The 276,142-nt window shown below is 41.8% G+C and overlaps 1 protein-coding gene and 1 pseudogene across 50 annotated transcripts; one reads left to right on the top strand and one right to left on the bottom strand.

The window, feature by feature from the left end:
• Positions 1-14,841: 14,841 nt before the first annotated feature.
• On the top strand, positions 14,842-207,790 carry MAP4K4 (mitogen-activated protein kinase kinase kinase kinase 4). Of its 50 annotated transcripts, none has more exons than XM_073023257.1 (32): positions 14,842-15,278; positions 15,619-15,684; positions 106,537-106,593; positions 137,182-137,307; positions 138,580-138,690; positions 142,754-142,844; positions 145,006-145,136; positions 147,531-147,585; positions 149,055-149,133; positions 152,970-153,145; positions 155,732-155,804; positions 157,216-157,426; positions 168,885-169,046; positions 171,901-171,987; positions 172,548-172,769; positions 173,713-173,874; positions 176,721-176,954; positions 177,834-177,940; positions 179,311-179,462; positions 180,096-180,193; positions 182,581-182,756; positions 183,252-183,372; positions 184,454-184,645; positions 186,622-186,739; positions 187,059-187,229; positions 189,973-190,116; positions 195,925-196,059; positions 198,582-198,682; positions 200,220-200,369; positions 200,915-201,074; positions 201,921-202,060; positions 204,230-207,790. In XM_073023257.1, exons 1-32 carry the CDS (start codon positions 15,222-15,224, stop codon positions 204,311-204,313), a joined length of 4,149 nt encoding a protein of 1,382 aa, XP_072879358.1. In that variant the 5' UTR covers positions 14,842-15,221; the 3' UTR covers positions 204,314-207,790. The 50 variants fall into 50 exon arrangements, with proteins under 50 accessions (XP_072879358.1, XP_037860162.1, XP_072879370.1 ...); XM_073023254.1 differs by having other exon boundaries at positions 14,974-15,278; positions 179,314-179,462; positions 180,096-180,202; positions 200,220-200,393; XM_073023259.1 differs by having other exon boundaries at positions 14,974-15,278; positions 172,641-172,769; positions 179,314-179,462; positions 180,096-180,202; positions 200,220-200,393.
• On the bottom strand, positions 43,123-44,202 carry LOC103241141 (protein S100-A11 pseudogene; annotated as a pseudogene).
• Positions 207,791-276,142: the final 68,352 nt, after the last annotated feature.

Consider the following 276,142-nt stretch of genomic DNA (forward strand, 5'->3'; position numbering starts at 1 on the left):
AACTTCTATTTCCATCTATTTCTATCTTAGTTTTCTTCCTTCTTTTTTTCCTATTAGTCTCTTCCCTGTCATCTGTTATATGTATGTAAAAAGGTCTAAGAAATGCTTTTACAACCTAATTTTTAAATATTATTATTATTATTATTTAGAGACAGGGTCTCTGTCACCCAGGCTGAGTAGTGGCAAAATCATAGCTCACTGCTGCTTCCAACTCCTGGGCTTAGCCTCCTGAGTAGCTGGGACTACAGGTGCAGGCCACTATGCCCAGCTAATTTTTGTTTTACTTTTTGTAGCGACAGGGTCTCACTATGGTGCTCAGGCTGGTCTTGAACTCCTGGCCTCAAGTGATCCTCCTGCCTCCGCCTCCCAAAGTGCTGGGATTACAAGCATGAGCAACCCTGACTGGGCCAAAGATATTCTTTATAGCGATTCACAAACTGTAGTTACTTGTTTTGTTTGTTTGTTTGTTTTTTGAGAGGGAGTCTCACTTTGTTGCCCAGGCTGGAGTGCAGTGACATGATCTTGGCTCACTGCAACCTCCACCTCCCAGGTTCATGCAATTCTCCTGCCTCAGCCTCCCGAGTAACTGGGATTACAGGCACCCGTCACCATGCCCAACTAATTTTTGTATTTTAGTAGAGATGGGGTTTTGCCATGTTGACGAGGTTGGTCTCGAACTCCTGACCTCGGGCGATCAGCCTGCCTTGGTGGCCTCCCAGAGTGCTAGCATTACAGGCATGAGCCACCACACCTAGCCTTGTAGTTACTTGTTTAAAAGTCAATCTATTTGAAAACTATGGTATACATGAAAGCAACTTGATGGTTAGAAGAGAGTTTTGTCAGATTTATCTTGATAGATTAAAACAGTGCTATGAACTTGGTATGTGCCTAATTACAATAGTCCCCCCTTATTCACACTTTCGCTGTCAGTGGTTTCAGGTACCCGTGGTCAACTATGGTCTGAAAATAAGTGACTACTAAACAACAACAATTCTGAGAGCCATATTCACATAACTTAATGAACATGGTCTCTCCCACATTCAGGAGCAAGAGAGAGTAAGAATAGGGGAGAGGTGCCACACACTTTTAAAGGACCAGATCTTGCAAGAACTCATTATTGTGAAGACAGCACCAAGCCATGAGGGATCTGCCCCCATGACCCAAACACAGCATATTATTATTATTATTATTTTTTTTTTTTTTGAGACGGAGTCTCGCTCTGTCACCCAGGCTGGAGCGCAGTGGCTGGATCTCAGCTCACTGCAAGCTCCGCCTCCCGGGTTTATGCCATTCTCCTGCCTCAGCCTCCCAAGTAGCTGGGACTACAGGTGCCTGCCACCTCGCCCGGCTAGTTTTTTGTATTTTTTAGTAGAGACGGGGTTTCACCGGGTTAGCCAGGATGGTCTCGATCTCCTGACCTCGTGATCCGCCCGTCTCGGCCTCCCAAAGTGCTGGGATCACAGGCTTGAGCCACCGCACCCGGCCAGCATATTATTATATTAGTTCTATTTTTAGTTATTGCTGCTAATCTCTTACTGTGCCTAATTTATACATTAAACTTTATCACAGGTATGTATGTATGGGAAAAAACGTAGTATATATAGGGTTCGCTACTATCTTTGGTTTCAGGTGTTCCCACGTGTCTTAGAACATATCCTCTGGAAATAAAAGGGTGGGGGGGACTACTATAAATACATGTTAGACAATGAGAGGGTTGGCTAGAGAGAAAGTGAGGGGTCACAGCAAAAACTACCCAAAGCAGCACTTTCCTAAACCACCCATGTACTAAAGTGTGGAAACCATTACATTAGGGTGAGAAAGAATAAGGGTCTTCAACTGCTGCACGAAACGTCAAAATTTGCCAGGTGCGGTGGCTCAAGCCTTTAATCCCAGCACCTTAAGAGGCTGAGGTGGGTGGATCACGAGGTCAGGAGTTCGAGACCAGCCTGGACAACATGGTGAAACTCCGTCTCTACTAAAAATACAAAAATTAGCGGCATGGTGGCACGTGCCTGTAGTCCCAATCACTCCAGAGGCTGAGGCAGGAGAATCGCTTGAACCCAGGAGGTGGAGGTTGCAGTGAGCTGAAATTGCCCCATTGCATGCCAGCCTGGGCAAGAGTGAGACTCTGTGTCAAAAAAAAAAAAAAAAAAAAAAATCAAAATTGTTAAAAATAACTGCTATGGTTTGAATTTTGTCTCCCCCATATCTCCAAAAAGATATGTTAAACTCCTAATCCCCAGAACCTCATAATGTGACCTTATTTGGAAACAGGGTAATTGCAGATATAATTATGGCGGTACCTGCGCCGAATCCCTACAGGTCTGCCCCAACCTCAATTCTTGCCTCCTCAGAAGGAAGAATTTGACTGAGGGGCATAAGGCAGAAGGAAAGAGCGAGGCAAGTTTTAGACCAGGAGTGAGTTTATTAAAAAGCTTTAGCGCAGGAATGAAAGGAAGTAAAGCACACTCGGAAGAGGGCCAAGCTGGCGACTTGCGAGATGCAGTTTGACCCTTGACTTGGGGTTTTTTTGTTCTCTTTTTCAGACGCAGTCTCGCTCTGTTGCCAGGCTGGAGTGCAGTGGCGCAATCTAGGCTCACTGCAACCTCCACCTCCCGGGTTCTAGCGATTTCCCTGCCTCAGCCTCCCGCGTAGCTGGATTACAGGCACGCACCACCACGCCCAGCTAATTTTTTTGGATTTTAGTAGAGACGGGATTTCACCGGGTTGGCCAGGATGGTCTCGATCTCTGTCTGACCTCATGATCTGCCCACCTCGGCCTCCGTAAGTGCTGGGATTATAGGCGTGAGCCACCGCGCCCGGCCTGACGTGGGGTTTTATATGTTGGCATGCCTTGGAGGTCTTGGGTGGAGGTGGAGTTGCCTCCCTTCTTTCCTCATTCTTCCCTTGGGGCGGGCTGCCGCATGCGCAGTGGCCTGCTAGCGCTTGCGGGGGGAGCGTGCACGGTGTGTTTACTGGAGTCGCATGCATGCTCGCCTGAGGCAGCCTTCCCTTACCAGTCTAGCGTTCCTCCTAGAGGAAGGTCATGTACCAGCTAAACTCTACCATTTTGCCTCTTAATGTGCATGATTGAGCCCACTCGCCCAACTCCTGAGATTTTATGGGAAGCTGCTGATCACCAGTTTTAGGTGTTTTCGGTTTTGGGAGGTGGCCCTTCCCTGGTGCCTGCTGTGAACAATTATTATTTTAGAGAGACAGTTAACAAAACCGCCTGACCATCACTCGATGGTTCCCTGACATTCCTGGTGTGTGTACGTGCGTGTGCGCAGGGGCGGGGGTGGGGGTCAAGGTGGGGAAGTAGGGTGGGGTGGGAATTGGGGGAGCCCTCTTCTGCCTTGCTCATATGTGACTAGCTACCTACTGTAACAACGGGTCATACTGGAGTAGGGTGGGCCCTTAATCCAATATGACTGGAGTCCTTGCAAGAAGACAGCCATATGAAGACACAGACACACAGGGTGAGCAGCATGGGGTGACAGAGACAGAGATGGGAGCCATGCAGCTGCACGCTGAGGAACAGCACATGCTGGCAACCCCCAGAAGCCAGGAAGAGGCAAGGAAGGACCCCCTTCCAGGCTTCAGAGGGAGCAGCCCTGCTGACTCTGAATCTCAGACTCCCAGCCTCCAGGACTGCAAGGCAACACAGTTCTGCTGTTTTAAGCCACGCAGTCTATGGTACTTTGAGTAGCCCTAGGGAATTAATACAATTACTTTATTTCATGTTATTTTAAAAGCTATTTAAGGCCAGGTGCAGGGGCTCATGCCTGTAATCCCAGCGCTTTGGGAGGCTGAGGTGGGCGGATCACCTGAGGTCAGGAGTTTGAGACCAGCCTGGCCAACATGGTGAAACCCCTGTCTCTACTGGGGAAAAAAAAAAAAAAATTACCCAGGCGTGGTGGTGCGTGCCTGTAATCCCAGCTACTCGGGATGGCTGAGACAGGAGGATCACTTGAATCAGGGATGCGGAGGTTGCAGTGGGCTGAGATTGTACCTCTGCACTCCAGCCTGGGTGACAGAGTGAGACTCCGTCTCAAAGAAGAAGAAGAAGAAAAAAAATACACATCTTGAAAGAAGGAAAAAAACAGGTTTGTCAGTGAAAAACTATTAAAATTTCATGTATTTCTTATCATTATCTTTCCTCTGAATAGTTTTAAAATTTTACATAGCTGTGACCATAATCTCATACAAATTTTGTAGTGATATTTTCTTGCTTTTTTTTTTTTTTTTTGAGACAGAGTCTCGCTCTGTTGCCCAGGCTGGAGTGCAGTGGCGTGATCTCGGCTCACTGCAAGCTCTGCCTCCCGGGCTCATGCCATTCTCCTGCCTCAGCCTTCCAAGTAGCAGGGACTACAGGTGCCTGTCACCACGCCCAGCTAATTTTTTGTATTTTTAGTAGAGACAGGGTTTCACCGTGTTAGCCAGGATGGTCTCAATTTCCTGACCTCGTGATCCACCTGCCTAGGCCTCCCAAACTGCTGGGATTACACCAACACGCCCGGCGAATTTTTTGTATTTTTAGTAGAGATGGGGTTTCACCGTGGTCTCGATCTCCTGACCTCATGATCCGCCCGCCTCAGCCTCCCAAAGTGGATATTTTCAATTAGTATTATAACATTCATTCTCTATGTTATTACAAACCTTTTGTAAACATCCTTTTAATTTTTCAGTATAGTCAATGTTGCCTAGATTGTTGTTCAGCAGCTTTCTTTTGTATTTCTATTTCTTTTACTATAGGCAGTCTCTTGGATCTGACTCTTGAAGGAGTTAAAAATGCTTTTGATTACCTTATCAGTTCCCTTAAATGTGCTCTGTGCGAAATAGGACGTAGGCTATTTAATTAAAAAGCAGGCTACAAAATAGACCCTAATAGACTGCTCACACTTAAATAGACTGGAATGGGGTCACAACTCACTCTCAGGTCTATGTGTTAGTATGAGAACGAAGTGTCAGATAATTAATGCATACTTAGCCCCAAGATACCAGGTTGGGTGATGTAACCACTATGACAGGGTAGATTCTGGTAGAACCAAATCCAAATCCCAGGTTCCTGGATTCCCTCCCCTGCATCATTTCTATTTCTCTACTCAGGTCATGGCAGTGATTCCAAAAAATGTTTAAAGTTGGCATAGTTTGGATATTTGTCCCGGCCCAAACCTCATGTTGAATTGTAATCCCCAATGCAGGAGGTAGGGCCTGGTGGGAGGTGTTTGGATCATGCGGGGGGATCCCTCATGGCTTGCTGCTGTCTTTGAGATAGTGAGTCATTGTGAGATCTCCTTTTAAAGTGTGTTGTAGGGTTGGGCATGGTGGCTCATGCCTGTAATCCCAGCCCTTTGGGAGGCCGAGGCGGGTGGATTGCTGAGCTCAAAAGTTCGGGACCAGCCTGGACAACATGGTGAACATGGTGAAACCCTGTCTCTGCTAAAAAAAAAAAAAAAAAAAAAAAAAAAAAAAAAAAAAAAAAAAAAAAAAAATTAAATTAGCCGAGTGTGATGGCATGCACACCTGTGGTCCCAGCTACTTGGGAGGCTGAGGCAAGAGAATCGCTTGAATCCAGAAGGCAGAGACTGCAGTGAGCCGAGATCGCGCCACTGCACTCCAGCCTGGGTGACAGAGTGAGAGTCTGTCTCCAAAATAATAATAATAAATAACAATAATGATAAGATAAACATATGCTGCACCTCTCCCCCACTCTCTTTCTCTTTTGCTCCTGCTTTTTGCCACGTGATGTGCCTGCTTCCACTTCGTTTTCCACCATGAATGAAAGCTCCCTGAGGCCTCCCCAGAAGCCCAGTGACGTCAGCATCATGCTTGCACAGCCTGCAGAACTGTAAGCCAATTAAACCTCCCTATAAATGACCCAGTCTTGGGTATTTCTTTGCAGCAAAGCAAGAACAGCCTAATACAAAAGTGTTGCTTAGTTTTGAACTCATCAGAAATATATTTAACAGATATATCTGCCATGTGATTATGTAAGTCTTGGTTTCAAGTACACTTTAACTCAGGGTTTTTAAACTTCTCTTAGCAGTGGAAATCTCATCTTAAAAAATATTACAAACATTCCTAATTTATAAAATCTAAAAAAAGCAGAACTTGTGTGGTGGAAGAAGGGAGGGCCAGGCAGTGAGCTCGGCAGTCCCATTTCTAACTCCTCAGACCTCCCCTGAAATATTCAGGAGGCCCTGCACCATCTCTAGGGAACCTTAGGGCACTGAGGAACACAGTTTGTACAACAGAACACATATTCTATTTTTCATCCACTCTGCATAGAATGGCAGGACAGAAAGGGACATTCTTAGAGGTCTGATTCTTCCTAAACAATGAATAGTTCTGAAAAATAGCTTTAAAAATTTTTCCTAGGTAACTGGTTCTCTCTTCTGAGTGCCTGACTTGTGCTCAGTTCCTGGAAATTTCAAAATGAGTGGTGACATTTATCAATGGCGTATATTGAGGCCATGTCCAGATCATTCCATCTTTAATTCCTCTTGCTATCTACTGACATCCGGCTTCCTCTGTATCTTCTCTTATCTATATAACTAAAGAGCTAAGCTATGATTCTAAAGATGATGCTTGTGTCACAACTCTCCACAAGTACTATTTCAAATCTGAATACATATATTCTTTTTTTTTTTTTTTTGAGATGGAGTCTCACTCTGTCGCCCAGGCTGGAGTGCAGTGGCCGGATCTCAGCTCACTGCAAGCTCCGCCTCCCGGGTTTACGCCATTCTCCTGCCTCAGCCTCCCGAGTAGCTGGGACTACAGGCGCCCGCCACCTCGCCCGGCTAGTTTTTTGTATTTTTTAGTAGAGACGGGGTTTCACCATGTTAGCCAGGATGGTCTCGATCTCCTGACCTCGTGATCCGCCCGTCTCAACCTCCCAAAGCGCTGGGATTACAGGCTTGAGCCACCGCGCCCGGCTGAATACATATATTCTTACAACCCAGGCAGCAAATAGTGATAAGTTCTAATGCAATAAAAGATGCGATGCTATGAGAATAAGTAGCCCTTCCTTTTTGTGACTCTGAGTTGCATTTCCAGGAGTTATAGACTTTTTCTTTTTTTTTTTTTGAGACAGAGTTTCACTTTTGTCACCCAGGCTGGAGTGCAATGGCGTGATCTCAGCTCATTGCAACTTCGACTTCCTGGGTTGAAGCAATTCTCCTGTCTCAGCCTCCCAAGTAGCTGGGATTACGGGCGCCTGCCACCACGCCCGGCTAATTTTTGTCTTTTTAGTAGAGACGGGGTTTCACTATGTTGGCCAGGCTGGTCTCAAACTTCTGACCTCAGGAGATCCGCCCCTCAGCCTCCCAAAGTGCTGGGGTTACAGGCGTGAGCCACTGTGCCTGGCCCAGACACACTTTCTCATCCAACTCTTCCCCTCGTCCAACACCTCCCTACTCCTCAACTCCCAAATAACCTCCTGGAGTTGTCTGTAGCCAAGAATTAGGACAAATCCAGGTGACCCACGTCAGTCCTGCTGGTCTTTTCTCCCAGTTTTTACTACCTTTTCTAACTAGTTGCCCACAGAATATAGAATGAAGATATAGACAAGAAGATGAAGATCATTATGTTTATTTAAAAGAGCAAGGAAGACCTCAAAGTCTGTAATTTATAAATATGGCATTTTCACTTCATAGTTTATCGTTGCTCTGTCGCCACTTAATCTTTTGTTATAGGACATATTTTAGAAGGTTTTGAGATTGGAATCACTATAATTGACTGGAAACTGTAAATCACTAGGATGGGCGAGCTTGCAGTATCACTAATGGAGCCTTGTGGTTCATTCATTTTTAAAGGGATCAACTTGATTATGATTGAACCTCCTCTTCCATGAAGGCTCTTATGCATGCTGGCCAGGATCTGATGCATGATGTTCCAACTCATGATTCTCTTTCAGTTGTGATACATTAAATGTCTGAGCATAAGAGAGGACCATTGGTCTGGTCAATCCTGAGAATTAGCTGCACAGGTGAGGACACAAATATTTCATTAAGTGTGAACAAAAGTCCATGATCTCCTTAGCTAGCAGGTCTCGCTCAGCCCTTCCTTGGCAGAGTCCCTGATTCCCTTCACCCAAGCACCTAACAAAACCAGACAAACCTGACAATCATTAACATCTCCATCCAGCTTTGCCCAACTACTTCCTACAATCCCATCTAGATTTCCAAATCTAGGGCTATCTCTGACCCAGTTTTTGAGGCCCTTTGAGGATTTCACAGGTAAAGGACTTTACACTAGTTAATTTAAGCAATCCTGATATATAAAAATTTATATAAATTTATAAAAAGGATAAATTAAGAAACAGTAATTCTCCTTATAAAATGTTTCAAATAGGCCTATAAATAGCAAGTTCCTCTGCATTTAAAATACTATTCTGGGCCCCGTGGGGTGGCTCATGCCTGTAATCCCAGCACTTGGGAAGGCTGATGTGGGTAGCTCACTTGAGCCCAGGAGTTCATGACCAGCCTGGGCAACATAGCAAAACCTTGTCTCTAAAAAAAAATACAAAAATTAGTCAGGTGTGGAGCTGTGCACCTGTAGTTCCGACTACTCAGGAGGCTGAGGTGGGAGGACTGCCTGAGCCTGGGAGGTGGAAGCTACGGTGAACCATGATTGTGCCACTGCACTCCAGCCTGGGCAACAGAGACCCTGTCTCAACAAACAAAACAACAAAAAACCCAAACAAGAACAACAAGAAGAACACGCTAAAATACTATTATTATTATTATTTTTTTAAATGAGGTCTTGCTTTGTTGCCCAGGCTGGAATGCAGTGGTGCAGGCATAGCTCATTGCTGTCTTGAATTTCTGGGCTCAAAGGATCCTCCTGCCTCAGCCTCCTGAGTAGCTGGGACTACAGGTGTGCACCACTATGCCCAGCTAATTAAAAAAAATTTTTGTGTGTGGCGGGTCTCACCACCTTGCCCGGGTTGTCTGGAACTCCTGGGCTCAAGCAATCCTCCTGCCTGAGCCTCCCAAAGTGTTAGGATTACAAGCATGAGCCACCATGCCCAGCTTATTCTGTTTTTTATAAAATGTTCACAAAAACCTTTTCCATGAACACAGATACACAGTAAACTTTTTAAAAATATTTTCTAGCAAGCGAAGTTCATCTAGCCCAGCTGCCTGCAGTGGTAACCTGCTCACTAACACTCATTAGCTCATCCTTCTTCACTTGTCCTTCTCTTTGACTTGTGCTTCTGTGATCATCTCCCAAATAAACTGCACCCAAATCCTTGTCTGAGGATCTGTCTTTGAGAGACCCAAACTAAGCTAACATCCTCTTGGCAGAGGTGGCAACGTACATGGCTCTGGTGGTTAGGGTAGGGGGTTGGAGCTGCCCTGTCTGCTTCTTCTTTTCCTGCCCTTTGATCTGTTTCTGCATCCCATGCCTTCCATCCTGTTGTGCACTAGAGTAGTTGCTTCCTTTTAATTCAACTGAGGTACTAGTTAAAAAGACTTTGACTCTACCAGTGGTCATAGATGGTCTTTCAAGGGCTGAACCTGGCTGCCAAATCTACAGTACTATCCGTGTACCATTAACAACTTTCATCACTCATGCCACTCTCTTCCATCCTGGCTAAGAGATATGAACCATCATAGGCATGAGGCCAGGGTTGGACAGATCAGTGTCTCAAAGGCTCTCAGAGGACCTTTCAATCCTTTCATCTAATCCTCTAATCTCACATGTTAGAAAACTGAGGGGCAGAGAGGATAAGCATTTGCTCAACAAGTTGTCAACCAGGGAGTAAGAAGTCAGGTCTGCACTCCTCCCTTTTAAGCTTTTTCTGAACCCACCCCACCATTTCTTTGCTTGTTTGCCTCATTACGCTTGCTCATCAATACTTTCATTATTTATTTCCGGTTGACCTAAGTCCTCAATGAGTTGTATCTATGCAATCCCCTGCCCTCCTTACCCTGCCCCATTTTGAGGTTGAAAATCTATTTCCCACCACATTCTTCGACAATGTAAAACCTAGGCAATAAGTGATGGGCAGGAGGTTGTTGCTGTTCACTTGAGGCTCTTGCATTATTAAGCTGTCTCTGGAATTTGTGTGTGGGTGCGAGAGGACTGCCAGTTTGGTCCACTGTATCCCAGGAAGATGAGCATTCATAGCTCATGGCCTGCCGAGCTCAGGAGAAGCTCGTCTGCCATCCAAACTCCGGGGAGCCAAGGCTAGGCTGTTTCTCACTTGATCTAATTGATCATCTGGGTTCTGTCTTCAATCGTGACACTGGGTCCCTGCCTCAGCTTTGCTTTCTGGTTCCACCTAACATGTCTCACTTTCTTGCTTTCCTTCTTTCTCTGTCTCTGTCTCTCTTTCTCTTCTGATGGAGTCTCACTCTGTTGCCCAGGCTGGAGCCCAGTGCCACGATCTCGGCTCACTGCAACCTCTGCCTCTCGGGTTCAAGCAATTCTTCTGCCTCAGCCTCCCGAGTAGCTGGGACTACAGGCATGCACCACCACGCCCGGTTAATTTTTGTATTTTTAGTAGAGACAGAGTTTCACCATATTGGCCAGGCTGGTCTCGAACTTCTGACCTCGTGATCCACCCGCCTGGGCCTCCCAAAGTGCTGGGATTACAGGCGTGAGCCACCGCGCTGGCCGGCCTTCCTTCCTTGCTCTCTCTTTTCTTTCTTTCTTTTTTTTTTTTCTTTTTTCGGAGTCTCACTCCATTGCCCAGGGTGGAGTGCAGTATAGTGCAGTGGTGCAGTCTTGGCTTGCTGCAACCTCTACCTTCCGGGTTCAAGCGATTTTCTTGCCTCAGCCTCCCAAGTAGCTGGAACTACAAGCGCGAACCACTGCGCCTAATTTTTGTATTTTTAGTAGAGATGGGGTTTCGCCATGTTGGCCAGGTTGGTCTTGAACTCCTGGGCTCAAGTGATCTGCCTGCCTCAGCCTCCCAAAGTGCTGGGATTACAGGCATGAGCCACCATGCCTGGCCATCTTGTCCTATTGCTCAAGGTTCTCTGAACTGATCCCTCTGCCCAGTGGGGCCAGTCTCTTCATTCTTTCAACTTCTCAATCTTTGTCCAAGCAAGCTATATTGTTTTCCTCCCCATGTAAAATGTCAAATTGGTATTTTTCACTATATCACCTTGATTGTCCTTTTGGGTGGATTTATTTTGTGTCCTCAACAGATTATTAAGGGCAAAGGCAGTGACAAGTCTACCTTCTGGCATCATGTACTACACACAGCTTATTATGAATTGAGCACTTGTGTCCCCTCCCGCAATCCCTCCATTCATTTGTTGAAGCTCGAATCCGTAGTGTGGCTGTGTTTGCAGACAGGGCCTCTAAGGAAGTAATTAAGGTTAAGCAAGGTCTTAAGGGTGGGGCCCTGATGGACAGGATTAGTGCCTCGTAAGAGACAGCAGAGAGTTCATTCTCCCTCCTCAAGCAGGTACTGAGGAAAGGCCATGTGTAAACATAGTCAGAAGGAGGCTATCTGCTAGCCAGAAAGAGAACCCTCACTAGAAATCGAGTTGGCCAGAACTTTGATCTTGGACTTGTAGCCTCCAGAACTGCAAGAAAACATGTTTCTGTTATTTAAGCCACCCAGGCTATAGTATTTTGTAATGGCAGCCCAAGCTAATACATGGTGTTAATTGAAAACATGGCCCCGATGCTGGGCGCTAGAGTAGAGTTTCAAGCTGGGCATGTGTACACCACTCCTGCATGAAAAGGTAATTGACTTTGGTTTTGGGTTCAAAACTAAATCTTTCTTTCTTGCTAGCATTTAGTAATTCCCATCATTTTTTCTGTTGTGACAGCATCTTCCCAAGTGTGGACATCCTCCCAAGCTCTGAACCGCAAACAAATCTTTTACCTTCTTGTCTACATTGCCTTCTGGTATCGTATCAGATGCCAAGCCTTAGAGAATCTACTGTCTCAAGACCTCTTATATTAATATCTCCTGTCACCCCTTATTACCCTGGCATAGGCTCTTGTCTCTTGCTTGTTTTTGTCATTTCCAGCCTTCATCTGGTATGCAGAAGAGGAAAGAGAGGCTCAGAAGAAACACATGCAAGGTTGCACAACGGACAAATAACTAGGGTTCAAAGCCAGTTCAATTTTGCCCCAAATCCAGCATACTTTCCACTAGATCTGTTTAGTACTCTTTCCTTCTTGCTAAAATCGACACTGTTCTGCTTTGTACTAGTGGTTATTTATGAAGCTGTCTTATGCCCATTATCAGTGTGTAAACTCTTTGAGGGTAGGCTGTCTTGATCTTCCTGATATCCCAGGCAATAGCTAAGCCAGTGCCTTGGACTGTGTAGGCACTTCCAGAATAGGTAATGACTCTAAAGTGGGAGATAACAGTCACAACGGTGATATAGAGGATAGCAGCGTAGGAGAGACACAGATTTAAAGAAAGCCTGTAGGAGAAGGAAGAGATGATTTTGAGTTGGGCTTGAGGTGATGAAGGAATGTGGATAGATGGAGAGGAAGGGGAGGTGTGAGGTGGGCTTCAGTGTCATGGGTTTGGAGTTGAACCTGTGGAAGGAGGCTGCTTTGTGGGAGGCCCTGGCATTTCTGCATCAAGTCTAGTTGTGCATAGTGAGCAAGTTACTTAACTTTTTTAAGTGCTGGTTTTCTAATGTATAAAGTGGGAATAATAGAGTGTCATTTGGAATTAAGAGCAGAATAATAATACATGTGAAGGACTTAGCACATTATATAATCTATTATTAATAATAAACACTATTAAAATGCTAGCAATAGGCCAGGCATGGTGGCTCATGCCTGTAGTCCAGCACTTTGGGAAGCCAAGGCGGGCGGATCACCTGAGGTCAGGAGTTCGAGACCAGCCTGGCCAACATGGTGAAACCCTGTCTCTAATAAAAATAAAAAATTAGCTGACTATGGTGGCAGGCGCCTGTAGTCCCAGCTACTGGGGAGGCTGAGGCAGGAGAATTGCTGGAACCCAGAAGGCAGAGGTTGCAGTGAGCCGAGAGCACTCCACTGCACTCCAGCTTCGGTGACAGAGTGAGATTCTGTCTCAAAACAAACAAACAAAAAACAATGTTATCAATAGTAAGATAGCCTGAAATTCAGATGTGTTTCTGTCTAGTCCTCTGAGTAAATTATTTTATTTACACTTAAAGATAATGCCATTGCTGCTGGCAAAAACCAAAATTATCTAAAAGCACCAATACATTCATAGGAATACTTGGTTACTATAATTTTCCTTATAAATGGATACCAGGAGCCCCTCAATATATTTTACCCTTACCAGGGATTCTCATAGTCAAAAATTTCAGAAACCAAACTGTTGGGAAGCAGGAGAGTGCCATACATATTCTGGGTAGAGCTAACTAACTTGGCTGAATCAGAGATCCGGATTCTGGGAACAGGCTAACCTGGTGAAAATCCCTGCTCAACTTCCAGGCTGGGCTTTTAAGGAATTCGGACATATTCCTTATCTTTCAGTACTTTGCTTTCCTTACCAAAAAGGAGGATAACATTCCTTCAAGGCTGCAAATAGAGTGCTGTGTGTAAAGCACTTGGCACAACGCGTTTGTTTGGGGGATACACAGTATGTGCATAAGAATTGGTACATGATGATGGTTATGTTTATGAAAATCCAATCATGAATAGCCGGAGGCCACTGTTGTCAACGAGTGATCCCTGTAACAGCGACGTTAGCTACACTGAGAACTTACACACGCACATTCTCAGGCCCACTGCAGACCTCCTGAAACGGGAACGCGGGAGGCAGGGCCAGGCAATCGGCACTTTGCCTGAAGCACGCACGTTTTGAAAACACCTGTCAGGTAACAGGGAACCACTGAAAGTTTTTGGACGGTGGAGGAATGCGATGTAAATGGCTGTTGATTCACTGGCATTAAAGTGCCTAACTACCGACTGGCTTCCGAGGTTGCCGGAAGAAACCTGTTTGTTGATCCTTAGTGATCTCCAGGTTACAAAACGCGGGTCGGTACTAAGGGCCCCAAACACAGTGCTCACCTACCGAGCGCAGCCGGGAGCGCAGCGCCAGGCAATTCCAGGAGCTGTTTTGGATATGGCCGGGCAGCCCAGCGATGCTCAGCGGATCCCGCAACTACAACCACAACCGTACCACACATTTAGCTTGCAAAGGCAGAGAAAGGAAAAGAAAACCGTGCAGGGAAGCCGGAAACGAGGGACTTCAGGGTCTCCTCTCTAGGAGGTGGGAGAGTGGGGGATGGGGCAAGCGGGGCGAGGAGGGGGCGAGGATCGAGGGAGGCCCCTCCTCCGCGCGGCAGCACCCGTTTCGCGTCCCTCTAGCGCCGGGGCGCGGCCGGCGGGACACACCCTTGCCCTGGGAGACACGAGGGTCCCCGTCCTGTTAGCGTCGGTCCAGCTCAGTTTCATGTCATTTGTTGTTAGCGCGAGGTAGGGGCGTTTCTCCACCTCAGCTCCTCCCCGGGGAAATCCCAGCCCGTTTCCTCCCCGCTCCTGCTGTTTTCGGGAGCGCCGTGCAGGGTCGAGCGCCGGGGCCGCACCCTGGGCGCCGGGCGTCGTGTCGGGGCCGCTGCCCGCACTGCCCGCCGGCCCGGCTATTGTTCGGGCCCCACCCCTGATGAATATTCACGCCGCGCGGGCGCCTCGGCCCGCGCCCTCCCCGGCAGGGTAGGGGTGTGAGTGCGTTTCCGCCGGTTTTTCCTGCCTGAGGAGGAAAGGGGGAGCTGTTTTCTCTCTCCTCAGAATATATTTTTGGTGTCCCGTTTCTCCTCCTCCCGCGCCGCCGCCCCCTCCCTCCCCACCTCGCTCCCCGCCTCGCTCCCCGCCTCCGCCTCCGCCTCCCGGGTTATCTTTGTCTCGCTGCCTCGCGCTCACTCGCTCAACTCTCGGCGCCGCCGCGGCCCCACGCTCCGGGCCCGTCCTCAAGGCGCGCGGCGCGGGGCGCGGGCGCCGGGGCCTGAGGCGGCGGGCGACGCCCGGGGGCCTGACGGCCGGCCCCGCGCCATGGTGTGAGCGCCGCCGCCGCCCGCGCACGCTCCGTCCGCCCTCCGCGCGGCCCGGCCGGCCGAGAGCCCCGAGCGGCCCGAGAGCGCAGCCGAGCCCGCCGCCGCCGCCCCCGGCCCCGCGAGGAGAGTCCCGGGCCGGCCCGGCTGCCGCGCCAGGAGCGCCGTCGGCGGCCTGGTCTGCGGCTGAGATACACAGAGCGACAGAGACATTTATTGTTATTTGATTTTTGGTGGCAAAAAGGGAAAATGGCGAACGACTCCCCTGCAAAAAGTCTGGTGGACATCGATCTCTCCTCCCTGCGGGTGAGTGGGCCCGCGAGCGGGCGCGCGGGGAGCGGAGAGCGGGCAGCCGGCAGCCGGCAGCCGGGGCCGCGCCCTGGTCGGCCGGGCGCTCGGGCGCCGCCGTGGGCAGAGCCGCGGGCGCGGCGGCCCCTTTGTCTGCCTGTGCGGGCTGGTGCGGGGCGGGCGCTACCCTCCGCCGCCCCCACGCCCCGAGCCCGCCGCGCGACCCCCGGGCGCCGGGGGACCATGCGGGGCGAAACCCACCTCTTTTGTCACCGCCCTTTCTCTCCAACTGCCCTGCTTGATTTATTCATTTTTTGGCTTCTTTTAAATGATAACCCCTCCCCTCCTTCCTCTCCAGGATCCTGCTGGGATTTTTGAGCTGGTGGAAGTGGTTGGAAATGGCACCTATGGACAAGTCTATAAGGTCGGTGTGGGCGCCTTCTTTGTTTCCCGTGGCATGTGGAAACTTCTTGTTGGGGGACGAGGAGAGGGTGATAAACAGGCTGCTGACTGGAGGCCACGCCGCTTGGCCAAAGTTGGGAGAGGGGTTTCGCCTTGCAGTCCCTGTGATTTTGCACACCGAGTTTATATTCAGACTGGCCTTAAAAGACCTCATTTCCTGGCTTTGAGATAAGGAAATAAGCTACACTCTTAGGCATGCACTTTACTTCAAAAAAATGGAAAAGCATTTTTTAAAAATAAGACAGCCTGAATTTTCTCTTTTTTTCCCCCCAAATCTGGCCTTCTGAGTTTGTGTGTAAATTAAAATACAGTGGAGGCGGGCCTTGCCTCTGACGATCCTAAACCACTGCTTTGGCCATCGTGAAAATTGTCATCATGTTTCAGCCTCCACTCAGTGCTTGCCAGTTGCTCAAGGTGGGGAGTTTGGCGTTACCTGGGAATACTTTGTAACTGTGGTTGTCATCCTTTCTATTGATGGATACGTATTTTGGGGAAGCAGGGAGGAGTGTGTGTTTGGGCAACAGGAGCAGGAAGAATTACAGTGTGGGGATTATAAAATCTGAATTCCAGGAATAACCTGTTTGACAGCTGTGTAATTGAAACAGAAATGACGGAGAGCAAAGAGAATATAGAGGATGCCCTGGTTTCACACCCACCCAGGTCTTTATCTTTTTTGAAAATTTTAACACCCACCCTCCACCCCAACAATAAATGAAACTAGCAAATCTGGAGACTGAGTCTGCGCTGAGTAGCTGACACCTGATGTGACTAACAGTGTTCATTTTATCCATTGTACAGTCTAGAGATTATGAAAGAGCTGTAGGAATGGAGGCACAGGCCTTGAAAATTCAGAACGGAATGTTAAATTCTTCCTGTCTTGATTCGTTTCTCATTACTGAACGTTTTCTAAAAGTTTAATCTGCACACTGGGGGAGTGTTCTGTTAGAGTCGGTACAAGGTTGGGGAAGCAGGGCTTTGTGGTTCGCCATGAAGAATTGTCATTGTCTCATTAAAAATGGGTGGAGTTGGGGGGGGTTGGAAGCTGACTGTAGACGTTTTCTTAGGCTAGATTAAGTGTGGATCTTATTGTCTGTCTCTTTTCTGCTTTGTGAGTAGAGTTTATCTATCACTTGAACGCCTCTCCTCAGCCCAGACTTCTAGCCTGGGCAGTGTACTTACTGGACTGTGGTCCGAACTTGGGTCAGTATTCTTAGGTGATCTCAAGTGTATTAGCTTGTGTTTTGTTGGTTAACTCTTGGGGCCGGGGCCAGATTTTTGAATTTGAAAGAGAGCCCTGTTAACTCAGCTTGCCGGGCTCAACTGAATTTGGAAGGCTTTGGAAAATTTTGGAGAAGATTGTGTTGCAACTCACTGAGTGGTTGGTAACTGGCTAAAGGATATTCTCCCGGGTCTGTTGTTTGTTTAAGCATCAGTCAGTTTTTTTCTAACCCAGTTTTTTCTCGCCAAATCTAAGTGGTGATTGTAGTCTTCCAAGTGAATTAGCCAGAGCTTGTTTTTGACCTGGTTACACAGTAGTTGGATTGTTTGTCTTATTTGGTCAGCATGGATGTTAAGGGCAGAGAAGTAAGCCAGAAGGTAATATAGTCTTTAAACCTTAAGAAAAAGGAAAGAATGAAACCCCAGTTTGTCTTTATTGGTTTTAAGAGGTAGGAGCTGTTTATGGTAAGAGTTTAGTCGAGTTCATTGTTATTTCCCCTCATTGCCTTTTTAGTTCCATTCCCCCCAACCCTCCCAAGCTTTTGAACTAGGTTTGCTGAGCGCTCTGTTTGACAAGTATTTGGGATACTGGCGTGACACAGCTCTCTGACTACAAAGTCTGTGCAGTTGAGAATTTCTCTAATTATGTAAACCTAAGGAATAAAATCCGTGCAAAAGTTGCCTACAGTCCAGAACAAAATAGTGCCTGAGATTTTGCTTATAAGCAGTTACATTTTTATATTATTATGGAAAACTTGAAACATAAAGACTAGAGAGCTCGCTTTATCAGCACATGACTAATCTTGTCTCATCTGTATTCTTCTTCTTCTCCTTTATCTTAATGTAAACCCCAAATGCCATTTCAGTCATAAATACTTGAGAATATTTCTTTTTTACAAAATCACATTATTGTTATCATACTTGGAAAAATGTCTTACATTTACTGTTAACACTTTCCTGATTGTCTCATACATCAGGAAAATTTTTTTACTCTACGTGTTTTTTTTTTTACTATAACAAGAAGTTCTTTAATGTTTACAAGCAGGTACTGGGAACTTCAGTCTTAGAGGTGGTGAAAATAGCAGAGCATCTCTTTTTTCCTCTTTTTAAGTATTTAATTTCTAGAACCATTTACCATTATGCATAGGAGTTCATTTTGGATTTTTGTTGGTATGATTTGCTTGTGGTAGCTTTGGGATTAGATTATTAACACTCTAGAGTTTGTTTATTGCTGCTAAACATCCTTTAGGATGAATTCGAAAAATTTTTTGTTGCTGAATTGTTATTTATAAAAAGGTCTTTATTTTTAAACATAATTTTAGGTAAAAAAATCTGTAAGCTGAACAATTTGTGGTCCTAATTTATTTTAGTGTCATTTTCTATTTTTCATTAGTGCAGAGGTTGCTTATTTTGAGGCAGCTATATATACATGAAGTGAATGAGTGGAAAAGAGAGTTTTCCGAGATTTGATAATGTCATATGAAATAGCTTTTTTTGGGGCGAATGACTCCCCTGCAAAACTGTGCTAATGGTAGACCCCTCATTTATTGAAGAAAGGGAGGGGAGGGGTTTCTGTGTGGCAGTAGGGCTGAGAGTGACCTTTGGGAATGGTAGAAAGGTTAGGGAGTAGTGGGAATTTCAAGGAGATGTTACTTGGACTTCAGGAGAGACATCCTCTTTAAGCAGTGAGGAGCCACTGAAAGATTTTGTTGGAATTGGGGATCCCTGAGAGTAGGGGACTTGATCCAGTTTTTTGGGGATAACTTCTCATTTTCTGCATCTCTGACAACAGTGGTAAATGGTCTGGTATGGTTGAACAGTATATAACTTCATCTTAAAAGAGGGAGCTGAAAAACAGGGTATATTCTGTTTAGAGAAATTATTTTCACCCTTAGGTTTTCGAGAGAAGGATACTCATAAACTTAAGATTATAAATTTTCTCTTCACAAGTTTACGTTCAGAATACCATATATTTCTAAAAGAAGTGTCTGGTACGATCAGTGAGGACAATGATAGTGTGAAAAATTAAAACCAGAAGTAAATCAAGTTTGTTTCCATGTTATTTTGGATTTTATTGCTATTTTATTTTGAGACAGAGGTTTGCTCTGTTGCCCAGCATGGAGTGCAGTGGCACCATCTCCACTCACTGTAACCTCCGCCTCCCGGGTTCAAGTGATTCTGCTGCCTCAGCCTCCTGAGTAGCTGGGATTACAGGTGCGTGCCATCACGCCTGGCTAATTTTTGTATATAGAGACGGGGTTTCACCATGTTGGCTGGGCTGGTTTTGAACTCCTGGCCTCAAGTGATCTGCGCGCCTTGGCCTCCCAAAATGCTGGGATTGTATACAAGCATGAGCCACTGCACCCAGCCTTATTGTTATTTTAAATTTTTTTTTACCATTTTTGTGTTTTTCTTGGAGTAACTACTGTTATTTTGCATTTTGTGAGCATATGATGGCTGGTGTTCCAAATGTCTTGAATAAAAGACTGCCAGCCGGGCGCGGTGGTTCACGCTTGTAATCCCAGCACTTTGAGCGGCCCAGGTGGGTGGATCACCTGAGGTCAGGAGTTCGAGACCAGCCTGGCCAACATGGTGAAACCCCGTCTCTACTAAAAATACCGAAAAATTAGCTGGGTGTAGTGTCGGGTGCCTGTAATCCCAGCTACTCAGGAGGCTGAGACAGGAGAATCACTTGAACCTGGGAGGCAGAGGTTGCAGTGAGCTGAGATTGTGCCATTGCACTCCAGCCTAGGCAACAAGAGTGAAAGAAAGTCCGTCTCAAGAAAAAAAAAAAGAAAAGAAAAAGAAGATGGCCAGTCTGAGGACAATTCTGAGTCTTAGAAGGACTGACAGAGGGGAAATCCAGTAACAGTAACGTGGAAGTCAGGGAGTTTAGAATCCAGCAGGTGAAATGTCTGAAATCAAGGTTCACTCAAAGGAGGGACCATAGACTTTATGGTCTGACCCTTTCTGACCTTGTCATTGGAGGAAGGGTATTAATGCGGACCTTGGAGGTTGAGGATGAGGGTACCCTAGGCCCAAAGACCTTGATGGTAAAGGGAGCTAATGCTAAGAGTTTGCTCATTCCACACCCATTTGACACTGCTAATGGTAGACCCCTCATCTGTTGAAGAAAGGGAGGGGAGGGGTGTTTGTGTGTGGCAGTAGGGCTAAGAGTGACCTTTGGGAATGCTAGAAAGGTTAGGGAGTAGTGGGAATTTCAAGGAGATATTATTTGGACTCGAGGGGAGGCATCTTTAAGTGTTGAGGAACCACTGAAAGATTTTGTTGGAATTGGGGATCCCTGAGAGTAGGGGACTTGATCCAGATGTGTGTTGGAAAGGAGCTGGTAAGATGGTTGGCCTTGGGCAGTGGTCCAGTGACAGGAGGTGAAGGCCGAGGCAGGATAGTGGCTGTGGTGGAGCGGTTGGGGTGGATACTTGGGCATTACTCTTTGCTAGATTTAACTTGTTGAATTCACTCGTTCTCTGCAGGCTTTGGTATGTCCCTTTAAGTGGGTACACTGTTTGCCCACGGTATTAGGAGGAGACTTGGGATTCCCAGCACTTTGGGAGGCCGAGGTGGGTGGATCACCTGAGGTCAGGAGTTGGAGACCAGCCTAGCCAACATGGCAAAACCCCATCTCTACTAAAAAAATAAAAAAATTAGCCGGGTGTGGTGGTGTATGCCTGTAATCCCAGCTACTTGGGAGACTGAGGCAGGAGAATCACTTGAACCTAGGAGGCGGAGGTTGCAGTGAATTGAGATCATGGCATTGCAATCCAGCCTGGGCAACAGAATGAGACTCTCTCAAGAAGAAAAAAAAAAAAAAAAGGGGGGGGTGGGGAGTTAAAGTGCTAAAATTGCTTTTGATTGCTCAGTGGTAAAGAACCATATAGATTGTCTGGCTTATACAAATCATTAGGGGCCAGAGGCAGTGGCTCACACCTGTAATCGCAGCATTTTGGGAAGCCGAGGCGGGTGGATTATAAAGTCAGGAGTTCAAGACCAGCCTGCCAATATGGTGAAACCCCATCTCCACTAAAAATACAAAAATTAGCCGGGCGTGGTAGTGCGTGCCTCTAGTCCCAGCTACTCCAGAGGCTGAGGCAGAAGAATCGCTTGAATTTCCCCAAGAGGTAGAGGTTGAAGTGAGCCGAGATCGCGCCACTGCACTACAGCCTCAGAGACAGAGCCAGTCTCCTCTTAAAAAAAAAAAAAAAAAAAAAAAAAAATTAACATTTTGGAGCAAGTACTTAAACTTTTGTGAGGGATTCTCTAAGTATTATCTTTTAAGTGTAGCAAGCCTTGTTCTTAATTGGAGGTAAGGTCACCCAATGGGGCAAAATGAATTTTGTAGAACTAGATGCTTTCATTAGGAGGAGGTTGTGTCAGCTGATCTGCCACTGAGAGACATGTTCAGGCTTGTTCTGAGACACAGATTTCCTTCATGCTGGAAGATTCTGGACTTGGGCAAGGTGGGAGGAAGCCAGCCCTGTTGAGCAAGCCCTGTGTGGCTCTCTTCGAGTTTCAATCCCAAACTTTCAAAAACTGTTTCACTAACTCAGAAATATCAAAAGCTCTACAGAAAATCCAACCACCAAACAAAACCGTGCTGCTGATGGGTTTTTAACTCCTTACTGCTTGAAACTTTGTGATAAGTGTACAGTCATTTGCCTAGCTGCAAACAAGGATTTTGCCTTTTTCCTTAACCAGTATTTTATATATATATACACACACATACACACACACACACACACACATACACGCGCACGCACACACACACAATTTTTTTTTTTTTTTTGAGACAGTGTCTGGCTCTGTCGCCCAGACTGGAGTGCAGTGGCGTGATCTCGGCTCACTGCAACCTCCCCCTCCCAGGTTGAAGCGATTCTCCTGAGTAGCTGGGACTCCAGGTGCGTGCCACCACCACGCCTGGCTAATTTTTGTATTTTTAGTAGAGATGGGGTTTCACCATATTGGCCAGGCTGGTCTCGAACTTGAGTCAGGATAAAGTTGTTTTTTTTTTTTTTTTTTTTTTTTTTTTTTGAGACGGAGTCTCGCTCTGTCGCCCGGGCTGGAGTGCAGTGGCCGGATCTCAGCTCCCTGCAAGCTCGCCTGCCACCTCGTCCGCCTAGTTTTTTGTATTTTTTTTGTAAGACGGGGTTTCACCGTGTTAGCCAGGATGGTCTCGATCTCCTGACCTCGTGATCCGCCCATCTCGGCCTCCCAAAGTGCTGGGATTACAGGCTTGAGCCACCGCGCCTGACCAGGATAAAGTTTTTAGACACACAGAAAGATGACTAGGAAGAAAATGGAGAAGGCCAAGGTAATCTTATATTTATTACTAGTGACCATTGTGGCAGCAATGGTTCTCAGTTTTATAATGTTATATCACTGCTCACCAAACAGAATTTGTTCTTTTGTTATGGAGCTGGTTCAGGAATAAGAGTTGGTGAGTATTACTCAGAAGAGAAGCTGCCTCTTGGGTTGAGTAATAAAGTGATTCATTGGGAGGTAGTTTTTTTCTGTAAGAATCTCTAAGGAAAGATGACAATGCTGTTTTAGAACATCCCAAGTTTTAAAAACTGGACTCTGAGAAACTTTGATGTCTAGATAGCATTAGGTATAACTAAACTGGGGAGACAAAAGTGAAAAACGATTAACCATATAAGGGTGGTTTCATGCAGATACCGTGGATGTGTGCTGGGCCCTGGTTCTGAGAGTTAGATACACAGTGGTAAATGAAGCAGATGAGATACATCTACCTTTATGGAACTCAAGAAATACAGGGGGATGGACACAAAATGCCAGATGTGGAATGTCAGTCATACATTCTGTGTTGTCTGCATCTTCCTGGGTCCCCAACCCTACACACTTGTGTTCAGACACAATGAATGCTCCAACACGTGGAGACGGCACATACTGCAATGTGTTCGTTTTAAGTGACTCAACCTCAGCAGGCCTTCTCTGTGCTTTACAGTAAAAACAAATGACTAGAAAAGTGAAATGAAAAGGTAGACATACAGAATATCAGTCTACTTTTTTAACTTGTAGAATCAAAAGACATTTTTACTCTGTCAAATTGCTGTAAAAGTTTTTGTTTTCTTTTTAAAAAAGCATAAGAAACTCAGGTGATACAAAAGTTTTTATATGCTTTTAATTTCAGAAATGAACTTGCCGTGGTCAGCAGACCAGACTTTGAGGAACACTGCACTGGCAGGATTGAATTTGTAGCAGGGCTCTTAGTGAGCTCTGGGTGGTTGGTGTGTGAGTGAACTGGAGAATTGAGGACTGTTGTTTGTGCCCAGTAGGTGGTTTTCCAACCCTTTGAACATTGGGGAGCTAGAGCAGGTGCTGCTTACAACTTTGTGCTGAAGTGCCAAAACGTCTTTGGCCCCTGTGCTTTGGAACTGTCTCAGATATGGCTAAATATGAACAAGTTATCCTATTAAATTTGAATAAATGAAAGAAAAACACCACTTTTACATTATAGCTTTAAAAAATTCTTTATGTGATAAATAGGGCCTTTCCCCTTATGAATCCATAGTTATTAATCACATGATAGTAAAGTGCTTATACCTAAAGTCAGAGTCATCCTGTTTTCCAGAAGCATGTTTTCAGTGCTTTTAGCTGCTACATCTGAAATTTATTGCTATATTTCTACATTATGTACTTATATGGCTATTTCTTCTTTTATCAGTTTTATACATTTATTGACTTCCTCTAGCAGTAGTTGTACTTATTGAACTACTTAGTTCAATAGTAGTTGAATATTTAACTCCTATATTTGCCGCTTCCCTTAAGTGGACATGCCGTAATTTTGGGCTAAAGTGATAGTTGTTTCTTTTATCATGACTATGTAAATACCATTTATATGTGAGCTAAACAGTCTCATATGATTACATTTCCTTTTTAAACAACACCCCTGCCCCCACATCGCTTTTAGTTTTTCCTTGGCTTAGTTTTCTTTGTACCTATCATCGCCTTCCCTAAAAGGTATAACAAATGCCTAGCAAAGTTTAGTCTTTATCACATTTTCCAAATGCTTAATTTAACACCACACATCAGATGATTTATTGTTGCAGATAACCTTGTTGATTTCAATTTTTTCTCCCTGGAGTTTTCCTCGTAGCTGCGCAGGTATGGTTGCCCCTGGGCCTGGCATGTAGCTATTGTCCTGGAACATCTGTTTCCTGGATACTGCAGTCTTCCTTTTTGGTTTACTATCTTATTTTCCTGAAGCACATCCTCTAGTAGTTTTAAAAGAAAGGGTGTATGGGTATTAAGGTTTTAAGTCCTCGTATGACTGAAAATCCCTTTTTCTTATCACTGCCTCATCTCCTCTTGTCTGGAACATAACTGCTTTCGATTTCTTTAGGGACTAAATCTCTGGTTTCCTGTGGGTATGGAGTGATGTGAGACAGTTACCAGACTGTGTAAGGCAGAGAAAGGGGACCTGGGGCTTTCAGCCACTAAATATGCAAACTTTGATCAGTTCTGATTTTGGCCTTGCACCTCACTTGATATTGATTTATTCCAAATGATGACCTTCTCAGGGTTTTGTAGGTCCAACTGTCTCACTTCTTTTTGGTATCCTTAGTAGGCACTTAGGTTGTAATTTTTACTTCTTGGTAAGTTACTCCTCCATCCACTTTTTATTTTATCTGTCTTTTGTGTGTGTGTTTTTTTGTTTTGTTTTGTTTTGTTTTTTTGAGACAGAGTCTCACTGTTGCCTAGGCTGGAGTGCAGTGGCACCCTCTTGGCTTACGGCAGCCTCTGCCTTGTGCGTTCAAGCGATTCTCCTGCCTCAGCCTCCCAAGTATCTGGGACTGCAGGTGCGGACCACCATGCTCGGCTAATATTTGTACATTTAGTAGAAACGGGGTTTGACTTTGTTGGCCAGGATGTTCTCGAATTCCTGACCTCAGGTGATCCCCCTGCCTGGGCATCCCATAGTGCTGGGATTACAGGTGTGAGCGACTGCCCCTGGTCCACCTGTCTGTCTGTCTGTGTCTTTTGGAGTACAGTGGTGTGATCACAGCTCACTGCAGCCTCGATCTCCTGGGCTCAAGTGAACTTCCCACATCAGCCTCTTGAATAGCTGGGTGTGCACCACCATGTCCAGCGAATTTTTTAAATGTTTAGTAGAGATGGTATTTGACCATCTTGCCCAGGTTACTGGACTCAGGTGGTCTGCCTATCTCGGCCTGTCACCATCTACTTTTTAACTGTCAAAATCTAATAGAAATGATCTCTACTACCTGTCTTCCCCTTTATCTCTTTATTCTTTTGTTTACTTTAAAATCATTTTTATGGGAATTAATTCTTAATAACTCATGTGATCAGTCCACCATGTTTGACCAAAAGTTGTGTCTTTGATTTTGGACTTAGGGTTTGGCTCAGGTGTTTGTTTCTTTTGTTTCAGAACAATAACAATACCAGCAAAACAATAACAATAACAAAAAGTAAAAAATGAAAACAAGGGTAAGCAGTGCGTAACCTCTGTGACCTTACTGTATGACCTCTGTCAGAGATACTTAATTTGGGAGGTGCAAGCTGAGGGAGATGAGGATGAGGAAGAAGGAAAGTGAGGCAAGATGCCAAGCAGTGCCATGATATGTATTAATTACCATGCTGGCTGCTGCTTTGAACAAATCTTTGAGAGAGAGAGGAGTTTGTTCAGCAGTATTTTTTTTTTAAAGCAGCTTTATTGAGGTATGTATTCTGTACTATGAAATTAACCCAATTCAAGCTTACATTTCAGTGATATTTAGTAAATTTACTGAGTGGCACAACCATCACCACAAATCAATATTGGAACCCTTTGATCATGCCAATAAGATTCCTCCTACTGATTTACAGTTAATCCCCGTTCCAACCCAGAGCCCCAGGCAACCACTAATCTGTCAGTATTAATTTGCCTTTTTGGAATATTTCATATAAATGGAATATTTCATATAAATAAGACTACAATGTGTGGTCTTCTGTGTTTAATGTTTTTGAGGTTCGACCATGTAGCTGTGTGGTTCTTTGTTCCTTTTTATTGCTGAAATTTAAGCTATGGTTGTACCACATTTGTTACCTGTTCACCAATTGATAGGCATGATGTTGATGGAACTGCACCTTAAGTCATCCACAGAAGGGAGAAAGGAGGGGGAAATTTATCTTTTTGGGTTTTCTTATTTCTCTTTAGTGTAACCAAACACTTGGTTCTGATGACCCCGGGTAACTGTCTGGATGAGGGAAATGCAGTTGGAAGTTTTGCATCCCTGAATCCTTTATCTTCCCCACTCTTATTATTTGTCATTACTGTGAGTTTATTTATTTATTTTTTGAGATGGAGCCTCACTCTGTCACCCAGGCTGGAGTGCAGTGGCACAGTCTCAGCTCATTGCAGCTTCCACCTCCTGGGTTCAAGTGATTCTCCTGCTTCAGCCTCCCAAGTAGCTGAGATTACAGGTGTGAGGCACCATGCCCAGCTAATTTTTGCATTTTTAGTAGAGATGGGGTTTCGCCATGTTGGCAGGGCTAGTCTCGAACTCCTTACCGCAGGTGATCCGCCCGTCTCGGCCTCCCAAAGTGCTGGGATTACAGGCGTGAGCCACTGCGCCTCGCCTTAAGTCATTTTTAAAAATGTGAATACAGTTTCTTTGTTATCACTATGAAGACAAACTGTTCACTATCAGCAAGGTCACTGGTATTAGGAACGAGGCCAAACGAGTTTTTCCTTCTATTTTTGGGGGGAATTCCCTTGTATAATAACCAGCTGTTTACCATGTGATGCTAGACTGCAGTTTTCCTTTATTTCAAGCAGAAGCTATTGACTTGCCTGGATTTTAAAAAAACAAAGCAAAATATGTTATCTTTGGTCAGAAGGTTGTATCCCAATAAATGATTTGCTATGTGTTTTGGGGGAATAAGTTTGCTCATTTGTTTCAAGTGTGTTTTTCAGAGTATTTTTCTTATATTTTATTCTTAAGTTTTTTTGTGATACCTTTTGTTAGGGTCTTAATACATTCAGATTACATAAAATTAAATTAAATAATAGTTTACTTTTTGAAAATTCTTACACTGGAGAACTTTCATTCTTACCTGCTATGACAGTGACAGAATGCTGTTGACTACCAGAGCCCTTCCCCCCATGAGTTTTTCTGAGACTCTTTATGTAATCGGTGTGTAGTTTTATGACTATTCAATTTTGAGAGGTATGTCAAAGACTGACTATTATCTGAGTTAGGGCTGTGCATCAAGGTACTTAATAATTTGTTGGAGATCCCGGGTTAGACACTGAATATTGCCTAAGGTTGAGTGTGTACATTTAAGTGACAAAATTCGTTGGGTGTATTCATTCACCTGCTAGGGCATGGACTCACATTCTAGGGCCATTCCTGTTTGAAGGTGGCATATCAGAGCATCTTAGTTCTCTATATGTACACGTTTTCTCATATGTTCTTGTTCCCCACCTTGATTCCCCAAAAAATCTGACAGGTGTTCAGCTCTTTACTCTTCAGTAATTTCAAGGCTTGTTTTCTGTTTCTTGTTTCATTGTCTACAGATATTTTGAGCCTGCTCTGCTAGTCAAGATTTCCTTTATTTATTTATCTAGTACTTAATGTGTTTATAGTATGTGCCAGGCACCATGCGAGGCTTGCTCACTGGTGACAATGGACAAGAAAGACAGTCAAGTCAGCTCATGCCCTTGTGTAGCGTATAGCCTAATGTGTAAGGCAGAAAATGAACACACAGTTAAAGAGGATGATATTGCAGATGGGGAACAGCAGGGGCCTATGGGAATGTGTGACATGATAGCTAAGTCAGAGCTGATAAAACAGATATGGTGGTATGCACAGTGAAGCTTTATGATTTCAATTCAGATGCTCTAGATGAGGAGCAGTGAACAGTCTGCTAGGAGTTAAAACAAGCCACTGAGCTGATGATTCATCATCTTGGTTAGTACTACTTTGAATAAAGATAGGAGGGGTGTGTTCCATTGATTATGGTAATTGACTGCCTCCATTCAGTTTGCCTTGAGCCAGCTGTTTCTCAGGAAGCCTTGCCTCCTACATCTGCACTGTTTGGTGTTCCTTGCTTTTGAGTCTCCTGTATCAGTTAGGAGTTAGCATCCTGAACATTCTCATGTGGGTGAAGGAAGGACCTTCATCAGGCCTCAGATTGTCTTATGAGCAGTATCTGGAATAATATCTGGTAAATGGCTGGCCTGAAGTAGGCCACATTCTGCCCTTCGTTACACACAGGGAGACTGCTTTGTTTAGCTGTTGGTCCCCACGATGTTAGGGCTGAAAGGGACCTCTGTAAAATGGGAACAATGGTGTACAGGTTTGTGATATTCACATAGTTTTTAATAAGTTTCTGTAGTTCCGGTTATATAACAAAATAATTAAAAGATAAAGTTTTTTTTGCTTTTTTTTTGGAGACAGAGTTTCACTCTGTCGCTCAGGCTGGAGTGCAGTGGTGCCATCTTGGCTCACTGCAACCTCTGCCTCCAGGGTTCAAACGATTCTCCTGCCTCAGCCTCTCATGTAGCTGGGATTACAGGCATGCAGCACCATGCCTGGCTAAGTTTTGTAATGTTAGTAGAGATGGGTTTTCACCGTGTTGACTAGGCTGGTCTCCAAATCCTGACCTCAAGTGGTCCATCTGCCTCAGCCTCCCAAAGTGTTGGGAATACAGGCGTGAGCCATTGGGCCTGGCTTTGCTCTTTGATAATATGGACAAAAGAGAATTTTCTTTTTCTAATCCTATTAGGTAAGATCATGCTATAGCTTTTTTTTTTTTTTTTTTTTTTGATGTTGAGTGAGATATTTCTAACCATTCTCTAATCATACTGGAAAATGGGACTTTGTAGTTACTAATGCTGGCTTTCAAAGTGTGAAATTCTTTTTGCATTATTTTATAGAAGCAAGGGCTTTGTCAGTCATCAACTCCAAGATTGTATTAGACGTTTCATTAGTTTTCTAGTTAATTAGCTGAAAATACATGCTTATTGTTATATGAAAAAAGCGACTTAAATGTTGAATTTTTAAATAGGATGCTTATTTATTTTTTTCTTGTCTTTATACTGTTTATTTTCTTGCTGGCTCTGTCAGCTAAGGACTTGATCTCATTGGTAGTCCATCTTTCCCTTTTTTTTTTTTTTTTTTTTTGCTTTTTAATGATTCCTTTTGCTGGCTTATTAGCTGTAACTTCTACTTAGGTTATTTTATAGGTTGCTTTAGGTTTGTAGCACATGTTTTTAACTTACCACAGTCTACCTTCAAATGATATTATACCTTACTATGGTATACATCCATTTCTACCCACTTGGCCTTATAGTTTTTTAGTGTACATTTTACTTTTATGTATTTATTTATTATTTATTTATTTATTTTTATTTTTTGAGACGGAGTCTCACTCTGTTGCCCAGGCTGGAGTGCAGTGGTGCGATCTCAGCTCACTGCAACCCCTGCCTCCCAGGTTCAAGTGATTCTCCTCCCTCAGCCTCCTGAGTAGGTGGGACTACAGGCACCCGCCACTATGCCCAGCAAATTTTTTGTATTTTTAGTAGAGATGGGGTTTCACTGTGTGAGTCCAGGATGGTCTCGATCTCCTGACCTTATGGTCTGCCCGCCTCGGCCTCCCAAAGTGCTAGGATTACAAGCGTGAGCGACTGCACCCAGCCCTATTTTTTATTTTATTTTTTTTGACAGTATCTCCCTCTGTCGCCCAGGCTGGAGTGCAGTGGCATGATCGTGGCTCACTGCAACCTCCATCTCCCAGGTTCAAGTGATTGTTGTGCCTCAACTTCCTGAGTAGCTGGGATTACAGGTGTGTACCACCATGCCTGACTAAATTTATTTTTAGTAGAGATGGAGTTTCACCATGTTGGCCAGGCTGGTCTTGAACTCCTGATCTCAGGTGATCCACCCACCTCAGCCTTCTCAAGTGCAGGGATTACAGGCGTGAGCCACTGCACCAGGCCGAGAAATTTGTTTCTTAAGAAATATCAAAGACCTGGGCCTTGGAACATTAAGAGATAGTTCACTTTGAACTTCAAGGGTTGATTAATTAAAAGTTTCTGGTAAACCAAAATTTTTTTTTTTTTTTTTTTTTTTTGAGACAGAGTCTCACTCTGTCACCCAAGTTGGAGTGCAGTGAGCACCATCTTGGCTCACTGCAACCTCCGCCTCCTGAGTAGCTGGGATTACAGGTGCGTGTAACCACACCTTGGCTAATTTCTGTATTTTTAGTAGAGACAGGGTTTCATCATATTGGCCAGGCTGATCTCAAACTCCTGACCTCAGGTGATCCACCTGCCTCCTCGGCCTCCCAAAGTGCTGGGATTACAGGTGTGAACCACTTCGCCCAGCCTTTAACCAAAATCTTGATTGTGCTTAAAATATTTAAGTAAAAAGGTACTTTGCTATAGCATCCCAGTGCTCCAGTTTGACAGTGATCAGTTAACAAATTTCTAATCCCCCTGCTAAGTGCAGTACCTCAGGCCTCTAATCCCAGCACTTTGGGAGGCCGAGGTGGGCAGATCATTTGAGGTCAGGAGTTAGAGACCAGCCTGGCCAACATGGTGAAACCCTAGCTCTACTAAAAGTACAAAAAATGAGCCAGGCGTGGTGGCATGCACCTGTAATCCCAGCTACTTGGGAGGCTGAAGCATGAGAATTACTTGAACTCAGGAGGTGGAAGTTGCAGTGAGCCGGGATCACGCCACTGCACTCCAGCCTGGGGTGACAGAGTGAGACCTTGTCTCAAAAAAAAAAAAAGGCTGGGTGCGATGGCTCACGCCTGTAATCCCAGCGCTTTGGAAGGCTGGGGCAGGTGGATTGCTTGAGATCAGGAATTCAAGACCAGCCTCACCAACATGGCGAAACGCCATCTCTACAAAAATTAGCCCGACGTGGTGACGGGTGCCTGTAATCCCAGCTACTCGGAAGGCTGAGGCAGGAGAATTGCTGGAACCCGGGAGGTGGAGATTGCAGTGAGCTGAGGTAGCTCCACTGCACTCCAGCCTGGGCGACAGAGTGAGACTCCATCTCAAAAAAAAAAAAAACAACAAAAACTTTTCTCACCTCAGATGGCCTTATGACAAGAGCCAATATTTTAATATCTTTGTCTTAGAACCTCACTCATACAATAGAGACAATCCTCAAATCCAATCCAGAGAGTGTTGCTTCAAGGAACAGTGGTGACTTTTAAGATAGGTTGGAAGTCTGATGGTGCTACATGAATGCTAAACAATCAAGTCTTTTCAGGTTTAGTTTAATAGTTGTTATTCTTATGCTTTCAAAACCATTTTCATGTAATTTTTTTTGACCATTTATTAAGTGTTAGTAAAAGAGGAACTACCCGAACACAGATTTTATCCAAGCAACCTGTTTAGAATAAATTATAGGGAAAGAAGGTTTCATTAAAATGCATTTCCTGTACTTGTGAAGAAACTTGTTGAGAAATTAGCTTTGAGAAAGTTATGCCATCTTTATGCAACATATTTATATAGTTAAGAAACATAATTAGCTTACATTTCAAAAGAGGCTGTTTGACAAAACAGTTAGAAAACCCCTCCCTATACAGTGAGAAATATATTGTACAATTATATAACTAATCATAATAATTTTATTTTCCCCAAATAACTATAAGAACCTTGTCTTACCCTTTATCAAAAAACCACGAGAAAATGAGCCTTCTTAAGAAGTTCGACACTGATACCATCCAGATCTAAATCAAAATGGAAATTAACATTCCTTTCTAAATCATGTGCAGAGTTCATTTGAACGTTGTGATAATTTCCATATAAACTCTGATATGTAAATGTTAGGACTAGGAGGAGGTTGGAAAATTATCTTGTTCAAACTCTCTGGTAAAAGAATGGAGCTAAGATTTGTTCCATAGGCTGCAGTCTGCTTCCAGAATCACAACTCATCAGCCACAGAAATGGGACTAAAATACCTTCTCCTAGTTAAAAAAACCAGCTTAAGAAATTCTTGCCACTCAACTTTTCTTCTATGAATCTCTCAGTAATTTTTCACTACTCAGAGAATGTGGTAAAAGTAAGAGGCTTCAAGACCCAAAAGAACAAATGTATGTGAACTACAGACCTGCGTTAGTCTGTTAGGGCTGCCATAACAAAATGCCACGGGCTGGGGGTTTCAGTAATATACATCATTTTCTCATAGTTCTAGAGGACAGAAGTCCAAGATTGAGGTGTTGGCAGAGTTGGTTTTTCCTGAGGCTCTTTTTTCTAATTTGCAAATGGCCACCTTCTTAGCCTTTCCTTTTGTGCACCCTTCCTGGTGTCTGTGTCCAGATTTCTTCTTACAAGGACAGCAGTCAGATTGGATTAAGGCTCACTCTAACAGCCTTATTTTAATTCAGTCACTTCTTCAAAAGGCCCTGTTTCTAAGTCTCATCGCTTTCTGAGGTACTGGAGATGAGGGTATGTCAGTACCCTCATATCAGTAATTTGTCAGTGATTTTTGGGGGGCACAATTTTAGCCCATAACAATACTGTAAAGTTTTTCTCATACTGAAGACATGGAAAATAATTTTGCTCTAAAGTGCTAATGATTTATTAACTAACACAGGTGGAATATCCCTTATCTGAAATGCTTGGGACCAGAAGTATTTCAGATTTGTTTGGATTTTGGAATGTTTTGTTGTATTTAATGGTATATTATTTCTAATCCAAAAGTCTGAAATCCAGAATGCTCCAGTGAACATTTAGTTTGAGAGTCATGTTGATTCTCAAATGGTTTCACATTTTGGATTAGGGATACTCAACCTGCAAATTTTGAACCTTGTTTTTTTAAACTAAAAATTACATAGGGTCTTCTAATCCAGGGGTCCTCAACTTCCGAGCTTCAGACCAGTACTGGTCCTTGACCTAATAGGAGCCAATCCGCACAGCAGGAGGTAAGCAGTGGTCAAGCGATTGAAGCTTTATCTGTATTTATAGCCGCTCCCCATTGTTGGGCAGGCTATGGGAGCTCCCCATAACCTGAGCTCCACCTCCTGTCAGATCAGCGGTGGCACTAGATTCTCAAAGGAGCATGAACCCCATTGTGAACTGTGCATATGAGGGATCTAGGTTGCACATTTTTTCTGAGGATCTAATGCCTGATGATCTGTCACTGTCTCCCACCACTGCCACCCCCCGCCCACCTTTGAGGAAAAAGTTTCTTCTATGAAACTGGTCCCTGTGCCAAAAAGGTTGGGACTGTTGTTCTAATCAGATAAATAGTGTATTCATTAGTATATACATTCAACACAAAAATACTACAGATGGCCAGGCGCGGTGGCTTATGCCTGTAATCCCAGCACTTTGGGAGGCCGAGGCGGGCCGATCACGAGGTCAGTAGATCGAGACCATCCTGGCTAACACTGTGAAACCCTGTCTCTACTAAAAATACCAAAAATTAGCTGGGTGTGGTGGCGGGCGTCTGTAGTCCCAGCTACTCGGGAGGCTGAGGCAGGAGAATGGCGTGAACCCGGGAGGAAGAGCTTGCAGTGAGCCGAGATTGCGCCACTGCACTCCAGCCTGGGCGACAGAGCGAGAGTCTCTCTCAAAAAAAAGAAGAAGAAAAAAGAGAACTACAGATGCTATTCTAGATGATGGAGATAAAGAATTGGCAGGAAAAAAAAAAAAGATCGTGTTTTCATGGGGTTTAAGACGACAAAGTAATATATCAGTTAGCCCTTGCTGGGTAGCAAACCATGACTGAAACTTGCTGGCTTAATGTTATATAAGCATCATCTTGTTTGCTGATACTTTTGTAGGTCAGTAATTTGGATTGGGACATACTCAGTGTGGTAGTGTGGTGGCTCTTCTGTTGATCCCTTCTAGGATCCCTCTGGAAGCTGAAGTCAGCTGGCAGTTAAAGTGGGAGGCGGGTGAGCTTCATGGTGTGACTTGGGTTGGCCGGCTTTTTAAGCACCCTGGCCTTTTCTTTCCCACATCTCAGTTTTCTCTTTGTCTCCTCTCTTCCTTTTGTTGTTCACTAAAGAATATTTAAAAAGTTTCAAGTATTACAAAATATTCAACTTTTGGGGAATGAGATGGAGATACAGTACATGGAAATAAATATGTACATTTAATATCCTCATTTTACAAAAGAATCTAATCGTCATTAATGGCAGTGTTGCAGCATGCCCTATTACAGCTGAGAGTGAGGGTTTTGCATTCACTGATTTGGGTAGGGTGATAATACCAAAATGACAAATAAGTCATGAATTTTGCCTGGGCTTCTGGTGCTCAAATACCTTAATTCATGGATGGCAACACTCTATCTGCTTTTCTTAGCTCAACAGGAAATGAGAGTAGGGCTTGGGCAGGAAGAAGTCATGCATACCCAGTTCTCAGCGTGCGGCCTTCGCATTGGTTGTTTAGGAGAGCAAACGAAGCTTATCTCCTTCCCCAAAATGTTGATAATGAAGGCGAAATGAGATATAGCTACAGGTAAACTAGATTGAATCTGTTGTTTATGTGTTGGAAGATGACGTTTGAAGATGAGTTTTAGTTCTTAGCACCAATACAACAAATGATGGGATTTGAGGTTTAAGTGCCTAAGTTTAAGGGTCTCGTATAATAACTCTTAATTTCTTTTTGTGTCGGGAAAAGAACAAACTCTTGCCTTGAATTAACCAGGTATTTAAAAAAATCCTAGACTTCTCTCATTAGAGGAAATGGCCTGAATTCCATTTCCAGGTGACTTTTTAGCTTTAAAGGGAGGCACATGGGACTGTCCGTGGTGTGGCATCTGCAGTGCACAAGCCATTTGTTTCTGGAAACAGTCTCACAAGCAGTGATTCTGGTGAGTTTAGAAATGAATCAGGATTGTGCTGAGCTCAATGAGGACTCATTAGCCTTGGATAATATGATTCTATAAATTAATGGAAATGGAGAGGGTGAAGGCTCAGGAGTAGAGAGAAAATAGGATGACACTGGAAGCTAGGCTGATTGGTGGGAGTTTTGGAATCAGTGTGCTTCAACTATTAGTTGAATAAGCATATAGTTGAATTAGTAGAGTGGGAGACTTGACCCTTGACTGTGTGTTATAAAAAAAAAAGCTATCTTCGCCAGGCACAGTGGCTCATGCCTGTAATATCAGCACTTTGGGAGGCCAAGGCAGGCAGATCACCTGTGGTAGGGAGTTCGAGACCAGCCTGACCAATATGGAGAAACCCCATCTCTACTAAAAATACAAAATTAGCCGAGCGTGGTGGCACATGCCTGTAATCCCAGTTACTAGGGAGGCTGAGGCAGGAGAATCACTTGAACCTGGGAGGTGGAGGTTGTGGTGAGCCAAGAACGTGCCATTGCACTCCAGCCTGGGCAACAAGAGCGAAACTCCATCTCAAAAAAAAGCTATCTTGAGTACTGACATGGTCCACCATCTCTTTTATGTAATTTCCTCACCTTAATTTTTATTTTGCATATGCATGGAGAGGTTAAGTAACTTGCCTAAAGACACATAGCCAGGAAGCAATTGGAGAAACCAAGTGTTAAGGCATTTCAGTCCTGACTTCTGAGTTTAGCTCTTAACCTTTTTGCCAGGTTGTTTCCCAGGGTAACGACAGGTTTGGTTGGTAGGTAAGATGTGATTTGGCAGAGAGAGGCTGCGGGGGTTTAGGGCCAGCGCTGACAGTGGGAAGACGGGGAGTGTGGATGGCTTAAGGGGGGATTGAGAGGCAAAGGAGGTGCTGAGAGGAGCAGAAGTTGCCAGTCCTGAAGCTTTCCTTTTTCTCGACTTTTCTGTGTCTTCCTCAGAGCCTCTCATACTTTCATGTACACTCAGTCATCTTGGGAGCTTGTGAAAATGCAGATTCTGATTCGCTGGGTCTGGGATTCTGCATTTCCGATATGCTTCCCCAGTGATGCTACTGTAATTCCATACTTTGAATAATAAGGAGTAGTAGGGCAAAGAAGTTAGCATGGGAAGTGTTGGTAGTTCACTGGAACACAGCTGCTAGGGTGGGTTGTTTGGACTAGGGTTATGTCTTATCCATGTGGTGTAAAGTGTCTCGGCTATCTGTACATTCAAATCGATGATTTTGTGAACAGATGATAACTTTCAGTTGGCATTGTAGTCTTTCTGAGGCTCACAGGATGTTGATGTAGGAAGGGGTGTTAGAGAATGTGCAGCTCAACCCCTTAGCTTACGGAGAGTGAGGGACTTTGTGGCCTACGCAGAGCTAGGTTCGCAGATCTGGCCTCTTTTATGCTTTCACTCTCCGTCTGTCTGGGTTGGGTTGGAAGGCAGTGCAGTGAAGTGCTACTGTCTTCCCCCCTACTATTTGATGATTTGGTGACATGACAAGGTCATAAATGGATTATGATTCTCAAATTCCATTTCATTTTGTAGTACATTTCCTGAACAAAAGTAAGTGTTTGAGAGAGTGAATGAATAAAAGGGCTGATTTCTGGGTGAGGTGGCTCACAGAGTGGGTCAGAGGCCAGGACTGCCCCTAAGCCGTGGCAGTAAGTTTCTAGTGAAAATAGATGACAGCCATTGTGGTGTTTGGAGAAGGCAGCAGACCCAGACAGTGGCAGACTTTCAGGCAACAGCTGTGTTTTGAGGCCCCAGGAAAGAGGGGGAAAGTGGGCAGGTATAAATACAATCAGGGAGAAACTGGGGAAAGACTTTTAGGCAAACTTTTTGGTTCTTGATTATGTGGCCTCTCTTGTACCTAGGAAAGCAGACAGTAAAAAGTGTCGTTGTTGGAATAGAAAATTCAAATGCCTGACTGTGAGAATAAGAGTTCAAAAAGGGCACCGGGCGTGGGGGCTCACGGCTGTAATCCCAGCACTTTGGGAGGTCGATACGGGCGGATCACAAGGTCAGGAGTTCAAGACCAGCCTGGCCAATATGGTGGAACCCCGTCTCTACTAAAAATACAAATATTAGCAGGGCATGGTAGCGGGCGCCTATAGTCCCAGCTACTTGGGAGACTGAGGCAGGAGAATTGCTTGAACCCGGGAGGCAGAGGTTGCAGTGAGCCGAGATCACGCCACTGCACTCCAGCCTGGGCAACAGAGTGAGACTCGGTCTCCAAGAAAAAAAAAAAAAAAGAAAGTTCAAAACAGGAGAGAACAGTGGATGGAAGGTAGGAAGAGTTTGAAGCTTTAAAATACTGTTGAGAAAGAAACAAGGAAAAAAATCAGTCTGGACAGAGATTTGTACAGCACGGTTGTACTTAAGTGTTTGTGTTTTTTGGGGCAGTGGGTAAGGTCAGTGTTGTTGTTTTTTTTTTTTTGAGACTCCTGTCACCCAGGCTGGTGTGCGGTGGCATGACCCTGGCCTGCTGCAGCCTCCACCTCCCAGGTTCAAGCGATTCTCCTCCCTCAATTTCCTGAGTCGCCGGGATTACAGGCTGCCACCACCACACCTGGCTAAATTTTTTGTATTTTTAATAGAGATGAGGTTTCACCATGTTGGCCAGGCTCGATTTGAACTCCTAAAGGTCAGTGGTTTTTTATGTTGAAGTCTTGGGACTATAGAATGACAGTTCTGGAAGGAACTTCAGAGAGCCTCTGTGCATCTCCCATGTTTTTCCTAGAGAAACCTCCAAGGACCCAGTGAGGTGGAGGGACTGACTGGCTAAAAGATATGTCAGCATATAGTAGACTGCCAAATGAACCTTCACATTTTTGCCTCAAATGATTTGAGGACACTCTGGATTTCTCTCATCTTACTCATTAAAACAAAATACAACACTTTTACTGAGTGCTCTTTATGAGTGGGCACTGATCTTTTCATCATTTTTCTTTGATTTTTAGATTGTGCTTTCAGAAAATTCAGATATTCAAGTTAAGTAATCTTTTGTTACTGTTTCCTTGATGGGGAATAATTACTAGATCTAGCTCTTGTAGGTCTTAATTTGGAAAAACAAGTTGAATTATTGCTGAATTTTTGGTTTAGGCACAGTTGATAACATTTTGCATTTTGTTGTGTCAGGTCAGTCTTTAGAGAGTAACATTTTTAATACTTCATTTTTCCCATGAGTCACATTAATAAAAACCACATTTAAAATTTTGTCCTTTCAAAGCACTGTACTGTGGCTGAATTGCATTTAGTGCTACTCATAGGATTTTTACTAGCATTAATTCAGATCTTCCAGTTATTTGAAAGTAGAGAAATAACATTCCCGTTTTGCAAATATGCCTTTAAAATTTAATTTCCACTATAGAACATGTCAGTAGACTATGAGATTTAAAAAATAGGATGAAACTGATACTAGTAATTGTCAATACATCATACAAGACATTGATACAGAGATAATACCTTAAAGCAGACTTGAGAATTCAAAATCCACTTCTGAATGATTTTGGAGAGGTGCAGTTTTTTTTCTCTGGGGCATTTTGAAAAATCATTTCCAAAGAGGAGATTGCCCGAGTTTTGTAAAGGAGGGATAGCTGATTGGGCAGGACAGAAAGACCGGAGGAAATAGCCTTTCTGAAATAAGGGTAGTGAAATGAGTAGTGTGTTAAGGGGTGGGTAGTATGTTGCTTGTTTTCTTTTCTTTTTTTTTGAGATAGAGTGTCGCTCTGTTGCCCAGGCTGGAGTGCAGTGGCGCGATCTCGGCTCACTGCGGCCTCCGCCTTCCGGGTTAAAGCGATTCTCCTGCTTTAGCCTCCTGAGTAGCTGGGATTACAGGCACGTGCCACCATGCCCAGCTAATTTTTGTATATTTAGTAGAGGCTGGGTTTCACCATGTTGGTCAGGCTGGTCTTGAACTCCTGACCTCGTGATCCGCCTGCCTCGGCCACCCAAAGTGCTGGGATTATTACAGGCATGAGTCACTGGTGCCCGGCCCCTGCTTTTTTGTTTTTACGAAAGCCTTTCGACCCACCCGCTCAGAAGGAGGTGGTAATTGGTTGAGAATTCAAGAATTGTTACAAAGCAAGGGTGTGTTTTCTTCAGCTTTCCCTAGCAAATATAGTATTTAGAGCAGAGCCCCTGCAAATCCCCTAAACCCAATAAAAGCCAGCAAGACAATAAGCCCATCTTCAGCTGATAGCAACTTCTTTGGCTAGTGTATTCCCTAACTCCTGCTGCACCCGATGAACAGAATGCCTGCTGAGACCTTCCTGTGGGCCTTGAACCTGACCGTCGTTTACAATAGAGGAAGATAGTAGGAGTGAGAAATCTGAAGGAAAAGCGTGGCAGAGGTTCTCAGCTCTGGTGCATCTTGGTATATCTTGAGGAGCTTTAAAGTCTCACTCTAAAGCAGAGAGTCCTAACCATGTCTGTAATTTGCAGTCACTTGAGGAAAGAAAAAGATTGATGCCTTTGCTGCAACCCCAGGATTGGGTATTCGGGTTTTCAAAACCTTGTGGATTATTCTGATGTGCATTTGAGCTTTTAAACCATTGAGTTAGAACAATATCTGTCTACTGGAATTGGCCAGTTTTGGCCCTGCAACTCTGATGAAGGGTGAATTTGAAAGTTTTGTGTGCATTTTTCTCTTGTTTTGTTTCTTTTAGCTTCATTTATGATAGCCCAATTTTGGGAAACAGATTCAGTTCCTTGTGGGAATTTGCTTCTTAGCTAGTTTTATATTTGAGAGAAGGAGTAAATAAAGGTCTGGGTTTTTCTTTTCTTTCCCTCATTCTCCCATCCCCACCATGGAAAGATCATGAGTTATAGTTGATTTTATGATTAGCTTAAAGTTTTCAACTAGGATTACATTAGAAGTTCTTCCTTTAGAGTGTATTGTTTTCAGTTTGTAAAGCCTTTATCTCATAAATACAACTTTACATGTAACTTTGCTAGAGGACACTTTTTAAAGGATGCCTGTATTGTTTTTGGAGGAAGCGGCTTCAGAAGGCTAAGGACTAAAATTTTGGTTTCAGAATTTATTTCCTTGTCCATGTTCTCTATGTTGTATAGAATCACTCATAGTTGAGTTGAACTTGCAGCCATCAAACATTGGCATTGTAGTAGCAGTATACGGCATTTGTATTAGTCAGTTCTCCTACTGCTGTAAAGAACTCCCTGAGACTGGGCAATTTAGAAAAGAGGTTGAATTGACTCACAGTTCCACATGGCTGGGGAGGCCTCGGGAAACTTACAATCATGGTAGAAGGCAAAGAGGAAGCCAGACATCTCCTTCACAAGGCGTCAGGAGGGAGAATGAATGCAGGAGGAACTGCCAAACACTTATAAAACCGCCGGATCTTGTGAGAACTCACTATCACAAGAACAGCATGTGGGAAACACTCTTATGATTCAGTTACCTCCACCTTGTCTCTTCCTTGAGGTTTATGGGGATTACAGTTCAAGATGAGATCTTGGGTGGGGACACAGGCAAACCATGTCAGCATCTTATTGAGGATGTTCCCCTCCTTTTTGCATATAATGCAGACATCTCATTGTATAAACTAGTATGCTAGTAATGTATTGTAAATATTTGTACTAAGTATAGGAGAGAGTTGCTGAAGATGTTTAGATGTGTACCTTACATGGTAAGGGTAAGAAAAATAGGCTTTGGATAAGCACAGAAGGTAGATAAAGTAGGTTATAATATGCTTTTTGCCCAACCTCTGGAGAACTGTGAGAGTCACTGTTTGTCTTCTGTTGGGTTTGGCTTAAGACAGCCTCTCCCCTTGTGTAGCTTGTGTGCCTTGAGTGGCTGAGCTCCTGGGCCAGAATCCAGGTGAGTTCTCTGTAAGGATGGGTAAGACTAGAGGTTTCACCTTAAACAGCTTAGAAATGACTTTTGAAGGTTTGAAGCATTAACTACTTGTTTTTAAATGCTTTTTGTTGCCAGCCTTGCTTTGTTTTTTACACTATGAGAGAGATTGAGAAGAAACCGTAAACTGGTCTGGTGGAGTTAAGTAACCCTAGAATTGGAGGAGGAGATTTTAGGTTAACTAGTCAAACTTCTTGCTTCAGTTCAGCAAACCCTCTCACAGCATCTCATGCCAGTCTTTTGCCCTTTTGTCTTGCAAACTCCGAGTGACAGGGGCTCCTGGCCACCATTGTTTACTACATCATTCACAGTTAGGAAGGTCGGCTGACATTTTCTTCCCTGTAACTTCTGCTTTAGTAAGTGATGACTAGCCAGATAGTGAAGACCTCGATCATGTTTCCCTAAGGCTTCCTAGCTGTAGACTGAGCATCTTTAGTTGTTACTATGTTTGACACATCTTTTTTTTTCTGTCTTACGTGATATTTATGGATGTGCTTTAGTTTGATGATGACTTATTTAAAAACGGTGGTGCTTGGGCATGGACCCAGCATTCCAGCCAGCCAATCAGTGTGCAATGTCCTGTACACTTGCTGCCAGGTTCTGGTCACCGGAACAGCCCAAGATGACAGGTAAACAGGCAAAGCTGTGAGGTTAGTGAGTGGCAGTTTCTTAAGGGGCCAAGAGGAATTTCCCTCAGTAGTACACTGGGAAGATTAGTGATCTTGAGCCAGATCATGTCATCTGTTTGGGCCCTCAGGTTCCTTTTATACAAAAGGAGGGATGGGTCAGTATGGGCTCTCATTCCTTTTTAAAATGTTGAGTGCTTTCAAAAGGCGGCTGTTTCTGAAACCTCTGTCTAATACAGGGATTTAGTAGAAGGTGGTTGGGATTTATTGGGCTCCTGGTTCCACTCAAAGGCTAACATCAGACAGTGTTTTAGGTCTTCATTTGTCCCTTGGTTTGGTATTTCTGCCACACTTTCCACATTCTGATTTCTCTCTTAGGAGGGAATGAAAACAGGATCAGCTTTGCCTTTAGAACTTAAGGAATATGTAGTTCTCTTCCACCTGTGGGTGATTCACCTTGAGAGATTACAAAACAAACTTATTCTAGTACTACTTCTACATAGATCTATGGATGAGGCCCAGAAATCTGTATTTTTTTTTTTAAAGCTGGCAAGTGACTTCTTAGCCAGGTTTGGGAAGTATAGTTATGTGCACATAAGGATGTTTTAATCCATGATGGACCTAATATATGATGGTGGTCCTATAAGATTATAATATTGTGTTTTACTATATGTTTTCTGTGTTTAGGTACGTGTCGATACACAAATTGTAAACAGTGCTCAGTCCATTGACATACTGTGCAGGTTTGTAGCCTAGCAGCGATAGCTAGACCATGTAGCCTTGGTGTGTAGTAGGCCATACCATTGAGATTGTGGAAGTACATTCTAATGTGATGCTTCTCACATGGATGAAATTGCCTTTCACAGAACGTGTCCTCATCATCAAGCAACACGTGACCGTACTAATTTTAAAAGTATTTGCTTCTTACAAATAGTGAAGTATTTTTAGATAGCATAATGCATACCTAGAATTTGCTTCAGAATAGCTCAGTACAAGGAAGAGGTGTGGGTAGGAATAAAAATGAAATAGATGTAGCCATGCTTTCATAATTAGTCAAGCTATAGTGATAGGTGCACAGGGTTCATTCTTCTACTGTCTACTTTTGTTGTGCTTGAAGTTTTCCAGACAAAAAGATAAGCAAAAAAAAAAAAAAAAGTATGTTTTGCATTTTGAAACCATTTACTCTTGTCTATTGTGTTTATTCTATAATCACAAAAGGTAAATGGTAAGGTATGTACCATATTCATCTCATTTAAGACTGACATGAATTACCTCCCTTGGATAATCAAGACTTTTCCCTTGGCCCCCGCCTCGGCTCTGTGCAGTACACTTGAGCTGCTGGGTGAGTGGAATGTCATGATGGCCATCATTTTGGCTTCAAGTCTATAAGATAACATGAAACTAGACGTTCTCTCACACGATGCCCTGTGCCACAGTCAGCATCTCATCAACATTTTTGAGGTGTGACAGGAACACTCTGGTTGGTGCATGTGTGGCTGGTGACTTGAGGAGGAACCAGGAGGCCCCATGGGCACATCGTGGTCTCACATGGCATTCTGCCCTCTTCAGGGCAGGCTCTGTAGTTGATGTGGTGGGTTCCGTCTCTTCCACATAAACCCACCTCGTCTTCCCCTTACAGCCTATTTTTTTGTGGTCACTTCATGTTTATTTTGGGAGAAATCTGGATAAAAGCTGAGTGTTCTTACGAGTCTCCTGCATGTCTAGTGCCACCTGTGAGGGATCCTTTATGTGGAGTGTCGTTTAGCTTCACCGCTTCCTCAGGTTGGGTATTGCTGCAAGAATGAATGTGAACTTTGGCTTGGGATAACTCATTTAGCTATTTCATCTCTTACTCTTTACTGTGAAGATAAACCAATCAAATTGATTTCTGTGTTAGTTGCAAATTTAAGAGTTTTGAAGCTGTTTGCGACTATTAACTTTGAAAGTTCGGAATTATAAAGGGTCTTCGCGCATATTTCTAGTAATGCAAGGACTTTTGCAGAGTTTTGATGACTGCTTCTGAATTAAGGTGGATTTAAAAACTGATGTAAGCATCACTGTACTGTCACAGGTTAAGTGGTCCGTCATGGGTGCTTAGACAGGTAGATGTGGACACTGTGCCACAGAGAACTGCCAGCCATTAATTTATGAGCCTTCTTTCTTCCGTAGTATTTTAGTTTTGATTTTATTGTTGACTAAAAGTCCATTATTATTAAAATATCAGCTAATATTTATGAATTATCTGAGTTAGCTGCAGGCCTTCGATGGTTAGTAAGTGGTCCTCAGTTTACTTTTCTCTCCTGAAGTTGGCCTAGTTTAGCTGATGGTTTATATTTCATTATCAAGACCTCAGATTTTACTTAGAACTAACTTTATTTTGGACGTAAAGAGTTTTTTTTTTTTTTTCATGTTTTAAAAAGGTGGCATTGTTTTATTACTATTGGCAGGTGGGGCCTGCATGAGGTGGTCAGTATGCTGGGCTCAGGGGATGTGTGGGCTATGGAGATGATGACAGAAAGGCTGGAAGGAAAGGGGATGGGTTTGAAGGCCAGGCCCAAGGGATCCTCATATCTGCTTCTGGGAAGGGACAGCCTTGAGGAAGGAGTCATGGCAAACCATAGCTAGGCCACCAATCAGATTAAGAAATTCTGAGAAATCTAGCTGTCCATCACTGTTGGTATCCAGTCTTTTCATCATGCGGTCAAGGACACTGGGATCCTTCTGGTTCTTTGTGAAGGCAGCCAGTTCTGTATTCATGAAGCTTAGGAACTCCGTCTTGGAGAGAATGTAGTTATAACCATCCTTTCCAGAATACTTCTGGAAAACAGCAATCAGGGACTCGATGCACCGCTCAATTTCCATAGGGCTGGAGACTTTTGCCATGTTGGAACTGAGCGAGACGTGGGAGGTTGTGGCTGGGAGCAGCGCTGAGTGCTCTCGACTTAAAGAGTCTTAATGGAGAGGAGTGTAGAACATATTCCTTAAGCTACATGGGAAAGAGCAAAATGTTTTGTGGTTTGTTTGGCTGGATTGTTTGACATGAGATAGAAGAGGAATTCGTTTTGACCCTCTCAGTCCTTTTTCTGTTGCTCTTAATAGAATACCTGAAACTGGGTAATTTATAAAGAGAAGGGATTTGTTTTTTACACTTGTGGAAGCTGAGACCTTCAAGAATAAGGGACCACATCTGGTGGGGGACTTTCTGGTTGATGGGGGCTCTCTTCAGAGTCCTGGTGCAGGGCATCACCTGGTGAGGGGGTGAGCATGCTAACTCATGTCTCTTTTCCTTTTGGCCACCAGTCCCACTCCCATGATTACCTATTAATCCATGAATGGGTTAACCAATTTATGAAGACAGGGCCCTCATGGCCCAGTCACCTCTTAAAGGCCCCACCTCAGTATTGCCACATTGGGGGATTACATTTCAATGTGAATTTTGAAGGAGACAAATATTCAAGCCATAACACCCTCTCATAGCTTTCTAATGAGTTTTCTAACATGTTTGGATGGTATACAGATGGTCTGTAGAAATGCAAACAGTGAAAACACTTAGCATTTACTCATGTAGTGCCATCTTCAAAAAGAAAAGAATTTGCTTCTGCAAAACTCAGTGGACTATATTTTAAAGCTGCTATGAGAGTTTACAAAAAATATTATTTCCACAAATACTATTAATATCTCAAAATACCTAGAAGTATAAAGAACTTGTGATAGTCAGTGAGATTGTCTTTTGATTGTAATTGCAGAACTCCTTAAAGATGAAGCTATTTATTTTCTGAAATAAAATGATCTTTGTCCAACATAGCTTACCAAGTAAATGGCCTGTGAGTCTGTGTTTTAGACTCTTAACATTTTTGGGGATAGTATATACAGGGTAATATAAAATGAAAGAGAAATAGGCAGTTGTCTCTTTATTTGGCATTAGCTCTTGTGTTAAAAACTATGAAACAGAAGGTGGTAATTGTCAGGCGCAGTGGCTCATGCCTGTAATCCCAGCACTTTGGGAGGCCGAGGCAGGCAGATCACTTGAGGTCAGGTGTTCAAGACCAGCCTGGTCTTGGTGAAACCCCGTCTCTACTATAAATACAAAAATCAGCCAGGCGTAGTGGCACGAGCCTATAGTCCCGGCTACTCGGGAGGTTGAGGCAGGAGGATCGATCGCTTGAACCCGGGAGGGGGAGGTTGCAGTGAGCCGAGATCATGTCACCGTATTCCAGCCTAGGCAACAGAGTGAGACTGTCTTGAAAGAAGGTGGTAAGACCAAATAAGGAGCACACTTAGGACTCCAGGGAGAAAATGTGTAGCATCAGAGAGTTAGAAGGTTGTCATGGTAAACTTGCTCCCATTAAATAACTGAGGAAACACCCAGGTTACGTCTTTAAGATTACAGCCTAAGTAATCTCCCGATTTCCCAGTCTAGAATGCTGTTGAAGCGTGGATCCCAAAGTATAGATTGTCATAGCATATTTCTCTGCAGCATGCTAGCAAGATTTTTATCAGTGGTTCCTCTCGCCTGGGGGGCTTGTTAGACATAGATTACTGGACCCCATCTCACAGTTTTTGGTCCAGTAGTTCTGAGGTAGGACTGAGAACCTGCTTTTCTAACAAATTATGGAGTGCCGCTGAGGCTACTTACTCGTCTGGAGACCACACTTTGAGATAATGTTTGTACATTTTAATCACCTGGGAAGCTTTCCTCTTAACATTTTATTATGAAAAATTTCAAACCTATAGTAAAGTTGAGAGGTGTAAAATGAATACCCACCTCCTAGATTTTATAGTAACACTCTTTTTTTTCTTTTGAGGTGGAGTCTCGGTCTGTCACCCAGGCTGGGGTGCAGTGGTGCGACCACGGCTCACTGCAACTCCGCCTCACGGGTTCAAGCAATTCTTCTGCCTCAGCTTCCCAAGTAACTGGGACTACAGGCATGCGCCACCATGCCTGGTTAATTTTTGTATTTTTAGTACAGACGGGATTTCACCGTGTTGTCCAGGCTGGTCTCAAACTCCTGACCTCAAGTGATCCACCCACCTCTGCCTCACAAAGTGCTGGGATTACAGGCGTGAGCCACCGTGCCCAACAAATCTCCTAGTTGATTTTAATGTGCAACATGTTTGGAGACTAGCTCTGGCTGCTCCTATATCTTGTAGTATATGAGAGAAACTGATTTATATTCAGAAACCTGGCAAAATTAAGAATAAAATCAATCTGTTGACATGAGGAAAAATTGGTGAGTATTGCACAAATGTTCAGCTTTCAGGAAATTGTGAAGATGTTAAGAATGAAACAGATGAAAGCAGAAGCAACTTAAGAGTTATGGCTCAGAAAATGATTAGAGAGAGAGAAGAAGGAGAGAGAGAGATAGAGTGAGAGAAAGAGAGAGTATGTGTGTGTGTGTGTGTGTGTCTGTCTGTCTGTCCTGCTCCCACTCTCCCTCCCTATCCTTTTTTCCTGTAAGGCCTTCCCTGGAAATAATCTGCTCAATGTTGTGGAAGACATTATACTAAGAAAATATAATTTTTATTTAATATTCTGCTTACAATCTCTTTCCTTAATTTTTGCCAGCTTTTCACAAAGTAACAAAGTGGACAGTGCTTCTCTAGTTGTAGGGTACAATCTATTTGTGTGTAGTACAGCCAGTTTATTTGGTCAAGACTAGCATCTTTTAATTGCATGGAAAATAGAGCGCATCACATGTGCTAAGAGTGTTTTGCGAAACCTTTATTTTGGTTAAAAATACGTGTTATAGGTGTCTTGGGTGGTGGTTTTAACTGTATTTTTTATTATAGGCTACAGTCAAAATAGTTTGAAAGCTACTGTACTGGGAGATGCTAGGTTCCTTTTAGTAAAAGTGAAGAATGGTTTTAAAAAATACGCTTTGAAACAACTGAATAAACATTTATTTTGAAATGGGATCCAGCCACATTGCCCACTGCTATCTGCAGTGTGATCCTCTTTTCGTTTTGTTCTAGTTTGGCTCAGGGCCTCACTGTGTCTACACCCCTCCAGGTAACTCCTCTTGCCCACATGTGTCTGAGGACCCACACCACCCGCTCCTTGATTTGGCATTCCTTGTCTCCAAGCCAAAGGTCCTTCACTGGTGAAATCCTGTTACAGTTCCTGTCTTCTCCATCTGACATACTCTGTTGGTACTCTGGGTGTTTTCCTGTCTTGAGGGTTATCTTGACTAGCTTTGAGGGCAGGTTTTGTTCTTGGTGTTTCCTGCAACCCTCAGCACAACATCAGATGGTGTGTAAAGATGCCAGGAACCTGTCTTTGTGTCTCCTCCTGCAGCTCCATGGGGCCTTTGTGAGTGCCCCAGCATGAGACAGAACATCTTCGGGGGCAGCTAGAGTTGGTCCAGGGGCTCTCTCTTTAAGATGTGTCCATGGACCTAGGATAGGGGAAAGGAAAGGCTTATTATAAGGTTTGGATTCTGCTTCGTTTATGTACTTTGTATCTGAAACGTTTTTTCATATTCTTAGTCTTCTTTCTTTGAAATGGCTGTATGGCATTCTGTCAGGTTTCTGGAATAGTTGGTGGATGGTCTTTGGGCATTATATTCATGACTTAAAACTCCTTTCCTGCTTTGTGATATGATCATGAGTCTGGGGTGGAGAAGTTTGTAAATGGGGGCCAGCTCCCCACGACTGGAAACTGAAGGGCACACCTTCTGTCTTGCCTCGCTCCCCTTTTTGGGGTTGTGGTAGGGACAGTTTTTCAGGTTATATGTTGATTATAGCAAAAGAAGGCAGAAGTCAAACTCATGGCTAGCTAGTGGCAGAGACACCCTTGTTTAAGAAGTTTGGGTCGGGGAAGGAGCTGGTGCCCTGTTGTCCCGTGGGTCACTGTTGCAGATCACAGACACCAGGTCACTAACTCCAGAGCTCTCGTGGGATGAATGCCCAGCAGCACTGGACACGTGTTCAGTATGGGGGTATTTCCGTCATCTCCAGAGCACATTTACATGGCTTCAGTAGGGTTAAGCATACGTTTTTGAATTTTTCCCCTTAAGATTATTACAAATCCTTAAAACTTAATTCCTGTGAATCACTTTGACTTAGAAATACGTTGAATAGTGGCTGGGCACGGTGGCTCACGCCTGTAATCCCAGCACTTTGGGAGACTGAGGCGGGCGGATCCCAAGGTCAGGAGATCAAGACCATTTTGGCTAACACAGTGAAACCACATCTCTATAAAAAAATACAAAAAATTAGCCGTGCGTGATGGCGTGCACCTGTAGTCCCAGCTACTCGGGAGGCTGAGACAGGAGAATAGCGAGAACCCAGGAGGCGGAGCTTGCAGTGAGCCGAGATTGCACCACTGTACTCTAGCCTGGGTGACAGAGTGAGACTCCGTCTCAAAAAAAAAAAAAAAAAAAAAAAAAAAAGTTGGAATAGTATATATTTACATTGATTTGAATGTGACAGTAATTTAAATTTTTGTTTTGTTTTGTTTTTTGAGACAGAATTTCATTCTACTGCCCAGGGTAGAGTGCAGTGGCGCAATCTCGGCTCACTGCAACCTCTGCCCTCTGGATTCAAGTGATTCTCTTGCCTCAACCTCCTGAGTAGCTGGGATTACAGGCGCGTGCCACCACGCCTGACTCATTTTTGTATTTTTAGTAGAGATGGGGTTTCACCATGCTGGCCAGGCTGGTCTCGAACTCCTGACCTCAAGTGAACCGCCTGGCTTGGCCTTCCAAAGTGTTGCGATTAGAGGTGTGAGCCACTGCCTCTGGCCGACAATAATTTTATAAAAATTATAAAGCAAAGAGAAGAGAATGATCTTGAAAAATGAAATGGGCTGGGTGTGGTGGCTCACACCTGTAATCCAAGCACTTTGGGAGGCCAAGATGGGCAGATTGCCAGAGCTTAGGAGTTTGAGACCAACCTGGGCAACATGATGAAACCCCGTCTCTACAAAAAAATACAAAAATTAGCTGGCGTCATGGTATATGCCAGCTACTGGAGGGCCTGAGGCGGGAGGATAGCTTGAGCTCAGGAGGTCAAGGCTACAGTGAGCTATGGTGGTGCCACTGCATTCTAGCCTGGGTGACAAAGGGAGACCCTGTCTGAAAAGGAAAAAAAAAAAAAAAAAAAAGGTGGAGGGGAGGCGTAGGGGAAAATAAAAGGATTTTTGAAAATAAACCAGAATAATGCACCCTCTTCCTGTTTTTCATTCACTCAAGATTCCTTTTAAATGAGAAAGTTTTGGTTTCTGGATATTTTTTGGTTAGTGGATACCTTTCTTCTCTCTCTTCAGAAATAACTAGGAAAATTGTTAAAAGTCCCATAATTTTGTGTGGATTTACCAATGTTGTGAACCTTTCCCTTAATTTTGAATTATTCTTCAGAATTGGGGAGGTGAAGCTGGTTCTGCAAGTTTTGGTGGTAACATGTATGTAAAACAGTGCTGAAGGAGTAGGGACAGATTTTGATATAATTTATTATTATTTATAAACTCTGTGGGAGATGAAATGGGCTTCAAAAACCCACAGAAGTAGCTGGTGTGTAATTTACCATGGCTCTGGGACTGAAGTAACCCACACACCTTCCTTCATAAACTTTCCAGAATTTATTTAGGTTATGTTGATTTTATTCCTTTAAGAACTGATTACCTCTCAGGAGTATAATCAAGATGGGCTTGTGTGGGGTGGGCCAAAGGGAGAATGGCAGGCAGCCATCTCAGAGAAAGTGGTTTTACCATCTTGAGCTAAGTAATCTTTAAAGTTTTAGCTGCTGTAAAATGGGATGCTATAAAATTTAGGGGAGTTTTCCTTCTACCTGGTTTCATTCCCCCATCCCCTAGCCCCATGCAACTGCATTTCCCCTCTTCTCTGCTGAGAGAAAGGAAAGCTGCCTCTCCTTTCTTGGTTTTGTAGCATGGCTTCCAGTAGTCATCTCCTTGCTCCTTTTTTTTTTTTTGAGACGGAGTCTTGCTCTTTTGCTAGGATGGAGTGCAGTGGCGCCATCTCGGCTCACTGCAACCTCTGCCTCCTGGGTTCAAGTGATCTCCTGCCTCAGCCTCCTGAGTAGCTGGAACTGTAGGCTCACACCATCATGCCCAGCTAATTTTTGTATTTTTAGGGGAGACAAGGTTTCACCATGTTGGACAGGATGGTCTCGATCTCTTGACCTCGTGATCCGCCTGCCTCGGCCTCCCAGAGTGTTGGGATTACAGGCATGAGCCACCGCGCCCAGCCCTCCTTGCTCCCATTTTAAGTGCTGGTGGATTTGGAAAGATGGATATGTAGTTTCTGGGATCATTGTGTTTGATGTATTTAGGGTTTAGCAGCTGTCCTCTCAGCCCAAGCCCTGTGTCGCTTGGCATCTCTGCCAATGTTACTACATCCCAAGAAGCTTTCAGGTGGCTTCCAGGTCTGTATTGGAAGCGATGACCTACCTGTGTTGTGAGATATCCCAGGAGCCAGCCTCTGTTACTCACAGGCTCACGGATTGCTCAGCCCTGGCCTGGAGTCTCTATGTCTGAAGAAGCATGAAAGCAGCTGGCCCCAGCCCTGCAGGGTGCACCTAAGCCTTTGACTCTGAGGAAGAAAATGGCGATGGGGGGATGCAGGGATGAGGAGGAAAGGCCTGACTCTTTGAGGGTGTGATGAAAAGGAAAGGATGTCAGGAAGCCACTGGGCAAAAGGCTGTTACAGCTGACCTTGAGAGGTCAGCTGATCCATGAGCTGCCTGGGGCCCAGAGAGGGTGAAGTTCTTTCATGAGATCATGCAGCAAGTTAGTGTCAAGTCTAGAATTAGAACTTGGGTCTCTTTGACCCTGACAGCGGGAGGTGAGTAGTGGCCTTTAGGTGTGGTGGTGGTTGTAGGAGCAGCCACAGACACTCTGAAATTGAGGGAGAAGAGAAGAGGCAGGGGAAGTATAGCTGGTTGGCTTGTCAGCTCCCTGAGGCTCTCACCTTGTCAGACCAAAGGGCACAATGTATGGCGCATGCATGGGACAGTGGAAAGAACGGAGGTTTCAGGGCCAGACAAACCCATCAGCCCTCTGTCTCAGAGGAACTGCTCTGTGTGCAGGTAGCCTCGTGTAGTGCCAGCCGGTGGTTCCCTGCTCCAGGGCTCTCTGGCCCCGGGGCAGCTGTTCTGTGAGAGGAGTGTCAGGCCCCGTTACAGGAAGAGCACAGATCAGGAGTCTGGTGTTTCTGAACCAGTTCTTTCACATACTGGCTGTGTGACCTTGAAAAAGTCAGCCTCCTGGAGCCTTTGTTCCCTGAACCACAGCCTGGCCACAGCAGTCCTGGCCTCAGAGGTTAGGGGATGAAACTAGGGACTTAGACACTATGTGGCACCTGGTGTACGTTTCATAAATTAGGCAGAGCTTGGTGCTCCCCACACCCCCCAAGTATCTGGTGATAATTCTTCATCTTCTTTTTTCCATTATTATTGATGACACTATTGATAGAAAATAAATCCTATGAGTGAGTTGATTCCTTATCCATTATGCAGGGTATCATACTACAATTTCTTTAATAATAGAAAAGGGTGAAGTTTTGGAATCACTCTTACTTGGAAATCTGTACAGAGTTAAAATATTAAGGAAAATGGAGAAGAATATAGTAACTTGATAAAAGGTGCACCCTCCCCTCATTTTGTGTTTTACTGTGTAGCAGCTGATTATGTGTACAGAACTTAACTCTTATATTTAAGACAAAACTGAAAAGTCTCACAGATAAATCCGAGGCACGTAATTATGTTATGACTTTTGTGCTGAGTGGTAATTTAGTATGGATATCAGGTAGTTTACTTAGAAGATTGTAATTATCCTTATTACACTGCAAGTCAAAGTTTTTAAAATTTACATTCTTTCGTATCAGCAGATACATACCAGTTCAGCCATCATTAGTTTGTCACACAGCTAGTGTTTGGTTGTTACCCATTTACCTGTGCACACATCAGAGCTAGCTGCTGTGTGTTGCTCTCTGCGAACTGGCCTGTCCTCCCCATACTCCAGCCTGTGCACTGCCTGGTGGCCGGTGGGCTGGCTGCTTTGTGTCTGTGAGCCAACCCTTCTTTGCTGCCTCCTGTTGCTGCTGCTTGAGAGAGAGATTGAGGCAGTAGACATCTTGGGTCTGTGCTCTTGGCCTGCTGTGCGGGGAACAGCATGATCCCCATGCTCCGTTTGGCTGGAGCCTTAGCCTGAGACGATTGTGGAGGAGAGAAGGCTCTTAGGAAAATGGACTCGGAAGTCCTCAGCATCTAAGACTCTTAGAACAGAATATTGCAGAGGCTAGCAGTCAAAGGGGCTGGGCGCACTTAACTAATGTTTTGACTTGTTCATGGGCAGGGTGTTGTTCACAAGACAATGAAAATGCACCTGACTAAAATTGTACTGCCTCCCCTCTCACTGCTTAGAACTTAACATTTATTTGTCCAGCACTAAAGCCCTTTATTTTCCCTCGATTAAGAGGCTTAATATGCAAATGTACAATGTAGTGACTGAGTTTCAGTGGTTGTATAAATGAGACCACTGTTATCGTACCACGGCAAGGAGGATTTAGGCCAGAAAAGCAGGAAGGTTCTGGTGCTAGGGCAGAATGGGGGTGTAGAAAGTGTGTGGGGCTTTCTGGCTTTCTTACAGGGGCAAATGGTCACCTACAGTAAATTTCTGGACTCATCATTTTTGCCAATGCTAGCCTATTTATCTTCATCTTTGTACTAGACAGCTGGAAGTTGTCAGAGGGCCAAAGGTCTTTATTTCTTGGGCAGTGTTTGAGCAGAAGTTTTCTTCTGTTCAATGCCCAGTCAGGGTACCAAGTAGGGGCCACCTGCTTTATTTTTTTACTGGGGTTTCCTGGTAAGATCATATGAAAAAATCTGTAGGTTTTGGAGTAAACACCCTCCCGGAATACTATTGCTTAGTCACTCTTCTTAGTCATTTGTTGGGGTGGCCAAGGTCAAGGCAAAAAGGTGGGCTGGGGCCTGCCCATGGGAGGCCATCTTTGTCAAACCGAGGAATTCAGGCTTCATTCTGAAACCTCTGGATGAACTTGAAGCAGAAGAGGGAGATTTGTATAAAGACCACTCCAGCAATAGTAGGGTGGGTCCCATGGAACAGAGTATGACTGAGTCAAGGAGACCAGTTTGGATGTTGTTGGATTAGGAGCGAGAAAAGGAAATGGAAATGGAAGTAGATAGAAGGGTATAAATGAGTTCTGACTGACAGGTCAAATTCTGATGAGGACGCAGAAGTCTCAGAATGGCTTTGAATGGTTGCTGACAGATACGTACTCTCAGGATGAATGATGTGAGTGATACTTTTTCCACAGGGAAGAAATCTGTTTCCTACAGCTTCTATTTACTGATGGTGTTTTCTCTGTTAAACTTTCCAGACGCCTACTAGTTACAGGTGTTTTATTCCACCAAAAGCACATTGACATCAAATACTTGGAATGTTAAAAATTGCAGAGCTGCTGCAGCTGCTGCTGCAGTCAGAATTTCTTGCCACTTGTTTTTACACAGTCCCCTGTGATAACCTCCATCCTAGCTGGCCCCTATATCTGATCTGCTCCCTAACTTTCAGCTGTCCAAATCAGTTCAGTCTGTCCAAAACAGTTCCCTTCGTTCAGTGGTTGCCCATTGCTGATAGGATAAAGGCCAAGCTCTTTAATGTGACTCTAGGCCCACCAAATGCGTGGCCCTCTTTATCTTATGCTGCCACACTGGCCTCTGCCAGCCCCTGCTTCTTGCCCATCTCCTGCCTGCCAGGCACTTCTTCTGTACGCCTCTCTCTGCCTTCCCCAGCTGGGTCCTGTTCATGAATACAGGCACTTTTAGCACTGTGTCTCTTGCTGTCATAGCACTTGGCACAGTTGTGTTTTTTACATTTGTTTGTGCAGTCTTTGGTTAGTATTGGAGAGGGATCACTTGCTTATTGCAGTGCCTGGCATGTAGCTGATCCTTACGTATTTTGAGTATAAGAACTTGTTCTGTTGCTGACCCTCAGTCATTCAAAAATGTTATATTCAGTGTATTTTTTTCTGATTGTCCTGTACAACTAAGCCCCTTTGCATTATGCCCTCTAGGACCCTGTTCTAACTTTGTAACGCTCCTCACTGCTTCTTGTAAGTAATTGTTGATTCTTCCTGCTAGAATGTAAGTTCTGAGTTGCAGAGTTAGTGCTTGTGACACTTGGTACCTGGTGGGTACTTAATAACCGTTTGTTGACTGAAAGAACAGTTTAGAAAGTTCTCTGTTAAATTTAAAGCGGTTAAAGCCCTGGCAGCACAAGTGTTCATCAATCTCCTTCCTCCCTCATTCCTTCCTTTCTCTCTCTGACAACTCATTTGTACTATCACAGTATTACATACTTGCTCTGTTATGAGCTGTCCATATACAGGAAAAAGGGGCTATTGGGCCATTTGGAGTTTTGATTGTGAAAAGTTAGTCATTATGACAAAGCCATGAAACACAGATGATAAAGCTCCTAGGAAAATTTAATCTTTTGAAATTATTTGTCACCTGGGAGAGCTGCCATTCTGACACTCAGTGCTTTTTAAAATCGGTCCGGTGTGTATGTACTTCTGTTGGTTAGAGATTGTGCGTGGGTTTGTGGTTTCTGGGAGACCTGAAAATGGGGCCGAGGCTGTTGGTTTTCTGCAGCACTAATAAGCTGCCACCCTTATTTTGTCGTGATGAGGCTTGTGCCTGCTTTTTAATTTTTTGATTAAATTGTGCTGATTACATGGTTTCAAAGAACTTACAAATGCACAGTATTGCTCCAGATTACTTGTCAGTTAGGATTTACCTATTGTGAGATATTATATATATGTATATATCTATTTTTTTCTTTTTTTTGCTATTAGTCATTGTTGTCTCATTTGATGGATCAGAGTATGAGATTGGGAAATGTTACGTGTTAATATCAGGAAAAGAGGCCTGGAGTAGGTCTGGAGGTAGGGCTGCTTAGTGTTTTATTAACCATGCTGATGAATGCACGCATTCAAGATAATCTGTTTCCTTTCCATTCTCTGCCACTCCTTTTGAATTGCTCAAGGCTGGGATCCTATGTCTGGAACAGGTGACTCAGATGAAATAAAGTTTGAAAAGGAAAAAACCCCTGTCATTTTCTGGTTACTCATTATCATTCAGGGTCCAGATTCTGCCTTTTCTCTTGACTGTCTCCCACTTCTTTCTCCCTCACTTAGGCTCCTGTCACCTTTAACTTTTTCACCACACTTTTTGAAAGTTGGCCAGGAATGAATGGAAATGGTGAGGAATGGCATGAATTAATATTTGTTGATCTTCTGTTCTGTGGCAGGCTCTGGAAGTATTTTGAGATTCAGAGAGGTTACTTAACATGCTAGCATCATATGGCTTGTAGGTGGCAGGGCTGTGCTTGAATCCAAGATTGACTCAGGACCTATTTCTGGACCATGGTGCTTCCAGTGCTTTCTCATCCTGGTTGAACAAGGAGAAACTGTCTTAAAAGTCACCCACTACATCCCCAAGAAGAGAAAGCCCCTTGTACTTTTTCTTCTCTGAAGTCACAAAAATACATTCCTAGGTAAAGACTGGGATATTGCCAGCACCGAAGAGTATCTACACATGTATGGTTTCTCTCTCAGTCCATTGAACAAAAGAAGTTAGGTAAACAGCTTCTGGTCAGAAACTGACTTGGATTCTTAGTGAACATGAGGGCCAACCTGAGGGGTAAAACAATTTTAGGCAGGATATGTTGAGAAAGAAATGCCTTCAGTCAATACTGGAAGTAACTTACATGCAGATTTTTTTAAAAAGCAGTAGGATGCCTTTTTAAATTTTTTTAATATGGGGCAGTTGAAGTCAGTTTGGGTTGAACAGAATTGATAGTTACTGCCTTTGGGAGTCGATTTGTAGAGTGGAAGAAATCGACTTGTAGAGTGAAAGAAATAGAATAATGATCTGCAGAAGGTTTTTTTGGCCCAGTGATTTTTTAAAGACATCTTGCACCTGTCTTATTCTCTCGCTGTTCTCCTGTGCTTTGGATTGCTGCAAGGACCTTGACTGAGGCGTTGCTTCCTTGCAGATCTGACGACCACTCTTTTCTTTTCTTGTCCTCTGCTTGCTTTCTGGGTTCCTGTCCTTGTGTTTATGCAGTTTAAGGGAAATACAGTGGTGGAAAGGTCACTGTCTGGCTGCCACCGTATTGGTGGTGACCTTGGGAAAGAGACTGAACCCAAGAATCCATTTTTGTAGTTGCAAATTAGGGTTGATTGTAATAGTCCTATTTCATGAGGTGGTTGTGAGGATTAAATGAAACAGCATTCGTAAAGTGACACATATATAACGGTGCAGTGAATACCGTTGCTGCTGGCCATCGTTATTCCTTGGTACCTCCGGAAAGACATTCGTTTTATTGTTCTAAATTTTTATCATGGTTGTCTACTGTTACACATAATACCTAGAAGGTAGAATGTGTGACTTACGAATAGTACAGGGCATGGTAGGCAGGATAGGAGGCGAACCTACTCAGTTCGCAAGCATCTTTGCAGTTGACTCAAATAAATCTGGCAGTCAACACAATGCTTTTCTTCCTTGCACACAATCTGATGTTCAGAAAACAAATCTTTACATGTGGACAGTAGTTCCCAAAGGTGTTACTTCTGTTGCCTTCAGGTTACAGCATGGATGACCCAAAAGTGAAAACATTTATGAAGTCATTTTAGTGTATAAATGGAAACATTTATTTTCTTCATCGGTAGGAGTCCTAAAGTCTTTTTTCCCCTAAAATATCATTTAATTCTAAAGCTTCTATTTACTTTTCTTACAATTTAAGAAATACAGGCAGAGCATTACCTCTGTAATACTCGGTGTGCTGTGCTATGGGTTTTTAGTGGTTGTAATTTAAGTTCTCTGGAGGTTGTCAGCTACCTTCTCAGAAAAATCTGAGTGCTCAGTGCCTTATTTAAATAGGGCTTATTGGATATACTTACTTTTTAAACTTTATTGACTAAATAATTTAAAAAAACCCTATCTTTACTCTGAAAACTTGTTTCCTTTACAACTGGTAGTTAGGAGAATTTCTAGTGAATCTTTAAATTCAGCTCCAGAAATGAATTCAGAATTCACTTGGATTAGAGTTGTTAATTACCTCCTTGTTCAGCCAACGTTATTTGAGTAGTCAGCTATAGAGGTATTAGGAGAACCAACCTTGGGACCATCAGAATGGCTTCTGCCTGTCAACCTGTAAACGAGACAGACCCTATAAACCTTTTGTTAGTAGGGCTGTCACTCTCATCTCTCCTTATGTCTGAGATTCTGGCCCTTCCTGTGCTTTAGGGAGGTCCATTATTTTACACTAAAGGGAGGAAGGGTGATGGAGAATTGTTGACACATTTGCTTTTGGGCGTGTTGGCCACAGGTCGTAGGCCCCAGGGATGCAGATGTTGAATATCCTGGGAGGATGGAAAATACTACTGAACGTTCAACATAACATCTGTCGCTTTCTTGGGCTTCAAAGTTGCTTTGTATCATCTTGATATTTCCCCCTCAACCATCATAATTTAAAGCCTGCATTATTGTACTGTGCCTCTAATTTGTTGTATAAATCTGGAATCCTATGCTGATAAGGTCATTTGCTGTTTCTAGTAGAATAAAAACTTGAAGCCGTGCTTTTTGACCTTGATGTCTGCAGCAACTGTTCTTTTCAAGCTTACTGAGAAGACAGAAAGGAATGTTGACATTCAAGTGGGAAAATAAATATTTGAAGATAGGGTTTAGTTGTCTCAGTTTGCACTGTCAGCATAAGCAAAGCCCTTCCCTTATTCGCTTTGAAAAAAAAAAAAAAAACCTTATTTTTAGAGTAAGGGAAGGAAACATGTCTGTTGAGAAAACCTTGCTAAATTTTGTGGAAGTGGAAAATTCTCTCCTTAGCCCTTCTCTCCTTTTCTGTAGCTAACAACAATAACAATGATTACAGTCAACATTTGAATGTGTATGAGCCAGATCCTGAACTGAGTGTTTACCCTTAAAATACCTCCATTAGTTGTTACTCTCATTGCTACAAATGATGAGACTGAGGTCTAGAGAGGTTATTTATCACTTAAGGCCATAAAGAGTTAAAAAGTGGGTCTGAGAATCAAATTCAACTTTGTGATGCTTGAGGACTCTTGGAACACTACTGTATTATAAATTTTGAAATTTTGACCCTCCTTCGCTATACATGGGGAAGTGTGGAGGGTAGTAGGTATTTTTCTTTTTTTTTTCCTTTTTATTTTTTGAGACGGAGTCTGGGTCTGTCGCCCAGGCTGGAGTGCAGTGGTGCGATCTCTGCTCATTGCAAGCTCCGCCTTCCAGGTTCATGCCATTCTCCTGCCTCAGTCTCCCGAGTAGCTGGGACTACAGGCGCCCACCACCATGCCTGACTAATTTTTTGTATTTTTAGTAGAGATGGGATTTCACCGTGTTAGCCAGGATGGTCTCCATCTCCTGCCTTCGTGATCCGCCCGCCTCGGCCTCTCAAAAAGTGTTGGGATTACAGGCGTGAGCCCCCGCGCCCGACTGGTAGTAGGTGTTTTAAGGATATCGCGGACTCCATGTTAATGAAGAGGAGTTCCCTGCCGACTTGCTAAATTAGATCAAGGACATTTTACTCTATTCCCTCCATCCCCAGCCCCCAACCTTAATTTTTCAGTTTTAATTTCTAATGTGGTAAATATTGATGTAATCCAGCAAAACATAAAGTTATTTGAAGTTTTCAATTTTTATGAGTGCAAAAAAGTCCTGAGGCTAAAGACTTTGAGAATGACTGGTTTAGTGTTTAAAACATAGGCTTTGGGTCAGCAGGCCCTGGGTTTGAGTCCCTGTTCTAGCATTTACCAGCTATGGGCCTTTGTGAAAGTTATTTTTCTGATTCTTAGTGTACTTATTTGAAAGATTGAAAAAAACTGAAAAATGGGTTAAATGGGGTTGTGAGAACTACGTAGTACATGGCAAGTGTTTCGCTTCAGGTCGGATGTTCTTAGGAACGCCATGCCGCTCTGCTACGGGGGCTGGAAGGTGAGTGTGTGTTTGTGGAGGGTTTAGTGAAGAGCACGCCCCTTGTATCTCTTTGGTTGTGAAGAGACTGTCGCCAAGAGCACAGGAGGGCTGCATGACCTGGTTCCAGGGCCCCTGGGCTCCGGTGGGTCACCTGGGCGGGAGGAAGAATTGTACAGGACCCTTCAGAGTCCTGCACTCTTGGGTTGGGCTCAGCCTGACTCAGGAGGCAGAGTGCTGTCCAGGAGAGAATCTGAGCACTGAGATTTCCTTTGGAGGCTTCCCAGGCAGGTACAGGCAGGTTCTGACCTTGATTCCTTTAGGCAGACTGAGGAGGCAGCAAAGCTGTACTGAAAGCTCATTGGTAACCTAGGGTGTGTCTTTTGTCTTCAGTGGCCTCTTAGGACTGGCGCTGTTTTCCTTAAGCCTTTAGAATAAATTGCCTCTTCCTGCTCCTTGGCTTCCTGAGCCATGCTGCCTGTGCGCCTGCCCCTGGCTTCTCTCTCAGCCTCTTTGTGCCTGTCTGACTTCTCCCTCTAGGATGTTTACGATAAATGTGTGCCAGAGAGTGAAGCCCCTGTAATAGTGTTAACTTTGGCTTAGTAAAATGAGTGAGAACTAAAGCTAGCGCTGCTTTCCCACTTCCTCTGACCCCACTTTCTTTTTATGGAAAAAGTCTTGTCCCTGATTGTTTTTCAGCTGGAGGCCTTGCTCACAAGCCTTCTTTCTGCAGTAGTTTCATTGCAAGGTCAAGCAGGTAAAGGAGAGAAAATATTGACTACTTAGGATGACATATTACTCCTAATTGTATTTCCTGGAATGGGAGAAAGAAGAGTAATGAGTTATTAATATCTCCATAAATAGGGTAGCGAGAAGTCTCTACCTTTCTCCCTAAGCATGTCAATTAGAATTTAGAAGTATGAAAGAGCAAACCCATTTCTTTTCAGATTTTAAATTCTAAAGGAAGAGGCTTTTTATCACACCCACATCCCGCTCTCCCTTTTGAAAGAGGTTTTATTTACTTGAAATAAATTACTAAATTATAAATCTGTTTATATTCAGTTCTAACTTGTCTTCAAGTTTTCTACTTGGGAAGACTGGTGAGACTGCAGCAAGATGAACTCAGTTTTCCTTATGAAAGATTGTTGGGGATGTGTGAGCAGAAGGTAGGTCAACCACATGCTAACATACCTTGGGGAGTGTGGCAAGGTAGCTGCCTTCAGTTTCAGGGCAACTCAGATGCTTCCATCTATCTGACCTGAGCATGAGCAGATAGAGGTTGATTAATGCTCTTCTGCCTTGTTTTTTGGCTTTTTTGGGGGGTTTACATTTGGTAAACAATATTCCTAACACAGTGAAAGTAACAAAACCACAGAGTTCTCTGTAACAGAACTGTGACCCTTGACTCAGTAACGAGGAAGAGCGTTGATTTGGCCGTTCATTTTTGGAGCCGGTGTTTGGTAAGGCCCTAACTCTCAGTAACAGCCATCCTTTTCAGTCAGTGTGTTGTCTGTTCCCTATTCATGTGACAGGGCCACGTTGAGCTTTTCATGGGCACTTGCCTTTCACTGACAGGATGCTGTCATTCTTTATTTCCATTCTGCCCTCCCCACTTCAGACATGATAACATTTTTACTGGGGGGAAGATACCTCACATTTTAAACAACTCCCAGGAGCAGATAATACTTTTTTTTTTTTTTTTCTTTTTTGAGATGGAGTCTTGCTCTGTCACCCAGGCTGGAGTGCAGGGGGGCGATCTCAGGTCACTGCAACCTCTGCCTCCCAGGTTCAAGCAATTCTCCTGCCTCAGCCTCTTGAGTAGCTGGGACTACAGCCGCACGCCACCACGCCCGGCTAATTTTTGTATGTGTAGTAGAGGCAGCATTTCACCTTGTTGGCCAGGCTGGTCTCAAACTCCTGACCTCAGGTGATCCGCCCTCTTTGGTCTCCCAAAGTGCTGGGATTACAGATGTGAGCCGCCATGCCCAGCCCAGATAATACTTTCAAGAAGAAAAATGTGATGAAGGTAGGACTGCCTGTTTTCTTGTTTCTAGCACCTCTCTTTATGGCGATGAGGAATCTTGCCATTAAAGACTGAGTGTAAGATTAGCATGAAACTTGTCTTAGCCTTGTAAAACAAAATGACAGGGAGGTCTTAAAGCCTCCAGAGCAGCACTGCTCACTAGAACTGACCTGAGCCACATAGAGACTTTTCCAGTGTACCCATAAAAACCTAAAAAGAAAGAGGTGAAATTAATTTTGAGGAGATTTTATTTAACCTATTTTAGCCATACTGCTATCACTTCAACACATCATTTAACAAATACGTTAATTAGGCAGTTTACATTCTTTTTTGAAATCCAGTGTGTGGTACACATTTACAGCACATCTCATTTGGGACCCATCATTGTCCAAGTGCCCACTAGCCACATGTGGCTTAATGGCTCTTGAATCCCGGCAGAGCAGATTAAGAGACATTGCATGCTCTTTCTACTACTTAATGAACTTTAGTTTTCTTTTTTTCTGATTACTGAATTCTAGATGTTAGATTTGTAGAGCCTAACTTTTGACCAGCACAAGGGGTTCTGACGTCCCTTGAGCTTGGGAGACATAAGGAGGCCTGAGCCTGTCTGTGGTCTTCTCCTTGGGCTGGGGGTGTGTGAGGAGTGAGTGGGGCCAGCGTACCTCACTGGCAGGTCCTAGGCGAGCTGGGCTTTACCTTCTCTACAAGAGACCTGCCAGCCTCTTCCCTCACTTGAAGATAAAGGGGTGCAGAAGGCATTTTCTGGCCAGCTGTTCTTTGCTGATCTCTTCATCCTAAGAACAAAATTGAGTGGCTTAAAACAAAATGTAGCCAGCCTATCGTTCCAAACCTTTAAAGCCTCTGTTACTTAATAAAGGCTGGCAGTGAGTTATTCTGAATAGCCAGTTTTTCAGAGAGCAGCTCTTTAAGCACCAGGAACTTAGTAACTTTCATGGTGGGAAGAGTTCTAAGAGTGTTCTAGGTACTTCTGTCATCTATATGGGGTGGAAAATTTTAATTTCACTTTGTTGATGGTGCGGCATCACCTTTTTGGTATTCTGCTTCACTCACTGGATGAGTAGCTAGTGTAGCAGATTTAAAAGTGTGAGATCAAAAGCTGAATATAGATAGAATGGTGACGTTGGGACTTGATTTGTTGAAAAGTATTTGATGGTGAGTTTCTTTGGTTTATTTGTATCTTTTTCAAAGGTGAAATAGAGCATATGCATATGCAGCCTGTAAAAGTGTGTGGTTCTAGATTAATTTTCACAAGATTTCTTCTGTAAAATTTCATATTATAAAATAAATCAGAAATATAGAAAAAAGTGAAAATATCACATCCCTGTCTACAATACTGCTCTCCTCCCTCCTTCCAAATAATACTATTTAAGCATAGTGGCTGGTCTCTGGTGATTTCCTACATACAGTGCCAAACATAGTATCATTTGCCACCAGGTAAAAAAACAAAAGTATTAGAATCTACATCTTCTGATATAAATCCTAAATTTCTATATTTTATATAGCTACCTTTGGGCCATGAGTTCTAAGTTTTTTCTTATGGTACATGTAGCTCTGATGTGTCTAAATTTGAAATGCCACAGCCATAATTACCTGCACACTTTTGGGGGCCCATTTAGAGCATTCGGTCTGAAGTGCCTTCCAGTTATTAGCATAGAATGTGTGCAAACAGCCATCCATAAGCCGTTAAGTGCCCAGCTGAATATCAGTGTGTAAAGATGTGGTTAAAACTGCTTGTTTGGCTGTGCATTACTAAATTATTTCTGGATCCACTAGCTTGCAAAACACTGCCCTAGAATGTAAACAAACCCCTCACAAAATTTGTTGCCTACTTTTTTTTCCTTCAGGCAAGTCTACTACTCAGCTTCTTACTTGTATTGGCCCCCATTTGGCTCTCTGCTATGGTTGATACTTGTCAGTCTACATTCAGATCAAATTATTTGAAATCCTGTTTCCTTTGTGTTTTCTTTTTTCTTTTTTTCTCTTTTTTTAATAAGACAGGGTTTCGCTTTGTCATACAAGCTGGAATACAGTGATGTGATCATAGCTCACTGCAGCCTTGAAGGGCTCAAGTGATCTCCCATTTCAGCCTCTTGAGTAGTTGGAACTGCGGGTACGCACCCCCACACCCAGCTAATTTTTTAATTTTAGTAGAGACATGCTCTTGTTGTGTTGCCCAAGCTGGTCTTCAACTCCTGGGCTCAGGTGATCTCTTCCAGAGCACTGCGATTACAGGTGTGAGCCACTGTGCCTAGCCTGGCTTTTTTTTTTTTTTTTAATGTAAGTGTATACTGATTTTTAAATTTTGGTATGATGAATGAACATGATTTTTTATTGGCTTAGGGCACCTGTTAGTGAGAAACTTAATTTTTTCATGAACCCGGGAGGCGGCGCTTGCAGTGAGCTGAGATCCGGCCACTGCACTCCAGCCTGGGCGATAGAGCGAGACTCCGTCTCAAAAAAAAAAAATAAAAATAAATGTCTTTTTTATACTGGATTTGGATTTGTTGTTCTGCCATGGTGATATATATTATATTCAGGAGAACTGACTACCTCTCACAGCTGAGTCACAGACAGGAAGCTGACTCTCCATGTTGTCCTCTAGAATTTTAATTTTGTGGGATTACTTTTCTTATTGTAGAATGAGACCTTGCTATAAAAATGTTGTCTTTGGGATCTTGCACATTTTTGGACTATGTGTTTAACTATAAATATTGATTTAAGGAGATTTTAAGCTCACATTAAAACTAAATTGTATTTCGCTTCTGAGAACAGTACAGCCCTTTGGGAAGAAAGATTTTTAGGCCAAATGTGGAGCTGTTTCCTTAAGTTTGTTTTTTTTTCCTCCCTTGACTTAGGTAGGTAGGTTTTGTCCTCGCCGCCCCTCCCCCTCACAAATTCTTTATAGAAACCTGTGATTTCTAGCCCAGTGTGTATTGTTGCTTAAACATACAGAATATTGAGGAACCCAAGTTTTACTGGAAGAGTTCTTAGCAACTGCCTTAGGTAGATAAAACATTTTGCCCTTGTGTGCCCCTACTCTTTTCCCTCAGGTACAAGTTGAGGTTGGCATCCTGAGGGTAGAGTTGACTATGAGAGTTTAGGACAAGACTAGGAGAGACATCTGAGGGCTTCTCTTGTGACTGCTTTTGTGTCCATATTCTTTTTTTTCGTTTTTTCGTTTTTTTTTTTTTGAGATGAGTCTTACTCTGTCGCCCAGACTGGAGTACAGTGGCGCCATCTTGGCTCACTGCAACCTTCCCCTCCTGGGTTCATGTGATTCTCCTGCCTCAGCCTCTTGAGTGCCTGGGATTTCAGGCACCCGATACCAGGCCCGGCTAATTTTTGTATTTTTAGTAGAGACAGAGTTTCACTATGTTGGCCAGGCGGGTCTTGAACTCTTGACCTCAGGTGGTATGCCCTCCTAGGCCTCCAAAGTGCTTGGATTACAGGCGTGAGCCACCATGCCTGGCCTCGTGTCCATATTCTTAGTCAAGAATGATGTATATTTCTTTTAGGTTTGAGAAGGGGAGAGTGATGTATCTGGTCCCCATAGCAGGGGTAGGAATTTTCAAGGGTGGAGTAATTAAAGGCTTCTTTAAAGGAACAGATATTCCCACCTTCTAATTAGAGAAGATCTGCACTGCAAGTGACCACAAATTAAAACAGCTCAGTGGGGACAGAAGATTGGATGTCATGTCCCAACAGCCTTATTCATCTCTTTCTTTCCAAGGGTTTTTTTTTTTTTTCCCCCGTCTTAGCTTTAGATAGAGATTAGAAAAGCTGTATGAGGAACAAATTAACCAGCAAACAAATAAAAGAGATCCCAAATATCATTTTAATACTATGTCTGGTTTGGTACAATAAATAGGCTTGGTTAATCTTTGCAGCAGCCTTTTGAAAATGAATGGAAATACTAAGGAGGTAAACTGCTTATACTTTTTGGCACCTCTTCTGCTTCCAGTGAAGAAATGCTCTGCAGGTGCTTGAGGAACTGGAGTCATGATAAAATGGCACCATCAAAGTGAAGGGTCGAGCTCTTTTTTTCCGATAAGCAGAATGACTTTTAATGTCTGTAGCAGCTGATGTGCTATATCAGTTGTATACATTGTAGTGTGTTTTCTATATCCTGTTACTCAGAGGAGTATCCACAACTCCAGTCTCTGGTGTAAAACAGAGGATCTTAGTATTTCATAGAATTTTTGAGAGAATGTTGGCTGGCTCTATTTGTAAATACTGTACCTTGCTTTTTGGCTTCTGAAGAATAGTCTAAAGTTTACCAAGTGAAGCTGATTAAGCAAGGAAGCACCCTAAATAGATTTCCATTTGCACATCTTCAAAAAAGTGTGTGTGGGTATGTGCCTCTGCGTGTTTACGGAAGTAACAAATGCTTCTGGTATTTGCCTTTTAAAAGCAAGCAAACAAAACAAAACAACAGCTTCCAGTGTTCTGCTTTGGGAAAGCAGGATTTTCTGTCAGATGACAAATGTATTGAAGAGGTTTCCTGTGTCCACATAATTTCCATTTCCCATTTCTTGACTCTGAACTTGGAATACAACAAGACTGCTTTTAGAAATAAGGAATGAGGCCAGGTGCGGTGGCTGTCATCTGTAATCCCAGCACTTTGGGAGGCTGAGGCCAGTGGATCACTTGAGCCCAGGGGTTCGAGACTAGCATGGGTGACATGGCGAAATCCCATCTCCACAAAAAATACAAAAATTAGCCAGGCGTGTTGGTGCGGGCCTGTAATCCCAGCTACTCTGGAGGCTAAGATGGGAGAATTGCCTGAGCCCAGGAGGTGGAGGTTGTAATGAGCTGAGATTGCACCACCTGGACTCCAGCCTGGGTGACAGAGCAAGACCTTGTCTAAAAAAAAAAAAAAAGAAGGAACGAAGAAACATATCTAGGATCAGCAGGATGCTCTCACAAAGGAATGGGGGTCATCAGGATTATATATTCAGATAATGTTTGCTTCTGCTGTTAAGTCCTCTACCTTTTTATCTTTTCACTTCCTTTTGTTTTGAATTTGGGGACCAGTCCAGGCCCCACAGCCTGGGCACAACACTGATACCTGCCACTGGGAAGGGAGGTATCCTTTGTTGTTTTGTTGGGGGGTGTGTGTGCCACTTCCATCTCCCTATTGGTGGGTTGGAAAGTATGATAGGGTTTTAATAACAGCTTTTCAGCTATGCATTAGCGATTTTGTAAAGAATTCAGTGTTCAACAGTTGTACGTACACACATTCTTACCAGGTGAAGAAGTATGAAGTTAACAGGAAAGGAGAAAACTTACTGAAGAAATTGGTAAACGTTCGGTGGAACATATTTAGTAGGATACCACCTTTGTAGAAATGATCTTTCTCCTCCCCTTTTACTTTTATGCAGCAGAGAGGCAGAATACTCAGATACAAGACTGATCCTCTCCTGCTTCTCAGTGCTGCTTCCAAGTCCCAGCTTGTAGTTGGGAACACAAATAGCTTAACCCCTGGAGTCTCAGTGTCTCATCTGTAAAATGGGACTCAGACAAAAGGCCAAAGGGGCTGATGCCTTAAGGTGCCTTTGTTCATTCAGTGCATTATTGAGTACATACTGAGTACTACGCACTGCTGTTTCCATGTATTTAGATGGAAGGAAATGCATGGCCTCTGCCTGACCTCATGGAGCAGAGAGGGAGGACGGGCAGCTCCTAAATCAGTGGTTACATGACACGTAAGTTAAGGAACTGTTTAGGAGGTGCTGAAACTAAACTGGCTTTCATTTAAGACAGGTGAGTTAGTAGGGGCTCAACTACAGACACCTGTAGGTAGGGTTGCCTGGCCATTCTATCTACAGGTGCATGTAGTTGAGCCCCTAACAAGCTTTGACTGTGTGAGTACTCTGTATCCTAGTTAAATGCCCAGGATTTCTTGCATCTGAAGTTTCTGGGTGATGCGTTGTCAAAATGGAGGTGTTGCTGGGATTCTCAAGGTTGGTCAGTCCTCTTCAGTCTGTCCAGGTCACTTTTGAGGGTTCCTCTTTTCCTGAGTGGCAGGCCAGTTAGTGTTTGGCTAATGAACCTTTTTTACAAGCTTTTTTTGTTTGATTTGAAGCTTGAAGTTGTACAGCTTGGGGAAAACTTTTACAGCTTCAAGGATAGTTGTAGCTAGAGAAAACTGTCTGGAGGTCATAAAAGTTGAGGTAGTGGGAATGAAAATGTTTCATCGCATAATCCTATAAATCCACATGGGTAAAGGGGTGTTCTTGTCTCAAGCCTGTGGACATGTATCTGTGAAGTGTTCATATATTCTTATTTTTAAGGCTTTAAATGGTATAGCTTTGAAGCATATTTCTGAGGAATAACCTGTGGTTGGGGTTGGGCAGGGATGCCATTTGTCAGCTTGAGTGTGGACTGTGGTCAAGATATCGCCACAAATGTCCTCTGGCTCTTCTGAGCACCAGCTTCCTGGCCTGGTGCTTGTGTATCGCCTGTGACAAACACCTCTCAAAAGCATTTCCCTTCTTGGGAGAACTTGGGGGAAATGGTCAATGGAATAGACAAGTCCTGTCTTTTTTTCCAGTGTCTTTTAATTTTTTGAAAATAGTATTTTAAAGTGTTCTTTCTAACCTAGCTTCCCTAAAATGGGTTAGGAGGAAGTTGGGTAAACTTGGGGAATGAAGTGGGATGGAGGGGGAGGGGAAGAGAGACAGTGGGGAAAGGGAGAGGGGGAAGGGAGGAAGGAGAAGGGAGAGAACACATTTGTAATGTATTCAGAAGGATCCCTTTAAACTGCGCCTCACCCAGTGAATGTTTTGCACCCTTCACACCTTCAAGGTGTGAATCTTCGCTGTGGTCTGGACAGTGTGTCACACTTGTGACACACTGTCATGCTAGTGTTGCTTTCTTTTCCACTGTTTAGTTTCAGTTGGGTCCCAAAGGAGCCAGCACAGTGTTCATCATTCAGGGGGAGGTGTCAGCTCTCATGTTCTACTGTTTCCTTATCAATGTTTTACATTTTAGTTTTGAGCATTCTGATCCTCATAGAGCAGGTGACCTCTGTGTAGGGTGAGCCATGTGAACGTCCTCTGGGGCTGCTGGGGGAGAGCAGTGCTTTCCAAAGCTCACGGTGTTTGAGTTCCCTTTTTGTTTTTTGTTTTCTTTTTCTTCTGAACCTCCCTGTTTTTTTTCAGGGTTGTAAAGTGGATTAAAACTAATTTTATATTGAAATGGAAACTTTTATAACATGCCCAAGGATAAATGAGGTCACAACAAGGTAGTGAATGAAAGATTTCTTGAAAGTTGGTGAAAATAAAGTAGCATAGGAATCACACTTGGTCCTATGGTTTTACGTTTCTCAGGTTGTATTCACAGTGCACCAGCTTGTCTCTTACCGAGTGCTTAGTTTCTCAGCAGTTTATGTTCTTGTATGAAGGGTGGCATTATCTCAATAGAATTGGTTCATTCTTAGCTCAGGAGAGAATGCCACTCTGTCTGTCAATCTGCATTTTCTCATATCCTTATTCATACAGTACCTAGCCCATTTTCTGATGGTCATAGCTAAGCTCACCCCGTGTGCCAGAAGTCACATAGTACTGGGAAGTTCCGGGGTGACAGAGGGAAAGAAAGAGGATGGCATTGATGGTGCACTCAGCTGGGCACTGTGCTAGTGCTTTTGCCTGTGAGGATGAATTTGCGATAATGCTATATTCCCATTTAGCTGAAGAAAAAACCGAAGGCTTAGCAAGGTTAATTTACCTGTCTGTGGTCATACAGATTGGAGGCGCTGAGTTAGAATTCAAGCTTATTCCATAAAACTGCACATAAAACTGAGTTTTACTGGCCGTGTCCACATTCCACATCATTATCACTACCGGCCACTGCCCACATCTGTGTCTGAAACCGTGTCAGGCTCAGGAGACCTGTTTCTATTTCTACTGGTGCCAGGCTCCGACTGTAGGGAGCATTGGCAGCTCATACAGATAGTCATGGCATTCAAGGCAAAAGCAGACTGCAGGACAATGCCAGTTCTGTGTTTATTGCCGAGTAAATGATGACAGGAACAATAGCCAGCATTTATTGTGTGTTTTATGCACTCCAGGAGTTGTGGCGCGTACTTGTACATGCAGTATTTCATTTAAGCTCTCAAATGAATGCTATGAAGCAGGCACTGTTTTTATTTCCATGTTTTAGATGATGAAACTGAAGCTTGGAGGTATTTGTGCAGTTTGCCCAATGTATAGATGCAGAGCTACTCAGTAGCAGACTTGTGATTTGACTTCCTTGCTAAGCTTAAATGCCTCTCCAAATTTGCCTTTGATTTAAAGAGTTAATCAGTTTCTTCAGCTCACACTCCCCACCTGCCCTTCTCCCTTGCCTACCACATAACATGCATTTTCAAAGAAAATCTTTGTTTGAAACAGTTTTTGAAATGTGCCTTTGGCATTTTGAACATAAACATTCTCATTGTGCTGCTTGCAGGCAAGAGGCTGTGGAAATGCATTCCCTGGAGGATTTAGCAAACTAGGGTAGATATCCATCTTTTTTTGTTGAGGTTCTGGAGTCTGAAAAATCAAGTCAGTGGCATTCTAAGATCTCATCTAGCTCTGATTTATGAAACACAGTGAGATATGGATTTCAGCAAGTATAGGAACCACTTTTAACATTTTATGAATTATCCTTTCAGACATTTTTGTCCACAAGTATTCACTGTTTTTTTTTTTTTTCTTAGCCCAACAAAAACCTTTCCAGGCTTTAGTCTGGAAGACAGTCTGTTTGTCTCAAAGAGTGTTCATTATAGAAACTACCAAGGGATTTTGGTGACTGTTTTGGATTCAACCAGTAATGCACTTTTAGGAAAGTACCTCAATCTTTTGTGGCTTGAAGAGTTAAACCATCTTGGTGTGAATGACTCTTTCAGGTTAGCTTTCTCTGTGGGGTTTGCAGGAACCACTAAAGTTCAACACCCACCATGGCCCCTATTCAGAGGGTGGACAGCTAGTCCCCCGGGGTCTTGATTATTAGTAGTGGCTATTTCCAGTTAAAGGAAGAGAAGGGGATTATTGACAAGCTGAATATGGCATTTGGTTTTCTTTCTTTCTTTCTGTTAACTGGAAAGGCTCAATCAAATAATGACATTGCTTTTGTTTTTCAGTGTTAGATACTAGTTAATATTTATCTAGCCCTATCTGCATCTTCTGTTGTACATGAATGTGAAATGCCTTCAAGGGGAGAGATAATCTGCAGGGCCTCTCTTACTAGTCAGTATGTTTTCATGCCTTCATGGTGCCACCCGATTCTGCCAGACTCTGGGAAGTCACTTTCAAGGTATGGATGATGACATCGTTCTATTCACAGTATATTAGAGGCTTTGAGTTGGGAAGCCTTTTTGCTTTTGTTTTTTGTTTTTTTTGTTTTTTGTTTTTTGTTTTTTTTTTGAGAGACGGACTCTTGCTCTGTCACCCAGGCTGGAGTGCAGTGGCGCGATCTCAGCTCACTGCAATCTCCACCTCCTGGGTTCAAGCGAGTCTCCTGCCTCAGTTTCCCAGGTAGCTGGGACTACAGGTGTGTACCACCATACCCAGCTGATTTTTGTATTTTTAGTAGAGATGGGGGTTTCACTATATGTTGGCCAGGCTAGTCTCGAACTCCTGACCTCAGGTGATCCACCTGCCTCGGCCTCCCAACGTTCTGGGATTACAGGCATGAGCCACCACGTCCGGCGGAGTTGGGAAGCATTGTTGATGTAAGTTTTCATCAAGCAGAGTTAATTCAAACACAGCCGTGGGAATACGCCCAGAGAATGTAAGGTGGCTTACTGGCTGACAGTAAAAGAAATACCAACTCCTCAGTCTTCAGCCGCGCTATGTTGGAGCAAGAAAGGCTTTTTTTGCTTTATGAGTTGTTGGGAGGGAAAACCCTGGAATGGAAGGCAGGCTAGTGTGAAGATGAGGGGAAGGAGTCCAGAATATTGTTAATCATGGCCACAAAAACCCAGTGAGTTGTATGAGGTCTCACAGTGGTGAGGTAACGTGATATGATGAAATGTAAATATTTGTTTTTATTTATTTATGCCTTGCTCCAGAAATAATTTAAGGTCTATCTGGGCAGCTGCTTCATTTATATTAGCTAAGAAAAGTTAATGAGGAATTCTCCTTGTTTGCTAGATTTGGTAATCGCTAATGACTAAGAATGACAGTGTTTGTCAAATACTTAAAAAAAAAAGTTAGTTTGTTGTCTTGATGCCCCCTCCTCGCCTTTTTTTTTTTTTTTTGCCTTAAAAGCAGAGTGAAAAATTCTTGTATTCTGGGCTAAAATTCTTAAGGGTTTTCTTGTGGACTTCCTAGTAAAGGCCCTTTGTCTGTTTGCAGAGTCCGAATTCACATGACCGCGGCTGGGGAATAAATAACTGCTTAAATACAGCAAAGGAAAAAGCTGGCTGGTCTTCTTGCTCCTTTCATACTTGTTTATTTCCCACCCCGAGTTCCTGACCCCAGGAGAAACTCTTGTGGAAGAAAAGCTTTACTGAAATTAGTGGGCGGCCTGACACAACTGTTGAAGGAACAGAAACTCCAGGAGATGATATTCTGAGTATCATCTTTATGTCTGACAGATGAAAAGTTTTTGGGCTCTTTCTGTCTGTCTGTCCTTCTCTCCTCCCTGCCAGCTGCCCACTCTTTTCTTCTTCTTTATTTATTTATTTCTGCATCAATCCGCTCTCGCTCTGCTCCTCATCTGCCTCTTAAGTTTCTCCATTTAGCAGAGTAGATTGTTGTGAACTGGAAACCAGTAGCTGATTTAGGCCTGCCCCCGCCTTGTTACATGGGCTTGTCTTGGACAGAGTACTTTGTGCAAACAGGTACTTGTATTTACTGCCTGTCTTTTCTTTCACTAGGTGACTTTAGTGGGTGCACATCTGTCTGTAGTAGCTGTTACTGTGTTTTGATGCATGTAGGGAAACTTTATAGTATGAATTCTTTTTTTTTTTTTTTTTTGAGACAGTCTCGCCCTGTTGCCCAGGCTGGAGTGCAGTGGCGCGATGTCAACTCACTGCAAGCTCTGCCTCCCGGGTTCATGCCATTCTCCCACCTCAGCCTCCTGAGTAGCGGGGGCTACAGGCACCCGCCACCACACCCGGCTAATTTTGTTTTTGTATTTTTAGTAGAGATAGGGTTTTACCGTGTTAGTCAGGATGGTCTCCATCTCCTGACCTCGTGATCCTCCTGCCTCGGCCTCCCCATGTGCTGGGATTACAGGCGTGAGCCACCACGCCCGGCCAACACCTTGATCTTAATGAAGTCATAGGATCCAAGTGCTGCTGCCCAGACCCTCCTGCAAGATTGACTGTGGGTGCTAATACAAATTGAATTAAGCCAAGAGGGAGTCTGGAAGCTGAGTAGATGCCATCTACTCCAACCCGTTTCCTATTTTGCAGCTAGTACTATCAGTGCCTGCTCTGTAGTAGTTGAAAAATACTGTTGACATATTATTCAAGGTCAGAGGTACATACAGGTCATTAGTGATAGGACTGGAATCTGACCTGTGTCCTCCGGGGGTCTGGTTCATCTTTACCACAGGTATGTTTTTTTTTGTTGTATTTATTTGTTTTTGAGACAGCCTCACTTTGTTGCTTTGCTGGAGTGCAGTGGCTTGATCACAGCTCGCTACAGCATGGACCTCCCGGGTTCAGGTCATCCTCCCACCTCAGCTTCCTGAGTAGTTGGGACTGTGGGCGTGCACCACCGTGCCCAGCTAATTTTTGTATTTTTTTTTTTTTTTTTTTTTTTTTGGTAGAAACAGGGTCTCAACATGTTGTCCAGGCTGGTCATGAACTCCTGGGCTCAAGTGATCTGCCTGGCTCAGACTCCCAAAGTGCTAGGATTATAGGCGTGAGCTGCTGCACCCAGCCATACAGGGGTATTTTATTAGCAGAGTGACCTCTATCACTTAGAAATAGACTACTCTACTATGAAAAGGTTTCACCTGAATATTTATTGGGAATTGTGTTTGGGAAAGACCTTTCATACCGTTAAACTGATTCTTCATTTTACTTCATGCAGAGCACAGTGGTACAGGGTTTGTGGGACTTCTGGGGTCTCAGTCAGCTCTTGAGATTGCTTCAGAACTATCTGTGTGTATCTTTGGAGTAAGGGATAAGAAGGAGGGGGGTGTCTTTCATGTAGGAGGCTTGGGGCATAAAGAGCCTTGGGACTTTGTTTTAACAATTACAGTGTCATCAGAAACTCATTGAAATAGTTGTAGTTTGACATGCTTTTTGGAATACTAATATGTTAACTTTATACTTTTATATCATTCTCTGTTCGTAACTCCAGATTACTTGTTACAGGTTTCAGAAATAGCGTATATAATCTGTATTTCTGCAGTTTTCTCTTTTTCTACAAAATTTGAGAACACCTTCCTAGGAAATCATTGGTAAATACTATAAGTGAATAGACTAGATCTACAGAAAACCAGTCAGATCTGTAGCTCACAAATGGTAGAAGTCAAGATCCGAACCCAGATCACATTTTAAAAAATAAATCAGATATACGGTAATAATGACAGATTATTTAATACAGACTCAATGGATATATAAAATTTTAAAAATACCCTAGTACCCCGTTATCCACACGGGATACATTCCAAGACCCCCGATGGATACCTGAAACTGAGGATAATACTGAACCCTGTGGTTTTCCTATATATACATAGCTAAAATTTAATTTATAAGTTAGGTACAACAAAAATTAGTAATAAAATACAAAAATAGGCTGGATGTGGTGGCTCACGCCTGTAATCCCAGCACTTTGGGAGGCCCAGGCGGGATCTCTTGAGGCCAAGAGTTCAAGACCAACCTGACCAACATGGTGAAATCCCGTCTCTACTAAAAATAGAAAAATTTATTTTTACACGCGTGGTAGTACATGCCTGTAATCCCAGCTACTCAAGAGACTGAGGCATGATACTAGCTTGAACCCGGGAGATGGAGCTTGCAGTGAGGCGAGATTGCACCATTGCACTCCAGCCTGGGTGACAGAGCGAGACTCCATCTCAAAAAACAAACAAACAAAAACAATAACAGTGGATTGTAAGAAAAGTTATGTTAATGTGGGCTCTCTCAAAATATCTTACTGTATATAATACTTGACTGTGGTTGACTGTGCATAACTAAAACCATGGAAAGTGAAACCTTGCGTAAGGGGGGTACTACTGTTGTCTGTCTTATAGTAATGAAGGTAGTCATGGAACCCTCTATTGTTGGAAGATGACAGAATTAAAGTATCTGTCAAATTTGTGGTTACAGTAGCTGTTTTACATTTTTTATTTGAGAAGGGATGCTACAGAAGGATTTAAGGACACATCGTGAGGGTTGTCTTACTCTCTATATGTGGCTTAAGTCAGGTCCACGACCAAGGGCAGTATACTACAGTTCACCCTGAACAACATGGGTTTGAACTGTGTGGGTCCACTTCTATATACTTGGATGTTTTTCAGTCAAATGCATATTGGAAATACAGTATATACAGGATGTGAAACCTGTATGTAAGGAGGAGCAACTTTTCCTATAGGCAAGTTCCACAGAGCGTCTATGGGAATTGACTAAGTGCGGATTTGGGTATACTTGGGGGTCTTGGCACCATTCCCCTGAGTGTACTGAGGGAGAACTGTGTATGAAATTTAGGCTTTCCAGCTGTGTCCTTTGATAACCATAACCCTGACTGATCCTGTAGTTTTCCTTTGAGGAGGAACCACGTGGTCTGAAGAAAGGAAAAGAAAACATGAGAAATTTGGCAAAGGTCAGGAATACAGGCATTAGAAGTAATCACACATCCCAGGTGGCACACTTTCTTGGAGTTAAAATGAAATTGATCTCTTATGGGTGTTCACCACTATAAAGAAGGGTTGCCATTTCGTTTTGGGGTTCTTGTTTTAGTTTTCAGTAGACTATAAAGGGTCATTCAATTAGGTTAGGCTTTTCTCTCTGTGAACAAAGTTTGCTTCCTTTGCTTTCCTTGGTCATTTTTCTCCTAGAAAGAGCTCTTATCTGTTTCCCTTTAAGGAGTCTTTCATGACACCATCTCCTTGGCATTTCCTCTGAGTTGGCGGTCCTGAATTTCCCAGCCAAGAGGAAGGGGTTTGTTTGTGAAGGGGAGCTGTAACATCAGTGAAACGAGCTTTTTCTTTCCCTTTCCTCTTCCTGTTCCCTTTCCCTTTCTCTCCTCCTTCCTCTCCCCTCCTCTCCCCTCCTCTCCCCCATCCTCTCCCCTTCCCTTCTCCCTTTCCTCTCCTTCCCTTCCCTTTTCCTTTCTCCCTTTCTGTCTGTCTCCCCTGTCTTGACAGGGTCTCACTCTGTCAGCCAGACTGGAGTGCAGTGGCACAATCTCACCTCACTGCAGCCTCTGACTCCTGGCCCCAGGTGATTCTCCTACCCCAACCTCCTGAGTAGCTGGGAATACAGGCACACGCCACCACACCTGACTAAGTTTTTGTATTTTTTTGTAGAGTTAGGGTTTCACCATGTTGGCCAGGCTAGTCTTGAACTCCTGATCTCAAGTGATTTGCTGGCCTCGGCCTCCCAAAGTGTTGGGATCACAGGCATGAGCCACTGTGTCAACCAGCTTTTCCTTTCTTTCTTTCTTTCTTTTTTTTTTAGATTTAGACAATATTTTAAGTTTTTAAAATACTTTTATAGGCCAGGTGCGGGGGCTCACCCCTGTAATCCCAGCACTTTAGGAGGCCAAGGTGGGAGGATCACGAGGTCAAGAGATTGAGACCATCTTGGTCAACATGGTGAAACCCCGTCTCTACTAAAAATACAAAAATTAGCCGGGTGTGGTGGCGTGAGCCTGTAATCCCAGCTACTAGGGAGGCTGAGGCAGGAGAATCGCTTGAGCCTGGGAGGCGGAGATTGCAGTGAGCTCAGATTGCGCCATTGCATTCCAGCCTGGGCAACAAGAGCAAAACTCCGTCTCAAAAAAAAAAAAAAAAAAATTGTTTAAAGTGGAGTGTTTAAACATGTTGGCAATTTAGATAAAAAAGACTAGATTGAATCCAAAGAACCAACTTAAAAAAATGTAGAATTATAGTTCTTCCTAGAACAAAATGTCAAGGCTATAATAATCACAGTTTTAAAGTGAAACGTTTGTGTTTTGTGAGCTTGCTATAGAAGTTAAAGATACTATTGTTGTAATGTGATTTTCTTTTCACTTGGTTTTGGTATAAATGAAGTACTTCATATTTAAAATTAAATTAAGGTTTTCAGGTTTGCTGTTAGATGTATTTTTTCTTTAAAAAAATTTTTTTTAATGATTGTGTAGATAGTTTAGCTAATGTTGCTTGATCTTTTCCAGTGACACGTGTGGGGTTTTGCTTGGGCCCAGTCATCTAGCACATATCAATTTGGTGTGTTTTGTGTGTCTGGCATCACACTAGGTCCTGGGAATATATAGAGAGGAGAGTCCTTGCCTTCAGAATTCTGTCACTTTACAGTCAGGTAATTGAATTACGGGGAGTATGGAAGCATTCCCTTTTTTTTTTTTTTTTTTTTTTTTTGAGATGGAAGTCTCACTCTCTTGCCAGGCTGAAGTTCAATGGCATGATCTTGGCTCACTGCAACCTCTGCCTCTCGGGTTCAAGCAATTCTCCTGTCTTAGCCTCCTGAGTAGCTGGGATTACAGGTATGCACCACCACGCCCGGCTAATTTTTTTGTATTTTTAGTAGAGACAGGTTTCACCATGTTGGCCAGGCTGGTCTCGAACTCCTGACTGCAAGTGATCCACCTGCCTTGGCCTCCCAAAGTGCTGGGATGACAGGCGTCAGCCACCATCCCTATCTTGCCCCATCTGCCACCGTCACCGAGCTACATTCAGCGCTGCTGCTGAGTCAGGGCAGACATAATTGGAGAACAGTGGGTTAGGCTGTGTGACTGTGTAGACTTGGGTGGATTGAAATAGGCCTGTAAGCTTGGGCAACTCACATAACCCCTCTCAGTCTATTTCCTTATCTGAACAAATAGAGCCGGGAGTCTCTTCCAAGCAGGGTTGTTTGCAGGGTTAGAAAGTATATGAGTAGAAAGTGAATTGACTTTTAGTTAAGCATTCAGTAGATGGTGTTTCTGTGATCTTGGTGATGATCTCTGGCATCAGAAATTGTGTATCCCACAGTTAGAGGCACCTCATTTAAAATATCTGGAAGAAATCCTCAGTAAGAGAATATGGTGTCTGGCAAATTGCCACACCTCGGTTAGACGCTTAATCTACCCTTAATCTTCGCTGTGGTGACAAATCCATGCCTGGCATAGGTAGCCCAGTTGGTCTTGTCCCTGCACCCTTGTCCCCTCTGGGCAGTGAAGATTTTTCCTTGCAGTGACTTGAATTCCTGGGATTTGGAACACCAGAGGAGTTTTCAAAGGAGGCCCTTCTGAATAGAACCTCTGTCTGTTCCAGGCCCTCATACTCCCATTCAACCCTGAGTACAGAAGTACTTTTGATACCATCTGCTGAGTTGTCAGCTCTTGTGGAGGTAAAACGGCTAAGTGGCACAGGGGAAGATTATTAAGGGCATGCCCATCTAAATGGGAGCTCTTTAACAAAAGTCTGGCAATAAATGGCATTTCCTCATTCTAAATTGCTGTGAAGAAACCCCCCAAGCATGTGTTGCACAAAGCTGTACTGTTGTCTCACTGGGGCTAGCAGAGGGCTGTGAAGCTCCTCTGACTTGATAAAATCCCTCCTCCTAGGCTTTTCAGCGCTTTGCCCTCCCTGTGTGGGTGTCATTGGAACTGGGAAAGGAAAGGATTATGGAAAGCAATAGTCTGCTTTCTGCTAGTTTCCAGCAGCTGTTTTGGGCTGGTGGGGGCTGGGGTGTTATGTGTGTGGTGGTGAATTTGAGTGGCCGCCATTTGTGGAAATGTGACAACATGTCATCAACTGATAGGTAGCTGGACGTGAGGAATGTGAGGCCAGAAGATTCTAGCTGCAAGGGGCCCCAGCTCCGCAGCCCCAGATGCTGGGTCAGACCTCTGCTCTACTGCTCCTAGCCCCTGCTGTGACCTCGGGCAATGCACCTGGGAGGGGTAGGATGTGTAAGTCCACTCTATCCTTAGCACAGTCTTCCAGGAAAGAATTCTGTGAGACAGAAGAATCCAGTGAGACTGAGAGACAAGAAGCAGAACTTGTGTAGCACTTATTCTTACCTACCACACCAGCCAGTGGATAAAGGTGCTATTCTCAGAGTTGCTGGAGAGCTAGACAGGAGTTAGGTCATGCAAGAACCACTTTGCAAAGAGTAAGAAAACACAGTTAAGTTATTAGCATATACCCGCTTTATAAGTCATGACCAGGTCAGATGACTTTGGATACTGTATATACATATCATTTTCTTTTGAGCTTTATCTTGACGATTGTGATTTTTCTAGGGTTTTGGTGGCCAAGTTAGTGGGCTTGTAAGTTTTAATTTTTTCTTGATTAAAGAATAACCAGAGTTGTTACGCAAATGTCCACAAATGTGCACAAGTCCTCCTTGCATCTTCTAGCAAAAGGAAGTGTGAGTGAAGCAACAATTTCCAGAAGGTTTTAAATACACCAGGAGTGCTGGCACAGAAGGCCTTGGCATTCATGGACTCTAGACTTAATAGACGCTCAGGAGATGAACTAACTTGAAGAGTGTCTTACCACAGTTTCTGTGAGAAACAAAGGTGAGGAATGCATAGAGTTCTCATCTGAATGTTGCTGTGAAATACAGTGATTTTGTAATTTTGGAAATGCCTTTAACTTAAAAAGCTCTCTCTGGGTGCATTTACAACATAATCTGACTTTAAAAAAAAATCCAGTGTTTCATCACAAGACTGTGACCGGAGAGGGGCCTGGAGAGGACCCTGAGAGGTCAGGGTGCATGCGGTGTGGCTGTATGATTTTGCCTGAGAAATAGGAATTGATGACGGCATTGCTGTCACATCTTTTCATCTTTGGCATGTGGGGCTATAGTGACACAACTTTATTTACAGGGAAGTCTGTGAGTTTGGTGTTCCCTAAGGAAGATTTATTTAACATACTTACAACATTGTTTACTCAAATAAGTAAACACTGAAATGTTAAAAAAAAGATTGTGCATGTATGTATGTGATATGCATAAGGGTCTACCTTCCTTTTATAAAATATGAGTGTCATACATATGTATGGCATTGAACTGTAATGTCATACATAAAGTTCTTTCTGAAAAATTATACCCAAATTGAACCTTGCTGTTAAAGTCATAGTTCACTTTGTTAGAAAGGCCATTATACTGAGTATAAAATGATATGGAGTTTAACCTTAGTTTTGACACTGTATTCCTGGCTGAATCTTTGCCTTGAGCTCAAATTCCCGTTGGTAAAATTAAGATGAGAACATTCTCATTCTGCCTACCTCTCTGAGGTTGATTTATGATAATCCATTGTGTGAATATATTAATATGTGCAAGGACATGTTTGAAAAGTATGTAATGACTTAGGAGACGGTATGCCATATGTATCGCATTTTAAACCTTTATTTTAATGATACCTAAGGAATTAGTTGTAGGGATAGTTTTGCGTTGTTATTAATCATCTAATAATTGTGTCTGCTTTTAAAGCTCTTAGATTTCTCTAAAGCAGATTATACTTGAATTAATATAAGCCCTGCACCTTTTGGCCACTCATAACCTAGAGTAATATAACCAAGACCCTGACCTCTTTGATATTTTGGCTCATCTCCTTCTTTTTGTTACTATTTTCCTTTTCTTTTCTCCTGCATTCTCTCTCATTTATAAACATATCCCTTGAAATCCTAAATGCTTTTACGTGAAATAATCTCATTAAAATATTTATTTCACTACTTAAGTGATGAAATTTATAAGCATTATTAGTTGGACAAACTAACATTATGTAATCCCTTGCAATGCCGTAGGTAATATACCATTATCAGATGGTCCAAAAAATGTTAATCAGAATTTAAGTAAGCAAGGTAAACTTGAGGATAAAGGAACAAATTAGCAATGCAAATAATGCAAAGGAATACTCAGATGATTTCAAAATGTGAGACCTTCCATAAGGCAACTAGCCAGTTTCTTTAAAAAGTACCATGGAATCAAAGGGGGAGTTGAAGAAATAAGCTAAAAAAAAAAAGTATGTAGGGAGGAGGGGGTATTGGGAATATTTGAATGTAGACCCGGATATTGGGTAATACAAGGATTGTTGTTTTTCTTAGCTGTGATAATGGCATATGATAATGGCAAGATACTCGTAACTGTTTTTAGAAGTGAAGTATTTTTTTGTTTGTGTGTGTGTTTTGAGCCTGGAGTGCAGTGGTGCAATCACGGCTGTCTGCAGCCACCATCTCCCGGGCTCAGGTGACCCTCTTGCCTCAGCCTCCCAAGTAGCTGGGAGGTGCGTGCCACCATGTCCAGCTGATTTTTGTATTTTTTGTAGAGATGGGGTTTCATGGTGTTGCCCAGGCTGACGTCAAACTCCTGAGCTCAAGCACTCCACCCGTCTCAGCCTCCCAAAGTGCTGGGATTACAGGGGTAAGCCACTCTGCCTGGCCTTAGAAATGAAGTATCTTGATCTCTGCATTTTATTTTTGAAATGATTCAATGAGGAAATCTATCTTATTAGGAGAGAAAGAGTATTTTGTCAAAATACTAACAAGTGTTGAATCTCGGTATTAAGTAATCAGATATTCATTATATTCAGGACCATTCCTTTTGCTTTTCCATGTTTAGAAATTTCACAATTAAAAGTAGACAAAATCGTTATTTCAGGTGCCGAGACAATTACTCTATGAGGTATATCTTAAAGTGTAGACCCAGATGAATTTCTCTAAAGGTATTTTTTTGCCTTAGTGAACTTTTGCCTCTTTTCAACTTGCTTGTTTCATCTTCTATTAAAAAAATTTAAAAAATTAAAAAATGGAAATTAAAAAAGGTTACATATGCTATTCAAAGACATGAGTGGATGGAAAGTGTGGATGCTTTCATCGGCCCTGGCTGTCTCACAGACCCAGTTACCTTCACCGAAGTTAAGGGACCCTTTTTATCTTTGACTACTTCTGAGAAAACTTTATCCCTTGCCTGATAAATTGAACTAATGTGGGTACCCACTTTCTATGCACACACATAGAAGAATTCATAGATCTTATGAATTTCTGAAATTACAGAAAAATGAACTGACTGGTCTGATTTTTTCCTCTTTATGAGTGCTGGGGGCTGGGCAGGAGGTAAGCTGGTGGTGGTCACCTGGGCTTAGTGGGAAGGAGGTCACTGCTGTAGAAATTATGTCAATCAAATAAGTTGAGTGGATTTCTGCTTTATGATAAGCATTATCATCAATGTCTTATAGGTGGTCTTTGGGAGGACTCTGGAGACCTAGAGCAGTCCCTGGCTCACAGTCTCTGGGGGTGTGGCTCAGGGCTTTTAAAAGTTACTTCATGGCAATGTAAATACAGTTCATGTGCTTTGTATTGGTTGGGTAATTTTGGAGGAAATAAACTGCAAGCCACCAATTTCCAGCTTTATTCAGATTTAAAGCCTTTTGTCTTGATTTTTTTTTTTTTTTTCATTTCAAAGTTTTCTTTTAACAAAAGTTAAACACTGGATGTTTTTTCCTCACTTGTTTCCGGCTTTGGCATCTCTAAGCTCATTTCCTTTTATGTTTCCTGTTCTAGGAAATAATTAGTTCAAACTTTGTCTGTTGCATAGGTTAAGGTACCTTCTTTATGTTACTGGTAGAGGGTATCCAGGTTCTTGGCACTTTGAACAAATAATTGGACAAAACGCACAAACAAAGCAAGGAAAGAATGAAACAACAAAAGCAGAGACTTATTGAAAACGAAAGCACACTCCACAGGGTGGCAGCGGGCTCTAGCAAGCAGCTCAGGGGCTTGGTTACAGAATTTTCTGGGGTTTAAATACCCTCTAGAGGTTTCCCATGGGTTACTTGGTGTACACCCTATGTAAATGAAGTAGTGGCCTGCAGTCAGTCTGATTGGTCGCTTTCCGCAACTAATCAGAGGTTGAAGTTACAAAGTTATACCCTATGCAAGCATCTGATTGGTTGTGGAACACAACCGGTTCTGCCTCACTTCCCACTGGAGGGATTTGTTCCTCACTTCCCACCGGAGGGATGTGAAAAGGGGATAGCTAAGTGAAACAGTGGGCAAGTGGCTCAGTCTGGTGAGAACAAGCCACAGTGACATGTTTGGTATCCTCCTTTAGGAAGAGCAAACCGAGAGCCACACATACTTGCAAATACGTTATCTCACTGGGAGTTGGGTGGAGAGGCCCTATAGTTTAACCTGGCTTTTATTAGAATTTTTTTTTATTAGCTCACAATTGTGAAGAGTTTATCTCTTCTCCCCTAAGTGTATGGTCTTTTGAAAGCTCTTCCGTTAGGAATTTCAGAGGGAGCTTTTGAACACAAAGGCTCTCCTTCTGTATGACAGCTTGCTTTGGCGTGTCTTTGGCTTTTGTTTGCGCCGTGATCTCTTTATCTCCACAGTGGCCTTGCCTTTTAACTCTGAGACCTCAGAAAGTACACCAGTGCTAATCATTTGGTGTGAACCAGTGTCTCACCTTTAGAGATGGGTCTGCCTCTGTTTTTATCCAGCTCGGGGTCCTCAGCAGGCAGAGTTCATGCACTGCTGGCTCCAGACTGGTTTCCACGAAGAGAGAGATGCTCCCCTCTAACTGACACCCAAGTGGAGTATATGGCAGGTTGTCATAGCCTTTAATTAGGCAGAAAGTTCGCTTTAATAATTGCTGTGACAGCTGGGCCTGCTAATAACTGGGTTAGAATGAGCTGTAATATTCTGTTGCTTGCGTTCAGATAATGGTTTTTTTCCCCCCTTACTTTACCACAAATGAAATGGCCTTTTGGATTTGGTGGACTTACTATAAATCGATACTGTTGTTCCAATAAAAGGTTGGTTTTCAGGAGTGTTTTGGAGTAGGTAATTGAAACACAGATTTTCTTCATTTTTTCTTCACTGTACTTATTTGTATACTTCCTTTTTATACACGGTGTAGTAACTGCAGTTACTTAAGCTGCCTCTGTAAGAATATGATTATGTTGTATCATAATGATAGTAATATTTTAATATATAATCAGGGGCACTAAAGTGACTTAAAAATATGCATTTCTGCATCAAATTAAGGGGTATACCATGTCCCTTTCAGTAAATTTTGATCTGTTTCCTCTATAATTGACCCCAGTGGGCTTGGGAAATAACTGAGCATCATGATATATATTGCTTTTCTTTGGATACTACTAACTGCTTTTACCAAAGAATACATTGTTGGATTAGAGAAGACAAAGCTCTCAAGGAGCAAATGAGTCCTGCGTGGAGTTCTAAAACACCGCATTGCTGTCGTCATCGCTTAGGTATTGTATGCTTTCGATTGTAGTCCTGACATTTTAGTTTTGTATGCTTTTTCTTAATGTTAACCCCACAGTCTACTTTTTTTCTGTTGCAGACCTTAAGACAATGTGGTAATACATATTTTACCCATCCCCCAAATAATAGTGTACGCAGTGTGTGAGCAGTATGTGAGTGGGGTTAGGTAAGCATCTAGATTTGTTCCACAGAAAAGGGGGTTTCCAGCCAGTATCAGTGATGTTGGTACTTCTCGAACAATCTAAATCTAAGGGTTTTAGGAGCCTGTTTAGTTAAGTGATAAGAAGATACTCTCGTCTGGTGTTTCTTTCAGTGCTGCCTCTTCTCTTTTAGCAGAAGGCATAAACGCCTTATATTTGCTCTGTGGTGAAAAGCTTCCAGTTCTCAATAGGCACAGAATGTCAGTGGCCACAGTTGGTATAAGCCTGTTCAAAGTCTTCTAATTTGAAACTGTGGTGGTGTTTAGTTTATAAAGGTGAAAGAAGAATCTGTGAGGGTCTGGGATTGTATTTGTGTGTGAATTTTGTGACTTTTAGATAAGAAAGAAAACCTTTGCTTTTGCCAAAATCTTGTGCCGATGTTTGTTATATTGCTTTTTGGAAATAACTGCAGTTCACTGACTATTAAAGTGTTGTTAAGTGACTTGGCTTTTTTAAAATGTGAAAATTAACTGATTCATTATAGTGATCTCATTTGCTCTTGTGTCATTATTTAAATAAAAAGGTAGAATGAGTTTCAGCTCATTTTCACAAATGTTTACTGTTAGCCAGTTCTAGAGCTGTAATAGTGAAAATTCAGCAAGGTAAGGTCCCTGGCCTCCTTACAGACATGAAAGTTTGTTCTTAAATGGAGGGATGGAAGTGGTAATAACAGATAGAATTTTGAGAAGAAATAAGGATAAGTTAATGGGATTGGGGGAGAATGGGAAAATTACTCAAGATTTTTGCAGTATGTACCTCTACAGTTTATTTGAAGTGAATTCGATTCTCTCATATGTTTGGATACTAAGCCATAGAGATTCTGTTATTATGATGCTCATCCAGAAATGTCTTTTTTTTTTTTTTTTTTTTTTTTTTGAGATGGAGTCTCACTCTGTCACCCAGGCTGGAGTACAGTGGTCCGATCTCGACTCACTGCAACCTCCGCCTCCTGGGTTCAAGCAATTCTCCTGCCTCAGCCTCCTGAGTAGCTGGGATTACAGGCGCCCACCACCACACCCAGCTAATTTTTGTATTTTTAGTAGAGACGGGTTTTCACCACGTTGGCCAGGCTGGTCTTGAACTCCTGACCTCAGGTGATCCACTCACCTCTGCCTTCCAAAGTGCTGTGATTACAGGCGTGAGCCACTGCACCCAAACCAGAAATGTCTTGAGTCATAGTTTTGAGCCATTTGTTGGGGACTGCGTATTTAAAGGAAAGTCTGGAGGAAAATCGGGGACAACCACCAATCCTAACAGCTGAGGTGTATCAGTGAGGTAAAATGTTCTGGCTTATACTAATTAATGAGCAGAATTATCTTTCATAAACATTTACTAGAAGGATGAGCTTGCTTCATTCATATCTCTTCAGTTACTGTGGGTTTATCATATCATTTGTTCTTTTTCAACAAATAAGTTCTGAAGATAACATTAACATGTAGTTTTCACCTTCAAAGATGAACATTTAAAAAACGGTCATAGGTCTAAATTTCAAAAAAAATACACTTCTGTTCATTCTAATTTTTTTTTTTTTTTTTGAGGCAGAGTTTCATTCTTGTTGCCCAGGCTGGAGTGCGGGGGCATGATTTTGGCTCACTGCAAGCTCCGCCTCCCGGGTTCAAGTGATTCTCCTGCCTCAGCCTCCCGAGTAGCTGGGATTACAGGTTAACCACGCCTGGCTAATTTTTTGTATGTTTAGTAGAGACAACGTTTCGCCATGTTGGGCAAGCTGGTCTCAAAACTCTTGACCTCAGGTGATCTGCCCACATCAGCCTCCCAAAGTGTTGGGATTACAGGTGTGAGCCCCTGCGCCTGGCCTGTTCATTCTAATTTATAGAATAAAAATATTATAATATAAAGCTCAGTAATGCAAATATTATGATTGGCAACGGCTTGTCTTCCGCATAGCCTCATTTCTGAAATAGAGAGTAGGTCTTTGTGTCCCCAGTATTCTCGTTGCCTACTGCCCATGGATTGAACTGAGAAACCTTACCTGGGATTCTTGGAATTGCTGTTGCTGTCTTGTGTGGCAGCCAGCCACAGGACCCATAATTGTCCCAGTGGACATTTAAGCTGGAGCAGACAGCTGTCACCAGGTGGCGCTAAATTGTGACCAGAATCTAGATGAATGTGGATCGCACAAATAGCCCCACAGTCAGCGCATGCCTCTCAAGTGTCCTGTCTACCAGCTGTGTAGGCTCTACCTCATTGATTCGTTCAGTAACCATCCAAGTTGAATATTTTGGACCCCACTTACAACCTCATGGCAGGAGTTTCCACAACTAAAACAGTATCTGCTTTTAAAAAGTAATAAAATAGTAGTCGGATATATCACCATGTTCACATAAATAGCACACCTTGATTTTATCATACTGAGCTCTCCATGTTGTTTTCCTGCTCTCAGCCTATCCTAAAGTTGGGGGATGGTGGAGGGGAGCTATTTATGAAACCCAGAAAGCCTGGATCTGTAGTAGGGAGGAAATGCTGATACTGAATTGGGTGAGCAGAATGGGAAAAGGAGGGAGCAAGAGCAAACCTTCTTGTACCTTCTGGTGTCCTGATTAACATTCCAGGGAGAAATTTGCTAGACCACTAGGATCTGAAGTGAGATGAGAAGATGGCAGTGGAACTGTGCCATTTTAGTTAGTTGCATTCCCCTTTTCTGTGCTTATGCTTTTGTCTTTAAGCACACCAGCACCTCCCCTTTTGTTGCACCCAGTTATGTAAGCATATTCTTCTTTCATGTGTTTTCCTCTGAACCAGCTGCTCAATCTTCACTGAGAGTTTTCAGGTGCCTTTTGGAGAGAAGGGGGAGCGTTTTTTCCCTTAACATTTTCCTAGCCCTCAGCTTCCCTAGTTGAATTTCATTAAGTCCACTATATTCTTAAGTGCACGGAGGCTGCACAACATGCAGACATGCAGTTTAGTTGTGCGATGACTCCAGCAATTAATGAGGCCAGATTGATCTTTGCTGTTCCCTCATTTACATGAGGAGTGGAGCTGCCTAGTGCTCCAGGATGGACATATCATTTGAAGAACTGAAAACTATAATGAGAAGACTCCCAATTGACCCTACTCACTGTCCTTCTTTAAATAGAAGCAAAATCCCTACATAATGTACTAGAGTACCAAGAGTGAAACACAATCGCTTGATGACTGGTGATTGATGGTTTGGAAATGTCATTGCTGGTGGTCCTGTGCTGTGGTCCATGGTGGGTCAGCAGCATTTCTCTGTGGGCCTCTGAAGTCTCCCTCAGCCTGGCAAGTCCAGGCCTGTAGTAAGCCCTGCTGTGCCTGTGCTGTGTGATTGGTCTGCCAGGGTTCAAAAGTCTGTTGGGTCGGTGTGTGTTGAAAGGACATTGCCCCTATAAACATTGTTGTCCTTGGACTCTAGTTGGGCATGGCCCCTGATGGAGAATACTGGAGGCCCAGATTTGTACTCAACATCTCAGCCACCTGAAAATCATTCAGAAATAAATTCCTTGGTTTTTATTCCCTGGAAGGGCCAATTGTCTCCCCAAGTGTCCCCCATTTTAAACCCTACGTATGTCTGAAGTTGCAGTTGACACAGCTTTTTTGACATAGCTAACAAAATTTCTTTAAACTTGGTGAACTTTAGTGAATGTTGCAAACAATTCTTTGATCTAAGTAACAGCTTAGGCACACACCTGCTGATTGAAAAGAGGCATATCTATAGAAATATTTGTTTCCATGTGAATTTTGTTCTTTTTAAATTGTGGACCATTATGACTCCCTTTCCAAAGACCTAAATGAAATTATTTTATGTATCTTCATCCAAGAAAGGATGAGAAAGAAAAGTTACTGCTGATTTTCTCAGTTAACCACTTGGTCTTGAATAGTAGTGCGCTTCACTTTCTGCGCTAGCCTGGAAAAGTGTGCATAACTCAAAACTAAATGAAGTCCTTTTTTGGCATTCGCATTGCAAAGTGTTCTATCGGTTTCATGTAATATGAAGAATTGCTTAGGCGTTATGGTAATGAACATTTCTTTATCTTGCCCTGCAGCTGGGCACTGCTAAACCTCACACACATGAGGATGTCAGTCTTAATCTTCACTCCTTGATGTGGGTACAGATGCGGGGACTGGGCTCTGGAAGTTGGTAATGTTACTGCCTCTCTGTCTGAACCCATGCTGCTCACTTGCTTTTAGGTGTAACCCTTCCTTGATTTATCTGGGTTGACAAAGTCGGTTTCTTTGCATTGAGTTTTCAGAAAGTGGAGTACAGCATCTTCACACTGGTGTAGGGTATTGCCTTGTCAATGCTGCTGACCCCAAGACCCCCTTCCTTGGGCTTCTCTGTGCCTTAGTGGACCCTTGGCACTTCTCCTTGGACCTAATGAACCCCAGCACTTCCTCCTTGATTGTAGCACTAGAGACAGGAATTATACCTGTTTTGGTTTTGAGATTTTCCCAACTCAAGACCCGAAATCACTAGAGACTCTGAATCAACCGTCTTGCATGACAATGTGGTAAGAATAGGAAAAGGGAGGGCAGCAAGGGGGAGGGAACAAAGGCAATGCCAACAAAGCAAAATCCCTAACCGGATGTGTCTGTCTGTTGAGGGGCCTCTCACTGAGCAAACAGGAAAATAGGCCGAAGGCCCAGAGACAACCTGGGTTCCCCACCCCCCAATTGCCTTAAAATGTTTTCTTTTGAGTACATAGTAGAAAAGATTTTATGGATACATAGCAGGTGTATATACACAGTAGAAAATATTCTATGGATATATAGTAGGTCTATATATTTATGGGTTACATGAGATGACGTTCTGATACGGGCGTGCAGTGTGTGATAGTCACATCATGGAAAATAGGGTATCCATCCCCTCATGCATTTATCCTTTGTGTTAGAAACAATCCAGTTATACTGTTTTAGTTATTTAAAATGTACAATTAAATTATTATTGACTATAGGCACCCGGTTGTACTATTAAATACTAGGTCTTATTTATTCTTTCTAACTATCTTTTTTGTACCCACTAACCCCCCTCCCCAACCACACTTACCTTCCCAGTCTCTGGTAACCATCCTTCTACTCTGTCTCCATGAGTTCAGTTGGTTTGATTTTTAGCTCCTGGAAGTAAGTGAACATGCAATGTCTACCTTTCTGTGCCTGGCTTCTTTCACTTAACATAGTGATGTCCAGTTCCATCCATAGTGTTGCAAATGACAGGATCTTCTACTGCATTGTGTGTGAGTACCTTTTCTTTATCCATTCGTCTGTTAATGGACACTTAGGTTGCTTGCAAGTCTTAGCTATTGTGAACAGGTGCAGCAGCAAACATGGGAGTGCAGATAGCTCTTGGATACACTGATTTCCTTTCTCGTGGGTATGTACCCAGCAGTGGGATTACTGGATCATATGGTAGCTCGATTTTTAGATTTTTGAGGAACCTCCAAACGGTTCTCCATAGTAGTTGTACTAGTTTACTTTCCCACCACCAGTATATGGTTCCCTTTTCTCCTCATCCTCGCCAGCATTTGTGACTGCCTGTCTTTTGGATATGAGCCATTTTAACTGGGGCGAGATGATATCTCATTGTAGTTTTGATTTGCATTTCTCTGATGATCAGTGATGTTGAGCACCTTTTCATATATGTGTGTGCCATTTGTATGTCTTCTTCTGAGAAATGGTCTGTTGAAGTCTTTTGCCCATTTTAAAATCAGGTGATTAGATTTTTTTCCTATAGAGTTGTTTGAGCTCCTTACATATTCTGGTTATCAGTCCCTTGTCAGATGGTTAGTTTGCAAATATCGTCTCTCATTCTGTGGGTTCTCTCTTCACTTTGTTGATTGTTACGTTAGCAGTGCAAGAAGCTTATTAACTTCATGTTACCCTGTTTGTCCATTTGGGTGCCTGTGCTTGTGAGGTAACCTGAGTTTTGAATCATTGCTGCCTCTCTTCAGTTTTTTTATTTGATTAAAAAAACGATCATAAAGTTAAATTGACTTAGTTTTCTTTTGATACACAAGTCTGTAGAGTTTTACCATGTGTATGGATTTATATAACCACAATCAGAGTGCAGAACAGTCTCGTCACCCCCAAAGCCCCTCTCATGCAGGTCCTTTTGGTTCTCATTTCAAAGGCATGTCTTAGTGCTGAAGAGACTTGCGCTCCTAGGTAGGCTTTCGGGTGTGGTGGAATTTGGGCAGCCCCGGAAGGACTTCTCCAGAGGCCTGGAGTTCACTCTCAGGTAGGGTGGAGGCCTCTCCACCTAGGTTGTCTTGCTTATTTTGTCACTTCCGCCCATTTTGTTTACCAATCTAACAAAAATCTAGGGTTTCCTGTCCCCTCTTTTTCTTTTTCTTTTTTTTTAAAAGGGGCTGAATGATGGTTGTAGGCATTCATGGATTTTGTAGCGGTATTTCAGGACATCCCCGCATCAGTCTTAACCTTCACGCTTCCTGCATGTTGTTGCTGAGTGGCTTTGTGGGGCCATTATTGGTACAGTTTAGGAGGATGAGTTTCTGGGAGCAGCTGGCCTATATCCGCAAAGAACAACACGGGGTGTTTGGCCCTAGAGAGAGAAGCCTTGTCCATCACAGAGGCTGTTGAGTCAACTCTTAGGTCATATTTAGCCTCCTCAGTTTGCTTGTATTTCCTTTGAAAACTTTGTATCTCACCAAGTTTATTTCTGAATGGCCTGTTCAAGTGGGGTAACTGCTGTGGTGGACTTGCCAGGAAACCTTCTTAAAGGAGAGGTCATCTGAGAGGTTTGAAGGTTGTATACCTCCTATTTAGATTGTTTGTAAAGGTCTGTGTTTACAAATTACTGAATATGTTTGTCATACAACACCTGTTAGCCTCTTGATTATTCTTTGAAAAACCATTTACTGAGGGCCTGCTGTGTGCAGGCCCTGGGCTAGTGCTGGGGGTGAGAACTTAGAATCTGATAATTAGTGATTTGCCATCTGTTTTGTTTTTTTTTCTTGAAAGAAAAAAATTCTTCAAATTCTTGAAGCCCAGGAAAGGGTGGGTTACCATAACCTTCTGTGTGCCCCGAGGCAGTCCTGGTTCACACCTGGTATCCTGGCGTACTTACTCTCAGTGCCCCATTCACGCGCAAGATAGATAGATTTATGTGGTCAGGCCAGTGAAGGGGTAACAGAGTCAGGGTGCTTGCGTGGCCACTCGCTGTAGGTCAGTGTTTTTGTTTTCGTGTTATGTGGCATCTGCTGTTGGGCTTTTCCCATGCTGTCGGGGCCAAACCTGTTTGTTTTCACATGTCGGGGAGATAGACATGCAGTTAATGAGCTGCCTTGTGCTTAACTTACTGTAACCTGGGATCCAGGGCGTAGGTATTTTGGAGGGCTTTCAGTTTCTTATTGAGAATGTGAGTTTTGGTGGTCCATGTAGACTGGGCCCTTTCCGACATTACTGCCCATCAAGCCGTAGCTGCAGTTACTCTGAATTATCTAGAAGTTGCTTACAGATTCTCAGGCCCCTCACCTAGGGATTGTGATCCAGTAGATCTGGGTGAGGCCCAGGCATATTTAATTAAAAGTAAAACAAAAGACTCTCATCAGTAACAACGAAAAGCTCTCCCAGTGACCGATGGTCAGCCAGGGTTGAAGAGCCGTTGCTGTTCTACACTCAAGAATATTGGGCCCATGCCTTTCAGGTTCATTTGTGAGCGTTCTGAGCCATGAGGCTGTGGGGATGCTGGAGAGCTCCTGCTGGTCTAACGGAGCATTTCCCGCTGGACTCTAGACATTGTTTTCTTGGGCCTTGTCTAGAGACTCAGCTTTAACAAATCTGTTTTTCAAGAGAAGCTAGAAATCTGGGTTTTAAAAAAAAAGTACAGCTTTCTAATTTTTGGAATGTTCAATTAAAAAAAAGAAAAAATGCACACCCCCCACCTCCGAAAAAAAGCAAAACAAAACACTATGGGAAATATTATGTCCAATTTAGTCAATGAATTACTAGGGAGGGTTTATTACCAGGGAGAAGAACCCTGCTATTAGCATCTAGAGAGTAGTTTCTGGCTGTAAACTCAGAGCCAAATGCCTTAATCAGATGCCAGGGTAATTTGAAGTGGAAGAAGTGCAACCGTAAGGGGACACACACAGGCTATTTTTAATATGACTCTGTTAATTAGCTTTTGTTAATTTATTCCACAATTGAATTTTGCAATCTCGTAACCCAAATAACCACATACCAAATAATAATAAGCCATGTTGTGGACCTAAATTTGGGATTTTATTTTTAAATTAAAAATATATATTTTTTCTTTTTCTGACTGTCGTCCTTACAGAAAGGAGGGAGACTTTGCTTTCAGTGCTTACTTAGAATGTCATAGCCAGACTCTGCCAATATAGGCCTCAGACCTTAACCATGAGTATGAGTTCCGCTTGAAAAGTGACTGAAGAGATGTGTAGTCAGGTGGTGAATGGAGAAATCTTGTAGCATTTTTAAGCTAAAGCTTCTCATGGCCCTTCCTCTATAACCCAAGCATGAGCTTTGTGTGGGGAAGTAGCCGCTATTGGGAATGGCTGGCCATGCCCACAGAGAGTCCTGCTCTGTGCAGTGCCTGTTTTCATAGCGGCACACAGCAGTGGGTGTGCTTTGGGCACTGTGTCTGCTGTTGACAAGAAGGAGTGGAGCCCCTGAAGCTTGAGCAGAACCACCACATGACCTTCAGGCAGTATGGGTAGTGGAGCTAGGTATCCCACCTTCGTGCCGGCTCAAGGTTTTCTGTGTAGATTAATTCTGGCTCACAAGGTCCTGCAAGGTGAGTGGCAAGACAAAGTCATTCATCGCCTCCGTCTGCTCTCTGCCCAGATAACAGGGTATCAGAGAGACCTCGTGACCACGCAGTGTAAATGCAGCCTCCCCATTTTTCGCATTCCCTTTCCTCAGTGCTCTGCCGGGGTTTTCCCTGTGGCTTGTTTCCATCCTTTTTGTTTTAACTGTGAGAATGTATTCAGAAGAGCAGAAGGTGTGTTGCTTGATTTTTGCTGATATACCCCTTCAAGAACTAGAGCGCAGATTTTGCACCCTTTTGTTCACTGTTGTATCCCTAGCGTCTAGACCAGTGTCTTGTATATCAGAATGTTGGCCTGGGAAGCAGACCTCAGAATCCTGACCGTTTTATAGTGAGATGGTCATACTTGCAAGAGGTGAAGAGACTTGTTCAAGTTCTTCCGTTTAGTGACAGAGCAGTGGACTCAGATGATCAGACTTTCCTTTTACTTTCAATATTATGGATTTGCCTTAGGAAGACAGATTTTGGTGTACTTGTTGCTGGGAGAGTTTCAATTCAGTGTTCCCTTTCTACCAGTCATTCTGTAGGGGTAATTTTGGATGCTTGTGGCTGTAGGTTCAGTGGAATGACTTCTCTGGAGCAGCAAGTCAGACAGACATCCTCTCCTCAAAGGTTGATGAAGGGGACCTGTGGGTCTGGGGGGAACCACAAGGCAGAGCTCTGAATCCTGGAGAAGAAGCTGTACTGGCATTTCTCCCTCCATTGCAAGTTAAATATGCTGAAAGCTCCTCAGGCAGTTGCGTAGTGCTCACCTGCGCATGTCTCTGATTTGTGTGGCTAGCACTGTGTGCGGGGTCTCCACCTAATCTCCAGGCAGTTGTGAAATCGCTTTTGTATCTTTTTTGTAGTCATTTCCTTTACACAGATAGCCCAGGCTTTGCCCACACCACCCGCAGGGTGGACAGCATGCAGAAGGTGTCTTGTGGGGTAGGGGGGTGGTGCTTTGCGGGGATTCCTTGGCAGCTGGCAGGCTTCTCAAGGTGCCTTGGTTGGTGGAGGCTGTGGACGGAGTCAGGGGTTGAGTGAAAAGCAGGGACAGAGTTAAGAGGAGTCGGAGTGGGTCTTCAGAAAACAGCCACTGGAAGATTCTGGCTGACTGAAGGACACCCAGGGAAGAACAGGGAGTTGTATGAAGAGACATACCAATCCCTGACTGCCCAGGTGCTTTTTACTCCTCAGGGTTTACATCCTGAGAAGGCTTCACCTATAGGCTGTTGTTGGTGCCTGACTGGGGTGGAAGCACGTTCTGCAACACAGACCTTTGATTTTAAATCTCTGGCCTGTAAGGAAATGTGCTGATCCAAATCAGTGATCCGGTAGCCGGAGCTTTGAAGCCAGACACACCTGAGTCAGAATTCCACCTCACCCCTCTTTCTAGCTGTGTGACCTTGGGTTCATTTTCTAATCTCATAGAGTCTCCACTTTCTTTCTGTAAAATAGGGATGTTTTTCTTTATTGTAACTTGGTTGTAATGACTTCCTGTATTATGTATTAAAGTATTTGTACACTTCTGTGTGCCCGGCACAGTAAATAAATGGATATTTATTAAATATATTTGTTGAGAGAATGAACACACAGTGAGTGCTTCTTTATCGGCCCTTCCTTTGTGGAATGAGAGAGGAGGTTTGCTTATTGATGGGGAGGAGGAGGCGATGAGGATGCTGAAAAATAGAGGGAAGCATAAAGCTCATCAAAATTTCCGTTTGCCTGTTCTTTTAGTTATGTAATCTGATTATTGCATGGCCTTATTGTGCAGAGTAGTTGGGGAAGGTGGTTAGAGCACTGACTTTATCAACACCACTAGATCTATTTAAGCCTTAGTAAAGCTATAAAACTGCCCTTCTGTTTACTTATTCATGGTCTTTCATTGTGATTCTTGTTCTGAGAAAGCGATGAGGGGTTGAGTGTACAACTCAAAAAGAAATGATTATATAACACTGAGGAAAACTCATCTGTTTTAATAATATGGTTACTTGTAACTGATGACTTTTAACAGAAGATGATGCTTTGAGGAGGGAATTTTCTGTTTCACATGCCGAGACAAGAGCTCTTTCTATCTCCATTTTTTTTTCTTTTAATTTTGGCCAAGATAAATTTTAGATGGACATGGTATGAGTTTGCATGAGAGTGCTCTGGCTTTGGAAACCTGAGTTGATGGCATGTGTGCATTATTTCTGTTAAGGGATACTATCACATGCAACCTCAAAAGAAAACTCGAAAGGTGGAGTTTCTCTTTCACCTTTTTTTTTTTTTTTTTTTTTTTTTTTAAAGGAGGGACAGTACGGTTATGAGTAGTGAGTAAAATATGAGTATACAGGATAGGCAAATTAGAGCTGTGTACAGACTTTGAATACCAGAAGGAAAACAAATACTGTTGTCACCGATCACGTGCAGGAAAGGAATATGTCTTCTGAACTGTGCTACTGGCTGCAGCACAACAACAGAAGTAGTTTAGGTTCACAAACCAGATTATACTGTTTTTACAATAGTTCAGGGACACACAAAGTTGCTTACGGTTGACTTTATATGAACAGTGTAAATATACGTAGGTTCAAGGTCAGTGTATTTTAGAGTTAGCTTCTTGATGTGCTGAGAAAGAAGAAACGGTTTGATATCTTAATTGAAAGTTGAGTTGGTAGCGAATGGGAAGGGACCATGGGTGGATCAGGAGCCCAGATTTGAATCTGAATCCCTTCCACCCCTTTCTCTCTTGCCTTTTGATTTGTATAAGAGTCTTTCATTTTTTTTCTCTAAGCCAATGAGAAGAGTTCAGTTTGAGTGCTTCAGTGATGCTTGAAGTGATAGTTCAATATTGAAGTTACACTGTGGATATAATTATGAGAAATCGAGTGTACTGTGAAGTCACATGGGAGAAATGTAGAGAAACTTCTTGGGATTGAGGAAGGGGACCCCACATAATTCTGTGTTTTGTCTTTTGTTCTGCATAAATGCTTAGCCATTATAATAAACAAGCTTTTTATTAAAATCCACTCAGTTATTTTGTGTATCATGTCTTCTGATGTCGAATGGAATCATAGACTCTTGGGTTGCAGTGCTGCATCTGCCCTAGCTTCACAAGGTGTGTTTTTCTTGTGTAACCTGAGTTCCCCACTTGGTCACTAAGAGGCGCAGTCCATTGGATTGCCACCTGGGAGGAGCTCCCTTCTCATTGGTCAGTTAGTGATCTTTTATTTAGTGCTGAATTGAATTGTCTTCAAGAGTAGGGTATTTTTAACGTATCTTGACAGAGTCATGTGATTGAATTTCATGGTTAGTATTACCATATTGACTATATATTTCTTGGCTGTTGAATGCTATTTTTTTTGTGGCTAAAATAAATGAATAACTTTATATGTAAGTTTACGTATAGTAAAAAATGGGAAATTTTTCTTGCTATTAAGCAAAAGTTACTGAGTCTTTAGCCAGTTGGGTTTTTCAAGTGAGCAAAGAGCAGCTGCATATGTGTGATAAATACTACTGATCGCTGCTGTAGAATCTGAAATCTCCGTTGTTTTGGATGCTTTGACACAAAGACTTGTCAGTGCCCTTTGACTGTTGATGAAAGAAAGCATGTGCTAATGCTTTTTTTCGGACCCTTTAGTTGATGATTTTTTATTTGCCAGTCTCCCTCTTCAAACTTAGTTCCTCACACTTGATGTTGTAGTAGAGACTGCAAGGCCGTTACCACTCTTGGAAGGGGCGCTGTCCTTTTTAATGCATCTTCACCAGGTATCTGTAAAACTCTTCTGCCCTTTTTCCCCACCTGATGCACTGCCCAGCCGGATCTTCCCTCCCCCTTTGTCTTAGTCCATATTGTGCTGCTGTTATAGACCACCACAGACTGGGTAATTTAAATGAACAGGAATTTATTGGCTCATGACTCTGGAGGCTGAGAAGCCAAAGGTCAAGGGGCTGGCATCTGATGTCTGGTGAAGGCGTTTTTGCTGCATCATAAGGTGGAAGGCGTCGCATGGTGGGGGGGTGGGGGGGAAGGGGACTGAACTCTCCCTTTTATAATAAACTCACTCTGGACATAACTAACCCACTCCGTCAGACTATCCTTTTCACTCCTCCCTCCTGGCCTTACACCTCTCATGAGGCCCCAGCTCCCAACGCTGTTGCATTGGTAATCAAGTTTCCAACACTTGAACTTTGGGGACGTTCAAACCATAGAGCACCTTTTTGAAAGAATTACTCACAAACTCTCATGGCCGGATTTCTTCTCTTGCACCCTTCATTATCTGTTCATTTAAATTGTCTCCGCTTCTCTAACATAGAGGTGCTTTTTTACTACAGTGATAGCTCATCTAACTGGAACCGAGCTTGCTGCCTGGTCCCCCGACCTGCCATCTGTCCTAGAACACAGCTGTAAATGACTGAACAAGCATGCAGAGCCCAGATGACTGGGCCCTTTCTTTGTTGGAGTCGGAATGTTACTGCCTGACGTAATATTCCCGGAGGCTATCCCTTAATTGCAAAGACTGGATAGTAATTAGTGTTCGTAATGATTTCCCTGGGACATTAAGAAAAGTACCTTCAATGTGCTCGAGAATTCAGGGTTTAGAAAGATTTCCATCCAGATTGACTCCTTAAAGAAAAAAGATGCGGTGCATAATTTATTTTACTTTTAGTTATCTGCTAACGTAGCTATGCAAAATGACTCATTTGTTGGGGAGTGGGTAGTGGCATTAGGTAAAGTCTTACCGTATTGTCTATTTTGACTGTTTCATTCTTAATAGAAGTCTACACGTTCCCTGCAATTGAGGTATAATTTTCTTTAAAGGGAGTGTTGTTTCAGATAAGGTAGCTGCCTAAGAAAGGAATAATTCTATATTGAGTCTTTTAATTTTAAGCTCTTTAGGGAATAGAAGCATTGTCTTATTAATTGGAAAGTCCCAACTGATAGCACTGATATATTCTTGTACTTCCTTTGCCTGCCTGCTCATCTGCAGCCCTGATCACAGAAGGAAGGGAGAAGTAGATGAGAAATAGTAGTTATGAGGATGAAATGTGCACAAATAGGAGCCCTCTCACCTTAGGCTTGGTTTGGGGGTCTGGAGGCACGTGATGAGAACAGCAGCAGATCTGTGGGCTCACGTTTCCTTACTCCTGCTCCATTAGTACTCCAGTCTGAAGGGATGATTTGGTACCAACCAGGAGATGTTTAGAAGACCGAGATGCAGTGAACATACGTGTGCATGTGTCTTTATAGCAGCATGATTTATAATCCTTTGGGTATATACCCAGTAATGGGATGGCTCGGTCATATGGTACATCTAGTTCTAGATCCTTGAGGAGTCGTCATACTGTTTTCCATAATGGTTGAACTAGTTTACAATCCCACCAACAGTGTAAAAGTGTTCATTGCGGCACTATTCACAATAGCAAAGACTTGGAATCAACCCAAATGTCCATCAGTGACAGACTGGATTAAGAAAATGTGGCACATATACACCATGGAATACTATGCAGCCATAAAAAAGGATGAGTTTGTGTCCTTTGTAGGGACATGGATGCAGCTGGAAACCATCATTCTTAGCAGACTATCGCAAGAACAGAAAACCAAACACCACATGTTCTCACTCATAGGTGGAAACTGAACAGTGAGATCACTTGGACTCGGGAAGGGGAACATCACACACTGGGGCCTATTATGGGGAGGGGGGAGGGGTGAGGGATTGCATTGGGAGTTACAGCTGATGTAAATGACGAGTTAATGGGTGCTGATGAGTTGATGGGTGCAGCACACCAACATGGCACAAGTATACATATGTATCAAACCTGCACGTTATGCACATGTACCCTAGAACTTAAAGTATAATAATAAAAAAATAAATAAAAATTAAAAAATTGCAGGCACCTAGATCTTGGACTTCCCAGTCTCCAGAACTGTGAGAAATAAATTCCTGTTGTTTAGAAAAAAAAAAAAAGACTGAGCTGTTTGCTGAAGTACTCTGAGCTGTCTCAGGTTGATTACATGCTTTCTTATCTTAGATGGCTCCTGGAGAGCTGTCTGGATAATACGCTCTCCCAGTTTGGTAATTTTGGATTTTTTGCAGACACTTTTTGGAAAAGAGCGCCTATGAGTGAGACCTGTGGTTTTGGGGTTTACAGTGCACAACCAGTCTAGCTAAGCTGGTCTTTCCCTTTTGGGTGGATGCATATAGAAAGAGTGGTCAGGCCGGGCGCGGTGGCTAAAGCCTGTAATCCCAGCACTTTGGGAGGCCAAGACGGGCGGATCACGAGGTCAGGAGATCGAGACCATACTGGCTAACCTGGTGAAACCCCGTCTCTGCTAAAAAAAAATACAAAAAAAAAACTAGCCGGGCAAGGTGGCGGGCGCCTATAGTCCCAGCTACTCGGGAGGCTGAGGCAGGAGAATGGCGTAAACCCAGGAGGCGGAGCTTGCAGTGAGCTGAGATCCGGCCACTGCACTCCAGCCTGGGCAACAGAGCAAGACTCCGTCTCAAAAAAAAAAAAAAAAAAGAGTGGTCAGTAAATTTCCCAGTGCTGTACTCATGCCATTCAACTCGTGGTCACGGACGTTTCCATATTTGCTAGTAAAAATAAGAAAATTCAGAAAGGGGAGTAGTTTGGAATTGTCAAGTTGAACTGCGAATGGTGTGGATGAGATATTCTGGGGAGAGAATAGACAGACCAGGTTTGGCTTAGCTACTAGGTGAGCATCCTTCTAGCTCTCTGGAATTTCTTTCTAATCTGTAAATTCACCTACCTATTTTGTTGAAGTAGGCTTGCCTGTCCTTTCCATTCTTAGATATTTCAGAACATAAGTTATGTGTTTTTCTGGGGGAAAAAAAAAAAGATATTTGTTAGAATTTACTTGTTATGAATCTAACCTTCACGCACCAAACCCCCAGCTAAGACAGTAAGTTGCATATATAATTGTAATAAATACTATGTAAGTCTGAAAGGGGAAAGAGAACTTGAGTTTGTGACTTTTTTTGTAATCTTGAAGAAGTAATTCCCAAACTTCAGAGTGCGTTAAGAAATCACTAGGACGCTAGTTTAAAAAGGCTTGGATTCCTATACCCCAGTTACACAGATCTGATGGCCTGGGATAGAGCCTGGAAGTCTGCATGTCACAGGTGAAAGGGAGTGGTATTTGTTACTGAAATTGACCTGCCTAGTAGAAAAACTTAACATACTTTACCCCCAGTAAATCTCTTAAATCGAATATATTAACACTCCCAAACCAACAGCACACCACTAAAAAGTCAACGAACAAATATCAGGAAACAAAGCTTCCCAGTTGGTTGGGAATGAGAAGCAGCCAGGTCTTCTCCCTTCTGTTGCAGGCACATGTCGCACTGCCATGGAATCTTCTCTTTTGACTTAGTGATGGAGACTGCCGTCTTCTTGAGGTGCAGTGTATGACAAGCTTCTCTCATCCTTGCATGTCTGCAGAGAGGTGACGTGGTTTTGTGACATACCTTCTAGTCTTGGGGGGAATCATTGTGCTCTCCCTTTTTTTTCCTGGCCAGTTGCTACCTCAAACCTGTCCCCTTCTGGGATTTGGAAAGGATTATTTGCAGCTCACATCTTGAGAGATCCATGTTCTGTCCTTTGATGATCTTCAGCGCCATCCAGGCATCTTTGAAGGCTCAGCTGCAGCCTCCATGGTGGGTCCACACCACTAGCCCCATAGTGATGTGTCCTCCCTTAACAGCTGCTTTTGCACATCCTATCAAAGCAGAGCAATTGGTTTCACACTGTCTTCTTTCCTAAGTGTTTCTACCCCAGGGCACAGTATTTCTCTGTGATGCTCATCTTTTTTGTGTATGTGTTTTTTTTAAAACACCTCTCTAAATTGTAAGCTCCCTGCAGGCAGGTTGCTGTGTTTTATCTCCTCAGCAGTGTGAGGCATGTCCTGAGCACTGGTTAAAGGTAGTCTTCAGGTTACTGACACGTGCATTAATAGGCTTCACTATTAAGCAAATATAAAGCCAATTTCAGGCAATTAATCTCTGAAATTTTTATTTCAGATTAAACTCAACAGATAAAAGGAAGCTTTAATTTATGATGAGATAAAGATGGGAACAACTAAAAGCCTCTTACAGTTTCAGAAAGCCATGGACCAGAGTGGCTTGTGAATGTGTGTACACATGCCTTCAGGTTCCCTAAACAATTCCTGTGGGGTGTTCTTTCTTTATCACAAGAAGAAAAAGGCCAGGAGTTGAAAATAAGTTTTTGGTATTGGTTAGTGTATTGCCATGTTTGATTATATCTATTAAAATATAGAATAATGTACTTGGCAGTTCCTGTGTAAGTTGGTTAATAGGACATTTGTGGTCATTTCTGTTTCAGGTCCACAGCCTGGTATAGAGAACCAGTCTAGGTGTGGCTCTTGAGCTTGTTAACCTAGCCCCCTCTAAGCTTTAGTTTCTTCATCTGTGAGTTGAGGATAATGATACTTGCGTTGTGTGGGGAAGTAAACAACAATGCATATAAAACGCTTGTTCACTAACTGCCTCAAGAGTAGGGCCAACGTGGTTCCTGTGACCTGTTCTTACAGTCCCGCCTCAGGACTGTAATGCTGTCTGGTGTCACAGCATATGCTTGCTGGAGTTTAGGCTGTGTGTGTGCACCCCTCTGGGCTACTGAGGGAAGAAGGCATTTGTTATTCCTAACTTGCGTGTTTACCTTACATAGTGTCATAAACATAAATTTTCCTTGTCTCCTATTTATTCTTAGGCTGTATGAGTACAAAAGTTTTATGATTCTGGATAAAGGTGAGATTTAGGGAGAAAGCACTATGAATGGAAGAAGTGCTGTTGAGTCATGTGCACTTTCTTGCTGAGATGTGAGGTGGTGGCACCATTTAATAGCAAGGCTCTGTGAGGGAAGGTCAGAGGATGAGCGGGGAAACTTTCTGATAGAGTAGTTGGTATTAGACCTCTTCAGATTGGAGTCTGGAGGTGAAGGCTCTGTTTTTCATTGCTTGAATTCATTCACTCCTCAAAGTTCCTCTTAATATGGATGAGACCAGTGGAATTTGCCTCTTGACGAATATACTTAATCATCAAATGTGTTTTAAAGGGTAATTGGAGTTTAGGTAAGGATTATGCAGCATGAAGTTACCTAGCCTTTAATGATAGTAGAACATTTGAGAAGATAGGAACATTGCCATCTTTTTCTTTTTTCTTTTTTTTTTTTTTTGAGTTGGTGTCTTGCTCTGTCACCCAGGCTGGAGTGCAGTGGCACAATCTTGGCTCACCGCAACCTCTGCCTCCCAGATTCAAGTGATTCTCGCGCCTCAGCCTCCCGAGTAGCTGGGATTACAGGCACCCGCCACCATACCTGGCTAATTTTTGTATTTTTAGTAGAGATGGGGGTTTCACCATGTTGGCCAGGCTGGTTTCGAACTCCTGACCTCAAGTGATCCACCTGCCTCAGCCTGCCAAAGTGCTGGGATTACAGGTGTGAGCCACTGCACCCGGCCAGATCTTTTTCTTTTGGGATTTAAAAGCTTCCTTTTGAATGCTGTTCCTTCTGCCTCTAGGGTCCTCTCTGTGGGCCAGAGACAGATTTCATTCTAGTGCAATGGTTTTTCAAGTGCGAGGTGGCAATTTTGACTTCATTGGAAACATAAAGGAGAGTTGAAAATCAAGCCATTTTCTTCAGCTTGGACCTCTATTAAGAATAGTTTGAGTTTTCTTTAAAAAAGAAATATACATTTATGTGAAATTTAAAGACTAAAAATGAACCAAAAACTAAGAAGGTTGCTCTGCCAAAGGGGATGTCGGTTGTGGTTATTTGAGCCATTCAAGTTGTGTGAAATGTTGATTGGAAGAAAAATTTTAATTCTAAATCATGCTATGTCTGCTAACCCTTAAAAGCATAGAGGCAAAATAACTTAGGCTGTTTCTTTGAAAACAAAATATTTTGATAGAAATTTGATGAGTTAGTAGAAACAGTAGGAGTCCCTCTCTTGAAGTATATATATAAAATCACTGTGGAAAGGGGATCCTGCTGCTATTGTACTGTGGGCAGATAACTGAAGAAAATTCAGTTTCTCATCTGTAGAATAGGCTAGTGACCTGCTTTGTTGCCCTTATAGGGTTTTTTAGGATCTGTTGAGAAAATAGATGTGAATAGTATTTGGGGGCTTTTTATCACTAGTTGTCTTATAAACACATTAATGTTTACGTGGTGCTGTATAAATAAAGCTAGCAATGAATCTTTAATCTCTGCCATCTGGCATTTTATATTTATTTTATCCCTGGATGGGATACTGTGCCCAAGAAATGTAGATAATGGGACAAGAGAGTAACATTCATAAATGGATGCTAGGTATGTATATTTAATACTGACCAAGTAATTTACTGGTATATTTTAAGAATGGATGATACAAGGGAAAAAAAGACCCTGTTAAATATTAAATTCAGAATCTCTCTATGCATAAGTTAGGTGTTTGAGTGACCCAACATCAGGTGGGTCCAGAGTGATCCAGTAATCCAGAGTTAGGTGAAGGAACATGATTTATTGCTCATTTTCAATGAGCAGGCTGGATGAAGCAGCCCTTAAGAAACCTTATAGAGGCCAAAATGGGATGATATAATAGATGTCTAGCCCCAGGCATCAGTGAGTAATGCCTTTTCCTGAGTCCTTAAGTTTCCAGCATAATGCAGTCCGTTTATGGTTACATGCATTTTCATTTTCTCTTTAAATACTCTTCAGGTGGTATGAAGGAGGGTCGTGTGTTGTAGCTAAAGAGATGCCAGGAGAGGTGTGGTAAGGGCCTCCCTTGTGAGTTGGGCCACCCAGCTTGGGCAGGCCTAGGCTTGTAGCCCACCCTGAGAGGAGTCAGTATATATTCCCTCTTGGGTAGTATTGAATAAATCACAGGCAAACTTTTGTCCTTTAAAAAACTCTTGGTGTAGCTTCCTTAGCACACTATTATATGCATATTAACATTCAGTACATTGAATCCCAGCTTCAGTTTTTCTCCCAAGACTATTTTGCTGGCCATTTTGGTTCCTTTACATGAAGGTGACCCATCTCAGCAGGTGGATGATTACTGTTAGTTTCAAATTTAGAAGTTTGCTTTTTTTTTTTTTTTTTGAGACAGAGTGTTGTTCTGTCACCCAGGCTGGAGTGCAATGGCACGATCTCAGCTCACTGCAGCCTCTACCTTCCAGGTTCAAGCGATTCTCCTGCCTCAGCCTCCTGAGTAGCTGGGATTACAGGTGCATACCACCACGCCTGGCTAAATTTTGTATTTTTAGTAGATTCAGGATTTCACCATGTTGGTCAGGCTGATCTTGAACTCCCGACCTCAGGTGATCCACCTGCCTTGGCCTCCCAAAGTTCTGGGATTACAGGCGTGAGCCATTGCACCTGACCCTTTTTTTAAAAAAAAATAGAGAAATACGTTATTTTAGGACTCCATTCCTTCCCATTGCATTGACCATTCCTTTCAAAAATTAGAAATGGGCCTACATTGACGACATTTGAGACAATTGCAGTCTACAAGGAGAAGGGAGCAAGGGAATCAACATGGGCCTTTGTTGGAGTGGTATGAGGATGCATCCCTGCTGAAAGCCCACTGTGTGCTGGGTGCCAGGGTCAGAACTAGGGCCTTACGGACTCTGCACTTGATCTGCCAGCTGCCTGACTCTAGAGCAGGGATGAGGCACCTGAACACAGCGGGTCGGAAACTCCTAGAACTTAAGTAACTTCCCTGAGGAAATTCGGTGATAGGGTGATGGACAAGGAAAGACACTCAAGGCTGCCTGGGTACCAGATTCATTTTTCCTGGTACAGTGTCTTGTTTGAAAGGAGGGAGGCAGAATTCTTAGATGATTTTCTGATTTAAATTTAAGATGGACCTAATTTGGAGACCCACTGTGTGATAATGAAGACTGGTGTTGTCACATGGTCTGGGTTCATCACAAAAATAATTGATTAGTTGTTAGTTCCTGATACTCTGTTCCCTTAGTAAGGGAGACTCATGTTTTATGTAAAGCAGATGCTGAGTGAATTCACAGTTCTCAGCTGTTATGCCACTTTCTAAGTCTTGAGGATACACACTTGTGGTCTTGAGTTCAGGCATAGAAGGAAGCATAGACCATTTTCTGTTGCTCCTTATGGCTTTATTTTTGTTAACGTTTATTTGAAAAAAGAAAAAAGAAAGGTACTACTCTATAAATGTCCGAGGAGGCTTTTTCATAGACCTGTGGATTTTCTTGATTTGTAGAGATCTTAGGTGTTAATCATATCAGATACTCAGAAGACCCTTCCATCCCCAGCGTTTTGCTAACACATTCCCAATGCAGCATACGTATGCTCTTGAAAAGAGGAAAGCCAGGACAGTGCGTTTGACATTTTCCCTCATCATTTGGTTTCTGTCAGCGAGAAATATGCTATAGTAATTTGGAAATAAACTCACTGCAGGGGATGAATAACAGGTTTGAAGGTTGATTAGTTGCTAAGGAGATGATCTTTGTGTGCTTATGTGGAAAGTATGAGAGGATCACTTAATACTATATCCTCTGAAGTTCTACTCTTTCTCCTTGGGTTCAAGAAAACCATCATTTGGTTTCAGGTTGTGTTGACAGTCACAATCAACTGTAGGAACTATCATTAATTTAGGGAAACAAGGTTCCAGGGTTGTGCTTGACCTCTGACCGTGTGCCACACAATGTTCTTTGTGCTCCATTTGTTGTACACAGCAGCCCTATGAAGTGGGTACCACTATGATCTCACTCACAGATAGGAGCCTGAGGCATGCCAAGCAGAGTCTTGCCCAGGTGCAGTTACTCAGTGTCATAGTTGTAATACAGTGTCATTTTCACAGAGTTGCTTTGTCCGAGTTGTAACTTGAGTTCCTGCACACACTCTGCTCCTCAGATGTGAAGTTTTAAAGTTCACAACTCTTTAAATCATGAGAATACAAGGGAGACAGGCTGTTGGAAAATACGGGGATGTTCTTTCTGTTTGACATCTGTTGCAGAAGGACTGTTTCTCACAAAGTCCTTAAGTAGATCATGCTCAGCATATCTGGATGCTCTTTGCTACTGGCCTGAGAAATGACCAGCAGGGCATTGCAAAGAGTAGAGAGTAACAAGACTGACAGTAATTCAACCCAGTACTCCTCATCTGGGTGAAAGGAGAATGATACCAAGTATGACTGATATCTAGTGATACAAATGGGTTACAGAATTTTAGATTCTAGGTGAGGCATTATAATACACCTGTAAGAAACCTATCTCCCTCCTACCCCCCAATTTCTTTATACACTTCAAAAAAAAAAAAATCCCAGAATTGTAAAGAAGTATATAAAGAAATTGGTGGGAGGAGGGAAAGAATTTTAAAAATTGAATTTGTTTGATAGTTTCCTCATGTTATGCTTTAGCTTGTTTCTTTCTTGCAGTCCCCACATTGGGACTGCAGGAGAGCTTCAAAGAAGACTTTCAGTATAATTCTTGTGAAATAAAGTAATGGGTATTGGGAATACACAGGGAAAAATTACAGTTTTCCATTTTTGACGATAAAATGTCTAGAGGGTTTTTTGGGGGTCATTTTTTTTTCCTTTAGCAAGTTAAGAAGGAAAGGATGGCCAGTGTGATTTGTAGAAAAAAAAAGTTTCTTCTGGATAGTGTTATGTAAATTAAACCTGTGAAGGAAATAAGTAAGTGATGCTTTATCAAAAACTCATTTGTTCAAGGAATTGTCTTGCTTAAGTGTGGTTCATTATAAACTATATTGTTATATTGGAGAGCACAGGACTATTTTGTCATCACTGTTGGTTAGTAAGAGATAAGTATAGATGAAATATGATTTGTTGGAAACTTCAGCCATTTTGTTCTAATGATTGTGCAAAAACATTGGTGCTCATTGATCTTTTTTTTCTGTTTTTCAGGGTCGACATGTTAAAACGGGTCAGTTGGCAGCCATCAAAGTTATGGATGTCACTGAGGTAAGATTGAGTCACACACCTTTTTAAATAAATTGCTAGATGGAAGACAAAGATTCCCCCAACAACACAGAGCATTACTCTGTTTGGAAAATCTGATCACTTGAACACATTGCCCTCCTGTGACATTGTGGGTTCATAGGTCCAGTGGACTAGTTGGCCTAAATTGTAGTACATGGTCTCTTAAGTAACTAAAAGGCAGTAGCATTTTCTCAAAACACACGCAGTGCACACACACATCTGAGTGATGTCATCCTTGGCAACGTAATGGGCCATAATTGGAAACATCTTCTCTAATGGAAAAGAAAAAATTTGAAAAGGGATCATGGAGGTCACATGAATAGGGAGATTGAGGGTTTCGAGTGGAGGAAAGCTTCTCTAGGGTATTAGGCCACATTTGTGCCATTTCTTTTATTTTTAACATGGGGGAGGAAAACAGACCCAGCCAAGTTCCCAGAGGTTGGAAAACAGAAACATCTGCTAGAATGCTGAGCAGATTGTTGGCAAAATTTAGTAGCAAAAAATAGTTCTTGAAATGGTCGCATGAGGATTTACTGTGCAGCTTTAGATGGGAAAGAGGAGAACGTGACCGAGACAACAAGTAAGTGTACATGTGCCCATATGTGTGCTTGTAATATAAGCATGAGTCCATATTTAAATTCTTTAAAAATAGTAATAGATTATAATGAACTAAATCCATTTCATTTTAAAGTATTTTTATCTGAAATTTTACTTTATGCTCATGTTTACCTCTAACTTGCCTAATTATAAGTAGGATTCAACATCGTATTTCACAGATTCTAGAAAGAGTTCACCAGTAGCATTGGAGATTTGGGATAACTTTAAATCCAGCTGTAATTTCCCCAAGTCTGGGGTCAGTCAAGGGAGATAATGGCTAACCGATCTCCAGTGTGCTATCTAGAAAGTGAAATCTCCTTCTTTGCCTTGCTCTCTGCTTGGTCTCTGACAACATGGTCATCTTCAGAATGGGTATTTGTCAGTAAGAATTGGAAAACACTGTTGTCCCTGGACCACAAGACAACTGATAGAGCCTTTCATAAATATTTGAAGATGTGACATTTTATGAGGTGACCACTCTCTTTTCTCTGTTAAAGAGAATAATGGATACTTTAAAATGAAAATGTACCATTGCTTAGTTGAATGGCCAAAAGATTCTCCTTGACATACTCTGATGTAGACTCTTCTGTTGTATTACAGTGATCCTATCTTGGTGTACAGCTCAGTGGGAAATTGGATGCTTTCCAGTTAAATATTTTTTTAAGATGTTTTTAAAGAGTGGCAAAGGAACCGTAACTTCTTGCTTATTTTATTTTGAATACAGTAGTTGAGCTATTTATGAAGGACCCTCTCTGTGAATGGAATGACCAATACCACCTTCCTACCAAAGTCTCCATTCAGAATGCTGTGCATCTTGCCAGTGCTGTGTTGGGAGTAGTGTTGCTGGAAAATATGGTCTTTCCATTATTTAGTAACACACTTTTTGACTTGTTTACTGGCAGACTTGTAGGTACAATTTTAAATGTAATCTTTTGGAATTTTATGAACTGAGAGTTCACCCTTGTGGTGTCATGTAACCTGTGCTGCTTCCCCTGACACTGCTGTTGTGGCTGGTCAGGATATGTCCTCTTTCACATCTCTAATGGAATCTACATGGGGTTTGCCTTCTCTGTAGGGATCTTCTTCACCTAAGCCTGGCTGTGATTATAACTGTGCAATACATGATCACTGTTAAAAAAAAAAAAAAAAAAAAAAGTGTAAAGCATAGGAAAATATAAAGAAAAAGTTAAATCCTTATACTTCTGCCACATTATTATTAGTAGTAGTATTATTAATTTTTTTTGAAATGGAGTCTCCCTCTGTCACCCAGGCTGGAGTGCAGTGGTACGATCTCTGCTCATTGCAACCTCCACCTCCTGGGTTCAAGCAGTTCTCCTGCCTCGGCCTCCATAGTAGCTGGGATTATAGACTCCCACCACCATGTCCAGCTAATTTTTGTATTTTAGTAAGATGGGGTTTCACCATGTTGGCCAGGCTGGTCTTGAACTCCTGACCTCAAGCAATCTACTGGCCTCGGCCTCCCAAAGTGCGGGGATTACAGGCATGAGCCAGCGCCCCTGGCCCTCTGCTACCTTATAATAGCTATTGTTAGTGCTTTGGCGTATTTCCTTTCAATCATGTCTCTGAACATAACTATGAAATACATACTCATATGTAATGGATGCTTTTGTATCCCACTTGTTGAGTGGGATACAAAAGGTATTTTCTTGCCTGAAAAATCAGGCAATGTTGGACACATGCATAATGTAAGTATTTTTGGGACTCCTTTAAAAGTAATTATTGCAAAACCCATGTATTCAGGTAAAATGAAAACCAGGTGGCGAGTCCTCAAATAAGTATTATACAAACCCAATCAACCATTTACCATATTGTCCACTCAGTAATGTTTCTTGTGTGCTGTTTTCATGCAGTGACGTTTTCTATAGCATGGAGCACAGTCATTGCCCATAGTAAGTGTTGTTTATGGAGAGAGGGCCGTGTATAGCAGTCAGCCTGGAAAACATGCCCTTACCAAGCCTGCATGTCAGAGCTCCTCTTGTGTAGTTGTAGGCACTGGCCTGGCTGGGACCTGGGAGCAAGTGGGGAGCAGGCTGAGTGAGAGAGATTTTGCAGCATGTGCTTCTGGTCCCAGCTCCAGCAGGAGGGGCTGTTGGAGCGGGTTCTCTTGATGAGAACAGGACTCTTCATGGTTTTTTACCTCCACTTAGTTTCATCTCAGGAGCAAAAAAGTGCAAATACTTGTTTTTGGGAAAAATCACAGATTTGTTCTGACTCTTTAGGTGAAAGTGAGAGGCAGTTACCAGGCTACTAGTTATTCCTCAGGCCCAGAAGGCAAGAATTGCAGCAGGTGTGGGAAGTTGAATGGTGTGGCTGCGTTTCTCCCGAGCTGTCAGCTGTTGGCAGGCTGAATGAATCTAGCTCTGGAGCTGGCTGCAGACAGTGCAAAGATGGGGGCCCACTTCACTGGCTTTACTTGATTGTGTGAATCTGGAAAACAAGACCAGCTGAGAATTCAGATTTCATCCTGGGGTGAGGTGACAAGGGACTATGGAGGAAACCAAGGGGCCTGGAAGTGGGGAGGCATTTATTTGCAAGAGATGTCAAGTTCTCTTCAAATTTGGTGTGTGAGTACTTTAGCTGTATTAAGAATTGACTATCCTTAGGATTTTGAAAGGCTCTTTTTAAGGAAAGCGTGTCTTTTATCTGATTGGTTTTGGGAAGGGCTTAAGGAACAGATTAAGAATGTGCTCAAAGTGGGTGATATTAGGACAGCAGATTTATAATGTGTTTTTTGTTTGTTTGTTTAAATAATGATAGATTCAGAGGATTTGCAGAAAATTGTATAGGGAGGTCTCATGTACCCTTCATTCAGTTTTCCCGTGATGAAATCTTGCATAACTATAATACAGTATTATAGCTTAAGTACACATACAAAACAAAGCATGGCAAATGATTGCTTTTACCAGTGATTCTCAACCTGGAGTTCATAAACTCTTTGAGTGAGGTTTGTCTCTGAGAATAGAATTTTATTTTGCATTTTAATAGTGTCCCCCAACTTTTTATTATGAAAAAGTTCATACATCCAGAACTGTTGAAAGAATGAACACTCTCAGCTCTTCACTGATATTCAACATTTGTTAACATTTTGTTCGTGTGTGTGTGTATTGTTGTTGAAAATAATTACAGCTATCACCATGATGCTTCACCTGAAATTACTTGAGTGTGCTTGTCTTAAAGACAGTCTTCTGCATATCATAAAATTGCACCTAATGTTCAGTCTACATTCATATATCTTTGTGCCAAGAATGTTTTTGTAACTCTTTTTGAATCATAGTTCAGGTTTATGCGCTATACTTAGTTATCTTATTGCTTAACTTATTTTCAGGCTAGTAAGTTTCTTTTTACCTTCCTGCCTCCATTTTAAATTTTTTTTTTACAAAAGAAAATTGACTTTTGTAAGAATTCAGCCAAATTGTTTTGTAAAATATCCTGTATTCTGGATTTGATAGTTTCCTCATGTTACGCTTTAACTTGTTCCTTTCTCTCCTATATTTCCTGTAAACTGGAATTATGTTGAGAGGTTTGATTAGATGCAGATTAAATATTTTTTGGCAAGAACACCTCAGTGATGGTATTGGGTACTTCATGTTGCCTCAGGTCAGGGGGTATGTCGTTCTAGGTGAAGCCCACTTCACTCATAGCCTTTCCATTATTAGTGAAGCCAAGTTGGGTCACTGGAATAAAGAGGTGACTGCCAGCGTTCTCCACCACAAGGGTGCATTATTAATTTTGCATTTCCCAAATAATCTATCTCCAGGGTGATACTTTGGCACTGTATGAATATTCTGTTCTTGAGTAACGTTTCAGCTAATGGCTTTAGCATTCATTTAATGATTCTTGCTTAGGTTAGTTATTATTGCAAAATGATGATTTTACATTCTTCCTTCTGTATTTATTAGTCAACAACAGTCTATAGAAGAGTTTCCTAACTACCCCTGCCCTTCTCTCTTTGTCTGGATATTGCTGTGGACATGAGTGGTTTTGTTTAATGTGTTTCCATCAATTACAGCTGTTATTATTACATAATCAAGTTGTACCATATTTGGCAATGAGAGCCTTTGACATGACCCCAGTGGGTCCCCAGTGGAGTCTGTAGCCTTTCGACATGCCCCTATTAGTTTTTGAGTACCTCTTTGTTTTTCTGGGACAAGTAGATACTTGAAACTCACCTACCAAGACATGGAATCCTCTCCTCTGAGGAGCCTTAGTTCAGTTGAGTGGGGAATGTGTTTGGAGACTAATATCTGGATGCTAAGTGTACTCATTGCTACTGAGGTATTGCTGCTTCTAGGCCCTTTGAGTAGACAGAGCTAAGAAATTCATTTTTCTTTTTCAAAAACCAGAGTTTTTTTCTTAATTTCTTCTATCTTGTATATCTTATATTTGTCTTTTCTCTTATACTGAAAAATTATACTGAACTTAAAAACACATTTTTATGTTCAGTGAATATAAAATTATTTCAGTATTATAACAATATTACTATTTAAAATAGATGGAGGGGAGAAGTTTAATATTTTTCTGAAGTTATTTTGGCCCTTTACTTTGGATAAATCAAGGGCAAACATTTCTTAGGTTAATGCACAGAGAACAGAGGCAAACTTACTATGTGGTGTTTTATGTCAGTTGGGGATGAAACGGTGCTCTTTGGAATGAATGATGTTTGACTGCATTTCATCAGCACTGAGTAGCAGCGCTGCATCCAATCCAGTCTTCTGGCCTGTCCCGTGGTCTTTCCAACATTTGGTCCTTTTTCTCAGCCACTCAGGCATAGGATGGTGTTACAGGAGGGGATTCTCAAAATGTAGCTATTGGACCAGCAGCTGCTGCGAGTACTTGAAAACTTGTTAGAAATGCAGCCTCTGGTTCCATCCCAGATGACTGCATCAGAAACTCTGGACTGGAGCCCTCCACAAAATTCTAATGCACCTTCAAGTTTGAAACCCCCTGCTTTAATGGAACCTTAGGAAAGAAAGAGCCCACTCCCTCCTGTCTGTGGGTGAAGAACTGCAGCTCAGAGACGCTGATACTTCTTGCTCGGGAGCACTTTGCTAGACACTGCAGGAATTTGAACCTGGATCTTTGATTCCCTGCTTACTGTACTTGTGAAAGTATAACCATTTCAAACATCGGGTTTTTAAGTAAGCTCGTTGAGTGAGCTGATTTGATCTGAACTTTAAAGGATAGATGGATCTTAACCACATTTCTCCTTTTTAAAATTTGTTTTTGGCAGATTTGTCAGAGCAGACTTTCTTTTAGTGTTAAGACTACAGTGTCCGTGAATGGTAATTCTGTCATATTACTTAGGGGATGGGAAGATGTTGGGCATTATGTCTCTTACCTTCTCATTTTTAAATACATTAAAATACCACTTTTGCTGAAGACTTTTTAACACTCCCGATACCCTCCTCAGCCACTGTTCAAATGATCCACTCTCCACTTGCCTTCTTCCACCTGTGGCAATCCTTTTCACCGTTGACTTTGTTCCCTGCAGGCTCCTTCTTCAGCCCCTCTGTGGTTACAGCCTGTTTTGTTTGGTCCTTTGACAACTACCTTTGCCCTATGAACTGTCTTCCTCTGCTGTGTATGTGTCTGGGGGTTTTTTTGTGTTTCATTTTTGATTTTTGTTTTTTGAGATAGGCCTCACTCTGTTGCCCAGGCTGGAGGGCAGTGGCACCATCAGGGTTCACTGCAGCCTGGACTTCCTGGGCTCAAGTGATCCTCCTACCTCAGCCTCCTGAGTAGCTGGGACTACAGATGTGTGACACCATGCCCTGCTAATTTTCAAAATTTTTTTTTAGAGATTGAAGTCTTACTGTGTTGCCCAGGCTGGTCTCAAACTCCTAGGTGCAAGCTATCTTCCTACCTTGGCCATCCCAAAGTGTTAGGACTACTGATGTGAGCCACCGATCCCTGCCGATTCTTCTGCTGTTTTAATTGTTAGCTAGAGAACAGTGGCCACATGTTCATTTTAGATCATATCGTCTTTTAGGATTCTCTTAGCCCTTCTAGGTTCATGACAGCACCCTTTGTTCACATGGGTGGTGCTTAGCTTATATTTGCTCTTTCTGAAGAATGTCCCAAGACAAAAGGAAGTTCTTGTTCTTCTTCTCCTTAAAAAATTAATAATAATAATTATTATTATTAATATTATTTTGAGACAGGATCTTGCTTCATCCCCTAGGCTGGAGTGCAGTGGTGTGATCACGTCTCACTGTAGCCTCAACTTCCCAGGCTCAAGAGATCTTCCCACCTCAGCTTCCCGAGTAGCTGGGACTAACATTTTTTGTAGAGACCCGGTCTCCCTGTGTTTCCCAGGCTGGTCTCAGAGTCCTGGGCTCAAGCTGTCCTCCTGCCTTGGCTTCTCAAAGTGGTGGAATTATAGGCGTGAGGGACCACACCTGGCCAAAAGGCAGTTTTAAATAATTTCCAAAAGTGTTTTGAGCAGTAGCAAAATATATATATAGTGTCCCTTTTAAAAGATTAGAGACAGCCTTTATATTAATATTTATGTGCTAATATATTTTGCTCATACATTTACTCATTTGTAGGCTAGTTTTAAATATTAAACAGGAATAGAGAAAAGTATATTCACCTTATTGAAAATATGACTAAGCACTAATTGCTTTGTTCAGATGTAACTTTGGTTCATTGGGATTGGAAATGGCAAATGTAAACCATGGTTTGTAGGTTTTTTGTTTTTGTTTTTAATGCTGTTCATGGAATTGCACTAATTCATTTATTTAAACAAGTACTGAACAGTTAGTCCTAAAAACACTGTTCTCTCTGGAGTGGAATAGAAAGATTAATTATGCTTTAGGAGTAGTAACTATTCTTGATTTCTTGGTAAATTAAAACTTGCTGTGAAAGGACGATCTTTGTAATTATTAATGAGCATTCTTCAAGCAGATTGAACATCCACAGTTTCTTAGTTTAATTTCATCATTTTATGAACCAAAGGCATTTTTTCTAAGTAAAATAAATGGTTGAGTAAAAAAATCACCCAACACATTTTATATAATCTAAATTGCTGTTTTTTGTTTTTTTTTTTTAAATGGATACTGTCCTTTCACCATCCCATCTCCTTTCCCCAGCTACTGCTGCTGCTGCTGCTTTCTTCTTTCTTTATTCCTTTCAGCTTTGGGCTATACATGCAAGGTTTTGTTTTTTGTCTTGACACTTCAATTCTTGCTTCCATTCCCAGTAAATGTATTGAAAAGAATGTCGTGTTGGAGGTCCCCAAGACCACCCTCAATTTCAATTCCAGCACATAGGTGTACTCTCCGCTGTGATTTATAGCACAATGATAGGATCTAGAGCAAATTCAGCAAGAGAACAGGCACGTGGAAGGAAGTCTGAAGGGATGCAGGCACAGACTTCCCAGAGTCCTATCCCAGTGCAGTCACACAGGCCCTGCTTAATTCCTCCAGCAGAGCTGTAATGGCACGTATGAAATATTGTCTACCAAGGAATCTTGCTAGAGACTCAGTGCCTTGAATTTTTATTTGGGGATGGTAGTACAAGCAGCCTGTGCCTAGCATGCACCCAAAATTTTCCAAAAGGAAAATAGGTGTATGGCGTAAACCACATTCTAGGTACAGTGGGTCACTCTTGGCCAGTTCTGGGAGTGGCGGAAACCCTACCCAGATCAAAATCCCAGATGCCAGCCGAAGGCCAACCTTGCAAGCTACCCTTTTTAGGGATGGTGTCAGGCCTCAGGACTAAACAGACACCTCTCCTGAGTGCTGCGTTGATATATCACCTGCCTCTTCAGCATCTCTGCTTGGATGTCGATAACTTAAACTCAGCATGTCTCATGTGAGTTCCTGTTCTTCCCCCATAAGCTTGTTCCACTTGGAGCCTTGTCTTTTCTCAGTTGGTGGCAACTCCACCCTCCTTATTGCTCAGGCCCAAAAAGGTTTTGCATCCTGGGTGGACTGCTTGCTTTCTGTCTTGTACCACTTGGCTCATCTGTCAGGAAATCCTATTGGTTCTGCCTTCAAACAATGTCATTTGTGTTAGAATAATCTTGATAGACAGTGGGTGTGGGTAGATTGACTACAAGTTAGTAACTATTAGTTAGTATTTTTGAAATCATAAAAAGTTTTAATGAGTCTGATGGTCCTCATAGTCTATGAGAGTCTGTAAGAACAAACACACACACACAAATCTGACCCTTCTCACCACAGCCTCTGTGCTGCCACCCTTGGCTGCCCCTCTGGTTTTGGCTGCCACTGTCTGTTGCTTACATTTCTATCGTAGCCCGTGTCACGAGCCTCCTGCCTCCATGGTGGTTTTCCAGCCACTTCTTACTGTAGCAGCTGAGTGAAGCTTGGGAAACAAAGTCAGAATAGAGTATTTCAGAGGCTGCTTACTTAGAGTAAAAGCCCGGGTTCTTACAGTGGCTGACACGACAGGGCCCTACTTGATTGGCCTCCCAGCCCTCCTCTCCTCCTCCTACACAGTCACTCCAAGCACACGGGCCTGTTCACTGTTTCTCCACCCTGCTCGCCTGATGCCGCCAAGAGACCTGTCACTTACTGTTTGTTCCCTGTGCCTGGAATACCACTCCCTCACGGCCACCCAGCTCACCCCCACACCTTCTTCATGCCTTGACACAGCGCATGACCTCTTCCTACTCCTAAAACTCTTGCCTGGTTCTATGTCACCATATCTAACTGGCTTATTTATTCTACTTAATGTGTTTCACTACCTCCACCATGCCACTAACTGCCTATCCCCCAAGAATATAGGCTTCATACATAGTGACAAGGATCTTTGTCCGTTTTTTTTTTTTTTTTTTTTTTGAGTTGGAGTTTCCCTCTTGTCACCTAGGCTGGTGTGCAATGGCATGATCTTGGCTCACTGTAACCTCTGCCTCTTGGGTTCAAGTGATTCTTCAGCCTCAGCCTCCCGAGTAGTTGGGACTACAGGCGTCCACCACCATGCCTGGTTAATTTTTGTATTTTTAGTAGAGACCAGGTTTCACCGTGTTGGCCAGGCTGGTCTCGAACTACTGACCTCAGGTGATCCACCCACCTCAGCCTCCCACAGTGCAGGGATTACAGGCGTGAGCCACTGTGCCTGGCCAGTTCTTTTAGTGATGTTTCCTCCCATGTGCAAATTCAGTGCCTAGCATATAGCAGGCATTTAGTAAACACTGCTGAATAAACAGTGCTTCCCCTTCTTTTTATATGTGAAACCCCAAAACTCAAGTAAGTTACCTATGCTTGGTTGATGGGGTGTGTGTGTGTGTGTGTGTGTGTGTGTGTGTGTGTGTGTGTCTGTGTGTGTCTGTGTGCACAGGCCATGAAACTGTTTGATGATTACACAGTTTAGATTGTCTTTTAATTATATAGTGACATGCCCTTTGAGATGTGGTAAAATGGTGAAGCAATACAGTTGGAAAGAGGGTTTTAGATAACCTATGTCCATTCCTTTGAAACACTTAAAATGGTGAAGTCTCTTAAAAGGATCTCTTTAGCACCCCTGCCCTTTTTGTTTTTGCCTCCTGAATTTAGTTCCAATAACTGCTTTCCAGTTTACATTCTCTTCATAGGACTGGGGTATAAATTGTAGCCTAAACTAACCTGTCCATATGATAAAGGTTTCTGGAATTGCTTGTTTTATTAGTCTGTCAACGTCTCGTGAAAATCTATAGTAACTACATACACGGGATCTTAAACATTTATATGACGGTGGAATCATTTTTAGAATAAAAGCTCTAATTGAGAAACGGACCCCCCCCCCCCCGCCCCATTCACTCCCATTAGCATAATACCCTGACGGAAGGAAAGACGTTTTTGGTGAGAAATTTTTATCTCCTAGTTATTCTGACTTTTGTACTAACCTTACAGAAAAGAGAGTTGACTTCTGTGGGTTTGATCTAAAATGGGATTAGGGAGCCAGCTAGTTGATGGGCTGGGTTTTTAGCATCCGAACTTGCCATTGTAGCACACTGTTAATCTGTAAATGGCCTCAGCATTGCAGGAAGCCAGGCTCTCTGCTCCAAGGGCAGAAAATCCCCTTAGAAAGCTGCCTTCTGGTGAATGAGCAGCCCGTGAGAGTACAGCCCCTCTGTTCTGTTGTTCCACGTTAGCTTGCAACATCTGTGCCACAGGTCAGACTCTCTCCCTTGATTTTTAACTCTGTGCACTAACAGGGAACCCAGATTATATTTTGGCTGTGATCCTGTTCCCGAGCTTGCATTTTGTTTTGCAGTTTGTTTTAATTGCAAAACAATTGTCCATTGAACCTTGGGCATTATATGTAGTTCAGTATGTGTCAGAGGTTTTAGGTGATGTTTAGAACTATGAAAATGATTTCGTGGTGGGGTGAAAGAATTTTATTTCTGACTCCTCTCCCTAGTACTCTCAGGTGCTGATTGGTCTCCAAGTCTGAGTGCACATTCTGCCTAGATGGAAACCTGCCTCTAAAAAGGGACTGCCACTATCTGTTGGTTATCTGATGGTTATCATGATGTCCTTGGGGCTCTGAAGTCCCCAACGTGTCCAGGGGGCTTTTCTCTGAGCACAGGAACCTTGTGCCAGTTTCCTTTTACCCGTGTTTCTTTTATGTCTAGACATTCCCAGACACTTTTTTTCACCCCCTAATATACCTGTGCTCTAGCAGCATGGCTGACAGGTCTTGGGAAACCAGTTCTCGAGGGTAGCTGTGTTTACTCGCCTTTGTCTATATGAGCACTGAGTTCAGGAGAAGTGTCTTCCTATGTACAACCCTCAGTAGCTTTTAAATTTTTATATTTTGGGCCGGGTGCAGTGGCTCACGCCTATAATCCCAGCACCTTGGGATGCCGAGCTGGGTGGATCACGAGGTCAGCCTGGCCAACATGGTGAAACCCTGTCTCTACTAAAGATACAAAAATTAGCCAGGTGTGATGGTGCGTGCCTGTAATCCCAGCTACTCAGGAGGCTGAGGCAGGAGAATTGCTTGAACCCGGGAGGCGGAGCTTGCAGTGAGCTGAGATTGTGCTGTTGTACTCCAGCCTGGGCGACAGGGTGAGACTCCATCTCAAAACAAAACAAAACAAAACAAAAAAAAATATATATATACAAACACACATATGTATATATGTGTGTATATATGTATATATGTATGTATACACATATACCTTTTTATTGAAGTGAAGCGTGCATACAGAAAAGTACACAAATTATAAACTCAGTAAATTTCCAAAAACTGTGCATAACCCTTCAATGGACCGGCACCTAGATCAAGAAACAGAACTTTGCCACTTCTGGGGTACCCAGGAGTGCCCTCATAGGCCCCTTGCAGTCACTAACTGTTCCATGGAAGGGTGACACTGTCCCGACTTCTGTCAGCATGTATTACTTTTGCCTGTATCTGTTCTTGATACAAATGGAACCATGTGGTACTCTGTGTCTGGCTTCTTTCAGTTAGCATTGTGTTTGTGAGGTCCACCCATGTGGCTGCTTATAGGGAGAGCTCATTTATTCTCATTACTTTTAGTATTCTGTGGTGTCCCACTAACTTCCAAGTGAATATATCCCTGCCGTTGATGTAATACTTGTTATGTGGCAGGTGCTGAATTGAATTGCTGCAGAGATAGAAAGGAATTTACCTAGTCTAGGAAATTCTGTGATGGATAAGAGATGCTGGGATGCAGGTTATAGGGAAAATATTCACATCTGTATTTCTCATAGTTTGGGCATGGTTAAATATCTACTTCTTTTCTGACTTCAAATTGTATTATCTTAACTGCAGGAGTCCTGAGAAAGAGTAGATGATGTTGCTGGCATGTGATGACTTGGGAACTTTACTCTCTGCTATCTTTGTTGGCTTCCAGAGCTTTCCCCACTATTACAGGTCTTCTGCAAAGAATTTGTGCGGTACTTCTTGAGATTCTTGTCTGGCCTGGGTCTCACTGCTGCTTCCTTCTCACGCTGTTTCTGAGGCTGTCTACTTTCCTACCAACTTTGCCGCACCTGCAGCATGTCCTCCCCCTGCTCCCTTAGGGTGGTGTAGGTTTGGGGTGGATTAAAGATAGGGAGACACAGCCAAATAAATAAAATTCCAAGCAAGCCTACGTTCTTGCCCCACCCCACCCACCATACCCTGCTCCTGTCCCCACGTTGTCTCTTACAGATGATGAAGAAAGAAATCGCTTCAGTTCTACTCATTCTTGATTTTAATGAGCAGGATGTTTTAAAAGCAAGGTCTTCGATATGACATTTTGTCATACCTAGGAGAGCAACAACAACAGCAGTAACTGCTAGGTTGAGGTAATCTGTAGTTAGGTGGTATTTCCTGGTGATGAGTCATCTTCCCCCCAGGCCCCCTGGGGATCTTTCTTTGGTGAATGAGTGAGGGAAGGTGTTTCTACAAGAAAAGAGTGAATGCCTTCATTTCAGCTGTTTCACTTTTTTTTTCTTTTTGGGACAGAATCTCGCTCTGTCGCCCAGGCTGGAGTGCAGTGGCATGATCTCGGCTCACTGCAAGCTCTGTGTCCCAGGTTCAAGCACTTCTGCTCAGCTTCCCTAGCAGCTGGGACTACAAGTACGCGCCACCACGCCCGGCTAATTTTTTTTTTTTTTTTTTTTTTTTTAAAGTAGAGACGAGGTTTCATCATATTGGCCAGGATGGTGTCTAACTCCTGACCTCGTGATCCGCCCGCCTTGGCCTCCCAAAGTGTTGGGATTACAGGCGTGAGCCACTATGCCCTGCCTCAGCTGTTTCACTTTTAATGTGCCGGGTGAACTTGCTTTTGTTCACTTACTGAAGATGCTGGATTTTTCTCCCCCTGAAGCTAGAACTGAAGAAGACTCCCTGGTTATTTTTTCCTCCTTAAGTTGTTTAGAAAGCAGAAGAAAACTGTTTATTTAGAAAGTGACTGTGCAGATGTTTTTGTTCACAAGGGAAAGGAGGAAGAAGGCCATTGAGATAGAGGAGATTAAAATTTGGAGCTACGGTTAAAGCAGCATATCTCCCTGGGCCTGGCTGGCCCTGGCGATTCTGTGTGGTTGGACACATGTGGAGTAGTGTTGGCTCATAGCCTCTGCAGCCTTTTTTGGGTCTGTCTTTTACCTTTCTTTTTTTTCTTTTCTTTTTTTCCAAGACCAGGGTCTCACTCTTGTCACCCAGGCTAGAGTGCAGTGGTGTGATCACAGCTCACTGCAGCCTGGAACTCCTGGACACAAACAGTTCTCCTACTTCAGCTTCTTGAGTAGGTGGGGCTACAGGTGCGTGCCACCACACCTGGCTAGTTTTTTATTTTTAAATTTTTTTAGAGATAGGGTCCCACTATGTTGCCCAGGGTAGTCTCAAACTCCTGGGCTCAAGGGCTCACGTAGTCCTCCTGCCTCGGCTTCCCAGAGTGCTAAGATTATAGGCATGAGCCACTGTTCCTGGACATCTCACCCGTATTTTAGCCCAACATGGCACTCCTGTATCATGATTTGAGGAACCGACTACCTTCACAGAAAGTGCTTTATAATGACATCATAGTTAATAGGGTAGGGTGGGGGATGTTAGGATAAGTGCCATTTCTGTCTCGTCAGTCTCTAGACTGATGGTAACCCATATGACCAAAGATGCTTTTCTGTATTAGTCCTTTCTCACATTGTTATAAAGAAATACCTGAGATTGGGTAATTTATAAAGAGGTTTAATTGACTTAGGGTTCTGCAGGATGTGCAGGAAACATAGTGGCTTCTGCTTTTGGAGAGGCCTCAGGAAGCTTTCAGTCATGTCGGAAGGCAAAGGGGAGCAGGCATCTTACATGGTAGAAGCAGGAGAGTGGGGGGGGAGGGAGGGAGGGAAGGAAGGAAGGAGGGAGGGAGGGAGGGAAGGAAGGAGGGAGGGAGGGAGGGAGGGAAGGAGGGAAGGAAGGAAGGAGGGAGGGAGGGAGGGAGGGAAGGAAGGAAGGAAGGAGTGCTATCCACACTTTTTAAACAACCAGATCTCTTTAAATGACCAGATCTCATGAGAACTCACTGTTGCAAGGACAGTATCAAGAGGGATGGTGCTAAACCGTTCATGAGAAACCCACTCCGTGATCTAGTTACCTCCCAGCAGGCCCTACCTCCAACATTGGGGATTACAATTTGACCTGAGATTTGGGCCAGGAAACATATCCAAACTGTATCACCAAAGATACTTCTTCACAGTAAAGCCCAGCGATGGAAGTTTTCTTCAGGATAAGCCCATTGCCTTACAAATGACCATCAGTTCTGGTTGTTTTCCTTGTTTTTATTTTATCCATTAGGAGGATGGGGAGAAGAATGCCCATGGCTCCTTACCTTGCTGGCAGAGCCGGATAACTGAAGATGAGGGCTCTGTGGTGTGGGTGCTGCCTTTATGCTGCTTGTGCCCAGGGTCCTACACAGAGGAATTGCTAGTTTTGTGCAAGTGAGGGACCCTACGTCTTCCTTATAGCCACAGAGCCCATGGCTGTGGGCTGCTCCTGGCTCTAACACAGCAGAATTCATAGATGCATGCTGCTTCAAGTGGGTTCATGCTGGATGGTGAATGTTTTCTTATCTTTTTGCTTTATGTTAGTTTAAAAGTTCAAGGCTTTTTTGGCCCTTTGACTTTACTGGTTACTTCTGCTTATCAGGATGGTAAGAAAATTAAAATGTATTCCCCCTGTTACACCACCCCCCAATTTAGTATACCTACAGTGGTGAATTTTATGATTTGTAAATTACAGCTCAGTGAAACTGCTGGAACAAAAAATTTAAGTGACTTTTAAAATCGTATTTCTTAATTTTTACTTTCTATGAAATATAGTTATTCCAGGGATAAAATATAGAGAAGTAAAAAGATGAAAAAAATTACCCTCATAATTACACCACCTTGGCTTAACTCCTGTTAAAACATTAATGTATGTTTTTTTAGTTTCATTTTATGTGTATGTGTGTGTGTATGTATGTAGATAAAGTTATTTTTTAAATGATGGAAGCGCTTTTTTCTCTAACAGTAAAATAATGTACTCATCTAGAAAACTGGAAAGTGGAAAAATATTTTCTTATAGTCTCTCCCCCCGACATTCTGGTGTATTTCCAGTGTTTGCGGAGTAAAGCTATTTCTTACGGCTGCCGTTCACTCAAGGAAAGGCCGCCAGTCAAACATGTTTATCTGTGTGGCTGCATGTAGTTTAAAAATGAGTTTGTATTTATTTATTTATTTTAGAAAGATTTCTTCTGAATAATTCAGATGGTGAATTCCTTAATCTTGTTTAGTCTCAACTACATACTTCGTGCAACTTTTTTCTAGTCACCACTTCATGGTATACTTCTACAACTTTGAGCTTGTAAATAGTGTGTATATATGTTATTTTCATGTAGTGATTTTTTTTTTTCCTGTTCATACACTTTGGACAGTGTGGCTTTTAGATTGTAAATTACTGAAGAACAGGCCACTGTAAATAACTTCATAATACTGTCTGAACAGACAGGCACTTTTTATTCTTAGTGTTTTTTTTGTTGTTGGCTTACAAGATCTTGAAAGGTGGTTGCTAATCACCACCATACATATGGTGGTTTAATCAATATATTTTCCCTGATAGATGCTTCTTAAATGATATTTGTCATTGTCTTTATTATTTTAACTCATCTGAATATAAATAAAACTGAAGTTAGGGAAAGGAAGCAGCATATTACTTAGAAAAGGCCTGATGACTTTTTAAAACTTAAGTACTATTTGAAACCTCTCAATAAATTGCTTGTTTTTCATAACTTGACTCAAGCCTTCCATCAGTTGCTTAGTTAAGGTGGTTCAGCCCCAGTACTTCTTTATTGTATCATCGTCAACATCTGTTGCTTTGTTTGTTTGGAAGGAAGATGGCCGGCTGCTGAGCCTGTCTCAAAGCTGGACTGTGACATCGTGTCTGTGGTTGATGGACACAGCTGTGCAATTTCTGTGTGTGCTTGGCAGCACCATCTTTAAAAACATCTGGTCTAAAGATGTAGTTCTCTTCTCCTGCAATTGTATGTAAATTATTTAGTGCATAATGGGATAATGCCAAGTGTACTTACTTGACATGAACACATAAATGATTTAAAAGCCCAGCATGATTTTCTGTGCCGACCCAAAGAGTTCAGTGAATTGGAAGATTCATTGTCTAATTGGGTGTGTGCATGTATCACTTAGTTTGGTGCTAATACATCACATGCCATGGATATGCTAATTTTCTTCATTTTAAGTGAAGGAAATGGCTGGTTTGGTATAATAGGTAGCAAAAGCAGGAGGGAAGCCTTTGGCTAAACCATCGGGGTGAATTTGGTTTGAATCAAATCTTTCAAGGATTGCTTTAAGATACATTCCTTAGCATCTCCTGTACGTGTTTTTAAGGGATGTTTAGAGAAGATTCCATAGTACCACTGTGGGTTTTTAAAAATATAGGTAATTGCTGTGCATGTTTTAATGATATTTATTTTATATGAATATATGTATTTAATTATATTTGCATTATATATTATGCATTTATATGTTATAATTGATTTCGTACCCGTAATTAATATATAAGCAACCTCATTAGCCTTTTGCGTTGGACTTGGTGAGAGGCTTCTCTAGATTGGCTCTTATTTTTATAATATCGGAAAAAATTCTCAATACCGTTTAAAAGAACAAAGGTCTCCAGGATTTGTTACTTATTATATCCCTCAGGTTTTATGATTTTCTTTCCCCCCAAGTAATTAAAGATGTCTTCAGTGAAATTTACCAGTGAAGGATCTTAGCTCTGAATAGCAGGCCCCAAATTAACCCATTATTTACTCTGGGCTCTCAAGAGGCTTTTTTTCCTTTTAGTTTTGAGGTTTTCTTTTTAAAGGTCTAAGCCTTAGAGAACCTTAGGTTTTAAATTCATTCTTTCACCCATTCTGTGTCTATTTTTAGTTAGAAAAACTGATAAACCCAATTAATTCTGCAAGCATAGGTTACAGTATTCTGTGCCAGTTTTTTGCCCAAGTCTTACTATTCAGTAGAAACACTAGCTGTTGAATGTGCACAAGTCTATAAGCATCCATACACAAGACAGTGCCTTATGCACACTGCTGATAGATTCCAGTGTGAGGCTGCCAATTTATACTGAGCCTGGCAGGAAATGAGGGCATTTTCTTGATTTCTTTTAACAGACTTGTTTTGTTTTATTAAATTTAGTTAGTCTAGGCTCAAGAATGTGAAAGTAGGGCCGGGCGAGGTAGCTCACGCCTGTAATCCCAGCACTTTGGGTCAAGAGATCGAGGCCATCCTGGCCAACATGGTGAAACCCACCCCGTCTCTACAAAAATACAAAAATTAGCCGGGCGTGGTGGCGGGTGCCAGTAGTCCCAGCTACTCAGGAGGCTGAGGCAGGAGAATCACTTGAACCTAGGAGGCAGAGGTTGCAGTGAGCCAAGATTGCACCACTGCATTCCAGCATGGCGACAGAGCAAGACTCCGTCTCAGGAAAAAAAAAAAAAAAAAAAGAATGTGAAAGTAGTTTTGCTGGCCCGTGGGTTCCCTGGCTTCATTCTGTGTAGTGTCGTTCCCTGTCTGGTTTCTTTTATGCTGGCTCTACCCAGGTTTCTTGGCTCCTCCTTGGCAGCTGCCCAAGTACACCTGGAATGATCTTTCCTCACCCTCCCAGGTGTTGACTCCGCTTCTCTCTGCGTTTCCTTGTCCCTGTGCTCTGCCTGCCTCTGTGTCTGCATTGGCCCATGTTGTCTCTTTGACGAGTCATCTGTCTCCCTGTCCTGTCCCTTCTCGCTCTTTCCAGTGCCCCACATGGTGTTTGCTATGAAGTGGGCCCACAGTTCATGCTTACTGAATGAATTTATACCAATGGATGGGCGTGTGGATGGGGCACTTGTTAAAATCTGCCAAGGAAAGTGGCATGGCAACTTCTTGGCCTTCATTTTTTGGGTAACAGCAGATGGTAAATTTGGCAATTGGTATTGTTGGTTGGAGCTGGATGAGTTGAGCAGGTTCCAACATGGTAATATCCTTTGTGCTTGTGAATTTGGGTTGGTAAATGGCCTTTCAGGGTCTTCACTGGAGACATTTATTTGTGTAATTTTAACTGATTTAAGTTTTTGTCTCTATCTCTGTAAGTCAGTACACACTCTTGGAGGAGAAGGTACCTACCACTTGAGAGACTTTGTATGTGTTTTCATGACAACAATACGTTTACTTTTTCTTTTGTGCAGAAATTTAGTTCCTCCATTACATTCAAGGTAGGTGTGTGGTAGTTTATGGTCCTCCTTTATTCTGACAACTACATTCTTTTTCCTGTGTGCACGCTCCTCTCCCCCTGCACCGTGAGGGTTCTAGTTTTAAAACAATTGCTTCAAGTTAGCCAGACTGACGGAGGGGACTCCATGCAGACTTTGCATGTGTTTTGCTTCATAGCCATTCAGAGTACAGGGAGATGATGATCACAAGACGGGGAGGACTGTGTTGTTCTTTAGGGAGTGATGTTGTTTGAATCTTCGCAGATGGAGGGCATCTGCAGTGTCTGGAGGCCTTCTTTTCATGTCTTTGGTCCAGCCACTGCTGCAGCCTCCAGTCCACCTCCTCACAGCATGCTATGTGTCCCTGTGTACTTGCAGATAGATGGAGTAAAGATAAAGGAACACAATGGCAAGTTAATGAACTGTTTTAAGACCAAAATGACTTACTACAGCTTTATGAAATGTGTGGGTAGTAGACTGCCTTAAAGTTCTGTATAAAATGATTAATAGCAAAGAAAAAAATTGCTAATAACTTACAGTATCTTTCTGGTGATTGTTTTTAAAAATGTGCATCTTTGCTGTAAATAATTGCCATACAGTGTGCTTATGATGCTGGCTGGGGTGCTGGGATGCTCGGGGACGCTACTGAAGTAAAAGAAGTAAGTGCGAGATAAAATAGCACCAACTTGTCTTCTAAATTTGGGGAAACTTTGTTTGCCTATTTAAATTGGATTACATTAATCCTGTATTATTGACTTCTACTATGAAGTTAGAGTTTTATTTAATGGAAAACACTTTTTTTCCTGTATATTATAAAATTTGTGTTTTCTTTTTTTTTTTTTTTTTTTGAGACAGAGTCTCGCTCTGTCCCCCAGGCTGGAGTGCAGTGGCCTGATCTCAGCTCCCTGCAAGCTCCGCCTCCCGGGTTTAGGCCATTCTTCTGCCTCAGCCTCCCAAATAGCTGGGACTACAGGCGTCCGCTACCTCGCCCGGCTAGTTTTTTGTATTTTTTAGTAGAGACGGGGTTTCACCATGTTAGCCAGGGTGGTCTCGATCTCCTGACCTTGTGATCCGCCCGTCTCGGCCTCCCAAAGTGCTGGGATTACAGGCTTGAGCCACCGCACCCGGCCTAAAATTTGTATTTTCAACAATAATCTTTTAAAATTACATTCAAGAGAAAAATTATTTTCTGATAAAATACGAATAGTACTCAATGTTAGTAGTAATATGTATTGTGTTCAGAGCATGTCTCAGAGCGAAAACACTAAAAAGGGAGCGGTGGCCGGGACCTGCAGCAGTGTGAGTGCCGGTGGTGGTCACTCTCCTCAGTGCTCTGGGGCGCAGTTGAGCAGTGCCAGCCTCAGCAGTTGTTCGTATTATTTCCAATCGAATCACATATTGAAGATCATTGGTTCTCTTCTCCCTCAGTCTTTTTGGTATCTTTGAATTTTTGGCATCTTTTCACATTTTTCCAAGAGAAGCACTTGCAGTTTATCATTATCTTGTATGAACAGAGGTAATGACGTACATAGTTAGGACATACATTGCTGACTGTTGTTTAGAAGAGAGGATATGGGACACATTTTTATGAGTTTCTGTGGTGGAGGAGTATAAAGCATTCAACAGGATTTTCCTCATAAGGATTACTTACATAGTGGGCTAGAACTGAATACACTGGTTTGGTTCAGAGCAGAGCTTCTCCTTGGGTTTAGTTAAGGTCAGTTTGAGTAACTAGTATAATGCAGATGGTAGCCCTGTAGAGTCAGATTTCCTCAGAGCTTCGTCAAGTGTAGTAGTTTTTCCATTGGGACCGTGAAGCTTTTGATTTTGTGTTTCTCTCATTGTCTCCCATTAGATGGTTTGATATGTTTCTAAAAAGTAGAGAAAATTGAGAGGGAGAAACTTCAAATTATTTTCCTAGTTGGGGTTGAAAAGTAGGGAGGTGATGTTTAATTACTGAAGGCTTGATGACTGGTGCCACCCTATAGTTTTCTTCCACACCACAGTGTTAGGAAATGATTGACACAGGTGAGAAGCTGTGAGAAGCGTTGAGTGACCTCCAGATACATGGTGTCACATTTTCTGCAGAGAACGTTCAGATGCAGTATGACATTGCCAAATGTATGCTTGTACCTGAATTTTGTCACCTAAATGTGTTTAAATGAAGGGTGTCTATTAGGAATTAAAATACCTTGATTCTATTTTCTATTTTACCCAGGTGTGACACTTATTCATGGTCTTTTTTGAGTAACTTCTGTGGAAAGCATCTTTGAATTCTTAGAGCTAAGGGAATGGTTCTTCATATGTGGTTCCCATGAGGCTCTTCCGGAGACTTCTCCAGGGATGTGAGCTGTGATACAGAGGTCCGTTGTATTTGAAGTGGAAACTGCCATTTCATAAGAAAGACAGGATCCCTTTCCAGATTCACAAATTATCCACAACGAAGAGAATTATTTGAAAGTAACAAAATGGTAGTGTCCACACATTGAAACTAAGGCCTTTTTCCTTGTTACCATGTTGGCGAATTACAGCAAGTTTTCCATTTTCCAGGGAGCATCAAGAGCCAGGGTGCTTTTGGTTTAATATCATGACATTTGAAAGATAGCTTTCTGAGGAAAGATTTCACTGCTTTTCTCCAGGTGATCATTGTTTTTTTCTTCCTTTTTTCTACTCACGTACTGTGGTGATTCATGAAACATATGAGAATAATACACAAGCAGGAGTTGGGGTAGCTTAAGAAGCAATAGTGGAGGAGACAGGAAGACTGAGGAAAAAGAGTAAGGTAAACCATGAAACATATCAGAAATCGGTGCTTTGCTTCTAAGGTCCTCAAGGTCAGAGTTAGAAAGTCACCGAGCTGTGTAAATACTAGCCATTGACCCTGCCCTCTGAAGTCCTTGCTTCTCCAAGTAGGGTCTGGAATAGTTACTAGCTTCATTTTGACAGCCAATACTTTGATTCACACACAAATCAATAAGTTGCTTATAGCAATTGAGGTCAAACAAAAATTATTTAAATGATTGGATCAAAAGTAAATTGATTTCAAACATCTTTCTTGTAGAGTTTTTCCTATATGTGACTTAAATTTTTTAAAAAAATTATGATTATATTCTTCTATTGGTGGGAAAGTAGAAACAGATGACCTGTATGATAATGTGGGGCCTTTTACTCTGCTACTCTGGTTGAAGGGTTGAAACATCTGTAAACCCAAGTTGTTGCTTTTTAAATGCACTGGGTTCTAATTTAATGGACCAGAAAAAGCAAATTGGGTGTCAGGTTCCTTCATGGGCAGATGCCCAACAGACATAATAGTTTGTACCAATGGAGGTGTAGGTTGTAGCTTTTGTTGAGTTTTTTTTTTAATCTGTGAATTCTCTGATCAGTGTTATTCCTGGGTTAGTGTCAGATAATTTTACCCCCCCCCCCCCCATATATATATGGTCCAGCTTCTTGGCACGCCTGGTAATTTTTAATTAGATTCCAGACTTTGTTAATTTTACCTTATTGGGTACTGGATATTTTATGTTTTTTATAACATACTTGACCTTTGTTCTGGGATGAAGCTAGTTCTTGGGAACCATTTGATCCTTTGAAGATTTGATTTGGGGATTGTCACATCATGTAGTCTAGGTTTATTTGGCCCCACTATCAAGGCCAGAGTCTCCTGAATCCTGTGAATGATGAGTTTTTCCAGTCTAGCCAACGGCAGGAGGCACTGCTTCCCATCCATTTGAGCACTGGGTACTATTCCGAGGAATCCTTTGGGATCAGGCTCTTTCCCTTACCTCAGGTGGTTTCCGCATGGGGATGTGTTGATAGTGTGCTACTGAGTCTTCTGGGGGGATTGCTTGTTCTCTGTGCAACTGTCTCCTTTCTCCTCAACTCAGAGACTCCTCTGGGTGCCGTTTAGGTTTCCTTTCCCTTTGCTGCAGCTTAGAGTCCTTCTCAGGGCAGTAAGCTGAAGTCTGCATGTGTTTCCCAACTCTCAGGGTCACTGTCCTTATGGCCTGCAGTCTTCTAAGCGCTTTCATATGTTTTGTCTAATTTTAGTTGTTCAGGTGGCAGGATAAATCATCTGTCCTTGATGCTTTATTTTGGCCAGGAGCCGAAGTTCCCTTCATTCTTTTTTATTGAAGACACATTTTGTCAAATATGTAAGCAGGAGCTCTGGTACCTGTGAGTGCGTGGACGAATCCAGCATGAAGTGCAGAAACACTGTTGCTTATCACACCCTCCTTCAGAGCTGTGCTCCTTGTTGCCATTCCTTTCTTGGACCTGTTTTTAAGGTTTTAGACAACACTCTATTCAATATGTATCGTACTCTTTCCCTCCTTGCGCTGTGGGAAGCTTCATGGAGTTTGCCACTGGGTTAGGGAGAGGTATGAATACACTGAGGCAAGATTCTCCTCAAGGGACCTTGTGGCAGGTCAGGAAAGTGAAGACAGAGGATGGTAAGTGCTCCACCTACCTTCTCCTTTTGCTCCAGGAATGACTTAAGTCTGGAAGGAGCCGATACTAGGAAGTTGCGTGTCTGGATTGGTACGTCATAGCAAACGGGAAGAAATGACCATGAGGCTAAGGTCAGAGCCTTGTGGTGCCACTGACCCAGTTGAAGGCAGTTTAAACCGCCAGGCTGTAGTTCTTCAGGCTCTCCTAGGCCTCCCTGCACAACTGACCATTGGTGTCAGCGGCCGAAGCAGGGAAACTGGTGGTGGCCCTCGAGCAGCAAGGAGGGGAGAAGGGACCCTCAGTCTAAGGACAGAAGGAGATGGACTGTGTGAGTTGCCAGAAAGCTCCTTTTGAATTCTTTGGGGGCCAAACTTTTCTCTCCTAAACTCTTATTTATTTATTTATTTTTCCAAATTAGGAAAATAGTATATGACAATTGTAGAAAATTAGGCTATAATCTAGAGGTAATATTTGGTAGCATTTCTCCCCTCCTCCTCAATGCATTCATTTAAACTGAGTGCTAGTATGAACTATTTCAAGTATATTCTTGAAGACACTTGTACCCATGGTATTTTGTCTATAGATTGGGGCTCGACAGGGTCAACTGTCAGGATTCCTGGATGTTGATGACGTGAAGCTTTGGAAAGACCTAATAGTTTCTTTTAGATCCTAGAGGAAATAGTGGTCTGACTTGAATTTATTGTTTGAGTGATATCACCATGTTCGTTATTTTGCCATGTGGTGCTTTTTGGTGGGGGTTTGTCCTTCTTGTGGGTTATTCAGGCGAGCATCAGTCTCCCAAAGTTATTGATGGACAAGTGATGCAGAGGAGAATAGAATGAACTATATTCACTATCTGAAGTCCACCCCACCCCCATCCATCCAGGTGAATGGTGTCATTGTGTAGCTGTCTTCTATATCACATTATTTTTAGATACCAGCTGAGTAGTGCAGTCTCACTGAAAGATTCAGCAGGTGGCACTTTGTAGAAGATGGAGGGATCCAGAGTGCGCGCTGGGGGCTTTGCTGTGTGTAGTAGAAGTTCTATGTTGTGCTTTCCATGGAGAACAGGGTGGGTCCGGGGCTTCAGGCCATGGCGTGCTGGGTTTGGAATCCCAGAACTAGCTCATTGGTTCAGTAGCAGAACTAGAAAGAGGATGCATTTTGGTTTGAAATGTGCTCACGACAGACATTTTTTTTTCTTGAGCAGGCTGTCGTGAGTGTCTGATTTCCATTTTAGTTATGTTAATTTTGTAATTTTTCCGTCGGTTTTTATTGAGACTGATCTGGCGGGGGGGTGGATTAATTTTAAGGAACATGTAATTTCTTCCTTTGATCAGATCCTATAGCCTTAATTTTGTTCTGGAATCTTTCCTGTGTAGTTACATTAGTCTGTGTTTAGTTGAATAGTCAGTGAATTTAAGTTGTAATGTGATGTGCCTGTTTGAGGGAAAAAAAAATGGATTAATTCTGTGCTGCTTTCATTGGTGTAGTACTGAATAATACTCTTAGATTTAGTGGGATTTACCAGGTAAAAAGTGATCTGTTCTCATTTTTCTACCCATTCACAGTCACATAAAGAAAAGATTCAGTAGTAGTTGACAAAAACAAACTTGTAAACTGGTTTTTAAAAACAGTTTTGTTCATGTGTACATTTTGGTGCTGAAATCTTCCAGAGATGTATCTCATTTGATCAGTCCTCTCTCCAACTAACGTAGAGTGAACAGTCAGTTGCTTTTTTCTTTTATCCAGCTGTCGCCGAGTCTACTTTTAATTCTGTAAAGAGGGTATGCCAGGTGAAAGGTTTCATTTCACCTGGCAGATGCTCAGAACATTTCCCAGTCCTCTTGGATTCCAGTTAGCTTATCTGAAGTCTGCCTGTCTCTCCTCACATAGTTACTACCATTGATGGAATGAGAAAAAATTTAGGTAACAAGTTTGAACAGCATTTTAAGGGGTCATTAAAAAACAACAGAACACTCATACCATGCACTCCTGTGTGCTCAGATGGTGGAGTGGGTAGGGCTTGTCATATGACAAACCCATGGCTGCTTGTGAAAATTACTACTTTGCAGATGTTCCCTGCCCCACCCCCACCCTCTGACAGCCTGCAAGGCGACTGAAAACTCATCTCCTAGTGAGGTCCTAGCCTGAGACAAAGGCCTTTTCTCTGAGAGTTTGCCTCCACTGGTTAAAAAATGCTAATTGGCATCAGCTGCGTTAAATCACTGAGTGGGGGCTAGCAGCTGCCACACCATTTGAGTAACCAGGAGGGGGACCTTTTTTTCCTTACTAAAAAGGCCTCTCTCTCAAGTTACTCTTGATTTTGTTTTTCATTTGTTTATACTTGTGACCTGCTAAAGAAGAGCATGGAGGACACAGTAGTTTGGAGTCTGCCTGGACACATGGAATATATAAACTTCCTCTATGTAGTTTTGCCAACTCAACTGTATGTATGGGATTTTTTGTTGTTTCTAAATTTCAGTTTTAGCTGGCCCCAGTCTGTTTTCTCCTGTATCTTTCCAGGTCACATGGAGTGTTTGTTTTTGGTGGTGCTCATGGTGGTGGTGGTATGTATGTATGTACTTAATTGTTGGGATGCAACCACCAAACATGTGTTTAATAACCAAAAGGAGACTGAAACTCAGAAGTTGATTCATTATGACCCTACTCTAAAGACAACATAAAATACTGTATAATAAGCATTAGTCATAATTAGATTTCCAGTTGTAGCTGGCTCAAAGCCATTGGTAGATTCTGTATTTCTAGTAGTGTTTTTTTTTCTCCAAGTGGGCACTCATAATTGGACAGTAAATGACAATTAGTGGTGCTAACTGCCTTTTTATTTTATAAGATGTGTAATAGTCATCTATTTTAAAATCATAAAATCAAGAGAGGAAATCTTCAAAGTGTATATGAACTTGATCCTAAAACAGTAATTTGACGGGAGAGTGTTATTTCCCTGCAGTATATTTTGTAGTTCATTTTTGTATGCTTCCAGGATTTGACTATTTCAGACCTGGGAAATAGTCTGGCAGGTGACATTGATGGGATCACTGTATTTCTGGGTGATATTTGGGTGTTTCCGTCATATTAGAAAAACTATTGCCAGACTTGATTGTATTTTAGTTGTTCATCTAAAATCATTGATTCTGAGACGCCAACCGAGTTTTGAAGATGTTAGAGTGTGTACTTTATGGTTGACAGTGCTTCATGGTTTCATGACATAAAATAGTGGTGGGCTCCATTCAAGGGCACTTCAGATTCAGTGAAATACATGGTCCCATGGTAATCTGCCACCAGTATTTACCAATGTGCCTATTCAGGAGTTTTCACACCAGTGGACAGTATGGAATTTAAGCCTATGAGAACTTTAAAATGCGTGCTTGATTTTTAACTCGGTGAGCTGTGAAAATAATCGAGTGCTCTTGACTCTTTCTTACACAGTGGTGAATAGGTTAGATCCTAGAAGACATTGGTTTGTGTCACTAAAAGGAAAAAATGTAAATGGAACCTAGTGGAAATATTTTATAATTCTTAATTATTGCTCAGGAAGCCTTTCATGGGAGAATCATAGGTAGCATTTCTTTCTGTCAAGAAGTGAAAGCTACTGGCAGAGCGTGATAGGGAACAACAGCCCTGGAAATAGATTAGCCACTGCAGGGAGTGGAGGTAGGCAAAGGTAAGGGTTGATGAAACAAGTCTGGACAGTCAAGTAAAATTCACTGCTGTATGAAGTTCTTATTATAGGAACAAAGTTAAAATCAGTATTTGGATTTTCCCCTATTCTAGTTCAACGTAAGATTAGACGAATGGCTAACTAGAATAACCAATGTTGTTTTGTTTTTGTGTAGTTTTTATACCCCACATCCTTACAGATTTACTGACTTTTGGATAAAAGGAGAAAAACGGTTAGTTCGCTTTCTGGTCACCCAGCTGCAGTTCAGTGTACGGAAAGTGGGATGTTTGGCTTTTTAGAGCACATTAACCATGGACCTTATCCTGGGAGTGACACCACATGCCTTTTCAATGGGCCCTGTTTACGGCCACTACCCTGTGCTAACTCTTTTCAGGAGCCTACCTGTCTTGGCAAGCCTCATTAGGGCTGTCCCAGGCCACTCACTGCTTGGTCAGGAGGCCTCTCAGAAACCCTCAGATAGCACTGGGAGTGAGTTGTGGTGACACAGGAGGGAGCAGGCTCGATGTGCCCCCATGCCAGCAGGCCCTGGTCACTACTGCTCATCATACTGTACATGTTGATATGTGTGTGCAGAGAGCACAAGATAAAACTTTTGAGGCATTAGGTTTCCTACTTTTATTTGGGGCATGCTTCCTCATGTTCTATGGAATAAACATTGTTACCCTTTTCTGTTTTAGAATGAAGTTCCTTTGAAGCAAGGTCTCAAATAGAAGTGTTTCTCTGTTTTACTAGCTAGTCTAAACACTGGTTTTGTGTAGAATTAAGATGGTTATCTACTGTTGAGTATCTCATTTTTCTTTGCTGCTTTTAACATGGCCATATTTAAATCTCAGATAGAAATTATACCTATTTGGTAGGACTTTGCAGGGTTTGAAGGAGAATTATTATATCAACTCTGTTGGGTCATGTGACTGCTGCCATATTTGTAGTCATCTATCAAAGTCACATGACAGGTGTGCCTGTAGAATATATAGTTGTGCATCACTTAACAGTGGGGTTATGTTCTCAGAGATGCATCATTCATTAGGCAGTTTTGCTGTTGTCCGTCGTCAAAGTGTGTTTATGTAAACCTAGATGGTACACACGGGCTACCTGGTACGGCCTGTTGCTCCCAGGCTGCAGACATGTACAACATGCTACTGTACTGAATAGTGCAGGCAATTGAAAAATAATAGCAAGTAGTTGTGTATCTAAACATAGAAAAGAGATTGTCAAAATATGTTACAAAAGATAAAAAATGGTACTTTCCGCATAGAGCTCTGAACATTAATGGAGCTTACAGGGCTGGAGGTTGCTCTTGGTGAGTCAGTGAGTGGTGAGTGAATGTGAAGGCCTAGGACTACTGTACGCTACTGTAGACTTCATAAGCGTTGTATACTTAGGATACACTAAATTTGTAAAAAATATACTTTCTTCAGTAATAACTTTAGGTTACTGTAACTTTTATAAAACTTTTAGGCACTTTTGTAATAACACTTAGCTTAAGAAACATTGCATAGCTGTACTAAAATATTTTCTTTTTAAAAATCTTTGTAAGCTTTTTTCTGTCTTTTCTAACTTTTTAAACATTTTGGTAAAAAACGAAGACAGAAACACACGCATTGGCTTAGGCCTACACATGGTCAGGCTCATCAATGTCTGTCTTCCACCTCCACATCTTGTCCCAGTAGAAGGTCTTCAAGCCAGTAGCACACATAGAACTGTCATCTCCTATAATAACAATGCCTTCTTAGGGATACCTCCTGAAGGATCTGCCTGAGGCTGTTGTAAGTTCACTTTTTTTGTTATTTAAATAGGAGTACACTTTAATATAACAATAGAAGTGTAGTAAACAAACCACTAACATAGTCATTTATTAAGTATTATGTACTATACATAACTATATGTGCAATAATTTTATACAGCCGGCCATGCGACAGGTTAGTTTAGCATCACCACAAGCAATGTCAGTAGGTGATGGGCATTTTTCAGCTTCATTTATTAATTTTATTAATTTTATGGGTTCATTGTTGTATTTGCAGTCCTTTGTTGACTAAGATGTTATGTAGTGCATGACTGTACTATAGTACTCTAGCGTTTATATTTCAGAACCAAGCTGTAAAGCTGCCGTCTTGAGAATTACTATTCTAAGATGACGACATGTCTTGTTATACATTTGTTTTCTAAAGCAGTAATGTATAACTGAAGTTTGTATTTTAAAAATTGTTTTTCCCATCTGATCTCATGAATATCTAATTAATGATGTCGCAGCTTTTAAAGTATAACAATTTGCAAATCAAACTTCCTTTAGGCTTGTAAGGCCTTAAGAGTGGTTCTAGAGGTGCTAGACTGAAGCAGTAAGTAGCAGTAAGTAGGGTTCTTCCAAGTTGTGTGTAAGTGCATGCATACACACACACACACAACACACACACACGCATGTACGTCTAGGCTACTCAGAGCCCCTACTCTTACCTGGAGAGAGAAGGACATCAAGTTATGAGTGGGATGGTTGTGTCAGTGTAGAAAAGTAAGGGCATTTTAGGGGACTAGTCATCTTTTCCTTTTGAAAATGTATGCAGTATAGGGGATTCTAGAGATCTGGTCATCAGATTTCTCCCGATCTTAAATACTGTGCTTTTGTAATCAAGGATGATTTTCCCTTTCCTGCACAGTTCCTGTTCTTTCTCACTTTAACTCTGCTTTCCCTTCATTCTGTGCTAACTACAAATCTTCCTTAACCTGACTCTTCGCAGATAGTATGTCATGTGTATATAACAAGGGACAGACTGTCTACCTGGCTGCACAGCTTCTTCTCCAGGTTTATATGAGAGATAGGTGGAGATCACAGACTTCCCAGCCTTGTCATTCACAAGGGCAACTTATTTTTATTTTCCAGACTTGTGTCACTATCTGTTTCCTTCATTCCCCACCCTAATCTTCTCACACAAACTCTGGGTTTCTTCCTCTGCTCATCTTACTTCAGTAAACCAAGATGCTAGGAGAGAAGCCAAGTCTGAAACAATGTGCTCAGTGATGTTTTGTTCCTGGGACCCACTGGACTCAGCTGAACCTCTTCGGATTAGTGGGTTCTCACTGAGCACACCGTCACAGACGGCACCTCCAGCCTGCATTCATGTATTCAGTACTCTGCCTTGGCTTCACTAGAGGGTGCTGTCGTGCAGGGTTGTTCGAGGTAAACGTTTTCTGGACTTAACGGACCTGATGATCTGTATTTGCAAAGGAAACAGACTTTCCAAGTGATAAGTTCAAATAGTATCAGTCATTTCCCTTTTTTGGTCCCATTTTTACAGCTGAACAAACCGAGGCTCAGAGAAGTGGAGTGCATTTCCAGAGGTCACAGTTAGTGGGAGAACTGGCCAGGCAGCACGCTCGCGCTGTCCCTGCAGCTCTCCGTGTCTGTCTTTACCTCCTATGCCTCACGTCCTATCATCACATTTCAAAGGATGAGTCCTCTAAGATTCCTGTTCTTGGCATAAGGATAAAGTGAATGCATATGTGCCTCTGCTCCTGGAGGGTGGGAAACTTGTGTTCCTTTCATTATTGTATGTGGTGTGGGAGAAGTAAAGTCATGCACATTATTCAGTAGCCACACATTTTATTTTTATTTTTTCTTAAGGATGAAGAGGAAGAAATCAAACTGGAGATAAATATGCTAAAGAAATACTCTCATCACAGAAATATTGCAACATATTATGGTGCTTTCATCAAAAAGAGCCCTCCAGGACATGATGACCAACTCTGGGTAGGTGGATGTTTCCTGAGCATTTGTGGGCGTTCCGTTTGCTTGAATTGTGAGGGCGTGGCGGGGGTGGGGGCTGGGGGGAAGGGAGGGAAGAAAAACCATGAAGAGGAGCAGTAAGTAGCTGGAAGATTCTAAAGGCTTCCTTGGCCTATGTCTCTGGGTTGACTATATGCTGGTTGTTTATTGTGATATTGATTTCACATTGCATGGAAAAAAGTTAACTTTGTGTTTCAGGAATAAAATGGCAGCATCTAGAAGGAATGTGATCAAATAGCAAGGAAATTAGGAGCTTGAAAGCAATACAATAAAAACTTTATTTATGGGAACAAAACTAATTTGAAAGCCCAGCAAATTGAGCTTACCACTTGGAAATGAGAGAGAGATCTCAGGAAACAAACTTCTGTCAGTAGCTTATCAATAGTATTAATGATAATAGTTAATTAAAACAAATTACAGGGAAATTTCTGGAATTGACACATTCAACCTTATCTCTTTTTGAACACATTTATATTCAAGATAATGACCTGGAGATACCATCAGATCTGTGGCTATCACATTATTTAAACTTGCAAAGGAGGAAGATAGATGAATACTTTTTGTATCAGTATTTTTAAAGGGCCGTTACAGAAAACATCTGCAAAATTAAATAGAAGGGAAAAAGTTTACTCTGTTACCATTGCCCAAATCAGGTCACAGTTAAAATGTTAGAACAGTTCAGTTCGGTTTATTTTCTGGGTACTTTAAACATACCATTGTGATCATATTGTTCAAACATTCAGATACTGTAAATATTGTATTAAAAATTGTATAACTGCTTAAAATTACTATTTTTTATTCGTATTAGACCCAGTTAATATAAAATATAATAGTTTGAGGATCATAATGTGAAAAATAGAATGTTTTTGAGGCAAGATGAAAAAGAATGTTAGGGAATATTTGAGTCAGATATTTGATAATTGGACAGTGATGAGGAGCAAAGTGGTCTTCCTGTGCCCACGTGCTTCTGAGAGAGAATGAGCACTTCAGAATTGCTGCGCTTGGGTGTGCCATAGAATACCAGACACTCACAGTCTCCTGGACCAAATACACGGAGCGAATACATGGGACCGTGAAATGAGCTTTCAGTTATTTAGGTGCCTCCAAATTATTATGAGTTATTTAGGAGCATCACGTTTCCAGGTCCTTAGAATAAAGAGATGGCATGGCGGTTAAACTGGTTTTCCCAATTTCTCCAAGATGTGTTACTCACCTTGTGTCTTGTCTGCCCTATAGCTTGTTATGGAGTTTTGTGGGGCTGGGTCCATTACAGACCTTGTGAAGAACACCAAAGGGAACACACTCAAAGAAGACTGGATTGCTTACATCTCCAGAGAAATCCTGAGGGTGAGGAAAGTGGGTGGCTACAGTGCTCCAACCCATGATCCTATGCTTCCGTTTTCATTTTCCCAGCCCCAAGTACTTCTTTGCATTACTTATACATATATAGATTATTCTCTTTGACAGCCAAGGATTCTGTATATCTAGCTAGCTTTGATAATTTTAAGCTACATCATGATTTGACTCTGGCAAGTATGTAAAGAAGGTTGACTTAAATAAAAGAAGCATTTCTGTATTTCCCTGAATTTACTTTCCATGGCATCATGACATACCTATTGGCAGCTTTCCTTTGAGTTTAAAAGGAAATCAGAGTGGAAGGGAAGAGAAATAATCTCCAACTATTGTTTTTAAAGGAATTCTGTGTATAAGCTTATAAATAAATACTAATGGTGCTGAATGCTGGTTTTCAAAATCACCTTGAAGACTTTGGTGTTAGCTACTAGAATCTGTTACAATATTTATGAAGAAAAGTTAGAATGTTTAATATTATTGACAGCCATTTGGAAAGCTGGCTAATGATCTTAGAGTAAGTTTCTGAACTGCTATTGTAGCAGCTTTTAAATGTTTCTTTTGAGTAGTAAAGCCATGTTGACGGCACATGCAGAGGGTTTCTAGGATTTCGTATTTGAGCAGTGCATGTAGGATATTACCAGTGGGTCTCTTCCTTCATTTCGCTATCACAGTTTTTCTCTCTACTTCATCCCTGAATTACACACAGACATTACTTGGTTGCATTTCATTTACCTACCACATTAAAAAAAAAAGATTATGAAGTTAAATTGAAGTCCAATTCTTATGCTTCCCCCACTAATAAAAAAACTTAAAAGTAATGAATAAGTTATTTAAATTTTTTTAGTAAGTAAAGTTATCCCACTTTTTATATGTAAGATTCATAGAGGATTGCAGGTTTAAAAACTGCCATCTAGACTTCCTAGAGAAACGTTTAATTTTTTTTTTAATTTAGATATTTATGTAGTCCTTGAAGAGAGGCAATTGCCCTAAGAAGACTAGTTGCGGGGGGTGGGGTAGGGTGACAGGAGAACCATCTTTTTATAAACACTTGCAAATGTCATTAAAATGTCAGGATCTTTTATGACTGTTACAGAAAGCAGAGCCTAAATGTGGGAAACTTTCCTGCCCTATACTACTGTAAAGGAAGTCAGGTACTGGGCCAGGTGGATTTCTTCTATTAATAACTAAAACTCTTTAGCATGGTAGGCAGGATAGAACATTAGTTGAGTGGTTGGAGACTAGCATAAGTCAGACCTGGGTTTGAGTCCTGCCTCTGCTGCTTACCTATAGCACACCCTATGTTATTCAACTTTCAGGACTTATTTTCTCCTCGTCTATACATTTTAGATACCAACCTTTTGAAATTACTTTTGTTAGGAGAATTCAATGAGTTAGTGTATATTAATCATTTAATGTAACATTTGGATACATAGCTACCTATCAGTGACTATTAACTGTTGTCATTATTCTTTGTTTTAAACACCCACTCTCCTGCCATACACATCCCCACCCGCGCACCCACGCCCCTACCTTTCTTATATAGATATCTCAAGCAGAGAAGTAGCTTTTAGCTTAATGTCCTAGGCATCAAATGTATTTCAGCCTTCAAAGACAAATGTGTTTCTATACCCAGGCAAGCGTTGTTTACCTATCATATGTAACATGTACATTTAGCCATTTTACCATCAATAATCTCCAGTAACATTTAAAAAAAGCCAAAGTTGTTTGACGCCTCTAAGCTAGCTTGAGTGTGGCATGTGAATGAACATCTTTTTGAGACGCAGGGAATCTTTTTCACCTCACTGGGCATCTGAAACACGAGCTGCCTTCGCCTACATTTCATCTAGAATGGGAGTTTTTCCTTGTGACAAAAGTTTAAATTAACTAAAAACAAGCAATTGCCTCAGGGAGAGTTCGTGTGTCATGCAGTAGTGTGTGTTCATTATAGGGGTTACTAAGAGTTGGCTTTGGTAAAGAGAAGGCAAGATGATAAGCTGGAGGTAAGGCCTCATGAGAAAGGAATGCAGCCACCCCCAGACAGATAAGCTGTGTTCTCAAAGACGGTTGGGGTTAGACAGTTTCTGTGGTGGCAAAATCTTTCCTCATTTTTCACTAGATGTTGGATTTAGACATTATGATCATTATGATCAGACCCTTTGAATGGTGAGGGTCCTAAGCAGGTAGGCCTCAGCCAGTAGAGAAGTGCTTTTTGGAGCCAGCACACTGTTACCCTCTGGACCACAAGGCTTAGCAGCAAGGCCAGCGTGTTCTTTTCAGCCCACTTCCATGTTCACATTCCACATGGCAGTATCGTCATATTGAACATGGGAACTTAGAGCTTTCTGTAACCAATGCTGTATGACAGCCTTTGACTGCTCTTTTATTCTGTGACCTTGCACGATACAGAGTTAAGGGAAAAATGTTTCCTAGTTTAGAAACACAGATGCATTTGCTCAAGGATAGTGCTTCACTGAGTGTTTGGACTTGACGTCTCTGCTAAGGAAGGGTAATTGTGGCCTGATTTCTGGTGTGGGACTAGTTGAACACACACATACTCCCAGGTACTTCATGGAAGAAAAAGGTTCTTTTTTTCCGAATAATCATATAACATTGTTGCAGAGCTATTAGATACACTTAATTCCCTGTAGAAGCAGTGATCCTGTAGCCATATAGACAGGAAAACAGGCATTGTTCTGTACATTTATTGCTGGTAATGAACAAGAGTGCATGCAAGCTACATTTGTTTGACAAGATGTGGGTGCTTATGTTTGTTGTTAAGATAGTTCTGTAAAAGTTTTAAGAAGAGGTTGGCAAGTTAGAAAACAAAAATGAACTGAAGTAATAGAAATAGGAATTATGAAGAATTGGGGAACTTAGCTTTTGTGTCTCTCCTTTTGCTATTTGAAGTTATACCATGCTGAGAGGAGGTACTTTGTTCCTAACTATAGCAATAAGGTACCATATATTTTTAGTGCTTTTTTCTCTAGTCAGTGCTTTGTGGTATAATACCGCACATCCTGTGTTGTGAAAAATAAACAGAGCTGTCAAATAAGCTTTGCTCTGTTTCCTAGACAGACCAGTAAATGAATGTTTAGAAACCCCCTATGTTAGAAAAATTAGTATTCTAGAGGAGCTGTTGTATTTAATTCATATCTTACAAAGTAATGATAACAATAAAACCCCATGAAAAAAGAATAAACAGGAAAAAAATCAAATAACCCTTACTTATAATCTGCCCTTTTTGGATTGAGACATTTTAGAGTAAATAGGTTGCTTGTATCTTAAGGAGGTGAGCTGTATATTTGGCTTCTCTAGCTAAGGACAGAATAAGTAAATGAGTTGTGAGAATGATGCATTGCTGTCTCTTGGACCATATTTGGATGCAACATGTGTTTTTGTTCTTCCACCACCTCTCGTAAGAGACAAGCTTTTGGGCCTCATTCCAGATACAAGGTCATCAAAAAGTGTTATATGCCCAGTAGGTTTGTTTCCTTGGGAAAGAAAGGTATTTTATTTGAACACAAGGCTTTTTTGACAGCACAATCATTTTATGCTTCGGATGGAGGTGGGATTGATCAGCACTTAGCAGTTTGTCACTGTGCAGTGGGAAGGCTAGCCAGTGTTAAAGAGCCAGATTTCAAAGCCCTCTCTTGCCCTTTGCTTTTCCCCTGAGATGTGTCTAGTTCAAATATGCCCACGGGGTCACCCTCTAGACATTTAGCGTGGGAAAGGAACCACCCTGTACACAAATAGCACAAATTATAGCAGAGAAAATGCAGATGGTAATCTGCAGTGTATCTTAAAGGCACAGCTAGAAGTGGTCATGTTGCTCACACAGGGAACCTAACCCACTGGGAATGTGGCGGGGGGAGGACTTCTTTCTGTGTGTGTGGTAGTGTTGGTGCCGTCTTCCTGGGAGTGCACTAAGAGTGAAGTTAATGTTCATGAGCTCACAAACACCGTTGGTCCCATGTGCACTTTCTTATAAAAGGTGTGTTCCTGGCTGTTTACTTATAGTCACAGAAAACTAAAATTCAGGCCTGTCTTTCCTATTCAGGGACTGGCACATCTTCACATTCATCACGTGATTCACCGGGATATCAAGGGCCAGAATGTGTTGCTGACTGAGAATGCAGAGGTGAAACTTGGTATGTAATAGTTGTGCGGCGTGATCTCGTAATTGCACCTGGCACAAGCCAGCTGCACTCCCAGTTCTGCTTCCATCTAGCTAAAAGTTCAGTCTGTTACCCATGTTTTCTATTTCTGTTCTTCTTAAGAATGTGGGAACCGAGCATATTGCTTAGCCTGGCTCCAGCCTCCCCACTTCCATGTTAGTTCCCCCCCCCACCTCCCGCCCCCTGGTTCTCTATACAGCAGCCAGACTGATCTTCAGCTCAGACCCTGCCACTTTCCTGCTTAAAGACCCTTAATGGCTTCCTATTTTACTTTGGATAAAACCGACGTTTCTCACCCTTGCCTATAAAAAGCCATGTAGGATCTGATGCCTGCTACTTTTCCCTCCTCATTTTATGTCCCTCTTTACTTCTCTCTTCATCAGTCACTGTCTTTTTTTCTTTTCTTAAACTTCCTGGATCTTGCCTTGGGGCCTTTGCAAAACTGTTTCCCATTGGGAAGACTTGACTTCAGTTTTGAAGTCACAGTTTTTTTTCTCATGTTCAGGGGCCTTTTCCACCCTCTGATCTGTCTTGGGCCTTGCTGCTTGTTTCTTTCATAGTATTGTTCACAATGTATAGTTATGTGATTGTTTTTTACTTCTGTTACTGTCTCTTTTGCCAGAATGTAAATTCTGGGAATGCAGCAAATAGCCTGTTACCCAGCACCCAGCATAGTGACTTCATTGTAGTAGGTGCTCGATAAATTTCTGCATGGATAGGTAATTACAGCCCGTGGTGTTTTCCTGGAGTTATTCACAAGGGTTCTTTTATATTTCTTGTTTCCTTTAGCTGGGTCTGAACTCATTCCACTTTCATTTAAGTGTTGTATCAAATTTTTAAATAGCGTTTGTATTAATTTTTCTTCCACTAACACATCAGAACAAAATTCTTTCTGTTTATATGGGTCTGGTCCACCTTTCTTTTAGAAATCATAGGCACAGCTGTTGTACTGTAAAAGTAAGATCTTCATAGTTACTTCCTTGCATAGTGTCTGTGTTTGTTGGTCTTCTATGGAGGAATCTGCCCAATTGGAAACTCCCCTCAGGGCTCCCCTCAAGGAAGCACTTGAGCAGTTCTCATACCAAATGACTCAGTGAGCTGTGCGTTCCCTGCACTGGTCTCCTGCTATCCGCCTGCGATAGTACCTGAGTGATCACTTAGTGATTGGTTACCGTTGCCTTCCAAGTCGCTGTGATGCTCGCTTAGGCTTCCTGCACTAACTGGCTGGCCTGTGTGTCCCTGGTTCCTCTGCTGCCTGGCCCGTGTGTCTCTGTCTCTGAAGGAGTACTCAGTGAGTAAGTCCACACCCTGGACAAGCCGTTTTCTGAGCGTGTTCTGTGCATAGAAGTTGAATCTATGATCCCTTTAAGTCATCTCAGCACTTCGTAGGCCTTTCTGCATGGGCGCCTCCACCTTTGCAGGTTCCTGCTGGGGTAATGGTAGTGTGTGTGGTGATAGTGTTGGCAGGGACAGATGGCAGGCATTCCGTTAGAGGTCATGGTCTTCCTGCCAGCTCTGCCTCCCATCCTTGAACTTTCCTCTAGACCACCACCACCATCCAATTGGGTAGGATGCAGAAGTCACTGAAAAATCAGCAGAAGTCCCAAGTGCTTTAGGGTGTGTTGTTTGTGAACATATGATTTAGCTTGCTTTTTTTTTTTTTTTTTTTTTTTTTAAATTCAGTACTGTGTTTTTTTCAAGAAAACTTTTGTGAATTTTTTATCTTTATGGTTATTAGTACTGTTTAAGAAGGTAAGTCAAGTGCGTCTTCAGTCAGTTCTCCAGAACCTGGGGCTCTCTGTGACTTGATCTTGTTTGCGGCAGTTCTCTGAAAGCACTGAAGGTTGTGGTTCATTCAAAAGGCCCTCTGCTGGTCACTGTCGGAGAAGCTGGGGAGGCAGCCAGATCCAGGCTTCACAGAAGCTTCCAGACTGGTAGAGGATCTCACAGTCTCGGTGGCTTTACTGTGGAAGGGCACTCCTGACCAGTGGTGCCTTCCTTGAGGAGGATTGCATATTCATGAAGCACTGCTGTTTCAGTTTACTACGAAGACATTTCCTCCTTGTGTTTTTTCACAAGTATATCTGGTTTGTAATTGTGTTTCACTTTCTCTTCCTTTCTCTTCCTCCCACAGTTGACTTTGGTGTGAGTGCTCAGCTGGACAGGACAGTGGGGCGGAGAAATACGTTCATAGGCACTCCCTACTGGATGGCTCCTGAGGTCATCGCCTGTGATGAGAACCCAGATGCCACCTATGATTACAGAGTAAGAGGCACCTACTCCATAGGCCTTTGCAGGGCCCCTGGCATGCCTGAGAGATGGGGGCTTTGCTTATAAATTGCACACCCCTTGTCTGCCTGCCTTTTCAGGGAGGAAGACCTTCAGTGAGGAAAATTGCAGGTGCAAATTTTTCAGCACAGTATTCAGATGCTGTCTTTTTTGTCCATTTGTATCACGTGACTGTGTTCTCATTAAGGAGTACACTGGTTTCAAAGCAGTCTGGAGCACTTTGTCGTGCCTAGAGCTTTTTGTTCCTATTTACTATCCTTTTTTTTTTTTAACTTGAAGAATATATTAGAATCGAATATTTATTCTTTTTAAAATATTGCCAATGTATAGTAATAGCTTCATTTGAGTGAAATTTTATATTATTCTTGTTAAACTGCTGTACAGCATTGATTTGGTATACAAATTTATTTAAATTATTAGAGTGACCTCTAGGGACTTGAATCAATAATGCACTTTAAAAAAAAAAATCTAGATGTAAATCCATATTTGATATCAGACTCAGGTTACTATGTTTACAAAAGCTGTTTTTAAAAATCCATGCCTTAATTAGATGAGCCAGACTGGTTAATATACCTGTTAATGATATGCAAAATGGAATTCATGTCTTAACAGTCTCCCATGTATTTTAGTATTTATTACAAATATCCAATTAATGAGACTTAAGACTGTAGTGCAGAGTAAGTTTTGTTTTTTATATACTGAAGTATCTTAAAATGGATAACAGACTTTGTGACTTTCTACTCTTTACTATGTATCTAAAATTTGAAAATGTTTTCCAGCATTCCCCAAATAATTATTATACCTAAGTAAATACAAATAGTTAATACAAAGTTGGTAATTAGACCTGGCTGGTATGCAGAACAAGACAGTGTATTTGGTTATTTAATCTCTTAATCTAGAACCACCCCCACCCCCACCCGGTTTTTTTGTTTTTGTTTTTGTTTTGCCATAAAACTGACTTTCTGAAGAGCCTGGGCCTGTTGTCTAATGTTCTACCCTTGAGATTTGTCTCATTACTTCTTTATGTCATTTAGTTTGTTTCCTGTAAACCAGAAAGGCTTAATTTGTATCAAGGAAAACCTTCTTAGCAAAATCACCACTGGGGAGGTGGAGGTGGGGGTGGGGGTGGGGGTGGGGGTGGAGGGTGGAGGGTGGAGGGGTGGGGGTGGGGGTGGGGGTGGCGGGTGGCGGGTGGCGGTGGCGGTGGAGGTGGAGGTGGCGGTGGCGGTGGCGGTGGCGGTGGCGGTGGAGGTGGAGGTGGAGGTGCTTCATGTTGCCTCGCAGCAGGGGACATGCAGAACTGTTCATCCCCCGCTCATTGCCAGGAGTGGCCCCTGGATTAGGGTAATGAGCCCCTTTGTGTACCCTGATAGTATAGAAAGCTTAATGAAAATAAGGGAGGAATGATAGGTCTCTCTTTTTTGTTGTATTCAGATATATGTGTCTGAACTTTGTAATGTAAGTATAGATTATTTAGAAAACCTTTAAACTGAGCAACTTTAATTCCTTGGTTAGGATAGCATATAAACAAATATATAGTAATGATAATAACTCTCCTCATCTACTTTTCAAAAATTCTTTTGGATTTTAAGAAATATCGTCTGATAAGACTTTAGTACATCAAACAGTGTTTGGTGAGTACTCTCCATTTCAAAAGTAAATAAAACTGGCAAAAATGCCTGCCTTCATGGAACTTATATTTGAGTAGAAAGTGAAGTTTAATTCAAATTTTAAATTTAGTATTTCAGGGGAATCAGAAAAAAAAAAAAAAAGATTCCATGTACAGAAAACCAGCTGACTTGTTTGGTTTGCAAGTAGGGTGGGGATGCTTAGTGGCATGATTTGAATTAGTGAGCCACGTTAGGTTTTATGAATTCAGTGGTGAACACTTTGTAAAGAATGGTTTCTGGCCTTTAAACTTTAAAATCTTAATTAAGTTTCAATTACTAACAATAAACATCAATCTGGGCCAGAAATCTAAAGTATTGAATGCTTATGAAGAAATGAAGAAACATATTGAACAGTAGACCATTCACTGAACAGTTAGAGAGAGGTTTTTAAGTGGACCAGCTCTAGTTCATTCATAGATGTGAGTGGTTTTAATCAAATCAATTTTCTCCTTCCTTCCTTCCTTCCTTCCTTCCTTCCTTCCTTCCTTCCTTCCTTCCTTCCTCCCTCCCTCCCTCCCTCCCTCCCTCCCTCCCTCCCTCCCTCCCTCCTTCCATAAGTTCTACAAGTGTGTTTGTACCTTTAATTTTCTGGCAAACTTCATTTTGGTTTATATAGCAAAGTTGTGTGAATAGCCAGACATGTAAGTTAGTGGCTTTGTAGCTACTCCAGTATCCGTAACATACTGTTTTATTTTTGCAGAGTGATCTTTGGTCTTGTGGCATTACAGCCATCGAGATGGCAGAAGGTGCTCCCCGTAAGTAACTTTCTTTTCTTTTTCCCCGTAAGTAACTTTCTTTTCTTTTTAGCTCACTTGTTAACGTGTAACTTAAATCTCTCCCAAGACTTCAAAAAGAACAGCTCAGCTCCATGGATAAAGGCATTTCTGGTAGACTGTCTAGATGAAGGCATCATCAATATAGTCAAGTTTTAGATGTAAAAGGAATTCTTGGCAACCACTATTACTATTTCTTTTAAATATCTCTAGGAGGCCTATAGGCTGCATTTTCTTTTATTTAAGTTGTACTCAAATGTGTGACCTGAAGTAGTGCTGAGATAAAATAATAAGTAGTAAGTTTTCTCTTTACATTTTAAATTGAATAATTCAGTGGAACTAGTCCTAACACATGAAATTTTAGTATTAAGTTTTGAGTTTACAAATGGAGGCAAAACTTTATTAATAGAATAATTTTTTGTGCGTGTTAACTGAAATTTTGTGAGTTTTTGCTTCTCCATTGGATTAAATTAATGAGAACTTTATATAATTCATTTTTGATCACGGATGAGGTAGAATTGCAGAGAACAAAGGAAAAAAAAACCCTGCATTTTCTGCTGTCCCCATTAAAAAAGGTCTACACAAAGAATGTATAACTGTCTGGCACAGCACGTAGTTGCTGCTGAATAAATATTTGTTGAATGAATGAAGGTAATTATTGACAGCTAAAAATTAGTTTTCAGTGTAGAAATAGAGATCTGCCTCAAACACAACACATTCCCCTGTGCTTCCCTCTAAGAAAGTAAGGCAGGGAAGTACCACCTCATCCTTTGTCTCAGTTTTTGTTCACAAGGGGAATAGTATTGTCTGCCCCTCCTCATTGCCCAGATGCCTTGTTAAGGGTCTTTTGAAGGTAAAGAAACACATGAAAATGCACATTGCCTATGGTGACATAGTAATGCCTACGTGTGTGCCTAACACACTTTTATTGGGTGAGTGATAGGAGTACAAAAACAGTAATTGCACAGAATTTAATCCATTTCATGCTCAATTTTTGCTCTTTCTAGTATTTTTAGCTGTAACAACAAACAGCATTTCTGGAGGGCCTAACTGTGCTCATTCTGTTCCAGGCATTGCATGAAGGCCTTTGCAAGCCATATCTTATTTAATCTCGACAACAACCCTATGAAAATGCAATCATTTTCATTGTAATCTTACAGATAGTTTAACAACTTAAGTGTTAGTTCCTGTAAGACTTAGATTTATGAAAACTTTCCAATGTCTGTTTAAAAATGTATATTCTTGTTGCTCTCATCCTCCCGCTGTGCTGTTTTTAAATGGGAAATTCAAGGTATGCCCTGGAGTTCATAACTAGGTGTCTAGACTGCTCGGTGTGAAGTCTATCAGTCAGACGATGGGCCAGAGCATTTCATGTTATTTATGACTGAGCCCTAGAAATCAAGAATGAGTAAAGTAAGTGCCATACTGACACGACCGTCTCCTCTCCTCAGCTCTCTGTGACATGCATCCAATGAGAGCACTGTTTCTCATTCCCAGAAACCCTCCTCCCCGGCTGAAGTCAAAAAAATGGTAAGCTATGTATGGTTTTTTGTTGTTCTTTTCCTTTTTTTTGTTTCTTTTTACTTATACTTTGCTTTGAGATAAAATTCTGGCCCTTCTAATTCTGGGGAACACAAGAGCTGGTTCTCCAAAACTCCAATTAAAGGGTGCGTTGATTTTTTTAAAATGAGATTTTTCTTGATAAATTCTCTCTGAATTACAAAACGGTGACAAATGACCACATGAAACACTATAACATGTCTAAAGACAAATGTTCTATTTTAATATTTAGACATTCTTTTAAGTGTAATATACTTCTAAACATCTTTCCATTAAAGAAAGTGACTAGGCCCAGTGGCTCGCACCTGTAATCCCAGCACTTTGGGAGGCCAAGGCGGGCGGATCACCTGAGGTCAGCAGTTCGAGACCAGCCTGACCAACATGGAGAAACCCTGTCTCTACTGAAAAAAAAATACAAAATTAGCCGGGCGTGGTGATGATGCCTGTAATCCCAGCTACTCAGGAAGCTGAGGCAGGAGAATCGCTTGAACCCGGGAGGCGGAGGTTGTGGTGAGCCAAGATCACGCCATTGCACTGCAGCCTGGGCAACAAGAGCAAAACTCTGTCTCAAAAAAAAAAAAAAAAAAAAAAAAAGCTGTGTTGACTTGCAGTTCCTCAGATGTCATAGGATTTTAAAATTAATGGAGGCTTTTACTGTAATTATTTTTTTGTTTAACTGAAGTTAGACATACCAACTTTCATTGCAGAATAGCATATTAACAGAATGGCTTAATCTTCTTGGGCTATCACTTTTCCTTCTCCTTGTAACTCTCATACATTTGTCAAACAGAGTACTGATACCCACAGAGAGAGAGAGGAGGATGACTTTCCCTGAGAGAACCTGTTAGGATTGCAGCATTGTGGGAACATACTGTTGGGTTAGTTGTAAAATCTTGAAGAGAGAGAGCAGTGTTTTGGGTTCTGCTGAGAATTTTGCCCCCTCTTTCCCTCCTGAATTTCCTTCTGGGTCCTTTCCTGTTTGTTCTCATCTGTACTCTGGCTCTTCATGCATGGCCTTCCCTTCTTTTTGTGTTCCTCTTTCTGTTTTTCTGGACTCATTGATTCCTACCTGCTATATGACTTTTTTTTTTTTTTTTTTTTTTTTAAACAGTTCTTACTAGTTTTCCAATTGATGCTACCTCGTCTTAGGTTCTTGACTCTCATTCTGAAATAACGCAGAACATCTCAGAGTTAAGCTTCCATTCTGAATTTGGCCTTTTAGCTGTTCCTGTTTATGCTTTTTTTCTTGTTTGCTCACCTTCTGGTGATTTGCAGTTCTCTTTTCCCCTATGTTGTTGCACGCCAACACCCATCTTCATACCAGTTTTCTTCGTGCTTCTCCCAGTATCTCACTGTCCTTGCCCCCAACACCTTTCACCATTCTTTCCCGTCTGTCTTCTGCTGGCAGGATTTTTCTCATTTTTTATACAGTCTTTAGCCACGTTTGACTCTATGTGGCTGTCTGATTCCATTTACCTGTGTTTAGAATGGTTTTTATTGCCACGAAGTTGTAAGGATTTTAGCTCCAGTCAGTCTTCTGTATTAAGATATGATAACTCTGGACATCCTCAGGTGGCCATGCCTAGGGAAACCCAATGTGTATAGCTGATATCACCAAGGAATCAGCTATGGAGCTGGAGTAACTCTTTACCCAGTTCATGCTTTGATTAAGTAGTACTCATTCTCCCCTTTTCTTTATCTCTCAGATTTTGTTGACAGTGTCTGTGCTGGAAGGATTGCTAAGTTAATGCTGTCTTCAGGGTACCTCACACTCCGATTATTCTGTCCGTTAGCTACAGTTTTGTATTAACCATTGTGTGTCCAACATACAGTGATACAAAGATACAGTGGTAGACAGCAATAAATGCTTCCTGTGTTCTTTTCTTACACCAAACTTTCTTTAAACTGGATTAGATGACACATTTCATCCACTTATATCCCTGTTCTCATGTTACCGAAGTATTCTAAAAGGATGAGATAATTACAGACGTAAAGTCCTTCTTCTTGTGATTGCTGTCCACTGTCCACCCGATGTAAATTCTGTTTTTTGGAGAAATGGCTTTCAAAAGATGATCAGTGTCCTTCTGCCAGCAGAACTTGATTCTTGATTTTAGGAAATATTTTGTAGTTCATTGATTCCCAGATGTTAGTCTGTGGACACAATGCTTAGGAATCCTTTTGGAATCTTTTAACTGATGGCTCTAACCTCAAAGTTTCTGTTCTGGGGAGTGACTCAGGTATTTGTATCTTCAATAAACTCCCCAAAATGATCTTTGTGAACATTGGGTCTTAGAAATCTCTGCGTTAAAGCATTTCACTATCCTGTGTAGAATCTTCCATGTTCCTCATTAAACGTAGAATAAAGTAACAGCGACTTTGAATGACTTTAAGGGCTTTTCTTTGAGCTGACCCTAACCTATTTTTCCATTCTTTTTCACTTTTCATACTAGCCTCAGAAAATAACTCATTATTCTCTAACACTTCCTTACTTTAGTTGATACCATTCCTTCACTCTGGAATGTTGTCTTCTCTGTCCTACCTTATGAATATCAAGTATCCTACTTTTTCTTCTTGTCCAATCCACTGTAACAGGTTTTTTCTTCCTCTGTAAGTTTGATATATGTCTGCTGTTGTATCTACCTAAATTTCTCCACTTTATTTCTTATGTGTATGTGTTATAGAGCCTAACATAAACAAATGCAAATAGTTGATACATTAATATTTGTTGAATTAAGAAAAGTTAAGTTTTAATGGAAATACGAGACAATAGAAGTGATTCTTAAAAGCAGTGAAGTAGAAAGAGTGAACTAATTTTCTAACTCACATTTTTAAAGACTGAAGAATACCTCATTCATTCAACAAAACTTTATTCCATACCTATTGTGGTGTGCATGCCTAGCGTTGAGCATTGCCTACAGGTTGAGATGTAGGAACTAGTTTTTGACCTGTACCATTTCAACTTTTCAGCGGGACAGAAACATAAAGCATGCAGTCTGTTAAAAGCAGATAACCCCAGAAGAAAGGTTCCTAACTTGGGTTCACATAGGGCAGAGTGTTGCCAGGAAGATTTACCAGAAGTGGTGATTCTTGAAATGAGTCTCAAAAAATAGGATAGGTGATTGGTAAGAGTGTCCTGACCAAGGCTAGGGCTGTGGTCTTCATGAGCTGGTTATGGAGAAACAGGCAGAAGTAAAAGTGGCTAGTATGGCAAATGTAGGTGACAGATTCATCTCTTCCCCTAACCCCTCCAAAAAACAAACTCAACAACTGTGATTTCCACCTTTGTAGATTAAACAGAGGGAACTGACAAATCAACTAGTTTGGAACTCTGGTTGAAATGTCAAATTAACAGGTTCAAGAGCCCCCAGCATTTGGTCATGGAGTCTGCTCCTTTTCTTATCTCATTGCTGTCGTTGTCTTCTAGGTACCGGACATCTGTCCCGTCTGCCTTCATTTTATCAAAGACCTCCCGCTACCCCCTTGCCCCTGCTACTCCTGTAATTAAGTGATTAATGTGCAATATTAGATTTAAGCCCAGTTCATTTAAATCTGACTTCCTTCTTAGCTCCCTATTTGTGGTGTGTTGTTAGCGATAGGATGCACCACCTAAACTGTGCTAAATTAATGCTCCTGATCCTCAATAGTCCTGAGTTCCTATTTATGTTTCATACATTATTCCTATGCATTTGCAGAATGTTCACAGTGAATTCTGAAGCTCTTCTTTATGTTGAGGCTTATAAGTTACTGATATTTTGGATCTTTGCTCTCTGTGGTGGAAATTTGATGATCTTTTTCACTTCTTACAGGTCGAAGAAATTTTTTAGTTTTATAGAAGGGTGCCTGGTGAAGAATTACACGCAGCGGCCCTCTACAGAGCAGCTTTTGAAACATCCTTTTATAAGGGATCAGCCAAATGAAAGGCAAGTTAGAATCCAGCTTAAGGATCATATAGATCGTACGAGGAAGAAGAGAGGCGAGAAAGGTACTAAGCCTGTTTTTTGTTTTCATCCTTTAAAAGTTTTATGTTTAGGTTCTTGCCAACTAGAGCAGGTCACTCCTTTCCCAGCTGTGAGAGTGCTCACTTGGCCAGTGCTTGCATGGTTTCTCTCTGCTTGCAGTTCAGTGCTTAGGCCTGGGGTCCAGCCTGGCTCCAGGTGGAGTTGGCTGGAGCTTTGTGGTGTGTCACCAAGCTTACAGCAAGTAAATAGGCATGACGATGGGATGCTCATCTTGTTCCCGAGGGTGACGTCATTGTTGCTGCCCATTTTCCTTCATCATGGATGTGTTCATGGCATATTTCACTGGGGTTTATTGAGCATCTGCTGTGAGCATCACCATCAGTGTGTTTCTGTATAATTCTCCTGCCCAAGAACCCCACTCAGGGGCTTTTAACTGCTCTACTCTATTACAGGTGGTGTGGCAGCATGGGCCACATGCATAGTCAGACGACTTTGCTTTAAATAGCATGCACAGCACAAGCATGCTCTTGTGCTAAATACTGAAGGTTCTTTTCTGTCCCAGTATCTTTGTTTTAGGTCTTTGCACATACTTTGCCGACCTTCCTGGAATGCTCTCCATTTTTCTTCTGTCCAGCAAGGTGCAGTTCAAACATCATCACCATCTTTACTAAACCATCTTCTCTGAGGCTGCTGGCTCACACTGATCTTTCTCTTTTGTGGGTCCTTTATAATAACATTATAGAACAACACTTGGATAACTGGTATCCTATTATTTTTTGGTTCAAATTTCAAGGTCAGAGAAGAAACTAAGAAGAGCAGGTTCAAGGCAGTAAAAGAATTGGTCAAAGTCTGGAGGCCTTTCTGCCTGTACTGGTATTCATAGTTAAGTTATCACTGATGTTCAGAATAACCTTTTTCCTTCTGATATACTTAGTTATAAAAGTAATTAGGCTTTGTACGTTAAGCTATGCACTTGTAACACAGTTAACTAAAGCTTGAAAACAAGACTTTTTTTCCTTAACTCTCAATTGACATGGAAGCACTGTTTAGGAAAAAATTATTTACATAATGGATCATTTTCCCATAACTTTACTTAGTAGTAATAGCTAACATTCATGAAACATTTGCCAGATACCTTGGATCATCTCATGTTTTCCTCATCACCCACATTTTGCAGATGGAAACAGCAGAACACCTTCCCTTCCTTTCAGTCTTCAAGTCACAGTGACCTCTTTATTTTCTCTTTGGGTTTACCTTCCAGATACCATCAGCCTCTTGTCAATAATTAATAATTTGTAGTATAAAATTATAAACATAGCAGAGTACCTATTTTAAGGATTCTGAAGATTATTTAAGCTGGAATTTCCCTTTGAAGCTAGCAGAGTCTATTAAACTTAAATAGCTTTGATGGTTTAGCATACAGAAGAGCTTATGTTATATATGCAGACTGATAAATTTGTACGGAACCATATTTTAATTGCTCAGGCACTTTAAAACCAGGAAACTGATTTTCATCTTTTTTTTTTTTTTTTTTTTTGGGACAGAGTCTTGCTATGTCACCCAGGCTGGACTACAGTGGTGTGATCTTGGATCACTGCAACCTCCGCCTCCTGGGTTCAAGTGATTCTCCTGCCTCAGCCTCCTGAGTAGCTGGGATTACAGGCGTGCACCACCATACCCGGTTGAGTTTTGTATTTTTAGTAGAGACAGGCTTTCACCATGTTGGTCAGGCTGGTCTTGAACCCCTGACCTCGTGATCTGCCCGCCTCGGCCTCACAAAGTGCTGGGATTACAGGTGGGAGCCACCGCACCCAGCCTGATTTTCATCTTGTATATCTTTGAAAAAAATAGAGGTGTGTGTGTCTAGTCTTTGCTTTTAAATCTCTTCAGCCTGTCTGGGTTTTTTCTTGGTTCTGGAGTGAAACTGCTCACTGGAAGTTGGATATTGACATTAAGTGAAGGGACCAGTAAAATGGCCTTTTGGGAGAACTGTATGAAACCTGTAGAACTGAAAGTGAGTTACTGATGTTGAAATTTCTGTTTGTTTGAAGTCTGGCCTAATTAGAGCAAATTTTAGTCTCGTTTTTTTTTGCTATATGGTTTAATTCGTTTTCCCTGATTTTGCCTGGTTTGTTTGTGGGTACATTTTGGCTTGTTTTTCCTGTACCTAGTTAATGTTTCACTCTGTGTCCATCCTACAGGCTTTTTTCCCTCTGCTGCACTCTCCGTGGATCCCTAATTGCAGAAAATCACCAAATAAATTATCTTGGTTGCCTTAGTTTCAGCAGTCACATATCTTTTTGAATTTTGCCATCAAAGTGGATTTTGTTGAATTTGCTAGTGTCCTTGGGTTCTTTTCTTATGTGTCAGGGGCGCTGGACCCCCTTTCGTGGTCCTGCACCTCCTCAGCAGTGCATCCCCATACAAGGTTGGCTGGAATGCTATGGAATCAGCTTTTCTATAGGGAGTAAGGCTGACTAGGGAATAGATGCTGTCACTATGGGAATGTGGTGTCTTGTCCCTCCTCCCCAAATCCTCTATACAAGTTGCTGTTTTCACCAGGAATTTGTTTATTTTCTGCCATGATGCTCTTGTCCTTTTCTTTGTAGATGAAACTGAGTATGAGTACAGTGGGAGTGAGGAAGAAGAGGAGGAAGTGCCTGAACAGGAAGGAGAGCCAAGGTAACCACGAAGCCACTGTTCTGTATCCTGCTTTATGAAGGGATTAAGTTTTATGTTGTGCCAAGATTTCAGAAGACTCCTGTGTGGTACAATGAATCTTAAATTCTTTGCTAGTGCCAGTTAGACAGCGTCTTACTATCTTCCATTCTTTTCTATTCTTGTCCTGTAAACATTTTTCTTCCCTGGATCCTCTCACCCAGTGATTCTTTACCAAGGGTTGTATTGTGTCCTCTCCCCCAGTCATTGATAAATGTGTGGGCCTGGGCAGGGGAGAGTGCCCCAGCATTTATTGTTCCAGAAGCCATGGACGGTGAACGTGCCATTGAACACCATTTCTTGTGGTATATAGAATATGGCTACACACAAAGAATTGTCCCACTCATGGACCAGCAGGACTGTGTGTGTCCTGATTTATTTTACGGTCTGTGTTTTAGTTTATCTCTGGCTCCCCAAGGTTCAGTAAAGCAGAAGGTTAAGGAGTCAGATTGGTTGCGTGAACCTCATAATAACTGATGAATCAGAGAACAGAGGATTTTTGGATTGTAAGATGGGTGTGCCTGGCATTTGTCCATGCTGCAGGATGTGGCTGACGAACAGAGGGAGGGTGGAAGGGCATCTCGAGAGACCTGTGGGGAGCCATGTGCCAGAGAATGGGACTTGGAAGAGAGAGAAGAGAATTTATTGAAGCTACTCCATAATCTCTTTTTCTTCTTGTGTAGGAGAGATTTTAATCCATTTTAGACTAAGAATTTCAGAGGAATTTGAACTGATTTCATGAGCAGTGTAATTGTTTTTGAATAGGAGGAGCACCATATGGCGAAAAAGGCAAGTTAAGGAGATATGTTTGCCGTGCTGCTCTGGATGCCATGGCAGTGGAGAAGTAACTCGGTGGGGAGGTCAGCTAGGAAGAGTGTGTTTAATTGATCTTCGCAGTGGCTGATTCATAGGCTCAGCTGCTGACCTGGAAATGAGAAAGTGGGAGGGAATTATAATAGGGCTTGGTGGTTGACCAAAGACAAAGGAATGGTGTAAACACTGAAGAGTGGTCTGATGGTTCTGTTTACTGAAGGAAAAAAAAAAAAAGGTAGTTAAAGGACTAGTGAAATCAAAGAAGGTGATTTCAACCTTTCCTTTTACTGAGTTTGAATCGTTATGAGAATCCTAAGTAGAAATGTCTTGTCAAGCAAACATCTAGGACAGCATTTTAAGACATTTACTAAATAAATAAAGGAAGATATGGGACGATTGAATTGTAGATATGGTCGTTTCTGTGAATGTATTAGTTGCCTCCCTCAAGTCAGAGGAACTCAGAGAATGAATGTAGAAATGGAATAGGATGCTGGTGCTGCTGTTTCACTTAGAGGACAGTGTGATCTGTGCACACCCCTGAAAGCCCTACTTTCTCCAACAGTTCCATTGTGAACGTGCCTGGTGAGTCTACTCTTCGTCGAGATTTCCTGAGACTGCAGCAGGAGAACAAGGAACGTTCTGAGGCTCTTCGGAGACAACAGTTACTACAGGAGCAACAGCTCCGGGAGCAGGAAGAATATAAAAGGCAACTGCTGGCGGAGAGACAGAAGCGGATTGAGCAGCAGAAAGAACAGAGGCGACGGCTAGAAGAGGTAGCAAAAGGAAAATGTCCAAGTTGGTTGGTCTTTTCTCTTTCTGCATTTACACTGGTAGTTAGCCACTCCAAGGAATATCCTCCGTAGCTTCCTGGGGTAATACTTATCCCCTGGCACAGCTGTTTACATAACTTGTGAAAGAAAGCTTACACTTTGGACTGGCAGGCCTTCACTTTCCTTGAGGCCTTAGAAATGTTTTCCTTCCTTGTGAAAACTTGGATCAGCCCCACAGTTACTCATCAGCATACTGTGTTAGATGCAGAGCAAGTGTCCCAAAGATGGCATCAGACCAGTTTTGTGAAGTCTTTGCATTATGGTTTTAAGTTGGCTTGCTCAGGATTGACCTGATTGCTTTTCCACTCTCAGCCTCTGAGTCCCACTTTGTATGTGCATATTTTTCTGAAACTTAAGACTTTTTCACATGAAAAATTATTTTTTTCTCTAAATGCCTTAACTTTAGGTATACTTAAGAGTAGGGGATGCAGATGAGGACAAATAGCTAATGCATGCCGGGCTTAATACCTAGGTGATGGGTTGACAGGTGCAGCAAACCACCATGGCCCACGTTTACCTGTGTAACAAACCATGTTCTGCAGTGTATCCCAGAACTTAAAGTAAAACAGAATTTAAAAGAAAAAGATAAGATTTGGACTTAGAGGCAGAAACACAGGAAGAGTACCATGTGGCAAGGGAGGCCAGATGGGAATAATGGTCTACCAGTCAAGGAAGGCCAAGTATTGCCTGCAACCACTGAAACTAGGAAGAGGCAAAGAGAGACCCTTCCCTAGAGCCCTCAGAGAGAACATGGCCTTGCTCACACCTTGGTTTCAGAGTTCCAGCATCCAGAACTGTCAGAAAATAAATGTTTACTGGTTTAAGCCAAAAAAAAAAAAAAAAAAACCCGCACACACTAAGGGATGCAGAAAATAATTTGAACCTGGAAGTTGTAGCGTCCTCTGGTGGAGAAGTACATTTTGCACCACCTGCTCGTTTAACTCATTAATATCGCTAACATTGGTAATGTGGTTACCTTACAGCTTTCATGTTTTTAATGCACAGAAATATATTATTTCCCTGTACAGTCATGGGTCGCTTAATGACGGGGATACATTCTGAGAAATGCATCATTAGGTGATCCGTCATTGTGGGAACATCATAGAATGTACCTACACAGACCTAGATGGTACAGCCTACTACGCACCTAGGCTATGTGGTGTGGCCTCTTGCTCCTAGGCTACAAACCTGTACAGCATGTTACTGTGCCTAATACTGTAGGCAGTTGTAACACAATGGTAAGTATTTGTATATGTAATCATAGAAAAAGTATGGTAAAAATATGTTGTTATAATTTTATGGGGGACTACCATTGTATGTGCAGTTCATCATTGACCAAAACATGACCATTTCACCTGGGGGTCAGACGAGTCTTTTGATTTTCTTTTCTTGACTGGCTCCTGCTACATACCTCACAGGTCCAAATTTCTCATTCATTATCATTTCTGTTTTTATTTAATTCACGGACATTGTTTTTTTCCTCCAGAAAAATGGCCCAACAGCAGTAAAGCCCTGTATTGATATTATCCAGTGGAATTTAGTCTATTAAATAGCAACACATGCTGTTAAATATTATCCTACTAATTTAACAGCACATTTTGGCATGGAATCTTTCATACACTTTGTGTATTTTTGTAGTCTGGATTCTGAAAACTCTTTATAATTTGCTACTCGTTTAGAAAAATTGGTGCCTGCTGAACTAAGGAGCCTGCAAATAGTCAGCTGGGACTTTTAGAAGAAAACAGGACATACGTTCCCTGGTAGTAGGGACAACTTCGCTGCTTATGTAATGCTTTTGTAGCTAATTTGCAAACTCCTTGTAGTATTTTTGTTAAGACCCTTTTCAATGTTCTTTTTAATAACTCTTGAATGAGTTCAGAGGTCTGTTCAAGTTGCCTATGGACTGTACTTACTATATTAGAATGCTTGAATTTTGAGACTCTGGCTATCCAGCCTCTGCATGTGGTAGGTGGTGAAGGTGAGCACTGGCTCACAAGGAAGAGCTGAAGTTTTAAAGTCATTTTGTTTTATAAGCTGCGTAGATGCCAGTGAATGTCAGTGAAAACAAGAATTTTGTACTTGACGTGTTTTAATTAGCCCATGATGGATTTTCAGTGTAAGTTCAAACTCAGGGTCGTCTCTTTGAGCTTCTTTTCTCAATTAGGAAAGATTAAGAAAATATTGAAATGGGAAAAGTCACATGAGTAGAATTCCACTGGTTTGGATTTTTGGTCAGCTAGCTGCTTGTTATTAGCCTGGGTAATTAAGCTTTACTTAAACTCCAGGTCCGAGGAAGGTAATTTGGGAATAGAGTGATCCCTTATTTGGGGAATTGGTTCTAGGACTTCCCATGGATACCAGAAGTGCAGATGCCCAAGCCTCTGGTATGAAGTGGCCTAGTCTTTGCATATAACCTGTGCACTCTGTTCCATATATAGTCATATGTTGCATAACAACATTTTGGTCAACAACTGACTACATGTATGACGGTGGTCCCATAAGATTATAATGGAGCTGAAAAATTCCTGTTGCCCAGTGACATCATAGCCTTTGTAACGTGTAATGGGTTGTAGCTCAACCTGTTACTCGTGATTGTGGTGATGCTGGTGTAAACTCACGTATTGCACTGCTGGTTGTATAAAAGTATAGCACGTACAATTATAGACAGTATATGTTACTGTGTTTATGTATTTACTATATTATACTTTTTAATCATTATTTTAGAGTGTACTCCTTCTATATATTAAAAACCAAGTTAACTGCAAAAGAGCCTTAGGTCCTTCAGGAGGATTCCAGAAAAAGGCATTGTGATCATAGGAGATGACAGCTGACAGTTCCATGTGTGTTATTTGCCCTTGAAGACCCTCCAATGAGACAAGATGTAGAGGGAGAAGATTGTGATATTGAGGATTCTGACCTTGTGTAGGCCTAGACTAATGTATATGTTTGTGTCTTTCTTTTTACCAAAAACATTTTTAAAGCTAAAAAAAGTTTCAATTAGGAAAAAGTTTATAGGATAGAAATTTAAAGAAAGAAAATATTTTGTACAGTTATATGAAGTGTTTGTGTATTAAACTCATAAAAGAATAAAATTAACTTTTAAATTTTAAGAAAAAGTTACATTAAGATTAATTTAATATTGAAGGAAGAAAAACATTTTAAAATAAATTTAGTATGGCATGAATGCATGGTGTTTATGAAGGCTACAGTAGTGCACACTAATGTCCCAGGTCTTCATATTCACTCACCACTCACTCACTGACTCACCCAGAGCAACCTCCAGCCCCTCAAGCTCTATTCGTGGTGAGATCGCATTTGTAATCTTTTATAGCATGTTTTTACTGTACTTTTTTTGTGTTTAGATACACAACTGCTTACCATTGTATTGCAGTTACTTAGCATATTCAGTATAGTACCAGGCTGTGCAGGTTTGTAGCCTAGGAGCAATAGGCTACACCATATGGCCTAGGTGCGTAGTAGGCTGTACCATCTAGGTTTGTGTGTGCACACTATATGATGTTCATACAGTGAAGAAATCACCTAACGACGCATTTCTAGGAACATATCCCTGTTGTTAAGCAACACATGACTGTACTTTAAATCATCTCTGGATTACTTAATACCAAGTACAATGTAAATGCCATGCAAATACTTGTTATACTGTATTATTTGGGGAATAATGACCAAAAAAGCCTGTACAGATGCAATTTTTTCAAATATTTTTTGACCTAAGGTTGGTCGAATCCATGTGGTTGTGAAACCTGTGAATACAGAGGGCTGACTATTTGAGCCATAATTGGTTCGTAGCCCTTTACTGGCATTAAGGATTTAGTCAGAACTGTTTGAGGAACAGAGATTATTTTATGAACAAAGTAAGTAAAGATGGTCAGTCTCACTCATAAGATATTAACATTGAAAGGAGATAACTGTTATCTGTCGGACTGGCAAAACATGGTCGGTAAAGTAAAGGCTGTGGGCAAACACAGTGCAGATGCCACAAAACCAGGCCCACTGGGGTTGGAGATTTCTCTTGCCATCCACACACTCCTGTCTCTGCACCCTTTTTGCAGGTGAGGGATGGTGCTTTTGCCCTTCGTAGGTCCTTCATCTTTAAGAACTACATACACTCCCACCTCCCATCTCCCTTGGTGCTCTCTGATAACTGCTGCTGCTAGTATCGCCCTCCTTTGCTTCTCTGCTTTCTGCTCATCTCTTGTGTGAACTGGATCTCCTTTGGAAGTCCTTGCAACTCTTTTGGAGTTTGTCTCCCAGTTTTGCTGAAAATGAGGTTTTTGTTTTCTCTTGTTTTGTTTGGATGGTTCCAGGAGAAAAAGGGGAGAATGCTGAGCTCATGCAGCCAAGTTTGTACCGAGAGTCTCAGCACTTCTTCCCAGCCCCTCCCCGCTGCTCTTCGTGTGTGTGGCTGTGCTCCCGGGATCCTTCTCTTATGGGTACACTCATATTTTGTCAGTTTACTCTAAGTGAGTTATCCAGATTCAGAAAAGGATCATTTTCTTCCTTCCTCAAAAAGGTGTTCTGTTTTGTTTTGGAGACAGGGTTTTGCTGTGTCACCCAGGCTGGAGTGCAGTGGTGCAATCTCAGCTCACTGCACCCTCTGCCACCCGGGCTCAGGTGATCCTCCTGGCTCTGCCTCTTAAGTAGCTGGGACTACAGGCATGCAGCAGCACACCAGGCTCATTTTTGTATTTTTTGTTTTGTGGAGATGGGGTTTCACCATTGTTGGCCAGGCTTGTCTCTAACTCCCAGGCTCAAGCAATCCACCTGCCTCAGCCTCCCAAAGTGCTGGAATTAACTGGCGTGAGCCACTGCGCCCAACCAAAAAGTTTTAATACTACTTTTCCTATTTAGAGCATCATCACACCTTTGGCTCATAAAAGACTTTGGGTCTAACTAAATTTTTTTTTTTTCATTTTGTTCACAAGCCAACCTTTTCTTTCATCCAGTATTTATTTGCTTTTTAGGAAAAATGAAACTTACTTAATTGTGGTGTCATTTTATCCCAATAGTTTTGTGCTCTTTTTGTTGTTGTTGTTGAATCATGATTTGGCATTCTTTATCTGTTCCTCTCTACTCTCGTGACATTCACACATTTAGTTAGCATGTTTTCTTTGTCCTTTGAGTTTAATAAAAATAGTCTGGGCGTGATGGCTCACACCTGTAATCCCAGCCACTTTGGGAGGTCGAGATGGGGTGCTCACTTAAGCCCAGGAGTTTGAGATCAGCTTGGGAATATAGCAAGACCTCATCTCTATTTAATAAAAAATTAAAAAAGAGTAAGAGGAAATAAAAATATTAAACAAGATGGTGTCCTGGAGAAAACCAGATGAGTTTCCTGCTACTTGTAATTCTCTTTCTATTCTTGAACAGTACTGATAAGGATATTCGGGTCTTTCCTGTCTCAGAGTCTTTTAGCTGGTATTCGAAAAAATTTCTTACATCTTTCCTTTAAAAGCCTTTACCCTCGGACTCTCAGTTGTCACTTTGTGATTTTGGAAAATCCGCTTCCTCAACTGAGGGTAAATGTTAGTGTGAGCACCAGCAGTTTCTTTTGGCCTTTCTTCCACCAAGAGGACACACAGTAACATTTATTTCTGTCATTCCTACAAAATCCCAAAGTAATTTCTCCAAATCTCAAAAGTTAAATTTTAGAGGGGTGGTGGAAGTAGAAGACATTAAAAACAAAGGGAAGCAAGAGAAAAAAAACTGTGAAATTTGATTAGTACTGATACTAAATTGTAACACTAGGAAAACATAGAAGTTTCTTAGTAAAAAATTAACAAACTGTACCATGCATGCATTGTGTGTTTCTTAGTTCTGAAATTTAGAAGGAAGTCAGTGAACTCCTTTACTCTGAAGCACTTTGCAGCAGTTGCCATGTATTTGAAAGAAATAAGAATCATTTTCTCACTCCTCCTTTCCTACAGAAAAGTTCTTTGTTTTGCAGGCCATTAGTATCTAAAATCAGGAGTACATGTTAGCACATGCTACCTTTCTTTAAAAAATAGTTTCAGCTTTAATATACACAGTAATGATAGTGTCCTGGCATGCCAGTGCCCCTACAGCTAAGGCCTTGCTTCCTGTCAAGCTAGCAGCTCAGTTGGTATGCAGAAGGTGGCTGGCTTGCTTTGAAGAACTCCTTATAAGTTCTTAAATATTCTCTTGGCATCCCAGTCTGGTGCTTGGTTATATTTGCAGTTAAATTTTGTAGTGAGTTTAATTCCTCAGACATGATTTATTACCTAGAGATGGGGAAGAAACAAATAGTTCTCTACTGTGACTTCATCAGAACTTGCAAATAAAAAAACTCAAGGGTTGATGGTATATATGGGTAGTAACATGACTGCAGAAGTTCTTGGAAATAGCAGAGTCCATAGAGCTAACTGGTTTATCAAAATACATTAGTTTCCATTGAAGCCAATAAATCCAGTGGAGTATATTTAAATAGATCTCACTATTATTAGTGTAATTTTATTTAGAAAAGTTTTTAGAATTGTGAGATGAAAGCTTTGCTTTTAAATACCAAACTAGAATAGGAACTTAGATAATTAAAGCTTAGTTGGAAAAGTACATATTTACTTAGGCACGCTTGGGAAAATTTAAGTAATAAAATCTGTATAGTAGAGATTTGGTGATCACGTTAGGGCATCACACAGTTTTTCTATCTGTTTCTATTTTGTTTTTTAAAGAAAAGATAGTTTAAGAAAATAAATTACACCAGTTTGTAAAAGCTTCAAGAGACTATGTAGTGTTTATCATTCTTAGTTGGGTAAGCCTGAAGAAGCATGTTCATTAAAATTCCCTGGGCTTTATTATTTGCAATCATAGGCATAAGGTTAACAGTACAGACTGATGTTATTTTGTTGATGGTGTGTATGTTTCAGTTTTTGATATTTTGTTTTGAAGTTCTAATGCAAGAGGCCAGCTTTTCACATTACCTATTAAGATATTAAGGGCTTTCTTTTTTTTTTAATGATTCCTCTTAGTGCCCCCAATTACCTCCAAATTGAGGGCCTATTCTGAATGTAGTGGTTTTTATGGTTGGTAGTTTAAATTCTTGCTCTCAATCTAGTTTACCACTTCAACTATTAGAATATAAGGTGAAAGAGAAGTCGGTAACTGTACTTTTTTTTTGCCTTAGGTATTGTTCTTAACTATTTGGTCCCACTAACCAGGACTTACTTAGTGGGATAGTGTTGGGAGATTTATCACTTTCCACACTGTCTTCTGGGTTTTTTTTTTTTTAAAGGTACGTGACTTACCTGACCTGCAAGATTTGGAGGAAAGAAGCAGTTTCTAGTTCATCTTTGTATATCTGTGGTGCTTAATAAGTATTTCTCAAAGAGATGGATTCGTTGTTTGTAGTCTTTGTATCTCTGGAAAAGAAGGGCTCATTCAAATTTAAGCCTGTGTGAAAATGAACCCTTGGGCTTGAGATCTCTCATTTGAGTACCAGAGAGGTACCTTAGAGTGAGTACTTCAGAGGACCTTTTACGATATCTGGAGGCATAAAGGAGGTGTGTTTTTTGTTGTTGTTGTTGTTGTTTTGTTTTTTTAAAGTATGAGGCTCTACCTAGTGTAATAATTAAAGCTCAAGACTTTGTGCTCTTACTTGGTGATCTTGAAAAGATTGCCTTAGGATTTGATTGGATTTCATAGGACCTAAAGACCTGAATGGATTCCTGAGTCTGTCATCTCTCTAAATGCTAAGTGTTGGGTAAATTCACAGCATTTTCTGTTTTGGATGTCATATGCTAGGTATAAAGGTTAGATTCAAATAAAAAAAGTATTGAATTCTCTTCTGAAGGTAATGTGTGATATTTACTACAGGGGGAAAAAAGAGATAAGACATGGTTCCTGCTTTCAAGACGTTTGCAGTCTCTTTTATGTTGATCTAGTAACTGAAGGTATGGTAGTATCACCTGAAATTAAAAATTAAAAAGCCTCTCAGAAGGTTTCAGTTGACAGTTGAACTTTTTATACAGCATATCCTGTTTGTAAGATGTCTGCTTGCTATTTTTTCTTTGATAGTATATTTTGAATTAAATTTATACATTTTTATTAATTGAATAAAATGTAATTATGTTGACATTATATGTACATATATACAGAGTGAGTTTGCACACGTACGAACATGCACAGTTAGACTACCCTGTCCTGTGCAGCTCGTCTACTGAGCATCCCCTGCCCCCAGCAGGAGCAGATACATGCTACCTGGGAAAAATGAACAACAAAGACTGGGAACATGGAAAACACTGAGTATGTGGCGAAAGATGAACTAAAACAAGGGCATTAAGTGAAAATGTAAATACTAATCAGTGTGACTGCAAGCGTGCTCATTTCACTCAGCTCCCAAAATGCTGGCAGACACACTTACTACAAATGCTATCTCTTTTTCACACACCCTTTCCTCAATGCCGTAGGATATTAGAAGGATTCCTAGAATATTGTGACGATTTCTCTCTGGAGATAACTGACCGCCCAAAGGAAATAAGGCCCCAGTGAAGTGATCAGGGGGAATCATAATCACCTTACTCTATTGCTAAGTAGTTGCCAGGTGCTCTTTGTCTATACTGTCCTATAGTTTGCTTTTTAGGATCTTAAATGTAAATGGACAGCCAAGATTACCAGACATTGTGGAAAATCTCTAACATGAAAGATTTTGAAACAAATAGGAAAAAGAACTCAAAGGATATAGAGACAGGGAACAGAGCAAAGCATCTCATACGTATATACATACACACATGAACAGACACAAGACCTTGTCCTTGGAAAGAGAAGATACTATATTTATGGAAAAAGAATACTCAGAAATTAAGAAGGAATTCTTGAGTTTTTTTAATTTAAATTAACACTCCCAGAAAGTGGGGGAGAAAAGACAAGCTGGTGGATAATAGGACAAAAGGAAAACTTACAGAATCAATCCAGGATGTCCAAACTTACAGAATCAATCCAGGATGTCCAACTTCTATTTAATAGATGTTCTAGGAAGTGAATACTAGAGGAAGAACATACAGGAATAATTTAAGCAAAATTTCCAGAACTAAGAAATACGAGTTTCTGGATTGAAAGCCTCACTGAATACCTAGCACATGAATGAAAAAGGTTCACACAAAGGCACATACATTATTGTGTGTGTGCACATACATGTATACATACATCATCATCTTTAGAATATTGAGGATGAAAAGAGGATCCTAGAAGCTGAAGTTGGGAGCAGGTAGAGGAGTGTGGAATGGGTCCTGTACTAAGTATTAAGAATCTGAATGGTCTCAGAATCTCTAGGAGCAACATCAGAAACTAGAAGATGGCATAGCAATGCCTTCGAAACTCGGAGGGAATGTTAATTTTCTTCAGCCGAAATTGTGTGGAACGTGTTAGGGGAAATAACAACTTTGCAAAGTTGTTTTGTTTTGTTTTCTTTTCCTTTGTTTTGTTTTACCTCTTCTTCTCTCTTCCTCAAGAAGCTGCTGGAGGATGGGTTCCAGCAAAGTAAGAAAGAAGATGACAAGGATTCCCAGGAAGTTTGTGGACAGAAATATAGGATGACTGGAAAACAGTCAGTGTCCAAGAATATAGAAGAAATACCTGATTTCTTTAACCGTGTTGAAAGGAGTGTTATGGTAGTGCAAGAGACTTTATAGATTATTTGTGATAGGTCCATAGAAATCCAATGGAACAAACAAAAAGTGAGATAAGTAATAACACCTTGATAAATAAAGATGGCATAACCATTAAAGTTGTAGGTTTTAGACACTAGAGCAGGAGCACCATTCATTTTATGACCCCATCTCCACCCATGGGAGGCTGATGAGTTTTGTGTATTGAATTCGAAGAGCAGAGAATCGGGGAAAAGAAGAGTCTCCCATTGAAAAACCTGTGTAATAAGAGAGGTGGGACCAGAAGCAGACTCAGAACTTTGTTGAGAATATTGGGGGTATAGTAGTCAAGTGAGAGAGACTAGAGTACCCAAATCATCGTTGCTATCCAGTTATTCCAGATGAAAGATACTACTTTACATTTCCCAGGGCATCATTTTTAAGTGTCGGCTTTCAGATTAAATACTAGTTGAGAGTGGGGAGAAGACCCAGAAGGAATACTTAAACTATAATAAATGTGTACTTTGTATATCCATTATCAATATGCCTAATATCCCTGATAGCTTTACCCTAAGCTTTCTTGTTTAATGGTTAATTTTAGTGTCACAAATAAAGTTTGTGTTAATATTATTGGCTCTCTGTGTCTGGGAAATTTGATGGCTGTGCGTCCTCTAGAGCTGTTGCTATCCAGTAGCCACTAGCCACGTTTGGCCATTTAAATTTAAATTCAGTGCGACAAAATTAAAAACTCAGTTTTTCATTCATACTAGCTGTATTTCAGGTGCTCATTAGCAACATGTGACTAGTGACTATGGAGCAGTGCAGAGACAGAACATTTTTATTACCCGGAGAGTCCAGAGTCTAACTTGTGCTTTACTGGCAGACAGCCTTGGGCTAGAAGAATGAGTTGTCATCCAGTGCCCGGCGTGTCATCTTGCTCTGTACTGTAGGGTTACATAGAACAGTCTGGGTTTAGAAAGACTGAGTGAGTCTGGTAATTCAGTAGCATCTTTTACACCTGTTGATGGGCTGCATGGTAGAGTGTGGTTAAGAGTATGTATGAGCTGTAGAGGCAGAGCAGCTCTTCCAGCGGGGGGCTTGCTGGCTGTGTGACTTTGGGCAAGTCACTTACCTTTTCTGAAGCTGATTTCGCATCTGTAAAGCAGGGATGAAATAATGACTTCCTTGGGTTGTTAGGAGACTTACATTAGGTAAAATAAATGGAATAGAAATACCAAATACTTAGCGTAGTGCCAGGCACATAGTAGTAAGCATTTGCTCAGTGGCAGTTTCTGAAATATTTGTATTAATGATAATGGTCATAGTTATTCTGATGTCAGTTCCTCTTTTCCTGATGTGTGCTGCTTTTTTTCCTTTTTAAAATTATTTGTCTTTGCTGGATTTTTATTTCCCTTTATTTCTTTCTCTCAATGTATTTTTCTTCTTACTTAAGGGTCTTGCGTAACCCTGTTAATGATATCCAAGAATAAAGAATTTTCTGTCCCCTAATTGCTGTGTGCAGTGAGCAGTGGGGAATAATTGTTATCAAAATGAAACTAAACCCTGTAAGGATTCACAGAATCACACTACTTTTGATGAAAATTCATGAGGAAGCCCTTACTTATGGGTGCGAGGGGCAGTGTGGAAATAATTGGCCGGTAGCTATGGGGCCCTTGAACCTCACCTCGTTAGTATCCACCTGTGACTGACTGATCAGCACACTATAACATCATGAGAAAGATGGCAGGAAGATCCCTGGTAATTATACATTTTTACTTACATAGCAACAAAGGAGAGAGCGTGAAGCTAGAAGGCAGCAGGAACGTGAACAGCGAAGGAGAGAACAAGAAGAAAAGAGGCGTCTAGAGGAGTTGGAGAGAAGGCGCAAAGAAGAAGAGGAGAGGAGACGGGCAGAAGAAGAAAAGAGGAGAGTTGAAAGAGAACAGGTTAGTTCACAGAGAACATACCAGGCATACATTTGTGAAGTTTGTTACTTTGCAGAGCTGGGGGATTTTTAGAAAGTACACACACATGTGATGCATACACACATGTACACACATACACATATACTTAGAACTTCAGATGTATGAACGTGGTGAAACACAATTGGAATGACACCAATAAATTGGGTCTCTTATCCTAAAAAGGGTTTATAAATCATTATACTTTAGAAACCTCTTGAAACCAGTTAAGTGGTCTCTAAATAGTATAATATCTGAAAGATGTCTGCGTGTATCTTCTCAGATTTGGCTTAAATGCTGTGGACCCCAAATATATGGGTGATAATTAACTTTTTTTAAAAAAAAAGAAATTAAAAACAGTAAGAAATTTCTTATGAGAAATATTTGAATATCCAGTGGCTAAGTGAATATTGTAATATATATCAGCATGTAATTCCGTATATACACGGTGCATTTAAAAAACTAACGTTGATGAGTTCAACCAAAAAAGATCAGGTTTGAATAATATTTGCAGCATTTTATTAATACCAGATATGATTTTATTTAGAATTTTTTTTGTTTGTTTCCTGAACCACCTGTGCAAACAAAAATTGCCCTTAGCCTCTTTGCCTTTCTTGTCTTTGATCTCTTTGTTATGAGCTTGGAATAAAGAAAAAATGATACATGAGGACCAATTTAAATAACACTTGGTATCTGTATTTTAAACTTATAAACCATGGTGTTAACTTTCAAATGTGACTGTTCAGCTGCCATCCTTTATGCTAAGCATGTGTCTTGGGCTTTCTGAGCCTTGGGTCTGCGTGCTCCTCAGTGTTTTCCTGGGAATTTCAGTGACGCTTTTTGTGCTACCTAATTGACATTGTCAACCATTTAACTGTGTAGTGCGTGTGCTTTAACATTCCACTTTTGTTTATACCTGGGGGCTGCAAAGAGGAAAACACTCAAGCTTTTAAGAATTAAATCACCTAGAAATAATGATTACAGTTCGATTGTGAGAGGAGGGTGTGATGGCAGCAATTCATCTTTAATGCTCTAGTGGCAGTCATTAAATTTTGTGAATAGCAAATATTTGGCACCACTTTAAAAAAAATTATAAAATCGGTTTTATTCTGTTTTCCCCATTCTATTGTGAAATAGTAATTCCCATGTTAACAGTGCTGTTGGACACACTTCATTTCAGCCTAAGCGTTTATGTTTGTGTAGATGTGTGTTGTGTTGCGTATGTTCATTGACTATGTGTTAGGAGCTTTGTGGTTTGGAGAGGACATGATTTTTCCAGTTGTCCCTGTGGTTTGAGGGCAGAAAACAAATGAGTGTACTGATTTGATCTTTCAACTGACAATTTAATTCTGTTTTGTTCAAAAACGAAAATGAGTTGGAAGTCAGGTTCCTTTGCTCAGTCACATGTGGGTCAAGGCCACACAAGCCTTGCTAGGAGAGGTATTGCTGTAGCATATACCAGGGAGGGTCAGGCGTAGATACAAGAGATGTAGATCCCGGGTCAGAACCAGATATGTTAGTCAGTGGCCTTCTGAGTAAGTCCACCTCCCCCTTCCCCGGCCACTGCCCACACCCCCTCAGTTGGCTTTTTTGGCTCAGTTTTCTTTGTAAAGTAAGGATTTCTTAGGCTTTTTATATGCTGTAATTTCAGTATTCTCCCAGAGATATTGGTTAACTAAAACTTCTGTTCAGCCCATATTGATGGCCATTTTTGTTTCAAGGTGTGTACCATGACACAAGGGGATGGTCAGCAGCAGACACTCTGAAAAGGGAATCTGAATTTCAGGATAAAATGTCTCCTCAGAGTCCTTCTTAGTCTATTCCTCTTCTAGAAAAAAAGGAAGCCTCTGTTGCTTGTAAAATGTTTTATGCTTTTCAAGGTTATTTCATATTGATCTCATGTCTGAACCTTAAAAAAATTCCTGAGGGTTGGGAGAGGAGATTTTGGATGCTCATTTCTCAAATGAGGAGACTGAGAAAAGGGGAGCTTTAGAGCATGCTAGAGATCATAGAGCCAGTTCTCAATGCAACAGGGACTGAGGCCTCCTGGTATCCCTGTCCTTTATAATGTGCATGCAGCTTCGAAGTAGGCTTTTACCCCTCTCCATAACATATTTGGGATTTGGGATGTGTTTACCTGTGTTCATTGTTATGAAGACTAATCATTCTCTTCTCATTGAAAAGAAAAACCACCCCATCTCCACCACCTCCTCTCTTTCTCTCCCCTTGTCCTTGTCTGTCTCTGTCTGTCTCTGTCACACACACACAAGCTCATCATGGAGCCTGGGTCTGTTTGTTTGAGGAGAGTTGCCCAAGTCTGGAATATAGTCATTCCAGGTGGCTTTGGAATTGTCAGTGAAAGCATGAATCATGTTTGTTGTATTTTAATATTATGCAGGTTTTGGTTTTAGGTTTCAAAAATTGGTGATCTGTGCTTGTTATAAATAATGACTTAATAAGCAGATGTTGACTAATCAGAACCCTCTGATCCTTTTAAATTAAACTCTTGATTTCTCTGGGGTTTACCAACCTTAAGAGGCACAGCATACCCTTTTAAAATTCTGCATTTGTATGCAACAGCTGTGTTCTAACAAATACTTTTAGATCCCTTCATGTATATCGTGGGAATACATATCATCATTTGTTAGGCTCCTTAGGTCTTACTGGCCAATTTGAAGTTCTTGGAGAAATCTTTAGCAATAGATTTTCTTTAGGTATTTACCACTAAGCGAATTGTCACTAAAGATGATTGGAGCAAATGGTTCTTGGTGCTCCATTCAGGTGGTTCCGATGCTTTTCTTTGGGATAAATTGATTGCTGGGTGATTTCTGTGTGACAGGAGTATATCAGGCGACAGCTAGAAGAGGAGCAGCGGCACTTGGAAGTCCTCCAGCAGCAGCTGCTCCAGGAGCAGGCCATGTTACTGGTAAAGCCCCGCCTCTGTTCCATTCTGTAGCATCAGGGCTCCTTCATCCTTCCTCTAAGTCGAGCAAGCTGTGGTGGTCACCAGACCATTTTGGTTTTGCTGTGGGCAGCCAGGCTGAAATAGAGATGCCCATTTTATGGTCCTATTGGTGGCACATTGCAACGTGGTCTTTATTTATTTATTTCTCTTTAATAAATTAATTGTTCTTGTTTGGTAGATCAACAAGGTTTTAAACAGAACTTGGCACTCAGTGAACATACTAGAATGCTGAGGGCAGTAGGTTGAAAGTACATGCCACAGAATTTTTACCTAGTCTCTATACCACTAAAACTCACATTTAATTGAATTATCTCTTACTCTGTCCAATGATAATTATGGTTAGCAACAGCTGTGAGATTTTTCCACAGGTAATGTGCTATTTAAAATCCCAGCTATTTTGCTTTCTTACAAAACACCGAGGGAAAATGTATGGTCACTTTTTTAAAAAGCCAAACAAATCCAGAGAAGAGGCGAGCTCTCCAGTGTCCCATAGATTTAGTGTTATCCTCTCCCTCTCCAAGGAGTGCCGATGGCGGGAGATGGAGGAGCACCGGCAGGCAGAGAGGCTCCAGAGGCAGTTGCAACAAGAACAAGCATATCTCCTGTCTCTACAGCATGACCATAGGAGGCCGCACCCGCAGCACTCACAGCAGCCGCCACCACCGCAGCAGGAAAGGAGCAAGCCAAGCTTCCATGCTCCCGAGCCCAAAGTCCACTACGAGCCTGCCGACCGAGCGCGAGAGGTATCCTTTCCTTTGTCACTTAGACATTGCTCTGGAAAGCAGTACAATGACTCTTCAGAACTGTGTCATGTGAATTCTAGAACGGGCCGTAGAGGTTAGCTAATTATCTAGTTTCTTTGTTTTCTAACTAGGAAATTGAGTTTCAGAGGAGTGGAGGGCCTTGCCCAAGGTTTCATATCCAGTCAGTGCTTTTTCCATAAAGGACCAGAGTGCCTCAGTTAACATATCCCAGAAGAACTTGAAACTGAACTAAACAAAAAGAAGATTACATGACACAGTCATTCTTAAAAATGTGGATGAAAGAGTGGTCTGATGAACTATTCTCCCAAGCTAAATAGTGCCTGTGGCTTAACTTTCTGACTTTGCAGATGTCGAGATGCACTGCTAGATTGGTGTGTTAGGGCTAGCCAGAGCCTCAGAGTAGACTGCAGCAGGGACTGCTTGGGGGTGCGAGGTGGGCGACAGGTGTGGCTCCAGAGGTACTGAATCCTGGCCCACAGGTGGCGGCAGCCTTCTATTGTGTCTGCCTTCACAGGCAGCTTCTAGAAACAAGTGTTCTGTTTGTTCTGGAGTGCTTTTATTTTTGGTGGAGTGAAAAGCATTCTGGATTTCTGATGATAGTTTTTTTGTCTGTTAGTTTAGTTGCTTATGACAGATTACATTTTTCTACTTTATCATCATATACAGTCTTAGAATTCTGAGCAAGGAGGAGAGCTTAGAGACTGCCCTGCTAATTTTTATCTTCACAAATATTTTCTTTTTCCTGAATCTAATCCTAGCACTGCTTTATCTACCTTCTTTTTTTCCAGCTGCCCCCCTCTTTTCTTGTGGCAGAAGAAAACAGAAAACTTATCTTTAGATTTCTTCCACTTTTAGACTTTCTTTGATATTTCTGCTTTTCCCCTACTAACACTGAGTTATGTCTTCTAATTCTCTGATGCAGGTGGAAGATAGATTTAGGAAAACTAACCACAGCTCCCCTGAAGCGCAGTCTAAGCAGACAGGCAGAGTATTGGAGCCACCAGTGCCTTCCCGATCAGAGTCTTTTTCCAATGGCAACTCCGAGTCTGTGCATCCCGCCCTGCAGAGACCAGCGGAGCCACAGGTAGCAACAGCCAGCTTTGCTGTGGTTGAGGAGACTCATGCAACGGCTCGCTGAGCCACAGGCCTACTGTCATATCACAGTTTAGTTTGTCACCACATTGAAAAAGAGGAGAGATGAGCAGGAGTGACTTTAGACTAAAAGAAGGCATACACTCAGTTGATAGGGAAATATTTTTTTCCTTTTTCTTTTTTTTGAGATTTTTGTGTACTCATTAAGAGTATCTAGAGTGAGTGATTTCTTCTAACTTTTTGCCTGCCCTAACTCGGCTGTTAAGTGCCTCCTTTTTCTAATACAAAGATCTTTTAGTTTAATTTTTAGAGAACTGGGATTATAAATACATAGAGGGAGAGCCAAAAATTTTCTCTGAAGTATTTTAAAAGTAAGTGCTCTACTGCGTGATCCCTGGCTCTTGGCCAGTCCTATGAATGGGCCTTAGATGATGCCCCTGAAATTCCATGCAAAATGTCTTTAATTGTTTAAATGTGTATTTTTTGTGGGAGTGTGGGGGATGACCTTTTATCAGATTCTCACGAGGTTCAAGTTCCAAAAAAGTTTAGATCTAGCGGATTAGGTGTGAATTTCTCTGATATAAACCATGGAAAAGGCTGTGACCTCTCCTTGGGTCTGCTGCAGCATTCTAGCCTTGGCTAGGTGAGGGGAACTGTTGGGCTGATGCTGTGTGGCTGGAGCAGAACCCACAGTGCTGTCCATAGAGGAGAGCAGGCATTGAAGATTACGGCTAAAGATCTTAGAGATCCTTCAAACGCCAATTCCTACTCTCTTGCTGAAAGTTACTGACTTTTAGACATTTTCCCACTTGCCACTCTGTAATCCAGAATATTAGGAACAAGTTCTTATGCTTGAGTTTATTTTTCACTGGGGTTTGCATGTGTGGGAGACAAAAGTTTATGTTCTTGTGGCAGGAAACTGGGATCTGCAGGATGGAGGAGTTTGAAAAAAAAAAAGCCCGGGCACAGTGGCACACACCTGAAATCCTAGCACTTTGGGAGGCCAAGGCAGGTGGATCACCTGAGGTCAGGAGTTTGAGACCAACTTGGCCAACATGGCGAAACCCCATCTCTACTAAAAATACAAAAATCAGCCGGGCGAGGTAGCGGGCACCTGTAATCCCAGCTACTCAGGAGGCTGAGGCAGGCGAATAGTTTGAACCCAGAAGGTGGAGGTTGCAGCTTGCATTGAGCTGAGATAGTGCCACTGCATGCCAGCCTGGGTGACAGAGTGAGACTCCATCTTAAAAAAAAAAAGAAAGAATAGCTAGGACTGAGGCCAGGGGTATGTGAGGGTGAGTGAGCATTTCCATGGGCCCAGCAGTTTCTTGAGTCCCAGGAGAGCTAACAGAGGGGCAGCTCCAGAGAGGAGGAGATAGAAAGGAAAGAGGAAAGCAGGAGAGGGTAAATGGACACAATTAAAAAGGGAAGAGAAGAGAGACTACTAGAATAGGTCTGAGGACTCGTGTTCTTTAACAACTTTACACTGCTTGAAGATCAGAGGATAAAAGTTTTCACACTGCAAATTAAACTTGCCGTAAATGGAGAATCTTTATTTGGCCACTAATAGTTTAGAAAATAGGAGTTTCTGAATTATCTATACTAAATTTTGCATTTGTTATGAATTTGTGTAGTACCTAGAAAGAGTCTCCCATTTCCTTCTCCCGTTCATTCTTTGGGGGAAACTTTTCTCGTGTAGGGCTCTATTTTAAAAGCTCATTTTTGATTATAATTTCAGGTAATACTTTGAATTACATGCTTTACCTCTGAAAATCTTAAACATTTTAGAAGTCTGGGATTATACCAATATCTGGTATTATACAAATCTCTCATCTGTATATTGTAGAAATCATACACCAGAACTAATTTCACATCTTGTATTTGGAAAGGTTGAACAAATTGATTTAGTATTTTCAGTTTTTGTCAAGTATATTGATGTAATGGATATGCAGCCATCAGTTTTTCAGTTGCCATATTGAACAATTATTTTGGAACAGTAAAACATAATTTAATGAAAATATTTTATGGATTTTTTCAGAGATCATTTTCCCAATTTAGAAGCAACCAGATAAACTCAGTTGACAAGTAATCGTCATATTTTTGTAATTTCCCAAGTGGAAGGAATACTCCCAACAATAGTCAATTCAGGGAATCCATGGTACTGAATGTTTTTAAGGAAATCACAATTCTTTATTTTCATCACTAATATGAAAGTATATGGAGATATCTAGGTTGTGGGTGTTTGTAGACTTGGGAAAAATAAGAAAAATTGTTGGTATAGTTGAAAAATGAGCTGTTCTTGAGATATAGTCTGTCGAAACATGAGGGGTTTGTCTTTGCTCATTGAACGTGCCATTTTGTTACTGAGTCTGGTGTTAAATCTGACACTGCAGGTAATGTGAGGATGGCTAGGTAGGTTTGCACATTTGGCAGTGCCCTTTATCTGACGATTTTTCTGCCTGTCTCTGCCTTGTCAGTCTCTGCTTTGACATGGATGTGCATGCAACACATCGTACCCGCTTGGGGCTCTGAAAGCCTCTTTGTAAAAAAAACAAAAACAAAAAAAAAGTCTTCACATTAACTGCTATCTGTAATGTTTGTCTGGATATTACAAAGAGTTTTCCTTGTAAATGTACATTTGTTCTTTTCTACATACTGTGTTCCCAGACCACTTCTTCACTTTGAAGTGGAACTGTTTCACTGCGTGGCTGACCTAACACTGTACCACCCCGGTGTGTATTCTGCCTCTGCCAGTTCCTGCTTTGGATTTGGTATTGACCAGAGAAGCCAGTTTTATGCAGAACGCATTGAATGTTTTGTGTTTTGTTTTCTTGTAAGGTACAGTGGCCCCACCTGGCATCTGTCAAGAACAATGTTTCCCCTGTCTCGCGATCCCATTCCTTCAGTGACCCTTCTCCTCCCAAATTTGCACACCACCATCTTCGTTCTCAGGACCCATGTCCACCTTCCCGCAGTGAGGTGCTCGGTCAGAGCGCTGACTCTAAGTCAGAGACGCCTGACCCTACCCAAAAGGCTTGGTCTAGATCAGACAGTGACGAGGTGCCTCCAAGGGTAAGGAGCAGAAAGACAGATGTGTGCTGCTTTTTTCGTTTTTGTTATTTTTTTTTAAGATGATTTATTTTAATTATGGGTATGCAACTTTACCAAGTTTAAAGGGGCATTGAAATTTCAAAGGGACTTCTTAATGGTGAGGATGAAGTTCCATAGTTAGACAGTTTTATTCAGCCAGTGGCCAGTTAGCATTTTATTGTTGTTAACTCTAAATAAGGCAGCAAAATGATGTAAGAGTAAGTCTACCAAGAATAGGCTTCTTAAACAAATTCATAATCTATTTTAGCAGTTTTTCTATATGTTTATGCAGAAGCTATGCAGTTTCGCAATACTAATGTCAAAGTTTTTAGAAAAGGTCTTATAAGAAAAATTTTATTTTCTTTTTAAATGTAGGGGATTTTGTTTTGTTTTTGTGTTTACATGTTAGTGAAATTAAACAAAAGAGCCAATGTCAATTTATTTTTCCTCATTTGGAATTTGCTTCCTCTGAATATTTTCTTGCTTCCTGCCAGTCTTTGCTTCCTGCCGATCCATTTATAGACCATTGTTTGGTTTCTTTGAGCTTATTTCCTGATTCTCACATTATCTCAGCAAATGCTTCGTATGTCCCTGCTACCAAGCTTCAGTCCAGACATCATTTAAATGTTACAGGAGCATAGAAAGGCTGTTTGTACTGGCTTCTTGGATGCCTGTGACTAAATTTTCTCTCCGATTGTATCAGTGTAGGACCAGGGAAGGAGTGGGGGTGGGGAGTGGAGGTGATAGGAAGGACTGCTTTTAAATATTAGGACTGCTTTAAAAATATATTTTGGTTGGGAAATATTTTTTTTTTCCTTCTCATGTTTTCAATAATTTAATTGCTATATTTTCTACTTAAAGGTTCCTGTGAGAACAACGTCTCGCTCCCCTGTTCTGTCCCGTCGAGATTCCCCACTGCAGGGCAGTGGGCAGCAGAATAGCCAGGCAGGACAGAGAAACTCCACCAGGTAAAAGACAAGTGCGCGCTGAGAACAGGCCTCCTGTGCAGTCTACCACAGCCTTACATGGTCTGTTTCATAAAAATGCTCTTCAACACAGAAGTTCTGGGGCAAGGAGATTATTCGTTAGGAAAAGCTGCCATAAAATCCATCAACGTGGATGGCATCAAGTTGGTGTGTAGTAAAAAGTGGGTTTGAATCCGGATGTGCATTAATATAGCAACTCTGAAATTTAAACTACTTTCCTCTGTATGAGTAAATGGAGCGAGCACCAAGGAAGGGGAGAAGTTCCAAGAGAACTGTGATCAGAGGGAGCTTTTCATCTAAGGGACATTGTAAGGCCTGTGGCATGAAACAGAACTCACAAACAGGTTACTGAAGAAGTCACTGGTTGACTGCCAGTCTGCAGTAAGCAAGTGAATTAACCAAATAATATCCTTTTTAGGTTCTAGAGCTGCTCTGTCCAGTACAATTAGCTACAGAAATTTCCTTAAATTTAAATTAAAGTTTAAATTTAGTTAAAATGAAATACAGTGGGAACTTCATTCCATAGTGCACTGGGTATATTCATGAGCTCTATAGCCACATGTAGCTAGTGGCTATGATATTATCCAGCTCAAATAGAGAACATTTTCATCATAACAGAAAGCTTCATTGACCAGCACTATCACAGGGAAGAAAAGGTGATTATGTGGAATGTTTTATATCTTAATCATCACTGAACCTCTGAAGTTAGCCTTCTGCGCATGAAACATTGGTCTGACTTGAAGTGTCAGATGGATGATGGCCCAAAAGCTGCACAGAGTCCTCAGCACTGCTAGTGGCAGGGGGACTGTGGTGTTCTTCTGTGACCAAGTCTGTGTCATTAATCCTTACCTAGCACATGTGTGCTTTAGGTTCGTCCATGGCAGGAAATCCATCCCAGTCCCTGCTTTCTGTACCATTTCTAACAGCCCAGACAAAGGACTATTCTTTGTAAGTGTCAGTTTTTGAGAACAGCAACAGGCAGGTGAGAGCAGCCGCCTAGAAACAGAATATAGTTTTGCGTGTAATTATACAAATACGGAGTGTTTTCCTAATGTTAAGAACTGACATGTAGCTGTGACGGAAATGGTGCTACTTCTACACTGAACAGTAGCATTATATCACACCTGATGATTTTAGATCTAATGGTAGGATACCATTTAGCATACAAACTAAAAATAGATGAGATAAAAATCCATGAATAATGCCATTTTATCTTTTGGTGAATTTAATGTTGAATGCTGTTTATAGACTGTTTTTCTCCTCCCTACATTTTGAAGACATTGGACGGACACACGATGGTACTGCATCTAGAGATGATGCATTAGCTGTTCTTTCTTCTTCTTTTCTCACAGCAGTATTGAGCCCAGGCTTCTGTGGGAGAGAGTGGAGAAGCTGGTGCCCAGACCTGGCAGTGGCAGCTCCTCAGGGTCCAGCAACTCAGGATCCCAGCCCGGGTCTCACCCTGGGTCTCAGAGTGGCTCCGGGGAACGCTTCAGAGTGAGATGTAGGCTGCTTTTCCTTTGCCTTTTCCCTGCTAATGTTTTGGGCTGTGATCCATATATTGGAAGTTTGTCTTAATCTGTGGTTTGCGTGTAGCCACACATCACAAAACAATGTTTTAGCATAGGTTGCCAGTGACAATAATAGTCATCCTGATTTTAATCATAAAGGAGCTAAATTTTGAGAGCTTTATATATACCTAGCACTGTGAGTGCTTTACAATTTAGTGGGATTAGCTAACTTTTCCAAAGTAATGGGCTAATGTGTGAGCTAGGATTTGAACCCATTTCTTTCGGTCTGGGCTGCAGAGCCTATGCCGTCATCAGTATTGGTTATTTTAATGTACTCGTAATAGATGAGTGAATATTCCCTCTATTGTATTACTGACATACTGTGACAAGGTATACATTGTGAACACGTGTCAAAGTGAGTGTGATGATGGAGGGTTTAAGTAAAAGAGTCAGGAAGGCTGCTGGAGCCCTCCTTGGGCCCTCTCTGCTCTGTAGTTCATACCTGCATGTGGAGAGCCTGCCATGAATGGGCAGACAGGAGTGGGCGGGGCGGGCAGGGCAGCTTCGTTACACACATCCATATGTTGATATGTGTCCGTCCATCTTGTCCCTTTTAAACCCAATAGCGTCATCCAAGTCTGAAGGCTCTCCATCTCAGCGCCTGGACAACGCAGTGAAAAAACCTGAAGATAAAAAAGAAGTTTTCAGACCCCTCAAGCCTGCTGTAAGGATGGTGCAAAATCAGTTTTACTTACTTCAGACTTGAATGCGATCTTTCTATTAAAAATACGTGGTTGAGAGGCCTGCCGTCTCTTCTGCGAGGGCCCCTCACAGATTTGAGGAATTACAAGGAATGACCTAGACCCCAGACATATTTGTTGCCTTCCATTGGCGTCATCTGCTTTCCCTGCATAAAGTCTCAAGTGGGCGAAACTTTGTGTTCTGTTGTTCCAGCCCTACACTTGGTGTACAGTCAGCCTTACAAAATAATGCAGAACAAAGTATAGTTTTTATTTAATGAAACTTCCTTCTAAGGAAACTGATGTTTTTAAAAAAATACAAAAGAAAAGGTTTTTTTATCTCTTTCTTGGCATTAACCTTTATTTATTCTGGTTCGGCATGTACAATACTGGCTTTTAGAGTAAGTTTTTAAAAATCACCTTCTTAAACTCACTGGTTGCCTACCTTCTGCTTTTCGGTACCTGGGGTGATAGTTGTGACTGCTTCTCACCCTTCTCTTTTAATCCCTCTGATGTTACCTGACCACGTAATTGTGCACACTTTGCGGAATTTTAAGCCTGTCAGAGTTTTCATTTCCTGCTTGAACTGATTTCTGTACTTCTCCCTCTCCCCTTCTTTCTCCCGTGCTTCCTTGTACTGTGCATTCCTCATCAACGGTGGCTTCTCGGACTCCACGAAACTGCGCTGTACCGAAGGGCGAAGTGGTAAGCGCCATCTCTGAAAAGTTCTGCCTCAGAGCAGCACTCCGACCGCCTGTCAGCTCAGCTTGTATTCAAGCTGCAGTCCTGCTCCTTCCTCAACTTGACTTCTTGTTCTTTTCTGGAATTTAAAAACCTTAAACTTTACTCCAGCTTTCTTAACATAACATTTGCTGTATTTATTGTTATTAAATGTAGCTTTTTTGAGTAACTGTTTAAAAAGCTGCAGCTATCACCACGAAATACTAATAGCAAGACTCAGAGTCCAATCACTGTAATTTCAGAGGCTCAAGCTCAAAGAAAAGAAACATTCTTAACTGTGGAAAAAAAAAAAAAAGAAAACCAAGTTGGAACTGCTAGAAATAAAAGACAAAAAGAGTTACATAGACTGCCTTTTAAAAAAGTGGTTACTTTTAAATAAAATTCCCCCCAAAAAAGATGAATTTGGAGTTTTATATGAAAATGTGGAGTATAAATAGTAATCACTCTTGAAAATTATATTTGGTGGGTTGATTGAATCTTAAGAATATCTCAGTGTGGAAGAGTAAAGGGAAACGAAGCCTTTGGAACAAATTCCACTACTGGTTTCTTTTCTTTCGGATATTCCCGTTCATAGGTGGTGTTACAGGGGGATGTGGTAAGGCTTGAAGGAGGGCGATAGGGATGCCCATAGCCTCCTGCCCCCACACTCAGGGTTGCCACTGTCTCTTCATGTGTCTCGGACTTGTCCATGAATGTGGCAGGTGTGAACAGTCAGTGAAGTGAGATGTAAATGGCATCCTGGTGCTCACTTCACTCCTCTTTCATTGTAATGTAGGTTTGAAGTTTTTGTTTTTTTTGTTTTTCAGTATGAGGTAAAATTCTAGATCAGCAAACGTATATACACGGATCCTTGAGCTTTGGAGTGAAGACACATGCCTATATGACAAAGTCTTCTTTAAAGGGGGCAGTCCAGAAAGCAAGCCTCTAGCTAAATAGGCCTGATTTAAAGAGTTGTGGGAGGGAAGTTATGTTTCTACAACTTTTATTAATAAAATATTAAACCTAAAATGTTGATTATAGTAAAATATTAATATTTATTAAAATTTCATAAATATCCTACAAATAGTAAATATAAACATTTATTAAATATTAAACCTTACAGCGTTGAAGTTTTTAATAATAAAAGTTGAAGTACAATAAAAATGTATCCCTCAAAACCTTTTATATCAGGCCCGTTTAACTAGAGCGTTGCTAAGTCTAAAGAAGACTGTCATATGGGGACATGTCCTTACAACAAAGCCCAAGGGTCTGTGTATATACGTTTGTTGATCTAGAATTTTACCTCATATTAAAAAACAATAATACTGTGAGCTTGTCATAAGCAGATCATTGTGTTTTTTTAATTGTCATGGGATTTGAACTGTATATGACATCTTTGACTTTTTTTTTGGTGTCTTCTGTTTTTTTTTTCTCTCTCTCTTGACTTTCTTTGGTCTTTTCTATCAAAAGCCGTAGGAGCTCACTTTCTTATGAAACTGGGTAACTACTCTACAAAAGTCTTACAAAACTGACATTGTGGCAATTTATGGTTAAAGAACTTCTCATCTTCTCCTGTCCCTGCCCCCCCCCCCCCCCCCCCCCCGCCCGCCGTTGCCTTGCTTAGCTCTCTCTTTTCTGTCCTTTGCTTTAGGATCTGACCGCACTGGCCAAAGAGCTTCGAGCGGTGGAAGATGTACGGCCCCCTCACAAAGTGACGGACTACTCCTCATCCAGTGAGGAGTCGGGGACGACGGATGAGGAGGACGACGATGTGGAGCAGGAAGGGGCCGACGAGTCCACCTCGGGACCGGAGGACACCAGAGCAGCGTCAGTCCCCGGCCTCTTTTAGAGCGGATGAGAGTATTCTCTCAGAGCCTGCTTTCCGCTGGGACCCAGTTGTTCCTAGACTATTGCGTGACCCCATGAGCACTTACTACGTAGTTCTCATGGATTCAGCAGCAGGCCGCCTTGTGTTTCCCCTTCTCTTCGTTGGTGTGTGCGTGTGTCAGTGCTTCCCCCAGCACCCCAGCGTGTACTTTATTTTTTCCTTTTGATTGGAGGATATATGACCAGGGGAAATTTCAGTTTGATATAACTACTTTAATTAGCTGTAATTACTCATTCTAAGTTTTTGCTCAGAAACAAATGGCACTGGAAGGAAGTTCTTTGTTAAAGGGAGAAAGCTAAGCGTTGCTTTTTTGGAGGAGGCTTTATACCGGTAGCCTCCTCTCATGTTTTGATTTTGAGAAGGCAAAAAGCCTCAACAGGATCTCCTTGACTCCAGAGATTAAGGCCTTTCACTTCTGGATTTTGTCTCTGTAGGTCATCTCTGAATTTGAGCAATGGTGAAACGGAATCTGTGAAAACCATGATTGTCCATGATGATGTAGAAAGTGAGCCGGCCATGACCCCATCCAAGGAGGGCACTCTAATCGTCCGCCAGGTACCCGTGTCTTCTCTGTCGTCAGAGGCTGAGCTTCTCCTGTGGTCATTAACCCACTTGCTCATTCACTCACTCATGCTGTTTCTCCATCATCATCTGTTTTCATGTTAACAAGTCCCAGAGGGTCAAGTGTGAAGTGTCGGGGGCTAGGGAGGCAGGTGTGTACTGCATGCCCGGAAGGTAGCGAGTAGTCTCCACCCCACATCGCTGCTCCTCTGCATGTCTGCGGCAGCCCTCATTCAAGCACCGCGCTGAGTCTCACAGTCTATGTCTGAGTGGGAGAGAAGCCACAGGGAGTCCTTAAACAGGCTCACAGAGTGAGGAAGCAGGTCTGGAGTCTGGCAGAGTAACCACCTTGGCTCTGCAGAGCACGCTTGGCTCTGAGTGTCTGCAGTGCCACAGCAGTTGTGGGTGAGGCAGGCAGGGTGAGCCTCATCACAGGCCCAGAGACTCGGAGAGCAGAAGGGTTTGGGAGGTTCTATGTTCCAAAATGTTAGTTTTCTCACTTGTTGAATAATTAAATGTGTGCCACCCAGATATGCTCAGTTTGGATCACTAAGCTTTTTAACTGTCTGTTCGTTTCTTAGCTTAGACTTAATTAAAGTGATGCGCTTCTCATTTAAATAGAACAGGGCACCTATTTAGTATTTTGGACTTTGCCCTAATTGTGTTTCATGCTATGGCAATGCATTCGGATGGAAAGTAGGAAGAACATGGAAAAGACCAGGATTCAGAGAATCCACAGGTACTTTCTGGAGCTTTACAAAGAAAGATTTAAAAAGAAAAAAAAAAAGGATACTGGTTTTGTTAACAGAAGCTAGCGCAACAGATAAACCAGATTAAACAAACACTCACTGCTCGAGTCGTGCAGCCACCAGATGAGGTACTTTGAATTCTGTTGGCTCCAGTTAGGCATTTGGTGAGGAAGTGTGAGCAGTTCAGGCTAATTTCTTTGGTTTTTCCTTGGTAATTTAGCAGAATTTATAAGTCACACAGCACCTTAAACAAAGCAGTTATCAATAGGGCCATAGGCAATTTTAGCTGCGCTTGAGCGAGACAAGTGTGCCTGTTTTTTCTACAGAGTACAGTTGACCAAAAGCGTGCCAGCCATCATGAGAGCAATGGCTTTGCCGGTCGCATTCACCTCTTGCCAGATCTCTTACAGCAAAGCCATTCCTCCTCCACTTCCTCCACCTCCTCCTCCCCATCCTCCAGCCAGCCGACACCCACCATGTCCCCACAGACACCCCAGGACAAGCTCACTGCTAATGAGGTATGTCTCGCACCACAGCTGGCTGCTTTCCTGGGGTTAGACCAGCACTGCCTAGGAGTTAGTTTGCAAAGGAGACCTTTCCAACACCCTCACCCCTTCCCTTCCCACCCTGCTTTCTCTGTCACCTGCCCTTCTCCCCAGTCCCAAGTAACATGTTTCAGATCTGCATATAAACCCCTTAACCCTAGATCAGCTCCCCAAAACTTGCCAGTTCACTGTTTACTGTTCTCTAGATAAGTATAGTTGCATGGCTTTCTTTATCTAGTTTTTTTTTTTTTTTTTTTAAGTCTAAATAAAATGCTGTATCCTCAGATCCATATTATGTATTTGGCATGAAATTCTTATAGTCATTTGTGGAATCTGCCTTTTTCATTCTTTTTATCCAATAAATAAAATATAGGAAGATTCGGTTCAGCAGGTTTGGCCTTACCTGAACAACCTTGTTATCCTGTACAGGAATCTCTTTCAAACAGAGCTGGTGTTTTTTTTTTTTTTTTTTTTCCCCTTGTTTTGGGGGTGGCTGTTGGTTGATTACTCTTACTTGTTTTCACCAACCCTGTTAAGGATTTCATTCTTTGAAATTTATAATCACTCAGTGGTTTAGAAGCCAAATTATTTTTGGGAAACCTAGAAAAAATTAGGATGTTAAGCAAGAAGGGCAAAGGTTTGAGCTTGTTTTTAATTTAAAATTTTGTGTGGGAAATCTGTGTGCTCCTTTGAAGGCTTGGTTGTGGTGCTCGGTCTGGGTGTTAGCTCAGTCTGGGTGATTCTTTGCTCTTTGAACAGAGTTATACTCCAGGTGTAGTGACGTAGCCCACTCGAGCACCTGTTCTGAATTAAACAAGTGATTTGATTCCACAGAAGATTTGGTTTCAGTGCCTTTATCTACCAGTTGAGGGAGGTTAGAAAGAATCAGAAAAATCCTCTCCTCCTGAGGAGCAGGGGCAAGTCAACCGCTTCCTAGACAGGCTTGGCATCGACTGGATTGGCCACTGACTCATGGGACAGGGAGGGAAGCTGCCAGGGGACAGATGTTCAGGTGGGAAGCTTCGGGGAGGGCATGGGCTCTAGGACATGGCGACTCTCGGTGTCCGTGGAGGGGTCCAATGGTACAGGACAAAAGCACTTGATCAGACATGTTCCTTTTTTCTCCTGAGATCTATTTCCCACCTACACTCACATTCCTCCTTATATTTATATTTTAAACTTTGCTCCATTTCGCTCTAATGTGCAGTATTTTACTATAACCCTTAACTCACTAAACCGGCAAATTTATTTTTCTGTTTGTTTTGTTTTTAATTGTCATTACATTTCCACTTAACAATTTGTTTCACTTTCTTTGTGTTTTTTTGTCTTAAGTTACATTATTAACCAAAACACTAGTGCTCCTAAAAGATCAAAAGGATGTGCCTTCTTTTGTCATTTGCACTTCACTAATGAGTCCCCATTTGGTATGGGTTTAATGGTGATGCACCTAAAACAACAGTAGCCAAAGCTTCTGTAGCTTTCTGGCAAGAGGCTCAATTTAAAATAACTAGAATTATTAATAATTGCCAATATTCAAGCGTAGATTATTTGGACTCTTTTGGGTAGGAGAATAAATTCAGAAATTGGTGAATTGAGATAGACATTTCAGACCTCCTTTAGGAGTTTCATTTTAAGTATTTACTTAATTTGTTTTAAAGCTAGGCACACGAAGTATAGATTTCATTGGTAGCTTGCAGCACCGCTTTGTAAATGAGCAATGTCTCTGGTAACGGCTCCTGCAGTGGTTCCAGGTAAAGCAGCCTGCCCTGAGGGTTGCTATGCCATGTGGAAGCTCCCTGCAGAGTATTTTTTGGGGTAATGATGCAAGAGAAATAGAGCAAAGTATTGGGAAATAGTTAGTGCAACACAGAAGTGAATTGAAATGTATGTTTTCAATGTTCATTTTTAAAATGCCAGTTGTATTAATAACATTGAAATTTACATTGCAGACTCAGTCCGCTAGTAGCACACTCCAGAAACACAAATCTTCCTCCTCCTTTACACCTTTTATAGACCCCAGATTACTACAGATTTCTCCATCTAGTGGAACAACAGTGACTTCTGTGGGTAAGTACAGTAGCAACAAGAAAGCAGCTGACAAATGGGACTTTATCTTTGAGTTGCTCTTTTGGGTGGCTTAGGTGTAGCTGGTTGTTCACAGGGCACAGATCTCAGGTACAGAAACTTCCCATCCCAGTTGGATTGCCTTATTTGCAATGTTCTGCAGAGTCCATTTCCTTTTTCCATATATATTGCTTACAGATTTCTTCTCTTTGACAAAGTGTTGGTTATACCACATGAATATTTACTTGAAGTGTATTGGGGGAGGGAGGCAGGCATGGTGTGTGTGTGTACAGAAAATAATTTCAAATGTATTGTGTTTCAGTGGGATTTTCCTGTGATGGGATGAGACCGGAAGCCATAAGGCAAGATCCTACCCGGAAAGGCTCAGTGGTCAATGTGAATCCTACCAACACTAGGCCACAGAGTGATACCCCAGAGATTCGTAAATACAAGAAGAGGTTTAACTCTGAAATTCTGTGTGCTGCCTTATGGGGTAGGTGTCTAGCCACTACTCTAACACTTTCATTTTTATTCTGAGCAGTGGCTGGTCTTTTAGAGAAGTACTGCTTTTGAATAGTTTGTGGATAGACAGGATGGAAGACTTCTGTGATGCCCATCTCCTGTGATATGCAGAGTGGTATATTAGCAGACTAGTGTGGCACATGTATATGCTTGACTCATTTTAACTGTCAAATATTGGAATGATTAATCTCCATTTTATTTTTATTGAACAAATTTTTAGTAGTAGTTTTGTTACATGGATATATTGTATAGCGGTGAAGTCTGGGTTTTTAGTGTAACCATCAACCCAAATAGTGCACATTGTACTCAGTAGTGTACATTGTACCCCTGAACCCTGAGGTTGACTGTTTTCATTATAAAATTCAATCATATCTAGCAGTGGAAATGTTGGAGAAGTATATTTATAAAAACTTATTGCAACATGCAACCCAGTATTTTTCATTTTTCATGCTCGTAATTTCCAAGGACTTTACAGTGACTATATTCTTTTGACTGTTAGCATTCAGTACTTTATAAAATTATACAACTGTACAATTATACAATTTGGAAATATATCATGGAGAAGTAGAAGATAGAGTGTAAGTGCCACAATACCTTCAGCTTTTGTGTTTTGAAAAGTCTTCAGCTTATCTTGTTACTCCCTCATTCCTTCTCACTGTAAAATCTTGAGATTGATGTTTATATGTTTATTTTTAGAAATGCAAATCATATTTCTTCACAAGGCTCATATTTTGTGTGGTTATTACCAGATTCTTGACATAGGAGTTTAAAAAAATCTACTTGATACTGAAGATTGACCAGGAAAATAACAAAATATTGTATAAAATAGAACCTTTGAAATGGTTTCTGTCTGGCAGCAGTTCTATCAATAAGTATGTGTCTTTTCTGCCAATAATTTCTGAGCTGTTTTAGATCAATTTGCCTAGATATATGCAGGGAAAACACTAAGCATAATATTCAAATAAGTTCCACCTTGACAAGGATATAGTAAGGGCAGAATGGCCAACCTCAAAAATAAAATTATATGAAAATGAATCACATATTACATATTTAAATATTTTTCTTTAAGTTGTACAGCATTTTTTTTTTTTTTTTTTTTAATCTCTAAGCATTAAATCAGTATCCGCACAAGCATTGCTTGGGTAGATACTCTCGTCCAAATGTTGGGATAATCCCAACTCGGTCAACTCGGTAAGGACCAGGCACGAACTGAGAGACAGCTCGAGGAGGGTTGTTCTCTCAGTGCCGTTACAATTATTTATTTCAGATTATCTGGAAATAGGGTGTGGGCATACGTGTATGTGCCATGATATTCTTCCCCCTCGCTCCCTCTACACAAATACTTTATTCCTTGTCTTGATGAATTTATGACGGAGGAAATCAGCACGCACATATATGTATCCAATTCCCTAGGAATGTAAGGTCGTCTGTGCTACATGTTACAAAGGTGATTCTGACAGTGAAGGTTCTAGATCAAGGAACAAGAGCATTTGGGGAAATACATGAATGATCAATAGGGAGAAGTGCTTTGGCCAAGCGATAATCAGTCTTAGATGCCAGCCCAAGGCCTTTGGGACAATTTCTACATGGAATGTGCAGTTTTTGAAGGTAGTCATAACTTGAGTATTTTAGCAAGATTAGGATTGATGGGATGTACATCATGAGAAAGTAGAGAGAAGCTCCTTTAACAACCTTAATTAAGGTCTCTATCCATCACTCATAAGGCTGCCAAAGCCTGAACAATTGTGAGAGCAGAGGAAAGGGAAAGTAGGCACAGAGAAGAGGTTTTCTCTGGCTCTAGTGGCCAGTTTTAGCTAGTTTTGCAGAGCAGCTTGGGAGCTGTTGATAGAAATGGCAAAAGTTAAGCTAGTTTCAGTAGAGATCTGCAGTGGGCGGAAAGCAGGAGGCAAAGTAGCAGCATGGAATTAGGAGTCACTGGTTTTGAGGCACGCTCACACAGGTGTGTGTGTCACCACATGGACAGCAGTGGAAATGTCTCCACTGAAGAAGCAGAGGGCAGGTGTGGAAACAAGGAAGGAGATGTCACATCACAGCAGAAGAGTGTGGAGAGTATGACAGTGCAAGGTTAGAGAAATAGGGTGAGTCACATGGGGAGGTCACAATATTTTGATAGTCCTAAGAAATGGAGGGACAAGAGAACTGAGTGCAGTTGTTTTTTGATGATGGTGGAAAGTAATCTTTAAGAAAAGCTTAAACGTGAGTGATGGAAACCAAATCATAAGCTGTTAAGGATTTGAAGGCTGTATGTGGCCCATTCCAGAGATTTGCCAATGAAAGATAAGGAAGCACAAAGAGATCATGGTATCAGGTGAAGGTTTGTTCAAATGTGTGATGTGGCTAATTAGACATAGAATCTGTAAAGACAGGAAATAATCAGCATATAACATTCTCAAGGAACTGAGGAAGAATTAGAAACTAATGGATTATTAAGGAAATTGATGGCATAAGGGTTTCTTTTTCTTTCCCTTATCCTTTCTTATGTTTAAATATGTCAGCATCATTGCTACATGGTGATGTGTTACAGGATTGGTTACTTTAACTATTTGACCTCTGACTATTTTAAGGATTTCTTCTTCTGGGTGAATTAAGGAAGCTGCACTTTTTTCCAAATAGATGATGTTATCCTTTCTATGCAACCTGGGGATTTGCCAAGCATAGCATAAAATTGAGGTCTTTCTGTGTCCCTCAAACAGGAGTGAATTTGCTAGTGGGTACAGAGAGTGGCCTGATGCTGCTGGACAGAAGTGGCCAAGGGAAGGTCTATCCTCTGATCAACCGAAGACGATTTCAACAAATGGACGTACTTGAGGGCTTGAATGTCTTGGTGACAATATCTGGTGAGTGTTTGTTTTGTAAAGCAGAATATGTGACACCATCTTAACACTATTGTTAACAGTCTTGTAGCTTTACAAGGTTGTTTTACAATATGGTAGCTTTACACACTAAACAATTTTAACAGTATTGTAGCTTTACACACTAAACTTCAGTTAGCTCATTCTCTGATGTACTGGTTAAATAAGATACAGCCGCATCGAGGCTTGACAATAATGTGAGCTGAAGATGTATTCAAATGCAACACACACACGCACATTTGATCTGTGGCTCCTCCAGAAGCAGTCGTGAGAAGCATACGAATGTGTGCTTTCTCACTGGCATCTCTCACTGCTCTCTCTGCCCAGTTGCTTGTTAGATTTCATTCGCCTTATCCAATATGTAGGTCTCTGGCCATTCCTTTCCACCAGACTTTTTTTTTTGTTGTTTTTGTTTTTTGAGACAGAGTCTCGCTCTGTTGCCTGGCTGGAGTGCAGTGGCATGATCTCGGCTCACTGCAACCTCTACCTCCTTGGGTTCAAGCATTTCTCCTGCCTCAGCCTCCTGAGTAGCTGGGACTACAGGCGAGCGCCACCACGCCCGGCTAATTTTTGTACATGCAAAAGGAAGTATTCTTTGCCTTTATTGTAAAAGTATAGTATTATGGTTTTTATTATGTGAATTAAGACAATTATGTCTCTTTTTTATTTTTATTTATTTATTTTGAGACAGAGTCTCGCTCTGTCGCCCAGGCTGGAGTGCAGTGGCGCGATCTCCTCTCACAGCAAGCTCCGCCTCCCGGGTTCACGCCATTCTCCTGCCTCAGCCTCCCAAGTAGCTGGGACTACAGGCGCCGCCACCATGCCCGGCTAATTTTTTGTATTTTTAGTAGACACTGGGTTTCACCATGTTAGCCAGGATGGTCTCGATCTCCTGACCTCGTGATCTGCCCACCTTGGCCTCCCGAAGTGCTGGGATTACAGGCGCGAGCCATCGCGCCAGGCCAATTACGTCTCTTTTTAAGAAGAACATTTTTCTTAGTGTAAATTATATAATATAAACTACTACAGGAAAACAACTAGGAGAAATAAAAAGTAAAATCATCCAGAGATCATATCTTTTAACTTTTGTAAGTTTTTAACTTCCAGTGTTTTAAGCATACATCACACTCACTATACACTTAAGGGAAAAAATCTGCATAAAAATGGTTATACAATATTTCAAACATACAGGGGATTATAGGAATAATGGCACCCACGTACTAACTGTAACTCGCTGGTCTGAACAGTTGTCACAGTACACTGTTGTACATACGGTCAGCATCCCTGTTCCTCCCCCATCTACCTGTCCATGGCAACCTCTGTCCTAAAGTTCGGGTGTATCCCATCCAGGCCTGATTGTCCAAAACATGTAGTCTGCTTTCTCCATGCCATTGAACATCCTTCCATGGTCTCCATTGTATATGACCACAGGCTGTTTCCTTGCATAGATGTATTAAAATGTATTTACTTATCTTCTCTTGTTGCCCTTTAGGTATATTCCCTTTTTTTTTCTCTCATGTGAACATTTTTCACAGATATACTGGTAGCTGACTTAACCTTTAAGCACATACCATGTTGCATAGATCATAATTTCCTAATAATTAGTGTTATTGCTTGGTCAAGTGGTATGCAAAATTATAAGACTTTAAATGGGTCTTGTATACCACCACTTACAGTCACTTATGATATTATAATCACTTGTGAAACCACCAATGATTTTGATTTAATTATCTGCTTGTTAGTACAAGCTTGTTATGTAACATATTTGCTTGTAGTTATTTTATTTCTCATATATGCTTTTGGTTGTTAAGTAAAGGAGTTTCTTGAAGTGCAAAACTTTCACTGTTTATACTTAAATGAGGAAACAGCCATTTAAAACTAGAGTGCTGATGGCTGGTAGTTATTTAAGTTGGAGAAAACAAATCTGCATTTAGTGATCCAGTGAAACTAGACAGTTCATGGTGATCAGTAATCAGCTGAGACCAGGTGCGGTGGCCTATGCCTGTAATCCAAGCAATTTGAGAGGCCAGAGCAGGAGGATTGCTTTTGCCTGGGATGTTGAGGCTGCAGTAAGCTGTGATAGCACCACTGCACTCCAGCCTGGGTGACAGAGTGAGATCCTGTCTCAAAACAAAAAAATTAACCATTATAATCAGCTGATACCAGTAATCATTTTTTGTTCTACTTTTCTGTTGTTTTTCCTTCCTTATTAGCTTTTAATGGTTTTCACAATCATAAATGTAGTACATGTCAATTGTAGGAAGCTTCAAAAATAGAAAAAACTTAGGAAGACTAAAACAAAATGTCACCCCAATCTCAGAGGTAACTCTTATTAACATTTTGTATTTGCCTCTCCTCTTTTCTGTAAATATATCTCACAAGATGGAAACAAAACATTATATGTAAAAACTATGTGGTCTTTTTCTTCTCTTAACGTGTATTGAATATTTTCCTGCAAACAATTCCCCAAAAGTTAAAAGGATTATACTGAAGTATGACATACACAGAAAGTACAGATAAGCATACAGCTCAATGAGCTGTCACACGCAGAATCCATCCAGATAGCCCCCCCCGCTGAAGACATGGAACATTGCCAGCACCCCAAAACTGCCCTGTGAAGCCACCCAGGGACTGCCCCTAGAGGCAAGCACTGTCCAGACTTCAAACACGTTAGGTCGATTTTGCCTTCATTGAACTAATTTTATCTAATGATAAAACAGTATGTGTTCTAGTGACGGCTATTTCTTTCTTTCTTTTTTTTTTTTTTGGAGACTTTTTCTAAACGTTTTTTCAGTATTTTGCAGTTTAGCCATTCTGAAGGGGTGTAGGAATTAATAGGCGTATCTCACTTTAATTTGCAGTTTCCTAATGACATATGGTACATCTCCTATGTATATCTTCTGGTGAAGTATTTCTTCTATCTTTAATCCATTTTGTAATTGGATTGTTGCTCTCTTATTGTTGAGTTTTATTTTGGATTTAAGTCTCTTGTCAGGTATGTGTTTTGCAGATACTTTCTGCCCGTTTGTGGCTTGCTTGTTGATGCTGTGGAATGATGTCTTTTACAGAAGTGAAGTTTTTAATTTTAGTGAAGTCCAACTTACTAGCTTTTTCTTTCATGAATTGTGCTTCTGGTATTGTGTCTAAAAAGTCATTGCCAAATCCAGAGTCCCTTGGATTTTCTTCTGTTACCTTCTAGAATCTGCTTTATAGCTTTGTGTTTCACATTTAGGTTCACGATCCATTTTGAAGTGATTTTTGTGAAAGTTTCAAAGTTTGTGTAGTGGTGTTTTCATCTGCATGTGGGTATCTAGTTGTTGCAGCAGCATTCGTTAAAAACACCAGCCTTTCTCCATTGAATTGCTTGTGCTCCTTTGTCAAAGATTACTACTATATTTGTATAGTTCTGTTTCTTGTTTTTTTTTTCTGAGACGGAGTCTTGATCTGTCATCCAGGCTGGAGTGCATTGGCGAGATCTCGGCTCACCACAACCTCCGCCTCCCAGGTTCAAGCAATTCTCCTGCCTCAGCCTCCCGAGTAGCTGGGATTACAGGCACGTGCCACCATGCCTGGCTAATTTTTGTATCTTTAGTAGAGATGGGGTTTCACCATGTTGATCAGGCTGGTCTCGAACTCCTGACCTTGTGATCCGCCCACCTCTGCCCCACAAAGTACTGGGATTACAGGCGTGAGCCACCACGCCCGGTGTATAGTTCTGTTTCTGGGCTCTATTTTTTTTTTTTTCCCCCTATTTATGCATTTGTCTCTTTTGGTGCTAATAACCACACTGTGTTGATTACTGTAGATATATAGTAAATCTTGAAGTCAGGTACTGCCAGTCTTTCAACTTTGTTCTTTTTTAATATTGTGTTGACTGTGTTGGGTCTTTTGCCTCTAGAGTCAGCTTATTGATGTATACATAATAACTTGGGATTTTGATTAGAATTGCATTGACTCTATGGATCAAGTTGGGAAGAACTGATGTCTTGACAATATTGAATCTTCTATCCATGAAGATGGAAATCTCTCTCCATTTATTTAGTTCTTTGATTTCATCAGAATTTGCAGTTTTCCTTAAATAAAACTAGCAAAGGACTAATTTTATTAGATTTATTGTACCCGTTTTGTTTTTTTAAGTACTAGTATAAATGGTGTTGTAGTCTTAATTTTAAATTCTAATGATTTGTTGCTGGTAAACAGGAAATACAGGAAAGTGACCGACCTTTTTATTTTATTAGGCTTGTATCCTGCAACCTTGCTATAATTCTTGCTATAATCGCTTGTTAGATCCAGCAGGGTTTTTGGTTGGTTTTGGATTTTTTTTTTATTGGTTCTTCAGGATTTTCTATGTAGACAATCATGTCTTCTGTGAAGAAAGACAGTTTTATTTCTTCCTTCCCCGTCCTTGTACCTTTTATTTCCCTTTTCTTTCTAATTGCATTAGCTAGGACACCCAATATAACATTTACTAGGAGTTATGAGAAGGGAAATCTTTCCCTTGTTGTCTGTCTTACAAGGAAAGCATCTAGTTTCTTGCCGTTATGTATGACATTAGCAGTAAGGTTTTATGGTTGATGTTTCTTATCAAATTGAGGCAGTTCCCCCTCTTTTCCTATTTTCCTGAAAGTTTTTATTATGAGTAGGTGTTGGGTTTTGTCAAATGTTTTTCTGCATCTGTTGATATGATCATGTGATTTTTCTTCTTAGCTTGTTGATGTGAGTGTGTGGCTGGCTTTGCCCACCATCGTTTTTGTTGTTGTTGCTTGTAGCTGTAGTTTCTCTTTGTTCCTTTAGATGACTACACCACAATGTATTTACTCATTTTACTATCCATTCAGAGATTAATGTTTCCTGTTTGGTGCTATTAGGAACCATGCTGCTATGAACATTCCTGTTGGTGTACTTGGGGGCATACACATACACTTACATTAGGAGAGAGATTACCAGATCATATGTAAGATATGCACATGTCCTATTTTAATAGATAATGCCAAACTTACAAAAGCAGTTCTAACAGTTTACACACTAGTTTCTGAAGTTTCTAGTTGTTCCACACCTTGCCTACCTTTGATATTGTCAGTCTTTTAAATTTTAGACATTCCAATAGGTGTATGAAATCATCTCATTATTGTTTTAACACACGTTATTACTGTTGAGAACGAGCATCTTTTTGTGTGTCTCTGAGATCACTTCTTTTGTGAAGTTCCGGTTACAGTGGCACGTCCAGTTTTTCTATTGGGTTATCTCCTGTTCTATTTGATTTGTAGGAGTTCTTTACATATTCTGGATATGACTCCCTTGTCAGCTGTTTCTGTGGTACACATCTCCAACTTGCGACTTGCCTTTCCCTAGGTTTCAGTGCTGGCATTAAGTGATTGATTTAACCCTTGTGCTCATCTGTCAAATGGGAGATAGTAGCTACTCCAGAGGGTTTTGAGAATCAGATGGCATAGTACATGTGAAAGCATCTTATAAGCTTTTTTGGTCGTATTATGCAGATATTTGTATTACTTTGTAGCTTATTGATACTACCCATCTACATAAGTGTGAATTTATTGTTTTTTAAAAACTTTCCCTCTAGCCCAGGCCTGTACCCAGTGATAATTCTGTAGGGATTTCAAAAGTCCATCTGAGCAACTTGAATTGAGTTTCTAGTAAAACTTGGATACAAAGGGGTTTTCTTGGTGGAAATGATATTTACTCTTTGTAGAAGTTTCTTTGGGTTACTATTGTTATTAATGATGAGACCTACTTCTGAATATGCATGTAAAATATTTATATTTGTTTTGCTAGGCAAAAAGGATAAGTTACGTGTCTACTATTTGTCCTGGTTAAGAAATAAAATACTTCACAATGATCCAGAAGTTGAGAAGAAGCAGGGATGGACAACCGTAGGGGATTTGGAAGGATGTGTACATTATAAAGTTGGTAAGTTCTAGAAGCGTCATATTTTGTTTTTCCAGAGTTTAATTAGAGTTCAGTTTGAATTTTAAACTTTAAATTTTCACGGGTTTTTTTGAAGTTTGTAGTAATAGACTTGTTTCTGAAACACGTGGATCATTTCTGGTGTTCTGTTTCCAAGGCACATTCTAATCTTGAAGTCTCATCTAGACATTGTCTTATTCCCTCTGTGCACCTATATGCATAACAGAGTCGATCCCTGCAACTCACTCCACCCTCACTCTCCCCTACGCTGTTCGTCTTGTGAGAGTCTTTCCACTCCTCCTCTTTGACAGTCCACATTCCTGTCCTCTGTAAGATGTGGTTCACAGTAACCTCTTTAAGGAAATCTTGCCAGTGGAAGCCAGCTGACTTGAGCCCTTTTTTACATGCCAGGCTTATTCTCCACTTAGAGGTCTGAAGGTCCTTGGCAGGCACTGGTAAGAGTGTTTGAGAGTTTGACTCTAGGGCTTATGGCCTGCTGTTTTGACTTAAGTGCCTGTGCACAGCTACTGTGCTCCTCACTAGTAAGTGAGCCCAGCTGGCCAGTCAGTGTTTTATGGCAATTGTATTGTTTTTTTCCCCTTGGCATGAAGCAGTGATTCTCACGAAGTAAAATCTCACAGGAACAAAACCAAAAGTTTTTTGTTTTTTATTTTTTTTGAGATGGAGTTTTGCTCTTGTTGCCCAGTCTGGAGTGCAATGGTGCAATCTCAGCTCACTGCAACCTCCACCTCCCGGGTTCAAGCAATTCTCCTGCCTCAGCCTCCTGAGTAGTTGGGATTACAGGCACCTGCCACCATGCCCAGCTAATCAAAACAATTTTTTTTTTTTTTTTTTACATATGAAAAAACCAAAATACTGGGACCAATGTTAGACGTACGGGAGAAAAAAAATGGACCTTAGCTAAATTAAAGTTTTATGGGAAAGATGTGATATTCTTAACAGAATTTAAACAGGAAGTTTTTCTATATACCTAAAACTGATTAATGTTACGGACCTATTGAATGTTGCTGCTTGCGTGTTTTCTTTTTTCTGTGTTTATGAAAATCTGTGCATCGTCAGTTCCTCTGTTCGCAGGGATGTTGTCATGCTTGGCGCTGCCTTGTTCGTGTAGTCTGTCTGCACCCCTCAGCTCATTGGTTAATGGCGACTGTGGGAGCTGCCTCAGTATCTCAAATGATTCTGATGCTACGGGAAGGCAGAACTATCTGCTTAGGATAGATTTTAGGATTCGAATTTTCTGTGTTTATGGGAAGTATTTTTATTTGTTGAGGTATAACTAAAATCATCTAAGGCTAAATGTAATGAAACAGCTCATAACAGATGAGCTGTACATGAATAGATTATCCTACAGGGGGAGCAGGAGGCAGACGTGTTAAAAGTCTGTTGGGCTTCTCCCCAGAACAAAACAGTAGTCTTTTTGCCTGTCGCTCGTACAGAATGAATCATAAGTATTTTCAGGAAATAAGTGTGGATAATATCATTCATTCGTTGTCATTATGGTTGCCACCAGGAACAGGGAGCTATTTAAATGTATATTAAATTAATAAAATTTAAGTAAACCTTAAAATTTAGCTCCTCAATATCATTAGTACATTCTGAGTGTCCAATAGCCCCATGTGTGTAGTGGTTATCATATTAGCAGTACAGATACAGAGAATTTCTGTCATCACAGATGTCTATGAAACAGTACTGGTTTTGTCAAACTCTTAGAAACCTTTGTGTCTTGATGTTTGTTTATTGATTTATGTAAACAGTGGTAATATGTAGAGTTTAACAAGGGGAGTTATCAGTTAACAAGTTCTCTTTCATGCGCAAAGAAAGAATCAAGTAGTGGTGTGATGTCAGCTTGTAAAGAAATCATGGATCTGCACATTAGTAAGTCACATGTACTCAGGGACCCCTGGGAGTACCTGTTTTGTCAGAGTTGCCTGGCAGTAAGGGCACCAAAAAAGCTATGGGAAGGAGGCAGTTTTACTACTTCTGTAGATCAGGAAATGGTCTTAGTGATACTTGGACTTGTGTACAGATACTTCTGTTGGTAGAATCCAAGACTCCTGAATATTTTAGTATAAGCCTTTTTTCTTCCTCAGTCTGTGTGAGCCCCATGCAGGACTACGGAAAGTTGTAATGAGTACCTCAGTCTCTCTGTATGTTTCAGAAGTCTCTTGGCTGATTAATCATGTTGTTATTCATTTGGAGTGATACTGAGCCCTTGAAGGCTTTAGGGTGGTATACCTGGCATTGTCCTTGATTATAAAATATCTTAGAATCTTTTATAAGAAGATGGGGATCATTAGTGAAAGTACTCATTGATGGTCAAACTACATTAAAGAGTTGGAAAAGGAAACTATGAGGTGTGATCTGTCTCTGAATTTTTCCCCTGCTTGTTTGGATGAATAAATAGAAGGCATTTTATAAAGTTTGCAGAAGACAACTAAAACAGTTTAGAGGGCTATGTTGATACTGACTGTGCTTCTCTTGCTTTTTTATTTACTGTTTTTCAGTAAAATATGAAAGAATCAAATTTCTGGTGATTGCTTTGAAAAGTTCTGTGGAAGTCTATGCGTGGGCACCAAAGCCATATCACAAATTTATGGCCTTTAAGGTAACAACATCAAGTGAATTTAAAAATAGTATTGGCCATGCAAACTGCAACCAAGAGTCAGGGAATACGTTTAAAAAGTCTGAACTGTTACAATTGCTAATATAAAAGCTATGTGCTAATATAGCATATAACTTTATCATAAGAAACCATTTCTAATGTAATGTAATGTAATGTAATGTAATGTAATGTAATAAGCTTAGTTAATCTGCTTTCTAAGCCCACAGAGTGAGAAGGAGAGAGAGATAAATGTTGGGTAGACACTATAATTGATGTGGCAGTGTGGTAACAGAGGAAGAGAGAACAGCACTTCCACCCTCCAGTTAAAAAGGTGACCTTCACCTGAGTCATGGATGCGTATAAAGATTTAGATGTGTTTTTGATAACAAAACTGTGTCTGACGGGCAGTTTTAAGGTATATCTGTTCATAAAATACTAATTAAAAATTAAATTACAAAAATTCTAATGACAAAGAACATTATTATATAGTAAGTGAAAAACGTTAAAATATTTCATATGATTCCATTTTTGTTTAAATAAAAAACTCAGGTATAACATCTGAACTAATGTATAAATTAAGATGTTTTTGCCATTTTGCATGTATACAGTTTTAGGAAAGTAAATGATTGAGTACTTAGTGTTAAAATTAGGACTGTGTTCATTTGAGAGTTCACAAAAATACTCATGGAATTTACAAATATACCTCACATTGCCTGGTGATTGGCTTTTTAGAATAGTTTTTTTATTTTATTGAAGGGGTAAGTTTAATTTATTTGGAAAATTTATATTTTTGGATTGCCTAGTGCTTGATTTCCCAGTGAAGCAGGATAAATGGAGTTACAATATTTGCTTAAAAAATAAATCCAAGTGTTACTGAATAAAGATAATTGGTTATATAGTTATATTATCTTCTGAGATCTGACCTTGATATTCTTTATATACCAGGTACTGTGCTAGTTGGTTTTATACATATTACCTGATTTAAAGCTGCTGTTTCATTATCCTAGTCTTGTGAACTGTGGGTAGTGATGTCAATGAAAAACGGAGACACCAGCACAATCCAAGCTGTTGTAGCACATACAGCCTTTTCACCATTTTAGTCTAGTCAGAAAATTAGAGATCTTTATAGTTCAGATAGAGGTTAGTATGGTAATAGTGATAACAGTTTTCAGTGTGTGACTCCTACAACTCCTGTCGCTCTCCTGTTGAATAGTTGAGTACTATGCTTAGGAAAGTCCTCGCTATTTTACTGTGCATGCTTTTCTGATCAAGGCAGCCAACAGCACAGTAAGTGACAGAGCAGACATCTTGGTCTGGATAGGGAGATTTGGAACATAACTTCTGGCAGAAGTGTCTTCCAGATGCTAATTAACAGGCAAAAACATAATAAAGACTAATTTTGTAGAGTATTGTTGCTTACGGTTGTTGCCAGTGTGGCTCAGTAATTGAATAACTGAGTATGTTGGGTCTTCTCTAGTTTGATCTGTTAGAAGTAAGTTCTCCTTCATCTTCTCATTTCTCTCTCATGACTTCTTTGCAGTCATTTGGAGAATTGGTACATAAGCCATTACTGGTGGATCTCACTGTTGAGGAAGGCCAGAGGTTGAAAGTGATCTATGGATCCTGTGCTGGATTCCATGCTGTTGATGTGGATTCCGGATCAGTCTATGACATTTATCTACCAACACACGTAAGAAAGAACCCACACTCTATGGTTGGTTGACTGGCTTCATTTTGTTTTGACTTTTTTCTTTACTCTGCTTAGTGAACTAACACAAGCAGGGATTCTTCATTTCCCCTCGGTGTGGGGGTGAGTATTTAAATGATAAGCAATTTTCAGTAGCTCCAAGCTCTTAGACAAGTGGACATCCACCTTCCTGGCTCTGTGGAGCCCTTGTGAAAACCTCTTAGCCCTTGCTTTGACTAACATGGGATGGATTTGGGGCAGTTGCTGACAGACCAGAACATCCCTGGGTTGGGAGTGGTTCTCAGTTGGAGCCCAGCATCCAAATATGTTTCATGGGCCTCAGGAGATTTGAGTCAGTAGAGTATATTACTGGGAAAGAGCAGACTTGGGGATATATATTGCATGAGTATTCTCAAATGTTATCTAATTGCTGTATTTATCACCAGGGATATGGTACCAGTGTATTCACCAAGAGTCTTACTGAGCACTTTCACAGGGCTGGAAATAACCACAGACATTCTTCCCTGTACTTTGTTCCTGTTCTCTAGATCCAGTGTAGCATCAAACCCCATGCAATCATCATCCTCCCCAATACAGATGGAATGGAGCTTTTGGTGTGCTATGAAGATGAGGGGGTTTATGTAAACACATATGGAAGGATCACCAAGGATGTAGTTCTACAGTGGGGAGAGATGCCTACGTCAGTAGGTATGGAGAACTTGGGGAAAGGCAGCATTTGTGAACGTGGAGCCGTGTCTGAGACTGCATGTATTTATCATGCTGATTTTATATGTCCTTCAGACCTTTTGGCTACTATTGAACAGAGTGGTTGGCAGTAGATGGTGGAAAGTTAGATTGTAGGCCGTGGAAATAGTCATAGGTCTATTTTACAACAAAATCCAAGAAATTGTTTTATACTTTAAAAATCCTGTTATCATAATCTCTCATTTAATCCTTAAAACATCCAGAGGAAAATTGGACATGTTTTTGTTGACCACTTCGTAAAGGGAGACAGAGAATTGGTAACGAATTGGTAAAGGGAGACGGAGAGAAAGGGAAATTATTTGCACTTGAGAATGGTAGAGCCGTAACTACAAACAGCCTTGTGCATAGTTTTCTAGTTTGCATTCAGTAATAAAGACTGATACTTAACATTTTCGTGGGTTTCTATTCCAAAACTATTTTGGTTTTATTGTAGTTAAGTCACTGTCTCTGATCACTCATCGTTTCTCTTCCCTGCCTTCTCTCGTGATTGGATTGATAAAAATCTGTGCACTAAACTCTAAACTCAGTGGGTCATTTTTCTAGATAGGCATGAAAGGCCTAAGGAATATGAGATAGATCAACCACTGATGCAAGTCACTCCTTCACAGAATGGACAAGGTGGTTACAAAGGCAGAGTTCCTTGAAAACAAATATTTAAATGCTAGGCATTTAAATTTTAAATTTTAAAAAGATTTAAAAGTATAAAAATACTTGTTTATCACATAAGCAACATCTTTTCAGGGCTGTTTCCTTATCTTTAATGGTTTGTAATTTTTCCCTCCCTAAAAGCATATATTCGATCCAATCAGACAATGGGCTGGGGAGAGAAGGCCATAGAGATCCGATCTGTGGAAACTGGTCACTTGGATGGTGTGTTCATGCACAAAAGGGCTCAAAGACTAAAATTCTTGTGTGAACGCAATGACAAGGTAATGGTTTTCTTATGAATTCTTTTTAGTTACTCTGTCTTTTAGTAATGGCTTCTTTTGCGTGGAGTTTGATTATTAATTTCCTTGGAGTTTTGATAAAAATAATCAAGGAACTTTTTAAATATTGCTTTTTAGTCATGTCTGTGAGGATTGGGGTATGTTTTGCTTTTTGCTCTGAGGGGACAGAGATATTTTTCCTCTGTATAAATTAACATATTTGGGTTTTGCTTTGTATATACATTTTTAACTCTATTAGATGATCTGTCTAGGCTATAACAATTAGTTTAGAGATAGGGAAGATAAAAGCTGCCAGTTGGGTTGACTGAAATTCTTTTGTGAGTGGAAGGAACCACCATGTGATTTGCCTACATCGAAAGGTTCCTCTCACCTGGTGTGTGTCAAGAAGATGCCCCTTGTTAGTCTGTGAGTGGTGAAATTGCTTCCTAGGTTTGCATGTCGGAAATGTTTCACAGTAAAAATCATCTTATGCAGACATAACATAACTTCCTGCACCTAGACCCCATGGCATCACACCCCCTTTGCTTTTCAGAACTGGCCGTATCACTCCAGGGACGATTCCTGTGGCAACTTCCTCCCAGGAAGTCCCTTTCAAATTGGCTTTGGAGTGGAGCAGGTAGATGGCCAGGGGCGTTGACCCATCCCTGTTTGCCAAGGGAGAAGGCATCGAGGGTGGAACTGATTTGTACTAAGCCTACCCTTTCTTTCTTCTGTCCAGTCAGACCTTTGAAACTTGGCTCTGAAGAACGTTTCCACCTTTTGCCTCACACTGACAGACTAGCAGTCAACCGAGTTCTCAGATTTAAACATTTAATCATTTAATGTGAGAAAGAAGAAACTACACATCTGTCCTTGGCAGCTGGTCCTGCTTGCCCCATACATCCCAAACACAAAGTCGCTTCACCCCCACCCACTGTGTTCTGCAACCCTACAACTCAGTTTCAAGTGGAGTTTTGCCTATAGATGATCTCCCAAATCTGTGACCTTGAAAATTTCTATAGCTCAGACCTAATCCAGGGTTGTGTCAGCTTGCTGGCTTATACTTTCCTAAGTATATTTACCGTAGCTGCAACTATAACATTCTTTGAATTTCAGGCACTTAAATATTTTTATCATACATGTCATGTCCTTTAAGATGTATTAACAAAAGGCACAAAAATTCTATTACTTTATGGATTATATGAAGAATTAATACATTTTTGGTTGATTTTTAAAAAGAAATTAGTTGTTAAAGAGTCTTCCCTGTTGCTCATTGTGTTTTTTAAAGATATTTATTTATTAGAAGTGTTAACTGTAGAAGTGGAAAGAAATAACTCTTCAGAAACATCCATTTTTTTCTTTGTGTTCTCACAATATGCCAATGTATAAGGAGTTAGTAGTAACAAGCCTGAGTTGTAATAAAAATTGGCTGCAGATGGTCACTCCTTACAAAGTATAAATTGATAATTGCCCCAGAGGTTTTTGTGGGTTGTTCGTTTGTTTGTTTTGATGATGGAGTCTGGCTCTGTTGCCCGTGCTGGAGTGCAGTGGTGTGATCTCGGCTCACTACAGCCTCTGCCTCAGCCTCCTGAGTAGCTGGGATTACAGGCGCCCACAACCATGCCCAGCTAATTTTTTGTATTTTTAATAGAGACGGGGTTTCACCATCTTGGCCAGGCTGGTCTTAAACTCCTGACCTCATGATGATCCACCTGTCTTGGCCTCCCAAAGTGCTGGGATTATAGGCGTGAGCCACCGTGCCCGACCTTTTTCTTTTTTTTTTTTTTTGAGATAGAGTTTCCCTCTGTTGCCCAGGCTGGAGTGCAGTGGTGTGATCTTGGCTCACTGCAGCCTCCATCTCCTGGGTTCAAGTGATTGAATCTCATGCTTCAGCCTCCTGAGTAGCTGGGATTACAGGTGTGTGCAACCACATGGTGTTTTTAGTAGAGACGGGTTTCGTCATGTTGGCCAGACCGGTCTGGAACTCCTGGCCTCTCAAAGTGCTGGGATTACAGGTGTGAGTCACTGCGCCCGGCCTCAGTTTCTTTTGAAAAGGCTCTTTGGGGGTCTCAGCTTCTCATACAGTGTTGAGGATGATGGTGGCTTAGATTCCCTGGCTGGAAGTGCTGCATGACCATGGTAACCATGCCCTCTCTTTTCTGGCTTTTGCAGGTGTTCTTTGCCTCTGTTCGGTCTGGTGGCAGCAGTCAGGTTTATTTCATGACCTTAGGCAGGACTTCTCTTCTGAGCTGGTAGAAGCAGTGTGATCCAGGGATTACTGGCCTCCAGAGTCTTCAAGATCCTGAGAACTTGGAATTCCTTGTAACTGGAGCTTGGAGCTGCACCGAGGGCAACCAGGACAGCTGTGTGTGCAGACCTCACGTGTTGGGTTCTCTCCCCTCCTTCCTGTTCCTGTTTTACCAGTTTATCCCCTTTTTTTTTTTTTTTTTTTTTTTCTTACTCCAAAATAAATCAAGGCTGCAATGCAGCTGGTGCTGTTCAGATTCTACCATCAGGTGCTATAAGTGTTTGGGATTGAGCATCATACTGGAAAGCAAACACCTTTCCTCCAGCTCCAGAATTCCTTGTCTCTGAATGACTCTGTCTTGTGGGTGTCTGACAGTGGCGACCATGAACACGCCGTTGGTTTTATTGGCAGTGGGCACAAGGAGGTGAGAAGTGGTGGTAAAAGGAGCAGAGTGCTGAAGCAGAGAGCAGATTTAATATAGTAACATTAACAGTGTATTTAATTGACATTTCTTTTTTGTAATGTGACAATATGTGGACAAAGAAGAAGATGCAGGTTTAAGAAGTTAATATTTATAAAATGTGAAAGACACAGTTACTAGGATAACTTTTTTGTGGGTGGGGCTTGGGAGATGGGGTGGGGTGGGTTAAGGGGTCCCATTTTGTTTCTTTGGATTTGGGGTGGGGGGTCCTGGCCAAGAACTCAGTCATTTTTCTGTGTACCAGGTTGCCTAAATCATGTGCAGATGGTTCTAAAAAAAAAAAAAAAAAAAAAAGGAAAAAAAAAGAAAAAGAAAACGTGTGCATTTTGTATAATGGCCAGAACTTTGTTGTGTGACAGTATTAGCACTGCCTCAGTTAAAGGTTTAATTTTTGTTTAAACCTAGAAGTGCAACCACAGTTTTACCACAGTCTGCACTTGCAGAAAAAAGAAAAAAGTTCAAACCACATGTTTATTTTTTTTGCCTACCTCATTGTTCTTAATGCATTGAGAGGTGATTTAGTTTATATGTTTTTGGAAGAAACCATTAATGTTTAATTTAATCTTAATACCAAAACGACCAGATTGAAGTTTGACTTTTATTGTCACAAGTCAGCAGGCACAAGAACTGTCCATGAAGATGGGAAATAGCCTTAAGGCTGATGCAATTTCCTTCCAAGTTTAGAAAGCAGAATGCTTTGTTTTCACCAGATTCAGCATTAAAGGTTGATGGGGCAACTGCAGTCCGTGACACAAGAGATCTCATTGTTCTCGATGTGGGGGGCGGGTGGTAGCAGACAGGTGGTCACATTAGAATAGTCACACAAACTGTTCAGTGTTGCAGGAACCTTTTCTCGTGGGCGGGGGAGTTTCCCTTTTCTAAAAATGCAATGCACTAAAACTATTTTAAGAATGTAGTGAATTCTGCTTATTCATGAAGTCGGCATCTTCTGTGTTTTAGGTGTAATGCCGAAGTCCTGGCTTTTCTCGTTTCCTCACTTGCTCTCTCGTTCTCTGTTTTTTAAACCGATTTTACTTTATGAATATATTCATGACATTTGTAATAAATGTCTTGAGAAAGAATCTGTTTCATGGCTTCATGGTCATCACTCAGCTCCCCTAAGGATGTTACCGTCTCAGAAAAAGACCAGGGCTCCGTGTCCCAGTCCTGCCATCTGACTTTCCTCTTGTCGAGTTCCCAGGGGAAATACTGCATTATGGCTGCTTTAACCTCCGTCATCAAAAGAAACTTGCTGTTTTTTAGGCTTAATCTTCTTCCTTTGTGGTTACTTTTCCTGTATATTGTGAAAATGGGGGATTTTCCCTCTGCCCCCACCCACCTAAACACAGCAGCCATTTGTACCTGTCTGCTTCCCATCCCACTTGGCACCCACTCTGGCCCCTGTCAGTTTCCTCTTCCTGGTTCAGTATTTTTGAAAAAGGCCCTCCTTTCAGCTACAAACATCTGGTAAGACAAGTACATCCACCCATGAATGCAGACACAGCAGCTGGTGCTTTTGTGTATACCCATAAAGACAAGATCAGCTGAGAAGCCTTACTTTTTGGGGAGGGAAAAGAAGATGGAAATGGATGTTTCATTTGTACAAATTTGGAGCAGTGCTGAAGGCCAAAGCTGCCTACTGGTTTGTAATTAACCTAGAGAAGGTTGAAAAGTTAATGCTACCTTTAAAGGGATTTGAGGTAGGCTGGACTCCATCACCACAGGACTTTAGTTAGAATTAAATTCCTGCTTGTGATTTATATCCACGTTTAGGCTTTTCATAAGATGAAACATGCCACAGTGAACACACTTGTGTACATATCAAGAGAAGAAGGAAAGGCACAGGTGACTGTGGCTCCTTCCCTGGCTTTAGAGAACAGTAAAAGGTGGGCAGATGTCCTTGAAGAAATGCTCCATGTCTGATGTTAAGTGGGAGGAGGCAGAGAACAAAGAATGTGGCATGGTGGTCTTACATTATCCAAAGACTTGAAGCTCCACATCTGTAAGTCAAGGGTTACACAAAAAAATGCAAATGGTGTTTCACTGGAATTACCAAGTGCTTAGAACTTGAGGAAAACTGGCTTTCCCATAGGTGGTGAAGGGGGTCTGAGCTCACACCGAGCTGTGCTTGCCCTGCTTGTGTAGCTCCAGGCACCCCGTGGGCACTCTCTTGGCGTTTGTGGTGAACTGAATGGAATCCATTGTTGGACTTAAGTTACTGAAATTGGACCACCCTTTGTCCCTCTAGGCGGGGACTTCCTGGTCTGTGCTTTACTTGCCTTTTTTTCCTTCCCTTCTTAGCCTCACCCCCTTGTAAACCAGATTGAGTTGCTATAGCTTGATGCAGGTACCCAGTGAAGTTTCTGCATAAAAGGTTGGGAGTCGTTGAAATGTTTAGATTCTTTTAGGCAAGGAGTTATTTTCCCCCCTTTTACAGGGTAGTGACTTCTCCACAGAAGTGCCAATATGGCAAAATTACACGAGAAAACAGTATTGTAATGATTCCATTACATACGGAACATTGAACTGTTATAGGAGTGCTCTTCCAAACAAAACAAAAATATCTCTAGGTTTAGTCAAAGCTTTCGTAAGTAATAACCTTTCTGTATTGAAATCAGAGTAACCCTTTCTGTATTGAGTGCAGTGTTTTTACTTTTTTCTCATGCACATGTTAATGTTGGAGAAAATGTTTACAAAAATGGTTTTGTTACACTAATGCGCACCACATATTTATGGTTTATTTTAAGTGATTTTTTTTATGGGTTATTTAGGTTTTCGTCTTAGTTGTAGCACACTTACCCTAATTTTGCCAATTATTAATTTGCTAAATAGTAATACAAATGACAAACTGCATTAAATTGACTAATTATAAAAGCTGCAAAGCAGACTGGTGGCAAGTACACAGCCCTTTTTTTTTGCAGTGCTAACTTGTCTACTGTGTATTATGAAAATTACTGTTGTCCCCCCAACCTTTTTTCCTTAAATAAAGTAAAAATGACATCTATGTTATGTGACACAAGTTTCAAATATGTTCTGAGCCTTCAGAATGTTTCCTTCCTGTGAGGATCCACATTTGATGCACACACCTGCCTCCCCTGAGCTGCCCGCACCAGAGCAAGCTCCTGTATTCTGCTATCTCCGACGACAGGGGCTTGCCCAAGGCCAGGCGTAGATGATGAAAGTAGCCAATGTTTGTCTAAAGATCTCAGAGATGAAGTGGGAGATGAACCTCCATCACCATGTTCCTGAAGCCAATACGGAGTAAAGCTGGTCTTTAAGAAAGAAAGAGTGTTGCATTTTTGCAGTTTTGAATTTGGATCAAAAAGTGAAACAGCATGATGTCTGTAATAGGACAATTAAAGTAGCTCTTTCTCAGTTTGGCGCATAAATACTAACTTGGGTCTAATCATTGGAGCCCCTTCAATGTAAGGTCGTTGTGTCTAAGCGCTGGGGTTCTCCATCAACCCCCCGTAGGCCTGGTAGGCGTGATCCTCGTCAGGCAGATCTGGGGCCATGCTCTCAGTATGGGCACCTCGCCTTAGTCTGCGGGGCTGCCCGTGCTACATCGTCATCAATTTAATAAAGCACTTCATGCTTCATCCTAGAAACATGTTCTCTCTCTAATGTGAGAATAAAATTATAAGTACTTAGGCTGTCAGGTGAGTAAGATTTTTCTTTTCCTACTTGATGTGTTGCAGTTGGTGGATGATTAGCAGTAAAAATCTGGTGTTTTCTTGGGACCATCATGCATTCCTCCTGTTCCAACTTTCTCCTCCGTTGGTTGAGATTTCACTTGAAGGAAGCAACGGGGGATCCAATCAAGACCCTTCAGCCAACACCAGCTCTGTGTCTTGGCATCACATTAAAATATACAGTAAAATTGGTGCATTCTCTGGCATCTACTTAAAAAAAAATGCTTCATTTAAGCAGAAGTAGCTAATGTATTCTGTAAAGTAAAATGGCTAAGAGATCAAAACTTGGGGAAAGTAGTTACTATATTTTCTTATGGGAGAAGATAGGCACTCAAATATTACGTTCCCATACCTAGTCTACCTCTCCCTTAGGTAAATCAGACTGTATCCATGTGTCACATTCTTCCTGAAACAGTCTCATCTTTGCCTCTGCCCTGCCCAGCCTCTTTGCTGTTATCTTGTTCACTGTTTCCTAAAGGATACATAGCCTGCATATTAGCCGAGATTGTTTCTCAAATTTAACCACTTATTACATTCAAACTCTGCTCCTCCTGAACTACCAAACATTATAATGGCTGGCACAGAGCAGGCACTCAGATTCCCTGGCCATTTGCTTAAGTAGCATGAAATAACTCCTATGTTAACCCAAGGGAAAACCAGCCCACCTGTGCAGTGTGGGACGGGCGAGGAAGTGCTCTGGTCTTCCTTCCTTCCAGGTCTTCCTTCCAGGAAGTGCTGGGGAAGTGCAGCCCCAGGAGGGCTGCAGAGCTCCACTGCACTGGGCATGGGCCATCCTGTCCCTTAACAGGTTCCTGGTACTCACCAGTCCCTCCAGCTGGAGCTTGGGTGCTGGAATAACACTGCAAGGATCCTTGCTTGTTTCTAAGAAATTTGGAGTAGATATTCCACCACAAAATGACTTTTAAAAAATCCTCATTTCTATTTTGGCCAAAAGTGTAGAATTCAGGCAGGTTGCTCACCAGAGTTCTGTGGAGGGATACGGACAGAGCTGACCAAGGCCGTTCTGCTCTTATCCTGATATAACTATAGCTTTTAGAAACTAATATTAAGCAGCTGTTCCACAATAAATGGTATTGAGTACTTCCTGATTCTTTGACAGCTTTATCGAGATAAAATTCACATACTGCGTAAGTCACCCATTTAAGTAAACAATCGGGTGGCCTGTAGTCTATTCAGAGGTGTGCGTCCATCACTGACAATTTTCACGTGTTTTTACTACCCCAAGATGGTGCTCCATACCCCTTTGCTGTTATCCTCCAATCGCTGCCTCCCTCCACCCCCTCCTTATCCCCCCACCCCGCCCAAGCTTTAGGTAGTCCCTAATCTACTTTCTCTCGCTATAGATTGGCTGTTCTGGACATTTACAGAAATGGAGCCATTCACCGTGTGGTCTTTTGTGACTGGCTCCTATCACGTAGCTCATCCATGTTGTAGCACGTGTCAGCACTTCCAGAAGCGGCTGCAGAAATGGGTTCCTGCTAGGTGTGTTTACTGTTGAAGCTGCTAGAAACCCAGGGATCCCTTTTCCACAGATGATCTTGATGCCCAAAATGTAGGCTTCTCATAGGTCAGATGCAGCAAGTCAACTTTTGGAATGGGGCACCGTTCTGGAAGCACAGTCGCCAACACAGGCCCCGCCTGCTGTGGAGAGCAGACCTCCAACCCAGAAAGGTTGGGACCTATGGGCTTGCTTTGTGTCCAAATCCTAAATCAGGGTTCTGAGGTTGTCCCCTCTAACTTATGTGGGCTCACCCCTGGGAAGGGACATAAGAACTGGCTTTGCTGAGCTGGGATCCTTTTCTGATCCTTGGCAAACGCATGGAGCTGTCACATTTCACAAGGGCCTTGTCCGGTTGGCACCTTGTGTATCTTACTGGCATAGAGCACATTTCCTCAGTGCTGCCTCCTGGAAGGCCTAACTGTCCCCAGACTGTCATTTGCAGGATACCTCATTGAGTAAGTGTAGACACTAGTAAACTTCTGGGAACTTGGTGGCGTTCTGGTCAATCTAGCAAGTTGAGCAACCACTGTCTGCTGAGGACAGTCTTAAGGTATGGCGCTCCTTTGGGGAAATGCAGAATTAACTAAAGGGGTTACTTGGAACAGTGCTTAGTATATTCTAGATGTTAAAGCAGAGCCTTTAGTAACTGTGTGTGTAAAAGAGACTTACACTTTTAAGCTACAACAGCATGCAGCTGCCAGAATAGCTGGTGTGAGTTTGAACTGCATGGATTTTGAAGTGAGAGATGACGCCCTTTGGTGGTCAGGTCACACTTAGATACAGGGACTACCTGTAGCCTCATCGCAGGAGAGGGACACAGCAGGACAAGGCTTCAAATTAGATCCAATGAAGATGGGTCAAAAGAAAATAATTGGTAGAAGCAAGCATATATTCCTTTAAAAATCAAAATATCATTCAACCCTGATCAATCTATCCTGCTTTGGGTAATTAACAATGACAGCAATGGGATTTTATGTATACTTGCTCTGCACCAGGCCCTGTGTGCTAAGGACTTTTACACTTGTCTTCTCAGCCTGTAGAAGAGGAGACTCAGGCTACCCATTTGTTAATTTAAATTTATTTGTAGAGACACAAATGCAGGACCCAGAAGATAGAGCTAGGAAAAGTGGATTGAATGCCCCCGGGAGCAGAATCAGCCTCCACTATGAAAGGGACGATCAGAACTGCCTAAGGGGATGAAACGGGCAACTTCAATGGCTTGCCCGGTCCAGGCCCCTTGAGGCAGGCTTTGTTGGGGTGTAGAGGACCTGAAGGCCCTTCAGCCCCCTCTAGCATCACCTACCTTGAGGTAAGTTGGGACTAGATATGTGTAAGGGTGGTGTATTAGTCCATTTTCACGCTGCCGATAAAGACGTAGCCAACACTGGATAATTTTATAAAGAAAAAGGTTTAATGGACTCACAGTTCCACGTGGCTGGGGAGCCCTCACAATCATGGCGGAAGACAAGAGACAATGAGAGCTGAGTGAAAAGGAAAACTCCTTATGAAACTATCGAAGCTCATGAGACTTACTACCGTGAGAACAGTATGAGGGAAACCGCCCCCGTGATTCAGTTATCTCTCACCAGGTCCCTCCCTCAACACGTGGGAATTGTGAGAGCTACAACTCAAGATGAAATTTGGGTGAGGACACAGCCAAACCATATCAGGTGGTGAGCAATTCATGAGCCACTTCTGAACTCATCAAATGGCTTCAGTATTCTTTGTAAACGTGAATGGACTCTGGATGCAGCAGAAATGGGGTCTGTCTAGAGGTGGAGGCTTCTTCAGGACACATGGATGTCTCATTGGCCCAGTTAGCGCACTCTCTGGGACCTCTGTGTGGAAGGCTGGCTACACTTGATTCTTTATTCCTGGTACTATTGCTGACTCCCCAGTGAACCCTACAACAACCAGGTTAGGAAATCTACAGGCTTTCCCACCACAGGAAATAGGCGGATCCTGCTAGATCAGAGATCAGGCAGTTCTGTCTGGCCCTGGAGAGCTTTCTACAAGTAGTCAGCCCTTCAGGTGGCAAAAGAGAAATGGCTGCATGTACCCAGACCCAAATCTGTTAGATTTCCAACGTTAAGCACAGAGTGTCCATATATTTTTTTAATCAGAAAACATTTTTAGAATGCCATTATCTAAGGCCAATTAAAGAAATAGTGTGGATTTTAAGTTTGAATTCAAAGGTCAAGCAATGAGAATAGATATTGCCTGGCTGTTGGAGTTTATAGATAATATTTGTCAATGTCTGTATCTAATTTTTAGTTGTCTAATATGGAGAAAATTCTGATGCCCACAGGTATATGATCACAATTTTTAAACAGTTAACCTTGCAAGATAAGAACCTAAAAAGTATATGAAGTCAGTGATTTCGGGATACTTTTTAATGATTCAGTAGTAGCTGAAGCTTTTCAGACAGGCACAAAAATAAGTCAACCTGTCAACGTCATTTTTCTTGATCTCTGGTGTAAGATAAAATATATAATTGTGCACATTTTGAAAAAGTAATATATTTCACAGTATATTCCAAAATATTACTTCAACATGTAATCAGTATTATAAAGAATAGGATAATTGACTTTTTTCATTTCATACTAAATTTTGAAACCTGGTACGTATCTTACACAGCATTTCCCAGGTCCCACTAGCTGCATTGAGCACTCAGTAGCCACACAAGGCTACCATTTTGCCAGAGGCTTTATGTACATTATTATGGTTACTTCCTGCTGGAGTCTTTGGAGGTAAATATTGTCTACATCTTACTGAGCTCCTAAAAATTACATATCCTGCTGGAGGTTTTAGAGTTTATCAATGGAGGAGCCAGGATTAGAACCTAGTCTGCTCATCTTTAAGGGCTAATTTTTCTGTACCTCAGTGCACATTAGTTTGGTTAGTGTTTTCAAGGAGTTCTCGACACTAATTTTTTGAGTCAAAGGCTTGCTGACTCAGACGTGGTTCCATTGGAATGTTCCCTGGAACACAGGCTGGGGTGTGATCCTGATAAAGCCATTGACTCATTTCATTCATTCACTTTTCATAAAGAAACCTGGATTTTAGAAAATAGATTTTACACCCCCTCATATATAAAGCTTGTGTTCCCTGCCTGTGATAAAACAAATGCAAGAGAGTCAAAAATAGATGGAGAACACAATTTGCAAATCTCAAGGGAGGGAATGTGGTGGTGCCTGGAGCCTAGGGAGACCTCATTCCCCCTCTGAAGACAGACATGGTACAGTGTTTGCTTCATTTCCTTGATGCTGTGAGGAAGAGGGGTGTCAGCTGAGGTGTTTCATGTCCCCACGAGAAGTCGCACGCCACACGCTGTAGGATCCGTGCAGCCGATTGGTTGCACTTCCCACAGCAGGCAGTGGGCGTTGCAGACAGCATGCTGTGTCCTGTGCAGGGAAGGGGGTGGTGGCAACCTCTGAGTCACCTGATGGGAGCGAGGTGAGTCCATCCTGCCTGGAAATGAAGTTGTCAGAGACTTCTCAGAGTTGTGGGGGAAAATCCCACTCCACCGTTATGTATAGTTACTGGTGCCTGTCGCATAACACGTAAAAGAAGGAAAGGAACACAGACTCGTGGTAGAAACTGAGAAAGGTGACAATAACTCTTGGTGTCCTCGTGGCATGTTCATACGTAACCTAGTCATTGACTAAGAGGATGTTGAGTGTCCCATTCTTCCTGCATCACTCTGTACTGCAGGAAAAGCTCAGGACATCTCCTAAGAGTCCAGGCTCAAAGCTCCCTATTGCTGAAGCGCAACCCCATTGTCTTAGTTTATACCTTTAATGCTTCAATGTCAGTCTAGAGAGCTAGATGCAGGTGTTTCTGCCTAATTGATGGGGAAGCTGTCACTGTAAATTGAGAGTAACACAGGATGATGCTCATCTTGGAATCCACCAGAAGTAGTTATTTATCACCTAGGACTGAACCTGAATCTTAGACAACATTCTTCTTAATTTCAGATAATCAAATTTAGCTATCGGAATCCTTGTTTTTTTAACCTACATAAAACTGAACATGAAGGATCTGCATCAAAATAAGTGTTTTATGATTGTATGCACTAACTTGTTTACCTATTCAACAAATACAAAGTACCATACTGTGTACAAGCCACTGAGTTACATGCTGAGGTTATTGTAAAAAGTTAGAGGGTCTGATTTGAGTACAGATTCCAAAAGGAAGTTCGCTATAAGCAATTAAAAAGATATAGTGCATAGAGAACCCCAAGGAATACTTGAGAACAGTGCAGCCCAGGGCTCAGGCAAGAAAGACTAACTGCAAGGCTGCATGCCCTTTCCAGGAGTGAACCTTTAAGCTTTCTAGATTCGTGGTTTCAAACCTTGAGCATGCATCAGACCCCACAGAGGGTTTGTTACAACAGATGCCTGGACCTCACCCCAGAGTTTCTGTTCTAAAGATCTGATGTGGGGCCAGAGAATTTGCGTTTCTAGAAAATTTCCATGTGGTGCTGAGGCTGCTGGTTTGGGGATCTCATTTTGAGAACCACTGTTCCATAGAAATTGTTAGTAAAACAGGACAATTAAGGACATTGGAAAATAAATTAAGATAAGCATAACCTTATGAGGCAAGTTCAAGATCAGAAACAACTTCCAGAGGGGAGAGTGCAGGCTGTCACTTACCCACACTTCTTAAACCTCATGAGAAAATGCCTTAGTGAGAAGGAATCGGAGACTTACACCTGACTCCCTTGTCTGTCCCTGCCTGTTTTGTACATGCCCATTGATTGATACAACAGGATGCTGAGTTTTGCTCTGGAAGCTGTGAGACATGGAACGCTTGTATTAGTTCTCACCAGAGGCAGCCAAGCCTTTGCTGCCCAGTTCACTCCCAGAATAGTGATGGGTTTTGCATGTCAGGGCCAAAACAAGTTGCCAGGTCCCTGGAAGACAATTTCACTGCCAACACCTCTGTTTAAGAGGCCAGGTCCATTTAGGAAGTTTGGCCTGGAGAGGCAAAAGAGGGATCTGTTAAGGACTGAATGGCCCCCTCCCCCCACCCAATTCATATGTTGAAGCCCTCACCCCCAATGTGACTGCACTTGGAGTTGCGACCTTCTTAAAGGTAACTAAAGTTAAATGAGGTCATAAGGGTGGGCCCTAATCCAATAGGACTGTTGTCTTTTTAAGAACAGGAAGAGACACCAGGATGCACATGCACATGGAGTGGCCACGTTAGGACACAACAGGGAGGTGGCCTTCTGCAAGCCGAGAAGGGAGGTCTCAGGAGAAACTACCCCTGCAGGCACCTTGATCTTGGACTTCCAGCCTCCAGAACTGTGAGACAATGAATTCCTGGTGTGTTTAAGCCACCTGGACTGTGGTGTTTGGTTCTGGCAGCCCAAGCAGAATTACACAGGGTCCAACCAAGGTGAAAGGGTGAGCCTCCTGAAGCTGGAGATGAAGACAAGTTTAGAAGGGGGTTCTGCAAGTAGAGACTTGTCCAGTTTGTCCTTCACCAGGTGATGGGACCTCAGAGAGGTGAAGTGTTTTGGGGAGTGAGCAGTCACAGAGGCAGATCCCATAGGCTGGAACAATGAGTGTTCCATGGAGTGACGCTCCAGACCTAGCTCCTGTTTCCAGATGACTTTAAAGACCCAAAGGTTCTGGTGCAACCCTACAGGGAAGGAGCCATCCCCTAAACACTCTGTAGGTTAGAGTCCTCAACATTCTAAGCAGTGGGGGCTTGGAGCAGATTGGACCTGATTCTTAAAAATAACGTGTCACTTCTTGCCCTGAAGTTGTGAAGCAAACTCATATCTACTACACACTGTATATATAAATAGTAGGTCAGGCGTATAGAACTTTTTAAAACTTCTTATTATGGAAAAAATTTAAGTAGATACAAAAATAATAGAAAGAATGGACCCCTATGTATCCATCCCCCTACTTCAAGTATTATCAATTTACGGCCATCTTTTGAATCTATTCTCCCACCCCACTATCCTCATGGCTTATTTTGAAACAATACCCAGACGTTATAGCTTTTTATTTGTAAATATTTCAGTATTCATTTCTAAATCCACTAAACCATTATTATACATAAAAAACTAACAATAATTTCTTAAATTTCATCAATATTCATTCATTATTCAAATGTCCTTGATTGTCCCATGTGTTTTTTTGAAACAACATGTTTGAATCAAGATCTAAATAAATAAAACACATTGTAATCGGTTGATGTATGCCTCTTTGAAAAAAAAAAATCAGGATTATTGGTGCTCAAATAGTCCCAGCTTTGGCCAGTAGAAATCTCTTCACATTGGCTCTTGGGTGTTTTAGATATGACGATAGTAGTCTTTGATAGCTTTCTTGCTTTCTGACATGACAAGTTCCAGACTCATTTTGTTCATTTCCCACCTTAGCCCTGGAGTCAGCCGTCTGTCCAGGAATTAGGATTTTCTTCATGGGAAATGGTATTTTGCGATCACAAGCTGGTGTTGGTGTTGCTCACCGCTGCAAAGGTCATTTTTCTTCGTCTTTTCAATGTAAAGTTTTTTTCTTCTTTCTTTTTCTTTTCCTTTCTTCTTTCTCTCTCTCTCTTTCTCTCTCTCCTTCCTTCCTTCCTTCTTCCTTCCTTTCTTCCTTCCTTCCTCCTTCCTTCCTTCTTCCTTCCTTCATTCCTTCCTTCCTTCCTTCCTTCCTTTCTTCCTTCCTTCCTTCCTCCTTCCTTCCTTCCTTTCTCCTTCCTTCCTTCCTTTCTCTCCCTCTGTGGCCCAGGCTGGTATGCAGTGGTACCATCTTGTCTCACTGCAACCTCCACCTCCCAGGCTGAAGCAATCCCCCCACCTTAGCCTCCCTAGCAGCTGGGACTACAAGCATGGCCACCACATCCAGCTAATTTTTGAATTTTTTGAGAAACGGGGTTTCACTATGTTGCTGAGGTTGGTCTCAAACTCATGGGCTCAAGTTATCTGCCTGTCTCGGCCTTCCAAAGTGCTGGGATTACAGGCCATGAGCCACAGCACCTGGCCATTTGTTTTAATTATAGAAAATGCATCATGAATTTATACTGAAATTCGAGGTTATAGGATTTTTCCTTAACCTCTTTCAATCTCATCATCTATATCTCCTTTCTCCCCTTCCCAATAAGACCACCAACATCATGGGTTTGCCACAATACATACACCACAGGCTCAGAATATCATCAGCACTATCACCAACCACCAACAGTGTGATGACTGAAAACAGTTTGAGGCTTGTTTAGGAGATGAGTTGGTTTAGTTTTTGTTTTTTCTTTTGTTCTTAGAGTGGTTATGCCACCAACTAAGTATTTCATGTTGGTTTGGATTTTTTAGGGATTGCTTTTTATAAATTTAACTTTGTTTTATTATTATGTAAAATGTTACCTTGTTCTAAAGCTAAACCTACAAAGCAAAATCCAGTCAGAGTATTCAAGCTTCCCTCCTTTCTCCACCAGTGTCCACCTTATCTTTGTAAGTAACAATCTTTATTAGTTCTTTGTTTATCCTGCCATTTAAAATATATATGAACAAATGTGTTTGTATATTTGTGTTCACCTTTTGATGACCTTCTTTTGATGACCTACTTTTCCCCACCGAGCTTTGTTTATGGAATAATATACCCTAGAGGCCACTCCGTTGCTCACTTTATATAAAGATGTTTTGCAATTGTTTTCTAAAACAATTTTTAGGTAAAATTTACATACCATGAAATTCACTCATCTGAAAGGTCCAGCTGGACAAGCAATAGTATGTTTTTAGAGTCATTCAACCATTGTCACAATCCAGGAAGGCCCCTCCTGCCTCTTTGCAGCCAACCCTCTGGTCTCCGTGGGCTGCTCTCTCTGCACACGGCTATGAACAGCTGTGCAGTATCCCTCTGGGTGGATGCACCATAGTTTTTTCAGCCAGCTTGTTGTTAGGCATGTGGCTGTTTCTAGTCTTTTACTAATTAAATAATCCTTCAATGAATAGCCTGGCACACAAATCTTGCTTACATTTTTTGCCATCATATCTTTGGAACAGATTCCTAGAAGAGTTTCTGAGTCAAATTGTAGATGAATACGTAATTCTTCTAAATAGTGCCAAGTCCCCCTCTGAAGCATTTTATTCCCAGCAAAAAAATGTTTGAGTGTCTGTTTCACCACAGCCTCACCAACAGCATATGTTGTTAAACTTAGAAATTGTATCTCAATATAGTTTCCATTTGCATTTATCTTACTGTCAAGGAAGTTGAGCATTTTTTCATGAGCCTAACATGATGTTGGTGGTGTTATTGGGAACAGGGACCCTCAGGATGGGAGAAAGGAGATAGAGACAATGAGACTGATAGAAGAAAAATTCTATCATCCTGAATTTCAGTATAAATTCATGATGGTTTTTTAAAAAAATCATTAAAATGCATCTCCACTGGAGGAGGCAGGGAAGCTTGAATAATCTGACTAGATTTTACTTTTTCTGTGAGATGGCAGTTCCTATCTCCTGCCCATTTCTCTAGTCTTTTTCTTGATTATTTTTAGAAACTCTTTATACATTAGGAATAGTTTTCAGGCAGGAGAATAGATCTGCAGGCAGGGCACCTAAGTCCAATTGGTGCTAACTTCTTAAAGCTGAATCAAGGGAAAACACCAAGGTCTGGCGGCAGGGAATCTGAGGCCAATTCCTGCTAACTCCCTAAAAGAGAAAACACCTGGGGCTGGGGGCAGGGACCCTAAGGCCAATTAACTCCAACATCCAAAAGCTAAACCAAAAGGAAAAACCCCATCTCTCCACACCAAAGTAGCAAAAGATCAAAGGCTACTCTCCCTACAACCCTCCCCTTTCTACCACGTCTCAGATGAAAAGAGAGAGTGCCGTGGGATGGCTGTGAGTCAAGCAGGGGCCATCCCATCATCTGCTTAGGGCACCAATTCACCTCAGCCTTTAATTAGCCACAGACCAAATCCTTCATCTAGATAAGGGGTAGCATATAGGGACTGTATTAGTTTGTTCTCACTCTGCTTTAAAGAACTGCCCGAGACTGGGTAATTCATAAAGAAAAGAGATTTAATTGACCCACAGTTCCGCATGGCTGGGGAGGCCTCAGGAAACTTACAATCATGGCAGAAGCAGAAGGAATCACGTCCTTCTTCACATGATGGCAGGAAGGAGAAGAATGAATGCTGAGCAAAGGGGGAAGCCCCTTATAAAACCATCAAAACTTGTGAAAATTCACTCGCTATCATGAGAACATCAGTACTGCCCCCGTGATTCAGTTACCTCCCACTGGGTCCCTCCCACGACACATGGGGATTATGGGAGTGACAATTCAAGATGATATTTGGGTGGGGATACAGCCAAACCATATCGTTCCACCCTCGGTCCCTCCCAAATCTCGTGTCCTCACATTTTAAAACACTATCATGCCTTCCCAACAGTTTCCCAAGGTCTTAACTCATTTCAGTACTAACCCAAAAGTCCAAGTCCAAAGACTCATCTGAGACAAGGCAAGTCCCTTCTGCCTACGACCCTGTAAAATCAAAAGCAAGTTAGTTACTTCCTAAATACAATGGGGGTACAGGCATTGGGAAAATATATCCCTTTCAAATGGGAGAAATTGGCCAAAACAAAGGGGCTAGAGGCCCCATGCAAGTCCAGAATCCAATAGGGCAGTCATTAAACCTTAAAGTTCCATAATGATCTCCTTTGACTCCATGTCTCACATCCATGGTGCGCTGATGCAAGAGGTGAGCTTCCATGGCCTTGGGCAGCTCCACTCCTGGGGCTTCACAGGATACAGGTCCCCTCCTAACTGCTTTCACTGGCTGGTGTTGAGTGTCTGCAACTTTTCCAGGCACAGGGTGCAAGCTGTTGGTGGATTTACCATTCTGGGGTCTGGAGGACAGCGGCCTTCTTCTCACAGCTCCACTAAGCAGTGCCCCAGTGGGGACTCTGTGTGGGGGCTTCCACCCCACATTTCCCTTCTGCACTGCCCTAGCAGAGGTTCTCCATAAGGGCTCTGCCCCTGCAGGAAACTTTTGCCTAGATATCCAGGCATGTCCATATATCCTCTGAAATCTAGGTGGAGGTTCCTAAACCTCAGTTCTTGACTTCTGTGTACCTGCAGGCTCAACATCACATGTAAGCCAGCAAGGCTTGGAGCTTATACCCTCTGAAACAAGGACCTGAACCATAGGTTGGCCCTTTTTAGTCACATCTGGAGCTGAAGAAGCTGGGACACAGGGCACCATGTCCTGAGGCTGCATAGAGCAGGGGGCTCTGGACCCAGCCCACAAAATCATTTCTTGCTCCTAAGCCACTGGACCTGTGATGGGAAGGGCTGTCATGAAAGTCTCTGACATTCCCTGGAGACATTGTCCCCATTGTCTTGGTGATTAACATTCAGCTCTTCATTATCTATGCAAATTTTTGAAGCTGGCTTGAATTTCTCCCCAGAAAAAGGGTTGTTCTTTTCTATCACATCATCAGGCTGCAAATTTTCCAAAAACATTTATACCACACTTCTTCTTGAATGCTTTGCTGCTTAGAAATTTCTTCTGACAGATACCTTAAATCATCTCTCTCAAGGTCAAAGTTCCACAGATCTCTTAAGCAGGGGCAAAAAGCTGCCACTCTCTTTGCTAAAGCATAGCAAGAGTTACCTTTGCTCCAGTTCCCAGCAAGTTCCTCATCTCCATCTGAGACCATGTCAGCCTGGACTTCATTGTACATATCACTGTCAGCATTTTGGTCAAAGCCATTCGACAAGTGTTTAGGAATTTCCAAACTTTCCCACATCTTCCTGTCTTCTAAGCCCTCCAAGTCTCTAGGAAGTTCCAAACTGTCCCACGTTTTCCTGTCTTCTTCTGAGCCCTCCAAACTGTTCCAACCTTTGCCTGCTACCCAGTTCCAAAGTGGCTTTTACATTTTCAGGTAGCTTTATAGCAGCACCCACTCTCTGTGGTACCAATTTACTGTATTAGTTAGTTCTCACGCTGCTATAAAGAAATACCCAAGACTGGCTAATTTAGAAAGAAAAGAGATTTAATTGATCCACAGTTCTGCATGGCTGGGGAGGCCTTAGAAAACTTAAATTATGGCAGAAGGGGAAGCAAACACATCCTTCTTCACATGATGGCAGCAAGGACAAGTGCTGAGAAAAGACGGAAGAGCCCCTTATAAAACCATCAGATCTCATGAGAACTCACTATCACAAGAACAGCAGCATGGGGGTAACTACTCGCATCATTCAATTACCTCCCACTGGGTTTTGTGGGGACTACAAGTCAAGATGAGATGTGGGTGGAGACACAGCCAAACCATAGCAGGGAGCTCAAAAGGAGTACTTACAACCCAGGAAACTTTGTAACCAGGCCCTTGAGCTGCTCGCTGGGGCCTACTCCCACATTGTGGTGTGCTTTAATAAATCCTTGCTTTTGCTGCTTCATTCCTGTGTTTCATTCCTTTGTTACCTTGTGTGTTCTGTCCAATTCTTTGTTCAAAATGCCAACGACCTGGACACCTCACACTCAAGGCCTTCCTTCCGGTAACAGTTTTATTGTGTGTTATACTTTGCAAGTAGTTACCCTGGTCTGTTATTTATCCATTCTATTTTCTAAAATTCTTTTTGTATGCTAAATAAAGCAAATTTTGTTTTTATGTGGTCAATAATCTTTTCCCTTATTTCATCTGGATTTTAAGTCAGTAGAAGCTTCCTCAGTTCTGGTTAGAGAGGAACTGGCTCATATTTGCTTCTAGTATCGATATGGTTTCTTTCTTTCCTTTTTAACATTCATTTTATGATTTGTTTTTATTGATTGTGATACACAGGTTGGGGAACAAATTTGATTTTATGTTTTCCATATGACATTCTTAATAGTCTATACCATATATTAGAAAGCCCATTTTAGTCCCACTGATTTAAGATGACATCTTCATCCTATACTACATTTGATTATGTAATTGGGGCTATTTATGAACCTTGTATTTTGTCCCATTGGTTAGTCAATCATGCACAACTGTCACCATATTTTAATGAGAGGGACTTTATATCTTAAACCACTGTTTGATTAATCACCTTTAAATATTTATTCACTCCCTATTAAGAAAAAGAAGGCTTTGGCTAATTTTTCCCTCATTTCTTATTCCTCTTCCCAACTTTTCACAATTATATATTTTTATTATTTTATTGGTTATGTTTTAAATTAAAGGTTAATTCTTAAAATAATGTTTTGATATCAACTTTATGGAGGTATAATTTACATACAATAAAATGTAACCATTTAAAATGTACATTTTGATGAGTTTTGACAACATATATCTATGTAACTACCAAGACTATAGAAATAAACAACATTTAGACATTGTTTTCAGTTGCATCCAATTTAGTCAGCCTGTGCTAACTCCTCATGGAATGAGATGCATGCATTAGCCCCACACCCTACCCTTTGCCACTTCTTTCCCTTTTCCACCTCTCAAATTCTATCTTTATGATTTCACACTTGATAACTTTTGGATTTTGTTCTGTTACTATATTTAAAGTTACTTAAAGATATTTATATGAAAGTTTCAAGTAGATACATAGTATTTACATTATTCTAATTCTACATATTATTCTCTGCCTAGTCAAGGGGTTGCTAGAGTTCCCTTTCCCTCTACAACCAAACATTATGACCTCTATACCACTGAGAGGAAGGTATATCTGATATCTGGATCAAATGAATGATCTTTTCCTTTATTTTAATTGCTCAAATCTTGGTTGACATTTTAACCATGTTTTTTCTAAGTAGCATGTTTTTCCTAGAATCCTGAAGTAGTTTTAAAAAAGATATCTTCATCTTATCTTCAAAATCATCCAATTTTTCACTGATACTACCTATTGAATGCAATCCACTTTTCTTAGCAATATCCCTTGTAAACAACTGCCACTTCCTGTTCCAGCCTGGATTGGTTGCTATCTAGGACTGCTGGCCAGATATCATTCTGGAAATTCCCTTCACTGATCACTGTTCCTCCCCCTACCTGGGTTAGATTTCAAATGCTTTCTGAATTTCACTTCCTTCTCTTTTTTGTTTTCCTTCCTTATTTTCTTGAAGCACGTCCTTGAGTAACTTCCTTAGAAAAGGTACATAGGAGGAAAACTTTAAGTCTTGTCTTTCTGAAAATGTCTATATTCATTCCATCTCACATAATTAATTGATACTTTACCTGGGAATAAAGTTATATGTTAACATAAGCTTCCCATAGAATTGTGAAGATATTGTTCCATTGTCTTCTATCACTTGATTGCTGCTGAGGTGAGGATTCCTACCAGAATGACTTATTACTTGGTACTTGGAAGTTTTGCCCTCTGGAAGCATCTAGCACTAAAAAAAAAAAAGAAAAAAAAAAATCTTTGGTGTTCTGAATGCTTTCATTACATTTTGGATTCATTTATTGGATTTTTTCAATTATCCTAGTTGACATTTAGTAGTCTCTTTTAACCTGAAGTCTTCTGATCTATCCCTACTTTCACTAATTCTGACATTGCAGGATCTCCTATTAGTTGGATGTTCTATCTGGTAGATTGACTCTTTTTCTCTCTCTCTCTTTTTTTTTTTTTTTTTTTGACTAAAGTTTACAATACTGTCTTTCTGCTTGTTTACTGATAAATCTTGACTTTGACTTTCAGCCTGTCTACTCATTTATGTTTTCATTTGGCAATCATAATTTTATGTTTTTAAGCTCCAGAAAAGGCATGAAGTAATGATAGAATTACATGTTCCAGACCACCAAAAACAATTAGAAATGCTGTAAACTCTGCCCCCCCACACCCCCGGCAAAAAAAAATTTATTTGAAAGCATTGGAGAGTCACTCATGAAGACTGGACTCAAGGGGATACCAGAGGGAAGGAAGGGCATAGGAGTGAGCCCTACATTCCATAGTGCATCTACCTTTGAGAGGTTTGCTAATTTGAAAGTGGTATGGGCGAAAGAGCAGGAAATAGCAGCTAATAAGCCTGGGAACTTGAGTTCAGCATTCAGTAGCCTTGCAGTAAATGAGGAAACAAAACGTAGATGTCAGAGCTCCCAAGGAGGCCAGATTGGAAGTCTAAGATCCCAGAGAAAGAGAAGCCAAGTTGAGATGAACGAACATTTTTTTCCACTTTTTCCACCATAGACACTGTGAATTCAAGAAGCTAAGAACCTGGAAAATAATGAAGAGTTTTGGTAGTCATATAAGTCTGGGGAGGCAAAATTTTAGTGAAGAGCCCACTTAGAAGGTGGGGCTGTGGTAAACACCCTAGGTTTCCTATTAGTATCATGAAAAGGGTGCAACCTAGGATTAAAGGGCAAGGCAGAAAAAGGCCAGCTCCCCTTCAGAATTAAAATATAATTTTGAATCAACTCAATCTCAGACTGGATAAGGTGTTCCACCTGTATTTTAACTGCCTGCCAGGGGCCAAAATCGATTCTCTGTGGAGGAAGATAATGTTAGCGAATCTCAAATTTTGTCTATAATTTTTCATATACAATATCCAGCATGCAATAAAAAATTATCAGACATCCCAAGGAATGGCAAAAATTAACAAGTAAGAAAATACTACACAAAGAAACCTGCAGGTGATACAGATACTGGAGTTATATCGGAATACTTCATTATTATGTTACAAAAAATAAGTGAAAAGATTGAAAATTTTTGCAGAGAAATGTAATCAATGAGATAGAATCAAATGGAAATTTGATAACAGAAACTACTGTTAAAAGTTTCGGGCCAGGCACAATGGCTCACGCCTGTAATCCCAGCACTTTGGGAGGCTGAGATGGGCAGATCACAAGGTCAGGAGTTCGTGTGAAACCCCGTCTTTACTAAAGATACAAAAAATTAGCCAGGCGCGGTGGTGTGCACCTGTAATCCCAGTCATTTGGGAGGCTGAGGCAGAGAATTGCTTGAACCCGAGAGGTTGAGGTTGCAGTGAACCGAGATCGCGCCATTGCACTCTAGCCTGTGCAACAGGGCGAGACTCCATCTCAAAAACAAACAAAACAAAACCAAAAAAGTTTTGTGAATGTGAAAAGACAACCCACAGAATGGAAGAAAATATTTGCAAATCACATATCTGTAAAGGGATTAATATCCAGAATATACAAAGAACTTTTATAACTCAACTACAAGGAACAAACAAAAAAATTGTTTAAAAAACCGGCAAAGAAGTTGAATAGGTATTTCTTCAAAAATAATACACAAATGGCCAAGAAGCATGTGAAAAGATGTTCAACACCACTAATCTTTACAGAAATGCAAATCCAAACCACAATAAAATGCCACTTCTCACCCATTAGTATGGCTATTCTTAAAACAAACAAAGCAAAGAGTAACACATTTGGGCAAGGATTTGGAGAAAATTGGAATCCTTGTGCCCTGTTAGTGGAAATGTAAAATAGTTCAGCCACTAAAGAAAACAACTTGGCAGTTTCTTAAAAACTTAAGCACATAATTAGCTTATGATCCAGCAATTCCACTTCTGGGTACATACCCAAAAGAACCAAAAGCAAGGTCTCAAAGAAATATTTGTACACCCATGTTCATAGCAATATTATTCACAGTAACCAAAAGGCAGAAGCAACCTAGGTGTCCATCAACAGACGAATGTATCAAGAAAATGTGATCTATCCAACAATGGAATATCATTCAGCCTCAAAAAGGAATGAAATTCTGGCACATGTTAAAACATGGATGAACCTCAAGGACACTATACTAAGTAGAATAAGCCAGTTACAAAATGACAATTAATATATGATTTCACTTATATCTGGTGTAGTCAAATTCGTAGAGGCAGAAAGTAGAATGGTGGTTGCCAGGCACTGGGGGAGGAGAAAATGGAGAGTTGTTTCATGGTTATAGTTTCACTTCTGCAAGATGAATGGTTATAGTTTCAGTTCCTGGAGGGCTGCACAACAATGTGAATGTACTTAACATTATTGAACACTTACAAATAGTTAAGATGATAAATTTTGTTATATGTTTTAAAAAGAAAATAAATTAAAAATTTAAAACTCAACTCCACAGATGGGCTTAACAGCAGGTTACATAGAGCAAGATAGAGGAGTAGTGAGCTGAAAGCAAGGTCAATAGAAAATATACAGAATGAATCACAGGGAGAAATAAAGAGTGGAAAACACAGAAAAGAGAATAAGAGACATATGAGACACAGTCCAGAAATCTAACATTGGTGGATACTGAAGTCTCAAAAGAAGACGAAAATGAAAATGGGGCAAAAGCTGTATTTGAAGAGGCTTTAGACAATGATTTTTCTAAACTGATAAAAGACATTAAGCGATAAATTCAGGAAATTCTATAATCCTTAAGTCAGAGAATAAACAGAGAAACACACACATGAAAACATCATTAAAAATTGGCTGAAAATCACTGATCCTTTTGCTGTGTACATAGCTTTGCTTTCCCAGAATATCACAGAGTTAGAATCACACAATACACAGTCTTGTCAGACTGGCTTCTTCAGCAATTTCAGGTTCCTCTATGGCTTTTTGTGGCTTCATAGCTCATTTTCATATTGGGGAATAATATTCCGTTGTGTGGCTGGGTCACATTTTCTTTATCTGTTCATCTCTTGAAGAACATTTGGGTTGTTTTCAATTTTTGGCAATTATGGATAAAGCAGCTATAAATAGTTGTGTGTAGATTTTTGTGTAGACATAAGGTTTCAACTCATTTAAGTAAATACCAAGAAATATGATTGCTGGATTGTATAGTATGTTTAATTTGTAAAACCAAAAACAAACAAAGGAAAACCACTACCAAACTATTTTCCAAAGTGGCTGCGCTATTTTGCATTCCCACCAACGGTCAATGAGAGTTCCTCTTGCTCCACATCCTCACCAGCACTGGTCTTCCTGGAGTTTTGGATTTTAGCCATTCTAACAGGTGTGAAGTTGTTTTTCATTGCTGTTAATGGTATTCTGTTTCTGAGTTCCACATATTTATGTTTTGTATATAAAAATTTGATTGATAATTGTGTGTTTATCTTGTATCCTACAACATTTCTGAATTCACCACTCCCAGGAAATCTTAGTGTAGGTTCACTGGGGTTTCTATGTAGTCAGCTCTGTTATCTGCAAATAGGAACAGTTCTATTTCTTCCTTTTAAAACTGCAAGTCTTTTATTTCTTTTTATAGCCTAACTGCAGTGATTTGAGTTTTAGTACAATGCTGAACAAGAGTAGTGAGAGTGGATATCCTTACCTTGCCCTTAATTGTAAGGGAAAATATTCAGCCTTTCGTCATTAAGTACAATGTAGTTTGTAGATATTTGTAGACATTCTTCATCAAGTTGAATTAGTTTCTCTCTATCTTATTGAGAACTTTAGTCACAAATGGGTATTGCTAAAGCAGTGGTTAGAGAAAAAAATATGTAGTATTAAAGCTTCTATTAGAAAAGATAAAGTTTCTTCCACCCTATTGAACTAGAAATATTAGAGCAAATTAAACCCAAAGCAAGCAAAAGGAAAGAAATAATAAGGGTAGGAGCAGAAATCAGTGAAATGAAAAACAGAAAGAATAGAAAAGAATAAATACAGCAAAAGGCCGGTTTCTTGAAAAAAATTAATATAATGTATAGACTTCTAACAATACTGACCAAGAAAAAAAAAAAAAGAAGACACAATGATCAATATTAAGAAATAGGGGATATCACTAGAAATCTCACAGATATTAGAAGCATAATCAAGGAATTTTATAACCAAATATATGACCACACATTTGAAAACCTATTCAAATTTGGCTTTTTGAATTCAAAATTCAAAAAACCGATGTTTTGAAAGACAAAAGCTACCAACATTCAGGAAGAAATATAACAACCTGAATGGTCCTATATCTACTAAAGAAATTGAACTTGTTGTTGAAAAATCTTTCCACAAACCATAAAAAAGACTAAGAAAAAAACTATACAAAACTATACACTCAAAACATTATAAATAGGTCAAGATCGAATTCTAATAATAAACAAACATAAAAACAATTCTTAACATAATTCTACAATTCTAAACAATTTACAATTCTAAACAATTCTAAAAATAAACAAACATAAAAACTGTAAATCGCCCCCATGAAGACAAAAGGGAAATAGGAATGAGAAACAGAGGATACAAGCAAAAAATAAGTAATAAAATGGCTGACAATAGCTCTAATATAAATGACTACCTTAAATATAAATCATCTAGTTTTACTATTAAAATATAGGGACCGGGGCCAGGTACCGGGCTGACATCTGTAATCCCAGCACTTTGAGAGGCCAAGATGGGAAAATCACCTGAGGTCAAGAGTTCAAGACCAGCCTGGCCAACGTAGTGAAACCCCATCTCTACTAAAATTACAAAAACTTGCTGGTAATGCTGGTGGGCACCTGTAATCTCAGCTACTCGGGAGGCTGAGGCAGGAGAATCGCTTGAACCTAGGAGGTGGAAGTTGCAGTGAGCCAAGATGGCGCCACTGCGCTCCAGCCTGGGTGAGTGACAGAGCTGGGGATTCATTTGTGATGTATACAATGGGGATTGGTAGATTGTCTAAAAAACCATGACTCCACTGCAGTTCACCCTTGAACAACATGAGTTTGAACTGTGTGGGTCCATTTATAAGTGGGTTTTTTCAATACAAGTTACGACCAATGTGCTTTCCTCTCCTGCTTTCCCTTCTGCCTCTTCTACCTCCTCCACATCTGCCACCCCTGAGACAGCAAAACGAATTCCTCTTGTTCTTCCTCCCCAGCCTACTCAACATGAAGACAATAAAGACGAAAACCTTTATGGTGATCCACTTAATAAATGGTGAACATGTTTTCTCTTCTGATTTATTAATAATATTTTCTTTTCTCCAGCTTACTTTACTGTAAGAATATAGTAGATAATACATATACAAAATATGTGTTAATTGACTGTTTAGGTTATGGATAAGGCCTCGGTCAACAGTAGGCTATTAGTAAAGTTTTGAGGGAGCCAAGAGTCAATTGCAGATTTTCAACTGTGAGAGTTAGGTTGGCCCCAACCCTCACATTGTTTAAAGGTCAACTGTATATGTGTTTTTTAAAAACTCGCTTCAAATGCAATGAAAATTGTAGGTGGAAAGTGAAAGGTAGACAAAGATATACATCCAAACATTAACCAAAATAAAGACAGACTAGTTATGTTAGTATAGATAAAATAGACTTTAGATCAAGGAAAGTTACTAAGGACAAGGATTAGGCACATTACATAATGATAAATGGATCAATCTGCCTAGAAGACAAAATGATCCTAAATGTGTATGCATGAAAAAACCACAGCCTCAAAATACTTCAAGCAAAAATTGGTACAGCTGAGAACAATAGAGAAATAGACAAAGCCACAGTTATAGTTGGGGATTTCAATACCAGCCCCCTCAGAAACTGGTATAACTAATACGCAGAAAATCAAGTATATTGAATAACTAAACAATACTATCAATCAACAAGATCCAATCAATCTGTAGACAATACTCCAGCCAATAACAGCTGAATACACAATCTTATCAAAAGCTGTGGAACACTCACCAAAACAGATCATATACTGGGTTGTAAAATTCACTTCAACTCTATGATTTAAAAGAATTGAAATCATAGAGAGTATGTTTCTTCACCATGGTAAAAACAAACTAGAATCAATAACAGAAGATAACAGAAAAATCTCCAAACATTTGGGAATTAAACAACATGCTTCTAAATAATCTGGTGGTCAAAAAGTCTCACAGGAAATTTTTAAAAATAGTTGATCAAAATAAAAATGAACATACAAAATATTAAATTATGTGGAACACGGTTAAAGCAGTGCTGGAAGAGAAACTAATAGCAGTAAATGTTTTCATTAAAAAAGGAAGAAATATTTCAAATCAACAATCTAAGTTCTTAGAAACTTAAAAATAGAGAAACCAGAAATAGAGAGCAAAATAAACCCAAAGCAAGTGGAAGAATGAAAATAAGACAAGAAACCAATTACACTGAAAACAGAAAAACAACAGAAAAAAAGACAATGAAACAAACTAGTTCTTGAAAAGATCAATAACATTGACATACTTTTAGCAAGACTGATAGAGAAAAAGAGAGATAGCACAAACTGCCAATACAGACATAAATGAGATATTAGTACAGATCCAGCAGTGAGTAACATGGTAAGAGAATACTAAGAAAAATTCTACACACATTAATTCAGTATTTTAGAATAAAATAGACCAATTACTTAAATTGCACAAATTACTAAAAACTCATGGAATAGGAAATAGATTATTTAAATAGGCTTATAACTAATAAATAAATTGAGTTGTTAAAAATAAATGAGATCATCAAAGTCACAGGATATAAGATCAACACAGAAAAGTCAAATGGGTTTCTTTATGCTAGCAAAGAACTCATGAAAACCAAAATAAAAACACAATACCATCTACAATCTCAAAAAAGACAAGTACTTAGGTATAAATCTGGCAGTTCACATAGAGAACTCATATTCTGAAAACTATAAAGTGCTATGAAAGAAATCAAAGGTGATCTAAGTAACTGGAGAGGTGTACCATGTTCATGAGCTAGAGGGTATCAACATAGCAAAGATGCCCATTTTCCCCCAAATTTGAAAGTCAGTTTAATGCAACTGTATCAAAATGCCAGGAAGATGTTTTTGTAGATATAGACAAGCTTATTATAAAACGAACATGGAAAGGCAAAGGAGCTGGAACTACTAAAATAATTTTAGAAAAAAAAATAAAGTATCAATTTATCTGATTTTAAGACTTTCTGTTTAGCTACAGTCATCAAGACAGTATTTTGTTGACATAGAAATAGACACAGATCTGGCCTATAATCCCAGCACTTTGGGAGCCCGAGGTGGGCAGATCACGAGGTGAGGAGATTGAGACCATCCTTGCTAACCCAGTGAAACCCCATCTCTACTGAAAATATTAAAAAATTAGCCGGGCGTGGTGGCGGGTGCCCGTAGTCCCAGCTGCCTGGGAGGCTGAGGCAGGAGAAGGGCGTGAACTCGGGAGGTGGAGCTTTCAGTGAGCCAAGATCGTGCCACTGCACTCCAGCCTGGGCGACAGAGCGAGACTCCATCTCCAACAAACAAACAAACAAACAAACAAAAGAAATAGACACAGATCAATGGGACAGGATAGACAACCTAGAAACCAAGTCACGCAATTATAACTGCCCAATCTATTTTTGACAAACGTACTAAAACTGTGCACTAATGGAAACATACCCTTTTTCAACAAAAGGTGCTAGAAAAACTGGACATCCATAGGCCAAGAAAAAAAATTCTCAAACAACCACACTACTTATGCAAAAGTTAACTCAAATGTATTGTGAACGTGTATATAAAACATAATATAATAATACTTTTAGAAGAAAATATAGGAGAAAATCTTTGAGATCTGGGGCAAGATGAAGTGTTCTTAAGCATGACACCAAACACAGGATCCATAAAAGAAAAAATTGATAAACTGAACTTCATCAATATTAAAAACTGCTCTTTGAGAGACCTTCTTAAGAGAGAGAATACAAACAATGGGAGATAATATTTGTAAACCATATATTAGGCACAGAACTCATATCTAAAATACATAAAGAGGCCAGGCGCGGTGGCTCAAGCCTGTAATCCCAGCACTTTGGGAGGCTGAGACGGGTGGATCACGAGGTCAGGAGATCGAGACCATCCTGGCTAACACAGTGAAACCCCATCTCTACTAAAAAAATACAAAAAACTAGCCAGGCGAGGTGGCGGGCGCCTGTAGTCCCAGCTACTCGGGAGGCTGAGGCAGGAGAATGGCTTGAACCTGGGAGGCGGAGCTTGCAGTGAGCTGAGATCCGGCCACTGCACTCCAGCCTGGGCGACAGAGCCAGACTCCGTCTCAAAAAAATAAAATAAAATAAAATAAAATAAAATAAAACACATAAAGAACTCTCCATGGTAAAAAATGCCTAACAGCCAGTTAAAAAATGGGCAAAAGACATGAAGAACCATTTAACCAAAGAAGATAAACACATGGCAAATAAGCACATGAAATAAGGTTTCATATTATCAGCCACTAGGAGACAAATTAAAACCACAATGAGATATCACTAAGCATCTGTTAGAATTAAAATACAAAATAGCAACAATGCCAAATACTAGTGAGAAAATGGAGAAACTGATCTATCATATATTACTGGTAGGAACGTAAAGTGGCTATAGCCACTCTGGAACATAGTTTGGCCATTTCTTAAACACAAAAATCAAAGGACACATTTGCGATTATGACTCAACACTTGAGCTTCTGGGCATTTCTTCCAAAGAAAAAAACGCTTATGTCCACACACAGACACACACACACACACACACACACACACACACACAGACCTATACACCAGTGTTCATAGCAGCTTTACTGAAACAACCTGCCTGCCCTTCAATGGCTGAATTGTTGAACTGTGATATGTACATACCCAGAAATACTCTTCAGTAATAAAAAGGAAGACCCTATGGTTACATGCAACAACTTGTGTGGGTCTCAAGGGCATTATATCAAGTGAAAAACAAAGCCGGTCTCAAAAGATCGCACACTCTATGATTCCATTTATTTGACAGTTTCCAAGTGACAAAATTCTAGAAATGGAGACCACAGCAATGGATGCCAGGATTGAAGGGTGTAGGGGTAGGTGGGTGCGACCATAAAGAGACATGAGGGACACCTTTACAGAGCTGACACTGTTCTTGTTTCTTGATTGTGGTGGGTGATTACATGAATCTACACATGTAACAAAATTCATAGAAGTATACACACACCCATACTTGCAAATAAGTATATGTGAAACAGAAATATGAATAAATTGTACCCATGTCAGTCTCCCAGTTTTGATATTGTGTTATAATTAGGTAAGATCTTATGAATGGGAAAAACTGACTTGAAGGGTACAAAGGATCCCTCTACTATTTTTGCAACTTTCTGTGAATCTATAATTATTTCAACATCAGAAGTAGTTAAAAATCAATTATATTTCTATTCAGCAGCAAAGATTCCAAACTAAAAATAATTAAATATGCTATTTACAATAGCTTTAAAAAACCCTATGGGTAATTCTAATGAAAAATGTGCACAACCTCCACACAGAAAACTTTTAAAGAATTTAAACAACTAAACAAATAAAGGAATACACTATGTTTATTGATCAAAAAATGTAAAAGACATCGATTCTCTCCAAATTGATCTATGTGGATTTAATGCAATCTCAGTCAAAATCCAAGCATGATGTTTTTGGAAGTGACAAACTGACTTTAAAATGTATATTGAGATGCAGATAAGAATATTCAAGATAATGATGGAGATGAAAAATTGGAGTATTTCCACTCCACATATCAAAACTTATTTTAAAGTGACAGTGTGGTATTGATACAATAATAGACAAAGAAGTAAAAGAACCCAGAAATAAACTCACACTTATATGGACACTGAAATTTATGACAGAGGACCAAAGCAATAGAGAAAGAGTTTTCTTTTCAGTAAATGGAACTGAGTCACTTTTTTATCCACATGTGAAAAAATAAATAACCACCCTTACCTCACATGGTATACAAAGTCAATGTTGTTCTGTATGTGAAAGGTAAAACAATACCACTCCTCAAGTACAAGACAAATGAATATATTTTGAGTTTGGGGCAGGTAAATATTTCTTCAACACAATATGAAAAGCATTGTATATTATTTTCTTGAGCTCTTTATAGATGTGTATTCCTTTTACATAGCATCATGTTCTTGTTTTATGTATGTATGTCTTCTCCATGGTGATATAAATTAGAATCTTTTAACTTATGTTTCTTGATTTTCCAGGTTCACTTTTTTGCTTACTTTTTCTCACCCTGGTGTCCACATATGTCTGACGAGTGTAGGTTTTCCTAGGATTAGTTTGCTTATAGGTGGTTGATGTAAGTTTCCTCTGCTGTTGTGCAAGTAGGTTTGTTTCGTCATTAGATCTGAATGGGACAGCCAAAGGGGAGCTCTGGGTACATGGCTAGATGACAGCCGTTTGGCTGGGAAACTCTAAAATGGCAGGATTCCTATACCACCATCTCATTCCCACCCAACTGGGTCCATTTCTCTAGAGGACAGCTTGTCGGCTTCTTTGCCTGGTGATAAACACTGGATGGCCAGTCCCTTGGCACCTACCACCTCTGGGTCGGAGCTCCTGAGTTTCTCCAGGAAGATCTCCCTGGCCCCCGTTGCCCCTTTTGCATACAACCTTGACTCCGGCTACTTTCACTCAACTTCTTCCAACATCATTCTCTTAACCACTTTTCTTTTCCTGGAAGAATGTGAAGTTCTCTGAAGACCACTCCCTCTATTCATTCCATATATATATATGTGTGTGTGTGTGTGTGTGTGAGAGAGAGAGAGTAATGGTAATGAGTGAAGAAAAACAGATGTTTTCAGTCTATCCTCTTGAAATGAAACTCTCTAACTTATCCTTGTTTCACTAGCTGAATCTAATATTTGCCAAAATTATAGTGTCCTATTAACATTCAAGTGGAAATAGATTTAGAAATAGTGTTACAAAGAGAGTTCAGGAGATCATGGGAAGGAAGATCAGTCTGACTCTCTTTTATTTATTTTATTTTATTTTTGAGACGGAGTCTCGCTCTGTCACCTAGGTGGGAGTGTAATGGCAGGATTATCAGCTCACTGCAACTTCTGCCTCCCAGGTTCAAGCAATTCTCCTGCCTCAGTCTCCCAAGTAGCTGGGAATTACAGGCACCCGCCACCACGACCCGCTAATTTTTTGTATCTTTAGTAGAGACAGGGTTTTGCCGTGTTGACCAGGCTGGTCTCGAACTCCTGACCTCAGGTGATCCACCTGCCTCAGCCTCTCAAAGTGGTGGGATTACAGGTATGAGCCACCATGCCCAGCCAACTCCATTCTCTTTAGGGCAAGAAGACTGTTTCGGCATCAGAACTTCCACAAATGATTGCCAGTTCACCTCTTTGCTAATCACCTCTCTGCCCTGGAAGAGCAGTACACTTGGCCTCCTTAGAGAGTGTGATCTCATCCTGCCAGCTGTGTAATCCAGACCAAAATCCAGGATGAAGAGAAACAGCCTAAAGGAAGAGCCTCTAATACAGCGTTCCCCCAGCATCTTCTGTGGAACCCCAGTTCTGCGGGATGTTACTAGGTTTTCACTGGCAAAAGTCCTATGATTAACCAAATGCAGAGTTGCATGTCCAAATGTCTGAAAAGCAAGGCCTCGTAGGCACCAGCCTGTTTCACCTGGATGAAACCAGCCTTTCCCCACAGTATTTGACACAGGAACATTTATGGAGGGGCTTTTACCAGACACACACACAAAATATTCACGTCTCCATTTGTTACACAATGCTGTTGGAAAAAAAATATCATCTCTTATGATCCTGACTGTCCGAAACACTCCATTTAGCAAGTGTCTCAGAATTGTGTGAAGGACTGGGTGGAACTTGCACCTTTTCCCTTCTGATGAAGATGGCCGTTAACTTGTTCCCCTTTTTGCTCAAGGAAACTGTGAGTCAAAGCTGATCTTCAGTCACAGTGGAGCTCTCTGTCTCTGTGATTAGTGTATTTACTTCCTTCCCCTTTCCATACTCTTATTGTTTTGATTTTACTTAACCTTTCTTTACTATGACCTTTGGTAAATCACTTCAAAAATGTTTAGTGTATTTGCTTCCTTCCCCTTTCCATACTCTTATTGTTTTGATTTTACTTAACCTTCCTTTACTATGACCTTTTGGTGGTAAATCACTTCAGAAATGTTTTAGTGGTCTGGGTGTGGTAGCTTACACCTCCCAACACTTTGGGAGGCCAAGGCGGGAGGATCACTTGAGGCCAGGAATTCAAGACCAGCCTGGGCAACAAAGCGAGCCGCCATCTCTACAAAAATTTTAAAAATGAGTCAGGCGTGGTGGGCCACACCTATAATCTCAGCTGCTCAGAAGGTTGAGGAGAGAGGATTGCTTGAGCCCAGGAGACGGAGACAGCAGCGAGCTGTGGCTGCACCACTGCACTCCAACTTGGGAAACAAAGCAAGACCCCATCTCTTAAACAAAAAGTTTTAGGCCAGACAGGATGATTCAAGCCTGTAATCCCAGAGCTTTGGGAGGCGGAGACAGGAGGATCACTTGAGGCCAGGAGTTCTGAGACCAGCCTGGGCAACATAGCAACACCCCTCTCTCTACAAAAATAATTAAAAAAAGAAAAAGATGTTTTAGTAATAGTCATAGTCTAAGAAAACCTTGTGACACTATGACAGTTAGTGTTGACCTATGGTGATGTAACATCTATGTCACCTGGTGTCAACAATACAGAGTCTAATCCCACAGGATCCTCAGACCTCAAAACATTGTTATATGGGCTTCTTTTAAAAAATATATATTTGCCTTAAAAAATAATCACTACCGCGTTCCTTTTGTCCCGATGAAGTATTTGATGGCAAAAAGGAAAACCTCAGGGAAACAATTCATTTAAATTTCCATTTCATGGGAGAATACAGACTACATTTAACTAAGAGAATAGGTCAGATAGGTTGTATTTCAAAATGCAAATTTGTCAGCAGAGAGCATGAATATTTCCCAGGGCTTCCTTTTAAACACGTTACTACGTAGTATGCACACTGCGCTGTTCTTAGGAAATACCTGTAGCTGGTCTTTTCAAGTGACAGTGGCACTGTCCTGGCTAACAGGGGAAGGGAAGCAAGGCATGAAGAGGAGAACTTGGGAGCTGAGGCCTTCATGGCAAACAGCCACAGTCCTTTCCCTTAGAAGATGGACTGAGTTACAAAGAAACCACTTTCCACAGGACAACTGAGATCACATGTGATATGAGAAAAAAAAAAAAACGTAAACATTTGGTAATAAGACACTGGTTAAATAAATCATGACGGAATACTACCAAACTGATAAAATTGAAGTACAAAAAAATTAACAAGTTTATTTCATAACAATGTTTCAGTCAATAAGGATCATTTCAATGCAGTTTAAACACTCGTGAATTTTGAATAATACCTTTTAAATCTTTTGATTTTTTGGCCATTATTTACCATCTTCATTCAGAGGTGTTGAAACAAAATAAATTAAAATGTATTATTCTGAATTTTAAAAAACTGAATAAGTGCAAAATAAATCTGAATAATTTATCTTTCAAATGATCCCCTTTTGTAAATTCATGACATGATACTTGTCCTATTATTAAAACCTAAAGCAGCATTAGAACTCTTGAGACGTTCTGTCTTATTTATTGAAGGGTGGGTTACTCACAGTATGTACAGGACATTTCTGATTCTGTAAAGTGTAGTATATGTGTTCATATATTCATAGAAAAAAGTCTGTAGAATTATGAACAAGCAGATTTACAAAACTGTTTTCTTTCTTGTGGAATTTTTGCTTTCTTTCTTTTTTCTTTTTTGTGTTTTCCACATTTTCTACAGTCAATGCACATAGAATTCATAATACAGAAGGAAAAACCATTCACATGTCACAGCATTATAGGTCTAGGGGAACTGATATGGTTTTGGTCTGTGTCCCCACCCAGATCTCATGTCAAATTGTAATCTCCAGTGTTGGATGTGGGGCCTGGTGGGAGGTAATTGGATCATGAGGGCAAGAGCTGGTTGTTTAAAAGTGAGTAGTGTCTGCCTCCTCTTCCTCTTGCTCTAGCCATGTAAGCATGCCTGCCTCGCCTTCATCTTCCAAAGTGATTTTAAGTTTTCTGAGGCCTTGCCAGCTGTGCTTCCTATATAGCCTAAACCTCCTGTCTTTATAAATTACCCAGTTTCAGATATTTCTTTATAGCAGTGTGAGAATGGACTAATACAGAAAATTAGTACCTAGGAGTGGGGTGTTGCTACATAGATACCTGACAGTGTGGAATCAGCTTTGGAACTGGGTAACATCTAGAGGTGGGAAGACTGTGGAGGACTCAGCAAAAGACAGGAAGATGAGGGAAAGTCTGGAACTTTCTAGAGACTTGTTAAATTGTTGTGACCAAAATGTTGGTAGTGATATGGACAACAAAGTTCAGACTGAGGAGGTCTCAGATGAAAATGAGAAATTTATTGGGAACTGGAGTAAAGGTCACTCTTGCTATGCTTTAGCAAAGAGACTGGTGGCATTGTGCCCCTGCTCTAGGGATCTGTGGAACTTTGAACTTGAGAGAGATGATTTAGGGTATCCAGTGGAAGAAATTTCTAAGCAGTAAAGCATTCAAGAAGTGACCTGACTGCTTCTTAGAACCTAACTCATGTACATGAGCAAAGAAATGATCTGAAACTGAAATTTACATTTAAAAGGGAAGCAGAGCATAAAAGTTTGGATAATTTGCAGCCTGGACATGTGGTAGAAAAATAGGGCATTTTAGGGGAGGAATTCAAGCAGGCTAAGAGGAGCCAAATGCTGACAGCCAAGACAATGGGAAAAAGGTGTCCAAAGCATTTCAGAGACCTCAAGTGATTCTCCTGCCACAGCCTCCCGAGTAGCTGAGATTACAGGCACCCACCACTATGCCCAGCTAATTTTTATATATTTTAGTAGAGATGGGGTTTCACCATCTTGGCCAGGCTGGTCTTGAACTCCTGACCTCATGATCCACCTGCCTTGGTCTCCCAAAGTGCTGGGATTACAGACATGAGCCACTGCACCCGGCTGAGATATGTTTTTGAGCTTTAAGATCTAATGACTGCACAGCCAAGCTTTGAACTTGCATAGGGCCTGTGGCCTCTTTGTTTGGCCAATTTCTCCCATTTGGAACAGGAATATTTACCCAATGCCTGTACCCTCATCGCATCTTGAAAGTAACTAACTTGTTTTCTATTTTACAGGCTCATAGGCTGAAGGGACTTGTCTTGTCTCACATGGGACTTTGGACTTGGACTTATATGCTAATGCTGGAATGAGTTAAGACTTTGGGGGACTGTTGGGAATGCATGATTGTGTTTTGAAATGCGAGAAGGACATAAGATTTGGGAGGGACCGGGGGTGAAATGAAATGGTTTGGTTCTGTGACCCCACTCAAATCTCATCTCGAATTGTAATTCCCATATGTCGAGAAAGGGATCCAGTGGGAGGTGACTGGATCATGGGGGCAATTTTCCCCATGCTGTTCTCATGATAGTGAGTGAGTTCTTATGAGGACTGATGGTTTAAAAGTGACACTCCCCCTTCACTCTCTTTTTTCTGCCATCCTGTGAAGAAAGCGCTTACATCTCCTTTACCTTCTGCCATGATTGTAAGTTTCTTGAGTCATATGAAACAGCGAGTCAATTAAACTTCTTTTATTTATAAATGACCCACGCTCAGGCATGTCTTTATAATAGTGTGAAAATGAACTAATACAGAAGCCATGGCCACTTTCTGTTCCCCTGAAGTCTTTGTGGAGGATGGAGATGTCTAGATCCTGCTGCTGCTATGGGATAAAGCCAGCACATAGGGCGATCCCCAGGAGGATCTCAGGAAGCTGGCCCAGAGCCTCAGGATTAGATGGCACTAGCCATCCAGGCCCAAGACCCACCACCTGCCCTTCAGGTTTAAGCCAGTTTGAATTGTGATATCTGTTTCTTCTTTCCTAAAAGCATCTCAACACATACTGGCTCCTTCCAAAATCCTTGCTGCTATTGGCTGCTGGACAAAGCTTTCCTTTTTCAATCCAACCTGTTACCTCTAGTGAGTGACCGAAGCTCACTGATTTGAGGCCAGTAAGCAGATGGCAGCTCCCAATTTCCCTTCCTGGAAAACGTATTCATTATCCTGGAGCTAAAGGTTTTCCAAGTGTTTTCTTTTCTGGATAAGGTATTTACTTTTAATGCACTGAGAGGAGGAAGTAAGAAAGCCCAGAATTGCCTTCCTCAAGTGAAAAGGCACTCTCTGAGTTTTTTCTTTTTTTTTTTTTTTCTTTACTAAAACCAGGTAGTCTGATTGCAGTTTCATCCATCGGGGCCCTAAATAAAATTCTGAGGAAGGTGAGTGTTGGCATGTGTGCTGGGGATCATGAAGCACAAATGCCTGTTTCCCCAGAGGCCAGCCAGGAAAGCATCGGGCTGAGGACCAGCAAGGTGGATGTGTGGGGACGGTGGCATGCTGGGAGTGTGCCCCACCTGCAGAAGGCAGCTCTCCTCCCTGATTTTAGCTCAGGGCTCTACACAATGTGTGTGCCTGGCCTGCTGCTCTGGGCTACCCTGGCCTGCTCTGATGGGGACACTCCACCCTAGATGTGTTCCAAACAGTGAAGGGCACAGCCAACCAGTCCCTTCCTTCCTTCAACCTGAATGATGTGTTAATAATGTCACCTGAACTTATCTCTGGTTGGGTCAGTCAAAATCTGCAAGGCTCTTTTCCTCCAGCTCCCTTCAAGCTGGCCTCTCCGATCCTTTCTGCAAACAAGTGGAGAAAAAAAAATGCCCCTATGATATCTGGATACATGTAGACCTATTTCAGAGTAGAATTATTTGCTAATTATACAAATGGTAAATTACTTTTATGTATATATTGTATTGTTTTGGATTTGTTCTAGATAAATGTTCAAGGAGACCACGTGGTTAACAGTGTCAACGCTTTGTAACTCTCATTATAGATACAATTATGAGGTTTTCATTTGCTTGTTGAATCTTAAATGCAGGATTTGTTAAATTCCATTTTGTTAGTTTAGGAATCCCAATTTATACAGAAGTTCCTGCCTTTGAGCCTGTTATCCAACAATTATTACTTTTTGCATGTTTGAGAAATAAATATGTTCTTTCGTTTTTGAGGTAGATCCCAAAACAAGACTGCATGGTACAGGAGAGGATCAAGGACAGAGTCCCCTGACACACCGGCAGAGGCCCCTTACTCACTGTTTGGTTGATAAAAATCCAGCCAACGGACCGATCATCAAGTCCACATCAACCAACCTGTCTAAAAGCTGCAAGTAAGAGATGTTATCTAATACCTGGCTGAGGGGACAGGACACACTTGGCCAGTCCTGGAACCCAGCCATAAAGTGAGGAGATTGGTGAGAGTCCAGGCAAGGGTGCCAGTAGCTCGATAATCTGTCACAATGTGCTGTCACAAGCTGACAGTGTAGAAGGAAGGTGTTCTTACCTAAGGGGATCTCCTAAACACCCAGGATATAAACACAATTTCCTAGATTTTCTTCTTGGACTGATATTTAAAATTATCTATCTATCTATCTATCTATCTATCTATCTATCTATCTCTATCTATCTATATTTGAGTTTTAATTCATCAGAAGCCTATTTTTGTATATGGTGTGAGTTAGGAGATCCACGTTTTATCCCCTTAGTTAATGTGCAATTGTGCTAGCACCTTCCATTACTAATAGTTTATCATTTATTTATTTGTAACTTTTACTTTAGGTTCAGGGGTACATGTGCAGTTTGTTATATAGGCAAATTGTATATTATGAGGGTAACCAATAGTTTAAATCATATCTTTAGTATTTTAAAATATTTCTACCTATATTTAAAGAGATATTGATCTCTCCTTTTTATCATTATTATTGTTATAAAATTTTATATTAAAGTGGCATTAGCTTTGTAAAATAAATTAAGGATATTGTCACATTTCTATCATTTGGAATAAATCAAATGACACTGGAATTAACTGAGAACTGGGACTTGGTTATGAAGCCATCTGGTCCCAGGTGCCCTTTTCAATGGTATAAATTATCTTTTCAGACTAATCTGTGATAATTGGTGTATTCAAGATTTCTGCTTCTTGATTTAATTCTGGTAATTGGTATTTGCAAGGAAACCATCTGTTTCTGAGTATGTTGCAGTAGGGTTATGAGTGTTAAATTTTTTTCTGTTTTTTGAGATGGAGTCTTGCTCTGTCACCCAGGTCGGAGGGCAGTGGCACAATCTTGGCTCACTGCAACCTCCACCCCCGGGTTCAAGCAATTCTCCTGACTCAGTCTCCTGAGTAGCTGGGATTACAGGCATGTGCTACCACGTCCAGCTAATTTTTGTCTTTTTAGTAGAGGCGGGATTTCACCATGTTGGCCAGACTGGTCTGGAACTCCTGACCTCCAGTTATCCGCCCACCTAGGCCTCCCAAAGTGCTGGGATTACAGACGTGAGCCACTGTGTCCAGCCATGAGTGTTAATCTTTTGCAATAGTCTTACCTCTCTCTGTGTCTAGGATTTTCTGACTTTCTCATTCTACTCATGCAGACTTTTACTGTGTTTCATTTTCCCTTTATCAGTCTCTTAAGTAGTTTATATTATTGATCTTTTCAATGAAATGCTTTTGGATTTGTTTATCCTTTCTACTATGTTTTGGTTTTCATTTCATTAGTTTCAGCCTTGATCTTTATTGACTTCCTCTCCCAACTCTTTGTGGTTTAGTTTGTCTTTACTCATTTTTCAAAATGAGAACTCTTAGGGGTTGAATTGTGTCCTCCCAAAAGGATATGTTGGAATCCTAACCACTGGGGCCACAGAATGTGACTTAATTTGGAAATAGGGCTATTGCAGATATAATTAGTTAAGATGAGGTCATACTAGTGTAGGGTGGTGCCTTTAATCCAATGTGATGGGTGTTCTTAGACAAACAGCCCTGTGAAGACACGGAGAGACAGGGAGAACACTGCAGAATGGAGGGAGAACTTAGAACATTCATGCTACCATGTGCCAAGGAATGCTTGGTCTATCAGAAGCTGGAAGAGGCAAGGATCTTTCTCTGGAAGCTTCGAGGGAGCATGGCCTGGCTACCACCTTGATTTTAGACTCTCAGCCTCCAGAACTGTGAAGCAATACATTCTGTTGTTTGAAGCCACCCAGTTTGTGGTACTTTGTTGTGGCAACCTAGTAAGCTAATAAAATTCCTAAATTCCTTTATTTTTTCAGTTTTTTGTGTTCAGTAATGAAAGTGTTTAAATTTTCTTCTGAGTATGCTTGGCTTTTAGGGAGAATTGTTGATTTTTTTCACTTTCCATATGAATTATAATTTTAGTTTGATTTCCTTTGATCCAAAATTTACCTACCTCTATGTTTCATAATTGTCAAGTAAAGGAATTAATTTATCCTTTTATTATTGATTTACAATTTGATTAAATTATTATTAGAATACATGACTTGTCAAATTCCTAATTTTAAATTTCTTAAGCTTTTCTTTGTGCCTAAAAAGTCATCAATTTTTTTTCAGTGTTATCTGGGCAAATGGAAAAATGTATGTCCTCTTTTGAGGAATGTAATGTTCCATGTACGTCTACTGATTGATTTTCTTGATCATTGATCATTTTGTTATATTTTTCTATGTTGTTACTCGTTTAACATGGTTCAGTTTTGTAAGTGGCGTTTTAGAATTTCCCTCGTGGTATTATTTTAATTAATTTTTAAAATCCTAAATTAAACTTTTAATTTTGATTTAATTATGCATATACACACAGTCGTAAGAAAAAATATTGCAGAGTGATATCACCAGAAACAGTGGAATAGGGACTTCAGGCTCTATCCCACCACAAAAACAACTAATAAGATAGCAAAAACTGTCAGATTCAACTTTTGCAGAACTCTGGAATCTAGTTCAAAACCTACATTAATCAGAGAAAAGCTTAATAAAAAAAGACATTGCTTCATTGCTATTAGAAGGCATGGTGGCTCTCTTTAAATTGTCCACCTATCATCTCTCAGTACCAGATCAGAGGCCACTGTGCATGAGGATAGCAGCCTGCACTTCTAGTACAGATTGCTAGTGTTAGAGGGAGCAATTCAGAGCTTGTTCTCAAGAGCTGTGGTTGTGTGCTTTGACCTGTTTGGCAGCTCCCTGAAGGGCTGGTGTAGAGGCTTGTCTTTATTTCACTCAGCTTTGAGCATTCCCAGTGTTGGGTGCTGTCTTGGGCAGCATTTGCCAAAATAATTTCAATTCAAAAGTATTGACTGCTGCAGCCTGGGCCAAGGGTAATAGTTGGAACAGACAGCCTGGGAAAAAGAGTTTGGGAATGAAGATTTGTGGGAGAACAAGAACTTTTAACATGTGCTGTATACACTGAGAAACCAAGAAGGCTACATGCAGGCCAGGGCTAACCTCATGCTCAGAAAAAGCTTTTACCTCTGGTTCACCTTCAGGCTTCATGCAAGCTAAGAAAGGAAGGCTAAGGAAGAGTTGTAAAAGGCCTGGCCAAGTTTTAAAATATGTTATCAACACAGAATTAATCTGTAAAGACTGGGAGTTTTTTTTTTTTCTTTTTTCCTTTAATTGTTCTTTTTAGAGACTTCAGGAATTTAAGGAAACTCTGTCAAAACACGAATTGACCAGTAAGCTAACAGAACCCAGACATAAGTGACCACACACAGTGGGGAATATAGACTGCACAAAAATTGTTTAGAAGCCACTAAACTAACAGAAAACAATGACCAACACAAGAAACATCAAATCCTAGGGAGTAGGGAGAACTTGATTTCCAGAGTTGCCAAGTAATAATCCCACTATTTTCAACAAAAAATTACAAGACATGCCAAGAAAAAGAAAGGAAAAAAAGAAATAAAGAGAAAAAAAAGAAGTTATGGCCCATTAAAAAGAATGATACAAATTAATACAAACTGTCCTTGAGGAAGCCCAGGTATTGGATTTACCAGAGAACGATCCCAAATCAAGTCTGTCAAATGTGGCAAAAAGCTAAAGGAAGTCATATATAAGAATTAAAGGAAACCAGGAACATTAAGTATAAACATATGGAGAATGTCAATCAACAGACAGAAACTGTAAATAGGAACCACATAAAAATTCTGGTATTAAAAAATATAATAATTGAAATGAAAATTAAATACAGAAGTTCAAGAGGAGATTTGAGCGGAAGAAAATACAAGCAAATTTAGGCCCTGCCTAGTGGCTCATGCTTGTAATTCCAGCACTTTGGGATGCCAAGGGGAGAGGACTGCTTGAGCCCAGGAGTTCAAGACCAACCTGGGCAACATAGCAAGACACTGTCTCTAATGATAATAATTATTATTAATTAAAATTAAAAAATAAGAAAAGGTAAACAAACTTAAAGATATGTCAATTAAGATAATTAAGTCTGAGGAGCAGAAATATAAAAGCATGGCCCAAGAGACCTGTGGGAATTTATAAAGTATACCAATATATGCATAATGAGACTCTTAAAAGGAGAGGAGAGAGGGAAATGAACAAAAAATTTATTTTTTAAAATATTGGCCCACAACTCCCCAAATTTGACGAAAGATGTGAATTTACATGTAAATCCAACATGGTCAATGAACTCCATAGGATAAAATTAAAGAGACACAAATTGAGTCACATTACAACCAAACTGTCTTAAGACTAAGACAACAAAAGAACCTTGAAAGCAGTAAGAGAGACATGACTTATCATGTACAAGGGAGCTTCATTAAAATTAATAGTCAATATCTCTTCAGAAACCATGGAGGCCAGAAGACAGTAAACAGTAGGATAACATATTTAAAGTGCTGGAAGTCCATCAAACAATTATTCTATATACAGCAAAACTATCCTTCAATAGTAGAGGAGAAGTTAGATATTCCAAGATAGCAAAAACTAAGGTAGTTAATCACTAGTTGATTTCTCGTTAAGAAATGTCAATCTTTCTCAAACTCTTCCTAAACTAGAAGATTGAGAAGCACTTCCTAACACACTCTGTGTGGCCACCATTACTCTAATATCAAGGCCATATAAAGATATGACAAGAAAGAAAACTATAGCTCAATCTTCCTTATAAACGTAGACGCAAAAATCCTCAACAAGATACTAGCAAATTAATTCCAGCACCATATGAAAAAAATTATATGTTATGACCAAGTGGTATTTATCCCAGGAACGCTAAGGGGGTTCCACACACAAAATTTACTCAATGTAATAAATGACATTAATAGAATGAGAAGGAAAAAACCCCATGATCATCTCAATTGATGCAGAAAAATAATTTGACAAATTCCAATACCTTTTTGTGATTAAAATACACTCAACAAACTAGGAATAGAAGGGAAATTTTTCTTTTTTCTTTTTTTTGAGACGGAGTCTCGCTCTGTCGCCCAGGCTGGAGTGCAGTGGCCAGATCTCAGCTCACTGCAAGCTCCGCCTCCCGGGTTTAGGCCTTTCTCCTGCCTCAGCCTCCCGAGTAGCTGGGACTACAGGCGCCGCCACCTCGCCCGGCTAGTTTTTTTGTATTTTTTAGTAGAGACGGGGTTTCACTGTGTTAGCCAGGATGGTCTCGATCTCCTGACCTCATGATCCGCCCGTCTCGGCCTCCCAAAGTGCTGGGATTACAGGCTTGAGCCACCGCGCCCGGGGGGGAAATTTTCAACATGATAAAAGGCATTTGTGAAAAACCCACAGCTAACCTTATACTCAATAGTGAAAGACTGACATAGTTTCCCCTAAAATTACAAATATGACAAGAATGCCCACTTTTGCCACTTCTACTCAACATCCTGCTGGAAGTTCTAACCAGAGCAATTAAACAAGATAACATTTAAAAACATGAATAAAAATAGGCTGGGGGGTGGATGGCAAGATGGCTGAATAGGAACAGCTCCAGTCTGCAGCTCCCAGCGAGATTAACGCAGAGGGATTTCCAACTGAGGTACCCGCCTCATCTCACTGGGACTGGTTACACAGTGGGTGCAGCCCATGGAGGGACAGCTGAAGCAGGGTGGGTCGTCACCTCACATGGGAAGTGCAAGGGGCCGGGGAATTCCCTCCCCTAGCCAAGGGAAGGCGTGAGGGACTGTGCTGTGAGGAATGGTGCACTCCAGCCCAGATACTAAGCTTTTCCCAAGGTCTTCACAACCCGCAGACCAGGAGATTCCTTGGGTGCCTACACCACCAGGGCCCTGGATTTCAAGCACATAACTAGGCAGCCATTCGGGCAGACACTGAGCTAGCTGCAGGCAGTCAGGTGTCACACCACTGTGATTGAGTGCTCCCTCGAAGTCCCTGCTGAGCTTTTGCTTTCCTGGTCCTTTAGCCAGACAGCACAGGATTTTCTTGTTTTTATTATTTTTGTGTCTATGCCTATTAGCAGGTCTGAGTTATAGGCCTCTTCGGTGCCCAGTCCAGAGGTACAGGGAAGATTTAAAAAAAAAGAAAGAAAGAAAACTCAGGGAATGTTCAGTGATGTTCTTTAAGATCTGAGGTCCCTGTTCAGTCCACCCTCTTCCCACATTTCAGAATACTTGTATGATTGTTTGTTGAATTATCTCCAGAGTACTTAGTTGTATTTACACGGCAGGAACAGGAAAAGTGGGACAATACTATCTTGTCCCAGAAATATAATATAATAGTAATCTTATTAAGTTCTCCTTACTTTACATATTAAGTTTTACATATTAAATTCTCCTGTACTTCTTAATATAATCTTTTTGAAGTATAACACACATGCAGAAAAAGGCCAGATCTTATGGATACAGCTTGGTAAAATTTCCCAAACTGAATATAGCCATGTAACCTGCACTCAGACCAAGAAATCAGAATTTGCTAGTGCCTCAAAAGTCCCCTTGTATCTCTACCAATTACTATTCCTGTTCCTCACAGGTGACTACTACCACCTTGCTAACCCTACAGATTAATTTTGTCTTTTTTTTCAACTTTATATAAATGGAATTATTTGATAGGTAACAAATTCCCTTGCCTTCTTTTATTCAACATTATTTGTGAGATGCCTTCATTTAGTGCAGAGTTCTGTTCATCCTTATTTTTGTATAATATTCCATCATATGAATCAAATACAATTTGTTTAATCATTTTACTTTTAATGGACATCTAGGTTGTTTCTCTACTACATATTAAATATTTTTGCCTCATGTGTTTATCTCGTGTATGTTTAGAATATGCTGATAAAATCCTATCGTATCTTTGCGATAAGATGACTCATAGTTCTCTAAAGATGTTTATGTCCATATCCTTGGAAGCTGTGAATATGGTCCTTTATCTAATGAAAGGAACTTTGCAGATGTTCCTAAGTCAAGGATCTTGAGATGGGGAGATTATCCTGAATTATCTGGATAAACTCAATGCAATCACAAGGGTCTTCAAAAAAGAGGCAAGAGAACCAGAAGGGAAAAGGGTGATGTGATTATGAAAGCAGATGAGAGAGCTGGAGATGGTTTGTTGCTGACTTTGAAGATGTAGGAAAAGCCCAGAGTGCAGGTGGCCTCTAGGAGATCTCAAAGGGCAGGGAAACCAATTCCCTCCAGACTCTCTGGAGGGAGCACAGCCCTGCCAACACCTTGTTTTGATTTTTTAAAAAATTTCAAACTGCTGACCTCCAAAACTGTCAGGTAATATATTTGTGTTACTTTCAGCCGCTAAGCTTGTGATAATTTGTTACAGCAGCATAGGAAAGTAGTAGAATCTTCTTAATACGTTTTGCCTTCATCATTCAATCACATTTGCTTTGCCCTCTTTGTCCTTCTAAGTACTTGTAACCTTAAATCCAACCGTCTCTAATGTTATTGTGCTCAGGGGTTTCCAAGCCCAACTCAGTCCTGAAGATTTGCCAGAAGGACTCATAGGACTGAAGAAATACGTCCTCCTCATGACTGTGGCCCAGTGAAAGGAGACAGATTAAAATCAACAAAGGAAAAAGGAGCACGGTGTGGAGTCCAGGAGAAACCAGATGCAAGTGTCCAGGTGTCCTCTGCCAATGGAGGGGTTTAGATGCGCCCAATTCTCCCAGCAATGATGTAAGACTACTCATGGGAGTGTTTTAGAGATATGCAAGGAGGAGGAGAATCCTACACCCAGCCAAGATGCCAGTCATTCTTCAGAGTGGTCTATGGAGACAGGCAAAGAGGAAGACATGTTATCGCCCGCATGCCCCATCTGAGGAGGAGACATCACACTAATAATGATCTCCAAAGAGAGGGGAAACAGTGGTGATCAATAAACCCTGTGGGGGGAAGTGTGCATGTGTGTCTGACTGGCAATTTTTTTTTTTTTTGAGACGGAGTCTCGCTCTGTCATCCAGGCTGGAAGAAAATGGCGTGATCTCAGCTCACTGCAACCTCCGCCTCCCGGCTTCAAGCGATTCTCCAGCCTCAACCTCCCGAGTAGCTGGAATTACAGTCGCCCGCCACCAAACTGCACTAATTTTTGTATTTTTAGTAGAGACAGGGTTTCACCATGTTGGCGAGGCTGGTCTTGAACTCCTGACCTCAAGTGATCCTCCTGCCTCGGCCTCCCAAAGTGCTGGGATTACAGGCATGAGCCACTGCACCCGGTTTCTGATCGGTTGTTTATAATATAGGGCCTGCACACAAGAATTCTTAAAATAGAAACATGTATTCCTGGAAAATTCCAATCATATTCTGAAATGATAATTGCTAAATGCTTTCAGAAAAATCTAGCGGTTAGGGATTGGAGAAGCAGAGGGGAAAGTAAGTAACTTTAAGCATGTTGCCTGGGCTGACGGGGCGAGAGTAGGGACATGACATGTTCCACAGGTCATGCCCGAGGCTGACAGTAGAAAGGAAATGGAGTTTCTGGAGAAGGAATAGTTGTAAATTATTTTCATCTACAATAAAGAAATAGAGTTGATTCTGAATGTCAGAAGAGATAAAGGGAACACTGATAGAATGGAAATATGCTACCAAATGCCCAAATTAACAAAGTGGAGAAAGAACATGTATATCTAAGAGATCACACTAGCAAACACGAGGAAGAGGGAAAATAATAAACAACAGAATAAAATAAGTATAAGCATAAGGTTACATTAAGACATTAAAATAAAATATGTAAGCCTTCCCCTTCCTCACACTCAGTGTTTTCTTGGCTCAGGGAAGTGACTCTCCGTTGTCTGTTCATTGTCTCTCTCTCCTGTCTGCGGCTTTCAGACTCCTTCAAGAACTCCTATCATTTGCATGTTAGTTGCCTGGATCTGTCCTCGAGGTCTCTCTGCTTCCCTCCTGATTTCCATCGCTCTGCACTGCGGCTCCATAGTTGCACCTGTCTCTTCCTCCATTTGATGTTGATCAGCTGGTGGTGACCAGCTCGCTCGCTCCAGGCCTCAACAACAATTTTAACAGATTATTTGGAGTCATCTACCGAAGGTTTGACTTGAAAATACTTTTTAGTTCTAGGGTACCTTTTTTGCATTTGAAAATCTGGAAGTGTTCTTATGTCTTTTTGGTTCAAGAGGTAGCACACTGTAGTGGCTCAGAGAGTGGGTTCTGGAGACAGACTTAAACTGCCTGGGTTCAAATCCTAGCCGGGCCTCTTCCCCACCATGAGATCTTTGGCAAGTTACTTAATCTCTCCATACTTCCATTTTCCTATCTGTAAAATAGGGGAGAATAGGAGTGGAGTAGTTATATGAAAAACTAGAACTTCTTCATAATCACCATTTTGTGTGTCCTACTCTGTGACTACAATTTTCGTCTTCCTAGCTGACTTCTTCAACTATCGCAACTCTGATTATCCTTGGGCCCTACTTGGCTTTTTCCCATTCTATCCAAGCTTCAGGACTACCGTAAGTAACTGTAGAGTAAGTAACTTTACCCACTCCTTGCATGCATCGTGAAGTCCCTGCCCCACCTCACTTTTTTTTTTTTTTTCTTGAGACGGAGTCTTGCTCTGTCGCCCAGGCTGGAGTGCAGGGATGCAATTTCGGCTCACTGCAAGCTCAGCCTCCCGGGTTCACGCCATTCTCCTGCCTCAGCCTCCCGAGTAGCTGGGACTATAGATGCCCACCACCACGCCCAGCTAATTTTTTGTATTTTTATTAGAGACAGGGTTTTACAGTGTTAGCCAGGATGGTCTTGATCTCCTGAACTCGTGATCTGCCCCCTCAGCCTCCCAAAGTGCTGGAATTACAGGCATGAGCCACCGTGCCCGGCCTCACTTTTTTGCTTTATACGATTACAACTCTGGTTATACAAAACCCTTCTCCCATGCACCTGTGCATTGGACCATGGGTGCAGAAGAAACCATATCTGAGCTGATTGGTGTCTCTTTAAATTCTGTCCTCAGGCTTCTGTGGACCCTTCCTGCCTCCTGGCCTTTGTGCTACATTTTCCTTCACTCCCAGCTCCCCACCTCATCCCCGTTTTCACTTCCCACTTCTGGCCAATCGTTCACAGTGGAAAAGCTTCCACTTTGGTTTAAACTGGGTGAATTGAGGCCCTTGGTTTGTAACAGAGTTCACTTTTGGAGCTCCTTTAGCATCTGATACAATTTGTTTTTGCTACTGCTACAGTCTGAATGTTTATGTCTCCCCCAAATTCCTCTGTTGAAATCCTCACCCCTCAGATGATGGTATTAGGAGGTGGGGTCTTTGGAAGATGATTAGGTCATGAGGGCAGAGCCATCTCTGAAGCAGGAAGTGGGACCTCAGCAGACACCCAATATGACGGTGCCTTGATCTTGGGCTTTACCCTCCAGAACTGTGAGAAATACCTCTCTGTTGTTTATGAAGCACCGGTCTACAGCATTTTGTAGCCCAGGTGGGCCAAGGCAGCCACACTGAGAGGGCCTGCGACGAGCAAAGGGCTTTACGCATCTGGGTGCTTGATGTTTTAATTTGAACAAGAAGACTTGTTTTGAAAATTTCTATATGAGACAACATTCTTGACAGCGTCACTTCTGAGCACCTGCTCTATGCTTCAGGGTGATTGATGGCAGTGTCTGTCTCTGGGTTGCATTTGCATAGTTTTCAGGAAGAGGTTTCAAATGACCAAGGTGGGGAGCAAAATTGGCAAGTGGTGCAATGCCCTACCCTACCAAGAAGGAAGACTAAGAGTGCAAGATAAATTAGCTCCTGCACACACATGCTCCAGTGAGAGGAATGTACTTTGTGAATCCAGGAAATATAGTCTGGGGATAAAATATTTCTCCCATTTTCTTTCCAGGAAAGGAACATCAGTCCTTGAAATACCTGACTTCTGGGAACTGCTGGTTATGCTCATTGACAATTGCATGTTACAATGGGATGTTTTCCTTTGGACTATTTGCTGTTTCCCAGAATGTCTCCACAGCAGACCACTCTCATTGGGAAGGGGATTCCCTGCAGATTAACAGGCTCCAGTGTCTGGGAAATGGTGTCTGAGGAGTGAACAGCCAGACCATTGTGGGCAAAACGTTTTGGGGCCTTATGAAAAGCAGGCTTCAAAGGGCAGTGCCAGGGAGCCCGGGACTCACTCACTGGGCTGTGACTGGACCTTGGAGCTGGCGCTGCTGAATGACCCCTGAGGAGGGAGCAAAGCCCCTCGCTTCAAGTCAACAGAGCATAGGGAGAAGCCAGGGTGGTGAGCAGAGGTGGGGACACTGTCATGGGTGGGGCCTTCTCCTATTTTAGTTGTTGCCACCAGTGGGATGTTTGCACCTCCCAAGGAATTGTTTACCTGGGCTGTTCAGAAGGCAGAACGGTGTGTGTCTATGGGCTGTAGTAGATGGAGGTGTTCGTTCTCTCTGGACTCTTGTCAGGATCTCTCAGTCTTGAGTCCAAACGAAGTGACCGGGACGCACATGTGGAGAGGATGCATGGGCCATGTATCTTCTGGCAGCTCCCAGCTGCCTGACTCCAGCGTGCCCAGGCAGGGGTGTCAGGAGGGGAACAGAAGGAGCTCCTTTTCCTTCTTGGGACCTTTGTTGGAAGAGAGGAGTGCCACTCTGCTGTTTGAGCACTGAAAGTCAGTTGAACTTATGCTTTCTCAACTCTGGTTGCCTTTAAAACAAATACATTGGCCTGAGTTGGACGCTGTCATTAGGCGATTCCAGTGTGCAGTCAGAGACGAGCTGGGAGCGGGCACGGGGGACATCATCTCAGCCCCCGGGTACCCTTCCATTTTCCTTCTTACAACGGCTTCTTTCTCTTGTGTCCCTGGGCTGGGGAAGACTTTAATGTCAGAGACAAAGTGCTCCCAAACATTTTAAACTTTCTCCTTAGTTGTCAGAAGAAAGGTGCCCAGCACAGGGCATCATGAGTGGGAAATCCGGGTGGAGGTGGGACCATGTGCCAGGACCCTTCCTTTCTGTTGCTTATTCATCCCTCAGCTCTGCATGGACAACATGACTTTATAGCCAAGAAGACTTAAGAATAGTAGCACCATTCTTAAGACAGAGAGCACCCTGATCTCTGTCTTCCTGCTCTAGATACCTGAGGAAAAGGTAGAGTCAGCAGAACAGACATAATTACCCAGTGTATTAGTTCGTCCTCACACTGCTATAAAGAAATACCCAAGACTGGGTAATTTATAAAGAAAGGAGGTTTAATTGACTCACGGTTCTGGATGGATGGGGAGGGCCTCAGGAAATTTACAATCATGGCAGAAGGGGAAGCAGGTATGTTTTACATGGTGGCAGGCAAGAGAGAAGAGTGAAGAGAAGTGGGATGAGCCCCTGCCGGGCGTGGTGGCTCAAGCCTGTAATCCCAGCACTTAGGGAGGCCGAGACGGGCGGATCACGAGGTCAGGAGATCGAGACCATCCTGGCTAACACGGTGAAACCCCGTCTCTACTAAAAATACAAAAAACTAGCCGGGCGAGGTGGCGGGTGCCTGTAGTCCCAGCTACTCCGGAGGCTGAGGCAGGAGAATGGCGTGAACCCGGGAGGCGGAGCTTGCAGTGAGCTGAGATCCGGCCACTGCACTCCAGCCCGGGCTACAGAGCAAGACTCTGTCTCAAAAAAAAAACAAAAAAAACAAAAAAAACAAAAAAAAAAACCATCAGATCTCATGAGAACTCACTCACTATCACGAGAACCGTATGGGAGAAACCACCCCCATGATCCAATCACTTCCCACCAGGTTCCTTCCTCAACATGTGGAGATTATGAGGATTACAATTCAAGATGAGATTTGGGTAGGGACACAGCCAAACCATATCACCCAGGATAACTTTCTGGCACCAAACCAGGGTGAAAAGGTAAAAACATAGACAGCTCTCCAGTGATGGCAGCCATTTCTCAGGTTTTAGCTATTCAATGAGACCTGTGCACCAATGGATCCCTGCCCCACCACACCCTTTGCTTATCTCCCACCTCTGTGGACGTGGAGAGTGGGTGGCAGGGTGGTTTCTAGAGCAGAAGTTCTTTACCTGTGAATCTTAAGTTAGGGAAAGGACATCCTGTGTCCCGTGTCACTGCCCCCTCACCTCCACCCTGGAGAATTACTGTTTTATTTCAGTGAATACACGAATATTTATAAGGACTGCATTTTGTTCACTCCTAACCTTAGCCCTTAAACTAATATTTTCGTAAGAAATAAGAGCCTCGCAGAACTGTTCAGAGGTTGACTGTGCAAAAGAGAGAGTGGGTGTGCAGTTGCACACATGCCCTACAGACATACAGCCTCATAAACTAACACTACAAATACAGGGACCAAGTTTTGAGGTCTTGGATGACTCACCCACCCTGCCCATCCCCTGGCCACTTGGCTTTGGGTCCAAGAAGAGCTGAGGGGGTTTGGAGGGAAAGAGAAGGAGTAGCTCCTGCACACACATGCTCCAATGAGAGGAATGTACTTTGTGAATCCAGGAAATATAGTCTGGGCATAAAATATATCTTATAAGACATATGAGATACATCTTATGGGAGATGACCCCAATGCCCTTCCCACCCACTCCCACCAACAACCTACTTCCTCTTTTGAGCCAAGCAGCAATAGCAGGGTTGGCTGGCAGGTGGGCGGGGATGGGCCAGGTCTTGGTCCTGTGGGACTCTCCACTGGGCAGGATGAAGAGCCCAGAGCCATGGGAGGGAGAGAGTTTGTAGATGGAGATCCTGGACCTCTCAGAATGGGGTCAGTGATGGCTGAGTGAGTCCTCGGGAGGACCTGTGGTCTTTCTCCCTTGAGTGCCGCTCGTGAGTAGACTAGGAATTTGAGACCTCTCTACCCAGAGTCTTGTAAAGTAAGAGGCTTTGCAGCTGAAAAATAACAATACTAAATCTCACTCCAACCATGGTCTAGGAACTGTTATAAGCACTTTTATTAACTCATTGAATTGTCCTAACAACCCTGAAGTAGGTTCTATTATGACCCCATTTTACAAATGAGAGAAGTAAGGCACGGAGAAGTTAAGTGGCTCACGTAAGGTCACACAGCTAGCAAGTGGCAGAGCTGGGATCACCAATCAGGCTGCTTGGCTCTAACCACAACTGTATGCTGTGCCTCTGGGTTGGTTTGCAATTCATTTATTGCTTGCTGCTGGCACCCTTTGCACTCAGCACTCATCAAAGGAAAATAAAGTTAAACATCTTCCTTATTCCATATTCAAAAAGAAAGTCCAGCTAAATTAAACACAAATGTAAAAATAATTAAATAAAAATTATAGAAGAAAACAAAGCAATTATGTTTTACCCTTATAATAGGAGAGACTTTTTAAAAGCCAAAACAGTAAATCTAGAATGCATATTAGAAAAGAGAGATGTGTTTGATTACACAAAATTTTTTGGAGGGCAAATTATATTATAAGTAGAATTTAACTGGATAATGATAGAATGAAGGGAGGAGATTTTTTATTGAAAGATAGCTAAGAGAAGCATAAAATTTGAGAAAAAATTGGTAAACAAGTAGAAAAATAGGCAAAATACATGAATAGACAGTTCATATTCACAAAAGCAAATTGAAAGGCTGATAAAGATATGAACAGATATAGAACTTCATAAATAGCAGGGAAATACAAATTAGAATAATGTAATTTATAAAAAAAGAGTGGCACCCATTATTGATAAAAATTAGGGGAAAGTTTTCATATACCACTGGAAAAATAAATTGTGTAGACTTTTTGGAAAGCAATATAGCAGTGACTATTAAAACTAAAAATATGAATATATGGAATCAACCTAAGTATCCCTCAGTTGATAAATGGATGAAGAAAATGTGGTGTATACATACACAATGGAATATTATTTAGCCATAAAAAGGAAATCCCATCATTTGAGACAACACAGATAAACCTTAAGGACATTGTGGTGAGTGAAATAAGCCAGACAAATACTGCCTGATCCCATTTATTTTCAGAATCTTAAAAAGTTGAACTCGTAGAAGCAGAAAGAGTGTCAAAGGATGGTTCCAGAGGCTGAGTTGGGAGGCACAAATGAAGACCTGTTTGTCAAAGGATGCAAAATTTCAGATAGACAGGAGGAGTAAATTCAAGAGATCTAGGACAGAGTCTTACTCTGTCTCCCAGGCAGTGCAGTGGTGCGATCTCGGCTCACGGCAACTTCCGCCTTGTGGGTTCAAGTGATTCTCCTGCCTCAGCCCACCACCATGCCCTGCTCATTTTTGTACTTTTTGTAGAGATAGGGTTTCACCATTTGGCCAGGCTGGTCTCGAACTCCTGACCTTAGATAATCCACCTGCCTTGGCCTCCCAAAGTGCTGGGATTACAGGGTGTGAGCCACTACACTTGGTCTCAAGTGACCCATTTTTTACAACATGGAAATTACAGTTAATAACAATATATTATATTCTTAAAAATTGTGGGAGTTTGAGACCAGTCTGGTCAACATGGTGAAACCCTGCCTCTACTAATAGTGAAAAATTAGCCAGGCATGGTGGTGCATGCCTGTAATCTCAGCTACTCAGGAGGCTGAGGCAGGAGAATTGCTGGCCCAGGAGACGGAGGTTGCAGTGAGCCGAGATCGCGCCACTGCACTCCAACCTAGGCAACAGAGGGAGACTCTGTCTCAAAAAAAAAAAAAAAAAAAAAAATTGCCAAGAGGTTAGATTTTGTGTTCTCACTGTGGAAATGACAAGTAGGTGAGGCAAGGCAGATGTTAATTAGCTCAATTTAGCCATTCCACAATGTATACATGTTTCAAAATGTCATGTTGGACACTATAAATATATACAACTTAAATAATTGATTTAAAAAATAAATAAAAATATGACATAACTTTCTTCCCAGCAATCTTACTTCTGGCACTCTATCCTATGAAAATAGAAGCACCAGTATGTAAGGATTTATGTACACAAATTTTGTGCCAAAAACTGGATGCAAGACCAAAGTCCATCAGTGGAAAAATGTTTGTAAAACACTCGTTCATCCAGATAATGGAATATCATGCAGCCACTGGAAACACGGGTCACACTTATACCAGTGACTGGAAAGATGGTCATGATATGTTCGTTTTAACTTTTTATTTTGAAATAATTGAAGACCTTCTGGAAAGTTACAAAAGAGATGCAAACATTTTCTCCTTTCCTCTTCTCTCAGATGCTCCAGTTCTTAAGATTTTACCGAGTTTGTGTGCTAGCTCTGTCTCTCTGGGTATAAATAACTTTTTATTATTCTTCTTTTTGCCTAAATAGTTCAATACATATTTCTTCAAAATGAGGATATTTTTAAACATAATGATAGTATAAGTAGCAAAGTCACGAAATGAGCATTGGTATAATACAGTTATCTCGTCTACAGCAAATTGTCCCGCTGATGTCCTTTATAGAAAAAAATGATGGGTCTCTGGGATTGAATCCAGGATCTGCATTGCATTTACTTGTCATGTCTCTTTGATCTTCCTCAACCTGGGACATTTCCTCAGTCCTTTATCATCTCTCTAGACCTTGACGTTTTTGAAGTGTGCAGGCTAACTATTCCGTAGGATCCCTCTCAGTTTGGGCTTGTCTGATGTTTCCTCATGGTTAGATGCTGATCATGCATTTTTGGTAGGAATATCACAAAAGGGATGTTAGCCTTTCTCAGTGGCATGATACATTTAAAAAAAAAATGCAATGGCCAGGCGCTATGGCTCATGCCTGTAATCCCAGCACTTTGGGACGCTGAGGCGGGCGGATCACCAGGTCAGGAGATCGAGACCATCCTGGCTAACACGGTGAAACCCCGTCTCTACTAAAAAATACAAAAAAATTAGCTAGATGTGGTGGCAGGCACCTGTAGTCCCAGCTACTCGGGAGGCTGAGGCAGGAGAATGGCGTGAACCCTGGAGGCAAGGGCTTGCAGTGAGCTGAGATCGTGCCACTGCACTCCAGCCTGGGCAACAAAGTGAGACTCTGTCTCAAAAAAAAAAAAAAAAAAAAAAAAAAAAAAAATTCAATGGTTTTCAGTATATTTACAAAATTGTGCAACCATCACCACCACCTAATTTTACAACATTTTCATCATCCAATAAGAAACCCCATTACCCCATACTCTAGTCACACATCCTGCCCCCAATTTTACTTTTTTCTTATTTGCACCCCTCAAGCTATGGACAACCACTAATCAACTTGCTATTACTATAGATTTGCCTATTCTGGTCATTTCACATGAATTAAATCATACAAATTGTGGTCCTTTGTCTGGCTTCTTTCACTTAGCATAATACTTTCAAGGTTCATCCACATTGTACCGTGTATCAATACTTTCCGCTTTTTCTGAAAAATATTGCATTGCATGGATATGTCATGTTTTATTTATCCATCCATCCATTGATGGACATTTGGGTTATTTCCACTCTTCAGCTATTATGAATAATGTTTCTGTGAACATTGGTGTGTGGGTTTTTGTGTGGACATATGTTTTCATTTCTCTTGGGTATTTACAAAGAGTGGAATTTGAGTCAGAAGGTAATTCTGTGTTTAATGTAATTCTGTTTAAAGGATCCTGAAGCGAGACAGAATCAATAGGATACGTATGTGTATAGAAAGGGATTTATTGTAAGGAATTGGCTCACATGGCTATAGGAACTGGCAAGTCCAAACCTGCAGTGTGGGCCATGCAGCAGAGCCAATGATGCAGATGAAGTCTGAAGGCAAACAGCTGGGGAATTCTCTCTTGCTTAGGGAGGCTCGTCTTATTGTTCTATCCAAGCCTTCAACTAATTGGGTGTGGCCTGCCACATCATGGAAGTGCTTTACTCAAGTCCATGGATTTTAAATGCTATTTTAATCCAAAACTACACTCACAGAAACATCCAGAATGATGTTGCACCAACTATCTGGGCACCCTGTGGCCCAGTCAAGTCGACACATAAAATTGAACATTGCTGCCACTGTACTCCAGGCTGAGTGACAGAGTGAGACTCCGTTTTAAAAAAAAAAAAAAATTAAACATTGCAATGATGTATTCTTCAGTGATAAAAGCAAGATGTAGAGAAAGATGTAGAATATAAATCTACTTTTATCATACAATGACTGCAAAACTCTACTTATATTTATGTATAGATAAATGAGCTCCAAGAAGGATGTGCAGGGATGCATACCAGCTTACTAGCTTTTGTTAGTAGAGAGGGGTGCAAATAAGAAAAAAGTAAGAGGACTATTTATGAAAGGCATTTATAGAATAAAAAGCATGGATGTATTCCATGTGTGTAAAAGGTGATATCTGTGTATGTGAGTGTGCACATTCATATACAGAAACATGAAGAGACTATCATTAATAAGTTAATGTCAATATGCAAATGTTGAATTTTGACTTTCTCCCTTTTAGTTTTATATAGTTTTATATTCTTGTCAGTGTAAATTGTCTACCTAATTTTAATAATTAATGAAACTCTTTATTGTAAAAGTAAAGAGGCATTGAGGCCATGTCTCAGGCCCTTCACCTATTAGATATTTTCATCTCAGGGCCCCAATATTGACCCAATTGTCCCATGTCTTGTCTTCTTGCCTTGCCAGCACATTTCAGTGACAGCTGAAGTTCCATGTGTATCCGATGCCTCAAATGCAATAAGCGGCTTACAGCACAGCTCCTTCTTGCTTGCTAGAAATTAGGAGCTCATGCCATTATTTCACATAAGAGGTAGTAGGGGAAGCTGTCTTTGACTAGGTGATTTTGAAGGTCTGTTCCAACTCAAAGATACTAAGACTCAATTTAATTATAGAAATTGGAGCTACTTTTACTCTATGTTTAACCCCAGATATAAAAGCCCGGATAAGTGCCCATAATAGCCAGCTAGGAGCTGCCCATAATACTCAGGGCAGCTTGGCAGAGGAAGCAGGTAGGGATGGGGCCCAGGCGTGGACACGGAACGTGCTTCAGGAGGACAGTCAGGAGTCTTGCAGTGCCTGCTACCCTGGAAGTGCAGTGCAAGGTTGCATCCCCCTCACTGTGCCTCCATGTAATCAGGTATGCTGGGGAGCCTCAGTGGGCCACGGCCTTGGCTGTCCTGGATTCCGACACTAACCCCATATTAACAGCAGGCTGCTCTACATTTACCACGGCACAGCACTTGGTCCACATGCTTCTTCTTTGGCCATGACTAGTTTGGAATCAGATGTCAGGAGTTTGCAGGAAGCCAGGGCCCTGCTGGCCCTGATGGCAGGAAGTGCTTGTGGGTCATCTTCTTTTTTCCTCCCTTACCCTCCTTCCTTCCACTCTCTGGCTGCTATTCTTCTTCACTCCCTTTCCTTTCCCCAAGGCCATCATCAATGAATATGTAATTTTCATAATTTATATTTAATTACAATCTGGTCCCTTATATTTTCTTTCTGTAACCAGAATGGCTTAAAAAGCTTGCCTAACACTGGGGACGTGGGGATAATTTGGTGGTGGAGGTTAAAGAATATGGCATTTCTTACTGGGATGATGGAAATGTTCATTTTTCTCTTTTTCTGCAAGGCCTCCCTTCCTTCCAATTTGCTTTCTCTCTTTTTCAGCTTGGTTGTACTCTCTGCAAAGAGCCTCACCCAGTTTGTCTCTCCAAGCACACAGTAATATGTAATTAAAACAATGGCTAAACCAAATAGTACAATATGCTGGTTTATTTCACGCATAATGTTTGATTTCCTGAAGCGAATTATTATCTCATATTTTCATTTGTGTAGATTTTTATGGACTTACCACTAATATTTATTTCTTTTGTGACAAAATACATTTTAGGGCTATCAGTTAGTATTCAAGATGGTAAAACATACGAAATAACTTTCCAAATCTCTCTCTCTTTTTAGAGGCCCTCCCTCCCAGGATTCTGAGCTAGTTGCTTTCTAGGTCTCCTGCCCCGGCATCAAACCAAGGCAAGAGGGGCCCTTCCCTCAAGTCTTGTGCTTTTCACAGCCCTCCTCTGGGCATTTCTTTCCTCGTAGGCTGAGGAATCTGTGAGGTAAAGGGGTCATGCCAACCAGAGCCTGGGTTTCCCCTTCCAGACTGCTCCCTTGGTGCCTTGGATCCTGAAATTTCTGGGGACTATTGTCTGAGTCTGCTTCTGCCTATGGGGCTTCTTCTCTGGGATTGTTTCTCTGCATGTGGACCTTGCTCTGTGTGTATGTGTGTGTGTATATGTATGTGTTGTGTGTATATGTATGTGTTGTGTGTGTATGTGTGTGCATGCTCATGTATGCATGCATGTTCATGTATGTGACCTGCCACCCCAGCCTGAGGGATGGCCAGGGGCATCTATTTGGAGGTAGAAGGTGGGCTGGGCTACAGAGTAGATAGACCTTTTTCACAGGTAAGCTAGGGTATTTACCCCTGCATCTGAGTTCCCCTGTGGTGCTGGACAGAGCCCAGGGTGAAAGAAGAAGGGGATGCGGGTACTAGTCAGGGTTCTTCAGAGAAACAGAACCAATAGTACATCTCTATCTTTATCTCTATCTCTGTCTCTGTCTCTATCTCTACCTCTATCTCTGTCTCTGTCACTATGTCTATCTCTCTATCTATCTATCTATCATCTATCTATCTTTCTATCTATCTATAAAGAGATTGATTATAAGGAGTTGACTCATGTGATTACGGAGGCTGGAAATCCATGATCTGCCATCTGCAAACTGGAGACCCAGGAAACCCAGGTGGTGTAGTGAGAAGGCCTGAGAGCCAGAGGGCCTATGGGGTAGATTCCAGAGCAAGTCTGAAGGCCTGAGAACCAGGAGCATGGAGGATAGGAGAAGATCAGTGTCTCACCTCATCAGTCAGGCAGTTAATTCAACCCTTCCTCCACCTTTCGGTTCAACTTGGGCCCTCAACAGACTGGATAATGTGTGCCATCTGCTTTACTCAGTCCACCAGTTCAAAGGTGAATCTCTTCCAGAAACACCCTCATAGACACACCCAGAAATAGTGTTTAACCAGCTCTCTGGGCATCTCATAGCCCAATCAGGTTGACACATAGAAGCAACCACCAGAATGGGCTAGGGGCTGGCTCTCTCCAAGTCTCCACAATCTCACCTAGAACTCCAAGTGGGAGTCCAAGATGCCTCTTGCTTTCAGGTTGTCACCCTGGTGTATTTGCTAAAGTAGGAGTGTGCATATTCATTGAACTGTGTGTTGCTTGATTTGTGTCTTATAAATAATTAGATATAAAGTATGTAGGTCTTAATTTGTAATCTTGCCCTGGGCCCTGCAATGTTAAGGGTAGGCCCAGCTGTCATTGTGGGAGTTCTTTCTTTGCAACTTTCTTGAGATAAGCCCCCTATTTGCTGGATCACATATTTATCCACTAGCTTTTGCTGGGTAACAAACCACCTCAAAACTAAGTGTCTCAAACAACAAAGATTTTGATTTTTTCTTATGATTTTATGGGTCAGCTGAGTGGTTCTTCTGGTCTGGACTTGCTCAGCTGAGGCTCCCATGTCTGGAGCTTCTGTTGAGCTGCAAAGGTCATGGTGACTGGGGACTTTCTCTACATGGTCTCTCAGCCTGTAGCAGGCCAGCCTGGGCTTGTTCACATGGTGATGGGAAAATTCCCAGGAGAGCAGAAGCTGCAAAGGTCTCTCGAGACATAGGTTTGGATTGCTCGTCACTTCTGCCACATTCTCTTGGTCAAAATTAAAGGGTGGTGATGGTTGCACAATTTTTTAAGTATACTAAAAACCACTGAATTTTTCTTTAAAGGGTATATTATGACACTGAGAAAGGCTCACATTCTTTTTGTGATATTCCTGCCAAAGATTCATGACTAGATCGAATCATGAGGAAAAGTCAGACAAATCCAAATTGCAGCCCATTCCGTAGAATAGCTGGCCTGCACTCTTGAAAAACATCAAGGCCTAGAGAGACAGTAAGTCATGATGCAAGTCTTTTAAGAAGTAAGAGAAGATATTGCACTTGTTTTACATGTATACATTATAAGAATAATGCACTGTGTGTAAATAATAATCAGACAATAAGAAAGATTTCTTGTGAAATTACAAGAATTTAGCCAATGGCCAAGTTAGTAGACACAGTCCACAAAAGCCACAAAAGACTCCTCCCTCACTTCTGAGATCAATTGCAAGTTCATGAAGTTAAACTTGCCATTTCCCACCCAGATTCAAGAGCGGGGAAAAAGATAGAAAGAGCTGTAAAGAATTTGTGGTCTTTTTTCCAGTGTGTTAAAACATGTTTTTTGTTTTTTGGTGGGTTTTTTTTGGTTTATTTCCTAGTTCTACAAAAGTACAAATTCCAGCACTTTCTTCAAAAGCATACCTGGGAAGCAAATGGTCTGAGTCTTTTCATATTTAACATGGGCACAAGTCACACCAGAAAGACCAACAGTGTAATTTAGGGTAGACTTCAGATCATGCCTGGACGGGTTAGGGACTGGAGACTGAGATCAGCCACATGGACAGATGATGTCTACATAGCAGTGCCCCAATAAACACTCTGGACCCCGAGGCTCAGGTGAGCTTCCTTGGTTAGCTCCATACATATTGTGAACTACTGATACTGGGAAAGTAATGCCTCCTGACTCCACATGGTGCGTTTACAAAAACCAGAAACTCAGTGTTTTGTACTTTTCCTGGACCCTGCGTTATGAGCTTTTTCCCTAGCTGATGTGAATCTGTAGGCTTTGCCTGTAATAAACTGTATCTGTGTGTGTGACAGCTTTCAGTGAGTTCTGTGAATCCTTCTAACAAATTATCAAACCTGAGGGTGGTTGTGGGAATCTCATGAACTTGCAATTGTTCTCAGAAGTGAGGGAGGAGTCTTTTGTGGACTGTGTCTGCTAACTTGGCCATTGGCTAAATTCTTGTAATTTCTCAAGAAATCTTTCTTATTCTCTGATTATTGCTTTCATGCAGCACATTGTTTTTATAATGCATACATGTAAGACAGGTACAATACGTTCTCTTATTTCTTGAAGAACATTCTAAGTATTTTTACCATTCTTGTTCCCTATTTCTTCTCTCTTCAATTTTCTATGTATTTGTCTCTTTTGGTTCCTCTCTTCATTTTCTGTGTATTTGTTTGTCTCTTTTGGTTCCTCTCTTTCACACTGGGTACTTTCTTGAAATGCCTGATGATTCATCACTGTCCATTCATGTTTAAGAATGAGGCATGAGATGGCAGGTTAGAAGCTTAGGGCTTGTTGACTGGGTTGTTGCATGGAAAGATCTCTAAAACTGGACACAATTTTTTTTTCCTGTGGATTTCAGACATGCCAAATTTCTCTCACACCCTGAATTCTTGGGGTGAAGGTGACATAGACCTAGCGACGGGAGTTCTGGAAACAGAACTTTGTCTCAATCAGATAAAAACTCATTTTGTTTCCTGTCTTTGGCCTTGAATTTTCACAGCTTTTAGTAACCGGAAGCCCAGCACTTCCATAGTTCGATTTTAGCTCAGAGACTTTACCTCTGACCATTGTGGCTTGGGTTGGGGATGGGGACAGGAGTTGCTGGGGTGCTGCAGTAGAGGAGGAGGCTGCCATTCTTCGTTGGTAGCATCTAACTCAGCTTTTACCTATACTGCCATGTGCTGCTCCCTGTTGGTTTTTGCCCAAGTCTCTTGTCTTCATTGAGAATCATTCAGTCATTAAACCAACAAATATGGTGTTCACTGGGTTTGGGATGCTTCCAAGCATCAAACATTAGGGCAAGTATTGGGAAAGACAAAAAAGTAAGAGAAGACAGGGTCTCTGCTCTGAAAAGGGGTTACCATCTTCATAGAAAGAATAATTCACATATAAATAGCTACAGTACCAGGTGTATGTCTATGGAGGTACTAAGAAGGGCTTCCTCCAGGGCTGAATCTTGAAGGACAAGTAGGTTTTCACTAGGCAGAGATGGGCATGGGGCAGGGAAATGAGTGAAGAGAGGCCTGTCAGTCGTTTTTCCATGTGTTTTCCCAGCTGAATTATACGCCTCTATTTTGTGGCCTTGGTGCACAGATCAGGTCTTGGCATGTGGCGGATGGTATATTAGAAGGAATGGAGTAGGCTCTAGGAAAGGCCTTCTGGAATGACTCCTGCAACAATGATGCAGAACTGGCCCACCGGGGGAGCTGCTGGCTCTGCCACCAACAGTCATGAGAAAAATCAGGAGACCAACCCTAGAATCTCTGAGGTGATGGGCTCATCACATAGCTTGATCTGGACATTGGGAAGCTGTCACTGCCTCACTACAGTGAGCTCTCAACACCCACAAAGCTGGCAAAGAGTGGCCCTCAGAATCCCAATAGCTATGCCTGCCAGTGGCAATGGCAGGAGCTATGGAAAATGGTCTCCCAAACCATGAGGAAATGCATCTACTGGATTTGCATCTAAAAGCCTAGCAGCCAGGGTTTTGGATCTGCAGTACGGGAAGGCTGAATTGGGCACCAAGTGCCATCCTACCATGTCACCCACACGTCTTACAAATAGCACAACTGGTCCTGGGCCTCAGGGATTCCATCAACAGCTTTTCTTGCAAAACCTACCTCAGCATATTCATTATGATAACCTGCGATAGTGCATTGATCTGGGCTGATCTTTAAACAGTGTGCCAAGGCTTTCCATCCTGCCTCTTCAATTTCCTTTGGGATTACAGGGTTTTGAACAACTGATTATTGTGTTGTTTATAGTGGGTATAAAGTCCTGTCTGAAAGTTTTGTTTTGCAGGGAGATGGTGCCTCTAGGATTTGTGGCCACCGCTTTGGGTGCCAACTTTGGGCATGGGGGTTGGGCAGTACCTACTCGGTCCAGCCTTGGGGCATTTGTTCAGGAGAACGAACCAACCACTTGCCAGGGCTTCCTCCAGCACGCCATCTTGTTCTTTCTACCCAACACCGCGGCTCCTCCCCTTTGTCCTGACTCCTCACTCTTTCAAGCTCAACTTCCCAAGAACGGCCAAGCATCCACTGGGAGCGTGAGTCTTGGCAAACCTAACAGGGGTTGAGGTTTGCTTGATCCCGTCACCGCTTGCTTCGTGGTGATGTTTTCCTCCTTGCCTACCCTGAAGGGCTAGAGTATGATATTCTCAGGGGGCCAAGGTGGGTTTCCATGGAGAGGACATTCTGTTCTGAGATGATCTCCAGCTGATGGACAACTGGGGCCTTCAGGCTGAGCCTTCCACCATCCACCTAAGCTGGGCCAGAGGTAGGCGCAGAGCTCAAGAGAGGCAGGCAGTTTAGCAGGATGGCTGTGGCTTCCCAGAGCCCCCATTGAGGTCACCTCTAAGGTGATCTCACCCATGCCCCTCACTTGACAGAGGGAGAAACTGAGGCACAGCAAGGCTGTGACTTATGTCTGAAGTTCTCCAAGGCTTCTGACTCATCATATTCCCCTCCCTGTCATTGCAAAGACTGAAAGCATCCTGCTTCTGGCTGAGGAAGTTGGAAAAGAGAGAGACTTCTAAAAAAGTCAGTTTGTAGGCTGGGTGCGGTGGCTCACGCCTATAATCCCAGCACTTTGGGAGGCCAAGGCAAGTGGATCACCTGAGGTCAGGAGTTCGAGACCAGCTGGCCAATATGGTGAATCCCTGTCTCTACTAAAAATACAAAACTTAGCCAGGCATGGTGGCGGACACCTGTAATCCCAGCTACTCTCCTCCTGAGGCTGAGGCAGAAGAATCGCTTGAACCTGGGTGGCGGAGGTTGCAGTAAGCCGAGATTGTGCCACTGCCCTCCAGCCTGACAGAGTGAGACTCCGTCTCAAAACAAACAAAAACAAACACATGTCAGTCTGTAAAAACAGACGCCGTGACATGACCACTGGTCTTGTTTATCTTGAGGTTGTGCGTATCCACCTGGGTGCTCCCAAGGGTCCTGGCACCTTCATATCTGGGAGGGCAGGAATTCCTGGCTGCGATGTGGCCGGTGGGGACCTGGAGAAGCTAAGTGAGTGCCCCAGGACACACAGTAGCAGAAGCAGCAGGTCTGGGCAGTTCACAGTCCCTAAACTTCTGCCTCCTCTCCTGCCATGTGCCTGCTGGCTCAGCCTCTGAACTTAGAGTCTTCTGAAAGATAGCCAGTGTTTTCTTTGGAAGTCCCGGGCTCTGGACCCTTCTCTCCATGTCCTGGTGGGACCTGTGAGCTTCCCTCAGAATCTGAGGAATTTAGGGGCCTCTGGGCCAACAGTCATGCAGTGGCTTGGCCTAAAGCAACATTTCCCAGGGTCCCCTGCCACAACCTCTCCCTGGGAGCTGGGAATTGAGCGCGGCCAGCTGGACTCTGGTTAGCGGGTTTCATAACGTGTTTCTGTTTTGCATAGCGTAAACAGCATGCTGTTTCTCAACCAGGCAGAGAAGTTCTGGCGTTGCTTCTTTGCAAGCAAATGACTCTTAGGCAACCCCTGTGTTGAAACACGGAGCAGCTTCTAGAACAAACCCGGGGTTCTGGCTTTTGTCCTGGACTCAGCCCTTCACACACAGACAGTGCTGCCCCTCCTGGTGTTGAAGGCTGAAAGGCGTCAGCGTGGAGAAAACATGGGCTGTGCCATTTGCTGGTGCTGGGCCTCAGTCAAATCCACTCACACCCTCTGGGCCTCAGTTTCCAAATCTTTAGCACAGGACTCAAAGCATATGACTTGATGAATGTTAGAAAACGGAATGAAATAATGTCGGAGAAGCACCTCACTCAGTGCCTGCTTCCTTTCTAATTTCCCCACCCCAGTGGGTTCCCAGGTCCCCACCCCGGGACCCCCTGTGGGGTTGAGGACAGTAACTCATTGGCAATTTAGCAATAGCCAAGCAGAAGTAGCCAAGGCCTCTGCAGGGTTGGGGAGGGAGGGGACGGGAGTCAGGGACAGGGATAGGGGGTGAGGATTGCATCACGCAAACCAAAGTCCCTTGTGAGGCAGTTGAGATTAATCTACAGGAGGAGGAGAATCATCCACACAGTTCTTCCCCACCCGCTGGGAGCAGTTCCAGAAGGCAGGGTCTGCTTGGGCAATTGAGAGGCCTTGGGGTGAGATGCCAAAAGCTGGGTCTGGGAGTCAGAGGCAGCACTGCTTCTGGTTGTGTGGCTTGGCCAGAGCCTTCATACCCACCAGGGATGCGGCAGAAAGCAGGGTCACCCCAGGGGTTTCTAAGGAGGGCCTCTTTCCCAAGGTGGGGGTGGGTTAGAGGATGACAGGGTCACGGAGGCAGCCAGAGACAGCAATGGCAGGAGCTCTTCCACCCCTGTGGAGGGCGAGGAGGGCACAGGGCGTTTCCCAGCCTTGCGAGAACAGAGCAGTGAAGAGGGCTGCGGTGACAGCGTTACGTGTGCAGAAACACCGTCCTTGCCTCCTCTCACCTCCCAGTCTTCTGCAGGGGCCTCCTGAAAGGTGGAGGGAGGGGTGCAGAGTGAGGGGTCAGCCCGCTTGCCCGGAGCAGGGCAGTATGTGTGTGTGTAGATGTGCGTGTATGGACGTGCATGTGTGTATGCATGCAAGTGTGTGTTTGTGCGTGTGTATGTGTGTGTGTTGGAAAGCACCAAGTTCATTGCCAAGCTGCACTGAGCCTCACCTATAAAAAAATAAAAGACACCCCTTGCCTTGCATTCCTCACAGGGTGGTCTTGTCTGCACATGAATGGAGCTTTGCAAACCTGCCAGTTAAGGCGTCTCTGCCAGGGAAAGGGGTGGGGAGCCCAGGGATAGAGAACATAACCCTAAGGGTGAAACATGACTGTATCTGTCCTCTCCTGCGTTCACTTAGAAATTAGTGTGACATCTTGAATCCAACTGCAAAATATAATCCCCATTTATTTTCCTTACAAATCATACTGTAATTGATCGTTTGAGTACATTTGGCACCCTGGGAAGATAGAGCATGTTCAGTTTGTGGCTTCCTGTCACCCTCCTCCCTGTCCCTGCCTCACCCTTAGCCGTCTCTAGATATGGAAGGCCAACCCAGCAGAAACCACATTCCTGAAATCTGTTAGAGTGAACTGGGAGCTGGCAGTCCCCTTTGTGGGACTCTGAGCAGCTGGGGGCTGTGGGTCCCTCCCCCTATAACCTACTTAGAAGCTAAGAGATATCAATATGGTGAAAAGAAGACTGGGGGAACCATACTGGGAAGGAAAAGTTTCAGAAGGGAGACAGCCAACAGCCTCAAAGGTCATGCAGCGTTGACCCTACATGGGCTTCTCATCCATCTCCCCAGTCCTGGCTCCTGGGGGCCTCTCTCCCACTCTGGTTGGTCTTGGGTTACTTTACATGTTAGTTGGAGACCAGGAATTCAACGCTCCTTCAGGCACCTGCATGCCGCACTGGGCCACAGCGGCAAGCAGGACAGCAAGACCTAGGGCAGGGGAGCTGCTAATCAAGCTTAGAGGGGTGCAAGGGCTTCCACAGGCCTACAGCTGTCAACTTCAAGAACTTTCCAGAGGCATGAAGCTGTGAGGAACACTGGCTAGACTCACAGCATGGTCTCAGAGTGGAGTTTGAGTGTACCCCATGCCTCTGGGAGAAGACAGACACGAGGCTTGTTTGCCCTATGTGTGTGGGGGGCAGGATATCATTAAACATAAAATCCTCCCCCAACTCAGAAGAGCTCTCCACAAAGGGAGAACAGAAAGAAAACAATTTTATTATTAAATAAGCATTAAAATACAATGTGACATGCATTGCAGGCAATTTGCAAGGAGATGCAAAGACAGAAACAAATCTTACCCTTGTTATACAGCCATCAGACAGACCCCATTACATACATGTTCTCAACATATACGATCATCAGTCCTCAAGTTAAGAGGGCTTGAGATCACTGTTTCTTACACATAGTTCATCCTAAATTTACCTGGTAAGTGGAACCACCATCTGTGTTAGTTAACTGGTTTTAAACAAAGGGAAGATAAAGTCCCATCTTTATGACAACAGGGAGTTTTGCAACTTGGAGCCAGGCACCCTCTCGAGTTCGCTCCTCCCTTTCCACAGAAGTGGGGAGATAGGGGTGCATCTCCCTTAATGCTCACATTTCAAAGGGCTGCCTGCCAGCTCCTGGAGACAGGCATGTGCCAGTCATAAAGCTGGCAAGAGGCTTGTTTAGGTTCTAAAAAGATTTACATCCGTTTCGAAGAGACAGAGAAAAGATATTACAATTACAAGTTTTCTAAAGTAAATGCTGTAAGTGAAAAAAGAGAAGTCTTTTCTCTTATTTTCAGGAAAGAGAATTCAAGCTCTTATTTTTACTTTGTGTTTGTCCTTCCAGTCTCTAAGCAGGGAAATGAGTAGCGATAACAGAGAGACCTCAGCAAGTTCGAAAGGAGTGAGGGCACCAGGGTCCAGCTAACTGGTCTTTGCTTTTGCACACTGGGTGTGATTTAGACTCCAGTGAGGATGGATAGCCAGTCAGGTAGGACAGTGCAGGTGGGTGCTGAGGGTGAACTCTGTTCTTTCGTGGGGATCTTTGGGTTAATGAAGTGATTAAGGCTTGGGAGAAGTAGGCTAAGCTACACTCAACTGGACAGTCAAATCCGGTTTCTGCAAATCTAGTGTTCACATTGTTATAGTCAGAGAACAGACTTTTGTGGAGCTCAGACAACCCCTGCTTTCCATTTTAAACCCACAGTCATGCCACATATTGAAACCATCAGCAGGAGGAGTTTGGATAAAGCTGAAGTTCCACGTAGGTGCTCAGTGATGCATCTGGGAAGACAGTGGCCACAGCCCAGCAGGAGGCTGGGGAGCCTGGACCTGGGAGCCACAGAGGAGGGAAGCCTGCCTTCAGTTTCAAAGCCTCCCTTCTTGCCTTCTCTTCCTATGACCTCAAGGCAGCACTTCTTTGTGGTTCCTAAAAAAAGACACATCGTTCATTTACATTGCTTTTCCAGCTCCCATTCCATTTCACGTGGTTTTCTTTGTTCCTACTTCTGCTTCCTCAGAAAGAGAGACAGAGAGAGAGAGAGAGAGAGAAAGGGAGAGAGAGAGAGAGAGAGAGACTCTTTCAGTGTTTTTCCTTGGGATCCAGGACATAGTCTTATAGTCCTATATTTTTCCTCATGTGGGGTCTGAGAAACTGTATCGGCCTCACCAGGGCAGGTTGTTAAAATGCAGATTCTTGGGCCCTGTGCACTTCCAGAACTGGAAACTCTGGAGGTGGGTGGGCCAGGAATCTGCGTTTGGTGTCAGCCTCTCCATGCTTCCAACACTGGTGGGAGCTTGGGAAAGGGGTTCCTCCAGAGACGATCTGTGTAGGGAAAGGGCAATGTCCTCCGAGTTAGAAAAATGGGGTTGCACTTTTTACATGGGTGATCTCAGCCAAACCACCTAACTTCCCTCTGTCAAAGCGAGAGAACTGTTCACAGCAGTTTGGAGAGGATTACAAGAGGAAAGGTACCTGTAAAAGGTCTTAAAACTGCAATGGGCCAACAATACAAGTAGCATGGTACTCTCACTGTTTGGGAATCTTCTAAGCCTTTAAACATACTCTGTTAAGAAAATATCGAGTCCTCCAAAGCATCTAACTCTCTTGTTCCCTTGTCTGGGTCCACTGCCAAGTCTTCCTTTTAAAGATGTTTAAGGCTGGGTGTGGTGGCTCATGCCTGTCATCCCAACACTTTGGGAGGCCAAGGCGGGCCAATCACCTGAAGTCAGGAGTTCGAGACCAGCCCTGCCAACATGGCGAAACCCCGTCTCCACTAAAAATACAAAAGTAGTGGGGCATGGTGGTGCGTGGCTGTAATCCCAGCTACTCAGGAGGCTGAGGCAGGGGAATCACTTGAATCCAGGAGGCAGAAGTTGCAGGGAGCCGAGATCACACCACTACACTTCAGCCTGGATGACAGAGTGAGACACAGTCTCAAAATAAAATAAAGTAAAATAAAATAAAATAAAATAAAATAAAATAAAATAAAATAAATAAATGAATATGTTTAGAGGAGATGCCAAAGGGAATTCCACAACCAAATCTGCCTGCTCCAGGAAATGCATAAGGCCCTCTAGTCTTGTGCTGCCTGGTGACATCCTCTACCCTTTATCTGGGCCTGAGGGACCTTGTGGCCGCACATCCACTCGAGGTGCCGTCGTGGTCTTAGGAGTGTCTGTGCCCGGGCTCCTCCTGTGCCCAGGTTCCTCTGGGGTCTCATTTAATGTCCAAATGACCAACTTACACTACACATTGGAGTAAAATACACGTCCAGAGCTATATGGACCCAGTCTTCGTGGTCATGCTGGTCTTTCCTGTGGGATTCTAGGCGTGTGAAGGACAGTGGGCTGGGTTGATTATTTTATGTCTATATAATGCTTGGCACAGCGCTGAACTGACACAATTAATTCTGGTTGAATTGAAAAGATTTTGGTCCCTGGTTTTCTCAGATCTGGCCCTGTGGGGATATAATAAATGGATTTCCAATCATTATCATAAATCGTTAAGAACTTACTATGAGTTCTATAGTCAGACACTGAACCCAGTGCGTTATCTATGAACTGTCTCCTTTAATCCGCTCAACGATTTATAACGTAGGAACTATCACCTCTTAATCTGCCGATGAGGAAACTGTGGCTCAAGGCAGCTAATTCAAGTGACCCAAATCATACACCTGCAGCTAGTGGCTCCGGGTTCAATCCAAGTAAGTCCTTTCCCCTGACTCCTTTTACCTTGAACTAAAAATAACTCCTTATAAAATGCAGATGCAGTGGTAATGGCTGCTACCCTCACTCCCAACCTCTTCCAGAATTACGGTGAGAAGGAAGAAGCTATTTTGTAGGCAATAGTGTCTCACCTGTGTATGGTTTGTTTGATTTTATTTATTTGTTTGTGTGTTTGGGGTCTTTTTTTTAACCATTTTCAAAGAAACTTCACAAACTCCATGTAATTTGATTTCCATAGCAGCCTGCGGAGCTGATCAGGAAAGGCATTGCTGCAGTTTTGTTGAGGAGAGCAGACTCAGAGAGGCTGTGATTTGCTTAAGACTGTGGTGTGGGAGGCTGGGCCCAGAGCTGTAGATAGTTCACTCCTGTTCCTGCAAAGGCAGTGGAACCAGATGTCTGCCTTGGTTGCCCATGTTAGCTGCTCTCTTTCCCCTATCCTTGCAGGGGTGGAAGTCAGGCTTAGCTGGATCTGGGGTCTCCACATCTGGTTTCTGGGACTCAGAAGCTAGTGATAGCTGGTAGTGAGGGAAGAAAACCCTTTGATCTCCTGCTTGATAGCAGTAATGGTGTTTGGAATGTTTTTAAAAAATTATGACGACAGAAATACAGAAAGCCACAATGGATTCACCAATGCTTTTAATAAATTTATGTTTTATGGAGCAACAGAAGCGCCTCTATAACCTTGGTAAATGGTAACTTTTGCATGTGAGAATATAGTGAATTCACTCTCCTGATAACTCCTACTGTGGGTACAGATCACAGCACCCCTTGCAATTATTGTTGTTCCCATTTTCTATTCCTGCCCATCTCTGCTCCCACTGTCACCCCAGGTTTGCAGGGAAAGCTTTGAAGGAAGGCTTATTCCAGGGGCACCTGTTGAGATATTTGGAATGAGGGCCCTTTGGGGTCTAAGTTGAGAGGCAGACCACCTTGAAAGAGGATGTCTCAGCACAGAGCCTCAGTGGCTGGCTTCCCAAAGGGGAAGTTCAACAACGGAGTCAGCATCAGATACAGCAGCCATAGTGCCCTGAGCAGGGATGGGATGGAGTTTGGCTGGTGGCCTTGTGCTCACAATGACACCAGGAAGAAAGGCTGAGCCAAAGAGATTTTGTGTAAGATTTTTCACAGGTTTGGGAAAGAGTAAGGTATTCAAATTCTTTTTACAAACAATGCAGTTTGGTTCTTCCCTTTCCTGGTCTTCAGTGATCTGGAAGTGGGTGGGGACTCACAGTCTGATGGCCGGTGCACCATGCACCCTAGCTATGCAACAGCCTGATGGGTAAAGTATAAATTTAGCTTATGCTTACCACTGTAAGAGAATGAACAAGGTAAGGTTTCTATTCTTTTCACTATGGGTAAGCAGGCTGAGCTTTTTGGTTTTGGATTCTGGCCTCCTTTGTTGCAGAGGTTAGCAAATTTTTTATAGCCAGTTGCACAGCTCATGCCTTTGTGGAAATAATTGAATGTCACCCAAATGAGAAGCAAAGGCTATTTATTCAGAGCTTCCCATAGCAAGGAAGTTGGCCACCAGCACTTGTGTTTGGCAGAGACTCAAAGGCAGATGGGGGGTAAGAACACTTCATGATGGAAAGCACACAAGGCTTCAGGTGTTCCGAATGGAGGCTGCTGGTATTGGGGAGTTGCAGAAATGGGGCCTTCTATGTGATTGGTTAGGGGGTCTGTGTTAGTCTGTTTGCATTATATGAAGCAATACCTGAGGCTGGGTTATTTACAAAGGAAAGAGGTTTATTTTGGCTCACAATTCTGCAGGCTGTATAAGAACCATGGTGCCAGCATCAGCTTTGGGGAGGGCGTCAGGAAGCTTGCAATGATGGCAGAAAGTGAAGGGGAGCCAGCATGTCACATGACCAGAGAGGGAGCAAGAAAGAGGAGGGGGAGGTCCCAGACTCTTTTAAACAATCAGATCTTGCATGAACTGTGTGAGAACTCTCTCATCACCAAGGGGATAGTGCCAAGCTCTTCATGAGGGATCCGCCTCCATGATCAAATCACCTCCTACCGGGCCCCACCTCTAACATAGGAGATTACGTTTCAAGATGAGATTTGGAAGGGACAAACACCCAAACTCTATCACTCCACCTCTGCCCCCCAAATCTCATGTCCTCACTTTGCAAAATTCAATCATCCCTTTCCAATAGTTTCCCAAAGTCTTAACTTATTCTAGCCCCAACTCAAAAGTCCAAAGTCTCATTTGAGACTCGAAGTTTCTTTCACCGATGAACCTGTAAAATCACAACCAAGTCATTTACTTCCAAGATACAACGGGGGTACAGGCATTGGGTAAACATTCTTATTCCAAATGGGAGAAATCAACCAAAAGAAAGGGGCAACAGGCCCCGCACAAGTCCAAAACCCGTCAAGGCAGGCATTAAAACTTAAAGTTCCAAAATAATCTCCTTTGACTCCATGCCTCACATCCTAGGCCCTCTGGTGCACGGGGTGGGCTCCCAAGGCCTAGGGCAGCTCTGCCCCTGTAGTTCCTTAGGGCGCAGTCTCCAAGGCTGCTGTCACAAATTAAAATTGAATGCCTGCAGCTTTTCCAGGCAGAGGGTGCAAGCTTCAGGTGGTTCTACCATTCTTGGATTTGGGGAATGGCAGCCTGGTCCTCTAGCTCCACTTGGCAGTGCCCTAGTGGTAGGGACTCTGTTTGTGGTCTCCAACCCCACATTTCTTTTCAGCACTGCCCTGGTAGAGTATCTTTGTTGGGGTTCCACCTCTGTAGCAGGCTTCTGCTGGGACACCCAGCATTTCCCATACATCCTCTGGAATCTAGGGGGAAGCTTCCAAGCCTCCTTCACTGTTACATTCTGCAAGCCTGCAGGCTTAACACCACATAGAAGCCACCAGTGCTTACAGTTTGCAACCTCCAGAGTGGCGGCCCAAGCTGTACCTGTGGCCTTTGATCCACAGCTAGAGCTAGAGCAGCTGGGATGCAGGGACCAGTGTTTCAAGGCTACATGAGGCAGCAGCACTCTGGTCCTGACACCTCAAATTATTCTTTTCTCTTACACACCTGGGCCTGTCATGGGAGGGGTTGCCTCACAGACTTCTGGAATGCCTTTGAGGCCTTTATTTCATTGTCTCGTATATTAGCACTTGGCTCACTTTTAGTCATGCTAATCTCCAGCAAGTGGTTGCTCCACAGGCTGCTTGAATTCCTCTTCTGAAAATGCTGAGGCCGGACTGCAATTTTTTTATACTCAGTTTCCCTTTTAAATACAAGTTCCAACTTTAAGTCATTCTTTGTTCCCATATCTGATCATAGGTAGTTAGAAGCAGTCACATCACTTCTTGAATGCTTTTCTGCTTAGAAGTTTCTTTTGCCAGATACCCTAGGTCATCACTCCTAAAGTTAAACCTTCCACAAATCCCTATGGGGAACAATGAAGCCAGTTTCTTTGCTGGTGCCTAACATGGGTGACCTTTACACCAGTTCCCAATAAGTTCCTCATCTCCATCTGAGACCTTCTCAGCCTGGCCTTCACAGCCCAAATTTCTATCAGTATTTTGGTCAAAACCACTTAATAAGACTTTAAGAAGTTCCAAACTCTCCCTTGTCTTTCTGTTTTC

Source organism: Chlorocebus sabaeus, chromosome 14 (assembly GCF_047675955.1).
Source record: "Chlorocebus sabaeus isolate Y175 chromosome 14, mChlSab1.0.hap1, whole genome shotgun sequence".
Lineage (NCBI taxonomy): Eukaryota > Metazoa > Chordata > Mammalia > Primates > Cercopithecidae > Chlorocebus > Chlorocebus sabaeus.

Excerpts from the sequence above, each read along its gene's own strand:
- MAP4K4 (XM_073023253.1), top strand. The coding sequence starts at position 15,222 with ATGGCGAACGACTCCCCTGCAAAAAGTCTGGTGGACATCGATCTCTCC. Across the intron at positions 169,047-171,900 it reads GGAGAGTTGAAAGAGAACAG|GAGTATATCAGGCGACAGCT; the intron begins GTTAGTTCACAG and ends TCTGTGTGACAG. Across the intron at positions 190,117-195,924 it reads TGTCTTGGTGACAATATCTG|GCAAAAAGGATAAGTTACGT; the intron begins GTGAGTGTTTGT and ends TTGTTTTGCTAG.